This window comes from Mus caroli, unplaced genomic scaffold (genome assembly GCF_978045245.1).
Source record: "Mus caroli unplaced genomic scaffold, Mus_caroli_1 scaffold_2, whole genome shotgun sequence".
NCBI lineage: Eukaryota > Metazoa > Chordata > Mammalia > Rodentia > Muridae > Mus > Mus caroli.
The window spans coordinates 114918846-115207203 of NW_028227257.1; the positions used below are offsets into that span (position 1 = coordinate 114918846).

Sequence of the window (288358 nt, forward strand, 5' to 3'; positions counted from 1 at the left end):
GGGTGGAGCTCATCCTGCTCAGTCGTTGCAAGTATAAGAGGGTTGTTGTTGTAGCCCTTGCCCTAAGAGGAAGAAGTTGGTTGTAAGTAAAGCTGCAAGAAGGAGTAGAAGAAGAAACTGCTGGGGAAGAGAGCTGTAGGGGAAAAAGCCACAAGTAAAGAAGTTTCTGTGTGAACCTGCCTTGGTGTCCTTGTCGTTCTTGTCTCCGACGGAGTGGAGACTGCGGCACAGGTGATATGAAAGTAGACATAAAATTGTCTAAGGACCAAAGATACTAAGATGTGAGGAGCAGGAGAAGAGGAATTGGGAACAACACATGAGGTGGATATGTTTAAAGTACATTATATACTTGTATTAAAATTGACTTTTGTAATCTGGAATATGATAAAGTAGAATAAAAATTATAATGCTCTTTTAAAAATCAGACATCCTATGAAAAGTACCTGAGCATCTCTGTATTCCCCAAAGAGGTCAGACATGAATGAGAGGGAAAGGTCTTTATGTAAGATGTTAGATGGGAGAGACTGAGGTATCATGTTTCAGGTAGACAATGTTAGCTTTTTAAAGGTTGAACCTGCAAATATAAAGAGGAAATGGTGTAATAAACATTTGCTTCATAAATTGTTAACTTTTCAAAACGTAAGTTTTGCTGAAATGAACCTCTTGCCCTTATAGAAAATAATGGAGATTTGAAAAGGAGAGCCTGTGTCATGTTTAAGCCAGATCAAATACAAACTAGTTCATAAGTGAAGGCTGTCACAGCAATGATCTAAGTAGATAAAAGTTAACCAGTGCTTCATTCTAAACTTTGCAGCAGAATCAAACATTCAGAAATGTTATTCTTTCCTTTAAACAGAGATATCTTAGCAACTCTAATAAAGTAAAGTGTTTATGTGGGGGCTTGCTTAAAGATTCAGAGGGTTACTCCATGAATGAAATGAAATGAGCCAGAGAATGAAAAGGAGCCAGAAAATTAGAACAGATTGCCAGAGATAGCTTGAGGCCAAGCAAGGCAGTTCAGTCAGAAGCTGAGAGAAGCCAGTTTGAGTCAGTCAGTTTGGAAAGGAGTTTGAACCAGAACTGTTGAGTTGAACTTGCCAGCCAGAGTTCAGAAAGCATTAGAGAGGGTGGACTTATTCAGCAGTAAGTCTCAGAGGCTAAAATATTCTAGGCCTAGATTAGCAAATGAAGGCTGGAAGCTAAAACCTTCAAGGTCTAGGCCTGCAGAAGATTAGATTGTATGGAAACTAGAAGCTTCCAGTTCTAGGACTAGAGATAGACAGAAATGCTCTGGGCTCAGCCCAAGCCATATATTTGTGAAGCTTGGGTACAGCTCTCATCTCATCTCTTTATCTGAGGAAATATAACCAACATTTACATTGACAACAAATAATTAGGAGGTACTAGGCCCTGTCTTCCCATGCAAGCATTTGATTACTGCTTGTGTAGGCTCTTTTAGTACTTTCTAGAGGTGAAAATTTACAAGAAGCTTGCTATGTGTCCAAACCAATGTATTGGTGTTTCAAAAGATTTCCTGTATATACAGCAGATAAGGTTCAGTATCATGAGCCAATAAGGTGAGGAGTTGGGGGAGGGAACAATTCCAGACACTGAATGCCTCCCTGAAGAACTCAGCCAATGAGAAATTCAGAGGTTAGAGAAATGCTATTGGGGACAATCATTAAGAATGTAACAACCACTCTTGTGTAAAGTCAACAGGAGAGCACCTCCTCTCCCCCTTCCCTAGGCTAAGGCCTGACTGTGTGAAGGCATAAATTAAACTGCTCTGCTCTCACTACTCAGTCCCCAGGCTCTTATTTTGAAGTGAGGGCCACTGTTTCTCAGAGGAAACTAGATGTCTGGCATATGACACTTCTTTCCCTGAAGCACTGTCCTCACAAGTTCTTGGCTGGCATTCCCCGGGTATTAGAAGCATTAATGCATGAGCTTGATCTATGAGAACTGTCATATAATCTGTATGATATTAATGCCAACAACCATCTCTTAGAATCGTAGCTCATCCATTTTTGTGAAATGGTTTTGGTTAGGGGCTTTGGGACTAAGTACTGTCACTCCAATTAAGACTTTCTTTTTCTTTCTCTTTTTCTTTTTCTTTCTTTTTCTCTTTCTCTTTTCTTTCTTTTTTTTAATTTTTAATATTTTTATTACATATTTTCCTCAATTACATTTCCAATGCTATCCCAAAAGTCCCCCATAGCGCCCCCCCACTTCCCTACCCACCCATTACCATTCTTTTGGCCTTGGCATTCCCCTATATTGGGGCATATAAAGTTTGCAAGTCCAATGGGCCTCTCTTTCCATTGATGGCCGACTAGGCCATCTTTCGATACATATGCAGCTAGAGACAAGAGCTCCGGGGTACTGGTTAGTTCATCATGTTGTTCCAACAATAGGGTTGCAGATCCCTTTAGCTCCTTGGGTACTTTCTCTAGCTTCTCCATTGGGAGCCCTGTGATACATCCAATAGCTGTCTGTGAACATCCATTCCTGTGTTTGCTAGGCCCTGGCATCTTCTCACAAGAGACAGCTATATTTGGGTCCTTTCAGCAAAATCTTGCTAGTGTATGCAATGGTGTCAGCGTTTAGAAGCTGATTATGGGATGGATCCCTGGATACGGCAGTCTCTAAATGGTCCATCCTTTCATCACAGCTACGAACTTTGTCTCTGTAACTCCTTCCCTGGGTGTTTTGTTCCCAATTCTAAGAAGGGGCACTGTGTCCACACTTTGGTCTTCATTCTTCTTGAGTTTCATGCGTTTAGCAAATTGTATCTTATATCTTGGGTATCCTAAGTTTTGGGCTAATATCCACTTATCAGTGAATACATATTGTGTGAGTTCTTTTGTGATTGTGTTACTTCACTCAAATGATGCCCTCCAGGTCCATCCATTTGGCTAGGAATTTCATAAATTCATTCTTTTTAATAGCTGAGTAGTACTCCATTGTGTAAATGTACCATAATTTCTGTATCCATTCCTCTGTTGAGGGACATCTGGGTTCTTTCCAGCTTCTGGCTATTATAAATAGGGCTGCTATGAACATAGTGGAGCATGTGTCCTTTTTACCGGTTGGGACATCTTCTGGATATATGCCCAGGAGAGGTATTGCTGGATCCTCCGGTAGTACTATGTCCAATTTTCTGAGGAACCGCCAGACTGATTTCCAGAGTGGTTGTACAAGCTTGCAATCCCACCAACAATGGAGGAGTGTTCCTCTTTCTCCACATCCTCGCCAGCATCTGCTGTCACCTGAATTTTTGATCTTAGCCATTCTGACTGGTGTGAGGTGGAATCTCAGGGTTGTTTTGATTTGCATTTCCCTGATGATTAAGGATGTTGAACATTTTTTCAGGTGCTTCTCTGCCATTCGGTATTCCTCAGGTGAGAATTCTTTGTTCAGTTCTGAGCCCCATTTTTAATGTGGTTATTTGACTTTCTGGAGTCCACCTTCTTGAGTTCTTTATATATATTGGATATTAGTCCCTTATCTGATTTAGGATAGGTGAAGATCCTTTCCCAATCTGTTGGTGGTTTTTTTGTCTTATTGATGGTGTCTTTAGCCTTGCAGAAGCTTTGCAGTTTCATGAGGTCCCACTTGTCAATTCTCGATCTTACAGCACAAGCCATTACTGTTCTATTCAGGAATTTTTCCCCTGTGCCCATATCTTCAAGGCTTTTCCCCACTTTCTCCTCTATAAGTTTCAGTGTCTCTGGTTTTATGTGAAGTTCCTTGATCCACTTAGACTTGACCTTAGTACAAGGAGATAGGAATGGATCGATTCGCATTCTTCTACATGTTAACAACCAGTTGTGCCAGCACCATTTGTTGAAAATGCTGTCTTTCTTCCACTGGATGTTTTTAGCTCCCTTGTCGAAGATCAAGTGACTGTAGGTGTGTGGGTTCATTTCTGGGTCTTCAATTCTATTCCATTGGTCTATTTGTCTGTCACTATACCAGTACCATGCAGTTTTTATCACAATTGCTCTGTAGTAGAGCTTTAGGTCCGGCATGGTGATTCCACCAGAGGTTCTTTTATCCTTGAGAAGAGTTTTTGCTATCCTAGGTTTTTTGTTATTCCAGATGAATTTGCAGATTGCACTTTCTAATTCGTTGAAGAATTGATTTGGAATTTTGATGGGGATTGCATTGAATCTGTAGATTGCTTTTGGCAAGATAGCCATTTCTACAATGTTGATCCTGCCAATCCATGAGCATGGGAGATCTTTCCATCTTCTGAGATCTTCTATAATTTCTTTCTTCATAGACTTGAAGTTTTTATTATACAGATCTTTCACTTCCTTAGTTAGAGTCATGCCAAGATATTTTATATTATTTGTGACTATTGAGAAGGGTGTTGTTTCCCTAATTTCTTTCTCAGCCTGTTTATTCTTTGTGTAGAGAAAGGCCATTGATTTGTTTGAGTTAATTTTATATCCAGCTACTTCACCGAAGCTGTTTATCAGGCTTAGGAGTTCTCTGGTGGAATTTTTAGGGTCACTTATATATACTATCATATCATCTGCAAAAAGTGATATTTTGACTTCATCTTTTCCAATTTGTATCCCTTTGATCTCCTTTTGTTGTCGAATTGCTCTGGCTAGGACTTCAAGTACAATGTTGAATAGGTATGGAGAAAGTGGACAGCCTTGTCTAGTCCCTGATTTTAGAGGGATTGCTTCAAGCTTCTCACCATTTACTTTGATGTTGGCTACTGGTTTGCTGTAGATTGCTTTTATCATGTTTAGGTATGGGCCTTGAATTCCTGATCTTTCCAAGACTTTTATCATGAATGGGTGTTGGATCTTGTCAAATGCTTTTTCCGCATCTAAGGAGATGACCATGTGGTTTTTGTCTTTGAGTTTGTTTATATACTGGATTACGTTGATGGATTTCCGTATATTGAACCATCCCTGCATCCCTGGGATGAAACCTACTTGGTCAGGATGGATGATTGTTTTGATGTGTTCTTGGATTCGGTTAGCAAGAACTTTTTTTTTTTTTTTTTTTTTATTATTATTATTTTTTTATTACATATTTTCCTCAATTACATTTCCAATACTATCCCAAAAGTCCCCCATAGCGCCCCCCACTTCCCTACCCACCCATTCCCATTCTTTTGGCCCTGGCATTCCCCTATATTGGGGCATATAAAGTTTGCAAGTCCAATGGGCCTCTCTTTCCATTGATGGCGGACTAGGCCATCTTTCGATACATATGCAGCTAGAGACAAGAGCTCCAGGGTTCTGGTTAGTACATTATGTTGTTCCAACAATAGGGTTGCAGATCCCTTTAGCTCCTTGGGTACTTTCTCTAGCTTCTCCATTGGGAGCCCTGTGATACATCCAATAGCTGACTGTGAACATCCACTCCTGTGTTTGCTAGGCCCCGGCATCATCTCACAAGAGACAGCTATATTTGGGTCCTTTCAGCAAAATCTTGCTAGTGTATGCAATGGTGTCAGCGTTTAGAAGCTGATTATGGGACGGATCCCTGGATACAGCAGTCTCTAAATGGTCCATCCTTTCATCACAGCTACGAACTTTGTCTCTGTAACTCCTTCCCTGGGTGTTTTGTTCCCAATTCTAAGAAGGTGCACAGTGTCCACACTTTGGTCTTCATTCTTCTTGAGTTTCATGCATTTATCAAATTGTATCTTATATCTTGGGTATCCTAAGTTTTGGGCTAATATCCACTTATCAATGAATACATATTGTGTGAGTTCTTTTGTGATTGTGTTACTTCACTCAAGATGATGCCCTCCAGGTCCATCCATTTGGCTAGGAAATTCATAAATTCATTCTTTTTAATAGCTGAGTAGTACTCCATTGTGTAAATGTACCATAATTTCTCTATCCATTCCTCTGTTGAGGGACATCTGGGTTCTTTCCAGCTTCTGGCTATTATAAATAGGGCTGCTATGAACATAGTGGAGCATGTGTCCTTTTTACCGGTTGGGACATCTTCTGGATATATGCCCAGGAGAGGTATTGCTGGATCCTCTGGTAGTACTATGTCCAATTTTCTGAGGAACCGCCAGACTGATTTCCAGAGTGGTTGTACAAGCTTGCAATCCCACCAACAATGGAGGAGTGTTCCTCTTTCTCCACATCCTCGCCAGCATCTGCTGTCACCTGAATTTTTGATCTTAGCCATTCTGACTGGTGTGAGGTGGAATCTCAGGGTTGTTTTGATTTGCATTTCCCTGATGATTAAGGATGTTGAACATTTTTTCAGGTGCTTCTCTGCCATTCGGTATTCCTCAGGTGAGAATTCTTTGTTCAGTTCTGAGCCCCATTTTTAATGGGGTTATTTGACTTTCTGGAGTCCACCTTCTTGAGTTCTTTATATATATTGGATATTAGTCCCTTATCTGATTTAGGATAGGTGAAGATCCTTTCCCAATCTGTTGGTGGTTTTTTTGTCTTATTGATGGTGTCTTTAGCCTTGCAGAAGCTTTGTAGTTTCATGAGGTCCCACTTGTCAATTCTCGATCTTACAGCACAAGCCATTACTGTTCTATTCAGGAATTTTTCCCCTGTGCCCATATCTTCAAGACTTTTCCCCACTTTCTCCTCTATAAGTTTCAGTGTCTCTGGTTTTATGTGAAGTTCCTTGATCCACTTAGACTTGACCTTAGTACAAGGAGATAGGAATGGATCGATTCGCATTCTTCTACATGTTAACAACCAGTTGTGCCAGCACCATTTGTTGAAAATGCTGTCTTTCTTCCACTGGATGTTTTTAGCTCCCTTGTCGAAGATCAAGTGACTGTAGGTGTGTGGGTTCATTTCTGGGTCTTCAATTCTATTCCATTGGTCTATTTGTCTGTCACTATACCAGTACCATGCAGTTTTTATCACAATTGCTCTGTAGTAGAGCTTTAGGTCCGGCATGGTGATTCCACCAGAGGTTCTTTTATCCTTGAGAAGAGTTTTTGCTATCCTAGGTTTTTTGTTATTCCAGATGAATTTGCAGATTGCACTTTCTAATTCGTTGAAGAATTGATTTGGAATTTTGATGGGGATTGCATTGAATCTGTAGATTGCTTTTGGCAAGATAGCCATTTTTACAATGTTGATCCTGCCAATCCATGAGCATGGGAGATCTTTCCATCTTCTGAGATCTTCTATAATTTCTTTCTTCAGAGACTTGAAGTTTTTATTATACAGATCTTTCACTTCCTTAGTTAGAGTCACGCCAAGATATTTTATATTATTTGTGACTATTGAGAAGGGTGTTGTTTCCCTAATTTCTTTCTCAGCCTGTTTATTCTTTGTGTAGAGAAAGGCCATTGATTTGTTTGAGTTAATTTTATATCCAGCTACTTCACCGAAGCTGTTTATCAGGCTTAGGAGTTCTCTGGTGGAATTTTTAGGGTCACTTATATATACTATCATATCATCTGCAAAAAGTGATATTTTGACTTCATCTTTTCCAATTTGTATCCCTTTGATCTCCTTTTGTTGTCGAATTGCTCTGGCTAGGACTTCAAGTACAATGTTGAATAGGTATGGAGAAAGTGGACAGCCTTGTCTAGTCCCTGATTTTAGAGGGATTGCTTCAAGCTTCTGACCATTTACTTTGATGTTGGCTACTGGTTTGCTGTAGATTGCTTTTATCATGTTTAGGTATGGGCCTTGAATTCCTGATCTTTCCAAGACTTTTATCATGAATGGGTGTTGGATCTTGTCAAATGCTTTTTCCGCATCTAAGGAGATGACCATGTGGTTTTTGTCTTTGAGTTTGTTTATATACTGGATTACGTTGATGGATTTCCGTATATTGAACCATCCCTGCATCCCTGGGTTTATTGAGGATTTTTGCATCAATATTCATAAGGGATATTGGTCTGAAGTTTTCTATCTTTGTTGGGTCTTTTTGTGGTTTAGGTATCAGAGTAATTGTGGCTTCATAGAATGAGTTGGGTAGAGTACCTTCTGTTTCTACTTTGTGGAATAGTTTGTGAAGAACTGGGATTAGATCTTCTTTGAAGGTCTGATAGAACTCTGCACTAAACCCATCTGGTCCTGGGCTTTTTTTAGTTGGGAGACTATTAATGACTGCTTCTATTTCTTTGGGGGATATAGGGCTGTTTAGATCATTAACCTGATCTTGATTCAACTTTGGTACCTGGTATCTGTCTAGGAACTTCTCCATTTCATCCAGGTTCTCCAGTTTTGTTGAGTATAGCCTTTGGTAGAAGGATCTGATGGTGTTTTGGATGTCTTCAGGATCTGTTGTTATGTTTCCTTTTTCATTTCTGATTTTGTTAATTAGGATGCTTTCCCTGTGCCCTCTAGTGAGTCTGGCTAAGGGTTTATCTATCTTGTTGATTTTCTCAAAGAACCAGCTCCTTGATTGGTTGATTCTTTGAATAGTTTTTCTTGTTTTTACTTGGTTGATTTCGCCCCTGAGTTTGATTATTTCCTGCCGTCTTCTCCTCTTGGGTGAATTTGCCTCCTTTTGTTCTAGTGCTTTTAGGTATGTTGTCAAGCTGCTGATGTGTGCTCTCTCTAGTTTCCTTTTGGAGGCATTCAGAGCTATGAGTTTTCCTCTTAGAAATGCTTTCATTGTGTTCCATAAGTTTGGGTATGTTGTGGCTTCATTTTCATTGAACACTAAAAAGTCCTTTATTTCTTTCTTTATTCCTTCCTTGACCAAGGTATCATTGAGAAGAGTGTTGTTCAGTTTCCACGTGAAGGTTGGCTTTCTATTATTTATTTTGTTATTGAAGATCAGCCTTAGTCCATGGTGATCTGATAGGATGCATGGGATAATTTCAATATTTTTGTATCTGTTGAGGCCTGTTTTGTCACCAATTATGTGGTCAATTTTGGAGAAGGTACCATGAGGTGCTGAGAAGAAGGTATATCCTTTTGTTTTAGGATAGAATGTTCTGTAGATATCTGCCAGATCCATTTGATTCATAATTTCTCTTAGTTTCTCTGTGTCCCTGTTTAGTTTCTGTTTCCATGATCTGTCCATTGGTGAAAGTGGTGTGTTGAAGTCTCCCACTATTATTGTATGAGGTGCAATGTGTGCTTTGAGATTTACTAAAGTTTCTTTAATGAATGTGGCTGCCTTTATTTGGAGCATAGATATTCAGGATTGATAGTTCCTCTTGGAGGATTTTACCTTTGATGAGTATGATGTGTCCCTCCTTGTCTTTTTTAATGACTTTGGGTTGGAAGTCAATCTTATCAGATATTAGAATGGCTACTCCAGCTTGTTTCTTCATACCATTTGTTTGGAAAATTGTTTTCCAGCCTTTCATTCTGAGGTAGTGTCTATCTTTTTCTCTGAGATGAGTTTCCTGTAAGCAGCAAAATGTTGGGTCTTGTTTGTGTAGCCAGTTTGTTAGTCTATGTCTTTTTATCGGGGAGTTGAGTCCATTGATATTAAGAGATATTAAGGAAAAGTAATTGTTGTTTCCTGTTATTTTTTGTTGTTAAAGTTGGCATTCTGTTCTTGTGGCTGTCTTCTTTTAGGTTTGTTGAGGGATTACCTTCTTGTTGTTTCTAGGGCGTGGTTCCTGTCCTTGTATTGTTTTTTTTCTGTTATTATCCTTTGAAGGGCTGGATTCGTGGAGAGATAATGTGTGAATTTGGTTTTGTCATAGAATACTTTGGTTTCTCCATCTATGTTAATTGAGAGTTTGGCTGGGTATAGTAGCCTGGGCTGGAATTTGTGTTCTTTTAGTGTCTGTATAACATCCGTCCAGGATCTTCTGGCTTTCATAGTCTCTGGTGAAAAATCTGGTGTAATTCTGATAGGCTTGCCTTTATATGTTACTTGGCCTTTTTCTCTTACTGCTTTTAGTATTCTATCTTTATTTAGAGCATTTGTTGTTCTGATTATTATGTGTCGGGAGGTATTTCTTTTGTGGTCCAGTCTATTTGGAGTTCTGTAGGCTTCTTGTATGTTCATGGGCATCTCTTTCTTTAGATTTGGGAAGTTTTCTTCTATAATTTTGTTGAAGATGTTTGCTGGTCCTTTGAGTTGAAAATCTTCATTCTCATCCACTCCTATTATCCGTAGGTTTGGTCTTCTCATTGTGTCCTCTATTTCTTGGATGTTTTGAGTTAGGATCTTTTTGCATTTTACATTTTCCTTGATTGTTGTACCGATGTTCTCTATGGAATCTGCTGCACCTTAGATTCTCTCTTCCATCTCTTGTATTCTGTTGCTGATGCTCGTATCTATGGTTCCAGATTTCTTTCCTAGGGTTTCTATCTCCAGTGTTGCCTCATTTTGGGTTTTCTTTATTGTGTCTACTTCCCTTTTTAGGTCTAGTATGGTTTTGTTCATTTCCATCATCTGTTTGGATGTGTTTTCCTGTTTTTCTGTAAGGACTTCTACCTGTTTGATTATGTTATCCTGTTTTTCTTTAAGGATTTGTAACTCTTTAGCAGTGTTCTCCTGCAATTCTTTAAGGGATTTTTGTGCTTCCTCTTTACTGTCTTCTACCTGTTTACCAGTGTTCCTTTGTATTTCTTTAAGTGTGTTATTAAAGTCCTTCTTGAATTCCTCTACCATCATCATGAAATATGCTTTTAGATCCGTGTCTAGCTTTTCCGGTGTGTTGGGGTGCCCTGGACTGGGCGAAGTGGGAGTGCTGGGTTCTGATGATGGTGAGTGGTCTTGGTTTCTGTTAGTAAGATTATTCCGTTTACCTTTCGCCATCTGGTAATCTCTGGGGTTAGTTGTTGTCGTTGTCACTGTTTAAAGATTGGAGCAGAAGCTGTGTTCCACTCCCCAGCAGTCTCAAAATCCTGTGGCGGGGGTCGTGGGTAGCTGGCGGTACCCCGGTGCTGGTCCAGCCGGAAGAGGCCTGTGGTCCTACTCAGGCCGGTTTTCTGCTTCCCTAACTAATGCAGTCTCAGGTCCCGCGCACAATTGGATTGGAGCAGAAGCTGTGTTCCACTCTCCAGAAGTCTTAAGATCCTGTGGCGGGTGTTGTGGGTAGCTGGCGAGTGTCAGCCGACCCTGCGCCCTAGCTACCCAGGTGCTTTTCTGACCGGAAGAGGCTTGTGGCCCTATGTAGGCCGGATTTCTCTCTCTCCAACCAGAGCAGTCTCAGGTCCCACGTGATTGGACTGGAGCAGAAGCTGTGTTCCACTCACCAGCAGTCTCAAAATCCTGTGGCGGGGGTCATGGGTAGCTGGCGGGTGTCAGCTGACCCTGCGCTCTAGCTACCCCCGGTGCTGATCCGGCCGGATGAGGCCTGTGGCCCTACTCCTCTCTTTTCTTTCTTCTCATTTCTTTTCTTTCTTTTTTTCTTTTTGTTTTTTGTTTGTTTGTTTGTTTGTTTGTTTTTCTGAGACAGGGTTTCTCTGTGTAGCCTTGGCTGTCTTGGAACTCACTCTGTAGACCAGGCTGGCCTTGAACTCAGAAATTTGCCTGCCTCTGCCTCTCAAGTGCTGGGATTAAAGGCACATGCCACCACTGCTCGACAAGATTTTCTTTAAGTAACTGGAGAGATCGTTCAGTGGCTAAGAGTCACTCTTCCTTTTTCAAAGACCTGAGTTTGTTTTCGAGCATTCCTAAGAGGTGGCTCACAACTGCCATACCTCCATTTCCAGGGCAACACAATATCCTATTGTGAAGGCCACCCTATTCTGGCCTTCACCAGCATCTATACACACACATGCACACAGAATATATATTAAATATATATAATATATATATACACTAAATATATATATATACTAAATATATATATACACTAAATATATATACATATATAATAGCATCATGCTATTTAGCAAACCAATTATATTTCGTTTACTCAACTAGCAACTTGTTAAATTTGAAAAATAGACTTTCCAATTTTATGAGGTCCCATTTATCAATTCTTGATCTTAGAGCAATTGGTGTTCTGTTTAGGACATTTTCTCCTGTGCCCATGTATACGAGGCTCTTCCCCACTTTCTCCTCTATTAGTTTCAGTGTATCTGGTTTTATGTGGAGGTCCGTGATCCACCTGGACTTTGAGCTTTGTACCAGAGATAAGAATAGATTGATTTGCATTCTCTTGCACGATAAGTTCCATTTGAACCAGCACCATTTGTTGCAAATGCTGTCCTTTTTCCACTGGATGATTAAGCTCCTTTGTCAAAGATCAAGTGACCTTAGGTGTGTGGGTTCATTTCTGGGTCATCAATTCTATTCCATTGATCGATCTTCCTTCCTGTCTCTGTACCAAAACCACACAATTAGTTAGATAGTTAGTTAGTTAGTTAGTTAGTTAGTTAGTTAGTTTGTTTGTTTTATATATCACTTTTGCTCTGCAATACAGCTTGTAAGTCAAAGAACACTGTCAATAGGACAAAGTGGCAACCAACAGATTGGAAAAAGATCTTTACCAACCCTACATCCAATAGAGGGCTAATATCCAATATATACAAAGAACTCAAGAAGCTAGACTCCAGAGAACCAAATAACCCTATTAAAAAGTGGGGTACAGAGCTAAACAAAGAATTTTCAACTGAAAATTATCAAATGAAGGAGAAGCACCTAAAGAAATGTTCAACATCCTTAATCATCAGGGAAATGCAAATCAAAACAACCCTGAGTTTCCACCTCACACCAGTCAGAATGGCTAAGATCAAAAACTCAGGTGACAGCAGATGTGTAGAAAGAGGAACACTCCTCCATTACTGGTGAGATTGCAAGCTGGTACAACCACTCTGGAAAGCAGTCTGGTGGTTCCTCAAAAAATCGGACATATTACCTGAGGATACCACTCCTGAGCATATACCCAAAAGATTCTCCACCATATAAGAAGGACACATGCTCCACTATGTTCATAGCAGCCTTATTTATAATAGCCAGAAGCTGGAAAGAACCCAGATGTCCTTCAACAGAGGAATGGATACAGAAAATGTGGTAAATTCACACAATTTACATGACTCAGCTATTAAAATCAATAACTTCATGAAATTCTTCAGCAAATGGATGGAACTAGAAAATATCATCCTAAGTGAAGTAACCCAATCACAAAAGAATACACATGGTATGCAATCACTGATAAGTGGATATTAACTCAAAAGCTCATAGTACCCAAGATATAATTCACAGACAACATGAAGCTCAAGAAGAAGGAAGACCAACGTGTGGGTGCTTCAGTCTCTCTTAGAAGGGGGAACAAAATACTCATGGGAGCATATATGGAGACAAAGTGTAGAGCAGAGACTGAAGGAAAGGCCATCCAGAGACTGCCCCACCTGGTGATCCATCCCATATGCATTCACCAAACACAGACACTATTGTGGATGCCAAGAAGTGCATGCTGACAGTAGCCTGATACAGCTGAAAGACTCCTTGAGAGACTCTGTCAAAGCCTGATGTATATATATATATATATATACACACACACACACACAGAGATGGATGCTCTCAGCCAGCCATTGGATTGAGCATGAGGTCCCCAATGGTGGAGTTAGAGAAAGGACTGAAGGAGTTGAAGGGGCCTACAACCCCATAGGAAGAGCAACAATATCAGCCTATCAAACCCCCCCCCCCCCAGCTTTCAGCGGCTAAACCAGCAACCAAAGAGTACATATGGAGGGACCCATGGCTCCAGCCGCATATGTAGCAGAGGATGGCATTGTAGAGCATCAATGGGAGGAGAGACTCTTGGTCCTGTGAAGGCTCAGATTCCTCAGTGTAGGAGAATTTGAGGGAGGGGAAGCTGGAGTGGGTGGGTGAGTGGGGGAGCACCCTCATAATAGCAGGATGTGTGTGTGTGTGTGTGTGTGTGTGTGTGATGGAATAGGGGGGTTCTGGGGGATCGGGAAACGGGCTAACATTTGAAATGTAAATAAAGAAAATAGCCAAGAAGGAAAAAAGAAGAAAAAAAGCTTTCACTTTAAATTTTTACATTATATGGACGTGTTCATTTATTCTTCTGGAATCCAGTCTGGCAAAATTGGAGAAAAAAATCATTCCTATGAAGACTTACTTCTCTCACAAAACCAAAAACAAACAAACAAACAAAAACACCAGAATAAATAATCGAAGCTACCCTCTACTAAATATCTTTGGAAGGAACATCTCATCCTGATTTCTCAGTGTTTACCCTGTCACTGTGCCTGATTATGGGGTAATTATAATAAATTGACCTGTAAGCAAGGTGAAACTGTCCATTGTCCTCCATGGCATTGCTCTGTAAAGGAATGAAAATCTCCAAGCAAGAGTATACCTGCCATTTTTCTGCCAATCACAACATGCCAGGAGCAACAACAGGGAAGGAGAGAAAGGACCTTCTCCACTCTGAGGTGCTTGCGTTGCTTATTGGAGAAGGTCTCACTCTAGTGGGGGTGAGAGTCTTGGGATGTTGTTTTTACATCTGGAAACATCAAGTGAGTGGAAACCTGAAAATGCCTAAACAAAACGAATAAATAAGTAATGAAATACATAACCCACGAAATGAGCTGCCCATGAAAACACTAGCCAAGACCAGGTGGTAAGACCGCAGCACAGTGGCATCAGATTGCATGTGTGCTCTCTGCTAAGCAATAAATAGTGTTCTGTCACCTCCTCTATGCTGACAGACTCTAGCACGATTTTCCAGGACCTTTGCCTCCAACTGAAGCTCTTCCTTTGTATGAGTTGTTTGTTTGATCTTTAAGTTCCATTTTTGTTTCTGTTTTTCTTCTCAGTGCTGGGCTTGTTAGCAAGAACCGCAATGATAGAGTCTGGTGGCTCATGCTTGTCTGATATCTCTCAGCTCTGATCACGGAGCTGATATAGATGTGTTGGCTTTTATTTATTTCATATGAATGGGATAGAAGAAAAAAAACACTACTTGTAGATCTGTGGGGTCATGAGAATATTTATTTGCCCGTTGTCTTCACCTTTGACACAGAAAGTGATAGTGTGTACTTTACAGATCCCAACTTTTGGCAAGCAGAAAAGATTTCTTCCTCTTATTCCTATTTTGTCCTTCCCTACCACTGCTGCTGGTACTTAGAGCAGCCATTTCCACATGATCTTTGAGGAAGTAACCTCTCACATTTCTTTCCCCATACTCCCATTGTTTATTCTTATCCTCTCTTCTTTCTTTCATTCTTTTTCCTTTCATTTTTCCATACAGGGTTTCTCTGTGTAGACCTGGCTGTCCTAGAACTCACTCTGTAGACCAGGCTGGCCTTGAACTCAGAAATCTGCCTGCCTCTGCCTCTAAAGTACTGGGATTAAAGGCGTACGCCCCCGCTGCTGGCTCCTCTCTTCTTTCTTTCCTGCTGTTTGTTAATTGTTCTGCATTCCACAAAGTTCAGGAAAACAACCAATTATATGCAGAGCATCAGGAATGGAGTAGTGAAATAGTGAAGTCAGTCTAACCTAGCATTTTAAAAAAGGGTATGCCTATCTTGTCTGCCTGTATTTCTGTGTACATGTGCATGTCCTTTGCTTGCAGTGGCCAAAAGGAGGAGTTAGATCCCCTAGAACTGGAGATGCAGACTTGATGAGTCACTATGTAAGTGCTGAGAACCAAATATCTCACCTCTGGAAAAGCAGCAAGTGATCTGAACTAGTGATCCATCTCCCCAGCCCTCATGGCTATCTTTGAATGTTAATGACAACTCTGCTAATCGCCATGAACTTCCATCAGTCCTGATTAGTGGCCTTCATGCAACAGAGTATATTAAAGTTCCCTATGGGATTTTTAAAATAAATTCCTAATGCTACTTAAACTACTTTCACAATCCAATTACCCAGTATGCATTATGGATGGCTGGGTCCCATGTTGAACCCGTATTTGTGACTTGAACTTCTCTAGATCACTCTAATATTCTAATTATTTCCCCTAAGTAGAATCATACAAGAGTATAAGTAGATCAATATCAAATCCTCACTGTCCTTATACTGGGAGATAAATACTTCAGAATCATAGCAGTTCTCTCTCTACATACTGAGTAAAATAATGGGCAAAGAAAGGGGCAGATGCTTCTCATGTAGACTATTTCCTATTGGACATTGATTCCCAGTCTTACTATGATTCATCAGCAGTGAAGTCTTATAGATGCTGGATGACTAGGTCTCCCCTCCAGATATAGGAACTCAACATTGACATTTCTATAGAAGCTTCACAAATTATTCTAAGATGCAATTAGAGTTGAGAAGCACTTGTCAGACTGCTCATAATTAAATGGGAAGAGGAAGCCTGTGAATTTTGATTATGTACTTTATAGTATGAAGAACCGATCTCTAAGCTTTCTTGAAAGTTTTGCTAAGACAAATATATATATATATATATATATATATATATATATATATATGTGTGTGTGTGTGTGTGTGTGTATATGTGTATATATATATATATATATATATATATATATATATATATATATATAATTTACAGAGAGAATGTGCCATCTTCAAAGTGGCAGCGTGACATTAGTGGCCCATGGGTACTTAGCTGACCAAGATTTTGGTGAATGGAAAAGAATAGAGGTAAATCGTCTTCTGAAAACCTGCCAGTGTCTGATAGAGGGGTAAAAAAGAGCATAGGACAGTTGACTGTGACTGTGTAAGGACTGAAGTGAAAGCGAAAACCAAACAGGCAGAGGAGAGAAGAAAGAATGCACAACTTAAAATGTTAGTCAATTTTTTTATTAATTTTTTGTAACTTTCCACTACTCTACCTGGTACCATATCTGTGGATTTTGGCCAATATTAAAACTAGATATCCAATACATTCTTCTCAGTTTCCATTCCATGAAAAATTTAAAGATGAATTATTATACTTAATGCGTACTTTTTACATTTAAATTTTTCAGATAGATCATTTTTACACGATAGAAATTTACCTCTAGCTGGCATCTCGAGGATAGAAACACAGACAAAACAATAAATACAGAAACAAAAGCAAAAAAAAAAATCTTTATTCTTTTGGCTTGATTGTAATGTGGCTTACCAGTAGCTCTGTATGGTCATAGCATTTTCCTGCATGCATTCAACACACTACAAGTCAACAGCTTTAGTATAAAGGATCTACAATGAAGGTTGTTTTTGTGAAACAAAACGTTTGTGATTGGCAAGATCATTTTACTAACTGGTTTGGTGGAAAACAGTGAGAGGAGAGAGAGAGAGAGAGAGAGAGAGAGAGAGAGAGAGAGAGAGAGAGAGAGAGAGAGAGAGAGAGAGAGAGAGAAAAGAAAACTTGATTCCCAAATCATAACTGATACAGCTCTAGTGCCACGTGGGTCAGTAAGATTCTATCTATCCATCTATCTATCTGTGTAAACGAACATTAAGAAGATGGATGAATGGAGGGGAAGGCTAGGTGAGTACATCCCACTCAGATAATGCCTAGAGGATCCATCATCTGCTCCCCTTGAAATCTCTTGTCAATGGTAAGGCATCACTATTGAAAGCAAATGGACATTAGACTTGGAATGAGAGTTGTTTCAAGTGGAAATATGTGCAAGTCCACAGTACCAACAATGACAGCAGAGCCCTGTACTGCCTCTTAGGCCTTATCTCTTCCTTGGCGGAGTGCCTTAATTAAAAAGTGCCGGGAACAGAAACTAACGATAGGACTATGACATCAACCTGAAGATACTTTTAATTTCCCATTTTATGTACAAAAGGCTTCGAAATAAAATAAACTGAACTCCCCCCATTTTTTTTTACAATATGTATATTTTCTTAGAAAACTCTAACCATATACCTTCAACAGACCTAAGTAGCTTGCCACTTGTTTACACTGTCAGACGTCTCACCGGAGTGTTCAATTAAGGGTTGGGAGAACAAAGAACACGGATTTCTTCCTTGTTTACTGCAATTCATTGCTCAGTGTTGTGAAGACTGAGTTGCCGAGGGAACAATCCACTTCACTCCACCTCGGACATATGGCTTCCCTATTAGACTTCTGAACAGCAGAAGGGTTAAGATACAGCAGCATCAGCAAGAGAGACATGCAGCAGTGACAGCTTCAAACTCTAAGGGAACCAATGACGTCATGTCACCTGTTGAAAGCTTGCAAACTATACTTAACTGTGGTACATATTTGATGCAGTAAATACTGTGCTTAAATCATTTTCGTTGGCTCAAACATGCACCACTGGGTAAAATTACTATTTACAAAGCAGACTTTTGTTTTGTTTTGTTTTAATTGACATACACTATGTCAACCTTACCAAGAGCAGAAGATGGCTAAACAATACTGCAGGAAAAAAAGCAGAACCAACTTCAGAAAGTGGCCAAGGGGACGGTTTTTGGTAGTTTGGGTTTCTTAGAAAGGACTGATAGGACATATATATATATATATACTTTTTTTTTTTTTTTACCAAAGGACACTTATCAAAAAATGTTATAGTCATGCTGCCTGGACTCTGAGCATGTGATGGTCTGTGTGTGCATATGTATGCATGTGTGTATACATATATATGTATATACACGGCCATATACATATATACATATATACATGTACATATAATGAACTATGTAAAAATAAAACAACTCTTTGATGGTTGTGACTCTATGGAACATTTACAGGCACATTAAAATTCTTCTGGATGAAACACCTTAAAAATATGAATAGCTATTTAAGCACCTCAAAAAATCTAAAAACATCCTGAAATGAGAAGTATACCCTTTCCGTGTGTGATGGGATATTGTCATGTGTGGATGAGAACTGCAGCATGCCTTCATTGAAAATAGATCTTGTTATACACAGAGAAATGTAGAATCCCCTCCTTAATCCCTCTCCCCAAACGTAAACCCAGTTACAAAAATAGTCACATATAAGAGTAAACAACCCGTGAATTTAAAAAAAAAAAAGGTGATAAAGTCACAGCACACATTTTGTAAAAATATGGCAGGTGTGGCAGTTAAAACACAAACGGTGGTGACAGTTAATGCTATCAAGTGTCACATGTTAAATTTACATAAAAATTTAACTTTCCTCCCCATTTCCAAATGTTCCTCTGGTCTGAGTAGCCATTGCTCTCCTCCGCTCTTCAGCAGTGTCAGCTGGTTGTGAAAACATAAGCCTCCTGTCGGTGCTCTTTGTCTGGTTTGGTGAGTCCCACTTTGCTGACCCGAGGTCCTGTCTGGTTATAGGCACTGACCTTAAGTATACACTTATAGAAACAGTCAGTTTGGCATAGACCTCCTGAGGGAGTCGCAGATACATCACCAACACAGGCTGTAAACAGTTGATCACAAAATGGAATATTTTTTTTTAATTTTTAATTTTCATTAATTTTTTTTTTTTTTTTTTTTTTTACTTTTTACTTTCCCTGATATCTTTCCCCTTGTCCTCTTTTTCCGATTTGTCCTTTTCAAATTTTTCCTTCTCCGGTTTGGTCACGCTATCGTAGGAAGGTGGAGAAGTGGTGGAAGGTGTCACATCAGTCTTCTCTGGAGTTGAATTTTCATTCAGTTTTTCCGTGATGATGTCTTCTTTGATGGGCGTTCCCTCATCTTCTTTCCCCTTGTCTTTTTTATATATAGACGAAACCTTCTTAACTTTCTGTTTCAGAAGATAGCGTCTGTAAGCTCGCTGGATGACAATAGCAGACACCTCCTCTTGTTTGCGCTTCAGAGTGGTGGTAATGGGCTCATAAGAGACCTTGGAGGGATTGGAAGCCATGAACCGCTCTTCCATCTGGATTCGAAGAGCATCCATCTCTCCACTCTCACCCAGGACCCGCTTTGTAAAAGCAAATAAGATGTCCAGGCAGTGGATGCGGTCTCCACTCACCATGGGCAAGTCCATGGCAATGAGCTGGACTTTGTTTGGCTTTGCGATGAGGAGGGGAGGATCCAGGGCTGCTGCAAAGTCAGAGAGCTTGCAGAACTCTATGAACTGGGTGGCGTCAGGGTCGAACTTCTCCCAGACCTCGTAGAACATCTCAAAGTCGTCCTCACTCAGGGGCTCTGCACTTTCTTCTGTGGCAACGCTGAAGTTCTCCAGGATGACAGCAATGTACATGTTCACCACAACCAGGAAGGATATGATGATGTAGCTGACAAAAAAGAAAATCCCCACAGATGGGTTCCCACAGTCTCCCTTCACCGAGCTTCCAGGGTGATCTTTTTCAGGGTCACAATCGGGAGGTCCACTATTTAGTATAGGGGCCAGCAGTCCATCCCAACCCGCAGAGGTGGTGATTTGGAACAGGCAGATCATGCTGTTGCCAAAGGTCTCAAAGTTGAACATATCATCAATCCCAACTTCCCTCTTCACGTAGGCAAAGTTGGACATCCCAAAGATGGCGTAGATGAACATGACGAGGAAAAGCAGGAGGCCAATGTTGAACAGCGCAGGAAGGGACATCATCAGAGCAAAGAGCAGCGTGCGGATCCCCTTGGCTCCTTTGATCAGGCGTAGGATTCGTCCAATCCTGGCCAGGCGGATGACTCGGAACAGGGTAGGGGACACGAAATACTTCTCTATCAGCTCCGCGAGAAACATCCCTGTGAAAAGACAATAGCCAATAGTGTTAATGACTTCAGTGAAGGAAAGTTTATGTGATTAATATAAGTACTATCTAGCTTACAAACTGCACATATAGGAATTACATAAATAATAATACATATACATTTATTAATAATTTTACCTAATATAGTTAGCTATACAGAGATAGATATGAGTATATGTCTATGGTTACATATGTATATATGTATGTATTGTGTATGCAAATAAACTGCAATATTAATTCATTAAAATGACATTGGTATATTTGGTGTTATACCATTGAGGTTTTTATTTTAAATCTCAACCTGTGAACTGCAAACCCTTGGGGGTTGAACAACCCTTTCATAGGGGTCACTTAAGACCATCAGAAACATAGGTATTTACATTGCAATTCATAATAAAAAATTACAGTTATGAATTAACAATGAAAATAATTTTATAGTTAGGGGGTCACCACAACATGAGGACCTGTATTAAAGGGTAGCAGCACTAGGAAGGTTGAGAACTACCATTCTAAATGAAGATATTAACGGCCATTTTCCTCATTAAAATATCTTCTATCATAGAAAGACAAACTACTAGAGGTCTAAAGATATCTCAAAGCTTAAAGTGGCTAAGCACAGACATGAAATTATACTTCTAAAACACTAGGACTATTGTTCATGTAAGAACTATATGACGAAGCATGTAACTGTATATTTCAAATGAGAACTCATGACAGCATTTCTTTCCTAGTTGAACACATGTACTGCAGAACATACAAGCATGCAAGGCAGATTCACTTGGAACTGACCTCTAAATCTTGCGTTAATATATCCTTATACGACCAAAATATCAACTTTGGTGTTTGTTAGGTAACATCTTCAGAGCCTTCATAATAAACACAGACCCAAGCGAACTTCCTTGCATAATTTACCACTACGACAGTACTTAATTCATTGGCAGATCAATCACTGGAGCAATGACCTAACTCACACCAGGTAAGAACTGAGAAGTAGTGGAGAAAGCCAAACCTCCTGACAGGTCTTCTTTACCTCCAAGCCTTTCTTTGAAAATGTTTTAATTATTGCATAAAACGTAACAAACGTGGATATTTGTGAGATACAGGTGATGCTTCCATACAAGTATGCATTGCCTGGTGTTCTACACTTATCTTGAAACCTTCATTGTTGCAGTGAAAAGATTCAACACCCTTTCTTGCCATTTTAAAGTGTATTACTGCTATTTGTAGTGATCCTACTGTTCAGTTGCGACAAGAACTTCTTGCTTTTATGAAACTGTCGCTTAGTTCCCACATCTCCCTGTTTATACTCTCCAGCCTCAGCTCACCACCCCACCATTCTCACCTCCTAGGAGGTCAGGTTTTATAGTCTCACATCTGGCTAACTCCTAGAACTCTGGCTCAACTGCCTCTAATTCCAGGGACCCAGTGACTTTTTCTGACCTCAATGGGTCTTGCATGCATGCACAAAGGCAAGATATCCAAACACATATTCTTTTAAAAGAAAACAAATTACATAATCTTCTCAGTGCAAATACATGTTTATATGTGCAATATATTTGTTTAAATATAGAATAGCATTGCACCTCCAAACTGTGGATCTTAATGAAAAATACCTTTTGCTAGAAATGCTATTATCATGTAATCTGTTGAAAAATGGTGCAAACGAACTTGCCAAGTGTGGAGTTGTTATGACCTTTAATTTATACAGAACACATTATTTGAAGAGTCCAAAGCCATGAGATATGTCTGGTACATTTTTTCCCTCTCAGTATCTATATTCTTTTTCCTCAAGTAGGCCCAACCTAGTGATTGGGACCTCATTCAGTGGTAGAGCATGTGCCTAATATATTCCTGGGCCAGAGACTTTATCTGAATATCAAGTAATTAATAATGATAGTAGTAGTAGTGGTAGTATTAGTAACAACAATAATAGCCAAACCTTTTTTTAAGTCTAATTATTATTTACTTTTAGCTTCTTATTTGATATCCTATTCATGAACACTTAATATATTTTGATGGTAATGAATTGATTTTGGATATCCAAATACAATGTCTACTTGTAAAAAGGAACATTGCAAACTATAGAGAGCTATCTAAACTCAAGGATATTATAAAGCCTACGTGAATCATATGTATACAAATAGACATATACACAGCCTATGTGTGTCATATGTATACCAATACACATATACACACTCTGATTATCAAAGAGATTAAATTTATGTATCATCTGACTACTTTTGGGGGAGGGGCTTATTCAGTGTTAGATTTATTAAAGCACCAGATTATCTATCATCTCAAACTTTGGCAGGTTATGTTTACAAATAAATTAAACTAACAAGTATGTGCTATGCCAACTGTTCATGTGTGGGAGGGTCATCTGACTACTTAAGGATTTATGTCTATGAGTGTTAGTTTTTCACTCAAAGCTGTAGTTGTGTATATTATTGGAATCTGACTAAGTACAGGAGATAATCCAAATTACAGTTATTGTTTTTAAATTGAAGCAAGATAGTAAAAAGACAAAAAATAAGCCCATAATTTTATGAACAGATGAAATAACAAACAAGAAAAACCAAAAGGAATGGGCTATTAGGCTTTATCTGAAAATGAAATGATAAAAATGATAAAATGTTAAAAAAAATCTCTAACATTTTTAATGATAAACTATTAGTATTTAATACTTTTAATTTATTTTTATCTTTTTTTTTTTGAGTTAGGGTCTCACCATGTTGCTCCAGGTCTCCTGGAATTTCATATCTGCCTGAACATCCTAAATACAGGGATTACTCGCATTTGCCCACACACATGGCACTACTAAGTTGTTGGGTAAAGCTCCCCGTCTTACCTACAATAGAGAGGATGACCACCACAAAATCAAAAATGTTCCATCCAATGGTGAAATAATAATGGCGGAGCGAGATGAGCTTGAGCACACACTCGCCAGTGAACAGGACGATGAACACCAGGTTGATCCAGTACAGGATGTTGGTCATCTCTTGGCTCTGGTCGTCCGTTTCCACCATCATGGTCACCATGTTGAGGCAGATGAGGATCATGATGCTGATGTCAAAGACTTGTTTGGTTACAAAATCAAAGACCATCCCTTGAAACTTGTTCTGGAAGAAATAACACAGGCAAGTACACTCAGAAACTCTTTTAAAAGTTCTTGTTCAACGTATCTGGTTTCTGCTTAGTAACATGAAATTTTATATTCTGTGAAAATATACTATTCTTGTGCTATCTGTTGTCATTTATGAACAACTACTGAATTTCTTGGGCTTACTCGGCTGGATTCCTACTTTTTGCTTCTTCATAAGGTTTTGTCCTCCCAGGTTTCTCCATTGACTACTTGCAGTCCAACCTTCTTGCCTTAGTCTCTATTCACTCTAGTTTGTCTTTGCAAGATTTCTGTATTCTCTTTATAGCTCGGAATAACACACAAATTCTATCCTATCATTTATCTTGTTCCTCTAGTCCTATTCCTTCCATGAAATAAGCGCCACCCATTTTCTGGTGGATAACACTGTTTTAAGATGCAGCAGTTCTGTGCCCTCAGAAGATCTTGTTCTTCTACCCATCACAAGATTCAGGGCATTGCATTGCAGATGATGTCCCCTGATTTGCTTTGTTTTAGTTTATTCTTTCTTCATCTGCTTTGGAGGGTCCCTGGGAAAAACCGGTGCCACATTTCTCACAGACACAGCCTCCAAGGGTTACTTAATCTGGCTTCCTCTTTGAAGCAACAATTGGTCTTAATGTTCTTGTCAGCAGAACTAGACACAGCTCCTTAATCTTGCTCATATAACATTTTAATGCAATGCTTCAATGTCCAATACTAATCCTGAGTCCTGGCCAATTTAAATCTTAGGTCACTGGATGAGATGAGAGAAATTGTATAGCCCCGAAGGCTTGGCCTGCCATAGCACATGTTTTATAAATTAATCTGAGTCCTAAGCATTAATTAACAACTCTCTGTCTTTGTGTTCTGAGGACAATTCCAAACTCAGAGAAACTGACAAATCTTTTATCTAATATTCTTCTTCCTTTTTTATTGTTGCTGGGAGGTAGATATCAAAGTCAATTAGTGTAAAGAAATTCTTCAATAGCTTTATTCATTTCACAATTCTGGGCTCCCATACTCTTTTCTTGTGTTACTCAACATCTCCTGAAGGACTCAGTTCCTTTTCTTCTCTGATCTGAACTGTACATTCTTGGATCACATCCTGTGTAACTTCTTTTGTGCTTAGCCACCCTCTCCCTTCCAGAATGTCTTTTGCTGTGCTTCAAACTTAATCTCTCAATTTTTGGAACCCTTTGCTCTACTGCTTAGTCTTCTTCTCCCAAGTTTGGCTGCTCAATGCTACAAATGTATGTCGATGATTCTCACCCCAGGTATCCTGCATTGCAACTCTGAACTTCCCATTGACAAGGCAATATTCCATCATTCCTGATCTTGACTTTCAGCTTCCATCTTTGATTTAATTTCACTTTGGCAACAGTCCCCAAATCCACTTTCCCTCTGATGACTTCCTTTCTATGACTACCAAATTAGCTCCAAACTTCATCTGCAGGGCATAATCCTCTATCTTGGTCAAAGTTGTTGAGTCATCATCATAAAACACAAAAGGACTGGGTCACCTTAATGGCTTTCTGGTGGTCTTAGGATAGAGATAACTCCTATGAAGGCTGACCCATTTAATTTCTTTTAAGTCAGCAGAACCCAGATGGACCCACTGTCTGCACCCCCAGGTGACATTCCTGTCAAGGTTTTCAGCTACATAAGGCTCAAATCTCAACCCACACTGTCTGTTGACCTTCGTTCTTCTTGACTCCTCAGTAATGAATCACTTCAAGAAAACAAAAACTTTCCCTAGTTAGTCAGCTTCCCTAATTAGTCAGCTCTCTCTCTCTCTCTCTCTCTTTCTCTCTCCCTTATTCATAGGTGAATGATTCTACTCTTGAGGTGTGCTCATTTTGTTGATGTGATAATCTGACAATATATTGATTAGGCCTTTGTTATCTTTGCTTTAGCACCTCCTCCCAGTTCCAATACTCTGCTTTAACAATTGTTTTCTTGATGCAACTCTGCCGTTCTCATAACAAGATCCTATTTATATTGTTTAGTGATGGCAAATAAGTTTTAAACCTTGAGTGTACTACTTAGTAATTCAAACATACCCCTCTTCTTCCTAAATGCTTATTTCTAAGGATTTAGAGTATACATTTTCTCACAGAGGGACTATCTTTATACCCCTGTTTGCAACTACTCATATTATATTATTTCTCAAACATTGGGCTCAGCTTTCCTTTTCTTATCTTTTATCTAATGTAGTATCCCACAGTCTCTGAGCTACTGGCAGATTTTGTACTGAACAATTTGTTAAACCTAATTATTTATTGCTGTCAATAGATTCATGAAATCTTGGAGAATACTAACTGGTCTTAAACTCAGTACTGATTTGGAAGAGCACCAAGAAATATCTGATATATTTCTTCAGAAATAATCAGAGCTGAGGGGCTCTACTGACTCTCAGACAAGAACTAGCAGTAACTGAAAAACTTGAGGATGGAAGAGCTATGAAACTCATGAGAGGCATAGATAGCATAGTCGCTCTTCAGGGCAGGGGCATTGGAGAAAATACAAAGATAAGCTGCATTTAAAAGCAGAGGAAAAAACAGTGATTGTGCTTCAATAACGATTCCATTCAACCTGTTGATCTGAATAGGCAGTGTGACTGCCTGTGCCAATCAAACCAAAAACAAGGCAGTAGAGAGTATCCATTGTGTCCACATGACATATGTGAATATTTTTAATATTGTCACCACATTATAAGAATAGCCTCAGTGTCAGTAATCCTTTCTGATCTACTGTCTGTTTGAGACTCCAAAAGCATTTACATTGTTTTATATATAATACATTCTATTTTAAATAATTTTAGCATATGCATATTCATGGCCGAAACATGGGCTATCAAGTCAGAATATAAACATGGAAATTCATAAATATGCTGCTTTCTGGAACTTTGGCTGGCAAAGGGTCATATACCATCATGCTCACTGATAAGAAAGAATTCTGTTCTTACAGCAGGGCGAGGTATCGGTTTTTGCGGCTTTTTTGAGCCCAGCTTCTTCATTGCATTGTAGTATTTCTTCTGTTCTTCTGTCATAAAAATGTCTTGACCTCCAAAGTAAAGAATGAAAACCAAAATATTGTTATAATCATGTTCTTTACTAGCTCTCAAGTCCACCTGACTGCTTGTTTGAAAGTCAGCATTTGACAAACCCCTTCCTGTCAGCACCAGCACTGGGTCACCTTGGGTGCAAGGTTGGCAGACACCCCCAAGGTACCCTAGAGGACTCTCCACGCAATCTTATGACCACCGGTGAGTGGAACACAACTTCTGTTCCAATACAATTGCGCAGGACCTGAGACAGCATTAGAGAAGCAGAAAACCCAGCCTGAGTAGGGTCACAAATCCCTTCCAGTGGGCGCAAGCACCGGATCACCTGGGCGCAGGGTCGGTGGACACCCCAAAGGTCCCTAGAGAACAGCTTCTGAGGCAGAGCCCGTTTTGGTCTCCAGACATCCAGGCACATTCCCTGCCAGAGGAGAGATCTCCGCCCCGCCCAGGAGGACTTTGCTGGAGCACCTGGGGGTGCCATCTTGGTTCCTGGATCCCTCTGAGACTAGTCTGTGCAGGCAAGAGTGTGGACTATGGAAGCAAACAGATTCTGGGACAGGCCCTGTTTCGGGCCTTCATCTTCTGCCAGGAGGCAGGTCCGAACGCCAGATATCTGTGCACCTTCCCTGTAAGAGGAGAGCTTGCCTGCAGAGAGTGCTCTGACCACTGAAACTCAGAGGAGAGAGTTAGTCTCCCAGATCTGCTGATAGAGGCTAAGAGAATCACAAGAGGAACAAGCTCTAACCAGAGACAACTATAACAACTAACTCCAGAGATTACCAGGTGGCGAAAGGCAAACTTAAAAATCTTACTAACAGAAACCAAGACCACTCACCATCATCAGAACGCAGCACTCCTACCTCACCCAGTCCTGGGCACCCCAACACACCTAAAAAGCTAGACCTGGATTTAAAAGCATATCTTATGATGATGGTAGAGGACATCAAGAAGGACTTTAATAACTTACTTAAAGAAATACAGGAGAACACTGCTAAACAGGTAGAAGACCTTAAAGAGGAAGCACAAAAATACCTTAAAGAATTGCAGGAAAACACGACCAAACAGGTGATGGAATTGAATAAAACCATCCAAGACCTAAAAAGGGAAGTAGACACAATAAAGAAAACCCAAAGTGAGGCAACGCTGGAGATAGAAACCCTAGGAAAGAAATCTGGAACCATAGATGCGAGCATCAGCAACAGAATACAAGAGATGGAAGAGAGAATCTCAGGTGCAGAAGATTCCATAGAGAACATCGGCACAGCACCAGAGAAAATGCAAAATGCAAAAAGATCCTATCTCAAAACATCCAGGAAATCCAGGACACAATGAGAAGACCAAACCTATGGATAATAGGAATAGATGAGAATGAAGATTTTCAACTTAAAGGGCCAGCAAATATCTTCAACAAAATTATAGAAGAAAACTTCCCAAACTTAAAGAAAGAGATGCCCATGAACATACAAGAAGCCTACAGAACTCCAAATAGACTGGACCAGAAAAGAAATTCCTCCCGACACATAGTAATAAGAACAACAAATGCATGAAATAAAGATAGAATATTAAAAGTAGTAAGGCAAAAAGTTCAAGTAACATATAAAGGCAGGCCTATCAGAATTACACCAGACTTTTCACCACAGACTATGAAAGCCAGAAGATCCTGGACAGACACTAAGAGAACACAAATGCCAGCCCAGGCTACTATACCCAACAAAACTCTCAATTACCATGGATGGAGAAATCAAAGTATTCCACAACAAAAGCAAATTCACACAATATCTTTCCACGAATCCAACCCTTCAAAGGATAATAAAGGGAAAACACCAACACAAATATGAAAATTATACCCTAGAAAAAGCAAGAAAGTAATCCTTTAACAAAACTAAAACAGGATAGCCACAAGAACAGATTCCCAACTTTAACAACAAAAATGCCAGGAAACACCAATTGCTTTTCCTTAATATCTCCTATTATCAATGGACTCATTTCCCCAATAAAAAGACAGACTAACAGACTGGCTACACAGACAGAACCCAACATTTTGCTGCTTAAAGAAAACCCATCTCAGGGAAAAAGACAGACACTGCCTCAGAATGAAAGGTTGGAAAACAATTTTCCAAGCAAATGGTAGGAAGAAACAAGCTGGAGTAGCCATTCTAATAGCTAATAAAATCGACTTCCAACCCAAAGTCATCAAAAAAGGCAAGGAGGGGCACTTCATACTCATCAAAGGTAAAATCTTCCAAGAGGAATTCTCAATTCTGAATATTTATGCCCCAAATGCAAGGGCAGCCACATTCATTAAAGAAACTTTAGTAAAGCTCAAAGCACACATTGCACCTCACACAATAATAGTGGGAGACTTCAACACACCACTTTCAGCAATGGACAGATCATGGAAACAGAAACTAAACAGGGACACAGTGAAACTAACAGAAGTTATAAAACAAATGGATTTAACAGATATCTACAGAACATTTTATCCTAAAACAAAAGGATATATCTTCTTCTCAGCACCTCATGGTACCTTCTACAAAAATGACCACATAATTGGTCACAAAACAGGCCTCAACAAATACAAAAATATTGAAATTGTCCCATGCATCCTATCAGATCACCATGGACTAAGGCTGATCTTCAATAACAACATAAATAATAGAAAGCCAACATTCATGTGGAAACTGAACAACACTCTTCTCAATGATACCTTGGTCAAGGAAGTAATGAAGAGAGAAATTAAAGACACTTTAGAGTTTAATGAAAATGAAGCCACAACATACCCAAACTTATGGAACACAATGAAAGCATTTCTAAGAGGAAAACTCACAGGTCTGAGTGCCTCCAAAAAGAAACTAGAGAGAGCACACATTAGCAGCTTGACAACACACCTAAAAGCACTAGAACAAAAGGAAGCAAATTCACCCAAGAGGAGTAGACAGCAGGAAATAATCAAACTCAGGGTTGAGATCAACCAAGTGGAAACAAGAAGAACTATTCAAAGAATCAACCAATCGAGGAGCTGGTTCTTTGAGAAAATCAACAAGATAGATAAACCCTTAGCCAGACTCTCTAGAGGGCATAGGGAAAGCATCCTAATTAACAAAATCAGAAATGAAAAGGGAGACATAACAACAGATCCTGAAGAAATCCAAAACACCATCAGAGCCTTCTACAAAAGGCTATACTCAACAAAACTGGACAACCTGGATGAAATGGACAAGTTTCTAGACAGATACCAGGTACCAAAGTTAAATCAAGATCAGGTTAATGATCTAAACAGTCCCATATCCCCTAAAGAAATAGAAGCAGTCATTAATAGTCTCCCAACCAAAAAAAGCCAAGGACCAGTGGGGTTTAGTGTAGAGTTCTATCAGACCTCCAAAGAAGAACTAATCCCAGCTTTTCACAAACTATTCCACAAAATAGAAACAGAAGGTACTCTACCCAACTCATTCTATGAAGCCACAATTACTCTGATACCTAAACCACAAAAAGACCCAACAAAGATAGAGAAAGTCAGACCAATTTCCCTTATGAAAATCGATACAATGAAATTCTCGCTAACCGAATCCAAGAACACATCAAAACAATCATCCATCCTGACCAAGTAGGTTTCATCCCAGGGATGCAGGGATGGTTCAATATACAGAAATCCATCAACATAATCCAGTATATAAATAAACTGAAAGACAAAAACCACATTATCATCTCGTTAGATGTGGAGAAAGCATTTGACAAAACCCCAACACCCATTCATGATAAAAGTCTTGGAAAGATCAGGAATTCAAGGCCCATACCTAAACATGATAAACGCAATCTACAGCAAACTAGTAGCCAACATCAAAGTAAATGGTGAGGAGCTGGAAGCAATCCCACTAAAATCAGGGGCTAGACAAGGCTGCCCACTTTCTCCCTACCTATTCAACATTGTACTTGAAGTCCTAGCCAGAGCAATTCAACACCAAAAGGAGATCAAGGGGATACAAATTGGAAAGGAAGAAGTCAAAATATCACTTTTTGCAGATGATATGATAGTATACATAAGTGACCCTAAAAATTCCACCAGAGATCTCCTAAACCTGATAAACAGCTTCGGTGAAGTAGCTGAATATAAAATTAACTCAAACATGTCAATGGCCTTTCTCTACACAAAGAATAAACAGGCTGAGAAAGAAATTAGGGGAACAACACCTTTCTCAATAGTCACAAATATTATAAAATACCTTTGTGTGACTCTAACTAAGGAAGTGAAAGATCTGTATGATAAGAACTTCAAGTCTCTCAAGAAAGAAATTATAGAAGATTTCAGAAGATGGAAAGAACTCCCATGCTTGTGGATTGGCAGAATCAATATAGTAAAAATGGCTATCTTGCCAAAAGCTATCTACAGATTCAATGCAATCCCCATCAAAATTCCAACTCAATTCTTCAACAAAGTTGAAAGAGCCATCTGCAAATTCATCTGGAATAACAAAAATCCTAGGATAGCAAAAACTCTCCTCAAGGATAAAAAAACCTCTGGGGGAATCACCATGCCTGACCTAAAGCTGTACTACAGAGCAATTGTGATAAAAACTGCATGGTACTGGTATAACAACAGAAGTAGACCAATGGAATAGAATTGAAGACCCAGAAATGAACCCATATACCTATGGTCACTTGATCTTTGACAAGGGAGCTAAAACCATCCAGTGGAAGAAAGACAGCATTTTCAACAAATGGTGCTGGCACAACTGGCAGTTATCATGTAGAAGAATGAGAATTGATCCATTCCTATATCCTTGTACTAAGGTCAAATCTAAGTGGATCACAGAACTCCACATAAAACCAGAGACAATGAAACTTATAGAGGAGAAAGTGGGGAAAAGCCTCAAAGATATGGGCACAGGGGAAAAATCCTGAATAGAATAGCAATGTAAGATTGAGAATTGACAAATGGGACCTCATAAAATTTCAAAGCCTCTGCAAGGCAAACGACACCATCAATAAGACAAAAAGGCCAGGAACAGATTGGGAAAGGATCTTTACCTATCCTAAATCAGATAGGGGACTAATATCCAATATATATATAAAGAACTCAAGAAGGTGGACTCCAGAAAATCAAATAACCCCATTAAAAATGGGGCTCAGAGCTAAACAAAGAATTCTCGCCTGAGTAATACCGAATGGCTGAGAAGCACCTGAAAAAATGTTCAGCATCCTTAATTATCAGGGAAATGCAAATCAAAACACCCTGAGATTCCACCTCATACCAGTCAGAATGGCTAAGATAAAAAATTCAGGTGACAGCAGATGCTGGCGAGGATGTGGAGAAAGAGGAACACTCCTCCATTGTTGGTGGGATTGCAAGCTTGTACAACCACTCTGGAAATCAGTCTGGCGGTTCCTCAGAAAATTGGACATAGTACTACCGGAGGATCCAGCAATACCTCTCCTGGGCATATATCCAGAAGATGTCCCAACCGGTAAGAAGGACATATGCTTCTCTATGTTCATAGCAGCCTTATTTATAATAGCCAGAAGCTGGAAAGAACCCAGATGCCCCTCAACAGAGGAATGGATACAGAAAATGTGGTACATCTACACAATGGAGTACTACTCAGCTATTAAAAAGAATGAATTTATGAAATTCCTAGGCAAATTGATGGACCTGGAGGGTATCATCCTGAGTGAGGTAACCCAATCACAAAAGAACTCACACAATACGGATTCACTGATAAGTGGATATTAGCCCTGAAACTTAGAATACCCAAGATATAAGATACAATTTGCTAAACACATGAAACTCAGGAAGAATGAAGACCAAAGTGTGGACACTTTGCCCCTTCTTAGAATTGGGAAAAAATACTCATGGAAGGAGTTACAGAGACAAAGTTTGGAGCTGAGACGAAAGGATGGACCATCTAGAGACTGCCATATCCGGGGATCCATCCCATAATCAGCCTCCAAATGCTGACATCATTGCATAAACTAGCAAGATTTTGCTGAAAGGACCCTGATATAGCTGTCTCTTGTGAGACTATGTCAGGGCTTAGCAAACACAGAAGTGTATGCTCACAGTCAGCTATTGGATGATCACAGGGCCCCCAATGGAGGAGCTAGAGAAAGTACCCAAGGAGCTAAAGGGATCTGCAACGCTATAGGTAGAACAACAATATGAACTAACCAATACTCCCCCAGGAGCTCGTGTCTCTAGCTGCATATGAATCAGAAGACGACCTAGTCGGCCATCAGTGGAAAGAAAGACCTATTGGTCATTCAAACTTTATATGCCTCAGTACACGGGAAAGCCAGGGCCAAGAAGTAGAAGTGGGTGGGTAGGGGAGTGGGGGGGGGATATCGGGAACTTTCGGGATAGCACTGGAAATGTAAATGAAGAAAATACCTAATAAAAAAAAAAGAAGCATTCCAAATATGGCACTTGGCATTTGCAAAGATTCACTCGGTCAACATATTAGGTATGCCAGAGATGGCACATCCACACACAGGAGGCTTCAAAGGAGTGTGTGGGAACTGTAAATGGTCTAAATTCTTAAAAACATATTAAATGTTAAATGTATTTGATGTTTGCATCGTGTTTCTGTGTTGTGGAGCGTGAAGGACGTAGTATGGTGAACTCTATTCAGTCTTCCCAGCCAGAAGGAAATCTGAATATACTTATCTTCTTCTTCTGTTGGTTGAAGTTATCTATGATGACACCGATGAACAGGTTCAGTGTGAAGAATGAGCCGAAAATAATAAAGATGACAAAGTAAAGGTACATGTATAGATTGTCTTCATATTTGGGTTGCAGTTCTACCTAAAATATGAAGAAAGGTAACCAGTAAAGTGAATAGTTTCATTAGAGGTGCATCACGGAATCTCTAAACATGAAACAAATAGACAAATGTCTAACAGATTGCAGGAACCCCCAGGTCTAACATGCCTGTTGAATCCTGCAAGACTCTTCACATTCTTGAGAAAATAAAATATGTTCGAGCAACAGTTTAAGTGATTATAATCGTCTCACTAAATAAACCCCTACATTGTGAATGTGCTTTTCCTTATGAAGCAAAGATCTCAGCACAGCACACTAACAGGATTACTTCTTGCTACAGTGGCGAAGTTGGAGTCTCATTACCATCTTTTCCAATAGTTTATATTTGCTTTCTCTCCCCAGTCCTCACTCTCGTGATGTGGCAACGCTCAAACCCATAGCTTTTAGAGTAACTTGTGAAAGTCAAATACGCAAATATGAGTAAGAGTGCGTAAGGTTTAATCGTACACACTTCCTACGAAGTCTAGAAACCACATTGTGTGTGTACACGTGACTAGGGTCTGTCCTTCCTGATAGTGGACATGCTGACCCACTCTCTCCAGTAGCTGCTGTTTGTGTTATAATGATTCTCTGTCTTGACCAGAGCTTGGAGGAAAATCAGTGATGATGAAAGTTTTGGCTGTAATCAAAAGTTCAAGGCTCATAGGATGCTTCCAATCACTCCGTTAATCAATCATGGGTGAGCAAGAACACAAGCTGCAGCGTATTTTAACTTACATTGATATCGTGACATCAATGCTGAGCACCATAACCAACCTATTTTTAAATGAAATACGATAAAATAAACAGCAACAAAATGATTGTAAAGCTGAGCATTATTTATTTGACAATCATTTGACTTCTCTCTTGTGTGTATATGCATAACAATGTAAAATAACATTTTCAAACCTTATAAAATCAAATATAACACACTAGAGTAAAACTGTCTAACATAAAATCTTGTAAGAGAAACACACAAATCAAGTACTTCAGGAATTATGTGTTTTTTCTTCTGCAGTCTAGACACCACCACTGGCAGTGACATTAGCCTTGCCTTATTATAATTATTAATTCTCTATGTTTTAGAGTTGGTGCCTAGAGTTGGTTGATTCTTCAACAGTAAGATTATTTTGTATCAATTTTGAACTGACAAACAAAATTGTGGTGCGCGTGTGTGTGTGTGTGTGTGTGTGTGCGCGCGCGCGCAAGCGCGCGCACGTGAGTGCAGTTTCTTTGCCTTAATGTGTTTGCGTTTATTTTTTCAGTTAATTCAAGTTCTTGTTGTTCCAAAATCTTTTGTACTTAAATTGTCCTATACAGTTGTTCATGAGTATAAAAGCAAAGAGCAAATGATAATTGAACTTTATTAAATAATGTGATAATACCCACTATTTTATTTATCAGTGGTAGTGGTGGTGGTGATGATGGTGGTAGAGTGTGTGTGTGTGTGTATGAGTGTATACATGTGGATATCAGAGGACAACTTTTAGGGGTCAGTTCTCCCATTGAAATATGTGGGTAGTGGGAATTGAACTCAAACCAGCAAGCACCTTCACTCACTGAGCCATCTCTCTGCCCTCTCAACTACATTATAAATAATACATACTCATATCATTCTCCACCACCAGCATGAAACAGGGTCCTTTTTGTTTTTTATTCTTGGGACCACTTGACATTATCACACTTTAATAGTGTCAGTTTGGTAGGTGTATAGGTAATGTCACATTTTGATTTCAATTTTCATGTTCACGTTGACTAATGAAAGTAAAAGCCAGAACCTGGTGTGGTGGCAAAGCCTTTAACCCCATCACTCAGGAGGCAGAGGTAGGTGGATATCTGAGTGGAGACCAGCTTGATCTACATAAGAGTTCCTGGTCAGTCAAGGCTCCACAGAGAGGCCTTGTCTCAGATAAGTAAACTACATTAAACAAAAATGAATGTTAAAAAAAGAGCCAGAAACTCTTCCTCATAATTTCAGTGGCCTATTGGCTTTCCTCTTGTACAGTATGCTTGGGTGTGAGGACTTCTGTCATAGACAATTTTTGCTAGGTTTCTAAGGAAGAGAAGCAAAGTAAGCTGTGTGCCATGTAGGCTGTTGCTAAAGGCAGAATTAGCTTTGAGTAAATTAATCCAAGAGATAGAGAGAAAGATCTCCTGCAGAAACCATCGTAACACAGTTTCAAATCATTGTTCAAAAATGTTCTGCCATTGAATATGTTGGATGTCTTTGCTTCAATAATGAATTGAGTTACTAGCAAGCATATGAGGCTATTATGTAAATTAAATGAAATAATATGAGGTAACCCTTGGTATACTGTCTGAAAACAACTACAGCTTAAATTGCTGATGCCACGAAGGGCTTTTAAGCATCTTCTGCCTCTGCTGGTAGTCTATCCTATTCTCTCTTTTTATGAGGTTGAAAAGACAATTCAGGGATTTTTAATATGGAGAGCTAATTGCCAGTACAGGAAAATGTCATTTTGAGAGTAATCTGAGGGCTCTAGAATACCAGAAATACTTCCAAAATGCTACTTTCTTTGGGTCAATTGTATGAAACTAATAAAAATCAAAGCAAAAAACTCCTCTGTGCTCTAAGGTAGATTTTGCAAGTCCCCGCCGTTCCTTACCCACTTTGCCTCCTGGTAGGAGACACTATTAAGTTATGGCTCCTTTGTTTTGTTTCCTGTGTTCCCCATGTTAGTCATCATTAGTCATATCCGTCCTCACTGAAGATCAAATACTGGAGGAAACTCATGGCAGATAAAGAAAATTGCCCTGAGGATTCCTCTTCACAAGAACTAAACATCTTATTTTGAAAGTATACTTCATAAAAAATTTAAGCACCAGGGCCCAAGCTTATGAGAAAAGACCAAAAAGAAAGGGAAAAAAATCATAATCAGGAGTTGGAGAGAAGCCCAGTAGTCAAGCATTGGTTGCAGGGCCAGAGAGATGATTTAGGGCACTGGCTTCACTCCAGACATCCTGAGTTCCAATCCCAGCAACCACATTTAATCCCATTAAATTATCATAAATGTGGTTGCTCACAACCATAAAATGAGATATGATGCCCTCTTCTGGAATGCAGATGGAGCACTCATATACATAAAATAAATACAACCTTTTTTTTAAAAAGCATATTTGTTGCTCTTCCAGTGGACCAGAGCTCAATTTCCAGCTTTCACATGGTGGCTCATAACAGTCTGTAACTCCAGTTCCAGGGAGTCTGAAGCCCTCTTCTGGCCTTTTGGGCACCAGGAACAAATAAGACACACAGATATACAAACATGGCAAAAACACTCATATCTATGAAATAAGTCTTCAAAAAATGTATAGTGAGTCAAGAAAAACTTTCTAACTAAAAAGTCCTTACTGATCAGAGAAATGCAAATCAAAACGACCCTGAGATTCCACCTTACACCAATCAGAATGGCTAAGATGAAAACCGCAAGTGACAACACATGTTGGAGAGGATGTGGAGAAAGAAGAGCACTCCTCCATGCTTGTGGGATTGCAAATTGGTACAACCACTCTGGAAATCAATATGGAGGTTCCTCAGAAAATTGGAAATAGATCTACTTGAAGACCTAGCTATACCACTTTTGGGAATATACCCAAAAGATGTCCCACCATGCCACAGGGGCACATGTTTCACTATGTTCATAGTGGCCTTATTTGTGATAGCCAGAAGCTGGAAATAACCTAGATGTCCCATGACAGAAGAATGGATACAGAAAATGTGGTTCATTTACACAATGGATATAGATACTCAGCTATTAAGCACGGGGACATCCTGAGTTTTGCAGGCAAATGGATGGAACTAGAAAATAGCATCCTGAGTGAGGTAACTCAGACCCAAAAGGACATGCATGGTATGTACTCACTAATAAGTGGATACTAGCAAAAAAAAATTATGTACAGAATTCCCAAGATACAGTCCACAGAACTCAAAAAGCTCAACAAGCTGAAGTGCCCAAGTGAGAATGCCACAGTCCCACTTGGGAGAGAGAAGAAAGCAATAACAAGTGGGGACTGAGAGAGGGACATAGGAGGGAAAGAGGGCAAAGGGGAAAGTTGGGATGAGAGAGGAACCTGATCTGGTATTGGGTGAGGGGAAAGTACTGAAGCCCTGAGGGCCAGCAGAAAGAATGGAAACAAGCAACTTTGGGAAATTGGAGGTTGGGGGGACCCTCCAGAATGCACCAGAGACCTGGGAGGTAAGAGACTCTCAGGACTCAAAGGTAGGTACCTTAGATGAAATGCCCAACAGTAGGGTGAGGGACTTTATAGAGTCCACCTCTAGCAGAAAGACAGGGCATCAAGTGAGGGATGGGGTTGCTATCCCTCAGTTAAAACTCTGACCCATAATTGTTCCTGTCTTAAAGAATTACAGGGATGGAAATGGAGAGAAGCCAGAAAAGAAGGTCCAGTGACAGGCCCAAAATGGGATCCAGCTCAAGGGGAAGTCTCAAGGCCTGACACGATTACTGAGACTATGGAGTACTCACAAAAAGGGACCTAGCATGACTGCCTTCCGAAAGACCCAACAAGCAGCTGAAAGAGTCAGATGCAGATATTTGCACCCAACCAATGGACAGAAGCAGCTGACCCCTGTTGTTGAATTAGGATAGGCTGAAAGAAGCTGAGGAGAAGGGTGATCCTGTAGGAGGACCAGCAGTCTCAATTAATCTAGACCCCTAAGATCTCTCAAACACTGGACCGCCAAACAGACAGCACACACCAGCTGATATGAGGCCCCCAACACATATACAGTAGAGGACTTCCAGGTCTATGTTCATTCAGAGATGATGCACCTAACCCTTAAGAGACTGGAGGCACCAGGGAGTTTAGAGGTCAGGTCGCATGGGGGATGGGGACATTCATGTGGAGACAGGGGGGTGGGGAAGAGGTATGGGATGTGGAAGAGTTGGAGGGTGGATGGGGGTAATAAAATATGGAATGTAAAAAATAAATTAATTTAAAAAATAAAAAAATGGCCAGCTTCATTTTTTGACTACTAGTTATTTTGAAGAAGGTTCCTATTAGACTTTTCACATGATAAGGAATCTTTAACTAAAGAAACAAATCCCCAACAAAAATTTTTTGAAAGAAATAATGTAACAAAAATATTTTACTTTAGTAAAATAGTTGTGTTCTATACATTTATCTATAGTTATGTGTGGATTTTTGGCCATCAACAGTTTACAATAATATGGATATACTCATTGATATACATAAGCCATTTTCCCAATGTAAACTTACGTTTCTTGAGTCAACAGCTGCATACATGATATCCATCCATCCTTTAAATGTGGCCTGTAAAACAATCAACATATTTACTTCTTCTCTTTATTACAGTTTAGAAAATAGATTATCAGAGTAAAAGTGGAAACAAGGAAACAAAAATCCTGGGGAAGCATTCTGGATATTTCTACCACAAAAAAAAAATGGCAAAGGTTCAAGGTGATAGACAAGCTTCCTCTAGATGCACATTACACAGTGTGTACATGTATCAACACATCCCATACTACCCCTCAAATAAAACAATTAAAACGTGTAAGTAGTTAACCAAGATTCATTCAAGTCCATTTGTGTAACATGGTTTGTTGTTATTATGTGGACATGTTTGTTAGTTGATGCATTATTCACTCCTATATTTTATAAAAATCTTCTTGTGCATCATATTTAACATCTATAATGAAATCCTGATCTACTGTCACAATATGTGATCATAAAGGTCACCTCCATGGACTTTGATACAGTTACAATTATAAGAATGATTATTATAATGAACTTTGAAAAAACATTTCAGGAACAGAGTGTCACCATGAGACACAGTTGAATATTGTTCCTTGTGAGCATATACCACATGTTCTTTAGACAATCGCACACTGATAGAATGATATCATGGATAATGATTGTAAGTGATACTGCAATTAGAATTGGTATATTCCCAACATGCAATGTGGAATCAGTATGTGAAAGAGAAGGGAGTGTCATATGGTAGTTATTTTATAAGTTTTTTGAGGGAGCTCTTCAGAGGCTTACTAATTAATATTTCCACAAACAGCGTGTAGAGGTTGCTGGAAATTGGTTAACTTTTTTTTCTTTTTGATGATAGTCATTCTAACAGCTGCAACGCTCATCTGGAAGACAACTTAGTCATAAGCAATGGTAAGGTGGTCACTTACTACTTGAAGCAGAGAAAGATATCCAAGTCCCACGTTGTCAAAGTTGACTTTCACATTCTTCCACCTGGCCGTCTGATTGCTCTCTATGAGAGCCTGGCACTCACTGTAGTTGTTGACCACACTCACATCAAACATTTCCCCGGTGGTGTAGTTGATGCAATGATAGAACTTGCCAGCAAAGAGATTCACCCCCATGATACTGAATATTAGCCAAAAGATCAGGCAGACCAGAAGTACGTTCATTATGGATGGGATCGCTCCTAGGAGAGCGTTTACAACAACCTGGCACAGGAGGAGAAGGAAGAAACCCATGAGAAGATAAGCTTTGTTCACTTACTTTCAAATATCATTAGAAAACAATGATTTCGGCTTGGGAAATGGCTCAGCTGTGGTGAGCGCTGTTGCTCTTCTAGACGACCTAGGCTGGGTTTCCAGTACCCATGTGAAGTGGCAAACATTTGGGAGGAATCTAACACTCTTTTCTTGCCTCTGAGGGCATCTGAATAAGTGTGCTATGTATACATATACTCAGGCATACAAACATACACAGAATATAAACAAATACATCTTGAAAAAGAAAGGAGAAAATAATGGTCAGGAGAGATAGCTCAATGAGTCATAGTATTTCCTGCTCAAGAGGATCTAGGTTTGCTCCTGAGCCCCCACATGGAGGTTCAGAACTGTCTGTCACGCCAGTTACAGAGACCGGAACACCCTGTTCTAGCTTCTGAGGCCATCACACACACACACACACACACACACACACACACACACACACACACACACATATGCAGGCAAATATACACACCATAATAAAAATGCAAATGTCTCTATAACAAAAAATAATGGTCAAATTATTAAAAATGTAACTATCCTCAAAGTTTAATATTGAGTAGAAATATCTAATACCTTAACCTTAGAATCTTTTGTGTGTGTGTTTGGATTTTTGAGAAAGAGTTTCTCTAGATGGCCCTGGATGTGTTGGATCTCACTCTGTAGAGCAGGCTCGGCCTCAAACACAGAGACTGACCCGCCTCTACTCCCCGACTGCTGGGATTAAAGGTGTGCACCATCACAATACGGCACAGACATTTGAAACTCTAAAATTTAGAAGAATATGAAATGAATTTTATACTAGAGGGAGTTTTCTTAGGGTGTGAACACATACATTAACAAGTTTTCCACAAGAAATAGAGTGATTAAAATCAACAAATAAATAAGACCGTGAGTGGTGTTATGAATTTATGAGCTCATCATTTGAACAATACCAAGTTTAAAATCAGAAAACATACAATAGCAAACTAAGGATTGGAGGGTACAGTGTGACAGATCACATGCCTTTCACACACAAGGCCTGGGATTTTGTCCCACAGGATGAGGGAGAGACAGAGGGGGAGAGAGAGGAATTAGTACTATATGAAGGACATAGAAATTGTGAAACACATTCTAATAAAGAATATAATATCTTTAAAAAAATAAAGTCACGTCTTCAAAAAATAAGGATTTTTTTAATTGTTAAAGAGAAAACAAAACAAACAAACAAAAAACCCCAGCAAACCAACAGCTAACCAATCATTTCTTCCTAAGCAAACATATCTAGAAAAAGCAAACCCAAACACGCTTACACACCAACACCCAACATTAATCTGTGCTTGTGCTTGTAACACACGGATAAAGTCTAAGTAACTTTTTATTTTCGTTTTTCTTTTTGTCTTGATTTGTAAGGCGTTTTTGAGACAGGGTGCCACTTTGTGGCTCAGCCTGGCCAGGAACTGCCTATGTAGGCTAGCTGTCCCATGTCATTGCCTTAAGTTTCTGAGTTCTAGGAGTAGAGAAAACATGTTTTAAGTATCTCAGAAAGCATCCATTTCTACAAGCTACAAGGTTGTTTTGTTTTTGTTTTTTGTTTTTTTTAAGTACTCAATACCATGGAGACAACGTACAACCACTTTCTACATGGTGATGATATGTATTCTTGGGCTTTTGTTCCAGGGGATGACAAATGTCAGCACAAATTCCTCCCGATCCTTTGTACTACCTTTCTAAGGGAGTATTAGACTTCCACAGCTGACCTACTTTTTAAACATCTCAATCTGTGCTTAAACAACTACATTCAGACTTCAAAGGCACAAAGTACGCAATACAGTGCAGCAGAGACATGATGGACCATGATTGGGTAGTTTTAAATCATCAAGTAAGATGTCCTGTACATTTGGAAATAGAGGGGAGATGAGTAATCTTGATTCCTGACAGCAACCTATGAGATACGATCAAGAATTCTCTAATGAAAATGAAGGGAATTCGGAGTATCAGGCATTGTGTTCTGTGAGTTAAATGATGGACGCTGGATGCGTATTATTGATTGGTCTGTTGGCTATGTGAACATAAAGATGCAAACTCCATATGGCTTTGGCCTTCTACTCTAGAAAGTTTCAGATTGTTCTTAATTATTCTTCCAGCAATTTCTAAGATGGCTGGTCTTACCCTCATTCCTTCAAATCGGGATAAGGCTCGTAGAGGCCTCAGCGCTCTTAATGTTCGGAGGGATTTGATGGCACCAAGTTCTGAATAGCCCAAGGCATTTGCAGTTAAGCTAACCAGTGAGACCTATACAAAAAGATCACAAAATTGGTTAAAAGTTATCGATAAGAGTCGACACGCCACAGCGTTCCTACATGGAAAAAATAAGCAAGTAGTTCACAAACTTGAGTGAGTTTCCCATCACCAAGACACTTGTTAAAAACACTACAAAAAGCTATAGCAGAATGTCATGCTGTTTTGTTGCCCTGCCCCTGCTTTTTAGACGAGAGAGGGAGGGGGAGGGGGAGGGGGAGAGGGGAGGGGGAGGGGCGAGGGGGAGGGGGAGGGGGAGGGGGAGAGGGAGAGGGAGAGGAAGAGGGAGAGGGAGAGGCTGTGGATTCAGTGGGTGGGAAGTGGGAAGGTGGGGAGGTGGGAGGTAGGCAGGTGGAGAGAATCTGGGAGGAGTTGTGGGAGGGAAAACTGTGATCAGAATATAATATATGGAAATTTTTATTTTCAATTAAAAAAATGGGAGCTAGCACAGTTTGGTTTAGTATGTTCAGTAAAAGGCCTGAAGATTTGCATTTTTGAAAAAAGTTCATGGAAAAGCAATAGCACTGATTCGCGAACCACATTTTGAGAATCATCATAATTAGAGCTTATAAAATCAGTGAATGAAAAGAAAGGTTGAGATTTTAGTATACCTAAAGGGTTTTTGTTTTTGTTTTTATTGGATATTTTCTTTATTTGCATTTCAAATGTTATCCCCTTTCCCAGTTTTCCCTCTGGAAACCCTTGTTTTGTTTTTTTAGTCAGATCACCAGTGCAATTAGTAAAAATTCTAAAATCTCAACTGGAAAAAAAAAGAAAGAAAAGCCGTTGCAGACATCACTAAAATACCTGATTACCTTGGCAAACTATGAATTTCATATGTACTCTGAAATGATATCTGGTGCTAAAGCACATACAAATTTGAAAATCAGAGAAGCAGAAATAAATACATGATATGGTTGAAAAGGATGGTGATACTTTTATTTTTAAATGTTTTCTAAAAAATCAACAGAAATAAACAGAATTTCTTTTACAAAACTGGTGCTTATTTAAGTTAATTTTTATGTATAATCTGAATTAAAGAGGGAAACAAGGTACAAAAGCCAATTTTGTAAGCTTTATAAGTCTTCTTTTCATAGATAACTGAGGAAGGAAGTCTGAATAATCAAGGACTGTGAAGGCCTTCTGTATGTAAGCCAGGAGGACCTACAGTCCGTTATGTTCTCAGGAGGCAGAATCCAAAGGTGAGACACATATTAAAGGATGAAAGACAAGTTAGACAAGTGAAAACTGTTCTGAACTGGGGCCTAACTATTAAAAAAGTGAGGTGGTAAACCAGGACACTTTTGGTGAGTTGTTTAGCTACAGGTGAAAACGAGATACATTTGGGTCCTCCTAGCACACCATGAAAATGTTTAATCTTCTGAGTTTTATGTGGAGTTACTTGATCCACTTAGATTTGACCTTAGAAGGAGGAGATAGGAATGGATCAATTCGCATTCTTCTACATGATAATTGCCAGTTGTGCCAGCACCATTTGTTGAAAATGCTGTCTTGCTGGGCGTGGTGGCGCATGCCTTTAATCCCAGCACTCGGGAGGCAGAGGCAGGCAGATTTCTGAGTTCAGCCTGGTCTACAAAATGAGTTCCAGGACAGCCAGGGCTATACAGAGAAACCCTGTCTTGAAAAACCAAAAAAAAAAAAAAAAAAAAAAAATGCTGTCTTTTTTCCACTGGATGGTTTTAGCTCCCTTGTCAAAGATCAAGTGACCATAGGTATGTGGGTTCATTTCTGAGTCTTCAATCCTATTCCATTGGTCTACTTGTCTGTCACTATACCAGTACCATGCAGTTTTTATCACAATTGCTCTGTAGTACAGCTTTAGGTCAGGCATGGTGATTCCACCTGAGGTTCTTTTGTTCTTGAGAAGAGTTTTTGCTACTCTAGGTTTTTTGTTATTTCAGATGAATTTTCAGACTGCCCTTTCTAATTCGTTGAAGAATTGAGTTGGAATTTTGATGAGGATTGCATTGAATCTGTAGATTGCTTTTGGCAGGATAGCCATTTTTACTATATTGATCCTGCCAATCCATGAGCATGGAGGATCTTTCCATCTTGTGAGATCTTCTTTAATTTCTTTCTTCAGAAACTTGAAGTTCTTATCATACAGATCTTTCACTTCCTTAGTTAGAGTCACGCCAAGATATTTTATATTATTTGTCACTATTGAGAAGGGTATTGTTTCCCTAATTTCTTTCTCAGCCTGTTTATTCTTTGTGTAGAGAAAGGCCATTGACTTGTTTGAGTTAATTTTATATTCAGCTACTTCACCGAAGCTGTTTATCAGGTTTAGGAGTTCTCTGGTGGAAGTTTTAGGGTCACTTATATATACTATCATATCATCTGCAAAAAGTGATATTTTGACTTCTTCCTTTCCAATTTGTATCCCCTTGATCTCCTTTTGGTGTTGAATTGCTCTGGCTAGGACTTCAAGTACAATGTTGAATAGGTAGGGAGAAAGTGGGCAGCCATGTCTAGCCCCTGATTTTAGTGGGATTGCTTCCAGCTTCTCACCATTTACTTTGATGTTGGCTACTGGTTTGCTGTAGATTGCTTTTTATCATGTGTAGGTATGGGCCTTGATTTCCTGATCTTTCCAAGACTTTTATCATGAATGGGTGTTGGATTTTGTCAAATGCTTTCTCAGCATTAAACGAGATGATCATGTGGTTTTTGTCTTTGAGTTTGTTTATATACTGGATGACGTTGATGAATTTCCGTATAATGAACCATCCCTGCATCCCTGGGATGAAACCTACTTGGTCAGGATGGATGATTGTTTTGATGTGTTCTTGGATTCGGTTAGAGAGAATTTCATTGAGTATTTTTGTATCGATATTCATAAGGGAAATTGGTCTGACGTTCTCTATCTTTGTTGGGTCTTTTTGTAGTTTAGGTATCAGAGTAATTGTGGCTTCATAGAATGAGTTGGGTAGGGTACATTCTGTTTCTATTTTGTGGAATAGTTTGTGAAGAACTGGGATTAGATCTTCTTTGAAGGTCTGATAGAGTTCTGCACTAAACCCATCTGGTCCTGGGCTTTTTTGGTTGGGAGACTATTAATGACTGCTTCTATTTCTTTAGGGGATATAGGACTGTTTAGATCATTAACCTGATCTTGATTTAACTTTGGTACCTGGTATCTGTCTAGAAACTTGTCCATTTCATCCAGGTTCTCCAGTTTTGTTGAGTATAGCCTTTTGTAGAAGGCTCTGATGGTGTTTTGGATTTCTTCAGGATCTGTTGTTATGTCTCCCTTTTCATTTCTGATTTTGTTAATTAGGATGCTTTCCCTATGCCCTCTAGAGAGTCTGGCTAAGGGTTTATCTATCTTGTTGATTTTCTCAAAGAACCAGCCCCTCGTTTGGTTGTTCTTCTTGTTTCCACTTGGTTGATCTCACCCCTTAGTTTGATTATTTCTTGAAATCTACTCCTCTTGGGTGAATTTGCTTCCTTTTGTTCTAGAGCTTTTAGGTGTGTTGTCAAGCTGCTAATGTGTGCTCTCTCTAGTTTCTTTTTGGAGGCACTCAGACCTGTGAGTTTTCCTCTTAGAAATGCTTTCATTGTGTTCCATAAGTTTGGGTATGTTGTGGCTTCATTTTCATTAAACTCCAAAAAGTCCTTAATTTCTTTCTTTATTCCTTCCTTGACCAAGCTATCATTGAAAAGAGTATTGTTCAGTTTCCACGAGAATGTTGGCTTTCTATTATTTATGTTGTTATTGAAGATCAGCCTTAGTCCATGGTGATCTGATAGGATGCATGGGACAATTTCAATATTTTTGTATCTGTTGAGGCCTGTTTTGTGACCAATTATATGCTCAATTTTGGAGAAGGTACCATGAGGTGCTGAGAAGAAGGTACGCTGAGAAGAAGGTATATCCTTTTGTTTTAGGATAAAATGTTCTGTAGAAATCTGTTAAATCCATTTGTTTCATAACTTCTGTTAGTTTCACTGTGTCCCTGTTTAGTTTCTGTTTCCATGATCTGTCCATTGCTGAAAGTGGTGTGTTGAAGTCTTCCACTATTGTTGTGTGAGGTGCAATGTATGCTTTGAGCTTATTAAAGTTTCTTTAATGAATGTGGCTGCCCTTGTGTTTGGAGCATAGATATTCAGAATTGAGAGTTCCTCTTGGAAGATTTTACCTTTGATGAGTATGAAGTGCCCCTCCTTGTCTTTTTTGATGACTTTGGGTTGGAAGTCGATTTTATTAGATATTAGAATGGCTACTCCAGCTTTTTTCTTCAGACCATTTGCTTGAGACAGTGTCTTTTTCCCTGAGATGGGTTTTCTGTAAGCAGCAAAATGTTGGGTCCTGTCTGTGTAGTCAGTCTGTTAGTCTATGTCTTTTTATTGGGAACTTGAGTCCATTGATATTAAGAGATATTAAGGAAAAGTATTTGTTGCTTCCTATTATTTTTGTTGTTAAAATTGGCATTCTCTTCTTGTGGCTGTCTTCTTCTAGGTTTGTTGAGGGATTACCTTCTTGCTCTACTTTCTTGCTTTTTCTAGGACGTGGTTTCTGTCCTTGTTTTTGTTTTTGTTTTGTTTTTTTCCTGTTATTATCCTTTGAAGTGCGGAATTTGTTGAAAGATAATGTGTGAATTTGGTTTTGTCATGGAATACTTTCGTTTCTCCATCTAAGGTAATTGAAAGTTTGGCTGGGTATAGTAGCCTGGGATGGCATTTGTGTTCTCTTAGTGTCTGTATAACATTTGTCCAGGATCTTATGGCTTTCATAGTCTCTGGTGAAAAACCTGGTGTAAAATGATAGGTTTGCCTTTATATGTTACTTGACCTTTTCCCCTTACTGCTTTTAATATTCTATCTTTATTTTCTGCATTTGTTGTTCTGATTACTATGTGTCGGGAGGAATTTCTTTTCTGGTCCAGTCTATTTGGAGTTCTGTAGGCTTCTTGTATGTTCATGGGCATCTCTTTCTTTAGGTTTGGAATGTTTTCTATAATTTTGTTGAAGATATTTTCTGGCCCTTTGAGTTGAAAATCTTCATTCTCATCTACTTCTATTATCCGTAGGTTTGGTCTTCTCATTGTGTCCTGGATTTCCTGGATGTTTTGAGTTAGGATCTTTTTGCATTTTTCATTTTCTTTGATTGTTTTGCCGATGTTCTCTATGGAATCTTCTGCACCTGAGATTCTCTCTTCCATCTCTTGTATTCTGTTGCTGATGTTCACATCTATGGTTCCAGATTTCTTTCCTAGGGTTTCTATCTCCAGCATTGCCTCACTTTGGGATTTCTTTATTGTGTCTACTTCCCTTTTTAGGTCTTGGATGGTTTTATTCAATTCCATCACCTGTTTGGTCGTGTTTCCCTGCAATTCTTTAAGGTATTTTTGTGCTTCCTCTTTAAGGTCTTCTACCTGTTTAGCAGTGTTCTCCTGTATTTCTTTAAGTAAGTTATTAAAGTCCTTCTTGATGTCCTCTACCATCATCATGAGATATGCTTTTAAATCTGGGTCTATGTTTTCGGGTGTGTTGGGGTGCCCTGGACTGGATGAGGTGGGAGTGCTGCGTTCTGATGATGGTGAGTGGTCTTGGTTTTTGTTAGTAAGATTCTTACATTTACTTTTCGCCATCTGGTAATTTCTGTAGTTAGTTGTTATAGTTGTCTCTGGTTAGAGCTTGTTCCTCTTGTGATTCTGTTAGCCTCTATTAGCAGACCTTGGAGACTGAATTCCTCTGAGTTTCAGTGGTCAGAGCACTCTCTGCAGGCAAGCTCTCTTCTTACAGGGAAGGTGCACAGATATCTGGAGTTTGGACCTCCCTCCTGGCCAAAGATGAAGTCCCAAAACAGGACCTTTCCCAGAAGCTGTGTTGCTTCGGCCTGTCACAGCTGTTAGCTTCTGAAGTTCACACTCTCACCTGCACAGACTAGTCTCAGAGGGATCCAGGAACCAAGATGGTGCCCCCAGGTGCTCCTGCAAAGGCCTCCCGGGCCGGGCGAATACCTATCCTCTGGCAGGGAAGGTGCCCGGATGTCTGGAGCCCGAAAAGGGGGCTGCCTCAGAAGCTCTGTGGCTCCTGCCTGTCCTTGAAGCTGTTAGCTTCTGTAGTCTACACTCTCACCTGTGCAGACTACTTTCGGTGGAGTCCCGGATCCCTTGGCTTTCTTTATAGTTAATTAATATGGATATAATGGCTTACCCTTGCTCATATGTTAAATATTAGACATGCTATCATCAAGCTACTGATCTGTTATAATTACATACAAGAAGTGGAAAGGACGGTGTGTTCTACAGCCTATCACATAAAATTGGTGGCATTTGTGACACACTTATTTTGTTATCTGTAATGGTCAAACAGATAAACATATATGGCTTTACTTTTTTGCTTACTTTATTTCTGCCTTTCAAGATTTTCAATGTAATTTTGAATGTACCTTTAGATGTTACATTTATGGTTAATTTACCATATTCAATTATTTAATACTTCTACATTCTAATATTCTATTTTACCATCTTTAAACATTAACACAAGTTAAATACTTAAAAGATTGCTTAGCCAATCTGTTTTTAATCACCAGATAAACCCATGGTATAACTTTCTTTTTAACTTCACATGGGACAAATATTTCTCAGGATGCTTACATGCAGACAAATTACTTTTGCTGAAGATGCTTGTAAAAAAAATTGTAACAGTTCTGATTTTATGAAATTTGAGAATTAAGCAACAAAGAAAACAATCTTGCTTCTCCTGCAGAGTTTAAAATTTCATATACTGATTTGAATGTTATTTTTCAAATGAAGTCACTAAATATCAGGTGGCACTTAAATGGACAAAGCAAGTCTCCGGTATACTTCCACGGGAGAAAAAAAAAAAGATCGAATTTGTATTTGTTCTGAAACAGCATTTCATTTCCCTGAGTTCCTGCTTTGTGCCACGGACACAGTCAGGACCGGTGCTAATCACCACCTGTCAAGAAATAGAGAAGGACACTGCAGAGTACTCACATCAACGATCAGGAAGTCCAGCCAGCACCAGGCATTGGTGAAGTACATTTGGAAACCATATGCAACCCACTTTAGCAGCATCTCCAGGATGAAGATGTAAGTGAAGACCTTGTCAGCATACTCCAGCATGGTCTTGATGGTTTTTCGCTGCTCGATGTAAATGTCTTCAAAGGCCTGTGAATGGAAGCATGGTATTGCATTTCATTGTCATGAACAGTTTCTACTTCATGTATTGGGGGAAAATGATGTAAGGCATCTTCGGTCAGGGTCTGGAGGGTCGTTACGCTGCCCTGACATTGCAGTTATCTGCGCATGTGAAGGGCATCTGGGCTTTGCGGTCTACAGGAGAGGCTCATGTCGTTTTCAAGTCTGAGTGTTGAGAGCATCCCCAAAGGGCTTAAGGTTTGCGAGAGAAGGACAAATGTTGTTTTCTTAAGCAAGAGGTGAAATGTCATTTAAAAGTAGGCCAAAATGCAGAGTCACTGGCATCCCCTTCCTAGGATTGTGTAAATATGTGACAAGGGGTTTCCTGAGCCCAGGAAAGGGGGAAAAAGATTATCTCACTTTCTCCAGCAGTTGTGGATGTGTGTGGAAGCTACAGTCATTCTGTAGCACTTAGGAAAGAAAGGGTGTGGTCATTTTCCAGGAGCCCGGGGCCTTGAATGAAAAGACCATTTTACACAATCCTTGCTATAGGAAACTTAGAACACATAGTGTGCTTGGTGGTCCAGTCAAAGAACTAAGAAAGTTTTGTTTTTAGAGAATGGGAGGGTCCAGATTTATAACTGGGCTCAGCACAAGTGCTACAGAGTGCCATGGGGCTTGGCTTGTCCCTGAAGCTGAAAGCGCCCCAGAAGCCATCTCCAGTGTGAGCATGCGCATACGCTTCAGAGACCTGTGACTGAATGTACGAAGGAGCCAGGAGCTATTACAGCAAGGTCACAGCCTGGAGGGTAGGATGTGGGACTCAAGACAATTCAGAACTGGGCTTAACGGCCTCCAGAAGCAGTGCAGTCAGATTTCTAATGAAATGCACTCATGTTCAGCAAATTAAAAGTAAAGGGAAGGCATGTAGCTTTACACGACAATATGTGAAAATGGGTCACTTTGTTTCTGTTATATTAATGTGTATTTGATTAAATTACTCATTTCATTAAATGAAGTCAGGTGCAAACTAGGTTTGTATTGCTTCTAGAGATTAAGTTGTCTGACTAGTCACCATTCCAGGTGACTGGCAAGTGATTGGTATGAACGAGTCAGGTGACTTCTTCCAGCAAAGGGCTTCTATTAAGGAGATCCCCACTTCAACTGGCAATCCCACAGCTTATCCACTAAGCCTTTCTGAAGAAATGGTACTAATCTTTCTCATTGCCTGCGAATGTCCTGTAGATACTAAAATCTATTCTTTAAATAAGAAAACAGTTGCATTTATACTGTATTTTATACAGTAGTTATGCTAGAAAGTATAGCAATGACCCTGAGAACGAAAGAATAAAGAACTTACAAAAGTAAACTGCCATTGGTGCAAATCAGAGAGATTCTTTTTGAAACAGTCTGTGACTACACAGTGTCTGAGAGTGATCCTATCTGGAGGAGCCAGACAGAGCAGTATAAGCCGTTGCGAGCTCGTCCACACACATCTTTTCTCAATGTTCTAATTTATGAATGGATGAAGTGAAGTTCAATGGACAGGAAGGGGAAATGACAAGGGGGCAGGCCCTGCATCACCTACCAGAGCACCGCTGCTGAGCAGAATCATGAAGACGATGAAGGTTTCAAACCAGTTGTGCTCTACTATCTTGTAGCAGGTTTTCCTCAAGTTCCACCAGAGTTTGCCTTTGCCTTCTTCTATGCTTATCTGACAACACTTGAACTTTCTCACACAGTCTAAAATATGTGAGAGTGGGTAAAGGAAAGGCCATCAGTTACTCTTTGTACATCTTTGGGAATATGGAACATGCACCTATTTTATTACCTCATACCGCAGAATAAACAACCTTATTTTAAAGATGGCTTCCACTTACAGAAATCAACATCAGCAGTGGAGCCTTTAAATGATTTCCTAAATGAGCATTTATTTTTATATGTGTATAACTATATTATAATATGTCGCAAGCCACACAAATACAGAAAAACATAAAATAAAAGCCACAGTTTATCTTTCTATTTTGCCCTTTTGCCATGGGTAAATTCTCCATAAACATGACTTGCATTTGAATTCTGATTAGTCATTTCATAGCATAGTAAACCTTCTCTATCTAATCATAAGACTTGTGAAAGATTTAATTATGCTTTTCTCAAAAGACTATGGGAATTTATGTAAATGTTCACTATTATTGAATAATTGGGTTGTTTTGTTTCTGATAATTATCCACAGCCATGCACTAATCACTTCTGTATACTTTGTGAGGTACTAGGTTAAAGGCTTTTCAATAATATTTATTTAAGGGCTTTTGTATTTAAAACGTTGTACTTGGAAAACCATAAGATTACATTATATAAATGGCCTTGCCCTTGGGGAATGTCCGTTTTAGTGGGAGTGAGTTTTCAGCAAGTTATACAAATATTATCTTAAGACATTGTCTTATAAAGGCTCATCAATAATGCTGAGTTTCTGAATTTTATGGAATAAAAAACTTGAGGCTAGATCTTGGGAACTGTATGAGTCCTATTAATAACGTGAATTTAGAAGAAGCAATTAAGAAATAAGAACCAAAGTTAATGACAGGCACGTCTGACTGTTATATGCAAGGCATTAGCTCAAGGTTGTTGGTCAAGCCCTAGAGAGCAGCTTAGAGTTCAGAATTTCATGTGGTTTGATATTCATCTCTATTGTTGTAGGGTATAACTGACCCTCATCTGAAATGATGTAATTTTGGTTTTCTTTAGAGAATCCTTTTGAGAGTACTCTGATGATGATAATGTCCTCATATAAAAGTATACAGAATATTTCAGCTTTCTTACATCTTTCATCTTTTTTCAAAACTCAAAAATTTTTTTACTTTGATTGGTATTCAAGGTCAGACCAATATGTACATTTATCAATTCGTACACTACAGTTTGAGAACTCAGTAAATAAGGGATTATTTTCTTACTCCTTTTTCAAAACCTTAATAGCTATGAATTTGACTTAGCCAGCTCTCTCTCCTGTTAGCTAATATAGAAGGCCAGAGAGTCAATTGTGCTGGTAAGCTTTTTTGTCAACACAAGTTCACATCATCTAGGAAAAGGGAACCACAACTGAGAAAATACTACTATCTGATTGCTGACTATGCAAATCTGTGAAACATTTCCTTGATTAATCATTGATGCAAGAGGGCCCAGCCCAATGGAGTGTTGCCACCTTTCAGCTGTGGTCATGTGCTGTCTAAGAAAGCAAGGAGATCAAGCTAGTAAGCTGAATTTCTCCATGACCTCTCCTTCAGTTCTTGCCTCTTCGTTCCTGTCTTGACCTCCTGTTTTGACTTCCTTCATGGTGGACTGTGACATAGAAATGTAAACCTAGTAAACGTTTTCTTCCCCGAGTTTGCTTTTGGCCAGAATGTTTTATCACAGCAGACTAATATACTAATAAATATACTAATATACTAATATACTAACATACTAATATACTAACATACTAACATACTAATATACTAGCATACTAATATACTAATATACTAACATACTAATATACTAACATACTAACATACTAACATACTAACATACTACTATACTAATAAATATACTAATATACTAATAAATATACTAATATACTAATATACTAATAAATATACTAATATACTAATATACTAACAAATATACTAATATACTAATATACTAATAAATATACCAATATACTAATATACTAATAAATATACTAATATACTAATAAATATACCAATATACTAATATACTAATAAATATACTAATATACTAATAAATATACAATATACTAATATACTAATATACTAATATACCAAGTGGCAGCATATTTTAGAGTTGATCATTTGTTCAAAAGCAAAAGGAACCAATTACATAAATTAAACCCATAGTCAGAAAATCTGCCTTTAGTTTGAGATTTAGAACAAAACAAATAAATGTATCATTGTTAAATAGCTAGGCGTGAGTGACCAGAGACAGTTAGGTGATAGAGAGATACAGACAGATAAAGAGATAGACAAAAGAAGGCTCCTGACAACCTGCTTGCTTACCTTCTGTGAAACAGGCTTCTGGCTCAAGGGACTCTTCTGGTTCAGCCTCTGGTTGCTCTCCCTCTGCAGGAGCGCCTATATCAACTGTACTGCCTTCAGATGAACTAGTTGCATTCAATTTCTGAAAACCAACCCCACAGAAAAGCTTTTAAACATGTTCTCTAATCCAAACATAAGAGATTCCTAAGGTGTACCCCCCCAGTCTTCTGTATGCATTCTCTTGATCTGTAATTTAAGAATTACTTAAATATAATGCCAATCTGCTTTGGGAGAGGTGGGGGGTCACAAGATTAGATCCAGCACTGTAGAATAGCTTTGGTTTGTTTGTTTGTTTGTTTGTTTGTTTGTTTCTTCTTCTTTTCTTTCTTTCTTTAAACAGTGCTTACAACTGAAATAACTTTCGGAGAAGCCCATCTATATGGTTTCTGAAATAGAATTCTACAGACAGCTTATGCAAGCTGCTAGCCATATGGCCACTGGGATCTTGCTTTGGCAAATTCATTTGTAAATTGTATGGCTTATTGTACTCTAAAATTGTGACCCAACCAGTAAAAGCTGCACAGTGTATTTTCATGTCAAATGTAGAAAAGGTTTGATCAAGTGCACATAAACAGCAACAGTCTACAGTTACCCACTTTTCATTGACATGAAAACATAGACTACTGGTTATTATCAAAGACATTCTGTAACTTTCTCTTTGGGAGAAGAGCAGCAGACTGCTAGCTAGGTAGCAAGAGCAGGTATCTCGCATTCTCTTTGGCCAATGCACTCCTGGGTTTCACTGTGCATTTGGAAACTACCTGTTACGTTAGCACTCTTGCCTGTCCCCTTAGAAATGGCAGAAAACAGATCACCACCTCTTGTTTTGTTTCCTTTGGCTTCAATAACAACCATCCGAAGGAAACTAGAGTAAAAAGAGGTTGTCTCACATGCTGACATGCATACACTAGATCCAGGTCAGTCTATCCTTGGGGACCAAAGTAAAGGGTGGTGACCCCATTGTAAACCTGATCTTAAAATGCCCAGACATGGTGTAGGGCCAGGTGTGAGTGCCACATGAAACCAGAGTAGTTTAGGCCACAGCATTCTCGAACCTGTTACAATGTTATTCCCATGAGTGCATAACATTAGGAGATGGCCGGCTGAGCTGAGGAAGCTCCTTTACCAAGAGGATGAGGGAAGCAAGGAGAGAATGAACACTGACGCATGGAACACTGGAATCAAATGGAAGCTAGAGTTTGTACCAGAAAGATTCTACTCATCGTTTGGATAAGAATAATATGAATTAACCCCTAATATGATGATTCCTTTATTTATGAAAATCATTATTTTTATGAAGTGTTGACTTAATGTGTTTTGAGTTCATATGAAGAAAGTATTATGTACATTTATATGACATTGAAATGTCTTTACTTCAACAATGCCAGTAGTTGATGCAAAAATATTACATACTTCTGCTTCCTAAGACTTAGGCTTGTGGTTACTTTAAATGTTATCTTAAAAAACAATACAGTTAAAAGCTAGGAGTTGACTTTCTCCTTACTGCAAATTTTATGTCATTGAGCAGATGATCTCTTTGCCATTAAAATTTGAATGTATATTTTGTTCTTTGATGAAATACAAAAATAAAATTGGTTACAAATATTCCCAAGTTTTCGGGGTTTTTTTCCCCCTAATTTTATTTCCTTTCTTTCAGGTCTGACTATTTCTTCCATAAGTATACTTGGGTTTGGAGTCCTGTCATTGACTCCTAAAACATTCATCACTTGTGGAGATTTCTCTGACATGGAGTTGCTATACCTCAGAAGCCTGACAACACAGGCTTTGTAATTTATAGACTTTGGAGACACAGCACAGATAACAAGGCACACTGAACTACAGTCACGTCTGACCTCACTGCATGCAGTAAGAATGGAAAATATTCCTTTTAATAATGTGGATAGCACTGGAAATGCAGAATGGAACTCCCAATGTAAAAATGCTGGTGCATCTTTATGTCCACATGCTCAGTTTGGCCACTGGTCAATGGCTATATCGGCATCAGTGTAACATTTGATTTGATTGACAACTTGGCAGGTTCTAGACACACCTCTGAGCTTATCTGTGAAATGGAATTAACTGAGGCAGGAAGATCCACCCCTTCCATGGACAGTACATCCCATGGTATGGGGTCTTAGCTAAATAAATGGTGAAGATGAGCTGAGAGCCAGCAATCATTGTTCTGTGTTTTTTGACCATGGATGCTATGTAGCCAGTTGCCTCATACTCTGGCTGTTATACCTACTTCCTCTGATGGACCATATCCTCAAAATACATCCATGCTTCCTAAAGTTGCTACTTGAGTATTCCATCAAGCAATAGGAAAGTTAACTAATCAGTAGTAAGTATGTAGTAGATAGTCAATAAATATTATTTAGCCGTGAACGCATAGGTGGCTGTATAATCAAAGGCTTCTTAACAGAACAAAGCCTTAACACCACATAAAATGTCACAGAAAATCTTGGTTCAAAATCTTCAAAAGTTTCCATAGGATCCCTGCAGCACCTGCTATCACTTTTAACTGCCATGTTATCTGGGCTGCCAACATTTTAAAAGATGTCATAATGACCTGTGTCACCAGCCCCCATTCAGGGTTTCACTCTCTTGCCACCATTGACTTTCCTCCTTTTTATGAGTAACCTCCAGTTCCTGATTTCTCCCATCCCACCATTTCCCTGATTTCAGTGTTCTGGGATTTCATAACGTTTTGTGATTTACCACTCATTTTGATCTTTCATGAAGCATAGGCTAAAGTATTTCAGAAAGAGAAACTCAAGTTTTGCCAACACACTTGTAAGATATTTGGGAGGAAGAATAGTACCCTAAGGCCCATGGGTGAGGTAATAGCAAACACAGTTCAGTCCTCAGAGCTACTCTCAAGTCCCAGTTTCCTTTTCAGTGAGTAAACAAAGTGCTGAAGCCAATCACTTGCTTTTAAATAGCTTGTTGAAATTAAAGAAATATCAGAGAATGTCAATTTTCTCTATTCAGAGTTCATTATGCCCTCGTGTAAAGGAGAATTCTCTTCAGGTGTGTTTTTTAAAAAACAATTACAGGACTTATCTTTTAGAAAATTATCCTAGGAACCTTTGTATTTCCTCTTCTTCACATCCTAGTGAAATAGAACATACACAACTCCTTTCATCACAATGAGGCACCTAACTACCAATCAGGAAGCAACAGCGCAATTTCAATGAACTTCAAGAGTCGGGTTATTCCCTTTACACAAAGTGCAAATTCAGGTGTATTTTGTGTTGCTAGAATATGAACATCACTCACTTTGACTTTGAGACAGAAGACCGTGTTTCTGTCATTAGCATATCCCTTTCACCTGTCATCAATGTTTGTCCTTAGTGAGTGTTTCTTATGTGAATGGATGAGTGACCTTGTGGTCCATTTATGAACTTCAGCCTCTACTACTTTTGCTGCTCTCTGTCTGGTTCTTCTGCATTTACAGGGATATCATTAACTGCAGAGTATCAAGGTTCCTCAAAGAGTCAAGTATGCTAAAATGTTGATCAACAACTCGAAACTGAGTGCTGTCTGAAAATCAGGCTGCCAAGAATCCCTAAATATGAGTCTGTAAGGTCAGCTATCAGGATAATTACTAAATCAGTTGTTTGTTTGTTTTCTTTTCTGTTCTTTCTACACGAAGTCTGTAGATCTACTGTTCCACACTGAATGGAACCCCTTTAGGAGCAGCTGCAATCTCATCTTCCCCAGAATGAAATAGCATAGTGTCTTCCACACACTGTCGGTGTGTATTCTTTTCCATGTGCTACTCGATTTACTACAGCAAAGACCACGCTGCACATTGAGCCATCGCACCACTATCCAGTGGGCTTAGTCACTTTGTCAATGTCAGAATTAATTAGTGGCTATGCCCTAGACTTTCTGCGAGCTATTCTTCTCCCATGTTCTAGGAAGTTTCTCTGATGATTCACAAGTAAACTCAACCTTAAATAGTCTGGAAGATTTAGTAGAGTGGATATATGATTCAACACTGTAGGTTATAGATAGTGTTTATAACACTGCTGACTTCTATGAATCATAACTAGGAACCTCAGTGTCACGTCTTGTTCTTAGCTCTTGGCTGTGTTAATGTAGTATGAGAGAAACATACATTGGAATATCTCATGAATAAAAAAAAACTTATCATAAATTATACTCAAGATTTATAACAAAAAATACAATGAATGGTAAAATCTTTATAGCAACTCAATGGTTTTGTTGTATAGGAGTTAAATGTCACCATTTCAATAAAATATGTGGGTTAAAATGTATTAAAAATCCCACAACATTAAATGAATCAACATAAAAATCATCAGCTTCAGATGAGTTCCTCGTTGTGATGAACCTGACCATAGTGTGTATTTGCCACTTAGAGCTGTCCAGTGGATATCACTGTAAATAACTGTAGGAGCTTATGTTCTTAATAAGAAGTTTCCATTATAGGCTTCCTGGTAGTACCCCAGGCTGGGCATTATACACCTCGAAGTATTACAAAGCAAGACAGCAAATTATAGATGTGTGGCACATAGACACAGTTTAGATACAGTTTCCTTAGTGCTACAGATACCTAACCTATCAGGAAATAAATCGGTAGAAGGGTACTGTTAGAGGGTGTTTGCCTAGTTAAACTTGAATGAAGTACAGGTGGGCTACAAGGTTGGGATATTAGAAAGATCACATAAAAGTAGTCATTGAGGTATGCTTTATAAACCAGAAACAATCATACAGATATATAAAACATGTTCGTGTAAAAACCACATTTTACAAACACTTCATATCAGTGATGTTATCACTCAGTTATTCAAAATTGTGTAAGCTGAGCAGGGAAGAATCATGTCTCATTTAATGATCTAGTAATACCAAAATGCACTACTTCATGTTTTGAGGTGAGTGTTATGTGTGTTGTTTGGACACAGTTATGTGGGAATGTGCATATGTATACGTTAGTGCATGTGCATATGTATATGTATGTGTGTGTGTATGTAAAGGTGATATTGTGTGTTCCTCAATTGCTCTCTACCTTAAGTTTTTGAGTCAGGGTCTCTTACTGAATGGAACTCAGTAACTTGGAGAGGCTGACTAGCCAGAAAGCATCAAGCACCCTCTTGTTCCTGTCTCCCCTGAGTGCTAGGGTTACAGACATTCATGTTACATGGGTTTTGCGTGGGCTCTGAAGATCCCAGTCCATGTCCTTATGCTTGAAAAGCAGCATTTTACCAATCCAGACCCTACTGTCATGTGTTTTAATCTTAAAGATTATATCCTTAACTTTCATTTTCTATATCAACAATAAATTATTATTAAACTTGTTTGTGTCAAACTACTAGCCATCCAGAAAATAGATAATTTTAAACATAATTAAGTCCTGATTGGAGAGAAGTTAAGAAAAGTATATTTCACATTAAGTTTCTCATGTGAACACTTTTGTTTTTAATCATGAAGTTAAGCTATTATGGTGATTTATCCAGAAAATCATTTTCTGATTTGTAATGGGCATTTTATTACAAACTTGAAAACATAGATAAGAGACTTAAAAATCTTTCCTAAAGTTACAAAAGAGACTTACATTGTGATGGCCTACCTTTAGCATATTACCAATGTGACTGGCCCATTTTAGCTTTATCGCTACCCCACTGAGAATCTTTCCCACAAGGGCTGCTCATTTCATGACAAAAGTCTTGAGTTACCCAGTGCTATCATCCCCACCCATGCGTGCTCAGATCTGACCTACATACTTCTGCCTCCTTCATGTTTCTCAGGTTGGGATTTCGAAAGCTCTTTTAAGGTGTAGAACTACATTTCCCAAAGAGACTCTGAAAGATTTTTCACAAGAAATTCAAAATTATAAGAAGCAGTAACAACCAAATTGTTGCCTTATCTGTATTCCAACATATTTACTCTTGATCTAATGCCTCAACACTTCAGAGGGCTGAGTACTTGACAGCCATTTCTCCCAAGTGCCTTTCCCTAGAGGAACTGGAAAGTGGACTCTTCAGAGACAAAGGCATCTTAACCGTATAAGGAATGACAAGCCAATCATTACCCCAAAGATAATGAGGAATTAGTATATAACAGGGGAAGAAGCTGTGTCTTACCTATTGTATGCACTGTCCTTCTGATATGTAAGTTCTCACTTTCTGTGAATCAGGGGTCCTACCAATAGAATTTTCTTCCCACATGTTGAAGAATGTTTTGATGACATTATTATATTTCCTCCTTTCAAAAAAGGCTCAATGTGCTTTTATTACAAGTTATTTTACAGTTTTAATGTCACTATTTCTAAGTGATAAAGTATCTTACTAACATTTCTACAAAAGTGATAAAACTGGAAAAAACAACTTGGTTTAAATATTCCTGTGCCCAGAATTGTGAATTCAATCTTAGATAGTGAAAATAAAAAGGGCTCCCAGCATCATTACATACAATGTGGGAGTTCTCTCATTAAAAATCAACAAAGGAGGAGACAAGCACCTGCTCTGATTTTCCTGTGGAAGTGTTTATGCACAGAATATATGAAAATACTATGTCATGGACAAAATTTGAGAGATGCTATGGAGAAGGGGGAAGAAAAATGAAATTCCAATGGATAAAGGAGGTGAGGACAAAGGACCCCAGGTCCATTTTCTGAATGGGCACACCATTTGAAGGTAGGTAGAAGTTTATCTTCACTTTTTGTTTTTATTTTTGGTGGACTTGAAGTTTATTTCCTTTTCTTTCATTCTAGGAATTTTAAGAGTAAATATAAACAGAATCTCCAAGAGAATCATCCTAAATGCAAAAGCATTTGGTCAATTGCTAAATAAAGCACTGCCCTTTTCCCTAAAATGAAGTGGATGAAAATTATACCCTTGCTGCTGGCATCGAAATGCAAACACTCCCATTCATTTACATTCTTATCACATTGTAAGTCAGTTGGGAAGTTTGCATGTGGGTGAGAGATTGCTTTAATTTGCATATTACCCTGCAGACACTGCAGACACATGGAGCAAAATATTACCTACAGAGCACACTTGCTGGGGATGTATTTTAAAAGTTATCGAAGGAAAAAAAATATGAAATCAAAGGGGCAGAGAACAGAAAGCTTCGGTGTTTTGGGGAGAGCATCTACAATCCTTTTCTGGGCTGCTAGCATGTTCGAAACTTGTGGCATTATTTGGAAGTTACAAAGTCCACTAAGGCATGCATGCTCACTTATTTAAATAAGTGTATACTCTCTATTAAATTCTACATAAAGAAATTAGCAACTGAATTCGTTTTTCTTAAAACAATAGAAAGAAGTTGGGGTTGTCAGCCTTGCCTGACCATGCTTTAAATGACCCGACCTAGGAGCAGCTGTGCTTATTACTGCCAATGGATGGGTAAGGGACGCAGCTGAGTAACATGCAGGCCAGTCAAGTCATTTCGACACTGATTATATTTATATATGTGCAACTTGCTTGGGTAACCTGGGCAAAAGTGGTGGCTCGAGCCTCTGGCTGCTTAAAAAACACCAGAGCGGCATTCTTGATGGCGCCAAGCTTGGTCTCACCCCTGTGAGAAGTAAGAATGGTCAGAAGTGAAGGTCACCGTTATTACACCACAGAATTTCTCTCTGAAAGATTATCGCTCTAGCATGGAGTCAACATTATTCAGAAGAGTTAAGAAGTGACACAGGCATTTAAAAATCATGACATGAATTGCATTAAATATTGTCAAAACAGCAGAAGAGTTAGCCTACAGAATTAGGGCATGGATTTGAAATGATATAGTCAAGACACTCTAGAAAGCCGATAAAGGGGCAAGTGAATTTGGGGACAACACAAAAGAGCACTCAATTCAAACAACTCTCGACCTCTAAGACCGTCCCTTTATCTACCCTTCAAGAAACAGTTGGTTTAGACATTGCAAATAGACAGTGCCTCAGTTTTTCCATTAATTCAAGGGGTTAGTAGCAAAGCACAACAAAATCATTCACTGGTATTCATAATCATCTCATAAGGCAAAGACTATATTATAAAGTTCAGAATCTGCGTTCAATCACGTATGGAGGATTTCTGTGTCTAAGGAGGTTGGCTGCAGTCAATTGGCTTAGACAAGTGTTTAGTACTCTTCCCTACCCCAAACATCTCATCCTTTAAAAACAAAATCAACTTTAGGAAACATGAAAGTTAATCAAAGTCAACTTTAGCATGAGTGAATAGGTCTGGGCAAAATGAATACTATTCTTTTATGAAGTATTTCATAACAGGCAAGAACATAAGAAAATGAGAATAAGAACCTCCTTCCCATTAGTTACCTTTTAGTACACACTGAAACCACTGTTGTGGTGATTGTGTATACACTGATATATTATCTACACTTATTTTTAAAATGCTTAGAAAAATTCGTATTAACATCATGAGTTTGGAAAGTGAATATTTGAAAATTAAAGTCATGATAACATTTGCATAGCAAGAATAACTTAATATTATCAAACACCTAACTATATAAACATTGCAGTAGATATTTCTTATTTTCTTACAGGGAAGCAATATCTAATATAATGTATCTAATAGTGTTGAAGCCACAGAAATACATACCCAAATATCTCTTTTATTTTAAATTTCCTACCTCCTTGCTTTCTTCCATATCTGATTCACTGCTGAATTCTTCCGTGTTTAAGTTTTCAAAGTCAGACTCTCCCACAGCAATGGGCACGGTCACAGTGAGGCTGGGGTTGTTGATGAATGACATGTAATCGCTCTCATCTACCACATACTTCTCCACACTGCTGCCTATGCCACTGGTCGTCCCATTTCCATCTTTCAGGTAATTCAGGTCCTTGCCTATTTCTATGGTTGTATGGTTGGAGATACAACTGTCTTTCTTGTTATTCAGATCTTCAAGGGGTTTGATTTCATCTAGAGCTTTCTGCTTTCTGACAAAGGCTTTCTGAATGAATTCACGTATCTTCCTTTTAACAAAATCAATCCCCTTCTGCATCCTTCCCACGGCTATCTGGAGGTTGTTCATTTCGTTATCGTCATCTGTGGCAGCCAGGTTGTCAGAGCTGAAAGAACTGAGGAGCAAGGCCAAGAAGAGGTTCAGAACCTACAAAAAAGTGGAGGAAGAGCAATCAGACACCCTGTTATGTCCCTTGCTTTAGTTGTAAGACGTGGAATTGTCTTCATACATCCCATTAAAGACAAGGTCTCCCAGAACACAGCAAAGAAGAGTAAAAACAAACAAATGGCTGGCTGATAGCAAACACTACTCATACTCTTTATTTTAGGTTTGTTTCAAAATCCCTAAGCTACTACGGTATGAAACTTCTATACTAACTTTATGTCTTGGGGAATCTAGACAAGTAAAAGAAATAGCTATTTTGGATGCTTGTTATTTTGAACATGTAATCTGTATTTAGTAGGACACTGAATACTTATTGTAATTTGATTCATAGAACTATATATTTGGATATGATTTGGCCTCTGCAGCATTGCAACCTTTTTCACCTTAGTAACTTGCTAAATTCAATAAAAAAATATATATGTATTGCTAGATCAACACTCCTAATTTTGATTAAAAAAAAAAACCTTGTAGATGCTATTAGTTTATGCAAGACTTATAAGTACAACAAAGTGGTATAATAACACTGCTGTTATGTTGAATTAAAAGTGATGTTTGTGGTATCACCAGGAATCTCCAAGTCCATAGACTAGGCAGGTTACTAGGAATTAGGCAATGCTGGGGACATGACTGTCATCATTTTTTAAATCGGGGTTTAGTTGACACAACCCTCGATTATTCAAACACGGAATCAAAATAAAATATAAACAGGACTAAATGCAGAGGTTTTTTAGTTCAAAAGTGGAAACTTGCAGAAGATTTTAGCTAAAATTCCAATGCAAATGACAGTGACATGTCAGGTAAACGTCAGTGAGAAGAAAGATAAAGCCAGGGCCATTCTGACCTTCTGTCATTTGCCCTGCCATGGCTCCTGGAAGCCATACTAGGAGCTCTCTGTCCCCCCACTTCAGAAATTTACTAATACATGTCTCTTATATGTCTCTTATATGTCTCTGACTCATCCTTAAATTTCTTACTTGGATGACAAATAGATAAACTCTTTAAATTTTTATCTGTAAGAAAACCGAATTACGGTACCACAACTATTTTTGGATTTAATTTCTTAAGGATTATTACTGGAATATCTTTGCCTATTATAATTTTTTATCTATATCAATGAATCTGCCCATATAATGTCCAATATTGGACATTATTTTCTTGTTTTATTTTAATTTTGAGACATTTGTGCATATGACAGAAGTCTAAATCACCTATGGCTCCTAAAATCTGATGTTATAGACAACTGGAAATGAACTCAATACCAAATAACTCTCCCCAAAACATAAAATGTTCTTAAATCAAACATTGTTAAAACCATATTATCTGTGACTGAAAAGGGGAAAAGTGTTTTTCCTACTTACGACAAGGTTCCCAATCACCATGACCATCATGAAAACAGTAAGACACATGGTCTGGCCTGCGACCTCCATGCAGTCCCACATGGTCTCTATCCACTCCCCACACAGCACGCGGAACACGATCAGGAACGAGTGGAAGAAGTCATGCATGTGCCAGCGCGGCAGCTCACAATCATTGGAAATCTTGCAAACACATTCCTTGTAGCTCTTTCCAAACAGCTGCATGCCGACCACGGCAAAAATGAAGACGATGATGGCCAGCACCAGGGTCAGGTTGCCCAGGGCGCCCACCGAGTTGCCGATGATCTTAATGAGCATATTCAGTGTGGGCCAGGATTTTGCCAACTTGAAGACTCTAAGCTGGAAAAAAAATAATGTAAGAATATCATTAATGCTTTGCCCTGCAGAAACATCAGCAGAACTATATAGCAAATCTGTCTTAACTATAGAAAGATGGATTATTCATGTGCCAAAGAATTATCTAACAAAAGGAGCAAATATTTTACACACACACCCTATCTACATAAGCTTTTAGAACTGTCTTTTGTTATCATCATTGTTTGTTTTAACTAAGACATTTAAAGGTCATGTAGGTTAATTCACAGAGACTCATTTTCAAAGAAGTAAATATTTTATTTAACAGCCTATAGTGAATATGTTTTTCAGTGTGGTTGAAGATCATGATGTAGGACACACACTGCATATACAAGTTAAAAGAGAAAGGGGAACTCATCTCTTTGAGGATTTACACAATTTCCATCTAGCTGTATCTTTTGCTTGCTATAATATTAGAAATTACTTTTAGGATTTACATCAGAAGGAGGCTTAAGCTAAATGGTGTATTTTTTTTAACCTTGATATCTTCAGTAACTAAAGAATGCAGTCATTACAGAGTGTACATATCCCCTTATCGCTCTACCTGACAAATTGGTGGTATTGGTTTGCAGAGGCTCCTGAAGCACCACCCTCAGTTAAATAGCAACAGCATTTATTTCTGATGCTTAAGTAAATGTCATCCAGACAGGAGTATATTATTTAATGACACTTAAGTGACTCAGCGGAGTGAGTAGAAGCACTAGGCTGTTTAATTCATTCCAAGAGATAAATTATGAAAAAGAGCCTGATACATTATGCACGATTAGGTAGTGATTCGGTGGTCCCTAGTTCCCTGCCTTGTAGCACTTATCACAAAGATTTGCTAAACATTGCTCTTAAGAAGTCATTGTCAGCTGGGCGTGGTGGCGCACACCTTTAGTCCCAGCACTCGGGAGGCAGAGGCAGGTGGATTTCTGAGTTTGAGGCCAGCCTGGTCTACAGAGTGAGTTCCAGGACAGCCAGGGCTATACAGAGAAACCCTGTCTTGAAAAAAAAAAAAAAAAAAAAAAAGAAGTCATTGTCCATATAACATGTCATATAACTGCTTATAATTGCTTTCTGTAATTCTTGCATACTTCTAGATTCAAATTAGATCCATAAATCTTGTTGAAGACCAGGGAGAATTATTATATAGTTCTAAGGATCTCAGGTCAAATTTGAACTTTGAAATTCATAAAGGAAGTCTTAAAGAGACATCAAATCAAAGTCTTGGGATTAATTAGGCTCACAATAAATCACCTATAAGAACCTGTCTTTGGTAACGGTACACAACCTTTGTTATTTGAAGATAAAACCGAGCCAAAGGCTCAGTACGTTTATACAAGAAAACATACCAAATCCTCAATAGAAATGTGTTAAATGATAGGCAGTCTTCTAATTTTAACAAGAAAACAATAGTTATGAAATATAGAGATCAAATGAAAGATAATTCATTGTTATCACAATGCACTATAGGCAGCATTTCTAAGAAAGAAGATTTAATAGCTTCCTAATCTGGGTGAAAGAAAAATATTCAAGGAATGTACTGTCTTTTAATTCTCCTCCTCCATACACCCTATTCCAAGTATTAGCTTCTCAGGGGATAAAAGAAGCAATCCAAGGTCCCAATGGAAGCTCTCACATGGTAAAAGAAAAATCAGATAACTGTGTTGATTATTGTGGTTGCAATCTGGCTTGATATGAGACTCCCTTTTTTCTTTTTCCATTAAACCTTCCATTTGATATTCAGAGAGAGAGACAGAGAGAGAGAGAGAGAGAGAGAGAGAGAGAGAGAGAGAGAGAGAGAGAGAGAGATATCATTGGCTGTTCATTGGAATAAAAAAATACATTTTCCAAAACTATTATATGAAAAGAACTATAGAGAAAGAATCCTATGTCTTCATATTTTACAAATGATATTATATTTGTGAAATCTGTCAAGCCTTTCATTAGGACATAATGACAACTAAAAAGTACAAAAGTATGTATGAACTCTGCTGATGAGTTACCAGTCGGAATGATCGGAGAACCGACAATCCTTCCACATTCGCCAAGCCGAGTTCCATTAAACTAAGGCTCACTATAAAGCCATCAAAGATATTCCAGCCTTCTTGGAAGTAATAATATGGATCCATGGCTATTATCTTGAGAAACATTTCTGCGGTGAAGATCCCGGTGAAGACCTATATGAGCAATGTAGTTAATTACAGGAGTACCTGCTCTCAAAACGATGCAATGTAATGAACAGTAGATCAAACATAAATTCTGAATCTTAAAGGTTGGTTTGTGTTCAAACAATGGATGCCCTTGCATGTTTTATATTGAACACATTATATAACTGTTCATAATACTTAAGGTTTATTATTCAGGTAATGAAATGAACACCCTGATTTTGTGACAAAGTTGCACTGGATACACTGCTCTCTACTGTGCTTGATCTCTCTAGTTCTCTAAAGCTTCACCAAGTGTTTGCCCAGAAGCACAGACTTCAGTTGCCAAGTAGAATAGGTTGGTCTCTTTTCATAGCTCTGCAGAAGAACTGGAGCTAAGGCGGCTTCATGAAAACTATAATAAACATAGGGATAACCAAGCTACTGTGTCTCATCCAACTGTAGTAGTCGAATAAACCAATCAAAAACTTAAATTTGCTAAAAGAAATAATCTTTGATTATAATTTTTCTTAAAGACATACCAATAATCCAAAGAAGACCAATTCGAGTTTAAGGCAAGGGCCAATTACAAGTCAAACTAGTTGTTTCTGTGTGAAATTTTCTTTCCTCAAGCTACAAAAAGGTATGTACCCAAATAGGGCAGAAAACATTGATCAAGGTTTCTTCGGGAACACTTCCTATTCTACACTTGCTGTTCCACAATCTCTTTTTTCTCACGTGAACTGTTAAATCGAACTGGTGTCCATTGAGAAAGTTGGGGAAGGAAGGACAGAAAAGGATGGAGTGTATATAATATTTAATTCAGAACTTGATATGAAATGTGTTCACTGTACATACTTTATCATTTGACTCACTTGATATTCCTCAGGAAAAAAATTATATATATATATATATATATGTATATATATATATATAAATTGTGAAATATGTCAAGCATGTCATTAGGACATAATGAAGAATAAAAAGTACAAAATACTATATACATGCTATACTTTGAATACCATATATATGTGTGTGTTAAATTCAAGTCTAAGAAGTATTTATGCTTGAACATATTTGTTATAAGGCACATGAGAACTTAATTAGCCTTTCATATTATATATATGTATAAATGTAATATGTATGCATATATATGTATGTATGTTACATACATATTTTCCCACAATTCCTAGCATAATCTTGTTTTTAGATTTTGTCTTACTTGTCTTATTTATTAATCTTGTTTTATTTATTTGTCTTGTGTGTATGTGGGAGCACATGTGTTAAATGGTATGTTTGTGAAGGTCACTGGATAACTTACAGAAGTTGGTTCTCTTCCAGCTTTTGGGGTCAAGTGTCCAATTTAGGTCATTAGGCTTGCTGAAAGCTCCTTCTTGGGGAGCCATCTGGATGGCCCTAATTTTTCTTTTGTTTCTTTCTTTGTTTGCTTTGAGTGAGGCAGGATCTCCCTATATAGCAGAGATGGCCTAGAATTTGTGATCTTCCTGCCTTTGTCTCCCAACTGCTGAGATTACAGGTATGTGTCATTATGCCTGGTTGCAATTATCATTACAATAAAGAAGTGATTTAGATTCACTTTTAAATCAAATTACACATAAAACCTCTGAATCTTTTGTACTGAGTTCAAGTAGGAACCTGTTTTTATTCTTTAAAACCCGTGCAAAAATGTTTTCGAGTCTTTGGTGAACAAAGTCAATTAACCGATATCTTATTTGACAGTGACACATAAAATTGATAAAAGCAATCTGTAGAAAGATGAACCATCAAGGAGTCTTACCAAATTCCCAACAGACAGCACACTGCTGAACTGCTCAGTCATCGGGTAGTGCTCCATGGCCATGAAGAGTGTATTTAACACAATGCAGATGGTGATGGCCAGGTCAACGAATGGATCCATCACTACCAGATTGACAACATGTTTTACCTTTAGCCATGGCTTACAACAGTCCCAAATCAGGCACATATTAGCAAATTTATACCAGCAGGGAGGGCATTTCTGTCTGGATTCTTCAAGTTCTGGGGAGGAAAAAAATAAATACACTCATGAAACCTTTTTTACTTTCTATTAATCAGTCTTTGGTTTAAATGGCAGTAATTCTTTTAATAAACAATCTAAAGGTGCTTTTAAAAGATATGATAAGCAGTTGAAAAAGTCAGAAAAAAATTATGGGTTTGTAGTCACAGAGAGAGTAGATATAGAAAGGCTAATGCTATCCAGTGTTTCTTAGATACACATAGTTTCTAAGACTCTATCTGCAAGACTAATCTTTCAAAGTTGTCTACAAGGTTACAAGAAACAAAATGGCAGGGTTCTCACTCTGTGCACCATCATCCATACTCATATAGAACAAGGGCTGGGGTGTGTTAGCAAAGGCTCCTCCAGAGCCATCATCACAGCTTGGGTGAGTCACAGAGACACTCTTGGATTAGATGTCACTGGAGGGATTCTAATGAGGAACACTTAACAGAACCAATTGGCCATGTTAAAAACTCTCACATTAATGTTAACATGTGAGTTACATGGGCTTCCTGTTCTCTCTAGACATCAATGTAACCAGAAAATATTTTTAAAAAGAAAATAATTCACTGAATAAAATGGGGTCCTCATTGCTAGCATACCAACACTTTATAAAGGGAGATTCAAGTACTATTAATAAAATACAAGATTAAAAACAGAAAATTCACAGAATTCATATATCTCTATTGGGTCTATTTATTTTAATGCATTGAAATCTGCAACTATTGTATCAAATATATGAAACAAAATTTAATGTTAAAAATGTTAGGAAAGCATGCAGTGCTTTAAAGAAGGATTTAAGCTAAATGACAATGTAGTATTAAACTTATGTGACAATTGTCTACAAGGCTTTTTGATCATTTCCTCTAAAATTAAGTGATAAAGAGACCTTCTAGAGGACACCTGTTTGGTAACCATTGACAACGTCTTTTGGGAAACTGTGAAGCAGAAAACTATCATTTCCTTCTTTCTTTGGTCAGATGATCACTTAGCACAGTCTTCAGTGGGAAAGGATACCAAGTTTGGTATATTCTTCCAATACCATTGCAGAAAATTACCTGCTCTGACAAACTTGTGGTCATCTCTTCTTAGCACTCAACAGAAGGAAGCTTTCCTTCTTCATTCCTTGGCATGTGGTCTCTGGCCAGTCACTTTAGTACTACTGTAGCAACTAGGGCATTCCTCCACCATTGATGGAGCTTACAGTGAAGTGAAATTTATAAGGGAGGAGGCAGCATAGAAAATGGAGAAGAATGTTGCTAGATATTTGTTCTGCTAATGAACATTTGCTACTTATTTATGCGATAAGGTCAATTACTTCCTTAAATGAATTTATTCTTTACTGTTTTAGTGGACTTTTGTTAAAGCTGGACATTTCAAGTTTATCCCCTTGGATACTGAAATTCTTCAAGTAAACGTTTGTTTTTTTTTTCCATTTCTTATGATTTGTAATTTGGTAAACAATAAGGAATGCTTTTGTTAAGTCAGACAAAAAAATTCCCATAAATAAAGTTATTATCCACTTTAATTATTTATTTTACATATGCATTTTTACTTTATAGATGCTTTCAACACTACCAAATAAGTTCATGTTCACAGAGGTAACAAAAATTTATATAATTTGCAACAAATAATAGAAGAGAAGCTGCAAAATTTCTGTCTATGTACTATCAGAGTAAATTCCATTCTTAATTTATACAAGCTGTTATATAGTAGAATAAGAAAAGCAAATAGCATAGCACAGAAAATAAAAAAAAAGAGAGACAAATCAGAGAAACATTCAAAGGGAAAATTCAGCAGGTGCTGATGGTCTTGACACTAGGAAAAGTCGGAGCCAAGTTGCTTTTAGTTCTAAAATAAAATCATTCAATTATTAATTTCGCATAGGAGGATCTCCCACTTTAGAACAAGCGAAGCACCCAAGTGGGGACTACAGCCACTTCTCCATCATTCCCGTGGGGGTTTCCCATCTTAGAGTCAGCAGCAGCTAAGTTCATATCTTCTCTTGCATCTTAATTCCTTCAGTGCTTTTATCTTATACCCCAACATATACACCGACCAAAGTGTATCCACAAAACATCTCTATACAATTCTGCATTTTCAAATATCTTTTTCTCATCATTAAGCAGGATTGTGCATTACTTTGGGTAATGAAGAGTTGGCTGTAGTAGAAAAGAAGGAAAGCAAACGTTGCCAGCCTCGTTAACAAGCCTGGTTTATGAAAGGGAAGGCAAACCAAGTTTTAGAAGAAACCACATTTAAATAAACAGATAATAACAACTAAGAAATAGCCTCACCATTATTTGAACAAGCAAGACCGTATCAAAGTAGGCTTTACTATTCATGTTATGTGCAAAAGATTGCTGCCTATTATTATCTGGCCATTGCCACATTCAAATTGTTCACATGTAACTAAATAAAAAAGTATATATATATATGTATATATCAGGCTTTCATCATCCTAACCAACTCTTGGAGACGTGTTTCCATGCAGGAGGTTGTGTGTGCTTCCATTCTAAGCACTGGATGTCAATTCATTGACAAGGCCAATTTGTAATGGTTTGATTTCTTTTTTCCCTTCCATTACTCCTTACATTACTTCGAACTTAACACTACTAGAAGTGCAAAGCATGACTGTCAGTTTAGACTTACCCTGGCACCTTCTCTACTTCCTGCTTTGGGGAGCAGCCATGCTGCTGACATCGGAAGCAGAACCACTGGCCCCTTCCTCTCAGTGGTTTTGCTATGGCAAGGAGCTGAAGACCAGAGACTCTTCAAAAGATTTACCTGGAGGGATAGGGAGGAGCAAGCTACTGGCAGCTGGGGGGGAGAAGGAGTGTGAGCTAAGCAGGCAAGGTTGGGGAAGAATGGACTTGAGTTTAATATTCCATTGAAGTCAATAAAAAGATCAGGACTCTACCAAAACTGGGACTTGTACCAATGTCTTGTCCATGATGACAGAGACATCCATTATGGTATTTTTTTTTTTTTCTGGTTATGACTTTTAGGCCTTTGATACTGAAATCATAAGATTGTTGCATTGTAAAATACTCTTTCTAAGAATCTACCCAGTCTCAGAAGAAACTATTATTGGGAAGGGAGGTATATGCTGGGCAGAGGGCCAGGGATAAGAAGGAGGGTAGTGGAGATATGAATAAGATACAGTGTATATGTCTATTAAAATTTGAAAAGAGTTTTAAAAAATAGTCACGCACACACTCATTTTCTCTCACCCTTATGCTCCTTTTTTAAGCTTTCTACTTTGACTTACATATTCAAACATACTTTTACATATGTGGGAATGGAAATCAGGGAGACTTGTAAAAGATGGAGAGATATAATACATCTTATATGAAAGTAGGAAGGAAAAATAAGGAAGAGATGGGCAACAGAGAAGGAGGTTATATGTGAAAATATTTTACATAAATATATCTTCCACGTATTGAAGTTGACAGCCACTGTTGATTTCACTTAATATAAAAAGGAAAAAGAACCACATGAGTTTACAAAAGTAGCATAATAGAACAAATAATAACTATAGCATCTGTTGACAGTCTTCAGCATGCAAAGTGCGGGGGTGTTTTACATGTGTCGTCTTATTTAACCATTACAACAACTTTATGCCACATAAATATTACAGTCACATTTTAGCTGGAAAAAAATGAAATTCAAATCATAAATTAGTACATTTAAACTGTGACAGTGCCTGGAAGTGATCACAGATCAAGCTGTTCTCCAAACTTTTATTTTGGTAGTATGAAATCCAGCCTTGTAAATACTATGTTAGCTATTAAAGTTATAAGCTTCAAGCAAGGTAAAAGCCGATATGTTATGATATTTCATCAGTGATGAAGAGAGACACAGAGAGAAAGAGGGAAGAGAAGAGAACAAAGGTACAACTGTAAAATTTTGAACACAATTTCAATGAGGCATGGCACCTTAATTCACACTTTTATTTATAAATCTTGTTGAGTCAATAGATTTCATAATTTGTGTTAGCATGTTATATTTTGTAACTTGTCAAATGTGTTAGCACCATAGTGATAAGCATAAATCTGTCCACTGTTACTAATATCGCCATCAAGCTTAAAGAGTTTATAATGTAAGGTCTGGAAGTCTTATTACAAATGTACCTTCAATTTGTAGCAGTTTTGTAGAAGCTCGTTTAACAATCTATACAAAAGGGTCAAATCCATGTGCTACCACCAATTACGCTTTACCTTTTAAAAGAAGTGGCGATGTGGTTGGTACTAGGTTGGGAAGTATTGTCTTGAAACTTAGGTGACCGTTGTCATATCATTAACAAAGAGCAATGGTGGGGAACTTTTGACTTACCTTCCATAGTGTTGGTCAAAATGCTGGCCATACTCATTGCTCTTTGCCTTGATGTAGGGTCTTCCAACAAGTCCATAGAAACATGGTAAGAACTGGACCTCCTCTTCCTTATTTCTGTTTCAGTAGTTGTGCCCTGAAATACCAAAATTCCAGACAACAAAATAATCACTATTCTTGGTGGTAACAAACCTCAGAGCACTACAGTTGTAGTTGTTACTTAACCAAGAGTTCTACATGCTTCCTCAGATGTAAGGAGTGTCTTACTTTCTCATTGCAGTGATAAAACAGCAAACAAAAGCAGCATAAGAGAGAAACTCTTTTTGACTCATAGAAGTTTCAAGTGGGTACAGCATACTTGGAAGAGGCGACATGGCAGCAGAAAGGGTAGACATAGTGACAGGAAAAGGGGACTGGCTTGTCACACTCATCTGCTGTCTGCACTCAGGAATCTGGCAGTGAACAGAAAGTGGGACCAGGCTATAAAGCCTCAAATCCCATCCTTGGCAACCCAACCCCTTCTTCTGTTCTCTACTCATTAAGGTTCTACAATGTTCCCAGATAGCACCATCAGCTAGACACCCATGATTGGGGCATATGAGCCCATGGTAGACATTTCATAGCTAGACCACAATAGTTCCCTGTGATATTCCTAGAATTACTATATTCGGACTGTTTTTGAAAGTCCATCAGCACTTCAGTCTTCTGTGATTCCATCTTTCTCCGTGCCAAAAATTTGGCTTGGAAGGACCAAAACTAATATCAACTGTATAAACTCAGAGCATCTCACCCATTTCAACTTCCATCTTCAAACTGAAATGCATTGTTCCTGATGTACTCCCAGGTCCATTTTTAGATCATTTATAGACAGGTGCGAAAAAGGCATCGTTATCCAATATGTATCCTTAATAGTTCCCTTAAAATGTGAGCTCTGAATGTAAAACATTTTCTTATTCTTTTTTTTTGGAGACAGAAATCATTTGCCATATCCATATTTAAGAAAAAAAACAAATCTTAGCTAACCTATCATTTCATCTTATACTTCCATAATAGTTCCCTAAAAAATATAAACACTGTATGTAAAATATTTCTTTTTTGGAGACAGATATCATTCCCCAATATTCATATTTTAAAATAATCTTAGCTCACCTATCTTTATATCTTATACTTATGAAACAGATCTAGCCACAGATGAGCTACTTAAAATATCGCAACTCTTGGAACATGCCAATTGGAGTGTTTGGATGTTAACAATCACACAATGACTCAGTTCTTCCCTACTCTAAGACACTCTCCAGGTTTGGCACTAGGTAGGAACCTGCTTCTACCCAGCATGGTGTTAAGAGTCACAGGACAAAGAAAAGAATCTCAAGCATTTCAAAGGCAAGTCTGAGTGGGACTCTCAGTTCTGTGTTACTGCTGTTGCCTAAATGGCAACCTAAGAGTTGCTTATGAATCCAGACATCACTGGGATATGAGCAATGACCATTACTGCTCTGTTAATCATTTGCATGACTGGGTATTTCAAACGTTTTTCTACTCAACTGATGTTATCACGAATGGGGATAAAGATCCATGCTATCAGCTTAGCTCAACTACAAGATGCAGGAGTAGTTGAAGCAAGGAGAAAAGAGAGAATCCGGTACTGAAAATAAAACTATTAAAGTAAAGATGCAAAGATGGGCTCATGGAAAGGAAATATTTACCTCCTGAAAGATGAACCTTTTAGGAAAAAAAAAAAAGAGCAGAGGCCACATAAATATCATTCAATCTCTTCGCTTTAGGCAAAACCACATTCAAAACTCCAGACCTATGGAAGTTTTAATCATAGACTCCAAAATCTCTAATGACACTATTCAGCAAATTCTTCTGAACTTTAATTGTCTCAATGGAATTTATATGTAAAGAACAGGAAATGGTGTGCCTTGCTTAGGACCTGCCATTTGCTGGCCACTGTCTGTTTCCTGTTCACATGTCCCCATTGCCAATTGTGTGTCCCTTCAGCTTCTTCCACAGAACAGAGTCCTGCCCCAAAGCATTGACTTCATGGCTGAAGGGATGCAGGTATGGGAATCCACAGCTTACCAGGTTACACTAGGCTTGGTATCAAACTAAGTCAATCAACCTTTGAGATTTATTCTGCCTTTTCTGATAGGACAAATGTATGGTGACTCCTTGACAGTTCTGATATATGGATTTGCAGTTATATTTATGCAATGAAATTGGGAGTGTTACCCCAAGGGTAGCAATAGCAGTGATGGGCCTACTTCTGTATTCAAGAACCATGTGAACTGTTTCATAAGAAAAAGATTTCCAGGATCCTGCTGCAAAGTTTTAGTCTGAGTAGCTCTGGTACAGCCAGAAAATTTGGAAATTCCATTTCTGAGAATCTCCTGAGAGAGTTTGAAGCATGGCTTAAGAAAAACTGTTTTTTCTTTATCTATTCATGAAGACAGTAATATTTCAGTATTAAACCAATCGGTCAGAACCGGGATTGAAGTAGCTCAGTGGATCAGCACGTGGATTGCATGCATGGGAACTCTCTGCTTCCGGTGTCTTCCTCAACTTCCCTTGTCAGTGTTTCCATTTTATCAATGAACCCATTCATATCCTAAGTGGGATGGTTTATATCCTTGATCCAGAGAGTGGTAAGATTAGAAAGTGTGGCTCTGTTGGAGTAGGTGTGTCACTGTGGGTGTGAGTTATAAGACTCTCATTCTAGCTGCCTGGAAGCCAGTATTCTGCTAGCAGCCTTCAGATGAAGATGTAGAATTCTCATTGCCTCCTGCACCAAGTCTGCCTGGATGCTGCCATGTTACCTTCTTGATGATGATGGATTGAACCTCTGAATATGTAAGCCAGCCCCAATTAAATGTTGTCCTTATGAGAGTAGCTTTGGTCATAGTGTCTGTTCACAGCAGTAAAACCCTAACTAAGACACTAGGTTAGGGCCATTTTAAGGCATTGATTTATTTGTTTGTTTGTTTCTTTTTTTTATATGTCTCTGGTATTTTAATTAAACTGTGTTTAGATTTTGTGAATTAAGGAAAGAAAAAAGAAAAAAAGCCAGACAGAAAGAAAAAAAAGAAAGACAGAAAGACAGACAGAAAGAAAAAGGTTTAGCCAGGCAGTGATGGTGCACACCTTTGATCCCAGTTCTCTGGAGGCTGGGTCAGGCAGATCTCGGTGAGAAGACCTAACCTTATAATGGTAATGACTGTACCATTTAAGAAAATCCAACAGAATGTTGTATTTCACTATGAATGGAGTATAGTAGGGCTTGTAAACAGCACATCTGGTATCAGATCTTAGTTTAAGAATGTATAGGCCTCAATTGCCCCTCTGTAAAATGGGCATAAATTAGTTACTATTATAGTGGGTAATTGGGAGGGTTCAATGAAATAACCCCACAGTGTTCTGGGCAACGTGTTGAACATAACTGGCTAAAATTATTTCTCTAAGAACATGTGACATTTCCTTATCATTCTTCTTGTCTGCTTCACAACAAAGTTCTACTCTTCCATGGCTTGCTAGTTTTCCAGGATACGTGGAAATTTCCTTGGAAGGAAAAGCTGAGAAGAGGCCATAAGAAATCAGTGATGAGCAGCTGCTGTTGTCATATTACAGGGCAAGACATTCCTCTAAGAAGTAATTGAAAACTATTTGGACCATTATAACATGGCTCTAAGAGACCTGTCTGCTTTAAAAAAAAAAAAAAGAAATGATATAAGAGTAATAATATAAAGGAGATTTTATCCCAGCTGGGGAAACTGTGATGTGATCAGACAACATGGCTGAAGTATTTTATAAAGTTTAAGTAATGTTTCATTTAATGCCAACTTGAGGAATGCCCTTCTTTATAAAGGGACCATCAGTGATACATCCTGATAAACATTATTAAGTTGAAAATCTTTTCCATATGCTCAATTTGGGGTGAGTTTGCATATAAGAAGAACTCATGGCAGTAATATGGAAGGCTAAATCCATTAGAAAAAGAAATCCAAAAGAAAACATGTGATTGTAGCCTGTGCTATTCAAGCAGCCTCTTTGCTAATGTAGGGTGGCTGGGTCGTTAGAGTTGGTACTGGGGGCAAGGCACACTATGAAAAATCTGGAGAACTGTGAAGTAAGGGATTTAGATGGGATTAATGTGAGCATGACAGCAAGTGGAGGTGTGAAGTTGTTTTAAAGGGACAGAATAACAAAACCTTTGAAATGCATATATACGTATGCGTGTGCATGTGCGTGTGTGTGTATGTGTGTGTGTGTGTGTGTGTGTCTGTCTGTCTGTCTGTCTTTATATATGTGTTTATGTAATCATGCTCATGTCTATATTCTTTAATTTCTTAATATTTAATCATATTGCTAGGTGTGGTGGCACAGTCCTTTAATTCCATATCTTGGAAAGCAGAGGCAGGTTAATCTCTGAGTTTAAGGATAGCCTGGTCTTCAAAGGAAGTTTTAGTATAGCCAGAGCTACATAGAGAAACCCTGTTTTAAAATAATAATAATAATAATAATAATAATAATAACAACAACAACAACAACGATGATGATAGTTACATGTTTGCACGACAAAAATGTGATTTGACTTTTACATTAAAGTTCAAACTGTAGGAATAATAACGAACAAATATGCCTATGAAACTCATTGTATGATATTAATTTGTAGAGTTGTGTTGAGGGTTTTTTTTTTTAAGGAGATAAGTTCATAGCTTGATAAAACCAGCCACCTCTTGGCCTGGGAATAAAAGATGCAGGGAAATGATCATCTGTGGAAATCAAAACCCACATTCCTGATTGCACCCATGTCCTTGCTTTTTCTATGCTCTCAGATGCAGCTTTAATGGTCCTCACCTCTGGTAGTAGCTGCCCCACAGGAGATGTGAGCGCAGAAGGGCCTCCAACCAGGGAGACCACACCGTTGCAGTCCACTGCACTGTGCATCTTCCCATTCATGGGTAGAGTGGGTATCCCCCGGGAGGCACGGCTGGCCTGGCTAACGTTGCTGGGACGCCTTTCTCCATGTCTGTGTGGTACAAATAGAGAGTCTCTCCTGCTTTCGTTGTCCTCAAACGTGCTGTGTTCATCGTCCGCAAAGTCATTTTCAGAACCAATATCCTTCACCCGACCTTTGAAGCTAAAAAGACTTGCTCTACTGTTGCGTCTTGGGGAAAAAAGGGAGCCTCGGATGCTCAAGAGAGACTAGAAAGAACCAAAAGGAACCAAACAGATGAAGAGAATTAACAACTTGCATCCAGAAGAAAATGGCTCCACCCGCTGGTTCATACCTGCTGGCTACCTCAGGATAAGTCACTGGGCAGGAGTCGAAGGCTCCCTTCCTGCTCAGCTGCTCAGCTGCTCAGCTGCTCAGCACTTTGCTTTACTTTCCTGCCCTCTTGCTTCATGTTCTTCCTATTCTGTCATTTTCTGTGCCTAAGCATAGTTAAAAGCACTCCCACAATGCTGTCTAGTCTTATTCCCGATGCCTGGAGGAGCAGTGCTTGCTAGACCATTCTCTTAGAGCTAAATATCACCAAACGATTCAGTGAAAAGTAATTAAACACACACCTACATTTAGGTCTTTTGAAGCTCAAAATAGATGCAGTAAGAGCTCACAAGTGACCACACCCTGAGGCAGAGCCTCCCCAGAGAAAAATCAAAGCTGGCTTGCTGGTAGACCTGCATAATTATAGTGCAGGAGCAGCTTCGCTCCCCTCCTTTGCATATTTTATAATGGCCCTCATGAATAAATTAAACAAATCAAGCTGAAATAACTGTATGATTCATTTCCTGATTTCCACTCTTCTGTCTCAAGAAATCTGAACAACACGATATTAGCAAAAAAACCCGTTTTCAAATAAGAATCTGATCACAGTCACTTAGCATTTTCTAACGATGGCCTGTTTCCTTACTCTGCTTGGCCATCACACACCAATAAGGATGACTTACCTCTGCTATGCCATCAGTCTGTGTTTCTAACCTCTGCTACACATGCGGTCACTTGACTAAAAGCCATTTCTTTGTGGTTTACAAGATCCTGTACCTTAAGAAAAGCTCCTCAAATCTTGCGTCATTTGATTTCTGAGGCACTAACCCAGTCCCTGACTCTAGAGCACTCCATCCCTGTAATGCATGGAATGGTTACCATGGAGACACAGGGTGTTGTTTGGCCAACTGGGAATCAACACTTTCTTTTCCAACTGTTGGGAAACAGAGGTGCTTTTTCAACTGGGGTTGTTGAGATTATTGGATCTAAGAGCGACAGTGGGTATCATGCTAGACACATGGGAGAAACCTTGGATGACATATGAATAAATACATGGTTAGGCCTGTTCCTGACATACAAGTTGCTGTCTTAGTCACTGTTCTTTTCTGTGAAAAGATATCATGACCAAAACAAGTCTTATTAAAGAAATTTAGTTAGTTTCTTGCTTACATTTTTAGAGACTTAGTCCATTTGCATCATGGTAGAGAGCATGGCAGCATGCCAGCAGATACTGGCAAAGTAGCTGAGAGCTACATCCCAATTCATAGGCAGAGAGAGCCTTGGTCAGGTGCTCACTTTTGAAATCTCCATGCCCACCCCTAGTGACAGATTTCTTCCAACAAGGCCACATCTACTTCAATAAAGTCACACCTCTTAATCCTCATAATTTTTTCAGTGTCACTTCCTGGTGACTACACTCAAATATATGAGCCTATGGGGCTGTTTTTTACCAAAACCACCACAGTCCACTTCCTGCTGCTTATAACCATATCAAAGCACAAAATGTGTCTAGTCCAACTTCAGAAGTCCCCATAGTCTATCACAGTTTCAAGACTGCTTAATATCCAAGGCCCAAGATCTCTTCTGAGACTCAATGCAACCGTAACTCCCTATAACTCTCTATATAAATCAAACCACCATATCTGCCTAAAATTATGCATAGACATTATTTCTATAATCTAATAGTTCTGTTTTTGTAAGCTATTCTGTATTGAATGTCTATAGTCATTAATAGAAATAACACAAATTCAATAATTTAATAAGATGAGTTTGATCTTTTTCCTCTTTGAATGATTTAAGGCCAAATAATAATTTTGTGTCTATGATATTCTTATATTCTTTAAGCAATATGTGTTCTTCTGATTCCCTTTTTAGATAATCATCTTTTCTTCAATGATTTTTGTAATATTTATACCACATTTTTACAGGTCAGATACTTTTTTGTGTTATGTGTCCATTCATTATTCAATAATAAATAACATTTAGGAAGACAGATTTATCCCTCTATAGAAGTTATTTCTTACCATCCCTATCCCTAACCCATCTGTCTTAGTTACTTTTCTATTGCTGTGATAAAATGCCATTACCAAGGCAACTTACAGAAGGAAAAAAGTCTTTGGGGCTATGGTTCTGGAGACTTAAGAGTTCCTGATAGCTGAATGGAGCTAACAAGTGGCAGACAGCAAAGCTCCCATCTGCAACTACAAACGAAGCAGAGAGCACACTTGGGATAGAGGGGCACTTTTGAAACCTCAGTGCCCACCAGTTATGACATAGCTCCTCTAACAAGGCTATACCTTATAATCCTTCCCAAATAGTTACCAAGGTAACAGGGATGAGGGGGAGTGGGACAAAGTATTCAAACATAGGAGCTTATAGAGACTATTTTCATTCTACTTCACCACAGAAATCCTACCTATCATAATTATCATTAGCTCATTATTGTTTCTCATTAGCTCACAACAAAAAAGACAAAAGGGTTTAAAGGAAATACAGTAAAATTCATGTATATGTAACATTTTTAGTAGAGTTTACATGTTAACTTAAAGTACATCATAGATGGATAGAGGGAGATAATCTCAATAAAACTGGTTAAAAGGTGCATTGAGAACAGGGTTTATATATAACAACTAGCTACATTGCAAATAACCAAACCATGTCTTCCTCCATAGCCAGCTCCAGTTGCTTCCTTTTGTGTAGCCAGATGCCTACTGTAGTTCTTACAGCCAGCCATCTCAACCACCCCAACTGTAAAGGTACCTCTCTTTCCCAACATCTGGAAAAGAGAAATGTGTTCTCCATGGGCCAAGCAGAATGTTGTGCCTCTCTTTGAGCCACTGCTTATACTACAGACACGCTTACAATGATTTCCTAAATTAATGCTGTGTTGCAAAGGAAAGACAGCCCAGAAGACACATCCTTCCCACTGGTGAATCTCCAAAAGCTATAACTGCTAATTTATTACAGGTGACCTGGTTCTTAGAAAAGCTTCTAAAGAAAATATCCAGATTACCTTGAGACTTGATTAAAGATGCATTCTTGCCTTTCTTCCCTTCCCTCTCCCACACTTACAAGTCAGAGATGTCTAAGAAATAGTTCACATTTCCACCTATTCTACTGTGAAAATTATAATCTTGCAGTAAAAGCTTATATTATATATTTTTTGGTATGAAAGCAAAAGTAGTTATCAACAGAATATCCATTCCCTTATATCATTAGAACACATGGTTTCTTAATAGTTTGTGATCCTTGACCTTTGAAAATATCTCATAAAAGCTAAGAGGCTCCTACCACTGTATGCGGGAAGAATCTCTATACTTGGTTTGACGTTTTCATTATTACTTCCATGACTTTCAAAGTGGGGTTACTGAAATATCTGCATGGTACCTCTCTGTCTCTGTCTCCTTCCCTCCCTCATCTCCAGTCTTGTTCTATCTCTGTCAAAACAAGATCCAAGCATGAAGTTCTGTGAGGAGCTTTTTGGGTGCTTGTGGGAAAACCAAGACAGAAGTCTTGTGACCTCAGTTTCTTCAAAATCACAATATTGTTCTTAGATTATGCTTTTGTGTCCCTCCCTGGTGTGGCAGATAAGGGTGACTTTACTTCAGATTATTCATTACAACCAGTGATTACAATGTGTTTATATGCCTCTATAGAAAAACATGTTTCTCTGTGGACCTTGTCCACCACATGTGGCTTGATCTTGTGGTTGGACACCTTACTCATATGAGTTCTCTAAACCCTTAGAGTATAAATTGTTTGATGCTTTGAATAAAGTGGTCTAGTGCATGAGACTTTAGTCTGCCTCATTTATCAGCTCCATTCTTCCAGGTCCCATCACCTCTAGAGCAGTAAACACCACTCCATCTTCTTTGCAATCTACCAACTATTTAAAAAAAAACAGGCAAATATATTTTTTAAAGTAATTCATTGTTATTTATAAAGATTGCTTAAGAAACAAATAGGAAATTGAATGAAACACGGAAGGTCATTTATGACATAAATCTCTCACAATGTCTAATCAGCTGGGAAATAGGCACAAGGAGAGGTATACAGATACTATAAAGGAAATGCCATCTCAGTGAGAAAATAAAGAGCAGGGACAGCCCCAGCATTTCCAAGCATAGTGCACAGACTAGAATTGATCCTCTTGGATTTGGAATAATGTAAATTGAAGAAAATGTCTGCAGTGCCAGTGGATATGAAGCTTCAAATTTAGGCAAACCTAGTTTATAATTTACACAAGGTTAGGTTCAGGAGTAGGCAAAATAATCTTCCCTCTTCTCTCCTTCTTGCCCTTGATCTCTTCTTAACTCCCTTCCTCCATTTCCTTCTTCTCTCCATTATTTTATTTTTCCAAAATAATCATGCTTTTAAGAAGAGAGCCCAACATTTAAGGAACTCATATTTGCCAATTAAGATTTATTCAGCTGAAACCATAAAAGTTGTGTTGGCAAATTTTTTTTAAAAAGTAATTTTTCTTTGGTAACAAAAAATCCTATTCAATTTGAAATCATTTATTTCAATTCACAATATTATTTGGCTGTGGGATGGGTCAGCTGATCTACCAAAATGTACATATGTTAACTATTAGGTCATGTGAAACTCTTTATCTGATAAGCTGTGAAGAGAAATAAAAATGTCCTATATATGTGTATATTTTTTTAAAAAATCAAATAATACATTTCATCATCAGCTTTAAAGGACGTTTTCCGGGCTCACGGAAGAAGGCAAAAAGTCCATGAGTTTCGGTGTCAGATTAAGAATCACCCGATATTGAGTCAAATCTATGTGAAAGTGATCCTCTGATGTCTAGTTGTTAGCATTGTTTATAATCGGGGGAATACAATGAATACCTATGATGTAGGCCATTTACATGGTAAATACAGAGCATGCTGGCACCTTCTTCAGAGCAGGTTGACAGGTGAAGCTTCAAGAGAAACCTGAAAGCTCTAAATCTAGAGCAGGGCTTGACTGGCAGTGGCTCTTCTTGCAGGACAGGCCAAAATTGTAGAGGAAAACTGTTTCGTTGATCCTCATATTTCAGAGGACTATCGCCAAGTACATCTCATCAGGGGCATATTGGTTGAGACTGGCAGCATCCTGTCACACCATCTGGGCGGGAGGTAATCACGAGAGGCACTCATGGAGAACTGGAGGTTCAGACACTAACCTGAGGAGATGTTTAAGCTACAGGGAGGATGGGCTGTAAAGAGTGTGGTGGTTACACAAAAGCAGTGGTTCACAACCTTTCTGATGCTGTGGCCCTTTGATATAGTTCCTCACGCTGTGGTGGCCCCAAGCCCTAAAATTATATTAATTGATACTTTATAATTGTGATTTTTCTACTGTTGCAACTCATAATGCAACTCTCTGTGTTTTCTGGTGGTCTTAGGTGACCTGTGAAAGGGTCTTTCAACCAAAGGTGTTGTGATCCACAGCTGGAGAACCACTGAGCTAACAGCACTTGTTGTACAATCCTAAGCACCAGAGTTTGGCTCCAGCATCCACACAACAGGTGGAGAACTGCTGCTTTAGAGACTAAGTCTTCTCTACTCATTGTTGGTGGGTGGGTAGGTGGCTTACGTCCGTCTGTAGCTGCCACATGCCATGCAGGATTGGCTGTTGTGTGAGGCAAAAAGCTCTGAGCCCAGGTCCACTAGGTGGTATGGTTCTGAAGCTTCTTCCCTACTGAGGATGGTTTAGCACTAAGTAGATATTTAAAATACTGAGATGGGTGGCAGAGTGCCTGGCTTCCTGGGTTCTCCCCTTCCCTGCAGAACTGCTATGGGAGAGCTATGCTTGCTTTGCCTACTTTTCAAAGCACTTTAGGGACATATCTTGAGTTGGGAATTTGTAGTTCTTAGGTATACAAACTCTAGAGTTGCAGGAGCTACACATGATTACTGTCATCATCATCATCAATTCTCATTTCTGAAATCTAGCTTCTTTCTTTTTCCATTCCCTTACTCTCACTTCATCTTTATTCTTATTAATTTTGCTTTTAATCTTTTAACTTCATAGTTGATACTATGATGCTTCTCTCATTTTCTTTTTTTTTCCCCTCTTTTTCCATTTTTGAAAAACCATTTCTAAAATTGGTAAATAAACACCTGGTTTATTCCCATTTTATTTGCTTCCATCTAAGCATTATTGGAAACCAAACCTCAAAAGTATGCTGCCTACAAAGATGACCCCAAATTAAAACTGTAAGTCCATCCCCAAAGATGCATGAATTGAAGGGTAGGAAGATAAGAGCTATGACCAGGCAAGACAACAATGTAACCTCTCCACATTTTATTGTCATTGCTTTGTTTTGGTGACAGACTTCCCTATAGCCTAAAACACCCTTTGTAACTGAGTTATGACCTTAACTCCTGATCTGCCTGTCTCCTCCTCCTAAGTTCTCTGACTACAGGCCTATGCCACCACTATTTATGTAGTCCTGGGAACGAAACCAGGGTTTTATGCATGGTATAGAAGCACTCTAGACACTAGACACTCAACTATATTATTAGCCCCCATCAAAAGTTATTAACTTCCAAATAGCCTAATCCAAAGACAGTGGATGTCCTACATGCCAAGCATGTAAGTCTTGTTTTAAAAATGATCAATGAGACCACAAAGAGGATTAGAGGAAACAGACAACAAATAAAAAAGAAATCCACTCAAGATTTGCACATGAAATTCAGCCACTTGAATGAGGCCCCAAGCCAAGAGTTATAAATGAAACAGGTACTGTAGGAATGAAAAACCTCTAGGAATTAAACACTACCACCACCACCACCACCACCACCACCAACAACAACAACAACAACAAACCAAACCAAACCAAACCAAACTAAACCAAAACCAAAACCAAAACCAAAACCAAAACCAAAACCAAAACCAAAACCAAAACCAAAACCAAAACCAAAACCAAAACCAAAACCAAACCAAAACAAACAACCCACTCAACGGAAAGCATCATTAAAAGACCAGACCCAGTGGAATAAAGAACATGGATTGAACAAAGTAGAACACCAAGTAGGCATGACCAGAAAAATAACATCTCCAGGTCATATTGGAGTCAAAGTATTTACACGACAAAGTAAAGAAAGACGCTGCAGAGTTGTGGCAGGAAGGGCTAAGATCCATTCAAAGTTAAGCCACTCAGAGCAGAAGACTTTGCTGAACAAATTCTAAGGCCCTGGAAAATAGGGACTAACACATATCAATCCATGAAACAAAATAGCTGCCAAACAAGATTTCAGCATCCAGCAAAGCTGTCTTTTAAAATAGAATGAGAAAAAGGACTTCCCATGCCATACATAAATGATAGCAATTCATGTCCACTAAGCCAGACACAATGCATCTACTTAAAGTATTACTGCACACAGAACAGGAATGAAGATGGATATAATCAATGCAGAAGTGAAGACTGGGAAGGAAATTTAACCTTGTCAAAACAGCAAATAATGAGTCAGAGAATAATTGACATATACCATCTCACTTTAAATATAAGGTGTCTTAATGCTCCAATTAGAACAAGTATACTGGCTAAAAGGTATAAGAAACAAGATTCACCTATTTGCTATCCACATAAAACTCAAGTCACTATGTAAAGACATAAACAGATGAGAGTGGAAAGATGCAAAAAAATAATCTCAATTAAATGACATCTGAAGACAAATGTGCACAGATTCACTCATACCTGACACAGATTCACTCATACCTGACACAGATTCACTCATACCTGACAAAGCAGATCTGAAGCCAAATTGGAAGAGATAAAGTTGTTACATATTAATAAAAGGAAGACTATGTCAAGAAGGTAAAATGTTTGTAACCTCTTGGTGACACATCTCTGAAATCTCCACTTGAGGTGGAGGAATTAAGATCAGGAATTCAAGGTCATCTTCAGCTGTTCAAGGTCATCTTCAGCTATACAACAACTGAGACCTGGGAAACACAAGACCTTGTCTCTAGAAACCAAATGCAGCAACAATGATAGCTGATGTTCCTGCAGTTCTTATGGAGTGGTCAAGAAATTGAGTAAATCATGAGACTTGGTACCTTAAATCTCTGCATTCAAATACAAATCTTCATCTCAATCATATTTCCAGTGAATAGATGCTTCTCTGCTACAATTTTGAATATATAAGCTCTTTTCATATTTTCTAAAAATGAATCAAAGATCTAAAAGTCAGCCTGGAAAGTCTGAAACCACTGGAGAAGAGCAGAGTGAAATGCTTCAGGATATGAACATAGCAAACTATTTTCTGGAAAAAAAAATACTCCAACAGCTCAAGAAATAAAACAGGATTAATAAATGAGATTGCACTAAATTAAAAAGCTTGGCACTGCAGAAAAATGCATTTTCCTTGGGAAAAGAATGGAGATTAATGAGAAAAATGAGAGACTGATACAGAGCATACCAAGAACTCAAAAACATTAAACACCAGAAGAACAAACGACCAAGTCAGTAAATGGGCAATGAACTGAACAGATAGTTCTCAACATAAGAAATAAACTAGCCAATACATACACGAAGAAGAAATATTCAGTATCATTAGCCATCAGGGAAATGTGAATCAAAATTACACTGAGATTCCATCTCACCTCAGCTAAAAGGATTCATTAAAAATAAGTCACAAGACACCTTCATGGGAAAACACAAATTGTAAGTGCTGGTAAGAATTGTGAGAAAATTGAACCTTATACAATGTGGGCAAGGATACATGTCAGCCCAGCTACTCTGGAAATATAGAAAGAGGCTGCTTAAAAAACTAAAAATAGAGCTACCATAGAATCCAACTATACCACACCTGGGTGTGTATACTCAAAGGAATTTAAGTCAACATCCCAAAGAGATACTTGCATATCCTGTTTACAACAGCACTATGCATAATTCTGAAGCTATGTGATCAGCCCAGGTGTCCCTCAACAACAGATAAAGAAAATGTGGTATCTCTACACAACAGAATACAATAATTAGCCACAAATAATATCATCACAATAAAGCCACAAAGCACTTAACAGTTCATCATTTCAGCAGAAAAGAGCTGGACTCAAAAATACATTTCTAGGTTCTACATATGAAAATGTATGTATATATATGCAAATATATACATATATGAAACACACATATGAAAGTAGAAAGTTTGATTTTGGAAGAGGAAAGAGACTAGCGAGAGAAGGAGACAGAGGCTAAATGAATTAGGGGTGTGAATATGGATGCTCAAGGTCTGCTATGTGCTTATGTGAAAACTGCCACAATGAAACTTTCTACTTCATATTGTAACTCATATTGCAAGCACCAATACAGTGGGTTGCCATTGTCACTGGTACCATAGGCATACTGTAGTTTCACTCATGGTGAACTTGTCCTCCAAGGAACTGTATATTTCTGGGAAATTCTCATGGCAATTTTAAACAACCAAGGGATCTAAATAGTGGGATTTCAACAGCTTGGCTGGGTCCATAAGCTAGAGGCATACAGAAAACATTTTCTTGCAATATGTAAATCAGTGCATTCTTTGAATTCCTGTCCTCCTTTAACACGAGGCACAGAAAATCAACTGCAATCAAGCATCACTTCTAGTTAGTGGCATGGTTCTTAGCGCCTGTCTACCTGTGATTTTTGACTATACTTTAGAAAAGAGTTTGTTTCAGCTCCCTTTGAAACAATGAATAATTCATTCTTAATGAGAGCTTTCACATGGATGGGTACAGATGGCTCTGAAGCATCCCCGGTCCACTTCTGGGCACCAGCCACTCAGAAAACCTACAGCTCACTGGGTCCAAGCACAGTAGCTAAGAAGGGATGGGGACCATCTGTGATCATTCCCCATGTGGAACACTGCCCAGAGTCTCAAGTCTTTAATAAAACCTCAAAACCACAAACCTTCCCAAGCTCAGTGTGGTATGAAAATGCCTTTCCCAAGCTTCCAAAATAGTTATAAAACTCGCAGGACCTCTGAGATGGAAACCCAACCCTCGAGTCTTACTACCCTGGTGGAAAGCGTCACAAAGTTCATTCTAGAAGGGCATCTTCAACCCCACCAAATACTGGCAGAGTTTTAAAAGAAACCCTATTGTGAAAATGCAATCTATTTCATCTCTGTTTGTTTCGTTTGTTAGTTTTACCTGGTGTGGAGAGGAAAACCTCTTCTCGTAGGTCAGTCTACTCCCTTCTAGGGAAAACCGGAAGCCTTTCTTTCGTATGCTGTCTTCAGAGGCAGATTTCCGCACAGCATCTTCCTTCTCTTCCTCTCCAGCTTGCTCTTTCTGTTTCTTTTTCTTTCTTCTGTTTTTCAACTCCTTTTCACTCTTGGAACTTAACTTTGACGCTACGGAAGAACTCTCCGAGAAAACACCTATCCCACCTGCTCCGCTGAAGTCTCTGGATTCTGCAGACGCTGCTGCAGCTGCTGCCTAGAAGGCACAATGTAAGCATTGGTTGTATACAGTTTCAACGTCACACATTTACTGCTTCGTTTATCTAGAATACAGTGAATGACCCTGAAATACAATTTCGAATTCTATCCGGTACTTTGGAAAACAGGACCTTCTCATTAATCGGAGAATAAAAATCAACATGGAAGTAGACATATATGAATGATGAGTCTAATTCTGATCTGATGTGGCGCTATAATTATCTACTAACATGAACATAACAAACATAACATTTCCCATGTGATCAAAACAAGATTTAAAGAGGAATTAAAGAATTAAAGTTTGTTAGTTAACTTCAAAGGCATTTGCTCTTTGCCACATTCGACAATGACTACCAAAGAGAGTTAAACTCACTCAAGTATTTATCGATTAAACCTCTTAATCTTTTTCTTAATAATTGTTTAATTGAAAATGTGCAAGATATCACAGACTATATATTAGGATATCTTGGGATGCCAGTATGAATCTGTAAATGGTAAGCATATGGCTTTAAAAGAAATACAGTGTTCAATATTGTTGTAAATACCCCTGTCTACTTAATTTTGGCCTTTATTATAGATCCAATGATAGTGATGTGCATTCAACAGACAATAAGAGGCAAAAATCAGGTCATTGAGTTAGCAAATGTCATTAAGTCAAATGTATATATTTAGAAAAATAAATGCCTTATCTTGAAGACTCATTGAGTCTACGTTAAGAGTTTCCAGTGTAAGAAGCTGGGGGTGTTAGTGTTGTCATGATTTCGTGTTAGATAGAGTCCTGTGTTTCCTGAATCTGTGAAATCATTGCAGTATGACTTGCATTTTCTGGCGTTTTTCATCTCTAGTGAGGTTGTATTGAAGAAGCCACTCTAACTGAATTCCTGTTTGCTGGAGTACTAAGGAATTGCTTCCATTGACAGCATAGTGCTCTGCCTACTTTATAAGCTTCAGTGAATGAGGATAGTCAGTTTCTCAAGGTGTCACAAAGAGGAAATTGTCAAGAAAGCAATTGTAACTCATTGTGTTTTGATGCCCTTGGTGTATATCAAAACCAAAGATCAATGAGCCTTTTGCTTACAACCGAACAGATCACTGACATCACACACACCTTTGTCTCTCCAATGTCAACAGCAGCCTTCAGGTCAGAGAATGGAAATAAACACAACACACCCTATGCCCGCCAACTTTACCTGAGCTTCTTCTTGCTGCTTCTTAAGTTGCTCCAGCATCTGCTGAAACTCCGCCTCCTTCTGTTCAGCCTCCTCCAGCGTGGCCTGGTTCTGTTCTTCATAGGCCATGGCCACCACAGCCAGGATCAAATTTATTAGGTAGAATGAGCCCAAGAAAATCACAAGCACAAAAAATATCATATATGTTTTCCCAGCAGCACGCAAGGTCTTTAAAAAAAAAAAAAGAATGGAAGAAAGATGTTTATAAATTTCACATCTGCTGTTTCAAGCTCCTTCTCTAAAGTAATAATATATCCCTCACAGTTCCCTTGGTCAAGAGTCCCATGCTTCCTAGAAGAATCATTATGTCAGTTCTTACCAGCTGATAAAGGTTTTCCCAGAAGTCTTGAGTCATAAGACGAAATAAGGACAAGAAGGCCCAGCTGAAGGTGTCAAAACTCGTGTAGCCATAGTTGGGGTTTCTCCCAGCCTTCACACAGATGTATCCTTCCGGACACTGGCTGTAATTACATTAGAGAGGAGAGAGGAACTAAGTATCTGAATCCATTGTTTTTGTTTTTGTTTTTTTTTCCATTTTACTTGATGTGAATTATTTTGTACAGGCTTATTTAGCATGTATCCTGCACTAGGTGGCATTCCTTTAATTCCTAATTGTAATATTATATTTACCACACATGTATATAAGATAGCCATATCTTTTTAAAGATTTATTTATTTATTATATGTAAGTACACTGTAGCTGTTTTCAGACACACCAACAGAGGGCATCTTATCTCATTACAGATGGTTGTGAGCCACCATGTGGTTACTGGAATTTGAACTCAGGACCTTAGGAAGAGAAGTCAGTGCTCTTAACTGCTGAGCCATCTCTCCAACCTTCAAGATAGTCATATTTTGAACAATTTCTTTTGGGACAATGGGCATGATCAGATAAATAAGTGCATAGAAATATAATTGATTTTCACTGAAGATGTCTTGAGATATGAGTGCTGTGTGTGTGTGTGTGTGTGTGTGTAGAGAGAGAGAAGAAGATATGATAAACACCCCGAAAGGAGAGAATGACACTGAGCAGTGTGGTTTCCATAGCATCACCTTACTTGCCGAGTAAGCACAGTTTCCATCAGTATTGTGACTGACATTTCTGGGCTGAGTGAACTGGGGCTAATTTCCTGACCTTGCTAGCCCTCAGGGACCTCATCAGCCAGAATCGACTAATAAAAGAACCGGTCTCAAAACAAAAACAGAACAAAACAACAACAACAAGAAAAAACTACCCATATGCAAACACTCTATATTATACTATATAGAAAGCATTTAGTACTGTGCCAGTATTTGGGGGACTAAAATGCTTGCCTTACCTATCACATGAGTAACGTTTCTTAGTTACAAACATCACCACAGTGTTAAGCATAACTAAAAATTCTCTATGGTAGCCATACATTCACTAACATATTTAATCAATGGAATTATTACAGTGACAGTTTGTACATGGGAAAAACACAGGGCAAGCCGAATGACAAAGTATGGTAGAGTCAGAATTTGAATGTATGAGGAAACTCCAGTCTATTTTATGTACTTTGCTTTGCTGAAATATGGTAGGCAGATTGTCACCTTGTGTTTCAAGGTGACACGATCTTCATGGATTTTTGTTTTAAGCCATGGAGATAGGATTAGCTTAAATAAATAATCACACTTTCTGGTCCGTGATTATGAATTCTAATGCATCGGCTCTGAGTGTCTATTTTCCAGTGTGCTAATTTAGAAGATTAGATGTGGCCTAGTATGGAACAATAATTGCTGCTTCTCTGTGTGTGAAGGAGGTGAGAACCCACACGTATCCTGGCTATTCTGTGAGTCAGTATGAAGGACAATTTATAGAGGAGTTTGAATGAGGACTGAGTAGGGACCAGGTGTGCAGGATGTGGCAGATTACTGAGGTCCACTGAGTCTCAAACAGAAACACAACTTACCCAGCATCTGAGCTGTTCCCACAAAGCAGAGCATCGTTTTGTCCTTCCAAAAAATAAAAGTGACCTATGTAAAGAGCAAAAAAATACTCATTAAAAGGTTTTAAATTCGATCATTGGGTTCAGGTAAGGATGCTTATAAATGTGTTCAGCTGTGATAAAAGTAGATAAAATGATTGAAAGTCATGGCTAAATGGACATTCTCCCCCACCCCCACCCCCACCCCCACCCCTTAGGAACTATCAAACAACTATAAATGGTACTTTGCTTAAATAATGTTTAGAAAAATTAATTTAGAAAGAAACTTTTCCAGAAGTAATGATAATAATAATAATAATAATAATAATAATAATAGCATTTTCAGGTCAGCATTTATTACAAACACAAACTCAAACTGCTGAGGGAAGGCTTCAAGAGAAAGCCATGGCATTGAGTTAGCTTGCCTGGCCCCGCATGGGAGCAAGGCGAGGCTTCTCAGTGCATACTTTTCACCTAGACTTGATATAGATGTAGATTTTTTTCTGCCAATTTTTATTTAATTTCATGTGAGAAGTGGGCTTTAGTGTTTGTTTCCCTCCTTATAATATTTGCTTATTTGTTCGTTTGCTCGCCTGCTGGCTTAACTTCTGTCTTTGAAATGAACAAAATACATTTTTAGCTTGGAAAACTGTAAGCTGTCTAAATACATGCAACTTGTCATTCTTAAGGTATGAAATATATAATTTTAGGACATTGCAAAAATGCTCTTAGGAACTAAACACACATAAACACATACACATAAACACACACACAGTCACACTCATACACTCACACACATACCCCTTAAAATTTGCTCTGTTGATACTTAAGAATACATAAACCCTGTATTCCAGGATTGTATGAATAGATTATGTAGGAAAATCTAGGTCATAATTTTACAAACTATTTTTAGTCCTTAACATGAAACTGTAAAAGTCGAGATTGCTATGAGTTTAAAGGCGTGTCTACTAACACACTACCAAAACCACATGTGGCTGGTGTACAGGCCAAATGTTTAGATGTTCATTTTACTCCTCTTTATAAGGTGCATTTTAGAAACACAAAAACAGGGAAAAATGTGCAAACGAGACTGATGATTTGGTTGCCTGAAAAATTAGAGGTGTGAGATCCCCAAACAGCACTAAGATGAAAAACTAAGCTGGAAAATAAACCTGCCAAGATAAAAGACAATCACTAATAAATAGTCCATATGGCTTCCTTCAAAATGTTACTACCTGGTAAAACAAGGAGTAAGAATATCAACAGAGAAGGCATGTGGTAGGAAATGTATAATGTACCACTGATGCCTGAAAACATATTTTAAACTTCTCCAAATCACCAATTAAGGAATACAGAAAAGAACAGTAATTTTTGTTTTCCTTGACCAAAAGATTTTGAAATGTGATAAATATCTATATTCATCATATTTCAGTGAGTTGAGCATGGCTTTGGGGGGACTCTATGAAGGGGTGTGTGTCCTCTTAGTAGAGCAATTGGACGCTATGTCTCTGCAGTCTTAGCCACAATCAACCCTGCCCACTGAAGCCCTAAAAATAGAAACCCATCTGTAGCCGTACAGAAACAGAGAACAGATTTATGAGCAAAAAGCTCTTCATTGTCAATTATATTATTAGTAAGTAGAAAACCTCAAAATTATTGGGGCTGTTAGATTTTTCTCATTTTTTTCCTAATGAATCTTTTCAAGTAAAACCTTCCTAAGAATGTAAACATTGTAAATTTAGTATCAAGTGAGCTATGATAAAAATCTCATATTCTTCTAAAAAAATGTGCAGAACTTGAAGGGTGTCTCAGAGTAAACAATCCCCTTGAGTACAGGTGATCAAGAGATAGCAGTATTTGGCTAATCTAGCAGTACATGGAGAAGTAGCATTGGTGATCAGGTGACAGAGGTGCGGGCTTCAATAAGCTGAAGTGTAATGTAACAGTAATATATTCCCATATCCGTGTCTCAAGTAAAATCAAATGGTAATGATAACTCTAATACCAAGCCTCATGTGAAGGAATAAACATTTTCAATAAGCACACGGAGAAATCGTATTTGCTTAGCTTTCTGATCAGTATACAAGTTTATATTCACCTTGGAAAATGTTTTCTCTATTCAGATAGATCATATGGACTGAGTCAACCAAAGAGGATCAAATCATTTCGTCATATGTATCCCAGGCTAGCCTTGGATACATTAGTACCCGAGGATTACCTTGAACTTCTGGCCTTCTTAATATTTATTTGTTTATTTGTTTGTTTATTTATTATGTATACAGCATTCTGTTTGCATGTATGCCTGCAGGCCAGAAGAGGGCATCAGATCTAATTATAGATGGTTATGGGCCATCATACAGTGCTGGGAATTGAACTCAGGACCTCTGGAAGAGCAGACAGTGCTCTTAATCTCTGAGTCATATCTCCAGCCCTACATATAATTTTTAAATGCTGGCATCATTGGTGTAATTGCCATTATACTTGTAACATTACTGTGTGTCTGTTTATGGGGTGCTAGGGATTGAACTCCATGCTTCAGCTATTTTTCCAGCCCGTCTCCCCATTTTCCTAACAATCCACTGAAGCATAGCACACTGAATGAGTTTAACCACTGTCTTATTAAGATGTTTGAAAACTTCGAGCCAAGGCCTCCACAATACACACTTTTGATATAGAGGATGATGGGGGATGACTTTAAACTCTGGTTTAGGAATAGATCATGCACTTGGAAATGGCTACTTTCATCATGCCACTTGTTAGATAAGGAAAAAGGAATGAAAAAGTATGGTATTCTTAGTCCATATACAAAGTTATAGTAAATTAGCCAAAGAAATTTTTTTTCCACCACATTCCATTTTTTAATATTTTAAGAACCAAATAACTTAATGCCTACAAGAGTATATCTTACTTTTATCTTCAATATATTCATCCCAGTTAAACATGTTCATTGTCCTATTGAAGGCAGTACCATTCCAATCCAATGAGTTATTAAAGAAGGAAGTGATATTTATTTCAAAGGTAGAATTGTCTGGGGGCCACTGCAAGCATTTATTCCTCAGGTTGCCCATGAAGAGCTGCAGCCCGATGAGTGCGAACACACTGAGACAGAACACAGTGAGGATCATGACGTCAGACAGCTTCTTCACTGATTGGATCAGCGCCCCCACGATGGTCTTCAGGCCTACAAATAAAACCAGAGAGAGGAAGACTTCACTTACAATTCAGCAGAGGACTCAGCAACAAAAATATCATGAGCGTGTCCTGCCAACTACAAATGTCATGCAAAATGCCAACAGTATTAGTTTAATGTTTGGGAGATGAATAAACATTTCACAAAAAGCCTGCTAGCTGGTTGAAATGAATGGAAACTGAAGTTACATTAGAAAACCAAATGGAAATGAACCGGATGTATTTTCTCACACACACACACACACACACACACACACACACACACACGCCCCTTAAAGCAAAAGAAATGACTGTTACTCATGCTTAATGATCCACCTGATGTAAACAGTTTGCTTTTATTTGCAGATGTCTTACTCTCTAACCCCCATAATGGTTTGGTTTTATTTTTGAAAACTCTGTATCCGTAGAGGAGGACGGAGAAATCTTGAAGCCCCTGAATTCCAAGGGTATAGCTTTGTCTGCACTTTGAAAACTTGAGAATGGGCCGACATTAAGAAAGACATCTGCAAGCTGAGCCCCATGCAGCTCATGCTCCGCCTTGCTTTTCCACTTATCTCCTCTTAAAGAGATAGCCAGCTTTCGAACTAATTGATCAAATTTGCATTGGCCCAAGTGTCTCACATCTCAGCTTCTATGCGGAAAGCTTGATGCTGGAAGATGCAAACCAGGTAGCCTGTTACTGGAAGTGCCTCATGCAAAACTTGTTAAACTCAAAGGCTGATTTAGAACAGATTGAGAGAAAGCAACCAGTCAAAAGCAAAGAAGCCAACCTGCCCAACCTGGAACGGGTCAGTTCCTGCTTTTGATCATTGTCTTGCAGTATGCAACAAGCAATCAGGCTTTTGCCAAAACAGCTGTGAGCAGTACACCAGTGCAGCTAAAGTCAGCCTCGGTGTTTAACCTGGCTCTCACCTGGAATGACTGATATTGTTTTCAATGCTCGGAGAACTCTGAACGTTCTCAACGCTGAGACATTGCCCAGGTCCACAAACTCTGTCACATATCTGTAATAGGGAGTCCACACACAAACACAATGACAGAACACAAGAAACAGTTGGAGATATAAGGGCCTACCACCTTACACCGGCTTCTTCTTACCTGGAATTACAGAAATAGTTTTCAAAGCTCTCAAGACTCTGAAAGTTCGAAGAGCTGAAACATTGCCTAGGTTTACAAATTCTGTTACATACCTGTAGGATTAAATCAGAGTTATTCAGAATTTGGGGAAATCTACATCTATGTTGGTCTTGAATCAAGATCATTTCAACTTCAGTGAGTGTTGTCACCAGATTTCCCAGTTAAGAGGAGAATGGCATTGACACCAACTGAGCTGTTTTGGGAGTTGTTGTTATTACCTTGTAGCTAATCGAAACCAAAGCCATATAACTTATTAGGATCATTCCTAATTTCTCCAGACTGAATAATTTGATTGGAAAAGGTATTTTAAATCCATATGATAACTAATTAAAATGCTTTATGAGTCAAAAGAAGCCAACACTGAGAACTACAGTATAGAATCTATTGTATTACCTCTGCCAGGGTAGAAAGTATCATAAAAATACTTACGCAAAGGTAATGACTGTGAAATCCAGCCAGTTCCAGGGATCCCGTAGAAATGTGAAATCTTCTAGACAAAAGCCCCTTGCAAGTATTTTAATAAGTGATTCAAAAGTATAAATTCCTGTAAAAGTATACCTGAAGAAAATAGCCGAGTTAACAATAAAGATTTGTACGTGGTTTGCATATGTATATTTAATTTTTAAAAGAATGTTTTGGTAATAGACTGGACACCAAGGCCTCACACATATTAAGCAAGTTCTCTACCATTGATATATACCCACATGCCCCAAGTGTTCATATCCTAAAGATGACTTAGATGACACACATGAATAGAGACTCCAGGTTGATTTCTGATAGAGAACTTAGGCAGAGCTTAAGGCGAAATTGTCATTAAATTCCAAATGATGTTCTCATTGGCTGTAAATAAAGCAATACTTTACTTTCCATATTACTCAACATAAAGTACGTGAAAACACCATTCCATCTGATGATAGTATCTGAACTATATGAGCTGACTTTCAGTATGATGTAAGCAAATAAATGCTAGTCCCTAAATGAGCAATGTATCAGATTTCAGTAATCATTAGAACTCTCCAGTGTAAGATTCAAAAGGAAGATGAAGCCCCACCCCCACCCCCATACATCAACAGGCAAATCAATGCAGCTATCTGAGCTACTGAAAACATTGTCCTAGAGAAGTGGTTCTTGTCGATTGGGACCTCTTTGGGGGAGGGGGTGTCAGGTGACTGTTTCACAGGGGTCCTACAGATCAGATATTTCCATTGCAATTGATAACAGTAGCAAAATTACAGTTATGAAGTAGCAACAAAATTATTTTATGGTCGGGGTAGCCACAACCAGAATAACTGTTTTAGAGGATTGCAGTGTTGGGAAGGTTGACAAGCACTGTCCTAGAGGATGTCAGTGGTGGGCATGGATTTGAACCATCTGTTTTAGCATGGTTAGAAAAATGTACTAAGGAACCTGAAAATGTCAGGAAATGCTAAATGAATAATTTTCAACATGAATTTTTCTACTTACTCCACATTCTTTGTCCAGTCTGGAGGGTTGCTCATGGTCATAAATACACAGTTGGTAAGAATTGTGCACATGATAAGCACATTGAATAAAGTAGAAAGGTATTGTCAAGGAAAACAGTGTTGGCAGGAAGTCCCATCTTTTCATGCACATGCGTGGTTCCACCCCCACCAGCTCTAAGACTCACATGCTCATTTTATGCTACATGGTATTTTATCTGCACCTTTCTATTGCTTCTGTCCCTTCATCTCCACGTGTTTTTTTGTTAATCAATTGTCTTTAGATGAGTAAGAAACATAATAATTGAGAGACAACTGTAAAGAGATGAGTTGATGTGAATAATTTGTAATTTATAAATGTAAATTGTCTTCACCATAGACTCAACCAGATAGAATTGCAAGTTCAGTTTACAAATAAACTGGGGTAGAAAAGTTCAATAAAACAATTTAGGGAATTGATGAAATGCATTATGGCTCTATTCTAGGGGACACCCTGGAAGAATGTACACACGGTCCCTTTCTTAATGGAAGGTACAATCTACGAGAGTTGTCCAAAAGATCCTGAAATGTGAGAAAAGATAGCTGCTGAGAATGCTGGCATCTCTTGGGTTTGTGACTAGGTCAAATGGCTTACTAAGTTCTGATCAAATTGGCTTTAACAGTAAGAAAAAAATCATAGAATTTCTGTGAAAAACAAACCTGCAAAACTATATTAAATATCCTATAACTCTCTATATGTGATGCATATACTCAGCACACATTTCTGTTTATTTCCCAAAAGGAAGAGAAAATATTTATTATAATTATTATCTGATTTATTTTTCTGATTGCCCTGTATGTATAGCCAGTACTTGTCTTGTATTCCTCTGGTATACAGGAAACAAACAGGGAAAAAATGGTTTCTTAAGAAAAGAACCAATGGTCAAATAATTGAAATGATTGATGTTCACATTTAACCTAAATTACACTTATAAATTATATAAAAACAGCATTTCTTCTGTACTTACACACTATCACTATGAATGGTATTCATATTCCTTCTTGCTTCTTTTCCTTTTTTTCATAAACCATTTCATTTCTTTTATGAAACCAAGAGGCCCTGTTCAAGGCCATGTTGTGGATAGTGTTACATTAATCAAGAAAGACAGCTTTTGCCTGTAAAGGCATTAGTCAACGCAATAGCTGACATTTTTGGTTTTAGAAATAGTTCTACATGAGTGGCAGGGATCAGCCACGCGAGGGCAGCACGATCCGGAAAACATGGTCTATAAGATGAAATCACCTACCTTCCCTTGATTGTTGAAAATAATGAAAAAAGACAAAATGTCAGATAGTTTACCATTCACATAAGGATGCTACTCTGTGCCTCGGCCCTCCAAAGATGCATAACTTCTTAGCAGATGGGCAACATTAGAATGCATGGTCCCTAACTAGCTCTGGAGAGCTAGCTTTCCAGAATGCTTTAGGAGTAGCTTAGCTCTGCATTCTGTTACCTTTTGTGACTCTTAGACTCTCTTCATCAATCATCAACACAAACTTGCTCATGTTACTCCTACCGTGAGGGAGACCGAGAGTTTCTATAGCCCACAATCCTCATCAGCAAGTTCTGGCTTCACTTCTTTTCTCTACTTCATAGCCAGAGTTCCTGAGGGGGATGCTTATTTTCTTGTTCATGAGATCAAGTTCATAAGCATCTTTAGTCCTCCAGCTATTCTACCTACAGATGAAAAATCTCCATGTCACTTCATTAAAAACCAAAGGATAATCCACAGCTATACTATAGCTATCATTCGACTTGCTTTCCATTTGAGCCCCACAAAGATGTCTTGCCTACGTTAAGTTCTTTTGTCTTTCTTTTTAGGAGCCCCAGTCACCTGCTTATTCATGCCTCAGGAGCAACAGTGTTTTGTGCCATGTGAAATCTTTCATTTTCCTTTTTGAGAAGAAACAATTTCCCTCTGCTGCAAGAGAAACAACTCCCTAACGATCTTTGTATTCTGACGAGTCCACCAGCAGCCTAGGAGATGCCTTAGATTTCTCTTTCTTCCTGAACTTGCATATCCAACTTCCACAGAACACTTCCAATTTTGTTGTCTATGTCTGGATTCAGCCATTACTCTCCATTCCCACATTGTTGAGTTGTTAAAGTGTTCGTCAAGACCAACAGTTGTGTATTAGACTTATTCATTATTGTGATTCCATCTAAAGTGGTCTTTATGAGTTAGTTCATTTGACTAACTGAACCAAAAGGGACTTCGTAAATGTAGCTGGGATCATTTTGGCAGCTACCCACTAACCTATATATCCAATTACTATATGACATCTTAACATGGGGTCAGGATTCTAAGACATCTTCTGTTTCTTTGTTCTTTACTGTACTATCTCCATCCTAGTAATTTTTAATTGTTAAAGTCATGGGATGTTATGGCATCTTACATATGTACTGTTTGATATTCACAATAGTGCTTGATCTGACCAGGTCAGTTACCTTACAATACTACCCTAATGTCAAAGTCTATATACACTATTCATATAAGTTTCTGTACTGTTAAGGGGCAGAACATACACAATAAACACAAGATGAAAAATCAAAACCTCATGAAATGTATGTCACATGATGAACTAAGCCTTGGTCTATAATTCTTTTTTGTTTGTTTGTTTTTTCGAGACAGGGTTTCTCTGTGTAGCCCTGGCTGTCCTGGAACTCACTCTGTAGACCAGGCTGGCCTCAAACTCAGAAATCTGCCTGCCTCTGCCTCAAAAGTGCTGGAATTAAAGGCGTGCGCCACCACACCCGATTATAATTCTGTTGTAAAATGCTATTTACAACAGGAAAATTTAATTATATATAAGAAAGTAAAATATATGTCAAGATAAACAATAGAAATAATTACTAATTTTTCAGAAATTACAGATAGTAGGACATGCTCAAAACAGTTGTTTATGTTGTATAATTATCAATTCAATAGAGAAATATATACTTTAAGAATCATGATAGACACTCAACAAATACAAATATTTTCTTTCCAAAGTAAGAGATATCTAGAATCAGGTTCTTATATTTCTGGCAGAGTATGTATTTGTGCATACAAAATCTCAAATTCTGCTAACTTTACTACTCACTGTCAATTTATTTTATTGATCATATATTTTTCAAATGTCTAAATTTTAATGAGTAACTGAAGTAGTGGGGATTCAGGAAATTTTAACCCAGAGAAAAACATGATACAGACGTGACCATTACATTGGCAAGGCCACATATTGAAAAATACAAAACTGCACATCGAGACACATTCTTAAGAGGCAAAGGTAAGAGCAACCGTATACATTCTTTACTATTTCCTAAAAATGAAGACCAAGGGATGAACTAGATTGTATTTTTAAAAGTCCAACTTATTTTGAAGCAGTACTTCCGTTACAACTTACCTATATAAAATAAAATAAAAGCAGACTAACCTATATAATATCAAAAAATCTTTTTGATTTATTGCTTTACTTGTATCAAGTATTATTAAAAGGAGTCTCATCTACTGACAGACTAACTCATCAAATTGGCAAGTTAGGCAAATTGAAAATACTTTCCATGTGTGTATGGTGAGGAGAAGCTTTTTCAAAGCTTATATTGAAAATGGTTGTGTACATTTTGCCAAGGATCATTGCCAGCCACCTCTATGCCAGTAGAACATCTCCAGCTTTAAGCCCAGGAACCAAGGTTAGATCTGCTCTTTCCCAGCCATGCAGGGTTCATACATTGTGGGATTTAGTTTCACCTAGTAGCAAAATGTAGTAGCAAGCTCAGTCTTATTGTATTAATATGGCTAATTGTACCAACACCTTCTCATAAGATAGAGTTCATTATCTGCTAAGATAACTACCTGCTCCTTCTGTTGTCACCAATCATTTGTGGTTTTAGATATAAAATGTGGGGTACTTTTGTTGTTGTTGCTCTCAAGGATAATGGAACACTGCTCTGTTCTAAAATGTTGTAGTCTAATGTATATCCAAAGAAGTTAGAGGGATTGAAAAACTCTCATAAATAATCCCTGGGTAGAAAAATGCTTCGCGTCATTAGTTTTCTAACTTGAATGTGCGGATTGAACAATGGGATAGGTCTTTTTCAATATATGAGCTTATTTCTGAGCCAGGAAAAATATTGATTGGTATATAATTTTTTCTTAATTTTTCATATTAATACTTGTTAGGACATAGTCAAGCAATAATTTTGATTATTAAAGACAGAAGATCAGGAAATTGTTAGGTTGAATTATTCCCTTTTCTACAGAGCTGAATCATTCTTTATCTAGAAAACTGATTTTTTAAAAAGTCTGCATAAATATCACATAAATATGTCATTTGGAATCAGTGAAAAGAACATTTACCGATATAGAGATTGGTATTACTAATATCCTCAGTATATTATATACGGGCTCTCAAATCGATTCTCTTCCATTGAGAGAGTAATGCCAAAGCACTTGGCTGAGAATGGAGGACCTGCTTCAACTTTCTAGTCCCACAACTGACCGTGCACATTCTGAAACCTGAGCCTGTTGGTTCACACCTGTGATTGAAGGACCTGCAAGGCTGAGGGACAATAAAAAGTTCCCGTCTAGCCTGGACTATCTAGTGAGACCCTTTTGAGAAAAAGTGAGAGAGAGAGACACACAGACAGAAAGACAGAGAGATGCAGAGAGAAGCACACAGAGGGACAGAAGGGAGAAGGGTCATAGGTAAGGACCAAGCATTGACAATCTGTCAGCGGCATTCCTCATCTGTCAAGTGAGGTGCTCGGAGGGATTGCATGTGTTTTGGTCATTACACGCTTCAAATGCAGGTGGAATATGAACCTCTTCATTCCTAGTACAAAATGGGGCAGAGTACATTCAAAATTCTTCCAGATATAATTAAGTGATGGGAAGCTTTCTTTTTGTGGTTGTTGCAGATTTACAGCTGCTACCAACAGCACTGTCCTAAGCAGTCCTCCTTAAGTACTTACTAAGTGCTTGGACTAGATCCTAGTGGTAGGTTCTAGGTCATACATGTGGTTTGCTTTTCTCCTAACCTGTTCTGATGTAGCTCAGGCTGGCCTTGAATTCACAATATGGTGGCAGATAGCCTTGAACTTCGGAGCCATCTGCATCTCTCTCTTTGAGTTCTTGGGTTGCAGGTGTGCATCACCAGAGCCAGCAATGCATTTATTATTACAATTTATATACTAGTTCTATGGTTTTCCAAGTGGAGGAAGGGAACTAATAGGAAAACTATAATGTGGTCACCATCATACACTAAGTAAATAAATCTTCAAAGTGGGATTGGAATCTTGATTTCTGATCCTTATCCTTAAAATTTTCAATCTCCTACCCTTTGTGAATGATGGACAGTTCAGTGTTTATTGTGGAGTGTCTGGGAGTTTTAGTGGGTTAACCTGATGTTGTGAATATCCTTAGCATCCATACAATGACATCTCCCAAAGTTACTTCTCTAGCCCTACCCATTCTAGACTTCAGATTTGCATAACAACCAAATTCCACAACTTCTCCCCTAATATTTAACGGATGTCTCAAATACAGATGCTGAGAACCAAGCACTTGATTTATCTACAGGTTGTTGCACTCAGGGCTGTTCAAGGCTCAGTCCACATTACTTCAGTTTTCTTTCTGGTCCAGACCAAGGACTTACTGTCATCTTTAACTTCTCTTACTACAATGTGGCCTACATTCTGTTGCTCTAGAATCTGTCAGCCCTCTGTAATGTACATCTAAATTTGATGGCACTCTGATTCTCTGGACCATAGTCAACTATTATCCTGTGGCCATTCCCGTGCATTTTAATGTACAGTAAAGACCCTGCTGTGGGAATCACAAAACCAAGAATCAAGCCTAGAGTTTTCATTGTGTGGAGTGAAGCACAGAGCCATTGTGAAAACCATTGTCACATACATCTTGGTTAGTGGGATCTCTGCTTAGTTCTTATAGATCAGCAAAAGATAGAAGAGCTTACCTGCATTTATTATAAGCCCTCTTGTCTTTCTTCATATTGCTACTCCAAGATAGTGCATTCTAAATATGACATTTTAGTTCAGAAAATTAGAGAGTAAACTTGTCTAATTTGCTTCCCTGGAAGAAGTCTGTGGCTCTGCATTGTTTAAAAGACTCTGGGAGAGCCAAGAGTTCACCTTGAGGCTGGCTAGATGGCTCAGTGGGTGGAAGTGCTGGCCACCAAACATGACGAGCTGAGTTTGATCCTCAACATCCACATGGTGGAAGGAAAGAAGTGACCCTCCCTTGTTACCATCTTCCTTCCATACCCATGCTCCATACATGTGGAAATCTCTCGCACACAAATAAATAAATGCAAACAGTTTTGTAAATTGAAATATATGAATTCATTTTAGTGCAGCTTAATAGATACGCTTGCTCCTGCTTTAATTTATAAGGCTGCTTGCTGGCCTATTTCTACCTGATCTACTTACAATAAAAGACAAATTCAAGTGGTATGAGAACCTCCAGAGAGGTCCTAACAGGAGCCATGTCTCCAACACCTAGCCTCTCTGACCAAACTTCTGAAACTGCCTGTGTCTTCTACCAGTGGGGATGTCATCACTGGCGCTGACTCCTGAGGTTCATAACATTCAAAGACTTTCATAAAGGGGGGAATAGCTTTTATGCAATACCCCATAGAAGATATGATCTCCTTATATTTCAAAACAAAGTCCTGCCTCATATTTTTATATAAGGTCTCCTACTTCTTCCATCAAACAGAGGACAAAATTGATTTTCTCTTCCATTCAGATCTTCTTTTCTACCTGTTTTATATCAGATTTTCTAACTTTTCCTTTTATAGGCAGTATTTTCCTTAGTGCATATCTGTCAGTGTCTTCTACATGAATGGGGCATAATTTCATAAATAAACTATATTTACATAAATGAAATATTGTCATTGAAAATATAATGCATAATTTACACAGCCACTCATGCAGTGCACATAAGCTTGAAACATAAGAGAGCATCATTTTAAGCGTGGGAACCCAGACACAGGCTCTGACTTTATTATTCATTTCTAATGCTAACTCAGACTTTTTCTCTGTGTAACTGGGTTCTCTTAGTGGAGCAGATGTAAGGAAATTTTGTTGATGAAAGATAAAGCACAGTAAATTTTAAAACCTTAGAAATAAAAATCAAAAAAATTATGCTGATGATACCTATGTTGACCATGGGTACAACTTCCATCAGAAGTACAAAAAGGAAGGGAAGAAGATATTCAAAGTGCTACATTTCTAGACAAATAACTTGTACTGCCAGGAAAACTTTGGGGAAATGCTTTATAGCATTCAAACTGAGACCAGTACATTGCAGCAGGTTTATGCCAGTTCCAAATTTCTTACTTTAACTAATTCAAACTGTTTTCGACATCTACTATTAGTGGTGAGATTGTATGGTAAAAACCTTAAATTTAGGTCCTGGTCTGATTATGGCATAAAATTTCAGGCCATAATTCTCTCTAACTTAGAATTTGTCTCATCGGGGCCTGGGAAATTGCTTCCATGAGTTAGGTGGTTATCATGAAAGATTGCTAGCCTGAATTAGATCCCTGGAACTCCCAAAAAGTAGAAGAAGATAGCCGATGTCACAAAGCTGTCCTTGGACCTCTACATATGCACCCTGGCACCTCACACAGACCACCACCATCACCACCAACACTCACACACAAACACACACACACACACACACACACACACACACTCACCTGCTGACAGAGCTCAACTTCCAGGACCTACATGGTAGAGAGAACTGACTCCTATAAGTTTGTCCTCTGACTTCTTCATGTATACAATAGCATGTGCATGTACATACAAGTACTCACACACACACAAACACACACACACACACACACACACACACCCCAAAGGAATAAATAAATAAATAAAGTAAAACATCTAAGAGTTTTTCTCGGGCTAAGCATGATGGCACACTCCTTTAATCCCAGCACTCAGGAGGCAGAGGCAGGTGAATCTCTGTAATTTCAAGGCCAGCCTGTTATACATAATGGCTTTCAGGATAAGCAGGACTACATAGAGAGACCCAGTCCAAAAATAATCCACAACAAACAAACAAGCAAAAAACCCCAAAACAAACAAACAAACAAACAAAGAGTTTGTCCTAATACAGCCTTAGCTGTATTTCAGTTTCTTCTGCTTTGAGTTGGGCTCCTGAAATACACAACTCTTCATAGAAACTCAAGGTTTCTATGCATTCCTGTTTGTTTTTCTCCCCAGCACAGCTCTGGTCTTTGCTTCTTTGATTTTCCCAGGAATGACTCTCAGCAAGACTACTGCTTCTGCCTAGCATAAAACCTCTTATTTCACCTTCTGTGTTTAACTTCAAGGACTAAGTCAAGTCACTGTTAGCTGTCAAGTTCTACCCTGCCCTGCTTCCAGGAATCCTGTCCTTTAGGAAGGAGAATAAAGACTGCAGTTGAGTCTATATAGACAGGCAGACTGAAGCCTGTGAATAAAACCAAGGAACAAGTAATCAAAAGAGAGTCGGGGAGAAGGTCACCACAAGTGCCATTGGGGAAAGAACCTGGAAAACATTTGGAAACTCCAGTGGATGTATGAATACACTGTATATATCATGAACACAAAGTTTACAAGCACTCATGTAACAAAAGAAATTAGTACAATTCTGACCAAAGGACCAAAACAACAACAACAACAAGCCCCACAATATAGATTCTTTGCCTCTGTGTATTTTAAATAACGAATCACTGAGAAAAATCAATGCTCAGAAACTTCCTGTATAGCATCATAAAGCTCAAAGGCATGAACAACTATCCTGGCCATCTCACTAAAATGAATGAAGTGTTGAAGGAAGTGAGTGATTGAGAAAGGAGCAGGAGAGGAAAGAAAGAAAGAAGCAATGAGTCAGAGAGAATAAAAGCCCTCAGGAGGTAAAGGGCTTTACTTACCTTCTGTCCCACCTTGCCAGAGGTTCACTGCTGAGGAAGAGCAAGGAGACACCAAGCCACATTGACAGCCACGCAGAGTTTGTAAATGCTCTACTTTATAATTAAGTCAAAGGAAAGAACCCAACATTTTAAATGACTATTAGTCAAAAGGATATGAATGTACCAAAATCTTAATAGCTAATTTTCTAATGGGGTTGAAGGGAGTTAAAATGTACAGGGCGGAGGTGGCACTGAACCGAGAGATTGCTTTCCCTTTATTCAATACTATAAAGGTCTGAAAAAGAGAACACAACAGGTGAAACAGAATTTACAGACCACATCAAGGATATTTGAAGAGAGTAAAAGACCCCTCTAAAATATCAAGTGTTGCAACAGTTACAAACAAAGGATAGGACACCGGTCCTTTTTCTTGCAAACCATTCAAACTTTGATAAGGACCTTCAGGAGGTAAGGAATACAAAGACAATTTTGTGGTTAGGACCACAGACTTCTTGGTAACTTTGCCGAGTCTTTTACTCATGTTTTCCGCCATGTCTGTAATTTTTACACAGCTTAAAAGTGAGGTTTCAGCAACTTCTTCTTTTAGGTAATTTTCTCATGAAAACTGTTAGAACTTTTTTTCCTCTTACACGTGTTCTGCTGTTATTTCTTCTGCAGGGAGCCATGGGGAAATAACAGTCTGTGGTGTAAAGGCATAATTAAGCCTGTGGAGGACCCCAAAGCCTTAGATCAAATTCAAGGCAATAGGGGATCTGAGACACTGCTTTTAGAAGTATAAAACACACACACACACACACACACACACACACACATCCTTTTTCTACTTTTCCCTTTATCACAATGCAGTAGCACCAGGGTGAATCTGCATTCAATTTATGGTATAATTAGTATTCAGGAAAATAAATTGGCTTTGTCTTTTTCACATGCCCCCTTGCAGGATGCCTCTTCAAAATATGACTGTCCCAAGAACACAGGCTCAACCAAATGCTTTCAAAACACTTCTGGAATAATGGCTCCATTCCCTTATCAGGCCTACCCAACATTCTAGAGATATCTTAAGAGATGAAAAGAGGTACCTTCTTGACCATCTTAAAGAAATCCGGGAAATAAAAGCAACTGGTCTAAAAACTCACTTTCTTATTGATATAGTAGGGGTCCAGGTCCTCCAGGGGCTCTGACACCATCTCTGGAGGAATGTCTCCATAAATAAAAGGAAGGGATTTCCCTGCTTCCAAGTCACTATTTGGCTTTGGGCCATTTTCGTCGTCTTCGTCCTTGCGTTCCTGTTTGGGTCTCTTAGCTTTCTCTTCTGCAATGCGTTGTTCAATAGCAGCAAGGGATTCCCTGGTAAAGAAGCGGAAGCTGTCAGGTCCTGGCGGTACCAGCACTGATTGTGCCATCTTTTCATCCTGCTTCTTTAATCACTGTTTAGCTCCTCGAATAAGAAAGTGCTACAGAAACAGGAGGGGAAAAAGCAATGACCATTAAGATAACAGGTGAGGGGTGGCAATCACAGGACATTGAGCATCAAGTATGCAAAGCAAAACAGCTAGAGCACTTCCCAAAGGCAGCTGCTTCCAGCGCTGGGAGCCCTCATGCATGCATTCATTTGCCTGCATGAAGATCTTTCTCTCACATCCAGTAGGTGTGTATGAGGTAATCTATTCTCCCACTCCTGAAATGTTTGAAGTGATCATGCTACTTCGGGGGAAAACACCCTGTTCAGAGCTTGCAAATGGAAGATACTGTGTATCTTTCTGTATGCTTGCTGTTTTGTTTCTGTGAATATTTTGGGGAGCCATTTTTATTCGCCCTGCATTCTGTCTGAAAATATAGCATTCAAAACAAAGGAAGGGAAAAAAATCACACAAAATTGTAGAAGCAGGGCTGTGCAGTAATCTTGCTTCTGCCTCTCTCTCTCTCTCTCTCTCTCTCTCTCTCTTCTTTCTTTTTACTTTTCCTTTGGCCCAATTTAGCACCTTTAAGAGTTTATTCAAAACCATGTCGTCTGTGGAAACAGGTAGAGAGCAAGGTGGGGTGAGGAGATGCAGGAGTCGCCCGGCTGAGGGCTGCGTTTGGAGCTGCTGGCCAACTGCACAGGAAGGGACCAGGCACCTGCCAGCACAAGCAGGAAGTCACTCACATCAGAGGTCTGGAGCTTGGGCCTCCTGGCTTAGCAACCTGCTGCCAACGAGTGTAATTGCTTCTTAAATTAACAAATTTGCAGTACCAGAGGAAACATCTCCAAGAGATACCATATTTCCAAGCCAGAGTCTCATTTGATAAAATCTAGCAGAGTGGTGTAAATATCCATTTCGGAATGTGGACTTGAAAAAAGTCTAACAGTTTCTCTTTTAAGCATAGTCCCTGTAATATGGGTCTTTGTGATGGTATATAATTAACTGGTGTTCAAATCACATTGTATTAAAGTAGATAACTTGACAGTTGTGACTGCAAATGTGACCTCAGCCAGTTACAGGAGTTTCTGTGCTATAATGACCCCAGAATGCCATTTAAAAATCAGTTAATCTATTTCTTCTTCTTTTTTTTTTTTTTTTAAAAAAATCCATTTTAACCTCTACACTACAGAAATGAGTTGCCACTGTAACATATGAGATGCCTCTTCTAAGAGTAAAACAAGTTACTAATTCATTTCTGTAGTCCACACCTGGGAAATCACAAGCACATCTGACCACAGAAGCTGCTGCTGCATAGTTTTCATTAATTTTTATTTTTAAAGTTGACCAGCACCTTTCAGGCACCAGCTGTCAGATTGCCCTGTCAGCATCACAGGATCTCCAAAGCATCCCTCATTTTCCTCTCTCATCCCCAGAGGCCCTCATGCCTAGCGGTAGGCACAGGCATCAAGATAATCCTTGCACGTTCAAGGGAGAAAACTGCCATCCCCATGCCTGGTGTTCTAGGGGGACAGACATGCTAAAACATGCAGCCAGCAGCTTCAAAATGAAAGTGGTCCCCCTATAGATTCCCCCAAGGATTCTACTGCAAAGGTGGAGAAGCCTCACAGAGAGCAAGCATAGTTAAGAACAGGAACACATTACCCCTGAAGAAGCTTTACAGAGTTTTGGGTTGATAGGCTGGAAGCAAGAAGACTGCAGCTAAAATTCCATCAGGCTTTAAAAAAAAAAATTTTTTTTTTTTCAAATTCTCCTTTAAAGACCACACCTAACTTCCTGTAAGAGGATTCTGGTAACTGAAGTAAGAACAGGCATTTCCTGTGCTGCGGGGACTACAAAGTGACATTTTTATAACTGCCACTAGAGGGCTGGGAACTGTGAAGAAAAACACCTTCCTAGAAAAACACTGAGTACGCAGCCGGCGGCAGCCCTAAGCATTCCTGGGTGGAGCCCGGAAGGAGGGTCTGTAAGCCGCCAGGGACCCCAGCACAGAGCTGAAGATGGCAGCGAAGCATTCTGCTGACTGGCAACGCTTTCGTTCAGCGTTTTATTTTCTAATCCAAAAAGACATTTCATCAAAATAAGTAATTCAAACGTAAAAAGAAGCAAATAGCCAAGGGTTAAAAGATTTAAATCCCTACAGTGTGTTACTGATTCTGTTAATGAAATCACATTAATGGACGTACTCTGCACAGTCAGGTTTAGCATTACTCTCCTTTCCAGAATATCTGGGGTCCAATAAATTATTGTTGACTTAACGAAGAGCCAACCTTTTCGCTATGCACTAAGTTAATTTTCTCCAGTAAAAAAATAAATAAATAAAAGTTTAATTTGATAATTGTAAAAAGCTTTTTTTTTTTTAACCCCCTCTGACTAGGTCACTGAAAGGAAACCAGGAGAGATAAGCCTGGATAAAACACTTGCCTCACATAAATGAGGACTTTAGTTTGAATGCACACCCTCCACATAAAAAGAGCAGGCAGACACTCCAGTCCACCTGCAATGCCAGGGCTACAAAAGCAGAGATAGTGAATCAATAAGCCAAGTTTAGTCAAAGGAGTTACCTCCAGCTACAACTGAGAGACCCTGATTAACAAGTACAGCAGGGGCTGGTGAGATGGCTCAGTGGGTAAGAGCACCCGACTGCTCTTCCGAAGGTCCAGAGTTCAAATCCCAGCAACCACATGGTGGCTCACAACCATCCTTAACGAGATCTGGTGCCCTCTTCTGGAGTGTCTGAAGACAGCTACAGTGTACTTACATATAATAAATAAATAAATCTTAAAAAAAAAAAAACAAGTACAGCAGATGGCACAACTGGTTGTTAACATGTAGAAGAATGTGAATCGATCCATTCCTATCTCCTTGTACTAAGGTCAAGTCTAAGTGGATCAAGGAACTTCACATAAAACCAGAGACACTGAAACTTATAGAGGAGAAAGTGGGGAAAAGCCTTGAAGATATGGGCACAGGGGAAAAATTCCTGAATAGAACAGTAATGGCTTGTGCTGTAAGATCGAGAATTGACAAGTGGGACCTCATGAAACTACAAAGCTTCTGCAAGGCTAAAGACACCATCAATAAGACAAAAAAACCACCAACAGATTGGGAAAGGATCTTCACCTATCCTAAATCAGATAAGGGACTAATATCCAATATATATAAAGAACTCAAGAAGGTGGACTCCAGAAAGTCAAATAACCCCATTAAAAAAATGGGGCTCAGAACTGAACAAAGAATTCTCACCTGAGGAATACCGAATGGCAGAGAAACACCTGAAAAAATGTTCAACATCCTTAATCATCAGGGAAATGCAAATCAAAACAACCCTGAGATTCCACCTCACACCAGTCAGAATGGCTAAGATCAAAAATTCAGGTGACAGCAGATGCTGGCGAGGATGTGGAGAAAGAGGAACACTCCTCCATTGTTGGTGGGATTGCAAGCTTGTACAACCACTCTGGAAATCAGTCTGGCGGTTCCTCAGAAAATTGGACATAGTACTACCGGAGGATCCAGCAATACCTCTCCTGGGCATATATCCAGAAGATGTCCCAACCGGTAAAAAGGACACATGCTCCACTATGTTCATAGCAGCCCTATTTATAATAGCCAGAAGCTGGAAAGAACCCAGATGTCCCTCAACAGAGGAATGGATACAGAAATTATGGTACATTTACACAATGGAGTACTACTCAGCTATTAAAAAGAATGAATTTATGAAATTCCTAGCCAAATGGATGGACCTGGAGGGCATCATCTTGAGTGAAGTAACACAATCACAAAAGAACTCACACAATATGTATTCACTGATAAGTGGATATTAGCCCAAAACTTAGGATACCCAAGATATAAGATACAATTTGCTAAACGCATGAAACTCAAGAAGAATGAAGACCAAAGTGTGGACACTGTGCACCTTCTTAGAATTGGGAACAAAACACCCAGGGAAGGAGTTACAGAGACAAAGTTCGTAGCTGTGATGAAAGGATGGACCATTTAGAGACTGCCGTATCCAGGGATCCATCCCATAATCAGCTTCTAAACGCTGACACCATTGCATACACTAGCAAGATTTTGCTGAAAGGACCCAAATATAGCTGTCTCTTGTGAGAAGATGCCAGGGCCTAGCAAACACAGGAGTAGATGTTCACAGTCAGCTATTGGATGTATCACAGGGCTCCCAATGGAGAAGCTAGAGAAAGTACCCAAGGAGCTAAAGGGATCTGCAACCCTATTGTCGGAACAACATGATGTACTAACCAGAACCCCGGAGCTCTTGTCTCTAGCTGCATATGTATCGAAAGATGGCCTAGTCGGCCATCAATGGAAAGAGAGGCCCATTGGACTTGCAAACTTTATATGCCCCAATATAGGGGAATGCCAGGGCCAAAAGAATGGGAATGGGTGGGTAGGGAAGTGGAGGGCGCTATGGGGGACTTTTGGGATAGCATTGGAAATGTAATTGAGGAAAATAAAAAAAAAAAAAAAAAAAAAAAACAAGTACAGCAGAGAGCAGTCAAGGGGATACCCGGCACCAGTCGATAGCCTCTACATACAGGCATTCATATACAATTTTACACACACACACACACACAAACAAACAAACACACACACACACACATGCTGAAATACACACTGTATATAGGTGGTTCTCAACCTTTCTTACTCTGTGACCCTTTCATGAAGACCCTTATGGTGTGGTGACATGAAGAATATCTGGTACATGACCCCCCCCCCAAGGGTCACGACCCACAGGTTGAGAACCACAGCCCTATTCAACTAGGCAGCATGCCCCAAAGGGGAGAAAAATGCATATAGAAAAGAAATGCTATCAGGGGAAAAAAAAAAGTAGTTCTGACAGGAAACGGGGACCATAGCTAACACTCTTTCAACTAATAACATAATAAGAGTGGAAGACCTACTATGTGCCAGTCACTAGGCTAAGATGCCTGTCTGAACTGTCCTGTGACTTTCTCCCCAAACACTTCCCTGATTTACATTTGAAAAGAGAAGAGTAACAGTGAGATTAGAAAAAGTCTCCTGGAAGTCATGTAAACACAATTCAAACTCAGTCTGACAACAACAATAACAACAACAACAAAAAATTGTAACCTTTATATAGTCCTGAAAAGGACTACTCATGCAAAGTAAACCTAGAGTACACATGAGTTACAAATTAGGCAGGGCTGCAAGTCTGTCCTCCTTGTCAACCTGCCTGGATTTGGAGTCACCAGGAGACACACCTTCCTTCCTTAGGCATGTTTTTGTTGGGTGTTTTCAGGAGGATTCAGACTGGATAAGGGAGGTCCTGTCTTAGGCAGGAGAGCCCTGGATTGAATTAAATGGAGGAAACCAAGAAAGCCAACTGAGTGCCAGATATTTCTGCTTTCTGCCTATGTCTCCAGTGGCCTCATGGTCCTGTCAGCTCCAGCTCCTGCCATCAAGTCTTCCTACCATGATGGATTGTTCTCCTTACAGCAGGCATTTTGTAACCTCATAGAGAAGTAGCAAACACAGGTTAATCTCCCAAAGCTACATATCTGTGTATTCCTGGTCTTGTTTGCAGTAGAGATTATACATTTTGAAATGAAGAAGGGAAACCTAGCCATAAATAGTATTTTACTTACTGAGAAAGTGACTCAAACTGGTTGTAGCAAAAAGAAAATTAAAAAAGGAAAGAAAAGAAGGTGTTGGCTTGTAGTTTATTGTCTAAAGCTACCTTTATAGGATGAGTCAGGACCTCAACTGATGTCATCAGTTACACTGTATCCTTTAGCTCTGACTTCCATAGTGAGAGATACTTTTTAGAGGCGCTTATTGTGATAGGTCCTATACAAAGTCCAGCCTGACGACCTCCCAAACTCAAGTGTAATAGGAAACAACAGCAACATTCTCTCTCTCTCTCTCTCTCTCTCTCTCTCTCTCTCTCTCTCTCTCTCACACACACACACACACACACACACACACACACAGAGAGACACACAAGCACACACTTACTCACTCACTCACAACAAAACCCAAAAATACTGTCTGTCTTCTCTCACGGATCCCAACTCTACATAAGTCCTAAGTGACCACTCTGCAAAGTAATGTTTCCAATTAATTGGCTTTGCCTAAGCCACATGCTTGGCAACAGAAAATCCTCCCTTGAGACAGGTGAACTATAAGATCATATTGGTGAACTAGAAGTGATGAAAACCAGGATGGCAGGGTGGAAGTGATCTGGAGAGAAGACTCTGCAGTTAGGAGCATTGGCTGCTGTTCTTCCAAAGGACCTGAGTTTGGTTCCCAGAGGAACCTTGGTGCCTCACAGCTCTCGTAACCCTATGTCTAGGGTGTCCGATGCTCTCTTCTGGCATTTCACACACACACACACACACACACACACAAATGAAACAAATCTTTACAAAAGAATTTTGATTAGTACAATAAGGGATATATTAATATAAATGTGTACTTTAGCAATATATTAGTTGTCAAGTTTCACTGTCTGAAAATGTGCCAAGTAACAATATTACTATCAGAATATAAACACAGTTGCCTTTAGATTTTAAACTATATTCATTTGTATCACTCTTCATGAAGAAGATTTTATAATAACTTTGAAGGTAGGGCATTATTTTTTGAAACCCTCATAAAATACTGGAGAGACAATAGATAAAGAAGTTAGAGAAAGAAGAAAAAACCATAAAAATTGTATTTCTAAATTCTTGTATCATTGTTCTATTGCTACCTCTCTTTCAATGATTTCGTTCTTTGGGGTTTTCAAATTATAAAAAGAAAAAAATGGATGGTGAAGGGCTGGTGAGATGGAGCAGACAGAGCTGTGCTTCCTTGTAATTTCTCTGCAGGGAAGGGAGAAAGAAGCAGGCACTTCCCAGGGGCTTCCTGGGTAGCCTGCTGGGCTAATTAGGTAAGCTCTAGGTCAGTGAGAGACCAAATCTCAAAAAGAAAACAAGGGGAATGGCATTTGAGGCTCAACAGCCAAGGCTGTTCTCTGCTCTCCAAACATAAAGCTGCTCACAAGTGCATTTGAACACACATAGAAAACACACACACACACACACACACACACAACACACACACACACACACACACGGGAACATTGATGAAGTAAAAATGTAAATTAATCAATGCTACTAAACAGGATGATATAAATAAAAGTAGTACATTTATACTTACATAAAGGGACAATCATAAAAAACAAGGCTACTTAATAACTATTGTGTAACTAATTTCTCTGCATAAGAATTGACATTTATATAATATAATAAGTACTGTAAAGATAAACACAGTAAGAAAATGACTATTATTATTTTCTGTAGATAAGAATGTAGTCATGTAGTAATTGATAATTAATAGCTTGGAATAACTTAAAGTCCTAGAGACTTTGGCTCCCCAGGGTGAAGATTCAGAAAATCTGAGAAATACAGTTTCTAGCACTGTTTTAAAACAGTGACTTAGTTTTCTTCAGTATATTAGAATAATGTGTGCAGAAACTTAGATAACATTTGTTAAATCTTATTTGAAGTTTTTTTTTTTTTTTCAACAGATTTCTCAAGGACTTTTGTCCTGAGCGGTGAGCCTGTCCTCCTGGGCTTGTTAGTGGTCACCTGCTGTGATTTTGTTTCCTCTCTTTATTCATCCTGAATTCAGTCCCTTTCTATAACTAACAATTTCCCCAAGGGAGAGAAACTTCTGGACAACCAGACTTTCATGTTTTTTGTTGTGGCTTAGGAAAAGAGTACAATACAATATGAAAAACCAAAGTGCAGTTTGTACCAGGTGAAAAATGTCATTTTTTTCTTTTTAATACTAGATGTATTATAACATGAAACAAATTTATTTTCAGTTCTTTGTATTCATACTATAAGTCTTGAGAATGCTTAAATTAAAGCTAAGCATTCTTTTTTATGATTATTATATCTTTGAATATAGCTTGTTTTTATTTAACAGAAATGCTTACCATGATGAACTCAGAGAAATATAAGTCAAATTGAAGAAAAGAAAAAAAAACACTTTACAAGGAATTTTTCTGAAAAAGTAAATTATAAAGGGAGATATTCCAGGCTGGAAAGATATATCAGTAAGTAAAAGTCCAAGATTCCATGTAAAAGTGCAGCATTGTGGTACCCTCAGTAAATCCAGCACTGGGCAGCTAAGATAGGTGTATTTACTATAGTGAGGCAATCCAGCAAAAATTCCCAGGTCCAGGTCCAGAGACAGACCCTGCCCTCCAATATAAGTCAGAAACCAATAGAGGAAGACGCCCAAAGTTAATCCCTGACTTTCATAAGTGCACACAGAGGTGACTTAAGCCTCTGTATGTACACACACATATGCATACACTATATTGCACACACACACACACACACACACACACACACACACACAAAGACATATGTGATCTCTCTTCTGATCTTATGGTTTTTATTTGCTATTTAATGCTATGTTAACTAAAGCAGGAAGACACAGGGCAAGCATTGAACAACACAGGCTCCTTTGATTCAAAGTGGATTTTTGTCTCCTGTGTCTCTCAAAGAATTCAATATACTCTGCCCATGAGTCCCATCCTCTGACTAGTGTTGTGGTAGATAGACGTCCCCGCTCCAGTGAATTGCAGCCTCTACATTAGAGGACACCTGGATTGGTTGTGATGAAAAGCCATGGCTCTTGCTTGTCTTGGCAGGCTGGGGTGTGTTCTTGATTGCACCTTGGCCTGTCTCTGTGCCTCCCAAATTCCAACAAAGCTAGCAACAGTAGAACATGAATGTCTTCCTATCAGCAACTTAGCATACTCCCTGGAGAGTGACAGTGATCACTGGGGTGAAGTGGAAGCAGGGAGGCTGAACAGTTGGGAATTTCAGAGGCAGGAGTATAGATTATAACACGGAGGTCTGTAAGATTCCCTGCCAATCCAGCCCTAATAGATCTCTTCCAACCAACTGCTCTCCCTGGTTTATTTTTTGCATCATTAATGAAGGAGCCAACTTAATTTAAAATGCAAGACAAACTGAATCACTAGTTTGCTAAAACTTCTGAAATGAAATTCCATTTTCCAAGGAAAAACCAAAGTACATATAGAACCTTGTGATGGTCGGTCTTCCAGCACTACCCCCTTCTACAATCTTTTTCTTCCATTTACCATATTGTTCTACATGGTCACTACTCTCAAGTAGTCAAGAAACAACCTCAGCTCATCCATGTAAGCTGTTTTTCTTTTTGCCTGATGTAAACACGTGCGTGCACGCACACACACACACACATACAGAGAGAGAGAGAGAGAGAGAGAGAGAGAAAGACAGAGACAGAGACAGAGAGACAGAGAGACAGAGAAAAAGAGCCAGAGACAGAAAGACAGAGACAGTCATTTACTTGGTTCCTTCCTCTCATATGTCCTAATCTTTGCTTAGATTTTTCCTCAATGATGATTTTTTCCAGCCATACTATCTAAAATTGCAAACCATCTGCATAATGTTCAAATGTGCACTATGACAGCACCTTCTTCCCTATTTCTCTCCATGGTCTCATCTGTTACTATTCTATAGTTGAACTACTTATAGTATCTGGTTTTGTCAATTTGAAGACCAAGTTCATATCTAAGGCCAGTTATTCCAGATGCAGATTCTAAATTCTGTTAACGAAGTTGCCCTGGGATGAGACAGTAAGGTCAGATATGGATGAAAAGGAAGCAAACCAAATGGGACTTCCAAACAGTGCTAGGACCTCCATGACATTGTCATAGCCAATCATTTGTTTCCTATGGAAGAAGTAGAAACTCCCAGGAACTTTCACATTCTGACGAAGTAAGTACAGAGAATCAAATAATCCAAAGGCAGTTCTCCAAAAGTTGACACAGTTTACAGCATTCTCAACAAAGCCACTAACCTATACCAGAAAGGCAGGAGATCAGAGGAAGAAATAGAAAGGACCACGGTGGTCCTGCATTGGGTAGAACAATATGATGTGAAAACAAGAGCAAGGTTTTGTTCTTTTGTTTTTATAACCATCTATTCTTAGGGCTCTCTCCAGCACCTAACAGGAACCAAATATAAAGATAGGTAGTTGCAATGTGTACATTCTGGAGAACAGGTATTATAATACTCTGAGCATTCAGCAGACACACATCTGGACGTTTCACCAAGACAAAACTATTCTATTTCTTTCAGACGCATCATCCCCCATATCCAGTTTTAAGGTGTCAAGATGATCACTCTCCATGATGCTCTGTCCTAATACACCATCCACACCTCATGGTCCAATCTCCCTTATCTCTTCTCTTGTTTTTTGGAACACCAAGGTTAGAAACATATTATCAGTTAATGCTATTACAAAGTAAACAATTGGTCACTGTCCTTCAGTCTGTCCCTACTCTACCCATTTTATACACAGCTCTAGTGAAAATTATTTTAAAACATGACTATGAACAGGGGAAGGGGGTCCATGCCTTTCATCCCAGCACTCGGAAGGCTGAGGTAGGAAGATCTTAGATCAAGGCTGGTTTGGCTATTGAGTCAGATGCTATCTCAAAACAAACTAGCCAACTAGACAAGCAACAAAGATTCTGTCATTCCCCTAAACCATTCCCCAAAAAGTAGATGTCTACGTGTAATTAAAATCTCAATTTTATTCTCTTTTTTCCTGATTTTGACTTGCCTTTCCATCCTTTCTATCTCTTCAATTTATTCAAGTTAAGATGAACTATTTTTTGCTCCAGCCCCTCAAACCTTCTTATCTTTGTATTTTTGTTTCATTTAGGATGCAATATACTCACACTTCCACCCCAATAACTCAAAATTAACTCATCAAAGCTGCGTCTCAGCATGTTCTGCAGGCAACCCTTGTCTTCTAAACTAGCAGTAGGCTCTCCCTTTTGAATACATGGAACAGTAGGAAGACCAAGAGATGTTGAAGCCAATGAATGGTCTAAATAAAAACCTCATCTTGCCTTTTACAAATGCATTGATTATGACCCTAGATAAGTTACTATGTGACTCAATTTTTACACCAGTGATCAATAAAGATCCATTTTCACTTTTTTGTATGAATTTATATATTATATTGTGATTGTAATATGTAGGTGCTTATTTTTTTCTTTTTTTGGTTTTGTTTGTTTGTTTGTTTGTTTGTTTGTTTGTTTGTTTGTTTTTCCATACAGTGTTTCTCTGTATAGCGCTGGCTGTCCTGGAACTCACTCTGTAGACCAGGCTGGCCTCGAACTCAGAACTCCACCTGCCTCTGTCTCCCAAGTGCTGGGATTAAAGGCGTGTGCCACCTTTATATTTCTCTTTTTAGTTCATCTTCCTTATCTTACCTCATTTTCCTGTGGTTTCTAGGTTACTGAGCCCAGCATCACCACACCTCAGATAATGGTAGCACATACAAGTAATGAATCAATTTCCTTAAACCTGCTTTTTACTTAGCAGCTTTCTTCTTTTCATTGAATGTACTCCATTCTTCTTTGCCGTTTAAAATACATATTTTAGTTTTACTTATATGTATGTATATATGTAAACTGTATGTGTATGACCATATATGTTTCAGTGACCACTGAGGCCAGAAGAGTGTGCTAGATCCTCAAGAGTTGGATTTACAAGCAGCCATGAGCTACCAGAAAAGGATGCCGAGACACAAATTTAAGTCCTTTGAAAGAAAAGCAAGTGTTCTTCACTACTGAGCCATCACTCCAGCCTAATCCTTGTTAGGGTAAATGAGGGATCTCCTAAGTGTCTGATGTTCTGGTGTTTTATTTGTAAATTCTATATGAATAACTAGGTTCACTTGTGATACCTCTCTATTTTTAACTTCCCTGCATTTCCTAATGCGTGGTCTTCAATCCACAGTTAGAGTAGGCTTTTCATTTCTCCTCCGCAACCTCCCCACTCCAAATACTCTCCTTCACTTCCTCACTAGCCCCCACTCCACACTTCCTTGGTGGGCATTTTTTTCTGAGCATATATTATTTCACTGGTAAGCGAAGGTCCATACTCTTTAACCTTTTAAAAGCTCATAAATGTCCAATTGTTTTGGATGGTTTGGTTAAATCAGATCTTCATTATCAAAATTTATAGTTCACCTAAAGTAGAAAACTTGTTCTGTATTAACCTCTTCATTCTCCTCTTTGAAAGCAGATTTCTCTGCTTTAATTCATTCCCCGAACAACTTTTTTTCAGTTGAAACAGACATATCCCCTTACATCTGTCGCCTCCATCAAAGACTCCAACCCCGCTCCACTGCCATCCATCAGATGTACAAATCTGTGCTTTGGATCGCAAAGGCAATTGTCTGGTTTTCTGTTCTATCTACCTTTACCTCATTGTTTAGACATGATAACTAAGGTTTTCTAAGCTTGCTTCCTGGCTTCCAGACATCAGTGAATGTGATTTTCATCACCTGAAATCCAGCACATACTGGTTCAACCTGGCATTAGAAACTTTAAGCCTCCCATGTTATATTTTCCATGCATATTTTCCCAGCCTCCCAAATGAAGTAAGAATTATATATTAGTATTTTCAACTGCGGTGTAAAAAGCATTCAAGAGCAACGTCATGAGATCATCTTGCATCCTTTTAATTATCTGGAACCAAATCATTTATTTTTACTCTGTTGACAAATAAAAGTATCTAGTCTCAGTGAATATACCAAAGTTAAGGGTTTTGGAGATGCTGCCTCTTAGTTCAGGGTGTTGTGGCTCAACAAACTTTGGCCTGCCTCCCTTTGCAGTTATTGCTTTTGTCTGGAAAAGACTCATGTGTGCTTTTCCCAGTCATTTCCCAGCTCTGCCTGGACAGTGTTTTATCTAGAAAGTCTTGGTTCACTTTCTGCTCTTTGGTTGAACCATGTCTCTGGACAACAGCAGTAATTTGAAAGCAGATACGGGGTTTTCCTCTTCCTTCTGATGTTTTCTGGTTGAGGTTCTTTGATGAAGAAGGTACTTGGGTTACTTTCAGGGTTAAAGGAGATAGAGGATGCATAGAAGATAGTAGATGCTATGAATATTCATTTACCCCCTGCATCTCTCCAGGTTTTACATGTGGCATCGTGCTGAACATCCCAATAAAATTAATGTAAAACAAACATCTTATACATTTCCAGCATTAATAACCCAGTTAATCATTCAACAGTTTCTATTCTATTATACTTTAATATTTTATTTGTTGGTAGTGGGAATCCAACCCAGGCTTCCTGTGAGCTAAACAACAAAAATTTTAAGTACCTACAGAGAACCATAATTTTCCCAACTACTTTGACTCAACAATAGCCCAACCACTGAGCTCATCACTACCAATCCTGCCCTTGCAGGGGCTTGTATTCTATCTAATTTAATTAAGAGGTATAGATAATGCATATGTAAATTATATATAGAACACAGCAGTTGATGATAATTGCTTTAGAAAAAATAATACAGGATAAGAGAGCAATCTCATAGTGAAGAGGGAGAGGGCAGGTTGCAATTTTAAGTAGGGTGGTGGTCAGGAAGCTTCTTGCTGAAGAGTTCTGGCTTAAGGAGGAAAGCAAGGAAGCCAGCCTTGTTGTGAGTCTTCCTAGATGACAGGGCTCCCAGCAGAGTGAGTGCATTTTGGACTTTTGGAAACGTGTTCAAAGTTAGAAAGGCTTGAAGGAAGGCAAACAGCACCGAGCAAATGGAAGGACAGCAATAACCGTGAACAGGAAGCCGAAAGTAGAACAGGTAGCCGTGACAGCAAGAACAATAGAAGATGCTGCCAAGCTCGGGAAGGCCTGCCATCTGGTTTCACAGCACTTTCCCCAGTGACACCTGTGACATAAATGTCAAGATCGGAGCCCAAGCCAGACCCTGAGAACCAGCAATCAAAGCACGAATAAAGAAAATATCACTGCCGTTCAGTATCCCCAGCTTCCACTTAAGCATAGGACACACTGATGCAGGATAGCCTTGTCCAGGGCTACAGGGAAAAAATTCCAACCTGCATGGCTGCCCGGGCCAGCCTCCAGGATCGGCTTTGCAGATATGTGGAATCCAGCAGCCAAATTTAGCCTAGAAATAGCATACATTGGAAACACAGACAAAGTGTTGCCTTTCCTTAACACTGTCAACATCTTAGAGGGGAGAAGGGATACTATTTTTAACCGTGATGCAGCTTTCAGAATAGACGGTAGTGACAACAGAAGATCTACTAACTACAAAACAGGTACTGACACACAACTTGTTTGCTTGCTTTCTGTTATGAAAACGATGTAGACCGTGTCCGGGATGTCTTATCTATTTCATGTGTTGGCAGGTACCCTCACCAGGACCTTCCTTCAGTTCTCTGCCTTACAAACTGGCTTGGAATTCAACTGCGTAGTACAGGTTGACCTAAAACTCATAGCAATCCTTCTGCCTCAGATCCTCAGACGCTAAGGTGACAGACCCAGGCTACCATGCTTGGCATGTTTATGTTTTGTTCCTTCTGCTTTTTCCTAGCTTAAGAATTAATTTTGGTCTCAGCTAGCTCCATGAGGCTGTTGCTGGAATAGATTCAGATTCTTGGAAGAAGAACAATCTTTTGAAGAGCCAAAGCACTTGAGAATTCGTTTTTTCTCCACCCTTCACCTAATGTTATTAGAGTTCAGGTTTTGCCCCTAGCAATGAAAGGAGGAAGGGTAGCTAAAACCAAAATTCATCTTCTGCATTAAAATTGAATTCTATATACTCTAATTTTAAATATGTGGTTAGAATTCATTGGATACCAGGGTTTTTTTTTAAGATTTTTATTTATTATTATATGTAAGTACACTGTAGCTGTCTTCAGACACACAAGAAGAGGGCGTCAGATCTCATTGCAGATGGTTGTGAGCCACCATGTAGTTGCTGGGATTTGAATTCAGGACCTTTGGGAAAGCAGTCAGTGCACTTAACTGCTGAGCCATCTCTCCGGCCCAATACCTAGTTTTTTTTTTTAAAGATTTATTTATTTATTATATGTAAGTACACTGTAGCTGTCTTCCGACACTCCAGAAGAGGGAGTCAGATCTTGTTACAGATGGTTGTGACCCACCATGTGGTTGCTGGGATTTGAACTCCTGACCTTTGGAAGAGCAGTCGGGTGCTCTTACCCACTGAGCCATCTCACCAGCCCCTAATACCTAGTTTTTAATATTACCTATGCCTAGGTTCACAGATTCTAGTACCTAGGAACTAGATGTACAGATTCCCACCTAAATTTATAAATGCTATCTTTAAAAAGAAAAAAGAAAAAGAAGGCACGCTGGAGAAAGGAAAAGGGCAAAAGCCACAGAAAAACATCCTTCTGTCTCCAGAAAGTGACCTTTGGCCTTCTCCAAACTTATTAACAGGCTCACACTCATAAATGACATTTCTCATTTGTTTTTCTACTCTCAGCCAAGTGAAATATACTGGAATAACTAAAGCTAGAACTGATACGTAAAAGCAAAGCTTTGTCGTTTGGAAATTATCAAAGAGCAAAGAATGACTCATACCTTTTTGAAAAGTTCAAATCATGATCACAGACTGCAAATCAATTTCCTTTTGGTTTCTCATAAAAAAGAGACGGGGAGGAAAATGGTTTGAGTTCTATAAAGAAAATATATTTTTTCCAAATAGAAGACTCTGTAAGTTAGAATTTACAATAGATTTGGAATTAGAGCCATCCCTTTCTTTATGACTTTGCACTGTTTTCCTTCTATGGAGTCATTATCTATGAAAATACGGACTCCCACCAGATCATAGTTTTCTATGATCATTATGGATTAAATTAGAAGCGAGTGGCTTTGTCTCATCTCTTCTAACAGATTTCAGAGCTCTCTTCGGCTTCCTATTCAACTCTTCGATTATCATCTAACTTTTTCTTTCATCGTGATCTCTGTTAACATTAATACTTTCTAGATTATTAGTGCAAACATTTCAGTAGATAAAATGGTGGCGTGGTACACCATGCTCTGGGGATTTCCAGAGAAATACTGACCAACGTTTTATTTTTCACTCTTTGCTTGCATTTACCTATTAGTTCAGTCAAGACACCCTGACTTCATTATGTGCTATAAGATGGAGACAAGCTGGTGTGAGCTTCCCTCCTCTATTCCTCTGTCTTCTGTATGCTCTTTCTGCTTATATTTTCCTCATGCATTCTAAAGAGAATAAAAGGAGAAATTGTTTATACACAATGTTTCTGACATAATGTTGACTAAAGGCTAATATATATACACTGTGTTTTAATTCTCATTCAATACAGCATGCTTTAAAGTCTTGCTATTTCTTGCTTAATTTATGAATTGCTTATTTTTTAAAACATGTACTGCTTAGCTTAAAAAACAGACTTTTCTATGTATATTATAGCTCTTTGCCTATAATTTAATCCATTGTAGTCAAATAACCTTTGAAATAGATCAGAACTTATTTTATAGGTAGGTTTTGATCAGTGGTAAAGGTTCAATTGAAAAGAATTTGAATGGATAATGAAATGTGGCACATATTCATAATGGAAGTATATTCAACTCTGTAAAGAAAAATAAAATAAAATTTTCAGGTAAATGGAATGAAGTAGAAAACATACTCAACAAAGTCACTCTGACCTAGGAAGATAAATGTTACATGTTCTCTCTTATTTGTGGACTCTAGCTCCAAATCTTTACATGTGAGAAGTATATAAACTGGAGTAACCATAGAAACTAGGAAAGTAAAAAAATGTATCATTGTGAGTCAGGTAGAAAGAATGCCAGAGATGGGGATTGTAGGACACAGGTGCTATGAAGGAGAACATGGGGAAAACTGATGGAAGAGGTTTAATTGAGAAGTGGGGAAGAAGGGGATAATGAGGGGATAGGGAGAGGGTAGAGAGGGGGTAGGGAGGGCAATACAGTGGGTAAGGAAGAAGAAATAAATAACATAAGGGATATTTGAAAAAATCCATAGGAAAGCATGCTATTTTACATTTGCTTACACACACACACACACACACACACACACACACACACACACACACACACACACACACAGGGCTGGATATCCTTGCGGGGAGCCAGTTCAGACCAAGAGTGAGGTCAAGACCTGTCCACACCTGAGACTAGCAGGTGTAGGACGGTTTCCCTCCTTGCTCTGGGCCTGTATGTCCAGGTACACCATGTAGCCTGCCCGACCACCACCACTGCCACCCTGGAGGTAGTCAAGTAGCCTAGTGGCCACATTACAGGATTAACTTTCTCTTTCCCTATAAGGACATGCTCGGCATGCACCTGTAATTCCTCTTCATGAAAATGAAGCATTCCCAGCACCTTGGCACCTGCCAGTAATTTACACTCACCCTGAAAACCTCTACCCACTCCTCAAGGTTAATATAGCCCTTGTTACCCCAATAAAAGAAAACTGGTTCACTGAAAACCATCTCAGAGAAGGCTGTTCCTCCCAACACTCACCTTGGACCAAGGTCCTATGGAACCTACCAGCCCGGCTAGGCTTCATTCCTTCCAATCCAGCCCTGTGTGCAATGGTACCTAGATACCCCAAGAGCAGAAGCAGACCCAGGTCAGCACACACACAGACACAATGAAGTTACTTTACTTAGGGTGATAACTCTTCCTTCAAGAGCCATAGACTAACAAAACCCCAGTGTCCTCATAGGAAACCTCCCTTTGAGTTGTTGCTCAAAATGATGTAGGCTATTAGCATTGTCCTTTGTTGTTTCTCAGAATTGAAGATAAGACACTACTTACTGCTGAGTACACTGCATGCTTTAGCCACAGGACCTTGAGAAATCAAACTGGAACTGACTCTACCTAAGGACTAGTTCTCATGGTATCTGGTGATATGCAAGCTACTATGTGAAAAAAAAGCAGTCAGTTGCCCTTCCCAGCTGTAAAGCCTATGAAACACAATGGCGAAGATGATATGATGTCTCCAAGGGGACAATAGTGATCCTTATCTATTTGGGATAATCCTAGCCACATTAGTGGACCTCATGTCCACTCAATAGGAGGAACTCCATGGCAAGGACCAAGCCATCCTGCCATGACTGGTGAGACCAGAGTGCCCAGAAGAGAACCAGGTCCTGCTACTTCCCTAACCAGTGCAATTAATTCCTAAGTCCAATCTGCTGTACATTTATTCTTTTATTTACAGAAAGAATGAGTCTCACCCCTCCTCAGAAAACAAAACAAAATAAAAAACCCTTCTTTTGCAAGGGAAATTACAGAAATCTACAACAAATCAAAATGTAGAGAGCAACTAACCCTAGGATGGCCAACCCAATAGATCATCCCCATTGAAACCCTGAATCACTAAGGCCCAGGAACCATTGGGAAAGAAGGAATGGGAAAGATTGTAGTCCCAGAGGACTAGGATATCTCCTCCAGTGTCTTCTGTACACAAAGGTAAAGCTGTCCACAATACATCTGAACCAAATGTTGCCTAAACAAAACATACTCAATGACAACATCAGTTGACATGCCAGCATTGATGGGGGAAATCTCACAAGGCCCAACTCCTAGAAAACAAGCTACAGAAAATTGATGTTTCTGAGAGAGGGAGCAGAATCTGCAGGCACAAGCTGTCTGTCTACTAGGTTATCCAACCCCAAGTGGTAAGCTCAAATACATACACATGTGAACAACACTAAAGAGAATCCGTAGGTCATATTTATAATACATTTATAGACATATATCCACAATAGTAATTAAACAAATGAAAAAAGGTCACAGATTTGAGGTGTCAGGAGGATCCAGGAGGAATTAGAGTGAGGGAGAAGACTGGAAATGAGGTAAATACAGCACTGATACAGAAAATCCTCTAAAAATAAAAATATTAAAATTATGTATTCATCATGAGAATTACCAACTGTTTTCTGATTGGACTTAAAAAACCATCCACTAGACAGAATCAATACCTAACATCATTATTGGGCTAAAACCTATGGTTAGACAGATCATAGGGCTTTCCAGGAAAAAAATATTAAAAATTATTCTTAAGGGAGTATAGTATTAACCTGACTCTTAAGGACTTGTCCTTATACCCATAGATTATAACATCTTACAGTCTTCAATTGAGAAACTGCTGCTTGCAGTAGATGGTGGCGGGTATGTAGACCTGCAACTGGCCAAAGAGCAGAGAATAAAAAACTGAAGCTTATCCCTAAATGATCCATTTATACTGCAACACCTCCTCCCAAGGTTCAGGGAACTTTGTTAAAGAGAGATGCAAAGAGTGCAAAAGTTATCTGTGGTGGGTAACTGTACTGAAACATCAACTTATGGACACATCAGGGCAGCTACATCTATGAATTCAAAGCAGTTATGATAGCATACCCAAAGCCTGTACATGCTTAAGCCAGACCAAATTCAAGTGTGTGTGTGTGTGGAGGGGAGTGAAGGTGACATGAAATTCCCCCACTACTGAAAACTGAGAGCTACTGAAAATGGGAGAGTTGGTTTTCTTTAAGAGTGTAGCCCTGGTAAGTCAATGAGGCTTCCGTGAAAAGGAACACAACCAAAAATATTTTGGGTGCACAAATTGGTCTTTATGGGTTAAAGAAAAAAAAAGACACAGGTTGAGAAAGAGAAGTGGATTTTGGAGACTTTATGGGGAAAAAATGATCAAACACATTGTACAAAATTCCAAAGGAACTAATTAAACTAAATTTAAAAAATTGAACAAACCTGATCTGGTATTGGGAGAGGGAAAAGGACTGAAAATCTGAAGGCCAGCAGAAAGAATGTAAACAGGCAACCTCAGGAAATAGGAGTTTGGGGGGGACCTCCCAGAATGCACCAGAGACCTGGGATGTGAGAGACTCTCAGGAATCAAAGATGAAATGCCTTAGATGAAATGCCTGACAGTAGGGAGAGGGAACTTATAGAGCCTACCTCTAGCAGGAAGACAGGGCATCAAGTGAGGGATGGGGCTGCCATCCCACAGTCATTTCTCTATCCCATAATTGTTCCTGTCTGAAAGAATTACAGGGATGGAAAGGGAGAGGAGCCTGAGGAAAAGAAGGTCCATTGACAGGCCCAAAGAGGGATCCAGCTCAAGGGGAGGTCCCAAGGCCTGACACTATTACTGCGGCTAATGGAGTGCTCACAAAAAGGGACCTAGCATGTCTGCCCTCCAAAAGACCCAACAAGCAACTGAAAGAGTCAGATGCAGATATTTGCACCCAACCAATGGACAGAATCAGCTGACCCCTGTTGTTGAATTAGGGAAGGCTGAAAGAAGCTGAGGAGAAGGGAGATTATGTAGGAGGTCTAAATTAATCTAGGCCCCCGAGATCTTTCAAAGACTGGACCACCAAACAGACAGCATACACCAGCTGATATGAGGCCCGGAACACACATACAGTAGAGGACTGCCAGGTCTGTGTCCATTCAGAGATGATGCACCTAACCCTCAAGAGACTGAAGGACCCAGGGAGTTTAGAGGTCAGGTGGAGGTGGGGTGGGGAGGAGGTGTGAGATGTGGAGCAGTCGGAGGGTGGGTGTTGAGGGGCAGAGAATGAAATATGGAGTGTAAAGAATGAATTACAAATAAAATTAAAATTTAAAAAATATAAATAAATGTCAATTACATTTATGCTTGATAATTGATAGTATTATTAATTTCTTTTACTTTTAATCGCTTTTTGTTTTCTTGTCTTATGAGTTCCTAATAGAGAACTACTGACGTAATCCCAGTACGTGCAAGGCAGAGCACCTCAGGTTCAATGTCAGCACAGTCCACAATGTGGGTTTTAAGCCAGTCAGGAAAACAGAGTGAGGTCTTGTCTCAAAAATAATTTTAATGAGAGGAGATTTGCCTAATTTTTATTATGCTGTGTTTTTTTTTAAATATTATAAAATTATCATTCTTTGTTAAAAACTAACAGCCTACTTGGGGGTTGAGAAGATTTCTCAGGGAAGAAATGGTCTGCCATGCCAAGTGTGAGGATCAACTGCAAGTCCCCAGATAAACATAGATGGTTGTGGTAACACGTGTGAACAATAACATTGTTTCTGTGGGAATGAGAGCAGGAGAATCCTATAAACTCTGCAGCCAAAGACTGGGTTTACACAGCAAATAACCACAAAAGAAACTCAGACAAGAGAGAAGATAATGGCTGCCATCTGAGGTTGTCTTCTCACCTCCACGTGCGCATTGTTGCACGTGTGCATCCACATTCACACACATGAAAACATCTACGCTCACACACACACACACACACACACACACACACACACACACACACACACACGAGTGCATGCACACACCCATATCACTAGACACATACCATCATACATATGCATGGACACACAAACAAACTGATTGTTTCTTCTCTATCCAATGACTATTTTTGTATAAGGATCTTCTGATGGAAATATACATTATTTGTGATTAAAAGAATCTTATCACTTTTTCTTAGTGTTTGCATTCTTTATCTTTTGCTGTTTAACTCTCAAACTGTTCATGTTGTTTTATTTAAAATTTATCTCGTAAAAAAAAAGCATACCCCTAGATTTGATTTTCCAAGTCTGACAATCACAAGAATAATGAATTGTGCACTTCCTAAAAGACCATGCAAAAGTGACCATTCTAGACTTTTAAATATTTTTTTAAAAAATATTTTAATAGTAACTAGAACCCCAAACAGCACAAATTTTATCAACAGGTAAAGCATAAAAAAGTTCAAAACTACTTGATAATAAAAATTTATGAGCCAGTTATAGATGCAAGAAATGTTTAACTCTGAACAATATTATAAGGAGTTAAAAGAAGCTAGGAAAAAAAAAGAGTGTGGCATGGCTGGCACCATTTGTGTGATTTTAAGCAGCAAACATGCTTTAGTGGCAGAGGCCAGTTCAATGTTGTGTCAGGGAGCAGAAGGGACTCACAGGGTAACACAAAGGCCATTTATTTTAATTAGGATGGTGTCCAGGCAGAATACAATGATCAGATTCAAGTTAATGTGTATCCAAAAAACCAAAAAACCCTGTTTATTTTATTTTACTGGAATTGTATTTTCAGTGAAAGAACACATGATAGGAAGCTCCACTACCTCTGTCTACTTCCTGTTTTCTAATTAGCTCTGTGGCTGTCCAAGCCAAGCCTGAGTAGCCTGAGGCAGCTAGCAAAGCGTCTCACTCTCCTGCTGATCCCTTTTCTATTAGCACAGGGCATCTCTCAGGTACCTTCCTTTTGCTGTCTCCACGTAACCAGTAGGAACACAGCAATCTTCTCTAATACAGATTTATGCTTTAACAGGAAGTAACACACTTGAAGATAATTAGCTTTCAAATAAACAGGAGTTGGTTCCAACATACCACCTACCTCCAAAGACCCAAAACCTGGATAACTAAGGTTCGGGTGTCTCAGTGATAGAATTTTTGCCTTACATGTGGAAGATACTAGGTTTGGTCCCCTCATTAAAATAAAAGATAATAAAAGAACTAGAGAGTAACCCATTCAGTGAATGAGGTAGTCACAAGAACCATACAAGGGACAATGACACCAAGTCTAGTGATGACAAAAATGGAACAGAAAAGTGCAAACCAAGGCCATCTACAATTTGTTAGTGACAAAACCATTAAAGCTTAATAACTTCCAAAATTTTACAAAATTGACATCTGCATTATGTAATTTACTTTATGCATCTGCACAATTTTATATATACCATTTTATATTTTCTTTATATATGCCATTTAATATTTACTTTAGTTCTGAGAGGGAGATCAAGGAAGGATATATAACCTCATTTTTTTCTTAGATGAAGAACCTGATGTTTTAGTCAAATATGTCACTGGCCATAGCAAGATCATCTCTTATATTTTGTTCCCAGACAATAGCACAAAAAGGACCTGTAGCTATATTGCTTCCTGTTTTACAAAGGTTTCAGGTACTGAGGGATGCGATAGCTAATAGTGATCAACAATTCGATACGATCCTGATGGACTACGAGTCAAACCACTGGCCATGGCTGTGAAGGAGTTTCTATTGTGTTAATTGAGTGGTAAAATTCATAATGAGTTTGGGTGATACCATTCCATGGGCTGAGGTCCTAGACTTAACAAAAAGACAAAAGGGAGCAGAGCACCCTCACTTATCTGTCTCCTTCCCAATAATGGATCCAGTGGGACCAGCTGCCTCAAACTCCTGCTTGTAGGCCTACTACACATTCATGAGTCACAAGCCAACATAAACCTTTCTTTCTTTAAGTTGCATTAGTCATATTTTCTCTGAGCAATAAAAAAGGAGATGAATATAAAGCTCTTCCCGTGGATTCCTGGCTGGGGTGGTATTTATACTGGTCTGTCAAAACTGGTCTAGGTAAGAGAGCATTGTAGTTGAAAGAAAATTATAAGCAAACCCAGTTCTCAGCAGGATTTGGCTCCGGACCTATAGGAAAAGAGACATATGGGGCCAATAGATTAGTTGAATCGGGATGGAGGTTCAAGTTGCAGATTGAGTCAGGGAAGAATATATGTAGTGGAGAGATGTCAAAAAGGATATGAAAGGTCACTGAAGACTTGCTGAAGCTTTTAAGGAAGTGAAATAATAAGAAGCACATACCCCAGAACACATGAAATATTATAACAGTATTATTACATGGATATTAATATTACAGTGTATTTATGGTTATGATAAAACGTGGGAAAGTGGTGAATGAACCACAAAGAGGGAAAACAATAAGATTAACCAAACTTGTTCAGGAGGTTTTCTGCTAAGGGTAGAAAGCAAAACACAACCAAAGTACACATTGCTCAGAGTGAGAATGCTTTGTTAAAGATAGAAGTAAAGAAGTAAATGAGAACAAGGAATCCATGGGGAGAAGTGTTTAAGAGGAATTTTTCTCAAAGGCAGGAGGGTTGGATGAGATCAAGAGCAAAGGAGATCCTTGAGCATCAAAACCCTGAAGGATAACTTTCAGCATGTGGGGGAGACTGGAAGGAGATGGAGAAGAGGCGGAGGACAGTGAATACAAGAGGGCATCCTCGTGCACCTTGGCCCTTTCAATAACCTGCTGATAAGGATCCCGAATAAATAGGATAAACCAAACAAGAGCGAATTAGAAGTTCTGGAAAGGATAGGAAGGCCACTTAAGAACTGAAATCTCATCCTTGAGAAAAATAAGACGGTGCCTTTCATGGCTGAGCCAGTTCTCTGGCTAGCTCAGTGAGGACATCTGAAGTGAGTTTTGTTCATTGCTTATAGTAGAATAATTAACAACTGTAACAACAGTGTTAATTGAAAAAATAGAGACATTATTTTAATAAATATCAATTTACGTAGCCATTCACACATATGTTGGCATCTTTTATTCACTGTTTCATCGGATTATTGTTTTTCTTGCTGTTGAATTGTTTGAATCCCTTACATGTTTATGAAATTAAGCCTTTACTGGATGTCTGGTTTGCAGAGGCTTTCTTCTATTCTTCAGGTTGTCTCTTTTACTCTGTGGACCACTGGTTTCATCATGTAGAAGCTTTCTCGTCTATTGTAATTCTGCTCCTGTATTTTTAACTTTCTTTCTGCTGTGGTTGGCCATCATAGCCAGCAGGATCCTTCCTCAGGCCAGGGCCACGCAGGATCTCCTCTATGCTATACTTTAGTAGTTTTACTGTTCAAGTAAATCTGTTTTAAGTTAGGCTTTATATATGTTATAAAATCAGGGAGCCAGCTCATCCCATAGCATGGGGATAATCAGTTTTCTACTGTCATTTATTGAAATGGATTGTCCTTTTTCTATTTTGAGTTATTTTAAACCAAAATTTGTTACAATAAACATACGGTTTGCTCCTGGACTCTCTATCCTGTTTCATTGGTCAATACAACTGAGTTTATGTAAGTAGCACAATGCTTTGTTTACTGCAATTTTATATTTTATTTTTCTTTTATTAAAAATAGATTTTTCATACAACATATTTCAAAATAAGTTACATAATGTTTCAAGCTTTGCTATTTCTGCTCATGATTGCTTTGGTTATTTGGATTTAGTGATTCCCTATATTTCTAAGATTTAAAAACTTTTGAATATATTTTATCCATGTTTATAGATGTCATGGTAGAGACCATTGATCTCTTTCCTCATCTTTGTCCCTAAATATTTTATGCTACCTTAGACCGAATTGTTCTATTGAGTCCTTTGTCAGATAAAACCATTGTCAGTACATAATAACTGCTAGTTTTCATATTCTAATTTGTACCAGTAGATTTATTAAATTTGTTCATTATTAGTTCTATAGTTTCTATATAAATGTTATCTCAAGAGGTTTTTAAATATAAAATTGTATAATTCACAGACAGCTAATAACTTCCATTTTTATTTTAAGGTCTTTTATCTCTCATTCTTGACTAGTGGATTTGGCTAGGACTCCCAATACTGTACTGAGTAGGAATTATAAATACGAGCAACCTTGTCCTCTCTTTCCTGATGAAAAATTGCATTTTACATGTAAGATATCAAACCAAGTATGAATCATTGTCACCTCCCTAGATTTTCTACCCAGATGACCCTCAAGCTGATATAGTTTCCCCTTGGGGTAGATTTTCCTCATTTGGAAGTTTAATAAAACAGAAGCTGTGTTAGACACTGGGACTCTTCAGAGAACATGGTTCAAGCCATCACCATAATCAAACTTACTTTTAGATAGTATGCAAATACAGTAGTGTGGGGGGGGTGTGCCCGCATGTGTGTGATGCTTCTCATGCCATACAAGAGGCAAAATAAAACCCCAGGAAAAACACATAAGAATCTAAATCTAGGCAGAAGTAAGACATATAAAGGAGAGATGATTCCAAGAGTCCCTTGAATAAAATTGAAGCATTCGTTGGAGAGGTTGCTGAAGAAACTGAAAAGGACCCAAGTTCTGTGTTAGGGGATTAGATATGGAAAAATTAGAAACTTTCCCTGACTGACTTTGATCATCTTCATTACATCTTTCCTCATTTTAAATCTGTAAATCTTGTTCATGTACCTCCCCCATCCCCTCTCTGTCTCTGTCTCTGGTTCTGTCTCTTTATCTCTCTGTCTCTGACACTCTCTGTCTCTCTCTGTCACCAACATGAGACAAAACAAAACAGAAATAGTATCAAGACTGATGTCTTGAACCTTTCCATCAAGGCTTAAAGAACATGATATAAGGAGAAGGTGGAAAAGTGTAGGAGCCAGCATTTGGGAGAACTGGGCTAAAACAGCATCCACTATACATTGGCAGAATGCATGTAAAGAACATGCACACATATGGTGATAAATTCACAGCAGTTGTGGTTGACTACAAAAGACCTGCATAAGACCAAGCTGACAACATTCAAGTATTGGGGGAAAGGAGTTCATTAGTCTCCTCTACGCCTCCGCCCAGTTGCTGTGGAACTGTGGATTGGTTGATAGTTGCTAGGAGAGATTCAGTTTTCCATGGATGTGTAGTAGCTAGTTAAGATGACAATGCTTCAGTGGATGGACACACACACTCACACACACACACACACACACACACACACACACAGAGAGAGAGAGAGAGAGACAGAGAGACAGAGAGAGACAGAGACAGAGAGACAGAGAGACAGAGAGACAGAGAGACAGAGAGTATGAATTAGACTCAAAGGGTTATGAAAATAACGTGTTTATGAAGTTGGGGTAGTAATGTAAGGGGGTATATGGGAGGCATTGGAGGAAGGATTGGAGGTAAATATAATCAAAATAAATCACAAAAGTGTACGAAATTCTTTTAAAAAATGAAACATTTAAAATGTGTTATTTTCAGTAGTTAAGTCATAATAAACATAGTTTTTCATTTAGGGAAAGATCAACTATAGATTTATCAAAGAGAATAATCATTTTAAAAGTTGTCAACATTTTAAATTTAGCAAACTGTTTGAATTAGGGGACAAAGTGAAAGATTATGTTAATATTATAGATGGACACAGAGCATTCACGTGACCCCTCCATTTATCACACCCAGGTAGGATGACCACTTGCATAAAGCATCAGTTTGCATTATGATTTCACACGGGACTTTTTTTTTCAGTAATTACCATTTAAAAAACAAAGCAGAGGCCATTTCACCAGAGAGGTGACCACAGCACACAAAGACCATTCCCATTTCCAGATTAACCAGTTTCCAGAACAATGGTAGATAATTACACATGATGAAGCACACTCCAGTGAGAATGAAATATATCCTTTCCTTCCTGAAACACTCAACACCATAAACACAAAGGTAATGAGACCCACATCAAACCCATCACACCTCATAGGTAGAACCTAACTGAGGTAGGTTAGCAAATTTTCTCTCTGAATTTAGTGGTTATCAATATTCCTAATGCTGCAACCGTTTAAGACAGTTCCTCATTTATCTTCATTGCTACTTCATAACTGTAATTTTGTTAACCGTTATGAATCATAATTTATATGACTGGTGGGTAGTATATATCTGATATGTGACCCTCAACAGGGATGTGACCCACAGGTTGAGAACTGCTGTCCTAACTAATAAAAAACTAGGAAGCTGACAATGTAAAGCAAAGCAAAGCCACGTAAGTGTTCACTAACAAAACAGCAGGGACTTCTGATTCCCTCATAAGCTGGAACTACACATACTGACAGCATGGCCTCATCAGATGACAAGACAGCATTGTCTTCCCTTAGAGATCTACTGAAGTCAGTGTGGATGCCTAAGGCATTTTAGAGATAATGCAGCCTCTTACTTCCAAATACAGGTAATAAAATCAGAGCTCATGCCATTGAAGAATCTGGAGAATATATCTGAGATCCATTCTTCTAATTCTTAGTCCAGTGCTTCATTCCACTATAATAACAATATAATTCCCAAAGAAGAGGTGATGGAGAGGGAAGGGGCAGGGAGAAGGAGTTGAACAATAAAGAGAAGAAAGACAAGAAGAAAAAAAGGAAGGAAGGGAGGAAGAGACTGATATGTTTTAAAAAGAAAAGAAAGAAATTATTTGAAGATAAAAGTGGTACAAATAATTTTCAATTAAGTAAACAAAAGACATTTATTAGAACATGCATTTTATAATTATCCTTTTATTTACAAATAATTTTAGGACCCAAAGAAACTTATTTTTGGATTAAATAGTAATAGATCACAAATATCTGTTACTTGTTCTTCTGTTAGATGTAAAACAAAAAAATCCTTGGCCATCAAGGGAAGAGTTGAGAAGAGAAAACATTTGTGAATGCTAGAAAACAGAAAAGTGATGTGTGTGTGTGTGTGTGTGTGTGTAGTATGCATATGTGCATGTGTCCGTACTTTTGCATGTTTATGTTTGTATGTGTTGTGTATATATGTTTATATAGGTCATGAAACTGGAGAGTAAGTCATAAGACAGAAAGATCATATGGGAATAGGGGATCAAAAGACAGGGTAATGGAATATAGAATATGCAGACAGCAGGAGGGCTACTGGAAGGGAGAGAGGGAAGAGGGTGGGGGAAGGTGGTGATGAAGAGAGACAAAGATGAATGATTTATGAAGATGCACATAAAACCCAGCATTTCATTTTGTAGATGCAAACATTTCCTTGAAGAAAACTGGGTAAGTGAGCTCTACATGGACCTCAAATACCTTTCTCTAGCTATGTGAAAAAAAAGCTGAGCACAAGCCCAGATGAGGAAATGCAGATCAGCTAGCTGAGGAAAGAATAGCCAACAGCATGCAACAGTCTATAACAAGATGTGGAGGAAAGGATTGAAGGAAGAACAAGTTCTGCACCAGCGGTGGGATGCTGCATACCCCACCGACTGGAACACTGCTCCACACCAAAACATGGAATTCAGGGAACAGTCTATCACTTCTCTTGACTCATCCTGGACACCCAACTACACAGCCCCTGCTTGGATTGTTTTATATTGTCCTTGCTTCACTAAAACTGAAATAAAGCAATATTAAAACAATTCAACTTCTAACTGCTAAAGATTTGCCCTCTTTCTAAAAGCTTTTATCATGTTTATAGGAAACTAAGCATAATTGATAGAACTATGTCAAATCAATCCCACTGTTATTCAGGGTCAGATATTTTCTGCCATAATAAGTAAGCAAAAGATTTTTTTGTAAGATTTTAAAAAAATATATCAAAATAATTGCTCAAAATAAGGGGCAATAACATAGTGATTGGGATGATGTCTCTTTAGGAACTAGAACATGTTATTGTTTCCATATACTCTACAGTTAGGAGGACACTATAATAAAAGCAAAGCCGACAGTAGTGGAGTCTGACTCTGTGGACTCTGAGAAAATTAGGCAGATTCTAAATGGACTCAGTAGTTTATATACACATGTGTGCATATATACACATACTAATGTATAGACATGTACCAATAATAACTACAGAAAATATCCTGAATTTAGGAAGGGGGACATCTGGGAGCAAAGGGAGGTATGGGGAATGACACAGTACTCATAAATGAAATTCTCAGAGAAAAATATTTACAGAGCCAAATTAAAATCAGAAATAGATAAATATGGATAAGTAAGAACGATATACAAAGTAACCAATAAATTTGAAAAATGAAGTCAACTGAGCTTGAAAATTGGTAGACAAACTACAATAGATTCCCTGGATTGAGGTAAAGTGATTAAAAGTGTATAGATATATGGAAGGAAACCCCAAGGATGCTATGATTAAAGAAAGTTCTTTAAGGAGAAATGTAAACATGTATTTGCAACAAGATTTAGTTTAAAGAAAGAACAGAATTCGTGTGTGTCTCTCTCTGTGTGTGTATTTGTGTGTGTACATGTGTGTATGTGTGTTTGTATGCATGTTTATGTGTGTATGTATGTGCATGTGTCATGCTGTGTATGTGTATGCGTGTATGTGTGTGCTCTTTGTGTGTGCACAGCTTGTGCACCAGTGTGGGGGGCAGAGAAGAATGTTATGTACCCTTCTCCATCACTCTCTACTTCAGTCTTCACTGATTTTTGATGCTTGGCTGGCTGGACAGCAAACACCATTGATCTTTCTTTTTGTCCCTATGACCTCTGGTCCAGCACTAGGGTTATAGTTATAAGTGGCCATGCTTGGTTTTCATATAGGTACTGAGAATCAAAACTCAGATTCCCATTATTGTATCTAACCCACTGAGACACTCCCCTCTGCCTCCTCCATCCCCAGTCATCCCTAGAATGGAATCATAAAGCCAAAGGAATCCTTAAATAAAAAGGTATATTGAAAAGCACCCAAATACAGTCATATCTCTCAACTGCTAGAGAAGATAAACAGTAATGGGAAAATTATCTCTGGTAGAGAAACTATAGCTTCTAATGGAAAGAAAAACACAGGAAAATATTTACTGTCTTATTTTGTCCCATATTAGACGTCTGAGAACAAAACATCAGAGTATTTTAGGGTAAATTATCTGTGCACCAACAGAAGTGGTCCTTCTTGGCTAAGGGTGTCAGAGAAAGAGTGACACAGCCACAGCTGAGGAAAAGCTTCACCAACCTGTGTGTCACAGGAAAGCAGTCTGAGCACACTTAGCTCTACTGAAGACAGAGCAAAGGGGAAAATTATAAGGAAAAGAACGTCAGGGATGTGTACAGTTCAGTTAAACCACAGGGTAGGCTCTGCCAGAGCCTTACAAATACAAAGGCAGATGCTCACAATCAACTATTGGACTGAGCACGGGGTCTCCAATGGAGGAGTTAGAAAAAGGACTGAAAGAGCTGAAGGGGTTTGCAACCCCATAGAAGAACAATATCAACCAACCAGAGCTCCCAGTGACTAAACCATCAACAAAGGAGTACACATGGAGGGATCCATGGTTCCAGCTGCATATATCACAGAGGATGGCCTTGTAGTGCATCAATGGGAGGAGAGGCCCTTGGTCCTGTGAAGGCTCCATGCTCCAGTACAGGGGGATACCTGGGGGAGGAGGCAGGATTGGGTAGGTGGGTAGGGGAGCACCCTCATAAATGCAGGGAGGAGGGGGATGGGATAGGGGCTTTCCAGAGGGGAAACTGGAAAAGGTGATAACATTTGAAATGTAAATAAAATATCGAAGAAAAGAAAAAAATAAAACCACAGGGTAAATGCAAATCATTGTCAATGTAAGTAAGTCACAGTAGAAAAAATTGTTTCTCAGAACCTTGAATAAAATGACAAAGTACATTGACTGACTGACTGACTGACTGACTGACTGACTGACTGACTGATTGCAGATTGAAGTGCTGAGGGTTATACCTAGGAATTCAAGCAGAACAAGTAAGCATTGAACTTCATCCCAACTTATGTATATGTGAGAAAATTGTTGAGTAAGTAAATAATTTTTATATTATCTTGCATAGTCTTTGCTAGTAATTATTACTTCATTCATGACACTCATAATTTCTCTTTAAGATGAAATAACAAGCACAAAATAATATCTGTAAATGTATTATCAATAATTAGGAAAAATCAAGAGAAGAAAAAGATTGGTTATTAAAAGCTATAAGACTAATCAAAAAATGAAAAAAAAAAGAGTCAAGACTAAAAGTAGAAGCAATTAAAAAATATTACCAGACAAGAAACCAAATATACCAACCAGTAATATTAAATTGTCAATTGTTTGATTCACATTAACCAACAAAAAGCACCAAATTAGATCATAAAGCAAGAGATGAGCAGATGCTGTTTATTTAAAAGAAGAACAAGATGCCAAAGTTAAAAATAAGATGAGAGCAAAAATATATCAGCCAAATATCAACAAATATGTAGGTTTTGCAAAGTTATTTGGGACAAAATATGTATCAAGTACCAAGAAAGTTTCATGTACAGATAAGATAAATTTTATATCAAAATGGTAAATTTTGAATAAAAGTATTCATGGATTTATAACATTGGTAGCAGCAGTGTATTATACAAAACTACTAGAAAGTCTACACAAATGTAAGATATATAAATTCTTCTTTTTCAGTTTTTGAGAGAAATTCTGCAATCAGAATGCAGGTATTAGAGATGTGACTAACATCGTTATTGTTTTTAATGAGAAGGAATTAAATCGTACTATAGAATGAAAATTCTTTTTACAATTAATTCATAAAACTGATCAGTTACAAAAGAGTAAAACAGCAAAAACCCAAATCCTACAGCGTATAGACCCCTTTCTCTTTCTTTACAAACAGTTTTGGTTTTTGAGATGGAGTTATGCATGTCAGGCTGGCCACAGATTTATTGTGACCAAAGAAGGCCTTGAACTTCTCACCTTCCTGTCCAGGGCTGGTGTGATGGTTTGCATATCCTTGGACCAGGAAGTGGCACCATCTGGAGGTGTGGCCTTGATGGAATAGGTGTGACCTGGTTGGATTAGGTAGGTGTGTCACTGTGGGTGTGGGCTTAAAACTCTCACCCCAGTTGCTTGGAAGTCAGTCTTCCACTAGCAGCCTTTGGATGAAGACATAGAACTCTCAGCTCTGCCTGCTCCATGCCTACCTGGATGCTGCCATGCTCCCACCTTGATGATAATGGACTGAACCTCTGAACCTGTAAGCTAGCCCCAATTAAATGTTGTTTTTATAAGACTTGCCTTGGTCATGGTGTCTGTTCACAGCAGTAAAACCCTAACTAATACAGAAGTTGGTACTAGGAGTGGGGTATTGCTGTGATAGGCCTGACCATGCTTTTATTTGAAAGAATGTGGATTTTGGGACTTTGTATTTGGAAAGTAGTGGAATGCTTTGAATGGAGCTTAATGGGTCATCCTAGTAGGAATATGGAAGACTTTGTTGCTGGGAGGGATTTGAACTGTATTGACCTGGCCCAAGAGATTTCAAAGAAGAAGAATTTCAGAATGTGGCGTGAAGACTGTTTTTGTGGTATTTTGGTGAAGAACGTGGCTACTTTTTGCCCTTGTCTCAAAAGTCTGCCTGAGGCTAAGGTGAAGAGACTCAGATTAATTGCATTGACAAAGGAAGTTTCAAAAAAGCCCAGCAGAGACTTTGTTCTCTGGTTAAGTCTTATGAAGAGAAGTTTGAACAAGCATAGCAAGCTTAGAAAGGAAAAATATAAAATACATGGTTCGAGTATTAAAGGGGTACCAGGAAGTGGAATGGAACAAAATCTTATGTTCTAGGAGATAACAGATTAAGGAAGTGGGACCTTGGGGCAAGATCCTACCCAGATAAATTTAGATCCAGGCATGGTGGTACCCACCTTTAATCCCAGGAGACTGGCTTGCTAATCTCTGCATTCAAGGCCAATCTACAGAGTAAGATCCAGGATAGCCAAGCTTAGGCAGTGAAGGATTTGGAAAACAGAAAGTCAGTGACAATGTAATAGTACAAGTGGGTCATGTTCTAATTCCTGCCAGCAGCAGAACTCAGCAGCTTCAGCCATGTGGCTCTGGCTCTAGAGTTAAGAATGGAAGGAACTACCGGGACAATTGATGCTGGTTAGCTGGAGCTAAGAAATTAGCAGTGATTATGAAGAGACCAGCATCACTGAGGTGAAATCTTCTGGGAGCACAAAGAAGCTGTGTTTCAGAGATAGCCAAGGTTGTACATTGTGCTGCTGCTGGACTTGGTAATGTATAAGAATCACCCAGGTGGTATTGGTTTTGAAGGCATGAAGGTGTCACAAAGAACAGCTGAGGTTTGGCACTGTGAGAGGTCATGGAAGGCATTGGAGAAGGTATAGCCTCAGCTGTAGTTGATGGCCTAGGACTGAAGGGGTCATGCAAAGGATTTGAGGCTTGGCACCATGAAGAGAGCCTATGATAGGCTATTGGTGAAGCCTAGTTGAAGTGGAACACCCCAGTGTATTGGAGATGTCAGTACCATGGAATGATCACCAAGAACAGCAGCCGTAGTGGAGTGGATCAACCTGAGCTTAGAGTGCTACAGAGGGCAGAGCTGGAGAAGTGATGCCAGACCTTACGAGGAGCCCAAAATATCAAGTGGAATCCCAGACACTGAAGCAAGAAGCTGTAACATTGAAATTGCCTTGGAGACTCAGAGCCATGGGATACATGCTGAGGAAATCTGCTAACAGGGAGTGGAACCAGCCCAGAGAAAGCAGTTTGTTGCAGTCAACAAAGATGAAAAAGGAGTGGAGATCTGAAGACTGCTTTGGCACCAGCCATGGAGATGCAGAGTTTGGAGTTTGCCCAGCTGGTTTCCTGCCTTGCTTTGGAGATTATAGTTAATTAGTTGGATGAATCTCAGAAGAGCCCTTGAACTTTGGACTTTTAACATTGTTGAGACTGCTATAGACTATGAGGACTTTGAAAGTTGGACTAAATGCATTTGCACTATGCTATATTTAAGTATGGCCCCCATAGCCTCATGTTTTTGAACAAGTCTATGAGGGCCAGGGAGTGGAATGTGATGGTTTGCATATCCTTGGACCAGGAAGTGGCACCATCTGGAGGTGTGGCCTTGATGGAATAGGTGTGACCTGGTTGGATTAGGTAGGTGTGTCACTGTGGGTGTGGGCTTAAAACTCTCACCCCAGTTGCTTGGAAGTCAGTCTTCCACTAGCAGCCTTTGGATGAAGACATAGAACTCTCAGCTCTGCCTGCTCCATGCCTACCTGGATGCTGCCATGCTCCCACCTTGATGATAATGGACTGAACCTCTGAACCTGTAAGCTAGCCCCAATTAAATGTTGTTTTTTATAAGACTTGCCTTGGTCATGGTGTCTGTTCACAGCAGTAAAACCCTGACTAATACAGCTGGGGTAAGAGATGTGTGTCCTGTGTCATAACACTGAGTGTGCAGCTCAGAAGACCAAACCCAGGGCTTTATGCAGACTACACAAGCATCCTACCCACCATGACCCAACTTCAGCTCATGAATGAGCTTTTAACATAAACATTTTGGGGATTTTTACCAGAGAGTTTGGGCCACAACACATTAGTCAGATGTACAGCATTCTCTAAAATGTAAACTATTTATTGGAATTGGAAACCTAAAAACAAGCAAGCAAACAGAAGAATCTTCAAAAGAAAACTTGGCTCAAAGAAAAGCCCAGAATTACAGTACAGATGTAGTCTTTTAGGAATACCATCATTGTGATTTTTTTCCACACATCACTCACTGATCTTATATAACTCTTTAATAATACAGTTAAAGCCAAACCCATCAACCATGTATCTCAAAACCAAAGAACCAAGCATTTAAAATAAGAAGCAATAAACTTAAGAGCACAAGAAATCCACCGAAGAGTAAACGAAATAATTTAAGACTGGATCTTAAGACTTCAGTCTGTGAAACTTCCATTAAAATGGGAAAACCTAGCAGTTTTGACTTCAAAAAAACCAAGGGAAATATGCAACCAGCAAATGAGAAAGCTGACAACAGCCACATACAATATAGAATTTAAAGTGAAAAACCATGTCAAAATCTGCAATTCCATATAAAAAGTGTGTCCGTAAAAATAAAGTTGGTAAAAATGATGCAAGAAAGAGAAAACCTAACTAGGCAACTCACAAGGAAATTTTAAAAACATACAACAATCACTATAAGACAAGATTTTTATCCAGGCCTGGTGGTGCATGCCTTTGTTCCCAGCACTTGGAAAGCAGAGGCAGATGAATGTCTAAGTTCAAGGCTAGATAACTTGGTCTACAGAGTCAGTTCCAAGGCAGCCATTAAAAACAAAGACATCATGAAATTTGCAAGCAAATAGATGGAACTTGCGAATATCATCCTGAATGAGTTAACCCAGTCTCCAAAGCACATGCATGATTTATGTATCACTTCTAAGTGGATATTAGCCATCAATACATGTACCATGTTACACTCCACAGGCTCAAAGAAGCTAAACAAGAAGGAAGGGCCAAGTAAGCAAGCTTGGATCCCACTTAGAAGGAGGAATAAAATAGTCATAAAAGACAGATGGACGGAGGTAGCTGGGAGGGAGGGAGATAGGGATGGGAATGGGGGATTCAGGATCACGTGCTGGGAAGGGCAGGAGAGATTGCTAGATGGCCATGAAAATGAATGGAAATCTGCAATTTACAGGGGTGAGAAGCTGGGGACATCTCCAGGACAAGACAAAGACCTGGGATAAGAGAGTTGCCCAAGAGTCAATGGGGGTGACCTTGGCTGTGATTCATTACATTTGGGATATAGAACTTTCTGTAGCCAGTCAGGAACCCTAGTGGAGAGATAAAGACACCAACACTTTCACAAAACTTTCAACCCAAAATTTATCCTGTCTACACAAAATGCAGGGATAGGAAATGGAGCAGAGACTGAGGGATGGCCAACCAATAACTTGCCCAACTTGAGACACATCCCATAGGCAAGCACCATTCTCTGACACTATTAATGATACTCTGCTATGCTTGCAGACAGGAGCATGTTGTTCTCTGAGAGACTCCACCCAGCAGCTGACTCAGACAGATACAGAGAATGACAGATAATGATGAAGCTTTACAAATAAGGTGTCTAAGTAAGGAAATAGCTATTTCACTGCTAGTAATTATCAGACACATCCTACCAATATGGGGTGGGGGGGGGACCAACGTAAATGCAATAATATTGAATCTTAAATAGAAGTGTTGAAGAAGAGTAAAAAAATAAACACCACAATTGTTTAGAGACAGATCCTATACTTAGAAAAGTGAAGAGAGTAAGTTGAGAAAATGTAAAATTTATAGGAAGTACTATGATGCAAATATATCTATACATCTCACTAGAAATGACCAAACTGTGTAATTACCAGATGTTATCAGGAATTGAAGTCTGGGCATCGAGTATGAGGACAGCAGAAAAGTGACTGGTCGTAAAACAGCAATTCCTTTCTATTCATCTGTAATTTTTGTTCCGGTTCTCTGTGAAATGCAGCAAGGATTTCTCTGCAATTAATAGACAGCCCCTCAAAAAGGAAAACTTAGTTGTTTCCAGCAGAGTCTCCTGGCCATACAAACCACTGTTTAGGGCAGATCCTATACCCTGTAGTTGATGGTCAGCACACAATGAACTCAGTGGTATTTTGAAGGTATTTTTGCCTCATAATGTTTTGTCTGGCCTTTTTTTTTTTTTAAGTTTACAGAATTTTTGCTTATATATTATGATTTCTGATTTTGTTTTTATAAGTTTTATATGCGTGAATGTATGTACTTTTGCACCTATATGTTTCTTGTGCTTTCTCGTTGGATCTTTTTTTCCTATTTGTTTTCTTCTATTTTTGTTTGTTTTTATCTGATTTTATTTAATTACTATTTTAAGTGTATGTTTGTTTATTAATGAAAAGGAAAGGATTTGAGTGAGTGGGGTTGTGGGGAAGATCTTGGAAGACTTGGGGAAGGGAAGCTATAATAAGAATCTATTGTATAATAAAAATCTATTTTCAATAAAAATAAGATTCTAAAATAAAACGTTCTAATACAAAATGATCTGTCCATCTTTTTGTCTTGATTGCATAATTAATAGCTTTTTAAAATAAAAAAAAAATACAGTTCCACAAGGATTTTGGATGCTGATGCTCAATTTCCAAATGTCATGATTCAAAAGAAATTTTATGCCTTTACTTATTTTTAGGATAGAGAGAGGCCACATTTTTTTTTAGTTATTCATCAGTTGATGGCTTCTAGGCTGTTCCATATCTTAGATATTGTTCTTTGATATTTTTTATCTTATGTGCATTGAGTGATGGTTGACTTGCATGTATGTCTGTGTGACAGTGTCAAATCTCCTGAAACTGGAGTTACAGACAGCTGTAAGTTGCCATGTGAGTGCTGAGAATTGAACTTGTGTCCTTTGGAAGCACAGTCAATCTTCTTAAGCACTGAGCCATCTCTCCAGACCCAGCATATCTTGGATATTGTGAACAATGTTGCAATAAAGGTGAGTGCGCAAGAATCTCTGTGGTGCACTGACTTAGACCCTTCAGGTATATGCCCAGGAATAATGTAGCTGGATCTATGGTATATTTCCTGTTCATCCTTTGCATTTATCTTTAGAAAAATTTAGATTATTACAAAGTCTAAGGCCAGAGTTCATATCTCACTCTGTACACATTGTTTTTTTTTTTTTTTTTACGGTAAAGTTTCTACTCTGCTAGACTACTGAGTTATGTAACTTCTAATTTCTTTGTATCCTTGGATGTTGAATACCTAACTACCAGGATCATTGAGAGGATCCAATAATTGCAGCTTTTTAAATACAGGCCTATACAGTTGGAGATGTTTCATAAAATTTCAGCTCTTTGACTAATATAATTATGGCAGAAAAGATATGATATATCCAATAGGGAAAATTTAATCAAAGGGATTAAGCAAGCGATATTAAAGATTCTTGACAACAGTGCATGAGCACAAGGGTCAGGATGTAAAGCATGGTGCATGCAGGCCAGCAGCAGAGCAACAAGAGGAAGGAGTAATTAATAGAATCCAGGAGAAGTCAGGGCACTTGGCAGATCTATGGCCCTGAGTTTCATTGCCCGACTGAGGGGAGAGAGATCAGCGAGGGGATTTCCCTAGTATTGGCCCTGGAAAGGACAGCTTCCCCAGGCAAGGTAGGAGAGGACTTCAGCAATCTGTCAGAGACCAGACATGTCAGCATGAAAGCCAACTACAATGCACTATCCACATGCCACCACGTTCCGTTGGTATTTACCACAAGTATATTGGAATATTTCAGATATCTACAGATGACCCTTAATCTCTAGGTGGATTGATCATTTATGATTCACACCCTTTCAGCTGGTGCATTTGTCTATTTCACCTGATTTTGCACTCAGTAGTCAGGAATCTATATGTCACTCGCATGAACACTGGGTCCCAAAACATTGTTTTCTCTGATTTCAAGACACGTTTTCACTGAAACTAGCACAGCATATTCTAGAACTTGATCAACTACTCATAGATTATGGAATGCTTGGAGTACTAAAATGTATTTTGTTAATTTTTTAAAAAATATATGCTATGTCTTTTGCAAATCTTTGTGGTTCTGAACAATGAGAGGAAATCTTTGACAGAGTCAGCAAACATGAAAAATCAGAGAAAGCATGATGGTGGGAGAAAGTGAAGAAGAGTGTGATGTCACTGATTAGAGAAATAAGGTGTGATCTAAATTCTGCAATTAAAGATTTAAAATTATTGACAAAATCCACAATCTTCATAGTCAATATGCTAGAAGAGTGTTGCAAACTACATTTCATTTCTCCTATGGAACTTACATCTCTGTATTGTTTAGATTACAATTTTGTTGGATGGAGATATAGGCTGTATATGTATATGGGAAGTGAATATGTGTATATGTGTGTGTTTATTATTGGTTAATTATATTAATACATTGGCTTAGATTTTTCTTTGTTTGTTTATTAAAACTTGACACAAGCTAGGGTCATTAGGGAAGAGGGAATCCCAATTGAGAAAGTACTTCCATCAGATTGAACTTAGCAACTCTATGAAGCATTTTCATGATTACTGATTGATGTGAGAGTACAGTATCACACTCAGGAAGGTCATCCTGGGTTGTACAAACATGCAGGCTGAGCAAGCCATGGGGAGCAAGCGAGTAAACAGCTGTCCCTCCATGGTTTCTGCTTCACTTCTTGCCTCTAGGTTCCTGCCTTCAGTTCCTGCCTGAGCTTCCCTCAATGGACCATGCATGACCCAGCATAGGTAAGCCAATTAAACCTTTTTCTTCCCAAATTATTTTGAGTCATGGTCTTTATCTTTTATCATAGCAATAGAAACTGAACTTAAGACACTGCATATAAAAGTTCCTCTATAACGGAGTCTGAAAATCCCAGAGAGCATGTGCATACTCAGGAGACAGATAATGAGAGAATTGTAATTATTAGTTTCCTCTGAAAATTTTATACGCTGTATGTTTGTTTCACTGCACAAATCAACAGGAGTAAACTGAAAATAAAGTCAAATTAAAAGGCTATTAAACTGTTAAGAGGATATCCACGAAAGGAAACTACTACGGCTTATTTTAGTAAGTTAACAGAAGCAGGACACATCTATACAATGCAAACAAGGCATTTCAAACAGTATCTGGATTGAAGATTCGAATAACGCAGTTCTGCAGACACGCTGATGCCCTCCACTGGGAGTCGGCTGTGATTGCTCATTTTGAATGTCCTCTTGATTGAACTAAGCAATACCTATGAAGCCAGGAAAGCACACCTCAGTGTGTCCCTGGGAGTGGTTCCAGAGCACTTCCAGAGCCAATCAGATAATCGTGGCTTGAACCTAATGAGTTATTTATCCCCTGATGAATTAAATATTTCAATGGATTTTCTTTTCAAAGGGGAGGTCTGGCTGGAAAAAGCAGGTCTCTGGGGAATGTCTATTGGTAGACATATCTTGTCCCACCACTGTCATGTAGCTGTACTGTTCTGCTCCCTGGATCCTATTCTGCCATACCCTTCTATCACCATAGACAGAAAACTCTGACACTCTAAGGTAGATGTCTTTTCTCATTGTAGTTTATGTCAGGCATTCTTCACAGCAATCTGAATTCCAGCTAACACAGCTCTGTGTGTGTGTGTGTGTGTGTGTGTGTCAGTTCTGGGTACCTTAATAGAAACATAAGACACAATATCTGTCTCATTAATGTTCAGATTTTCATTAGAGAGATGATAACCCAGGTGCACAGATGTCTAATCCATATTATAACAAGTACAGAGATAGGCGAGAGTGATGAATGTTTCATTTGCATATAACAGGGAACCTTACAAAGGAAGTGATATTTGAGTTTCATATAATTAAGAGATAATTTTGTTCATACTTTATGTTAGAAAATAATGACATTCTGAAGTGTATACGATATAGAAATATATGCAGTAAACACTTTTCCGTATTTGTTCGTAGAGAAAGTGTTAGATTCTCTGGGGCTGGATAGTAAAATGCACAGGTAGGAGTACTTAAGTTGATCCCTAACATCTACATGAAAAAGCTGGGCATGGCAGTGCATGCCAATACAGTGCTAGGAAGGCAAAGGCAGAACTCCAGAAACACACTGGCAGAGATACTGGACTCCAGATTCAGTGAGAATTGCTCTTTCTAAAACAAGGTGGAGAAAGATTGAGAGAGAGACTTGTTATTGAACTTTGACCTACACACACACACACACACACACACACACACACACACACACACACACACACACAAGCACAGACACAAATATGGCCACACACAAGCTCACACAAGAAATCTTGTTACACTTTCTTAAAACACATTTTACTTATTTATTGTGTGTTTGGGGGATAAGTGTGCATTATTGGGTGGAAGCCTAGGTCATTTCTCTCTTCCCACCATGGTGTCCTCAAAATAGACTCAGATGGGTTAGCATGGGCACAAGTGTCTTTACTCACTGAGCTATCATGACTGCCCAAGGAAAGTTTTATATTTTCTGTTTATCAAAAGCAAGTAACTAAGCTGAGATTTAGAATAATACACAAGACTCTTTAAGAGAATCAGTTGAGTAATTTTTACTAAATCCTGGTGGTTTCTAAAAACTAAAGCAGTAAACAGTTTTGTTACAACTAAGGAATTGAAACACAAAAAAATAAGAGGCCAACTTTCTCATTTAAATGAACTAAATTAAACAGCAAAATAGCCCAGGGTGCTGGAACCTTTTTCTACAAACATACCTCCTTTGGGTACCCATATGCCTTGGGTCAGAGTTCTCGCTTGACACTTAAGGTTTAAATTCTCTTATTCTTTCTGTATGTGGAGGTTTCCAAAGCAGTTATAAACTTAAATTTCTATTTTAAGCCTTTCTGTTTAATTTGATAAAGGGATTTCCAATTCTTTAGTCCTCCAAGTTGCCCTATCTGAAAATTATGGGGGTTGAAGAGATGGCTTAGTAGTTAAAGCATTTGCTACCAGGCTCTCATTTCCAGCACCAGTGTGGTGGCCCATTACTGTCAGCAACCTCAGCTCCAGGGGATCTGAGGAGCTCTTCTGGCCTCTGTGGGTACTTCATGCATACGGAGCAGGGAGATACTTCCATGCAAATATTCATATACATAAACTAAGTAAATCTAGGGCAAAATTAAAATTCTGATAGCATTTCTGTGAACTTCTATTTTTATTTTAGTAGACTTATATTTTATCTTAAGCTTTCGGGGAGAAAATTATTGGCTATCTAGGGAGCTTTTGGCCAAGGGCCATAGAGCTGGTTCCAGACGGCACCATTACAGACTCTTTCCTAAAGGAGAATGTACACCAAGTAGAAAATCATTTCCCATGATCTGCATATTGTGAGTTCAGATCCATAGTCATGATTTACTAACCGCTATTCTATACAGAATTGCCTTCCATAGGGGGTCAGTCTCAAAATCTACAGAATTATACCATTTCTTACTGCTTTTGTTCTCTCTTTCTTTCTTTCTTTCTTTCTTTCTTTCTTTCTTTCTTTCTTTCTTTCTTTCTTTCTTTCTTTCTTCCTTCCTTCCTTCCTTCCTTCCTTCCTTCCTTCCTTCCTTCCTTCCTTTCTTTCTTTCTCTCTCTTTGTCTCTTTGTCTCTTTCTCTCTTTCTTTCTTTTTTTTTTTTTTTCGAGACAGGGTTTCTCTGTGTAGCCCTGGCTGCCCTGGAACTCGCTCTGTAAACCAGGCTGGCCTCGAACTCAGAAATCTGCCTGCCTCTGCCTCCCAAGTGCTGGGATTAAAGGCATGCACCATCACTGCCCAACTGATGGAGTTTTATATTTTCACAGAACAGAGAAAGTCATTAAACAAAGCAAGTTTAAAGTACATTGGCAGTATATCAGAGAGGTGGCTACAGTGAGATGCAGGAAGTTTTTCTATGGACCCAAGATCCTACATGATGAAATTCTACCTTTTGGGCTGGTGGAAGCTGGTGGTCAGCTAAGTTAATAGATTCCAAAAGGTTTTTCATCTAATCAGCCACAAGATGTTAGTTCTAGCACAGAGGTTGGCAAAGGCTGTTCCAGAGGGACAGAACTAGCCCAAGATAAATACTTAGCCTCTGAATCTACAACATTTCAGGCTCTCCTCTGTACTGAAATTCTAAGCAGCCATTCAGTATCTGCGGATACAGCTTCTCTTCTCGAGTTTTTGATCTCACTGGACTCTCTCAAGTTTTCGGTCCACAAGAGACATGAGAACAGAGAAAAAGCATCTAAGCTTATCATCTAATGCTGGGTGACAGATGCCATCGCCAGAATCCTCCCTGGATGGCTAGCTTTTTGTCTCAGCTAGTTCACATCTTGACATCAATTATTCACAGAAAGGCAACAGCATTCATTTTTATCTTAAATAGTTTTATGATAAAGTCTCTCCTGTATCATGACAAACCAATCAATTCCTTATATAAGAAATCTGTTGTTTTGTTGCTGCCCTCTCTTACATAGTTCCTTACCCAAAATGCAGGTAGGGTAGCATTACATAATCATAGAATTCACAGTTACTCACTGTGACCATCAAGGTGTGCTTGGACGGGGAACACAGAATCTCAGCCAATAGCTAAGATAGCAGCAACAGGCACTATCTCAACAAGTAATAGAAACGATTAAAACACTTCTTGGGGATGATTGCTCCCCTCAGGTCATTTGGTTCACAAAATTTGTCTTCTAGCATCCTTAAATAACATACTTAAATGATAATCTTTAAACCCTCAAAAATGCACTTGCATCAAGGCCAGGCATGGTAGCACACACCTTAAATCCCAGCACTTGGGAATCAGAGATAGGCAAATCTCTGTGAGTTCCAGGCCAGCCTGGGCTGCAAAGTTAGTTTCAAGACAGCCAGAATTACACAGTGAGGCCCTGTTTCAAAAATAATCAAAAAAAATTAAAACAAATTAGAGATATGCTTCCCTCTTAAACTCTGAAAATTTTAGAAATTAAATTTGAAAAATGGCCATATTAGTTATCAGCAATGATATTGTCTTCATAAAAAAGGTCTTAATGGAAGGTATTAATTGAATTTTACAGCTTTGAATTATAAGGAAAGATACCATCATTTTATTACTGTTACACAGAGCAACCACAATGTCCTTACTTCTCAATTTTATAACATTTTGCCCAAGGCTCTTGATTCAAGTGATCTTTTCCTACATTTAAGCAACATTTCAGTAGGTACCACTCTAGTGTCAATGAAAATCACTTTTAGCTTCAAAATGTAAATATAATTTTAATTCCTTGAAATCAATATAATAAGCAGCTACACTATTAAGGATTTTATTTTTCTTCATTGACATTATGAATGTTTTTCATGTATGAATCCCAGGAGTCATCATTTTGCCAAAATCAGAAAAGAAATTTTGCATGAATTCTACCTTTATTGGATTAAATTTTGGAGAAGAAAACATAAGCATATATTGCAGAGATAACAGGCATGTGAGAAAGATGTCTGCAAATTCTCCATTGACAGCATTCTGTGTATGAGCCTTCTGGAGTTAGGTATATGATGTATATGTATGTGTATGTATGTTTATATATGAATTTTAGACTACCCATAGGTGACTTTTAGTAGAATTCCCTGAAACAAAAAGCTGAAAACTATTATTGTGAGTTTTGTTTTTTTGTGCTTTCTATGACCTATGTTAAAGTTATAAGTTTATAAAACAGACTTTTGTGAAGACAAATAACAACAAAGCCAAACATTAGAGCCTTTGTAAATGTGCCAAGCTATGAAATAATTATTTAGGTTTGCTGCATGGTTAATGCATATTTCAGAACCTTCCAATACAGGCGTTTTGCAAGAGTCAACTGACTGTGTTCAACAGATGTTAGTGGAATGAAATTTGAGTTAGACTTGTTAGGCTGTCCATTTCTAACAGTGCTATGGCCATTTAAGCTTTCAAACTGCCAGTGCTATTCTTCTAAGACAACTGTTATATCAAACTTCATACAATTACAGGGATATAAATTCTGTAGATGGCTGTAAACTTAAATTGTATTAAGAAATTATTTAGAAACCACATGTGCAACTTGAATTATATCTTATTTTATTAACTAGGTATCAGAGCTAAAGATACTCTTACCAGAGTTAGAAACTAACTGAGGTGATTGTGAAGACATCTAGGATGTCCTCAGGGGACGATGACAAGAGGGAGGCAGAGGACAAGAACATCTGGAGAACATCTGCCTTTTCCTGTTCTGCCCAGAGTCAACCTGGAGGGAAGGAAAGCTATCAGTAGCCATGCTGATTTTACATGCCTTCTTCTGACATCCTTTCTCTGACCACAAAGGGTATAGTGAGCTCTGGAGTCCAGATGCCGTATCTTTATCCGGCCAGTTCTAAACCAAACTGCTGAACTGGGAGAACAGCTCCTATGTGAAAGATGAAATTCAACATCAACATCACCTGGCCATGTTGCAACTGACTAGAGATCGATCAGCTCTAAGGACAATTTTGGGCTTGTCAACAGAAAGAATGGAGGATTTCTGGTAGGGGGGGGGGCTTCAAAGATGTTAGTAAAGGAAGTTCATGAATATGCAATCTCTTTTCTCTCTAGACACATGCTGGTTAAAGTACCAATGAAATGGTAGTGTTAGGGAAGAGCTTGAATAATGCACACAGAAGTCAGCAAACTAGCCCAAAGTACATTCCTTTTCTGTTGCTGTGATAAAACATCATGGCCAATGAAACTTAGGAAAGGAAAGATTTTTGTTGGGCCTATGGATCCAGCGGGATAAGAATCTATCATGGCAGCAAAAGGCAAGCCTGGCATCAGGAACAGAAGCTAAGAGTTCACGTCTTGAATTGCCAGGATGACCTGGAAACGGGGAGTCTTCACACTCTTAGACCTTGCCTCCAGAGACACATCTCCTCCAACGAGACTGCACCTCATAAACCCCCACAAACAGCAGCAGCAAGTGGGGAACACATAGGCAAACGTGGGAGTCTATGGAGGACATTCCCAGCCAAACCACTCTGTGTACTAGGTGTGCATCGGAGCAACCGAAAGCACATTTTCAGTGGTATTTGTTTTGCGAGTAAGATGATGGAGTGATGCAAGATGAGCTTGCTTTAAAGCAGTGTTATTAATCGCTCATTCGAGGATTAATGTGACCAAACTGTGCCCTGCAGGCAAGCAATTTGCTGCTGAGGATTAATTGTGCCTTCAAGAAAGTCCATATGCCACACATGGCCCTTTCTAAGGGGTCAGTAGATTTAACGGGAATACATATTCTGTCTTACAGACAAGGACAAGCCACAACAACAACAACAAGACACTCAAAAAGACTTACACAGCACCGTTCTAAAGTATCACCCACCCCTTCTGGTCTTGTAAGTCTTTTTGATTCAAAGTTGTTTTGTGTTGTTGTTGCTGTTGTTTTTTATTTTTGTGTGTATGGGTGTTTCTGCCTGGATAGAAGTGTGGGCATCCTGTGTGTTCAGTGCTCACAGAGACAAGAAGTGGTTGGTAGAGCTTCTGGAGCTGGAGTGACAGACAGCTGTGAGTTGCCATGCGGGCCCTGGGAATTTAACCACCGGAAGAACAACCCCTAACAACTAAGCCATTTCTCCAGCCTGCTGGCCCTGTGTTTTTTACAGTCACTCAATCAATCTCTCCCTGTATTCTCTAACACTCTGACTGTTGTTTCTTGTCTCAATTCTTCTCCAGTGACTTATAGACTCAATTTTCTCTGATCCTCACCGAATGGAATGTTCCTCAACTGTACCTCCCCATGGATTTGCTTTTATGTGTGATTTCAATAATCCCTATGACTTCATGCATATTCATAAGACCAGCCTTTACATATAATCTAACTTCTGGACATCAAGTGAGTGTGCTTGAGTACCCTGAATATTTAATACTGAAAATCAAATTTCATACTTTACTTTTAGTGCCCCAGAGGAAAATAGCAACCTAATATAGTAAGAAAGCAAACAAACAAATAAAACTACAATTATATTGGATTTTTGTTTATTGTCCATAATTTTTCTCTTCCATCCTGAGTAAACCTCAATTTCCTTCCAAGGGCTTAATTCCCTCTGTGCCTAAACTGATCAAGCCTGTATTGTTGTTAATTTATATTCAACTTTTTCTTAAAGATCTAACTTTTGAATAGCATTTAAATCTACTTTTTCCTGAGACTTCTATCATCATAAACTCTGAGCCCAAGTTGTTATTCGGTTCCTGGCCCAGCCCCGCCTGCTTTTCCTATTTCTTCATCCCTTATTTTGGTGTTTATAATATTTTAAGCAATGACAGTATCTGCACATGTATATTTCTATTTAAGAGTTATTTATTTATTTATTTATTTATTTATTTATTTATTTATTTATTTAGTTAGTTAGTTAGTTTTTTTATATGTGTACCAATGTGTGTGGTAAATGTCTGGGTGGGTAGATGGGTGTACTACAGAGACCACAAGAAAGTTTCATGTCTTCTGGAGCAAACTTCTTTTCTTTTTAAAGATTTGGTTTATTTTCAGATTGTACGCATGTCTCTGTATGGGCATGCTGTGTGAATGCAGTATTCAGTGAGGACAGAAAGGGATATTGGATCCCCTGGAGCTGGAGCTATAGAAGACCGTTAGCTGCCCAGAGTGGGAGCTAGGAACTGAATGCAGGTCCCTCTGCAAGAGCAGTGCTCACTGTTACCCACAGAGCCATCTCTTAGTCCCTGTAATTACTTTTCAATCCCTACCATGAACCACTCTTTAGTAAAGATATGATAATCCACAAGTATTTATGTAGAAATGACACATGTTAAAGCCCTTCTTTTCTCCAGATATTGAAGAGGTATTATTTAATCTGTATAGCCATCTAAGTATTCACAAATTACTCTCTCTATATGCACACAGACCATTCTATAGACTAGAATAGAATATGTAGAATAATGAACTTCTATAAGGCTATATGTCGTTCGGGAGCACAAGGTAGATAATGTCCCTAATCTAAAGTGAAAATACAATATTAAACAACAGTCTCCACAACTGTTTAATTGAGCTGTTGTCTTTTGGCTTTTGGAAGGACCCTTGAGAAAATTTAGTCCTGTGTATGTTTATCCACTGAGTAATACACACTGAAAGGAATTATTTTACAGAATTTGCCAAGTCAACATCCCCCAGAGTCAATATCAGTAGACCTGGATTAGGCCTAGAATATGTTAACAGTGGAGATAATTGCTGTAGAAGATTTTGAAGACTGCCAATCAGGGTCCTAAGTCTTACCTACTGCTTTTAATTTAACATGAACTCTGAGTGTAATATTCCACTTAATGTAAACCCCACATAACCTCTCAGCCACTGTTGCTCTTCTCCAAATGGAAGATGGATACATGCCAAATAAAAATCTGTGATTCTAAATATCATCCTATTTATTGAACTCTGTATAACTGAAAACTCGTCGTAGATTCTACATATTCAAATAATATTTTTTCAGTATTCCTAAACATCCCGAAAACCCACAGATTTCACAACCTCAGACATAGCATAACTACCTTTTTATAGGAAAATGATGACTGAGATAGAAACATCCCAAATGCATGCACCCCCCACTGCTTGCCTCCTACACAACACACACACACACATGTCTTTCAACAAGAGAGAGTGAAGCAGTTAACAATCTTGTAAAAATATTCCTATTTTTTTAATTTATTAAAATCAATCCAAATGTTGAGCCAAATGGCCACCAATGGCTTTTGTATACGACATTTCTATATTTCATTTTCTGCTTCTACTGATAATCATAAAGAGAGTCTTTAATCATAGGAATCAGGAGAAAAGGGAAGGTTGTTACCATTTCCACCTCCTGAGTCATTCTACTCTTTAGCTAACATCACGTGACCTAACATTTTTTAAAATGTGAACACTTTTCACAATGGAACTATTCTAAATGCCCACTGTCTTTTTTTTTTTTCAGAGATAAGGATAATCCATTTCCCCCCAGCAATTAATTAGTTTTCACTGTTCTCCTCCTAAGGGGGGAGGGGGGAGTCCAGTGCTGTCACTCGGAGTCTATTAAACACATTACATCAATCTTCACTCGTGGGCTAGCAGTGACTTGCATACCGTTCTAAAAGGTTAAAACAAAAACATAAAGAATCCCAACATCCTAGCAGCAGCAATTGTTCAAAAGGCCTTGGGCTCAGGATGCTGGTGTAGCTCTAAAACTGTGCCCAGGATGCTCAGCCGTGGGCTCTGGCAGAGCCACTGCCATGTTAGTCCTGCTTCATTACATCGCATGATTTGTCCAACGCATTAAACATCAGTATTTCCCTTGTGAGAAGAAGGCCCATCCCTCACTCTGAAAGCTTTATCTTTTGGTGCTAAACAAATACAGCCACAGAAACGAAAGGCTAAGAAGCCGAAGAAAACATTGAAAATACAACATGGCACAGCCAGTGATCATTTTAGCATAGGAAGGTTTTTAAATGCAGAACAGCCAGAATTAGAGCATTTGAACCTTTTGGTTCTGAATACATCATTACAAAGCACATCTTATTTTAAATGCCATCATTTGGCAGAATCGTGATTCACTGATGCAACAAAAATAGAATCATGCTTGCTTACCTGAAATAAAGGGAATGGTACTCATAGCACAGAATCCATGTGCGTGTTGAATATAACAGTCTTCAACGCAGGTTTCTAGAATTCAGCCTACAGCAGAAAGTAAAATCTCACATGTGCGATAATAATATCCTTACTAAAGAGAAAAAGCCAAGACAGGGCGATCACTGCATCCTCTCTGCTTCTGCCTTAGCTTTCTGTTCTGACACTCAGTCACTCGATGGTACCCACTGTCAGAAAACAGCATGCTAAATTAAAATAAATAAATAAATAAATAAATGTAGGAGGGTAGCGTCTTGCATGACAGCTCCATCTCCTGGCCACAAGTGGAATCGCTGTAATTTCAAGTTCCTTTGGCAAAGCAACATTCAACAAATAAGATTAAATGGTGTATAGTTCAGAATTCTAATGTACTCTAATTCAACTATTCTAATTAGTTACAAATCGAACACTTAAAAGTCATTATACTTTGTGTTTTTTTAGATGTAGTTTAACATTTGGAGTTCGATTTATTTTTATTATGTTTAAATGAAATCTGAGTTTTCAGAACATTATGGAAAAGAGCTATGTGAAAATAATTGTAATTATTAATCATGTCATTATTGGTTATCTTTTCGTGGGGAAGTACATTGTCTTAAGAGATAAGCTTGTTGTTAACAGAATGATGGATTTATGAAAAGACAAAAATCTCAGTCAACCAAACTTTCTGAAACACCTCGAAACATATAGGCAATCTGAAAAGTGATAGTTGTTCTATACCATAGTCTGAAGCGAGGCCTCCTTGGGAGGGTAGGAGCAGAATTCAAAGTTCCCCACTTGTTAAGTAAGTTAGAAAACCAAAGTTTTGCTGAGTATATGACCTGTTCAATACATATTAGTTTACGTACTTAATTTTTTTCGTGCTTATTTTTTTACAATTGTTTATGAAGTTCTGAGTCACAAACCACTTGAAATTTAAAAAGTCTATCTTCTGTCTTTTTCTCAAAACAAACTTCATCAAACAGGGTCAAGAACCAATTCAGAGATTCTGGTGCTGTCCGTGGTGCTGAAACCAATGACAGGCTCTCTTGGATTGTTCCAAGATTTTCTGCCAGCTGACATAAAATCTTGGTAAAATGCGATTTAAAAAATAATAATGATCGGTTCATTATTATAAAGATGGCTCAGGAAGATGGGTTAGAAAGATGGCTCAGAGGTTAAGATCATCCACTGCTCTTTCAGAGGACCTCCACATTAAAACCAAAGGCTAGGCATGTGCCCAGAATTTTGCTCATTCCCCTGCCCTCACTGAATCTATTCTTGTTTCTTTACAGTCACTTCAATTTGCTCACTTTTATAAGCCTGGATCCTTAACACGAACCTGAAACACGAATTATTCTCAGATAATGAATGGATGACTGTCCTAGAAAAATAGCTTGTGCATTACATTTGTATTTTCATTGTACATATACTTGTATTTTTGTACTTTAATTCCTCTGTTTCCTTTAATATGCATGCCAGTCATAAAGCATAAAACTCAATGAAGTAAACAGCATGCATTTTCATTAAGGTATCTAAAATATGTTTAGATCTCTCTCTCTCTCTCTCTCTCTCTCTCACACACACACACACACACACACACACACACACACACTTGGACATACTGAGACTATATGTTGAATTTATTGGTTAAACAATGTCTGCCTTGAAACTAGAGCTCTATACTCTTAGGTTGTTTTCAGCAGGGGAGAGGGAGGCAGAGGGGAAGCACACTACGAGGCAACTCTTACAACGGTATTTTTAAGTAAAAACCTTTAGTCTCATCTAAAATGTTTTTATGTATTTTAAGAAGATAGGCAAAACATCAACATTGCTTCCTGCACCAGATATTTGTATATTTATGCAGAAAATGTGCACATATACAGTATTTATAAGCACAGCACACTTCCGAAATCAGGCAGAGTTAGATTCACCTTGCTAGCAGCAACAAACCTGTGATGATCTCTCAGTGCAATGTCCCTCTTCTGTTGCTTTGCTTTAAGAATAAAATCCAAATACTTACTTTAATATCTTTGTTTTCAAAATTATTTTAATTTTAGCAGGAAAACTAGTCACATTTTACTTCAAGTAAATTTTGACTCTTGGTAAGCACATGCTTTTTATTTTTGCCAATTCTCCCTTACCTAACCATGCCAGTCCTCAGATAGAGAAAGTAATGAAACTTGAAGTCTTGTTTATACCCAACGGTGTTTGGTGTTTTTTTTTCCTTGCCTCAGTTTTCACATGCAAAATAGATGCATCAAGGAGATAAAAATGAATGCAAAAATTCTAAACTGTAATTTAATTTATTCAGTTTTATCCAACTGTATAAACTAAAAATACAAGTCTGCTAATATCCTTTCAATACTTCCTTGCCAACTCAGGACAGATTGAAAACATTAATTCCATGTCTAATGTCTAATGCTTGTCCTGTGGTGCTATCATTAGAACATTACAGACTTTTACAATGCATGAAGGAAATATTTTTTATGATTTGTTTTGGGTTTTTTTTGGCCTCTGTTTGTGCATCTATGCACAGGTATGTACACATGAATGCAGTGCCCTGAGAGGTCAGAAAAGGGTGTCTGATACCACAGAGCTGGAGTTACAGGAGGTTGCAAGCTGCCTGATGTGGGTGTTGGGGATCACAAGTTAGGAACCTGAAGGCATGAACTGAAGCAGAGACCACAGAACACTGCTTTTTTGGCTTGCTCTCAGAACATGCTTAGCCTGCGTTCTTAAATGTTCTTATACAACCCAGGACCACCTGCCTAGGGATGGAAATGCCCACATGTGCTGGCCCCTCCCACATTAGCCATTAGTCGTGAAAATACCCCCACAGACGTGCCCATAGGCCTGTCTGATAGAGGCAATTCTGCAGATGAGACTTTCCTTTCAAGGGACTTCGGTTTGTCAACACAGCATGTTATGCATGGAGAGATGAAGAGAAACAAAACAAAACAAACAAAAAACGGAGCAAAAACTGGGCTGGCAAGACCTTCTAATTCTCATAAACAAATTTTGACAAGCAGCTTTTCCAATCTTACCAAGGGGAACTATTAAAACATAAATTTTTTTTTCATGTTTTTGATGGGGCAAAGGACGAAGTAAGCACTTTGCACAAATCATCTCATTACATTCCAAAGAGGTCTGTGATATTAGTTTTATTTCAACTATTTTCTCTTTTAAAGATAAAAAAAAGGGCTAGAAAATGCCTCATGCTAAATTTAACTCAGACTCTAGTCTCCGGCGCTTGAGCTCTTTCTGGGAAGTTCTTGAGAAGGAGATGACAAACTGTGTGACAAAAGGTTATACTGTGTGACACACACTGTGACACACCACAGCTTCCACAGAGAGACCGTTTTGTTGTTTGATTTTTGTTTATTTGTTTTTTCCATTTTGTTTTAATTTGTTTATTTTTTATTTTAAGGTGTAGTGTTTTGGGGGGAGGTTGCAAAGGCAAGAGGGTGGAAATGGTGGATGGTTAGATGAGTGGGATTGGGGTATATAGTGTGAAATTCACAAAGAATCAATAAAAGGGGTGTGTCTCTCTTTGCTGTGCCATTTAAGAACAGGTTTGTCAAGGACTACAAGGCTTAACAGAAAAGGAAACAGATGGATGAGGGTGGATGAAGGCTATAGACTCACAAGACGCTAGTGAGAGGGAGAGGGGGAACCAGTGAGGGCAGAGAAGAGCAAGACCCACAGAGACCCCTTCATTTCCTTCCCTTTCCAGGGGGTGACTTCCGGAAAGAAAGGAGCACTCCAAAACCCAGTGGGTAGCAAGGTTTGCTTAGAATTGCTCTAAGCCTCTCCAGCTCCTCTGCTGGCTGGCAGCTCCCTGCTGTGGGTAAGTGAGCACGTTTAGGTTGTCCTGACACTGCTAATTGGGAGGTGCGTTTTCTCCTGGAGCAAACAACTAAATCCGGCAGATAAGAACCACTTATTCAAACTCCCATTCTCCGACCCCTACGCCACAATACACTCAACAAGGGTTCACAAAAAAAAAAAAAAAAAAAAAAAAAACTCCCAGCCTGGCAGAGGAGTGGTTGTCATTCTTTTCAATAGTTCTTGCGATCACATTTTACACTGTTTAGTTTTTCTAAGCAGATCATCTTTGTTATTGCTGACAGTAGCCATTATCAGCTTAAAGGAAAAGCTCCCTTGATTCAAGAGCTTTAGGTAAATCTGTACTTTAGCTTTCTGGCAATTTCAGCTCTCAGTGGCCTAGAGAACTCAAGAGATGGGAAAGCAATCTTGTTTCTAATTGATCTCACTCAACACAAACCTTTGGAAGACCCATCTCTGCTGGGTGAGTAGATGAGACCCCAGGCTATATTAGGTTTCCAAGGGCCGAACTGGACCAAGTCCTCACCAATGAATATGAAGTGTGGATGTGAACTGTAAAGAGGAGACAGAACCCTAACAATCAGACTCAGCCTCTAGTCCCTCTTCACTGCACAATAGCAAGGCAGCAAGGCTGGAGCCATGTACAGGTGAGTTCAAAAGGAAACTAGGAGTGAGGTGGCCTAGGAAGTGCCAATTGTTCTCTTTCTGAAATGACAGAAGACAACAGTTCCAAAAAATATGCAATGCCATTATTTGCATTGTGAATATGTCACTGAAAGGCCTATTTATTAACGGCTTGAGCGTCAGGGTGGCATTATGAGAAGGTGGGTGGATAATTAAATATATGGTAGGATGTATTCATATCAGTGGGTGCACACCTTTGAGAGGATAAAAGGACCCCCTTTATTTTGCTATGGGCAATAGGACATGTGGTTTTGCTCTCCCATGGGGTCCTGGAATGACGTAGTTAGTGCCTAACCAAAGCCCCAAACAAGGGATCTATTGGTTGTGGATTGAAATCAGTAAAACTGTGATTCCTCAAAATACCCACTCTGTGTGTGCGCACATGTGTGTGTGTGTCCATGTTTGTATGCATGTGTATATGTGCGTGTGCATGTGTAGATGTCTGTCTAATTTTGTATATTTGGTTTAAGCTGGTTTTCTTAGGTGGGCCTTCAGCTTATCTCCTCATAAGTTGGATATTGAAGATATTTGGTTACAGAAACGGAAACCTCATCAAGATACACGTCTATTTAGATCAATTTTCTGTCTCTTTGATTTGACTGGAAATCAAATCCTTGATCTGAAATTGTTAATTCAGAATCCCCTGGTAAGAGTATCTCATCACTATGGTACTAAGTAGAAAAAGTGACTGTTACTGGAGTAGAGCAACAGAAATAGTTTTATGGTAGGGGGTCACCACAACATGAGGATCTGTATTAAAAAAGTCACAGCATTTGGAAAGTTGACAATCAATGCTCTAGGGGGAAGAAGAAAAACCACATATGAAGGTCTAATTGCTATTACTAATTTCTGTGCCACACAAGAAAGTTTAAATAATAAATCTATGAGTGGATAGCTGCCTTGGAAGACAGAAATTTTCAAGAACTTAAATATTAGTCAGAGGTCTTCTAAAATGATTTCTAACTAAGAGCCATGTAGCTCTGATATCCCTGTCAGCTCCTACATAAAACAAACTGTGTTGAGATGAAGATATAATTTTTTTTTTTGTTTCACAAATAAAGAAACTTTTCCTCAGCAAACATTTCTGTAGTTATTAGGTTGGTTTTAGGATGGAATGTGACTATATTAAGGGGAACTAATAACAGGACAATGGTATTTTAGAGTATTTTTTCTGAGGCTGTCTCTGGAAGAAACTGACATTTGAATCAACAGAATGGGTAAAGAAAATGTGCATTTGCCCAGTGTGGGAGAGAACCATCCAAATGGTAGATAACCATAGAGAACCAAAACAGGAAAAGGAAATGGTTTTCTTTTCTTTTAGGAGCTGAGATAGCCTTTTTCTTTTTCCCTTAAATACCTGGGTTTGTTGTTGTTGTTGTTGCTGCTGTTGTTGTTTTGGTTTGGTTTGGTTTATTTTTACATTCTACAGCTCTTGAACTTTGAGCCTTAGTTCAGTGGTCTACCATGTTATTAAGCCCCAAGCCTTTGAGCTTAGTCTAAGAACCTTAGACTAAGCTCTTATACCATTAGCTTCTCTAGGACAAAAACCTTAGTTCATGGTTCTGAGCCCCGCTACTACCTTCCTTGGTTCTCCAACTTGAAGGTGGCTTGCTGGGGCTCTCCTCTGCGTCCATTATTCCATGAGCCAAGCTATTTATTACCCATCTTCTACTTATCATCCATCTATTTGTCATGTATCCGTCATCTATCTATAATGTATACCTATCTATTATCTATCATCTATCAACACTTTTATGCCTTCCTCCTTCCTTCCCCCTCCTCCTCCTTCCTTCTGTCTCCTACTGATTGTTCCTCTCTGAAGAACTTTGACTAAAATCACAACTTAACAGAAGTATCACATCTGGGCAAAGAACTAGCAGCCTGCCCACTGGATTTCTAAGCAAACATATTTCCACCAAAACACCTAATGTCTGAGTGGAAAGAATGGGCTCTTCTCTGTAGGGACTGTTTTTGTCCTATTCCACACAGAGTATTTAGTGCAGTTTTCAAAACAGTACAACTAGGAAGCATTCACTTGGCCATGTGAATCCAAGCTCCCCAGAGGTACAGTGAACACTCTGTGTTCACCAAGCCTTTCATTTCACTGCCCAACACCTGACGAGAGTTCAATTCTCAGTTCCTTGGCAGGTTACAGGAACACATGACTGAATGATAACCAACATTAGGAAAATATAGAACTCAGTCCCAGCACAGTTCCCCTACCTCAAAGTGTTCAAGTTATCCTCAACATTCCTTTGGTTCCCTGTATCTTAGCAAGGACCCAGGTTGGTAGAAAGTACTGAGTAACACTGACCAGGGACCAGAGAATGGTGAGGCAAATCATGGGTCACGGCACATCAGGGCCTGGGTTGTAGTCAGTAGATCTGAATCTAAGAATCCCTTGGCAGGCTCCGTGTTGTCCTACATGTATTTCTTAGGATTTTGATTTTTAAGATACGAATGGATGTTCATAGCCCTCAGGTGAAGGTGTCTGAAGCGTTGCAGTACAAGACACGTGAGTGTGCATTTGAGCAGGAGGGTAAATAACTGTGATTGATAAGCAATCTTTGCCTTTATGTTTAGAAATAACACAAGAGATATTTTGAATGATCCTAGCACAAAGAAATAATAAATATGAGGTGACGAACACAGCAGTATCTGACCTAATTACTGTGCACTGGTGCATTGTATGCATGTATTGACATAACACGCTATCTCTACCAGTATATGTATTAAATATCAATCAGATTGAGAAAAAAATAATAAAAATCACTTAAGAATGCTGAGTATGATGAGAGATGTGTAAACCTCATAGCAAAGCAATGAAAACTGGAAAACATCTGAGCTCAAAAAGAATGAAATAGTATCTTTCCCTGGAGAGTACAGGCAATGAAAATAGGCTCAGCTTCAAAAGGTTGTAAGGTGCCCGCTTTCTGTTTTTTTTACCCTCCTCGAGTGTTGTCTTCAACTTTGTATGGGCAGTTACCTGGCATTCATGCCCACATCCTTGCCAATGGGAAGAAGAGATCATTGGGAAGCAAATAATAAACTGAAAATATATTATCCTTAAATATATTTCAGGTTTCTAAAGGACTAACATGAGTTGTATTAATCTTTAGCAGAGAGTCTTCTCTTAGAACCCATTTTTTCCCTTTGGACCATCTCTAGGGGCTAACATTCTATAGCACATATCACTGGAAACATTTGTCCATCAGGTTGCTCCAACTGTAAAGAGAGAGGCCCAAATAGCTCACCTGTCCTGAAAAGGATGGAGAGATCTCTGGCTCTGAGCATTTCCTCAAGGGTGATCAGAATATGCCTACTGAAGTGGGACCTGGCATACATTTGTGTCCACAGGTTCCAAAGGGGAGACAGGGTGAGTTCATATAACTTCAGAGAACTGATCCCATGGCTCCCAAATCTGTGTGTTTGAAAATAAACATTAAAAAGGCCTTCTTCAATTGAACTTTGGGAAAAAGGAAAATTCTTCACCCACATATTAAAAAAATACCCCCAAGCTGAGATCAGTATTTTTAACACTTGTTAGTTAGGAGTCATCCAACCCTGTAAGTTTAGAACAGCGTACCAGCACGGAGAGCTTAAAATACGTGAGTGGGAGTGCTGCCATTGGGACAAACAGAATGGCAGTTGAGATGAAAGCAACAAAGCTCAGGTTTCCCTCCATGTGCCCAGGCCTCCTGCTCCTCAGCATTGACAGCTTCTCTTTCTAAATTCCATCTGATAACAGCTTTTTACATGTAAAGAACATCATATTTAATTCAAGCCAACACTGAATTTGGACATCATATCTAATGGGCTAATAGTTATGCACACTTTTTAAATATAGCTTAAAGCATATTCTAAAGATTTCTTCTATGTGAGTACAAATCCCACTCACTTTCCTCCAGAGTGGCTTTTTTTTTTTTTTTTTTGAGAGAGAGAGAGAGAAAAATATTTACAATTGGCAGGTTTGAAACTGCACTTTGGGTAGGATGATGGAATGGGTTCTCGAGCAACTCATTTTGAAACAGAAAAAGAAAAGAATTGCCAGTCACTAGCAACTCCACTCATAACATCTCATGTCATCTCATGTCATGTCATCTCATGTCATGTCATCTCATCATCTCATCTCATCTTGTCTTATCTTACCTTATCTTAGTGGGTGTTTTCTTTACACTTTGCACCATATACTTGCCTGGTACCTGTGGAGGTCAGAAAATAGTATCAGATCCCCTGGGTCTGAAAGCCAACATTTGGGTGCTGGGAATCAAACCTGGGTCCTTGAAAGAGTAGTCAATGCCCCTAACTTCATAGCCATCTCATTACTCAGAATAGTTTTTTTTCTTCTAATCAGAGAACTAATTATAGTTGTCTTTTCTAAAAAAAAAAAAAAAAAAAAGCTGGGTGTTGTGCTGCACGCCTTTAATCCCAGCACTCGTGAGGCAGGTGGATTTCTGAGTTCGAGCTCAGCCTGCTCTACAAAGTGAGTTCCAGGACAGCCAGGGCTACAGAGAAACCCTGTCTCGAAAAACAAAAAACAAGCAAACAAACAAACAAAAAAACTGTGTGACTCATTTCTGTCCAAGGATTCTGGCTTAGAAATGTACTTTGTGGTAAGATTCTTGGTTTTGTTTGGTTGGGGGTTTTTTTCTTGTTGTAGTTTGTTTTTTGTTTGTTTTGTTTTGTTCTTTGCTGAGAGACCTCTACTTCATCTCCATGATGTTCCTTTAGCTTAAAGATTGGTGACTACTCAATTACAATTATGTATCTCCCTCTCTCCCTCTCTCTCTCTCTCTCTCTCTCTCTCTCTCTCTCTCTCTCTCTCTCTCCCTCCCTCCACCCTCCCCCCCCCTTTAAAGTACTATGCCAATTGGAAGCAGCGTTCTTTTCTTTCTTCCAACATCATCCATCTTCCAAGCCACTGATGTTGATCCATCCATGAAAGTATACTGGTGAAGATCTTTCTGAAATGATCAACTACCGTGAGACTGTGTTTAAATTATCGCCAGCAAGAGCCTGATAGCATTGTCCACAGAACTCCTCTGGCCTCTGGCTTGTCTCCCGGCCACCCACCGCACCCCCACCCCCGTGGCACGGATGTAAGGTTCCGTGAGTTATCACTGTTGATTTAATTCTGCCATTGCTGCACCTCCTCCATTGACTCAATCTCTGTGAAAGCAAGAGGCAAGCTGCAAATCTGAAGAGGCCCCAGCTGGGTTGAAAGCGTGAGTGTGGGTGCTGAACAAAGTATTATTAACACCGTGGGCAGAGGCAAAGGATCAGAGCGACACCTTCACCCTAGAAATAGCTCCCGGGCTCTCCTTTTCTGACTTCGCCCCTCCGGTAAATTTGTCGTGTGAACCCGAAGACACGGAAGCAAACCTTTCTAACTGTTCCTGTCTCGTCAACTGCCTGAGCTTATCCACATTAATGTGCTCCGCATAGGCTCCAGGAGGGGAAGCAAGACACCTTGGAGTAGATGAGAACACAACATGGCCAAATAGCTAAACAGGACTTATTTCACGACATGAGCAGGGATGAAAAATGACAAAACTAGTAAGCTTCCAGAGTCACCAGCAAGAAAGAGACCAAAGCCTCCCTAAAAAGAAAAACAAGAACCCATAGAATCATCCAGTGCGTTTGAGCCATAGATTCCTTCCCCACTTATGTTTGACGAATCTGCCACTGGACTAAACAGCTTGCAGTTTGGGTGAAGCACAACAACACATTGCAGGTTACTACATAAACATTTCCCTTTCCTTTCTTGCCTTTTATCTTGTCTAAATCTTTTTTTGTTTTTGTTTTTGTTTTTTATTACATCTTTTCCTCAATTACATTTCCAATGCTATCCCAAAAGTCCCCCATACCCTCCCCACTACTTCCCTACCCACCCATTCCCATTTTTTTGGTCCTGGCGTTCCCCTGTACTGGGAATACAGTTCATAATGTTCCACCCATAGGGTTGCGGATCCCTTCAGCTCCTTCGGTACTTTCTCCAGCTCCTCCATTGGGGGCCCTGTGATCCATTCACTAGCTGACTGTGAGCATCCACTTCTGTGTTTGCCAGGCCCCGGCAGAGTCTCACAAGAGACAGCTATATCTGGGTCCTTTCAGCAAAATCTTGCTAGTGAATGCAATGGTGTCAGCGTTTGGATGCTGATCATGGGATGGATCTCTGGATATGGCAGTCTCTAGATGGTCCATACTTTCGTCACAGCTCCAAACTTTGTCTCTGTAACTCCTTCCATGGGTGTTCTGTTCCCAATTCTAAGGAGGAGCATAATGTCCACACTTCAGTCTTCATTCTTCTTGAGTTTCATGTGTTTAGCAAACTGTATCTTATATCTTGGGTATCCTAAGTTTTGGGCTAATATCCACTTATCAGTGAGTACATATTGTGTGAGTTCCTTTGTGATTGTGTTACCTCACTCAGGCTGATGCCCTCCAGGTCCATCCATTTGCCTAGGAATTTGATAAATTCATTCTTTTCAATAGCTGAGTAGTACTCCATTGTGTAAAAGTACCATACTTTCTGTATCCATTCCTCTGTTGAGGGGCATCTGGGTTCTTTCAAGCTTCTGGCTATTATAAATAAGGCTGCTATGAACATAGTGGAGCATGTGTCCTTCTTACCGGTTGGGACATCTTCTGGATATATGCCCAGGAGAGGTATTGCTGGATCCTCCGGTAGTACTATGTCCAATTTTCTGAGGAACAGCCAAACTGATTTCCAGAGTGGTTGTACAAGCTTGCAATCCCACCAACAATTGAGGAGTGTTCCTCTTTCTCCACATCCTCGCCAGCATCTGCTGTCACCTGAATTTTTGATCTTAGCCATTCTGACTGGTGTGAGGTGGAATCTCAGGGTTGTTTTGATTTGCATTTCCCTGATGATTAAGGATGTTGAACATTTTTTCAGGTGCTTCCCTGCCATTCAGTATTCCTTAGGTGAGAATTCTTTGTTCAGTTCTGAGCCCCATTTTTTAATGGGGTTATTTGATTTTCTGGAGTCTACCTTCTTGAGTTCTTTATATATATTGGATATTAGTCCTCTATCTGATTTACGATAGGTAAAGATCCTTTCCCAATCTTTTGGTGGTCTTTTTGTCTTATTGACGGTGTCTTTTGCCTTGCAGAAGCTTTGCAGTTTCATGAGGTCCCACTTGTCAATTCTCGATCTTACAGCACAAGCCATTGCTGTTCTATTCAGGAATCTTTTCCCTGTGCCCATATCTTCAAGGCTTTTCCCCACTTTATCCTCTGTAAGTTTCAGTGTCTCTGGTTTTATGTGAAGTTCCTTGATCCACTTAGATTTGACCTTAGTACAAGGAGATAGGAATGGATCAATTCGCATTCTTTTACAGGATAACAACCAGTTGTGCCAGCACCATTTGTTGAAAATGCTGTCTTTCTTCCACTGGATGGTTTTAGCTCCCTTGTCGAAGTTCAAGTGACCATAGGTGTGTGGGTTCATTTCTGGGTCTTCAATTCTATTCCATTGGTCTACTTGTCTGTCACTATACCAGTACCATGCAGTTTTTATCACAATTGCTCTGTAGTAAAGCTTTAGGTCAGGCATGGTGATTCCACCAGAGGTTCTTTTATCCTTGAGAAGAGTTTTTGCTATCCTAGGATTTTTGTTATTCCAGATGAAGTTGCAGATTGCTCTTTCTAATTCGTTGAAGAATTGAGTTGGAATTTTGATGGGGATTGCATTGAATCTGTAGATTGCTTTTGGCAAGATAGCCATTTTTACAATGTTGATCCTGCCAATCCATGAGCATGGGAGATCTTTCCATCTTGTGAGATCTTCTTTAATTTCTTTCTTCAGAGACTTGAAGTTCTTATCATAGAGATCTTTCACTTCCTTAGTTAGAGTCACGCCAAGATATATTATATTATTTGTGACTATTGAGAAGGGTGTTGTTTCCCTAATTTCTTTCTCAGCCTGTTTATTCTTTGTGTAGAGAAAGGCCATTGACTCGTTTGAGTTAATTTTATATCCAGCTACTTCACCGAAGCTGTTTATCAGGTTTAGGAGTTCTCTGGTGGAATTTTTAGAGTCACTTATATATACTATCATATCATCTGCAAAAAGTGATAATTTGACTTCATCTTTTCCAATTTGTATCCCCTTGATCTCCTTTTGTTGTGGAATTGCTCTGGCTAGGACTTCAAGTACAATGTTGAATAGGTATGGGGAGAGTGGACAGCCTTGTCTAGTCCCTGATTTTAGTGGGATTGCTTCAAGCCTCTCACCATTTATTTTGATGTTGGCTACTGGTTTGCTGTAGATTGCTTTTTATCATGTTTAGGTATGGGCCTTGAATTCCTGACCTTTCCAAGACTTTTATCATGAATGAGTGTTGGATCTTGTCGAATGCTTCATCTGCATCTAAGGAGATGATCATGTGGTTTTTGTCTTTGAGTTTGTTTATATAATGGATTACGTTGATGGATTTCCATATATTAAACCATCCCTGCATCCCTGGAATAAAACCTACTTGGTCAGGATGGATGATTGCTTTAATGTGTTCTTGGATTCAGTTAGGGAGAATTTTATTGAGTATTTTTGCATCAATATTCATAAGGGAAATTGGTCTTAAGTTCTCTATCTTTGTTGGATCTTTCTGTGGTTTAGGTATCAGAGTAATTGTGGCTTCATAGAATGAGTTGGGGAGAGTTCCTTCTACTTCTATTTTGTGGAATAGTTTGTGCAGAACTGGAATTAGATCTTCTTTGAAGGTCCGGTAGAACTCTGCACTAAACCCATCTGGTCCTGGGCTTTTTTTGGCTGGGAGACTATTAATGACTGCTTCTATTTCTTTAGGGGATATGGGACTGTTTAGCTCGTTAACTTGATCCTGATTTAATTTTGGTACCTGGTATCTGTCCAGAAACTCGTCCATTTCGTCCAGGTTTTCAAGTTTTGTTGAGTATAGCCTTTTGTAGAAGGATCTGATGGTGTTTTGGATATCTTCAGGATCTGTTGTTATGTCTCCCTTTTCATTTCTGATTTTGTTAATTAGGATGTTGTCCCTGTGCCCTCTAGTGAGTCTAGCTAAGGGTTTATCTATCTTGTTGATTTTCTCAAAGAACCAACTCCTCGTTTGGTTAATTCTTTGAATAGTTCTTCTTGTTTCCACTTGGTTGATTTCACCCCTGAGTTTGATTATTTCCCGCCGTCTACTCCTCTTGGGTGAATTTTCTTCCTTTTTTTCTAGAGCTTTTAGATGTGTTGTCAAGCTGCTAGTGTGTGCTCTCTCTAGTTTCCTTTTGGAGGCACTCAGAGCTATGAGTTTCCCTCTTAGAAATGCTTTCATTGTGTCCCATAGGTTTGGGTAAGTTGTGGCTTCATTTTCATTAAACTGTAAAAAGTCTTTAATTTCTTTCTTTATTCCTTCCTTGACCAAGGTATCATTGAGAAGAGTGTTATTCAGTTTCCACGTGAATGTTGGCTTTCCATTATTTATGTTGTTATTAAAGATCAGCCTTAGTCCATGGTGGTCTGATAGGATGCATGGGACAATTTCAATATTTTTGTATCTGTTGAGGCCTGTTTTGTGACCAATTATATGGTCAATTTTGAAGAAGGTCCAGTGAGGTGCTGAGAAGAAGACATATCCTTTAGGTTTAGGATAAAATGTTCTGTAGATATCTGTTAAGTCCATTTGTTTCATAACTTCTGTTAGTTTCACTGTGTCCCTGTTTAGTTTCTGTTTCCAGGATCTGTCCATTGATGAAAGTGGTGTGTTGAAGTCACCCACGATTATTGTGTGAGGTGCAATGTGTGCTTTGAGCTTTACTAACGTGTCTTTAATGAATGTTTCTGCCCTTGCATTTGGGGCATAGATATTCAGAATTGAGAGTTCCTCTTGGAGGATTTTACCTTTGATGAGTATGAAGTGTTCCTCCTTGTCTTTTTTGATAACTTTGGGTTGGAAGTCGATTTTATTCAATATCAGAATGGCTACTCCAGCTTGTTTCTTCAGACCATTTGCTTGGAAAATTGTTTTCCAGCCTTTCACTCTGAGGTAGTGTCTGTCTTTTTCCCTGAGATGGGTTTCCTGTAAGCAGCAGAATGTTGGGTCCTGTTTGTGTAGCCAGTCTGTTAGTCTATGTCTTTTTATTGGGGAATTGAGTCCATTGATATTAAGAGATATTAAGGAAAAGTAATTGTTGCTTCCTTTTATTTTTGTTGTTAGAGTTGGCATTCTGTTCTTGTGGCAGTCTTCTTTTAGGTTCGTTGAGGGATTACTTTCTTGCTTTTTCTAGGGTGTGATTTCCGTCCTTGTATTGTTTTTTTTTTCTGTTATTATCCGTTGAAGGACTGGATTCGTGGAAAGATAATGTGTGAATTTGGTTTTGTCGTGGAATACTTTGGTTTCTCCATCTATGGTAATTGAGAGTTTGGCCGGGTATAGTAACCTGGGCTGGCATTTGTGTTCTCTTAGTGTCTGTATAACATCTGTCCAGGCTCTTCTGGCTTTCATAGTCTCTGGTGAAAAGTCTGGTGTAATTCTGATAGGCCTGCCTTTATATGTTACTTGACCTTTCTCCCTTACTGCTTTTAATATTCTATCTTTATTTAGTGCATTTGTTGTTCTGATTATTATGTGTAGGGAGGAATTTCTTTTCTGGTCCAGTCTATTTGGAGTTCTGTAGGCTTCTTGTATGATCATGGGCATTTCTTTCTTTAGGATTGGGAAGTTTTCTTCTATTATTTTGTTGAAGATATTTGCTGGCCCTTTAAGTTGAAAATCTTCATTCTCATCAACTCCTATTATCCGTAGGTTTGGTCTTCTCATTGTGTCCTGTATTTCCTGGATGTTTTGAGTTAGGATCCTTTTGCATTTTGTATTTTCTTTGATTGTTGTGCCGATGTTCTCTATGGAATCTTCTGCACCTGAGATTCTCTCTTCCATCTCTTGTATTGTGTTGCTGATGCTTGCATCTATGGTTCCAGATTTCTTTCCTAGGGTTTCTATCTCCAGCGTTGCCTCACTTTGGGTTTTCTTTATTGTGTCTACTTCCCTTTTTAGGTCTAGTATGGTTTTGTTCATTTCCATCACCTGTTTGGATGTGTTTTCCTGTTTTTCTTTGAAGACTTCTACCAGTTTGGTTGTGTTTTCCTCTTTTTCTTTGAGGACTTCTACCAGTTTGGTTGTGTTTTCCTGTTTTTCTTTAAGGACATGTAACTCTTTAGCAGTGCTCTCCTGTATTTCTTTAAGTGAGTTATGAAAGTCCTTCTTGATGTCCTCTACCATCATCATGATATATGCTTTTAAATCTGGGTCTAGATTTTCAGCTGTGTTGGGGTGCCCAGGACTAGATGGGGTGGGAGTGCTGCGTTCTGATGATGGTGAGTGGTCTTGATTTCTGTTAGTAGGATTCTTACGTTTGCCTTTCGCCATCTGGTAATCTCCGAAGCTAGCTGTTATAGTTGTCTCTGATTAGAGCTTGTTCCTCAGGAGACTCTGTTAGCCTCTATCAGCAGACCTGGGAGGCTAGATCTCTTCTTAGTTTCAGTGGTCAGAGTATTCTCTGCAGGCAAGCTCTATTCTTGCAGGGAAGGTGCCCAGATATCTGGTGTTCGAACCTGCCTCCTGGCAGAAGTTGTGTTCCAATCATCAGAAGTCTTAGGATCCCGTGGGGATTCCTGTGTGGGTCCTTGAGGGTGTCCGGAGACTCCTCTGGCAAGGCACCCTGATACTCGAGTGGACCGGAAGGGACTTGTGCCCCAGCAGAGGCCGGGTTGCCTGCTTCCCTAGTTAATGCAGTCTCAGGTCCTGCTCAATTGGATTGGAGCAGAAGCTGTGTTCCACTCACCAGAGGTCTTAGGGTCCCGTGGGGAATCCTGTGCGGTTCCTTGCAGGTGTCCGGAGACTCTTCTGGCAAGGCACCCCATACTCGAGTGGACCGGAAGGGACTTGTGCCCTAAATCTTGATGACTTGGTTGTGAGTCTTTGATGGCTGAACCATCTCCCAAGTCCTTGTCTAAATCTTTTTTTTTTTTTTTTAAAAAAACCTTGATGTTTAAGAAAATAAACCTTGACAGTGTATTTAAGCATGACTTTGCATATTGCTTTTCTTGCCAAGAAATTTGATAGTCTAATGGCTTGCATTCTATGGCATTCAGTGTCATACATAATTAATTATGAGTTAAATTTTTTCTAATTGTAATTTGCTTCCTATGTAATTATTTTAATTTCTGTGTTAAAAAAAGAAACCCTAGTAACTCCGTGGTCTTTAAAAATAAAGATTTTTCAAAATGAAGGCTAGAGATGAATTTAAGTCTCATTCCCATATTTAATATGGCTGCTATGGGCACACATTGTTGCCAGGATACAGGTAGATTCCGAAGACAGCATGAAACCTTGGTAAAAGGAATATTGAACAATTCTGGCCATGTTTCATAAGTGGCTTGTATTTCAAAGACTCTTTAGTAACTTCCACCTCCTCCCTTCCCTCTATTTCTTCTTCTCTTCACCTTTCTTTTTCCTTTGTATGAGTCAAGATCTTGTTCTATAGCAAGCCTGGCCTCTGCATTGCTTGGATTATTAAGCATGTGCCACCACAACTGGCCACTGAAGCACCCCCTTTTTTTTTTTTTTTTTTTGAAGCAGATTCAACAGAAATGGTTTATTGCCTGCAACACATTAGCAAACTTCATTGTCTTAGTTAGGGTTTTACCACTGTGGACAGACACCATGACCAAGGCAACTCTAATAAGGACAACATTTAATTGGGATTGGCTTACAAGTTCAGAGGCTCAGTTCATTATCATCAAGACAGGAGCATGGCAGCATCCAGGCAGGCATGGTGCAGGAGGAACTGAGAGTTCTATATCTTCATCAGAAGGCCACCAAGAGAAGACTGGATCCCAGGCAGTTAGCATTGAGGGTATTAAAGCCCATGTCCACAGTGACACACCTACTTCAACAAGGCTACACCTCCTAACAGTGCCACTTCCTGGGCCAAGCATATACAAACCATCACATACATAGAGAGGGAACAAATAAAATATTGCAAAAAACCTGTTGCTTGTAATCAATTTTTATAGAAACCTTAACTAGATAAGAGGAAAACTGTGTGGAAAACTAAGACCTGGGAATGTCCTTGGAAAGGTCAAAACGACTCTCATCTTTTTGCTTCATCTTGGATAGTCTTTGGGTGTGGAAAACTAAGACCTGGGAATGTCCTTAGAAAGGTCAAAACGACTCTCATCTTTTTGCTTCATCTTGGATAATCTTTGGGTGGACACCTTCATAAGCTTGTCTGACGAAAGTATTGTGCTTCATTTTGACATAAAATCCATGATGTTCTTTAAACTCAGCCATCAACAAAACTGCACAACCCTCTTCATTGGGGATGCACTGGCCCCACTTCAATGAGTGGGAAACACGAGAAAGCAATGAGGCTAAAACAGAAAGGGAGCCAAGAATCACAGTGTGTCTCCCAGGGTGAAGAAGTAATTTAATGCTGCTCTTTTACAACAGGCACAAGTAAATAGTTTTCATTCATGCTTTAATTAATCAGATTAATGTAAGCACTAGTTTCAGGGAATGAATGTTTGTCTTTTCCATTCTTCTGCATTATGATTTGCTTATTGGGAAGTCAGCTCCATTTCAGATAGCTTAGAGGAATAATTCTGCTTATTCAAGCATACTGGCTGAGCTGGTTCCAGCAAGTAATATCTCTGCATCTCAGACTATGGCTCAGAGGTATATGCAGAGAAAATACCATTTCTATCAAATCAGGCAGGAACATTTGTCCCAAAGAAATGAAGCAAAAGGCAATTTCTTTTTAGGCCCAGATGAATACTCTTAGAGATTACATCCTTATGCCACATTAGTCTTTGTGGTAAGACACCCCTACTTTCCCACTTAACTCTTCTCTTTCTGGTCTTACTTACTCTTGACTACATCGCTGCATATTGTTTTTTTAAATTAAACATAATGTTTTTCCTTGATCCTTGCACATACATAATAGACTAATTTTTTGGTATCTGTAGCCTAGAAGAGTGTGGAATTGGAACAGTAAAACCTTGGTCCAAGTAGTTACTAGTTCTGTGTAGTTACTAGTTCTGTGACTCTTGAATCTTTGATTAATATTCTTCATGTCAGGTGACATTTCAGGGACACATAATAATTCTCAGTCATGACAGGCAAGTGGGGGATGTAGTAGAGTGCCTGGAGCAGACAGAGTGATTATGTGTGGCACAGGGTGTCTATAAATGATACCCTAGACTATGAAAATCTTTCAATTCCTACTTTGTATCTTTTTGGCCAGAGCAAGAATTGCATGTTTAGAAATAAATGAGGTTCAGAATAAATTCATTTTAGATATTTCTCCATATGCACTTTAAAAGACTCTTCTGAAATATTAACAGATTCATGCTTTTGTCTCTTAAAGAACTAGTTAATGTTTGAATTCCACCAAAGTATGAGCAAATCAAAATTTACTATATTCTCAGTATTTGTAGCATATAACATCATCTATGGCTTGGTCTTTCCCATATTTTCATAGGATCTCTTTCCACCAAAAAATTCAATATATGGATACATACATATCTTAAATTAAAAACACTTACTATTTTTTATTTGCATGAGTGTTTTGACTGCACATTTTTCTGTGCACCATGGATGTGCAATGCCTGTGGCACTCACTCACAAATGAGCATTGGATCCTCTGGATACAGAGTTCCAAATATCTGTGAACTGTTATGTGAATGCTGGGAGTCAAACTGGGTCTTCTGGAAGAACAGCCATTGTCCTCAATCACTGAACGACATCTCTATACCAAGTAATATTTAAGTGTCTTTGGTTTTTGAGACAAGGTTCCATGTAACCCATGCCAATCAAGATCTGCTAATCTTCCAGCTTCTCCCTTCCCAGTTCTGGGATTTAGCCACACACTGCCATATATGCTCTAGCTTGCCCCAATTCGGGCATTCTGTTCTCTCCTCAGCCTTTGTTTCCTAGAGAATAGATCATGTTGATGGTTTCTAGGAATTTAGTCTTTTAGTTTATGGGGAAACGATGAATTACCTTTAAACTTCTAAATATCTATGGAGAAAGGAATCTTTTTCATAAAAAGAGGTTTTAGGTGCCACACAGAAAACACATGGAGGTAACCCCCCCACACACACACCCCAAAATAAAAGATAATCTTTGGAGTAGATAAGCAGTAGATAGATTTTCTGTCCACCTGCCTTAGTTTATGTTGTGAGATTCTAATTCTGGACATGTGATTTTTGAAAACAGAACACTTATTGACACTCTTATTAAAGAGAACCCAGAGGGCTGTCACGCCATTTCTGCCATGCAAAGTTAGACAGGAAGATGACCATCTGTGAACCAGAAAAGGGACCCTCACTAGATCAATTCCTCCACTCCTTGATCTTGGACTTCCAGTGTTCACGTGTCAGAAACAAGTTCCTATTATGTACACAATAATGCTGTTATTGTTGCAATGCACTCCATTTAAGGATTCCAGAACATTTCAGAATTCTTTTCAACAAAGATTGCTGAGTATCCAAGACCCCATTGTTGGACCCCATTATGGCCCTGGTTTGGGCCTTGAGGACAAAGATCTGGCTCGAGTTTCTGCAGCCTTATGAGAGAGCCTAAGCCTGGCTTGAGTTTTGGGACCTGTCTCAGTCACTTCCATATCAGGGTGACTCAGTAAGACCTGTTTAACCCTGCCTCTGTCCTGCTGTTGCTGATGCAGAGCTTTGCCATTGGCCCTGTCAGTCACTCCATACCCTCCGTCACCCTTCCCAGCCTCCTATGTCATCTTACCCCACCAAAAATACCCTTCCCTATGTTCCAAACTTTTATAAGTGAGAGGCTGATGCCATAAAGTTGAGTTCCTACTTTGACAAGACTCCTGGCTCAGGGTGTTTCTTTTGGGCCCTTAACACTTGCCATCCCTCTCAGCCCCTGAGAGACCCTGGTGGAGACCCCAGGACCTCTCTCCTCTTGCCTGGACCTACCATCAAGGAGCCCGCACCTATTTAGAAGAACAAAATCAGGACAGATTTTTTACCCCATGCTGGAAAACTGATGGAAGACAAAGCACAGACCTCGATGGAAGAACTGAAGTTGTAAAAGTGACAGGAAGGCACAAACAACTAATGTCCTTTGTTTCTAGACAGAACAACAAACTCAAAAGAGAGAGAAAACAACAACAACAACAACAACCAAAACCTATTTTGTAAGAATGGAAACCCTTTGTCTTTCAAATGCAATCACAAAGGAAACAAAAAATATGACACCTCAAAGGGTCCTTCATAAGTCAAAGAACTGATGAAAGATTTGTGTATAGACTATATAGAATTTATACATATCTATAGTTTAAAAATAACCTAATCACAAAATATGGATAAAATATTTCAATAGGTATTTCTCCAAAGAAAATATAAAATGGCCATTAAATGAAAGAAAAGGAGTACAATATCAATCATGAGATTGGGGGGTGGGAGGTGGGGGGTGGGCGGTTGAGTAAGGTGGCCGATATTCAAGGGCCTTTAAATACTTGGGCCCTAGTTGGTAATGCTGTTTGGGGAAGCTTAGGTTGTGTGACCTTGCCAGAGGAAGTGTTGCTAAGACTATATTTGAGGCTATAAAACTTCCTGCCATCCCCAGGTTGACCTCTCTGCTTCGTGTCAATGGTTCCAGATGTGATCTTCAGTTCCCAAATTCCAGCTCTAATCACCATGCCTCCCTGCTGCCACAAGTCTCCATCACTGAGGAAAACCATGGCAGGATTTCAGGGATGTTCCTGGAGTCAGGAGCTGAAACAGAAGTGAAGGAGTGCTGCTTACAGGCTTGCTCTTAATGGCTTGCTCAGCCTGCTTTCTTAGCACACTCAAGACCACTAGTCCAGAGGTGGCACCACCTGTCCTTTCCCACATCAATAACTAATTAAGAAAATGCCCTACAGGTTTGCCGATAGCCCAGTCTTATGAAAGCATTTTCTTAATTGAGGTTTTCTCCTATCATATAATTCTACCTTGTGTCAAATTGACATAAAACTAGCCAGCACAGTCATTAAAATGAATGGAGTCACTGAAACGATTAGGGAGTAAAATTACATAAAAAAGATGAGTCAAGGGTACAAAATAATACAGAAACAACATGCAACATAAAGGGGAAAATATGACTTTGTGGCTTGGTAATTGTAGCACATTGGTAACCTGAGGGAAATTGGTTTCTGGAGTCTAGAAGAGATGGAATTAAATTGCAACCTTCAAGGATAGAGCAAGAGGTGGATCCTTTTGCTTTGCTTTCCCTGACAATGTGTCTAAACATGCACACAGGCAAAGGACAACCTGTCTGACTGGTTCCACATATTGACATTGTGGTATGACCTTGTTATGTCTCCAAAGGTTCCAGATACATTAAAAAATTACACAAGACAATGAAAAAACTTCTCATAATGTACTTTTAAATGTTGACTCTTATATTGGGCCACATGTTTAACTATCTTGGAGTAAATGCAACCCTTGTGCTGCAGGTTGAACATGCCTGCAAATCTGAACAATGTTTAATCTTTTTTCCATCTTACCTAACCTTAATAATACTAACCTCTTCTAAAATGTGATCCCAAGTTACAGGATCGAAAGACTCCTCTTACAGTGTTAGTTCCAAGTTCTTATTCACTGTCCTCAAATGGGATGATCTTAAAATATCTAAAATGAGGCCATGTTTTAAATTTTTTTTAATCCTAAACATTTTTATTGGATATTGTTTTTATTTACATTTCAAATGTTTTCTCTTTTCTACATTTCCCTCCAGAAACTCCCTATCTCATCCCCCTCCCGCTGCCTTTATGAGGGTGCTCACCCACCCACCCACCCACCCACTCCCATCTTCCTGCCCTGGCATTCCTCTACACTGGATACATTCCCCTCAGGCCCAAGGGCCTCTCCTCACACAGATGTCCAACAAGGCCATCCTCTGCCACATATGTTGTTAGAGCCATGGGTGTCTCCATGAGTACTCTTTGGTTGGTGGTCCAGTCCCTGGGAACTCCTGGAGGGGGCTGTCTAGCAGATTAACACTGTTGCTATCTCCGTGGGCTTTCAAACCTCCTCAGCTCCTTCAGTCCATTTTCCAACTCTTCCATGGGTACACCACACTCAGTCTAATGGTTGGCTGCTAGCATCCACCTCTGTATTTGTCAGTCTCGAGCAGAGGCTCTCGGGAGACAACCCTTCAGCAAGCATTTCTTGGCATCCACAGTAGCATCCGTATTTGGTGACTGTATATGGGATGGATCCTGAGGTGGGACAGTCCCTGGATGGCCTTTCCTTCAGTCTCTGCTCCACACTTTGTCTCCATATTTCCTCCTGTATTTTGTTCCCCTTCTAAGAAGGACTGAAGCATCCACACTTTGGTCTTCCTTCTTCTTGAGCTTCATGTGGTCTGTGAATTATATCTGAGCTTTGGGCTAATATTTACTTATCAGTGAGTGTATATCATGTGTGGGATTTTTTGTGACTGAGTTACCTTACTCAGGATGATATTTTCAAGTTCCATCCATTTGCCTACGATTTGATGAAGTTATTGTTTTTTAATAGCGGAGTAGAACTCCGTTGTGTAAATGTACCACAATTTCTGTGTCCATTCTTCTGTTGAAGAACATCTGAGTTCTTTCCAGCTCCTGTCTATTATAAATGAGGCTGCAATGAACATAGTGCAGCATGTGTCCTTATTACATGTTGGAGCATCTTCTGGATATATGCCCAGGAGTGGTATAGCTAGGTCCTCAGACAGTACTATGTCCAATATTCTGAAGAACCACCAGACTGATTTCCAGAGTAGTTGTACCAGCCTATAATCCTACCAGCAATGAAGGAGTGTTCCTTTTTCTCCACATCCTCACCAGCATCTGTTTTCACCTGAGTTTTTTATCTTAATTATTCTGAATGGTGTAAGATGGAATCTCAGGGTTGCTTTGATTTGCATTTCCCTGATGACTAAGAATGTTGAACATTTCTTTAGGTGCTTCTCATCCATTCAAGTTTCCTTAGTTCAGAATTCTCTGTTTAGCTCTGTTCGCCATTTTAATAGGGTTATTTGGTTCTCTGGAGTCTAACATCTTGAGTTCTTCTATCCAATGTAGGATTGGTAAAGATCTTTTCCCAATCTGTTGGTTACCATTTTGTCCTATTGACAGTGTCCTTTACCTTACACAAACTTTGCAATTTTCTGAGGTACCATTTGTCATTCTTTTTTTTTAATTTTTTTAATTAGGTATTTTCTTCATTTACATTTCAAATGCTATCCCAAAAGTCCCCCATACTTTCCCCCGCGACTCCCCTACCCACCCACTCCCACATCTTGGCCCTGGTGTTCCCCTGTACTGGAGCATATAAAGTTTGCAAGACCAAGGGGCCTCTCTTCCCAATGATGGCCAACTAGGCCATCTTCTGCTACATATGCAGCTAGAGACACGAGCTCCGGGGGTACTGGTTAGTTCGTATTGTTGTTCCACCTATAGGGTTGCAGAACCCTTTAGCTCCTTGGGTACTTTTTCTAGCTCCTCCATTGGGGGCCCTGTGATCCATCCAATAGTTGACTGTGAGCATCCACTTATGTGTTTGCTAAGCCCTGGCATAGCCTCACAAGAGAGAGCTATATCAGGGTCCTTCCAGCAAAATCTTGCTGGTGTATGCAATGGTGTCAGCATTTGGAGGCTGATTATGGGATGGAAAATGGGGCTCAGAGCTAAACAAAGAATTCTCACCTGAGGAATACCAAATGGCTGAGAAGTACCTGAAAAAATGCTCAGCACCCTTAATCATCAGGGAAATGCAAATCAAAACAACCCTGAGATTCCACCTCATACCAGTCAGAATGGATAAGATAAAAAATTCAGGTGACAGCCGATGCTGGTGAGGGTGTGGAGAAAGAGGAACACTCCTCCATTGTTGGTGGGATCGCAAGCTTGTACAACCAGTCTGGAAATCAGTCTGGTGGTTCCTCAGAAAATTGGACATAGTACTACTGGAGGATCCCGCAATACCACTCCTGAGCATATATCCAGAAGATGTTCCAAATAGTAAGAAGGACACAAGTCCACTATGTTCATAGCAACCTTATTTATAATAGCCAGAAGCTGGAAAGAACCCAGATATCCCTCAACAGAGGAATGGATCCAGAAAATGTGGTACATTTACACAATGGAGTACTACTCAGCTATTAAAAAGAATGAATTTATGAAATTCCTAGGCAAATGGATGGACCTGGAGGACATCATCCTGAGTGAGGTAACACAATCACAAAAGAACTCACATGATATGTACTCACTGATAAGTGGATATTAGCCCAGAAACATAGAATACCCAAAATACAAGATACAATTTTCAAAACACATGAAACTCAAGAAGAATGAAGACCAAAGTGTGGACACTTTGCCCCTTCTTAGAATTGGGAACAAAACACCCATGGAAGGAGTTACAGAGACAAAGTTTGGAGCCGAGACGAAAGGATGGATCATCTAGAGACTGCCATACCATTTGCCATTCTTGATCTTAAAGCATATGTCATTTGGTGTTCTGTTTAGGAACTTTTCTACTGTGCCCATGTGTTTCAAGATTTCTCCCACTTTCTCTTCTATTAGTTTCAATGTATCTGGTTTTATGTGGAGGTCTTTGGTCCACTTGGGCTTGAACTTTGTACAGGAAGATAAGAATGGATCAATTTGTATTCTTCAACATATTGACTATCAGTTGAACCAGCACCATTTGTTGAAAATGCTGTCTTTTATCCACTGGATGGTTTTAGCTCCTTTGTCGAAGATCAAGTGACCATAAGTGTGTGGGTTCATTTCTGGGTCTTCAATTCAATTCCATTCCATTGATCTACCTTCCTGTCACTGTACCAATACCGTGCAGATTTTATCACTACTGTTCTGTAATACAGCTTGAGGTCAGGAATAGTGATTGTTCCAGAAGTCCTTTTAATGTTGAGAATAGTTTTTGGTATCCTGGGTTTTCTGTTACTCCAAATGAATTTGAAAATTGCTCTTTCTAGGTAAATACGTAGAAACCCTTAAAGAGGAAGCACAAAAATCCCTTAAAGAATTACAGGAAAACACAACTACACAGGTAAAGGAATTGAACAAAACCATCCAAATCTAAAACTGGTAGTAGAAACAATAAAGACATCACAAAGGGAAACAAACCTAGGAAAGAGATCAGGAGTCATAGATGCAAGCATCACCAACAGAATAAAAGAGATAAAAGAGAGAATCTCAGGTGCAGAAGATACCATAGAAAACATTGACACAATAGTCAAAGAAAATACAAAATGCAAAAAGCTCCTAACCCAAAACATCCAGGAAATCCAGTACACAATGAGAAGATCAAACTAAAGGATTATAGGTATAGAAGATTCCCAACTTAAAGGGCCAGTAAGTATCTTCAACAAAATTATAGAAGAAAACTTCCCTAACCTAAAGAAAGAGATGCCAATGAATATACAAGAAGCCTACAGAACTCCAAATAGATTGCACCAGAAAAGAAATTCCTCTTGTCACATAGTAGTCAAAATTCTAAATGCACAAAACAAAGAAAGAATATTAAAAGTAGTAAGGGAAAAAGGTCAAGTAACATATAAAGGTAGACCTATCAGAATTACACCAGACTTCTCACCAGAGACTATGAAAGTTAGAAGATCCTGGGAAGGTGTCATACAGACCCTAAGAGAACACAAATGCCAGCGCAGACTACTATACCCAGCAAAACTCTCAATTACCATAAATGGAGGAACCAAGATATTCCATGACAAAACCAAATTTACACAATATCTTTCCACAAATCCAGCCCTACAAAAGATAATTAATGTAAACCACCAACACAAGGAGGGAAACTACAGCCTAGAAAAGAGCAAGAACCCAAAAGAAGATAGCCACACAAACATAAGAATAACATCAAAAATGACAGGAAGCAACAATCACTTTTCCTTAATATCTGTTAACGTCAATGGACTCAATTCCCCAATAAAAAGACATAGACTAAGCGACAAGGTATGTAAACAGGAACCAGCGTTTTGCTGCATACAAGAAACACACTTCAACGACAAAGACAGACACTACCTCAAAGTAAATGGCTAAAAAACAAATTTCCAAGCAAATGGTCCCGAGAAACAAGCTAGATTTGCCATTCTAATATCAATTAAAATCAACTTTCAACTAAAAGTTATCAAAAAGGGTAAGGAAGTACACTTCATACTCATCAAAGGAAACATCTACCAAGAAGAATTCTCAATTTTGAACATCTATGTTCTAAATGCAAGGCTACCCACATTCATAAAAGAAACTTTACTAAAGGTCAAAGCACACATTGCACCTCACACAATAATAATGGGAGGCTTCAATACCCCACTGTCATCAATGGACAGATCATGGAAACACAAACTAAACAGTGACACAGTGAAACTAACAGAAGTTATGGACCAAATGAACTTAACAGATATCTATAGAACATTTCATCCTAAAACAAAAGAATACACCTTCTTCTCAGCACCTCATGGTACCTTTTCAAAAACTGACCATATAATCAGTCCAAAAAGGCCTCGACAGATACAAGAAGATTGAAATAATCACATGCATTCTATCAGATCACCACAGACTAAGGCTGGTCTTCAATAGCAACAGAAACAACAGAAAGCCCACATACACATGGAAGCTGAACAATGCCCTACTTCATGATAACTTAGTCAAAGAAGAAATAAGAGAGAAATTAAAAACTTTTTAGAGTTTAATGAAAATAAAGACACAATATACCCAAACTTATGGGACACAATGAAAGCAGTGTTAAAAGGAAAACTCATAGTTGTGTGTGACTCCAAAAAGAAACTGGAGAGAACATACACACATTTTACAATTTTAACATTATATCTAAGAGTCTTATTATACTGAATGGTATCAAATTCTGGTAAGGAAAACCCACAGATTTTGTATCTTAACTATGTATACTTTCAATGGGAAATGGATCTGCTGATTTGTCAATGGACCATTAAACAACCCATAATTACTGTTCACTTTTATTTTACTTGAAATAAAGAGAAAAAATTGCCATATTAATAACAGTCAATTGACTTCAAACATGTAGATATACTTCTGAGGTCCAAATTCTATCCTGTTGACATATTCATCTTTCCTTGTGCCAACTGCCATATTGTCCTGATTACTATAGCTTACTAGTAGATTTTGAAAATAGGAAGAGTTAATCCTTTAATTAATGTTTATATTTTATAAAAGAAGCCAAGACATGCTTAAAGGTTTTGAAGGAAGCATAAGAGTCTTGGAAAGTTTTTCAGCATTTTATTATTTTTGCATGTATATGATGTGTGTGTATCCATTCTTAGGACAGGGTGTATAGAGATCAGAGAGATCATTTTTGTAGAATTGGTTTTTCCTTCTGTTTATACGGTTTGGGGGGGGTGTTCTGAGTCTGTCAGATTTCATAGCAATGCTTTACATGTTGAGTCATCTCACCAATCTTCAGGACTGTGTTTGAATCTTTTCCATTCAAAGGTTGTATTGACATTTAAAAAAAGCATTAATTTTTGTTCTTGATAGCATTTGGAGATTCATGTGAGGCAGATCATTTAGTTAGACAGTCCAGGGAGTCGCGTCTACATGCAATCAACACAGGAGTTACCACACACAGATTTTCCCTGTGACTTGAAAACTTCAAGGAAAGAAGTGTGTTATACATATTACCCACTTCACCTTGTTTACAGAAACCATTAAAAGAGAGCAAAAGCAGGACAGGATTATAGAACCCATTCCCTCCAAGTCTAGCTTTGGAGATGGGTAGATATTTTGCTTCAGAAAATGACCAAGGATGAGGAATTCATTGAAGCTTTGTTTTAATTTCAGACCATGCTATATGCAGTGAAGAGAGATACAGACAAAAAGGAGATATTGTTTCACAACAGTTTGGACATCAAAATATTTCACTTGACCTCTGGCTTTGGGTGTAAAATGTAATATTCAATTCAAAATGAGTTAGGCTTAATATAATTGCATCTGAAAATATATAGTTATGGATAGTTAGAGTAAATCTCAACAAAAACTTCTTAGAGATCATCCTGTAGTTATTCCCTATTGATGCATAGTGAACTCACCTTAGTTAATGAGATGTACTTGTGGGGAATACTTCACATGAAAGAATAAGTGTGAAAACATCATGAAAACTACAAATTCTAGCGAGATGGGTAAAAGTGCTTGCTCCCAAGCCCAATGATTGATTTTTTATCCCTAAAGTCCACTTGGTGGGAACAGAAAAAGAACAGACTCCACAAATTGTCCTCTGACTTCCACTTGTATAAAATAGTATGTACAACATCCCCACAGACAATAAATAAATGTACAAAAGATTAAAACACAGGTTCCATATGTTTTTATTAAAAATTTAAATTCAAGTATTAGAAGTCATGGGAACACACAGATTGAATTCTTAGAATTGGGAACAAAACACCCATGGAAGGAGTTACAGAGACAAAGTATGGAGCTGAGACGAAAGGATGGACCATCTAGAGACTGCCATACCTGGGGATCCATCCCATAATCAGCCTCCAAATGCTGACACCATTGCATACACTAGCAAGATTTTGCTGACATGACCCTGATATAGCTGTCTCTTGTGAGGCTATGCCGGGGCCTAGCAAACACAGAAGTGGATGCTCACAGTCATCTATTGGATGGAACACAGGACACCCAATGGAGGAGCTAGAGAAAGTACTCAAGGAGCTAAAGGGATCTGCAACCCTATAGGTGGAACAACAATATGAACTAACAAGTACCCCCAGAGCTCGTGTTTCTAGCTGCATATGTATCAGAAGATGGCCTAGTCGGCCATCATTGGAAAGAGAGGCCCATTGGTCTTGGAAACTTTATATGCCTCAGTACAGGGGAACGCCAGGGCCAAGAAGTGAGAGTGGGTGGGTAGGGAAGTGGGGGGGGGCGTATGGGGGACTTGTGGGATAGCATTAGAAATGTAAATGAAGAAAATACCTAATTAAAAAAATTTAAATTCAAGTACTAGAAGTCATGGGAAGACACAGATTGAAGTATCAAGGTTACTGATATTGTCTGAACTTGGGACAGAGAGAGGTGTTTGCACTTTCTTTATGGGCATAATCCTTCAATGAAGCCATTTATAGAAAGTGTGTTTTCTGAAAACTTCAGATGTCACCACAAGACTCCCTGCCTTCACTACTGTCCCCTTTTGGAATTGTCTAGTGGCATTTGATAACCTTGGCATGCTGTGTTTATCCCCTTACCTTCTAACATCCATCCCATAGTATTTTTTGAAAGAAATTTTGTTAAGTTCTCAATTCCTACAGCATGAGTGATGCCCAGACTGCATTCAGTTTCAGACAAGTAATGTATAGCTTACACTTGGACAGAACCTATTTTCCTTTGTCACCAAGACTGGGTCAAGATTGAAAATAAATCCCAATCCAAGCCAAAAGATTGGAAAAGCAGATTATTAGCATAACTCAATAGAGATATGTTTTTCTTTCATCTGTACTAGGACTATAAAGATTTGAACATGGAGCTCCTGGAGGCCACCTGGAATCAGAGTGGAGAATATGCCTAGAAGTACTATTCATAGTGAATAAAGAAGGGAAAGAGAACAGAGAGTAGAGCCCTGGCTTGTCAACCCGAGGAGCCAAAGATCTAGATACCATTCCAATTAGTTCTACGTCATTCTTCCTGAGATGTGTGCTTCCTGGCCATCAGAAAAAGACTGGTCAGTCTTTTTGGTAGGCAGCTACAGTTCGAGGTAAACATTTCTAAATCATAAGTTGAGGATGGATGAACAGATGACTTTTTTCCAAACGGTGTTGGTGATTAATGTAACTAAGCAGACTTTGAGGAAACCACAGGAAAGGAGAAGCGCAATATTACACACACACACACACACACACACACACACACACACACAGGGAAAATAGTAGCAGACAAGTGATAACAGTTAGAAAGCATTTTTATTCTTAGAACTTGAGATTCCTTTTAATTATAATAAAGTACACGAATCATCTCTCTTTTTATTTTTTGTTTTCCATTCACACGGGGTTTTGCTTCTGCTAATGCATAGGACACATCACACCAGATGAGCTGGGCTTTTAGGAAAATGTCTTCCATCCTATTTGTAATTGTTTTGCATATTAACAAAGGCATGAAAGCAACCTGCAGGTATAATGTGGAACCTAATTGCAATGTCCTTAATGTGTTAAAGGGACACTGAAGAAATCTGTGCTTTGCATCCCATGTTTTTCTTTGTATTTAGGATTTAATAACAACTGGAGGATTGAAGATGGACTCTATAAGGCCGAGTAGCATACCCACGTGGTTGAGCCACAGGATACCCAGGTGTTGGGTGGGTCATTATTTATGAGTGTGTCTGTGAGAATATTTCTGGATGACATTAACATTTGAACTGGGAGAGTAAGGTAGGCTGTCCTTTCCTATGTGAATGAACATCCTTCTGTTCATTAAGGACAGAGAAACTGAGTAAGGAAGATTTTTATCTCTGCCTGTATATCTCATCCCTAAATAAAAGGATTGCTCTCCTTTCCGGCTTCTGGACTGGAATTAATGGGCTTCCTGAGTCCCCATGCTGTTGAATGCTGTCTCCTCCGAGCCTCAGCCTCCAGAATTGTTCAAGCCAGCTCCTCATAGTAAGTCTATCATATGCTCTCCCATCTGTCTGTTGTTTTTACCTTTTGATCTATTTTCTTCTATGTCTGTCTGTCCATCTCTATATCAGACTCCCTTCCTGTCTGTCTGTCCATACTGTAGGGTCTGTTTCTCTGGATACACTAGACGAGTACAAACTCTCTCTGTGCTCGCACACAGATATGTTGATTTCCAATGTGCGTTGGAAATCTCTTCTAGCAAATCACTCTATCAATACTTCCTAAGAGCAGCTGAAGAAGTGGGGTATATTGGTAGTTTTTGTTTTTAAATAAGAGAAAAAAGATTTCATACTTAAAATAGACATGTGGGTATATGATAATCTCAAATAAAAAGTATTGTTTAAAATAAAGTCACAAGGTGCTGTCCAACAACTATTCCCACATAAGAAGATTGATTGCCCAGTTCCTGTGGTTAACCAATTGTCAATCTGCATCCAGAAAACCTGGGTGGGTGAGCAGATTCTGTCCCCTTCTCTGAAATGGCCATATGATCCAGGTTTAGCCATCTAAAGCCAGCCTCACACTATCTCAGTGTCTAGGCCTGTCTAGGTCGGAGTGTTTCCTGAGACTTAAGTTGGCACACAGAGTAAGGTGCACACCTTCTCATTTTTCAATATTCCTGGACGTAGTCCATGGAGAGAAAGCCTATCTAGACAAGGAAGCACAGGAGTCAGACATAAAGAGAAATGGATATTTATTTTTGTAACAGGGTCTGGAACTCATTTTGTAGACAAGTAGATCAGGCTGGCCTTGAACTTATAAATGAAGATCCACTTGTGCCTTCCCTAACTTGGGAGTAAAGGCACGTGCCACCATGAACTCTTGATGATGACTGGGACACTGATGTACATCTAGTTCCTGCCCTCTTTATTTCCACGAGGCCTTTATAACTTTTGTTTTTATTCCATTGGAATCCAGGTTCAGCCAGTTACAGCCTACAAAGCCACCCAATACAACTGATACTAATACAGATATTTGAATTTTCTTTAAATGTTTTTTTCGAAGTGCACATTATTATGATTTACAGACAATGTTCTGTTCGGTGTCTCTGACTTTAGGACATTTACATTTTCTAAGTCTGCAATCCATTTTTTTCAGGCTGTTTCTGTAGCGCACGAATAGGAGCAGTCCCAATCTGGGGCCCCTAAACACCTGTGCAAACCGTCACCTTCCCACACACAGCATGCTGAAAGGCTGGCTGGCTGTGTTGACAACCCCCTTCCATGTGCTACCAGATCCATCCCTGCGATCAGGGAGCCTTCCACTCTTATTCACAGGTCCCCGCCTTGCACAATGACTGCAGCATCTTATTCAATATTTTTATTTTGAGTAAATGAATACCTCAAAATTATTTTCAAAGCATCAACATCACTACCCAAAATTACTCCCTGACATCTCAGAAGAGTTTTCTTTGACTTGGTGCATCCCTTCCCAGGGTTTTGACACATGATCATGTTTGCACATAAAACGAACTGAAGGTACCTTTTGTTTTGATTTCTCCCAATAATCAAACCTCAGAAATGAATGTCAATACTTCCCATTTTTCTATACCTAAGGTATAGAGCTCTCAGGCCACCCCTTTTACTGGTGTTTCTAAACATACACAGATAATGTAAAGGGGAAAATCTTCCTTTAATCGTGGCTGCTATGTTCTTAGCCTCAATCTTACAAAGTAAGTAAGTAAGTAAATAAATAAATAAATAAGGGGCTGGACAGAGTAAATTAGTGAACTCTACATGAAGGCTGGAAACTGACACTCTTAAAACAGTAAGACTAAATCAACAACCAATGTTTATCCAAGTGCTTACAATTGTCCAGCCAAGATGGAGCACCTGCCTTGCTACTAACCAGCATTTAAGTACTGGGTCTTAATTCCAGGAATTATTCTAGAATCAAAAGTCTGTGTTTGCATGATCTGTGCTTCTGTTTGGCTCCCTCCTGAGCCTCCCTTAGTCCTTGCCCGCCCATCCACTCCATCAGACTGCCTGGGGCAGAAGCCAACCACAGGGCTGACTCCATTTATTCTCTGCATGACGGCTCTGTCTCATCCCACCCACTCCACCTGAGGTTGAACAATTGAGGCCAGGTGTTCAGAGACACAGACCAACAAGGACCAAAGCCAGGTCACCTGTCTTCCGAGGTGGTGGAGGAAAAGATTTTTCTAGAAGGCTAAACATTGCCAATTTGTCCTGTATTCTGTTCATAGCTAAGGAAATGCTTTAAGGAAAGGTAAAAGTACTGCTTGCTGTTTTGTTTGTTTGTTTTTTCTTTTTTCTTTTTCCAAATAGATTTAAAAAGTTGTTTTTGAGAATTTCATATGTTAGCATTGTGTTTACACCATTTCCTTCCTCTGTCTCCTCCCTCCAGCTACTCCAGTGCCAGTATCCTGAATCCCACCTGTCCTCTCAAGTTCATAGTCTCTTTTTCTTGATTATTACTAAGTATAGGAATGTACATGTGGGACAGTGGACCATGCCAGGAGTGGGTTCAGAGTCCCTGGTGCTCAGGTAGCGTGAAACAGTAGGTAGCTCGCTGCTCCCTGCCAGGTTCCTGACCTGGAACATGTGCTAGCCACACTTCTCATAGAAGGAAACTTGATCTGTGGTCATGAAGCCCCAGAACAGAGTTCTCCATGCTAATGAGGTACCTAGAGGTCCTGAGGATTTAGCCAATAAGCTTCCCTTCCCAGACATTTCTCCCTGTAAAAGGTATTTAATCACTGGTCCACCCTGAAAAGTTGGTATGCATCCACTTTCCATGATGAACACTCAAAGAGTATGGATAAACATGGACTGTCTCTTCCATTGAAACACCACAGGGAGCATGGAGAAGGCCTTTGCCTACAGAGCTGCAGCATAAGAAGGCCCATCGAACTTCTGGACCTTTGCTAAGGTGGAGTTCCCCATTTTCCCATCCCCAAGTTCATAATTGCCCTCAGCCCATGGGTCCATAACAGCCCCATCCTGGCCTAGGGACCCCTGATCCTTCATTCCCAACTCCTCTGTGTTGTACCCCAGTGCCCAGGAGTAAAGGAGACCCAACTTTGGCCTCCCCCTATGTTAGACTTCGTTCTTCCATCCCCTGAACGGTGTTGATGTCTCGGTGCTTCCCCAAAGCCCAGCACTCACAGCGGTGGTGGCAGTGGTGCTGGGTAAACACAGTCAAGCCGTCCCTGAGTTTCACCTGCCCAAATGATTGTTCCACACCCAAGCAGTGAGACATATCATGGACCAACATGTACACACACACACACACACACACACAACTTGCTGGTTTTGTTTAGGGCTACCCTTAGAAAAATGTTGAGGCTGACCACTTAGTACTGAATACCTACTTAGGTGGTTACACTGATTCTCCACCTGAATACAGTCATTAATTACATACATTGCTTCATATAGGATTGGGCCTGGTGAAATGAGATTTCCCTAGTCAATACTGGCATGTCTACTGGTGATGTCATTGTTCAGATCTGTTTAGGCAACTATACTGTTAAGATATCATTGTTACAGTTTTCATGTAACATGTAGAAGGCACAGTTTTGCAGCAGATGTGTCTTGGTCTTCTGGATCTTGCAAGCTGTCTGCTTTGCCTTACTTCCTAGATGGTCCCTGAGCCTGAAGTGTAGATTGTATTGTAGATATATCAATTGGGTTGAATATTCTGGAGTGAACTATTCTCTATATTTTGACCAGATATGGATTTCTTTAATGTTCTCTGCTGCAAGATGGAGCTTCTTAGGTAAAAAATGGGATCTACACTTATTTGTGGGTATAAGGATACATATGCAGAATGAAGTTAGAAATTATACTTTTAAGGATAATTGCCAGTAGTGGATTTTCCTGTAGGTTCCCTGGCCTTTCCAGCAACATATAGTCAGCTACGTTTACAACACAAATTCCCTCCTATCAACTAGGACTTAAATCCAGTTAGATGGCTGTTGGTTATCCCAAAGATATAGGTACCCCTACTGCAGCACTGGAGATGCCTTGCATTGATGGTCATTGTTGTAGTTCATAGGCATCACAGCTGGGTAGAACTCTTGCTTTTGTATCTTGGAAGTTTGCATAGCACCCTCCAGTACTATGACATACTAGTCCTCAGGGAGATAGCAGAGAATCTTCACCATCTATACATCTGAAAGAGAATTAATATCTAGAATATGCAAAAAAAAACTCAAAAAGGAAGAGTTAAGAAATCCACAAGATACAAATGACCTAATTAAAAATAGGCTATGAACCACAGCTATGTATACTGCATGTGAGCCACACTTGATCAGCATGTCTAAGAAAAGAAAACAACTAACAATGGATGGTGTTAGGATGTGTGAAAAGGGAAGTCCTAGTCGCTGTTGGTGGAGTAGCCAAATGAAACAAAGAATCTGGAAATCAATATGTTTCATATAACCCATTAACACGACTCCTTGGTGAATGACTAAAGGTCTTGTCATCTTACTTCTAAGATACTTGCTTAGTCAGGTTCATTGCTGCCCTATTCACAATAACTAGGAAATGGAAACAACCTAGTGTCCTTCAAGTGATGAATATATAATCAAAATGTGCTACATATACAATGGAGCTCTACTCAGCTGTAAAGAAATAAAATCATGACATTTTCAGGTGAATGAATGGATCAAGTGAGTGAGGTAGCCTAGGTCCAGAAAGGAAAACACCACATGTTCCTTTTCAACTGTAGTTGCTAGCTCCAAATTCTCAGTGTGTGTGTGTGTGTGTATGAATACATATATGTGAAAATATATGAATATAAATACATATGTATGTAACATAGAGTAACACAGAAACTAGAATCATGAAGAGGAGTAAGAGAGGCTCGAGAGGGGAGAATTTACATAGGTTCTATAAAAGGGGAAATAGAGAAAGGGAGGTTCTTTGGGAGGTGAGAGGACAAATATAGAAGGAAAGAGTACAGATAATGGCACTAATGATGTTTGAAAAGGTCATAGAATATATTGTTCACCTAAAATTACATTACATATGTATACCCTACATATGTAATACAAACATACAGGGAGGGGGAGGGGGAGGGGAAGGGGAGGGGGAGGGGGGAGGGGGGAGGGGGAGGGGGGAGGGGGGAGGGGGAGGGGGGAGGGGGGAGGGGGAGGGGGAGGGGGGAGGGGGAGGGGGGAGGGGGAGGGGGGAGGGGGGAGGGGGAGGGGGAGGGGGGAGGGGGAGGGAGAGTTATACCACACAGATTGACAAAGCTATCCAAGAGTCATAGACTTTTATCAAAATCCCAGTTTCAGGCATAAGGAACTTCCTCCTTTTGAGTTTTCAATCAAGGAAGCCAAGAGACACACCCATAAAAAACAACAACAAACAAACAAATAAAACAAAACAAAAACACCATAGGCTATTGCCAGTGCCCTGCTACATCCCCTCCAGTAGTGGCAAGTGCTTCAGGCCCCAAAAACCTGGGCGCTGTCCCGAGGCAAAAAGTTCATGGAAACTTAGTCTCCTGGAATCGTGGCATCCTGTTTTACGAATGCTCCAATGTCCTTGCTTTAATTGGTAAAAGGATCTGTGTGCTTTCCCTTAATATTGCTTTATTATAAGTGTTCTTAAGGATTGATTTTTTGACATATAGCTGTTAGATTCTAGGCAGTCCTTGAGCCAATCCTGGGCCTGGATAGCTAAGTCACTGCCCTACACAGGAATTTGCCATTATCTAGGAAGAAGGATGTTTGTGATCTAAGGAGGAACCAGAGTAGATACTTAGAACTATAGATAGCTGAGTTACACCCATACACAAGTATTTACAATGGCCTAAGGGGGAGGTGGACTATACAATAGACTAGAATAGGAACTATGGCAAGGACATGAAGCCCTTGCCCCTGACTTCTAAGATTAAGCTGACCTTAGGTGGGGCTGCTTTTGATCCCAGTTGTTAACATTGAATTTTATCTCAGTTGGTTCCTTCCAGTCCTTTGTAGGCATTCCTCTGTTTTGTGTCAGATGTACCTTGCCTGCTGTAATATCTGACTCTTTTGTTTTCTGTTTTATAAAACTGAAGCTCACTTTGAGACAAATTACTTTCAGATCCACACTCCCTTGTGTCGAGTCTGCCACCCCAATTCCTGCTGACTCTATGCCCATCTGCTGGAACTCCTGATTCCCATGGATTAAGGGGGCCAGTTAGGCCCCATCCATGGCAATGCCCTCCATTGCCTCCTCCCAGAATTTGAAGGTAATCCCTCCCTATTGCTGAAGACATCACACACTTCAACCTAGGTCTCAGAGGGATTAAACTGGATAGAACCTGGGAGCTCAATAGATATTTTTTAAAAATAACTTTTGTTGTTACTAGATACCACAAATTACAAAAAAAAATATGCTACTGCATTGTAAATTAGTTTTAAACTGTTTGATACCAATTATCAAAGGAGAAATAATTATTTGGACCTATCCAAGTGGATAAGATCTGTGGTAAATTGGTAGTTACTTTACAGAGAGCCAGATTTTATATGTGTGTGATTACCTCTAAGTTCTCTCTGTCCTCATCCCTTAAAACACATTTACTACTTCACCACAGGTTCTTTCACCCTTAGCAGCTCTGTGACTACTGCCCTTTCACTGGGGCAAATTGTGAAAACCATTGTTAGTAAATTCTTTATTCTTCATTTCAAAAGTAATTGTCTCTGTTCACAGCCATTAAGACTTCCTTGAATTAGAACTCAGCTGACAGTGGTTCAGAAGTTCATCTTACACCCTCCCAGCCCTCTTCCTTTCTTAACTAGGGCTTGGTTACAGTGAACATTCCTGCTTTTGGAAGGAAAGAAACAACCCTCTACTGGGTGATTGTCATTGATTTCAGTGCATCACTCTGCTCATTTCCAAAATTCTTTACCATGTACTGCATTCACAAGTGATAACTCAGAAAACACAGTGATTACAATGATCACTAGGAGTCTTAAACTTTCATACATTTAAAGCCATCAAAATGGTTTAGCATGTTTAATAATCATGTGTACACACAATAAATGAGGGAAGGATGTTCTTAATAGAATGTCAAATGTAGCATAGGCTATGGGTTTTCCAATTCATTAGCTTTTATTGTCTATTTTATTACACAAACTAAACTCAAGAACAAGGAAGTCTAGTGCATTTATCACCACATATAATTGCTGCTAAGATTTTTATCAAAGTCGTTTAATCAATCTTTTTATTTCTGTCATTTTAGAACAAATTTCCAATTTTATGTTATTTCCCTATGTCAGTAAGAATGCACATTTCAAACATGCAGTTATTTCATAAAACTCAATTTTATAATTACTCAGAGTAAAATAAAATATCTTACATTTACTTAAAAATATGCCTGTGATGGTTTATATATGCTTGGCCCAGGGAATGGCACTGTTGGGAGGTATGATCTTGTTGGAGTAGGTGTGGCCTTGAGGGTGTGGGCTTTAATACCCTTGTCCTAGCTACCTGGGGGTTAGTATTCTGCTAGCAGCCTTCAGATGAAGATGTAGAACTCTCAGCTCCTCCTGCACCATGCCTGCCTGGGTGCTGCCCTGCTTCTACCTTGATAATAATGTACTGAACTTCTGAACCTGTAACCTGTAACCCAATTAATGTTGTCCTTATAAAAGTTGTCTTGGTCATGGTGTCTGTTCACAGCAGTAAAACCTTAACAAAGACAAAAGTTGGTACCAGTAGTAGGGTATTGCTGTGATGGGCCTAACCATGCCTTTGTTTAGAGGAATGTGGATTTTGGGGACTTTGGAAAGCAGTGGAATGCTTAAAGTTGGGCTTTATGGGCTACCCTAGTAGGAATATGGAAGACTTTGTTACTGAGAATGATTTGAATTGTACAGACCTGGCCCAAGAGGTTTCAGTGGAGAAATACAATATGTGATTTAGAGACTGTTTTTGTGGTATATTGATAAAGAATGTGGCTACTTTTTGACCTTGCCTGAAGAGTCTACCTGAGTCTAAGCTAAAGAGACTTATATTCATTGCATTCACAAAGAAAGTCTCAAAATATCCAAACAGATCTCTGAGTGCAAGGCCATCCTGGGACAAAGCAGGTTCTAGGTGAAGAAAAACCTAAATGCAGACATGGTGGTACAAGCCTTTAATCCCAGAATTATAGGAGACAGAGTCTTGCATATCTCTGAGTTCAAGGTCAATCTACAGAGCAAGTTCCAGGAAAGCCAAGCTTAGGCAGTGAGGAAGTTGGAAAACAGACAGCTGCTAATAGAATAAGTGGGACATGTTCCAGTCCCAGCAAGCAGTAGAACACAGCAGCTTCAGCCATGTGGCTCTGGCTTTCAAGTGAAAAATAGAAGGGACTACTGGGATAATTATGCTGCTAAGCTGTAGCTAAGAAATTAGTGCTGATTAAGAAGAGACCAGCATCACTGAGGTGGAATATACTGGGAAGTGTTTTCTGAGAGCACAAAGAAGCTGTGTTCCAGAGATAGCCAAGGTTGTACCTCATGCTCCAACTGTACTTGGCAATATATAAGAGTCACCCAGGTAGTACAGGTTTTGAAGACATAAAGGGGTCATGAAGAGCAGTGGAAGCTTGGCACTGTGGGAGGCCATGGAATACCATTGGTGAAGGTGTAGCCTCAGTTGTAGTTGACAGCCCAGGATTGAAGGGGTCATGCAAAGAATTTGAGGCTCGGCACCATGAAGAGAGCCTATGAGAAGCTCTCACCTACTGGTGAAGCCTAGTTGCAATGGAAGACCCCAGTGTATTGAAGATTCCAGTACCATGGGATGTTCACCAAGAATAGCAGGGGCAATGGAATAGAACAACCTGGGCTTAGAAGTTGTAACATTGAAGTTGACTTGTAGATCCATGGTTTTCAAGATGCCAGAGCCTTAGGATATATTCTAAGGAATGCTACTAATAGGGAGTGGACCCAGGCCAGGAAAAGAAGTTTGTTGTCGTCAATAAAGATGAAAAGGAATTTGGAGATCTAGAAAGTGCTTTGACATCAGACATGGAGACGCAGAGTTTCAAGTTTGCAGAGCTCATTTCCTATCTTGATTCAGCAATTACAGTTAAGTGATTGGATGGATCTCAGAAGAGACTTTGAACTTTGGACTTTTGACATGGTTGATACGGTTATAGACTATCCAGACTTTAAAAGTTGTACTAAATGTACTTTTTAAATTATGCTATGGTTATATATGATCCTTGCAGACTCATGTATTTGAACAAGCCTATGGGGTCCAGAGAGTGGAATGCAATGGTTTGCATACACTTGGCCCAGGGAGTGGCACTGTTGGGAGGTGTGGTCTTGTTGGAATAGGTGTGACCTTGTGGGTGTGGGCTTTAATACCCTTGTCCTAGCTACATGGGAGCCAGTATTCTGCTAGCAGCCTTCAAATGAAGATGTAGAACTCTCCCTCTTGCACCATTCCTGCCTGGGTGCTGCCATGTTCCCACCTCGTTGATAATGGACTGAACCTCTGAACCTGTAAGCTAGCCCCAATTAATGTTCTCCTTATAAGAATTGCCTTGGTCATGGTGTCTATTCATAGCAGTAAAACCCTAACTAAGACAGTGCCCATGTTAAAAATTCTCTTTTTATCCCTTGAAAACAGGTTTTCATATTTGGTTGATTAAACTTGAGTAGGGCCTGCCGGTCATAGGTACTTGGTTCATAGTAAGCTAAGGATTGAAACGTTTTCTGTGATGAGAAATTGATCAGATTCAAAGAAAGAAGAACACAAAGATGTCTGTTGCACAATTATGCTGTCATAATAAAATAATCATATATCACTGAAAATAAAGTGCTAGTATTTATTGGGGCAATGACTGTGCTGTGTTAAGTAGATTGCATACATTTGATTTTATTTAACCACCCCAAGTATATGAGCTAGGTGCCTAATGTTGTCTTTACTTTAATGATACTAGAACTATATCTTCAAGAAGTCAAACATCTTGTTCATGATCATACACAAGTCAATTATGGATAAGATGCTGGTGTCTACTGAGATTTCACTGTTGATGAAAGAGTTGGGTGGAAGAGGTAGAATGGAGAGGGGATAACTAATTATTTATACCTTTAGCAGTCAAGAAAGAGGGGAGATAAACCTTGAAAATAGTATTTTGTGTGTTTTGTTGCTCAATGAGGGTCGGGCATCAGAATTCACACAGAACAAGTTTCAATAATAAAAATTAATGTCATTTCTCACATGGGTAGGTTGTAGATTGAGCCTTAGCTCATGTTCACAGTCAGGATTAATGCCAAGACAGCAAACTCTCCAGGTTCTAGATTGCATCTTCTGGTCACAAAGGAGAGGAATTATATTGCTTGCTTCAAATAAAGATAACCACCTGATCAAGACAATTTATTAACCACCTGATCAAGACAATTTATTAACCAAGAGCAGATAAGAAGAAAACAAAGGGTGGTAAACTAGGAAAATATCTACCCCTCATAGGAAATATAACCCCCAGATCTGGGTTAGACAGCCAGCACCCACCTCACTCACTATAATGTGAGCTTAGAAACTCTGAAGAGTTTCCTTATATTGTAGTTGTCAAATTTACCTTTGAAAATAAAAAAATAAATAAATAAAAATATACCTTTCATAGAATGACGCTTTAGAAAACAGTATATCCTCTGGGCTAAGAAGACCTGTGACCTGAGCCTTGTTTCCTGTCTTTCTGGTTTTAGACTAATTTTTCTGAGTTGGGAATCCAGCCCAGAACCTTATGCAAACATGTACCGAGTCACAGTCTTCTTTGAAACTAGTGAATATAAAACAAACAGTAAAAACACAAAGGAAGCTGACAATCATGAGGCAAGTCAACATTTGCAAGGACAAAACATAGAGCATACAGAATTAAAATCTTACTCCTCCTCCTAGTCACTTAATCATATGTAGATTGGACATAGTTACTTACATACACTATATATTAGATGATGAAATGAAAGATCTTCTACCTGTATTATGTTATGTACTTTCTTGTTATTATTAGTAATAGATGCTTAGGCCTTATGGAATAAACAACAGTGGTTTTTTTTCCCCCTTAGCTTGGATGATCTGACAGTCTGACAGTGTTGTACTAACAAAGTGTGTGTAGGAAAAATGGAAAGGCCTGTTGCTTAGCCACAAAGCCCTAGAGTGGAGAGTGTGAGCCTATGGGTAAACAGATTACCTGGCAGCCCTTCCAGAGATCAGCAGACGTGTACAGCTCCAGGTACCTGCCCTTGTCCCAACTCTGTCTCTTTCTAATGAAACCCCACTCTAAGTCATGGGCCCTTGTAGGCACTTGAGAATATTTTGTCATTTGAATAGATAATTCATTTCCACATCTAAGGTACACAGATCTGTGAAATGCAGCAGTGAGGTTGATGTCTTACAGTAAACTACAGGTTGCCATGCAAGACTGGTAGCAATGCAATCTTGTCTAACTCAAGAAAAACAAGAACATCCTTGTTCTAGCTCATCCTTGGGCTGCAAAGCCTTGTTACTGTGTCCCCAAATGGGAGAGGCATAAAACACAAAGCCATGTAGGTGGTCTCGCAGTGCTATCCCAGCAAATTACTTGCCGTGTTCTAGGTAACTGTATGAAGCAATTTAAAGAGGAAATCGGCTGCAGTGTTTGTTCTCAAGGAACCCATAGTCTTGTGAAGTGTTGATGATGACAGGTGGAAAGAAAGTGGTCTCAAGGGTATACAGAGAAGGCTATCTAAGTCATTTATGGGAAGACCAACAGGATATCAAGTTCATTACTCTAGCTGAGTATTCTGGAGTAATTAGCAGTTGCCCAGGTGTTAGCTGGAGATTGTGATAATAACGGCAGTAAAGGAAAGTAATTTCAGAAGGGAAGGAATAGAGCCGCACAGGCAAAGTCATTCAAGATAACATTGCGATCAGGTAGCTGTAGCCACAGTGCAGAAGGCAAGCTACACTAGAGACCACACGGAAATTGAATACGTTCTACTGTGTCCCCATTTTATCATAAAAGTTAAAATATATTAATCTTATTTGTTTGTTTGTTTTTCGAGACAAGGTTTCTCTGTATAGTCCTGGCTGTCCTGGAACTCACTCTGTAGACCAGGATGGCCTCGAACTCAGAAACCCGCCTGCCTCTGCCTCCCAAGTGCTGGGATTAAAGGCATGCACCACCACTGCCTGGCAAAAATATATTAATCTTGCTGAACTAAAATGTATCAAATTAATATATTATACCTAATTAGTAATTATGTTTGGACTATTTGAGTTCATGATAACCATCTCATGGAGTACGTATATTTTATTTACTTGTTTGTTTTTTTTTTCTTGCGGGGCACTGTGTGGGTGTTGTATACATACTTAGCATTGATGAGTGCATGTGTGTACACAAGAACACAAGCATATGTGTGCACATATATGCAGAGGTCAGAGGTCAGTGTTGGGTGTTTTCCCCTGCTTGTTCTATATTTTCAGCCTTTGAGACAGACTCTCTTCCTGAACCCAAAACTCATCAGTACAACTAGGCTGGCTGGCAGCTAATGAACTTCAGGCATACCTGTGTGTTCACACCCACAGAGTTGGGTTAGAGGTCTCATGCCTGGCTTCTTATGTGGGTTCTAAAGATATGAGCTCAAGACCCCATGCTTGCTTGCAGGCACTTAACTGTATGAGCCCTCTCCTCTGTCCCTCTAGCAAGCAGATTTTACACGAACAAATACCAAGGTTTTTAAACCAATTCTACCACTGTGTAATAGTTGGTTTTTCTAACTGAAAGTTGTGAAACTCATCTATACTCCCTAATTTTTAAAGACACTTCATAGAATGCAGGTGTGATAACCAAGAAAGTGTTTTGCTGTCTTTCCAGAAGAGGATCGCTTGCTCCTTTCGATCGTTACACGTTATACATTAGGCAACGAGCTACCTGAGCTCTTCATCTGTACACTGGAATCCTACAACATAAGGTTGACTCCAGAGCTGCAAAACCATGAGCACCAAGACTTAAGTTAGCCTGGGCTTATTTCCCACAAATGAAAATACGTGGGAAGCAACTTTATCTTCAAGGTAACAAGACAGAGGAACTGAATGAAGAAGCGTTCCAGGGCACACTCACAATTGCCAAAGGCATCATCAAGTATGCAACAGAAAGAGGGAGTGGCATAGGGATAAAGAAGTATAGTGGATATGAAGATGCACCGTTAATGTACTTGGCATTTCACATTTATCCCTGAAATGACATCAATATGAGTGAGCTGTGTAGGCTAAAGCAAAAGGATAATGAGTTCCAGTCTATCTGGATAACAGAGCAACTTGCAGCTCTAGAAAACCTTACATGAATAGACCTATAAATGTGGGACTTCAAGTGAAAGAGACACGTAAGCAGTCCCTCTCATCTCTCCTCTCTAGAGGTGACAACAATCAAACCATCAGTGTGGGGGCGACTAGAAACAGTCCTCATCATGACCTTTCTCAACCATGCTTGTCTGTTTCAGCACGAGACAAAACACTGTTCTTTACTTCTGCCGTTGTAATCCATTTAGCCCTCTTCTAAATTTAATAACGAAATGCCCGTGTTTTGTTTATATGTGCCAACCTTCTTCCTCCTCAGCTGCGTGTTTCTGAAAGACATCTTGGCACCTGAATTCCTGTCCTTCGTCTGTGTTGCTATGACAGATCAAGGACACCTGACCATTCTTTCACCCATCTTCCTGTTGGTGAATGCTTAGGTGGCTTCCCATGTGTTTAGTTTGTAGACATACAGTCGTGAGCATTCTTGTCTGCACACATATTCCTACCACATACTGGCCAGTAGCACCACTTGCTCTTAAGGGACACTTGCGTTCAGCTAGAGCCAATTCCACACTGTTAAAAAAAAATCCTGTAGTCCTTTCAGAGTCTATGGGCACTGAAAACAAAATATCATATGGCTAAGAAGCACTTAAAAATCAGAGTCAACCAAAATTAAAGCTCTTACACATTGTTCTTGTAGACCTTGAGGATGCGGAGATGAGTCCCAAGGTGTTAGCTGGAGGCTGTGGATCTCCTCTGCTCAGAACTCCTCTGATTTGTCCAGGATGCATTTACCAAGTGTGATAGTTAATCTTGGTTGTGTACTTTTCTGGATCTGGAATAAACTAAAAGGGTGAGAGTTTAGCTGGAGAGTTATAACATTAGGGTACTGAGAATCTTCAAAGTGTTATTGAGTTGGTCTATGATTTGACTTTACAGGTGTCGATGTGGGGCCTGAAACTATACACCTTTGTAATCAAAATGGCAGGCGGGCTTCTATGGACATTTCAGAAATCGTTGGCAATTCTGTCCTGATTCCAGATACTATCCACCTAATGATTTTTATGACCCTCAAATCACCAATGCATGTAGCAACTTTAAATATTAAACATTTGAACACAACACAATCCATGGGTTACTAAATTGGTACCTGCTGAAGAATGGCAGTAAGGAAATATTGAAGTCTTTGTTCTCAATAATTAGGTTATTATGCTTTTATTATGCAGAACATTTTGTATATACAGTCAAATCACTGCAGTTCATAGCACAGATTAGCCTCATGCCAGGGCTGAGGTGACTCAGGCAGTACTCTTTACCACTGAGGCATGATGACATGGGCAGTGTACATGCTATGTACACAGAAGACTGTGGTGAAGTTTCAGGATGCAAGGTCGGGGAGCACTACCAGAAACTCCTGGAATCTGTTATATACTGGATTTGAATTTGCATTTTGTCATGGTGTGTAGTCATAAACCTGTTATGATGACAGGGTTTTAACAAGCACCAATTTTCACCAATTATCCACAGGTGGGTCTGAGCCACCAAGCATGGCGAATTGTTATAGTGGATGAGGTAGCCGATCACTTAGATGTAAGACAGAATGATTTGAGAGGAAAACCTATGGATCCAGGTTACTGTGGCATGAGAGATCTAAGTAGGATTATCTGAACATGGGGAAGAGAAGAAGTTAGAGCATTCTAAGATGGCAGATATTGTGCCTCGCTGGGCTAATAACCACAGAGTGCTTGACCTCAGGTGTGCTGAAAATGGTGGGCAACAGATGGGTACTTGGGGTAGAGAGCATCTTCTGTCAGCCCAGACAAGTGCTAGAAAGAGTTCACTCACGTTTTACCTTCTTTCCCAAGGGCAGGAAATCAAGTCATGAGGGTGTGTGACTTGGTCGGCAGAGCTGAAAACACACTGGGTAAACAGTGGCCATAAACATGGGCCGCTGCCTTAATACCTTAATAAGCATGACACAGGTGATAGAGCCCATGGGTCAGTGTGGACAGGTGACATCTGCGAGTCGGGGAGGATTCTAGACATCCGCAGACAGGTCTGGACGTCTACTTACGGAATAGCTCAGGACCATATTCTGCTTTCTCTATATGCATGTTCCCTGGAGCTTACCCCTCTATGATACAGGGAGGTACCTCAGGAAACCATACACTGGTTTAACATAAACTTGAAATTGTACAGAAAAGCCTTGGATGACCCAGTTCATCTGGATCTAAACTCCCTCTGAAAATATCTCATAATAGTATCTGCCTCAGAGGAGAGCCCTGGCCTTGTGAATCACAGACTAAAGGACTTAAGGAAATCGTTCCCAGAGACAAATGTTGATTGGTTTGAGTACATCTCTTTTCTACCATCAGGCAAAATGGGGACTATAATTTAAAAATAAAGTAAATATTTCTTGAACACACATCTAAAGCTATGATGTCCGATTTCCCAGTGTTCGTTATGAGTAAACTTCTTCCTGATAGACAATTATGGTCTAGCCTTGTCTTCAAGGCTGATAGATTGTCCACATAGTTGCGTGTAAATGTACGTGTGTTGCATCAATATGTACTGTCAAAGAAGCAAGCTTCTTTTGACCACAAGATCAGGGGAGTGGGGAGGCGTGTATGTATGACAGCAGGAACAGCTGAAATCCACCTTGAAGAAGGTAAGCCAAGGTTGTCTGAAGTAGCTGGTTGGGAAATGATCTGCTCTGCAGGCACTAGGACCTCCTTTAAAATCCCCAGCCCTACCCTAGGCAACATAGGAGAGCTGGTCCCAACGGTTCCAGAGCAGCGAGCCTTGACGGTATGGGCCCTGGAGAGCCGGTGGGCTGACCACCTCAGCTACCACCCAGGCCCAGATCCCGTGCTTTGAATTGACCCACTCCAGCATCTACCCTATCTATGAACAGCTAAAGCAGGACTGGGTGGTCCTGCAGATCCATGCTGCAAGATCGCCACCTTATAGGGCAACCACAGGATATCTGAGGGGAGCCCCGGTGAGGATCCAGGATTGATGGAGTAGCAGAAGCCAGAGGCCTCAAACCAGACCAATGACTCACTGCAATGACACACTTCAGCTTCCAAGGCGAGAGCTTTTCTTTCTTTCTTTCTTTCTTTCTTTCTTTCTTTCTTTCTTTCTTTCTTTCTCTCTCTCTCTCTCTCTCTCTCTCTCTCTCTCTCTCTCTCTCTCTCTCTCTCTCTCTCTCTCTCTCTCCATCTCTCTATTTCTTTCTTTCTTTCTTCCTTTTGGGAGATGTTGCAGAGGCAGAAGGCTGATACAAAGGGATGGGGAGATGAGTAGGATTGGGGATAATGATGTGAAATTCACAAAGAATCAATAAGAAAAATTTAAAAAATCCTCACCGTCCAAGACCAGGCCTGCTACGGTGCTGATTCTACACTACCCCAGCAATGGGGACAGAGGCAGGGAGTTTGCTGCTTCAGTCTAATTCCAGGTTTAATGAGATAATTTTTCTCTAAATGTGAAAAGTAAAACCAAAACCTGCTGTTAAGAGCCCTCTCAACTCACAAAAGTCATTTTCCCTTTGACTATGTGATTCTGTTTTTCAATGTTGCAAGCATTTGCTGCCCTAATGTCTCAAAGGCTGAGCAGGAGGTAGATCACAGAAGACCCCTGAGGTCACCCCCACGTATGCTGGTCCTTCATGAACAATACACACCCCCTAAAGGAGCACATATATATGCCACACACACCTAAATAAATAAATAAATAAATAAATAAATAAATAAGGCATTCAGATCAGAGGTTGTATTCAAAACCAAAAAAAAAAAGAAATAAATAAAAATATGAAAAGTTTACATCTGCATATATGTTATACTATTTTTTCAGAAGCCAGGTTTTTCACCTTGTGTGGAGGGGGACCTCATCTTGGAAGAGCAGACTTAGAGAAGATTTTATGAAAACCTATGATTCCTAATCAAACAACTAGAAAATTAAAAAGTAAATACATAAAGAGGCATGAAAGGTTAACTGTGCACACTCGTGTGGTAGCTAGGTTACCCCCCGCCTCCATCATCGCTCTGCTGTCACCGTGGGGCCCTTACATGATTCATAATGTTTCCATACAGGTTTGCCTCCTGCCTTCCGAAGAGATGGAGAATAATAGGAGTGTTTTGTCGTTTGCGCAATGGCGTGTGTCTGCCAGTAGATGGCAGTAACACGTTGAATGCTGCCAGCTTTTTCTTTTTCTTTCTTTTTTTTTTTTTTCCTTCCAGGGCCGTTTTCTGATATATGTTGGGTATCATAGAGTGAATCTCAGAACAGGAAGCGGAGGCATAAGCAGAAAGGATTCTGGAAAGGTCTCTTTGTTTTCATATCCACAGAGAAAGCAAGAAAAAAAAATTGAATGTAATTTGCAAATCCCTGTGGCCCAAATCTGAAGAACTACAGGGGGTGGCACGTTCCATTCTAACCATCTTGGATGCTGTCCTTTGTTGAGCTGTGATTCCTAAGGCTCTCCATCAGGTAAGCTGACAAAACATTTAATTATTTGCACCGTAGAATCTAGCCACCAGATCATCTTCTCATTTTAAATCCTCCCTGTGCTGCCATTTTTAAAAGCCTAATGTTTAGGTGTAAATTATAAGAACTAAAGGCATCATTTGATTTGTAAACTGCTTACTACTATTCCTTTATCTTTCAAAGGAAACAGCCTCTGTCTGGAAATGGTGACTTACAATACAGACTAGGAATTAAGGAGTGTGTGTCTGTGAAAGAAACAGATGTTTGGGGTTCATTGTATAGAGAGAACATCTGTTTTGTTAGACTTAATGTCAACCCACTAGATTTCAGGACGACACCGCCTATTTGGCATCTTTAAATCATTAAATGCTCGGTGAAATTGGAGCTACCTTTTCTGTGCTTTTTTTGTTTTTTGTTTTTTTTTTAATTCAATTTAATTTTATTTATTTAGAAGCTCCGGAGAAGCCATATGCAGACAGTGATATCAATATATAAGGGTGTTTGGCTATTTAGACGTTCTCATTTTTCTTAGAAATTTATCAGCATAGAGGGAAAGAGACCACCCAGAGTAACATTAAAATACATTTGATTTGTTAAAAGTGAAATGATCCGAGAATTCCTGTATATTCCACAACCTCCTGTTTTGTTACCTTTTAATAGCCAGAAGCTTGAGAACTGGGTAGGTTTCTTTCCTTCCTGGAACATTTCATGGTTGGATTTTATTATCAGTACTATTACTACCAATCACCAGGAAAACTCACTTGAGACCAAATGAGAATAATTTACATTGTGTAGAGTCTGTGCCTGTCACTAAAATGTTTTACACCACACTCATAATGTTCCATTCAGTGATCACACTGCTACATTAGCAGAAGACCTACAGGCAGGAGTGGAAAGACAAGTTTTTAAGATTACAAAGCTCTCTCTCTCTCTCTCTCTCTCTCTCTCTCTCTCTCTTTCTCTCTCTCTCTCTCTCGTGTGTGTGTGTGTGTGTGTGTGTGTGTGTGTGTGTGTGTGTGTGTGTGTGTATGTGTGTGCAATGTGTAATGTCTCTTGTGAGGACAAAGATGAAGGCATTAGTGTTTGTGAGGAGAATCTGCATGGAAATATTACATCTAATCTATTCTGAGCAGTGTGTCCTGTAAGAAATACAGACCCGAGATATCAACCCAGGCTTTGGTCGGTACTAAACAAAAGGCCTTAAAACAAACAAACAAAAAACAAACAAACAAAAAATACCTTGGGGTACCTGAAGTATATTTTCTCATCATATGGCAAACAAACCAAGCAATCTCACTCAGTAAATTATATCGGGCGGCAATACACTCCCCCTTAAAACATTTCAAAATAGTGTCTGCCTCAGCAGAAAGCCCTTGTCTCACATATTTCAGAACTCCAACTGACTATAGGATGTAAAGAAAAATGTTTCCTTGGAAAGGGTTTTCAGAAATAAATGCTAATTGGCTCAGATGTATTGTACAGTACCCGCCATGCCTGCAGGTGATTAAGTGAGTAACTTTGTGCTTTGTAAATACCAGAGCTGGTTGATTGGACTATAGTTTGCATTTATGAATGGATATTTATATTTGGTCCCTGGATGCTACCTGTTTGATTTTGTTTTTAAAGTTGCCGTGTCTCCTTAGCTGTTCATCTGGCTTGGATGCTCACTTCTCCTGGTTGCTTGTCTTGCTTAGTTATTCTTTGACACATATGGTCAGAGTGGGAAAAGCTGACGCGCACACACAACTCCACCTTGCAAAACATGCCCTTTGAACTCATCAGAAATGAAATGTTCCCATTACAAACCATCTAAAGCTAATGAGAGTATTTCACTCTTTATGAAAAATGCAGTGGAGATTCATTTGTAAGGCACACATTACCCTTTTTTTTTTTTTTTTTTTTTTAGGTAGAGCTTAACTCTGAGTTGGAAATGGGGACATGGTTCAGGTTCTGCCACTTGTGAGCTTTGTAGGCTCCAAAAGGACAGCAGCTACCACAGAAGTAGTTGAAAAGTCAAGTCAAAGCCAGATTCTAATTCCTTCCACTTTTTGCTGTTGATTTCTGAGCTCAGCTCTATGAGGGGCATCCCTGGATCTCCTAACTCCAGTTTGACAATGAGTGTTTCACTGGGCATGAGGGTAGAGAAGTGGAGACATTTTGGCGGTCTTTGGCCAGTTCCTTCTTTGGTAGAAACAGCAAGCAGTGGATGGAAAACTGGGGACGAGCTTAGCAGCTTCACTGTTTTCTAACAAATAACTAAAGTTCTGTAGCCTCTAGCACACTGTCCATAGAGCAATGATGTGCCTACTTAGAAAACGGTGGAAATAAAATATTTTCTGTTCAGGGCTTAGTGACTGTCGCCTTCCTCTCTTATCTGCCACCCCAGCACCCAAGAAAGGAACAGGTATCATTGCTATTATTAGTGCCAGTGATGAAGTGCCTTCTGCCACAACAGGAAAGTGTGGAGAGGGATGAGACCAAGAAGGGATTTGAACTGTGGTTAAGTGTCATCTTGGAAGAGGGCTTTGGCTGAACATCAGCAAGACCAATGTGTTACCCATGACAATGTCAGTTAGTGGAGACATTGCAGGCCCTTTCTGGTGAGTTCGTGGAACTTCTAGATGGTTCTCCCTGTCCATTGGTGGTATTTCAGACTGCACTGTGCTTGTTTGTATGTTTCATTTTTTTTTTCCTTTTAGCAAAATCAAGTGATGATAATCCAAGAGCATCATCATCACTTCATCTTACCTTAAGAGGACTTGTGTTTCAGACAAAAGGCCTCTGGGAGGATTCACAGAGGCAAATCTATGTTTTGTGAGGGATCACAATTTTTTTTTAAAAAAGTAACTTCTATAATACTATGATAATCAGATCATGGCACCTAAGCCTAAGAAATGTCTTAGCTCTGACTGAGACCCAAACTCTCTGGGCCTAAATCCTGTTAAGGTCACAGTTATATGTGGGAAGGCAAAATGTGCCTGATGAAATTGTTGACATGCTACGAAGGCCCCGCTTCTCCCTAAAGACTCTCTAAGTGCAGCTTGGTGCTTCTGACAGCTGTGTGCTACCGGGATCTCTGTGAGCTAGAGCCTGGGTGACCTTTCAGCACCCCAAGCCTCCTAATCCCTTCCTTCAACCACCCTGGGCCTCTTTAAACTGACTCCAGTAACAGGGCTGTCAGCTCCATCTTCATGGCCACCAGGATGACTTAATGGACTCAGGATAGCATAGAGAGGACGGCCGAGAGCAGGAAAGGCTGAGCAACTGGAGGATACCATGTCTCAGCAGGACAGGCTCTGAGCCTGGAATCTGTTGCCAGTCATTTCTCTTGGCTCCAGCTTCCTCCAAGTTCCTGTGAGTCGTTAATTGCAGGCTGAAGTTTATCAGAAACCATCTGTAAGTGCAAGTAAGTAATTTTGTCTTTTTTTTCCAACAAAAAATGAGCATAGAATGAGATGGTGACATTTCTTGCCTTCAGTGGCTATGCACATCCCTATTTCTTGTTATCCTTCCTGTACAGAAACTTGGTGGACTTACTTTGTGGCAATGTCTCGCTTGTCTTCAAAAATATATTATTCATTTCTGTACTTATATAATTGGATGTTTTATTCATCTTACAGAGCAAGGAGGATCAGTTGATCACCTGTTCTTGAAATATAATTAAAATCAGAAACAATTAATTTAGGATCTTTTAGGTTCTGTGATGTTAACTTCAATTCCATTGGTTTTTACCTTCATTTGAGTATTGCCCCATGAACAATATTCACATCCAACTGGTATGCAACGCAGAATCCAAATTCCTATAATTTTGATGTCCAGAAATTTTGGAGAGGAAAAGAGTCAGAGCTGCTGCTATTGCATCCTGCACCTCTATTCGATCTGGGGGCAGCTTTCATCACTCAGCTTCGCCTGACATATGTTTTGCTTTGTGGGTAAAGTTAGCACATTCTTTGGTTGCCCTTTACTGTGATGTAACAAATGGTAGCCACCAAATTCAGGGCAAAATAATACTGGTTTTCACTCTGTTAACTGCGGGACGATGATAAAAGTTCTCTTACTTGCAAAGCAAAGAAACGCTATGTTCTACGAACTGCCACATCCACTATGGCTCTCTAGGTCCCTAAAGTTTGAATTTTCATCTGAATACATAATTAGTCTCAGTAGAATTTTCCACAGTTAACTTAGAAGTTTAATTTAATTTTACCTATTCAACTGGGCACGTTAAGTTTCAATGCAACAACTATTGATACATTGCTTTCTTAGGTTCCCATGTCTGTTATTTGAAATTCTGGATTTGAAATGGAAGAAACATAAAGAAAGAAAACTTTGCCTAAAATATATGAATGAAAAACAGTTACAAGGAAAATATCCAAATGAGTACAGAGAAACACAGAAGTCATCTATATGGGTGTTTTCAAGGATTTCCAAAGTTCAAAAATTCCTTTAAATGTCTCTGTGATTCCTGTAATAATTGAATTAGAGTTTCATTCTTTCTGAGATTACATACAGGAAGCCCTCCATGTGATCACGCGCCATGCAGGAGCAATGTAGGAGAAATGATGTCCCTACATTATTAAAGAGTGATTTAATATTGTTTTAGTCAGTGGGTGACTTCAAAGATGAAAAGTCACTCTTTAAATAACTTTGGCCATTTTCTGCCAAGAAGTTCTCTTTGGGGAATTTTAATCTCCCAGTAGTCAGAATATACTTTATTCTTGAGTTGTGCAGAACATTTTGTACTTCTGCTTTCCCAGGAGTTGGAGTAATTCATTAAATCACAACTTTCATTACTTACAGCATTGTGACTGACATGATCTTGTAAAAGGCTTAACAGTACACAGGTTACAGGCTTAAGCCTCAGTTTGAGATCTAGTCACTTGTTTGTTAGTTTGTCCGTCTTCCACATGTCTTTGTGAGACATTACTTTTATGAAATTTCCTCTCTGTAACTGAAGTTGTTCTAGAGTATTCTAGGAATCTTCTTTTTATTGGAATTATGGTGGGAGTGGCCTTAAAAAGTGAAGACAAAGGAAAGGAACCCAAACTTCTGTGCAAAGAATGCAAGTTTGAGGAATGAGTGAAGATTTGCATGTGGAGACCAAGGAGCCAGGAAGTTCATTCCAAGCCATTCTAAAACAAGAGAGCACCATGTCCTCTCCAGGAGCGTGGAGGATGGAGTCATTTCTTTGAAAAGCTAAAAATTCCAGAGGTTTTTTTTTTTTTAATTTTTTATTAGATATTTTCTTCATTTACATTTCAAATGCTATCCCAAAAGTCCCCTAAACCTGCCCCCCACCCTGCTCCCCTACCCACTCACTCACTCCCATTTCTTGGCCCTGGCGTTCCCCTGTACTGGGGCATATAAAGTTTGCAAGACCAAGGGGCCTCTCTTCCCAATGATGGCCAACTAGGCCATCTTCTGCTACATATGCAGCTAGAGACACGAGCTCTGGGGGTACTGGTTAGTTTATATTGTTGTTCCACCTATGGGGTTTGCAGACCCCTTCAGCTCCTTGGGTACTTTCTCTAGCTCCTCCATTGGGGTCCCTGTGTTCCATCTTATAGATGACTGTGAGCATCTGCTTGGCACTGGCAAAGCCTCACAGGAGACAGCTATATTAGGGTCCTTTCAGCAAAATCTTGCTGGCATATGCAATAGTGTCTGCGTTTGGTGGCTGATTATGGGATGGACCTCCCGGTGGGGCAGTCTCTGGATGGTCCATCCTTTCATCTTAGCTCCAAACTTTGTCTCTGCAACTCCTTCAATGGATATTTTATTCCCTATTCTAGGGAGGAATGAAGTATCCACACATTGATCTTCCCTCTTGATTTTCTTGTGTTTTGGAAATTGTATCTTGGGTATTCTAGGTTTCTGGGCTAATATCCACTTATCAGTGAGTGCATAGCAAGTGACTTCTTTTATGACTGGGTTGCCTCACTCAGAATAATATCCTCCAGATACATCTATTTGTCCAAGAATTTCATAAATTCATTGTTTTTAATAGCTGAGTAATACTCCATTTGTAAATGTACCACATTTTCTGTATCCATTCCTCTGTTGAGGGATATCTGGATTTTTCCAGCTTCTGTCTATTATAAATAAGGCTGCTATGAACATAGTGGAGCATGTGTCCTTATTATCAGTTAGAACATCTTCTGGGTATATGCCCAGGAGAGGTATTGCTGGATCTACCGATAATACTATGTCCAGTTTTCTGAGGAACTGCCAGACTGATTTCCAGCTGGTTGTACAAGCTTGCAATCCCACCAGCAATGGAGGAGTGTTTCTCTTTCTCCACATCCTCACCAGCCTCTGCTGTCACCTGAATTTTTGATTTTAGCCATTCTGACTGGTGTGAGGTGGAATCTCAGGGTTGTTTTGATTTGCATTTCCCTGATGATTAAGAATGTTGAACATTTTTTCAAGTGCTTCTCAGCCCTTTGGTATTCTTCAGTTGAGAATTCTTTGTTTAGCTCTGTACCACATTTTTGGGGGTTATTTGAATTTCTGGAGTTCAGCTTCTTGAGCTCTTTGAATATATTGGATATTAGTCCGCTATAAGATTTAGGATTGGTAAAAATTCTTTCCCAATCTGTTGGTGGCCTTTTTATCTTATTGGCAGTATCTTTTGCCCCACAGAAGCTTTGCAGTTTTATTAGGTTCCATTGTCGATTCTTGATCTTACAGCACAGGCCATTGCTGTTCTATTCAGGAATTTTTCCCCTGTGCCCATATCTTCGAGGCTTTTCCCCACTTTCTTCTCTATAAATTTCAGTGTCTCTGGTTTTATGTGGAGATCTTTGATCCACTTAGACTTGAGCTTTGTACAAGGAGGTAAGAATGGATCAATTCTCATTCTTCTACATGATAATCGCCAGTTGTGCCAGCACCATTTTTGAAAACTCTGTCTTTTTTCCACTGGATGATTTTAGCTCCCTTGTCAAAGATCAAGTAATCATAGGTGTGTGGGTTCATTTCTGGGTCTTAAATTCTATTCCATTGATCTACCTCTCTGTTGCTGTACCAATACCATGCAGTTTTTATCACAATTGCTCTATAGTACAGCTTGAGGTCAGGCATAGTGATTCCCCAAGAGGTTCTTTTATTGTTGAGAATAGTTTTTGCTATCCTAGTTTTTTGTTATTCCAGATGAATTTGCAAATTGCCCTTTCTAACTCAGTGAAGAATTGAGTTGGAAAAAATTCCAGAGTTTTAATAGAATTCCTCACTATTCTCTATGTCTCCTTCTTCTTCTCCTCCTCCTCCTCTTTCTTCTCTTCCTCCCCATCTTCCTTCTCTTCCTTCTCCTCTTCCCTCCCTCCCTCCCTCCCTCCCTTCCTTTCTTTCTTTCTTTCTTTCTTTCTTTCTTTCTTTCTTTCTTTCTTTCTTTCTTTCTTTCTTTCTTTCTTTCTTTTTGGATTTGGTTTTTCAAGATAGGGATTTTCTTGGTATCCCTCTGTGTCCTGGAACTCACTCTGTAGACCAAGTCAACCTTGAACTTAAAAAGATCCACCTGCCTCTGCCTCAGACTAATTCCTCTTTTAATATCTGGTGTCAACTTCAATTTACTTATAATAAGAGACACATTTGGTAGAAAGAATCTGGTCACTGTATTCTCTGTCCCTTTTCCCAATCTAACCAGTGTTACTGCCAGGGACAAAACAAACCTGGTAGAGAAGAGACAGTTTGATCATATGTGGAAGCATTACCACATTTGTACCCAGGTTTCTGATGTGTGGCTCCAACCTCAGCCTACTGCTCACTACTGTTCAGACATAGCACTTCAACGAGACTCATGGCCACCGCCATTCCCTTTGTTTGTGTTAATGGTTCCTTTGTGGTTGACATCTTGCTCCTGGTATGCTAGTTGGTGCTTTGTAACGAACCCATTTCTACTTTGTGCTAAAGCTATTGAGATGTGTCTTTTACACCTTTACATACAGAGAATACACAAACCTTTTTTTTCAGCAGTGAAATTTACAATGATACTAATAATTTCTTTACATGTCCTGAATCCTATATATTCTCAAAGTCCTAAAAGTATCTTTAACATATCAGACATTATTAGTTAATGTGTCAGTAACTATTTAGTAAAGATTAATCCCTCACGTGTGTGTGTGTGTGTGTGTGTGTGTGTGTGTGTATGTGTGTATGTGTGTGCATGTGCGTGTGTCTACTACTGTAGATTGAATCTATTGCCTCCCACAAGCTAGGCATATGTGTTACCACTTAGCTCCAGGCCAGCCCAGAATATCCTTCTATCCTTCTGTATCTTCAGCTTCGAGTAGTTACACTAGGTTCTACCATCAATCTTTACATATTTATACTAAGATTGATATAAATTATATCAGCATTGCAGGAAAATGCAAAAGTAGAATTCATAATCATCTTGTGTATTACACAGCCCATGTAATATTGAATGGCAGTGCATGTATTCAGAACGAGAGCATAGTCAGTAAATGAAAAAATCAGAAAGAAATAAAGTATGGATTTGTGATACCTTATTAGTTGAAATGCCAACAACACCACAACAATGATGAGTGCCTGAAAGGAAAAAGAAACATGCTAGGGGCCAGGGGCTCACTCATCCTGGCCCACACTTTGACTGAACCTGACTGACAGCTACAATAGCAATAGCCAGCTTCTCCTTTGGCTAATTTGATTGGATTTTCTGGGATCGAGTGTGGGTTTCAAAGTATGGTTAAAAGCCCTGTGAACATAGTTAAAATATGCAGACATATTTTACCATCAGTGAATCTAAAACAGGCAGAGAAAATTAAGCAGAACTAAGAAACTTCGGCTTGAGAGAAGTTAAAGAGAGCTAAAAGCCATGACGTTCAAAACCATTTTAAGATGCTAACGACTTGGTATGTGTTACATAAAGGTATTAGAGATAAATAAGAAAACCAGCAAACAATGCACTTATATCCATTTCTATAGAGGAAACAATGGGAATAAATGAGCTGATATTGATTCCAGATAGGCAACTTCTTATCCTTACCTCTGGTAGTTGACCTCACCTAAGTGGGACTTATTGAATACTTTGTAAAGTAACCACCTAGACAGTTGTACTCACTGGGGAGTGTCAGTAAACCTCAACTCACTTGACAGCCTCATTATTCTGTTCTTTATGAAACGCTGTCTTGAGAATGACGTCTTAAATAATCAAAAAGGAGAGGGTTTATTGACCACATTTTGAAAATCCATCCAGCTCAAAACGAGAAATTTTGATTTCCAATATTTTGAGACTGTGATTCTTGGAAGATTTAGAAGGAAGTCATGTTCTATAGAACAACAACAAACCCAAAGCCAGAACTCTTTGTTAAATGTATTTTCAAAGAGTGGTGTTTCTGAGAAGGAAGTATATTAACCTGATCTCTAAGTAGGTTAATAATTAAATGCATTTTTAAAAAGGCATTCCATTCTTCAGGTGAGTCAGCTTTTTAGCTCCTTACAGAGACACTTCTTGGTTAACACCTTAGGTGCTTTTCTGTGTCGGTTTGTCACAGTCTTCTCTGGGGTAAAGAGCACTCTCTGCCCTTTAGAGCAGTTTATATCCTGGCCTTTCCCCTACGAGGTCCTCACCATTCAATACTGCTACTTAACTGGACTACATGTCCAGCTTCTAACATTCTGTTGATCAAGTCAGTAAGGTATTCAGTATATAAAGAATGTCTGCTAAATCTTAGGTTGAGAACCTCTATATTTTGAAGCAGGTAGTTGGTGATTTTAGGAGAGGTACAAAGAATGTATTACCACGTTCAAAGTCAGATTTATGAAGGTCTGTGAGCCAGTACTTGGTTTCATACACTCGGACTAATTGTTTATTTTAAAAGATGTATCTATCTTTCTAATATACACAAAACATCTGGATTATCCACAATGGAAATGAGAATCATAAGTCAGCAAAGTATTAATAATAATGAAACATCAAAGAAGGGCTCCCTTAAAGTATCTGGTGTAGAAAATAAATTTATTGTTGATTTATCCATTCCCCTCTACCAACATGGCAAGAGTTACAAGAATGAATTTGATTTGGGTGGAGGGAAGCATTTCTAGTCAATATCATTTGTACATTTTACACAGGAAAGGGCAGTGATCAGGAGTCAATAGAAAGTAGCACAACAAATGTAAATCACGATGTAGATATTTATGTAAATTAACATAGAAAAATCAGGATATATCACCAGAATAACTAGGGCTGCTTCTTGGGTGCCTATAAGATACAATTTTACTTTATACTTCAAAGTTGTAACATTGTAATGTGTATTTCTTTATATGCACATTAAAGGTGCTGGTGTCAGACAATATGAGATCAAGTTAATAAGAAAGAGAAAAAAATATTTTTGAATAATCAGCACCACATAAGAAAGATATCTGGGAAGTTTTATGCACGAAGAAATTATTGCTAACTGTTTCCTTCAATTTCTTCTGATTAAAAACCCTGAACACTAAATATTTAAGTCACAGGAAGGGGCGCTTGAAGTGGGAACTTTCTGTACTTTCCCATCAATTTTCGACAAACCTGAAATAGCCCTAAGAAAGAACTTATGAATTTTTAAAATGTGGAATAGGGGTGGTCACTTGAAGAAGCAGTGACTATACAGTCCCATTCAGAATTGGAATTCTGAATCACCCACATTCTCAGCAAGATACCTGGTGCACGTAAAATCTCTCCCTTCCCTTCTGCCCCTTTGAGGGTTCCCCTTGTACGTCCTGTCTGCTCCGGTCTGCTTCTTACTTACTGGCTTCTTTGTCTTCAGCAGAATGAGGATGTAGAGACCATGCTAATGCCCCTGGCTCTCCTGAGAATGTTGCCACTGTAATTCCCATCTAAGACAAAAATCTCACTTACCTATGGTATAATGGCTCTTCTTGGTCTGTAAAAGACTTGTTCAGTGAGCAGCACTCCTCCTGTCTTCCCATGCGGAGTCCTTCCTGTCTGGCTTTCCCACTGCAGTCCATGGCATCATCCACACCTAAATCAGGCCAGGGCACACAGTCTCTTTGCTCTATTTTAGTGCCACTGCCCTCGGCTCAGTGGGAAGAAAAAAAGAAGTGCAGACGCTCTTGGTCCTGAATTCAGATCCTTGCAAAGATATGCCATTTTTACATTTTCTTTACTATAAAAGGCTACCCTCTAAGGAGCCTTAACCAAGTAATTGTTAATACTTCATTGAAAAGGGGACAACATTTTAAATAAAAAACAAACCTGTCATTTGTATGGAGATCCTCAGAAAAGGATTTGATGAGATAATTTCATGTACCCTATTGAATAGCCCTAGTGAGACATTCGATGTCTAGCTCTAGGAAGGCTTCACATCTGTATTCCTGAAAGGCTTTCGTGGTATCTACAAGCAGATTTAAGTAGAGATAAAGAGGAGTTTTACAAGTGCTTCCTTCACTAAAATCTTCCCCCCAAGTCAGCACACACTCTACTCGGTGTAACCCTCTTGTCTCTGGAAAGTTTTTAAAGCAGGGTTCAATGGCCTTTGTTGAGAACACCAAGGACTGTTAAACCCTCCACTCCTACTTTAAGAAGAGATGAATATTCAGAGCATATGATGCAGTTAAATTTGTAATACCTGACTTTTGAAAAAAAAAACACACACACCCAGAAATGGGGGGCTTTCCCAGCTTCATTCATGACCTCCACTCTCCCAATCAGCGTCCGTACTTAAACTACCTGTAAATATCTACTTTCCTAAAGACAGGTGTAGCTGTCTCTTTCACCTTTCTCCATGGGATGGTGTAGTAAGATTGACCTTACTAGGCACAGTCTAGACCCAGCCCTAGACTTTCCCGGATTTAAAAAAAAAAAAAAAAAAGCCAATTTTTTTCTCTCTTTTTTCTCCCTCTTCTCTGGATGTAGACACTAAATGCGAGTAATCTTGAGTGTTCACTGTATATCCTAGCAAGGGAGAGCAGAGAATAGTCTAATAGTCTAGAACACAGGTTGCTTGAATTATACAACCTATATAGGTTCCATACCTTGCTTTTTTCTTCCTACCTCTCATCTCAGTCTGCCCCCTGCACTGTCTCTGTCTCTGTCTCTCTCTCTCTCTGTCTCTGTCTCTCTCTCTCTCTCTCTCATTGATCACTATTTTAAATCTTGTTTCTGAAAGGCAGGAGTCAGCAGCACATACTCTATGATGTTGTGCTGTCTTCGTATACCACCAATAGGTGACCTGGGTCTATGGTATGAGAACCATCTCCTCTCAGGACATTCTTGTCAGAGAAGGCCTCACCATGCGCTTGGCCTTGGGCCGATGAAGAATCATACATCACAGAATTCAGAACTTCTCAAATCATCCTGTTCCTCATCAGGGTTTGCCCCTTGCACAGATCTGAAGGAAGTGATCAGTGCCTCCCTGATAAGCCTCCAGCTTCTCTATTTTAAACTTCAAGTGAAAGGAATGGCTGGATCCCTGTAGGGAAGCCAACATCGCCATCTTGATGTGATACAAGCAAGTTGTACCTCAAGATCCCAGATCTAAAGTTTCCTCAGGTTGCCAAGCAGAAAAGGCAATCGGCTCTCAGAGCTCCGTTGTGAAAACAGTGTGCTGTCATTTCGATTCAGTCAGTAAACAGTCTGTGTTTGCCTGGAAAGAAACTGCCTAAAGCACACAGTACCAGCAAGCAGTAGCAGAAACACTGCTAAGGGCACCTCCCAGGGCTGTCAATATGGCTGATGTTACAGTGGGTGTAGGGATCGAGGACTAGCCATTTGTCCGTGTTGTTTGCTTTCTATTCACAGCATTAAATTTATTTCAAAACAGAAAGGTTCCCATAATTCTGTTGTACTCAGATGGAAATATAGGGTTTGCTCCAGTGCATGCACACCAAGAGCATTTGCTTCTGGTAAAGCCAGTTTGTTCACTGGAGTATTTCTTCATACCAAAAAAATCCCATGTTCTAAGGACAACAATCTGACTAAAGGAAATAGAAAATTGTCAATCCAGAGATAAAGACCCTCTTTTTTAGGACTTCTCAGAACATGGAATAGCCCTTCCGGGAGTAATGCATTTTCAAGAGCACTTAGCCTGTTCCAAGCACTGTTTCAGGAACATGGAGTAGATGGCAGGAGGGTGATGGCGTTAGGGAAGGCAGCCACTAACCCATGGTAGTATAACAAGGTCCATACGTGTGCCTTTAAATGTTCTAGATGCTAACACTGAAATTGAAAATGGAAGAAAAGTCAAAATAATTTGTATGGTTGATATGTTTTCCTAAAGATTGCATACCCAACATATTAATGTTATTTCAAAATTTGACACCACAATTTCAGTGCTGACTCCTTATGTGTGATCAGTGGATTTATATTAGACAGATATTTTCAGAATTCAAATTAGGCAGTGGTGTTCAGCAGGCACTTACTCACTGAACAGTTTTCTAGTTATTATAAGTAGTCAGAATCCTTTTAGCCCCTAAAGAATGTGCTAGTAGACAAAGAGGCAGAAACGTACCTTTGCAAGGAAACAGAAGATAGAGTTTTAATTACTGCATGAATTCAAATGCAACGTGAGCGTACTTTGAGAGGTCAGAAGAGAGCAAAGGTGACTTCTAAGTGACTTCTGATTCAGAATTGCTGTGCAGTGTGCCTTAGAACCGCAAAGTATGACTTAAACCAAGCAGAATGAGCATATTTGAACCCCATGCCAGAATCCAGGGGCTTTGTGGGGAATGGAAAGTGGATCACTTTTGCTGGTGAAGTAGATGGGTTAAATGTTTACAGAGAAGTTGGTTATTTCTCCCACCAAAAGGTCATCAGCCTTTGTGGCCTGTAGCCAGTTACAGCCCCACCTTGCTCAAGATTGTTTGCATACCTTAAATATGAGGGCACTAGTCACATTTATCTTCAATGGTTGTTTTGAGCTCATCAGTGCCTGGTATACAGTAAGTGCTTAAGCAGTGTTCTCTCTCTCTGAGACATTGTTTCTCTAAGGCATTTTGGAGTGAGATACTTAGAATGAAGCATTCTGTCCTCAGGTTGCTTTATTGTGAAGAGAATCCAGTTCACAGCAGAGTTATAGGTTTATCTTTGGGGTACGCAGTATTATAATGCATGTTTGATCTGGACTGAATGGGACTACATAATGAGAACATACTGTACCTACAGGGAATGTGGCTTTGTTATTGCCATGAATCCTTTTCCTGTTTTTTTCATCCTAATGGATGGACAAACTACCTTATTTACTTAGCAGACTCTACATCACTGCACACTTCCGTCTTTCTGGTAGCAGTGTTATAAAAATGTCTGCATGCATAGGAAACATGACTGAAAATTGTGGTGTGGATTTCCTATTACTAACTCTAAAGGCAAAGCCATGAAATGTTTGGTGGGAAAAAAAATCCTTAGATCTTGAGTGATCCAAATAAAATTCATTGAGCTCTTAGCAAGTGTTCTGCCCTGTTCCAGGAACGAGCGTGGGATGGATGGTAAACAGAGTGATCCCCACAAGAGGGCAAATAATATGGCATAGACCAGCTTCTGCGAAGCATACGAGCTACCCCGAGAGGCAGCAAATGACTAATCAACATTACAAGTAAGATATGCAGCACAGGCTAAGGGGACCTATCCTTTAAGGAGACAGTTAAGTAGGATTGGGAATTGAGGAGGTAAGCAGGTCTCTTTACTAAGGCAAATTTGGTCAGTACTTGAAGGTGAGCCCTGAGTTTTCCAGTTTCCTAACGGAGAAGCAGTTCGTGAGAATACAGTCTATATACTCCTAGGCATAAAGGGGAGCCAGAAGCTACTTAACAGGCAACACGAGGCAGGCAACTCCACCCCCCACCCCCACCCCCACCCCCCCGCAGCTGCTGCAGGATTCTACAGAATGACATGATTGAATTTCTCTTTTCCCAAGATCACTCTGGCTGGTGGGATTAAAATAGGCTGTGTGGCAATCAGGCTGGAGGCAGGGAGACAGAAAGCCATTGGTGGCTTCTGTGAAGCCCTGCTATCAATCACTTCAAGGCTCCAGGTTCAGTGGAATCACACTGCATGACATTAAGTGGATAAATGAGACAGAGGAAGCTATGCTTGTCCTTTCTGAGAAGTCATTAAAGTGAGACTCATATTACATATATGCCCAGGACGGTGTGTGTGTGTGTGTGTGTGTGTGTGTGTTTCTAATGTTAAACAATAAAAACAAAATATTGCCGACTGTGTTGGTGCATGCCTATAACTCCAATGCTTGGGAAGATGAGGCAGGAAGAACAAGTGTTCAAGGTCAGCCTCAGCTATGCAAGAAACCAGCCTGGGCTATATGAGATCCTTTTCTCAACACAACAAATGCATAGCTCAGCCCATATTTGGCTTTCTTTTTTGTGCAGTTTAATTATAATAACATAGTGGGGTCCTTATTACTCTCTTCTCTCTGCTCCCCCCGACACATACCGTTCCCTCTCTTTGCTTTGTCTCCTTTTTTATACTGATGCTATGAACTAGGCACGGCCATGGTACTTGTGGCTTCTGACCACAAGTGCCAGCACCAGTCACGTGCAAGGGAGAACTGCAGAGCAGACCTCACCCAGCCCAGCTGCAGCAGCAGCTTAGGGGAGGGGCTGGGCAAGCCTCGATTTAACAATAAGCCCTCTAGGTGATTCTGATGCTGTGTTTCAAGAGCCCTGTTGTAAACTAAACTAGAGGAACTAAATGGCTTGAAAGATCCTTTCTAATCTGAAATTATTTTTATTGATTAGTTCAATAGCCAATACTTATTTTTGGTATAAAATTAAGGGTAGCTCAATAGGAAAAAAATAGTTTATTCACAAGAAGTATAAATTCATGCTTAAGATAGAGAAAACTGTTTGTTTTGGGTTTTGCTTTTCAAGACACGGTTTCTCTGTGTAGCCTTGGCAGTCTTGAAACTCACTCTGGAGACCAGGCTGGCCTTACTCAAGAGCTCTGCCTGCTTCAGCCTCCTGAGTGCTGGGTTTAAAGGTTTGCACCACCCCTGTCCAGCAAGAGTAAATGAAACTTTTAGAGGAATGACTTAAATGACTTAAATCAATTTGAGTTTTAGTTATTATGTCTTGCTTCTTTGATTAGTGTTATAATGGTGGGGATGATACTTTGTTGTTAACGTTATTGTTTTGATGGAGGTTTGTTTTTCTCATTTGGTTTTGGTTTTATCCTGGATCATGGTCAATAGAAAGTTCAAGTCAGGGAAAATATTTTAAATATGTCCATGATGTACCACAGTTAGGACTCATGGGTTAATAATTAGCTGTTTTTGTTTTTGTTTTTTTGTTTTTTGGGTTTTTTTTTTTAGAATGTTCATTTAGTTGTGAATCTCTTGTGACTAATGAGTAGAGCAATCTATGGGATTTTATCTAACTCAAATTTTTATTGTAATAAGCATGGACAGCCATGCAGTGTTCGGTTTGCTGCAGGGAGAATGGTAGGTACAATGAGGGCTGGATATGTGGTTGGTTTCCTAGACTCTGCTCAGTATTTCACACCAAGCCACCTCAGTCATTTGGCCATTTAAAACCACCTTCATGATAAAAACCTCAAGTATCAAAATTCAACTTTCTAGAAAATGTTAATTCTTTATGTTAGTGATATCAAATATTAAAAAGAATTAGAATTTTGATTAAATGTTTCTCAGGCTCTACAGCTGGCATCATTGACCACTTTTAGGGGAAATTTCCCATCATGCCCTTTGAGCTACCACTTCCTCATTTATGCAATGTGGTTTCTCAGGGAAGTTTCTAGAGTGCTGAAGTTTTAATAAAATTGGCTCAAAGGTAGACTCACTGTTTAAGGAGTCTCTCTCGGTTTGACATGCCGCTTCATTCACATGAGAGCAATGTTTATGAACCATTGGATCACTTTCTAAATGAAATTCTCTGTTCTGAACTAATTTTATTCAGTAGCAGACTTACTTGATTAAGCCTTAGATGAGCCTCTGCTAAATTAACTTTGGATGCCTACTGAGGGCATTGCCCATTGTCTCTTAGGACGTGTGCTAAGAAAACTTTCATTTTTCCAGCTTAGTTCTTAGAACAAGTTTGTCTCTTTTACATGAGTTTTGGAAATTTGTATATAACTGCAAATACTTGGAGCCTGTCGTACCCCATCCTACCTCTGGAAATCTCTCTCTCTCTCTCTCTCTCTATTCTAAGTAAAAAAAAAGGGAATTATATTTTTAAAGTACCCTAGAGGCTGGAACTCATTGATAAAGAGCACTGACCACTCTTCAAGAGGACCCAGGTTCAATCCTCAGAGCCCACATGGTGGCTCACAACTGGCAGTAACTCTAGTCCTGGGGGGGGGGGGAGAACCTGACACTTTTTTCTCCCCTCAGGAGGCATAGCATGCACATAATTACCCAGGCATACATGCAGGCAAACCACCCCAAGACACAAAAGAATAAAAAAACATTTTTTTAAAAAATAATAGAATTGGTGATATGGGTCAGCAGATAAAAGCCACAGAGACTGCCTGAGTTCAAGCCAACATCCAAATGCTCGAAGGAGTGGGCCATGTTGGCCTCACTTCCAAATGCACGTCACTGTGGTTAGCACCCTCTTTTATGTGCACATGTGCACAAATTAACTAAAATGATTTAAAAAAAAATAAACATTGACTTACTTGATTCCTATATTGAAGTTCATGTGTTTAATTTTGTATCCCAGTCTGTAAAGCATGGCTCCCTTTTGAACATAAGTGAGATAGAGGTCATATTATGATATAATGTAGCCAGGCTTGCTGTGACAGACCTGTAACCCAAACACTTAGAAGGCTGAAACCAAATGGCAAGTACAAGGCCAGCCTGGGCCGTAAGATGATGTCAAGACAGTCTGATCTGGCTATTGAGTGACACTTTATCTCCAGATGCAAAACAGAGATGGACATGGCCACATATCTATTATCACAGAGTATCAGGAGCTAGAGACAGCCTATCTGGAGTGCCGAGTCTGCTTTAGCTACAAAAGGAATTAGAAAAAGGGTTACATGGGACCCAGTCTTTAAAATACTAATTTTTAAAAGAAAGATGCAAAATACAAATCAGAGTGGGAGGCCACATATAACAATCGCTGCTCTTTTTGGTGGGTACTTGAGGTTGTCCTCCCACTTGTAGCCAAAGCCAGCAGTTACATTTCCTCCAGTTTGCAAATACAGCTTCCTAAGAATGGGGAAGAGAGAGACCAGACGTGAGCCAGAGCCTACTGGGCTGGGCTTTGGGTGTGCACTGAGAATCACATCTTCTCTGTTCACACCCCACCTCCACTATGTCCCCGGTAAAGACCTTTCAAAGACTTGAGAAATATGACTAAGCTGATGGTTTGGTTATTTAAAGTCACTCTCATTATATGTCAAGCTAGAGGCCAGAGTATTTAAAATCAAATTACCTGTGAGTTGTGAAATCAAAGAAAGCAATGTTCAGAAACAGTGTGTCTGGGAAGGCGAAAACATTAGCAATTTTCAGATGGCTGTAATTTCAGTGTAAAGCTTAAGGCAGGGTATGCACGCTGCTGTCTGGTAGTGCATATTATGCTTCTGACACTTGGACATGCTTCCTGAGAAAATCCATTTAAAAGATCACATGTTTCATTTGGGCTCATTTCTGGAGTCCATGTTTGTATAACCCTGTCCGTGGCTTTGGGCCTGTGATGGCAGAGTTCAGCATGTTCAAATTCTGGCGTAAAGGCATGTTCACCTCGTAATGGTCAGAAATCGGGACAGGAAGAGGGAAGAGCAGGCTTCCAATATCTCCTTCAAAGCGATGACTCCAGTAACCAAAGCTCCTCCTGGTAGACCTGTCCATGGCCCCATGGGCTAGGGACCAAGTTTTCCATCAGTGGGTCTTTGGTGGATACTCCATATGTAGTCTATATCACAGGGTACCGTTGAGAAAAATAATATTTGTGATACTATTAATATTACCAATGCTACTAAAAACTTCCAGCTTTTATGGAAAACTCGATTTACATAAATTCACATATGTGTATATGAACACACACATATCATTTAACCCCATTCTAAAAAAGCCAAGTTTCAAGATACAGTCCTCATTTGCATATATAAAACTATCAGCTGGCTTGGTGAGGTGACACCAATGTTGTCCTATACCCAGAGAACTGTAGAGCAACTCTGTTGGTACCACAAAGTAAGCGGCTGGAGAGGAAAGTACATGTCAGGTCACAAAGGCGTTTCCAGTCTTGGCTAAAGTGACTCTAAGTCACTGAGAGATGCTGAGAGGGTTTAATAATATTCTGTGTCTGGTGACAGGATAGAGCAGAAGATTGGTAGCTTTGGAGAGCATTCATCTAGAGACAGAAATGTTAATAGATGTTATGAAATTTTAAAACAAGGATTTAAATTTTTGCCAGAAAGTAGAAAATGGGAATTTCTTAGTAGGCTTTGTGAATGTTTTGAAAGAGAACTCAGGCAGGTAATATTTTAAATGATCAACTTCTGAGAGTAGGCTAGTTATCTTGTTTGGTAGAGTCATGTTCATTGAGTTAGCCTGTGATAAGCCACGACTAATAGAAAGAGAGCAAGATCAGATGGTTATGTTAGGTTTGTACAGTGCTCTGGTTTAAAGTGCTTGTCTAAAAGTTACCTTTAGAAGTCATTGAATATGCTTTGTGTTATCTTAGTGAGTCAATGAAACAGCTTTTCAGGTGGAGAGAAACGTGAGAGAAGCTAGAGAAGGGATGGGGACATCTTAGCTCCCTCTGTGCTCTTTGAGATATTGGAGGAAGGGAAGCAAAAGGGGAGGGAGTACAAGCTGAGAGGAGACAGGGAAGTGGTGGTAGGCCTGGCAGGTCTCTTCACCTGCCTGGGTCTCTAGAAAGACTAAATGAACCAAAGCAGCTGGGAGAGTCCCACCCGCACCCTAGGGTGCTGGCAGTGGTTCCTGGCCCCTGCTTACTAGAGCATGCCAGGGCATGCTGTCTACAAAGATCAAACGGCCAGCTTGGCATCCAGTCTGCTTTCCTGATCAAAAGCCCCAAGTAAACCAAGTCTCCAACCCAGGATCCAGAGACAGACACCACCACACTGCCAGTGGCCAGCGTACCTGGCTAACTTCACCATGTTCTCTTTTGACACAGATGATGATGAAGCCAGAGAGCTGAAGTCAAGCACACCAGAGTTAGTCAGCAATGACCTATCTGTCAAGGATTCGTGGCAGAATAACTTGCTGGGGGGGGGAGAGGGGGGGGACACAGAATCCCTTCTAGGGATATTGTAAGAACAAATGAGATAATCTCCAGAAGGGGCCTGGAGCTTTTCCAAAGAGAGGTGCTGTGACTCCCAAAGGTACCTAACTACTTTAGAATAAAATTTGTATTTGTGGAAGGCAAACTGAAATTTTTATTGCTAACAAGGACAGCTCTACCCAAACAAAAAGAAGGCAGGAATGTGTCATTCCTCCCCACCCCCCATCCGTGTGTTTCTCTAAATAAACAAATTGATAGGGTGTGGCAGGCGTGGCCTGGGGTCGAGGAATGATACAGAAAGCCAGAAAGAGAAATTCACCTAGCTCCATTTCTTTTTCCTGTAAGAGGAACATTCGTTCTGTGCATTTTATAAATTGCCTAAAATTGTGTTTACTTTCGATTTTATTGTATTTATTTGGTAATTGGAGCCAGAGCTCACCTGTCTCTACCGGATAAAGGACATCCACATGGGTGGTTAGTATTTGTTTTGAGCTGGCTTCTGCGCTGGCTAAGTTTTGAACTGACCAGTAAGTCCTTGTTTATTTGGTATATCAGCAGCAACTAACTAGGAAAACTGTCTGAACGGATTGTCATCAGGGAGGATGTTTATTGGACATAACAAGCAGTGCAGAGGTTGTTTGGGTCCAAGAGCTGAGCCGTCCATCAAGAGCCCAGGGGTAAACATGTCTCTGTGATCGGCCACACTCACTGTGTCAGCAATGCCCTCAAAGTGGCATCCGCTCTGCTTGGAAGCTGGCTGAGACAGTGCTATGGATGCGGATGCGACTGGGATGCAGAAAGGTGCAGGACAAACAGGATGCCTTCTCCTAGTCGGTCCCTTTCCAGCCACTGTAAACAGCTCCTACAGCCTGCCCCCTGACAAACCGTCCTGGCAGTTCATTGGCCAGAATGGGGTCTCATATCCTTTTCCTTAAGCACTGATTGCAGGATATCTTGGAGGATGCACCCAGAGTGGAGAACACACTGGGGCTCACACAAAACCTACTTCAGTTTGCAAATATTCAGCAAGAAATGTCAAGGGCTATTAAAGCCAGTAAGGGCTGATTCCTGTATAACAAGGTTGGCTTAATTGTTGTCATTAGTTGGCTCTTGTCTCCTCAGCTTATAAGTGATCTGATAAGGACAAAGTCACAGAGAACATCAGCCTCGGTAAGCTAATTATTAGTTCCTAGATGATTGTTGCAAAGGCAAGTTGAGCTAGGGCTTTCTTTCTCTGGAAAATGCCCCCCTCGCCATGATACGAGTCAATGGGAAGCGAAAGACAAGAACAAATCCACTTGTTCAACAGGAAATTAGTAAACAGTGCTCACATGCTGACAATCACTCATCATTCGATAGTGAGGGGGCATGAGCAAAAGAAAGTTAGAACTGCACTTGGCTTTGGCAATGGCATGGTACCCTGACCACAGGCTTACTTTCCTAATGGGTTTAGTCCTTCTAATAGAGGTACCAAAGTCCTTGATGAGACACTGAAAGTCACATGATGTGGAAGAGCAATCCTAGGGCTTTCATTTGATTTTATACAACTCAGGAGTTCCCTGCATATACGGGAACATGTCTTAGTTACACGTGTGTCTAATTTTTATCATGTATCCTTTTACAAATGTGTCTAATGTTTATTATCAGGGCTTTTCTGTTTTCAATATTTTCTATGTGAGACCACTGTGTTGTATGCCAGTAGATTCTACACATGCCAAACCCATAGCGAGATGACTACCGTCCTAATTCCATGTCAGCAAATAGGTTTTAAGAATCTCGTCGTTTCACAGTCTTAGAAATGTGGCTTTTTGTCTGAACGGTCCTGATTTGAATATTGGTTTCTCAGCTTACTGACTTTAAAATTTAGTCAAGGTATATATGGTTTACATGAACCTATATTTATCCATCTGTAACGTAAGAATAAAAATAATATCAATAAAGCAAGACTGCAATCAACATGATACATTTGCCATGTGACTAAGTTTATAGACATAAATTACTTGTGTGTATCTCAGATATACAAATCATCTAACAGAGTTCTGTTATTATCATGGAATCTCAAAGCCATCTGGCTAGGAAGTTATACCAACTGGAAGTTATTTCAAAGTTCTTTTTGAATTATTGAAAGTAGTATGTAACTCTACTTGTGAATATCTAGTAGCTATTGAAACTGTGCCAAATGCCCAATGTATATGTTCAATAAAACATCAGGCTGTTTTTCATGATACTAACAGAATCAATAATAAGTATAAAGCAGCCAATAGTTCTAAATGAGAGTCCTGTTGGGGAAAGAAAGGGGGGGTGTAAGTATCAAGCTCTCTGGCCTTACTTACTACCTATGAGCCCAGATTCCATCCCCAGCAGGCATGCAAATGCGCATGCCTATCTCCCCACCACCACACCCACTCCCACACATACTCAAAGGAAGAAGTGAATCCTCTTTTTCAGGTTGAGGAGGATCAGGCTTAGCGGTGGAGGGTTGCGGAGGATGCATAAGGACCGCGGGGTAAAATCCTTAGCACAACAAAAACAAGCAGTTTCTTTAGCAGTGGATATTTAATTAGTTTAACTTATCTTTGAGACTCTGCCTTTCCTATAAAAAGCTCCTTTGTTGATACCAACAGCACATATTGTCTTGGGCAATGGGCCCAAATTTTCCTGTTAACTAAATCGTCATCAAGTACATGAAAATACATTGTGAAGTTTTTGTGATCTTTTAAGTTCTGGGCATAGAGCAACTTCTCATCCCTGAAGATGGTAAATTTACAGCCTTCTGACATAACAGACCAGAACAAATCAATTTTGTCTCCAGTATGCATTCTCATAAATCAGGAGAGAGAGAGAGAGAGAGAGAGAGAGAGAGAGAGAGAGAGAGAGAGAGAGAGACTCACATGGAGAGAGGAAGGAATGAGAATCTTAACTGGTCATATAGCTAGCAATGACATTTTCCAACTGTCTCTCTGGAAATTTTCATAAGATGAGAAGTCAGGGACCACATGACTAGTGGCGATGTGTGTTTTGCCTTGATAGTTCCACAGCATCTCCCTAATGTTTACTGTGTCATTTTTCTCAGACTCTGATTCATTAACAACTTAGTAGAGTGTATAGCCATGGTATTGGTTGGTTTCACAAACATTCATGAGCTTATGATCAAATCCTAGCATGCTGATACAGAAAACAAAGCTGAATGGCCCAGATTAATTTTTCTGTTGTTTTAATGCACAACTTAGATCTTTAAATTCCAATTGTAAAAATAACTGGATTCAATGAAACATGACAACAGTATTGGAAAAACACACTCAACTAAAAATGGAATATATAGAAAATTTTGGCCTCAAAGAAACGTGTGTGTTTGGCCACAGTCATTTCACAGGGTATTGCTTAGCTTTTTCTGGGTCTGTTTCTTATTTTTCTTAAGATGAAGACTTCAGCTAATTGCTGGATCCAATACACGGCCTCTAATTAGCATCTTTGAGGTTTCTGTTCTGATATGTAGATAATCACTCTGACTTCACCGCCTGCCACCCTCCATGTCCCCCTCCTTCAAGACCTGCAGTCATGTCTGCTTTCCAGTCTTTGCCCAATGCTCTTAAAATGATGTCATATGGGGTCTCTTAATCAACATTTCCTCAGCTCCAACAGTTTTTCGGCATCTCAGACACATCTTTTAATTATGTATCAGATGTCCCCCAGGCACCTCCAACTCGGGAGGTGCTGAAGAGAATTTATTATCACGCTTTATGAGCCTCCTCCTCTGCTCTCCTGGGTTATTGTCAGTGTGGCTCACTCCAGAGACCTGGAGATGAGGTGCAGCTCACATCAAGTCAGCCACGAAGGCTCACTGACTTTCCGTGTCCTATAATCGCGCCTGGACTTGGCCATGTTTTTGTTTTTTCCCCATCTGACTGGCCTCCTCTCTCTATGAGTCACTGGGTTCACCTTTTAGGTGGATTTTCATATGTAAATGTCATGTTCAGCTCAGGAAGTGTGTGCTGTCCTTGCTGTAATTCTTTCTATTACAGAGTGAGGATATGTGGAGCTAGAGAGGATAGCAACATGTTCTCATGCAGCGGAGTGGCCAGAGTCCATTTGTAATCGCTGAATCCATGCCTGCTCATATAGGCTGTGGCCATACTGTTTCCTCCCCTTTTGATAACTGCTTCCTTCTAGAGAGCTGTTGTCAAGGACATAATGGATGTCTTAAGGACCCTTTAAGGGGAAGGCTGTGAAGCTATTCTGTTTTCATAATCACATCAAGATCCTATTTGCCCTCTCTCATGAGTTAGCCTTTGCACTGGTCATTCAGTAGTTGCAGCGGTTCAGTGGCTGCGGAGGCAACTGCATTGACCTGAGCTGCCCATGGATTTTACTGCCGCATACGGTCAGTAAGAAAAAAAAATAAAAGTCAGATCACAAAAGAAACCTCCAGTCAAGCAATCAATCACAGTCCTTTCTTTAAAAAGCCACATTTTTAATGTTCTATAGAGTAAAACAGAAGAAATACCCAAATTATTTCTGCTGTGTACTAAGGCCATCAGATTGCTTCTAGAAAGAGCCTAGAGGGATTTTTGGAGTGAGAAGCTAAGCAAGTTAGTTCTTCTCTCTTTCTGTCTCTGTCTCTCTATCTAGTTCTGTTTTCATCTTCTCACTGTCTCTGTCTTTCTCTCCTGTGGGGTGTGTGTGTGTGTGTGTGTGTGTGTGTGTGTGTGTGTGTGTGAATATGTATGTGTGAATGTATTGAGTGTGCATGAGTGTGTGTGTGAATGTGTGAGTGTATTGAGTCTGTGTGAATGTTTATGTATGAGTGTGTGTGTATGAGTGTATTGAGTGTGTATATGAGTGTGTGTGAATGTTTGTGTGACTCTATTGAGTGTGTGTGAATGTGTGCGTATGAGTGTGTGTGTGTATGTGTGTCTGAGTATGTGTGTGTGAGTTTACTGAGCATGTGTGAGTATGTATGTGTGAGTGTATGAATGTATGTATATGAGTGTGTGTGTGTGTGTGTGAGTGTTTGTCTGAGTGTATTGAATGTGTGTGAATGTATGTGTATGAGTGTGTGTGTGTGTGTGTATGAGTGTATGTGTGTGTTTCATGGAACACCATTTTCACTTGAAAAGATCACTGACAAACAATGATATTCACACTTGGGTATTTGTCTCATGTATTCAAAAAACGAACAAAAGGAAAGCCTGCCACTCAGGAAAAGCAAATGACAGCACTTGTTGTCAGTGTTAAAACTGGAGCTCTCAAGTGCAATTGGAATTCTGCAAAGCTCTCACCTGCCACTCAGAGCCTGACAACCCTCAATACACTGTGACTTTTCTCATCCACTCTCTGGTGGCTTTTCTCGTGCACTCTCTGGTGACTTTTTCTCATGCACTCTCTGGCAACATTAAGAAATGTTGCTTTACAATGTCATATAATGAAAGCCATCAAAATTTGGAAGATTTGCATAACAATGTGCTGATATCTTCCGAGAATGTCACCTCTGATGGTATAAACACATGCCTAATTATGCAAAAGATACATTCAAAAGACTAGATAGGTCAGAAGCTTGTGGATACTGTTTGCAATGTCACAAAGTAACCAATGTCAGGAATTACCATTTGTAGAGCCTTGATTTGATAACAGAGAAAAATATTCTCAGCACCCTAGAAAGCCAACTGTCTGGTTGTAGATAAGCCAGTGAAGGAATAGTAAAGTTTCTGGAAACTCAATCATATGGGAAGCAGTGCTCTGAGATCTCTCCCTCTCTGTCCCTTTTGAGCAATTTTGGGTATCAAATTCTGTGATCCAGTTCCATGGTAGGAAGCATTGAATGGCAATCTTTCTATTAACTGTCAGAGGGCTATGTTTGCTTTGCTCAGAGGTACCTACGTGCAAGCTCTTGCTTCTCTACTCAGGAAGCTCATCCCCTTAGATTCCTTTCATCATTTTTGTGTTGAAAAGATAGCTCTGGAGACAATATGGTATATACTTCATAGTACCTCTGACTTGATAGTAGTCTTCAAGTTGGTTGTGCCCTCGATCTCAATGCTTATCTGAACATGCTGTTCAAGACCCTTGGTGCTCTATAGCTTGTCTAACCTTCCAGGTTTACCTCAAACCAATCTTTTATGTAGGTTGGTGTCAGCCTTAATGAACTGCTGAGTCTTCCTACCAACCTCTCTGTGCTCTCTCGTCTTTGTGTACACATACACACACACACACACACACACACACACACACACACACACACACACACACACACTTGCTCAGCATCTCTTGTGACATAACTTCTGGCCAACCCTTCCCAGACTGCCACCACCACTACTACCATCACCTGTCAAATCCTGTTTAGCCTACAAAACCTATCACTTCCTCTGGAACATTTTATGAACCATACTTCTCCCTCCCTTTCCTGGTCAGAATAAATTGATCCAATTTGTGAACTTCAGATAGCAAGCTGTGTATAGATTGTATTTTAGATATCTGCGTTAACATCTGTATCTTGCGCTGGTTTGAAATCTCCTCAAGGAAAGGGCTGATGAATATGCTGCTATCTTCTATAGTCCGTGGAAAGTTTCTGGAACATATTATTTCTGTGATGAATATTCCCTGAATAAATAGCCCAAGGGTTCCTTCTGGGTATCAAATTCTATGATTCAGTTCCACAATGGGAAACAGTGAATGGCAATCTTTCTATTAGCTGGCAGAGGGCTATGTTTGATTTGCTCATATTTGCCCACACACAGGCTCTTTGCTTTTTAATCAAGAGGATCAACTCTTTGGATTTCTTTTATCTTTTCTGTCCTGAAAAGATAGCTCTGGAGACAACATGGTATATTAAATGGATGAGTTTTAATAAATTATAATGCACATATAAGCATGAATAATATATGTTCCACATCAAGGCTTCAACAAGAATTAAAATTTAAATCTGTTCTAATATGGATATGAACTTATGTAAGAGTTCTGTAATAAGCTCACAATGAACTAAGATGAGGTGGGAAAAAATTTAAAGAGATCCCCTGAAAACTGATGGGACTTTATTATACAGCAAAGTGGTAAGAGGAGTTAACAGTTCCTGGGATCACTGAATACGGAAGCTTGTTCATTCTCTAATTCCCCTAGTCATGGAAAAGCTGAGAAGAGGGGATTGATCTGTCTGCTCAGGGTTTAGATAGATGTTTGAGAATTTAACACACATTTATACTTCATTTTGCCCAAAAATTAAATTTTTTACTATGTACCTTTGTAAGCAAATAAGGTAAATTATTATTGGTTTGTAAGTAAATATTTACGAATGTGTGACAACATCTTGCTCCATACCATTTTATAAAAATCAGAATGAACTGTGGAGATTTTTGAGGGATTTTCACATGTGACATTTAAAATATTTTATTTTGAAAACTGGAGACTTAGAAGCTTTCAAGGAAATGAAACTAAAACAATGTATAACCAGCCATTTTTCTATGGCAAAGTATTGGCACCTAAACAATGAGATTCTCTTAAAAATTGCTTTACATTTACTTTTGTGTGTGTGTGTGTGTGTGTGTATTTGTGTGCCTGTGTGTGGAGGCACCCATAACACTGTACACATGTGGAAAACAGACTTATAATTGGTTGGTTCTCTCCCTCCACCATGTTTATTCTGGGAATAGAGTCCAGGTTGTGAGGCTCTGCCACAGGAACCTTTATCCACTGGGCCTTCTTGAGCTCTTTCCATGCTGCTATGGCTTTGGCAAGGCTAAATGACACACACAAGATCTCTGAGACAGACTCTACAGGATGCTCAAGTGCCCACCCCATATTCAACATTATTTTCTCTCAGTGCCAGTAAGGAAGACAACATCAGTTCAATGTGATGATCAAATTAAAGGAACTTTACCCCACTAAGAAAGCATGTTTGTCCCTGTGCTGCCTTCCCGTTTTAGTGACTGGGATGACCCATAGGCACCAAGCTCATGACCAAAGATATGAAACAGGTATGATTTGACTCTGGGTATTCAAATCTAGCAGGAAACACTGTCTTCTTCAGTGTTTAGAAACGTATAACCGAGAGAGGATTCAAAATGGACCAGAGATAACAGGAAGCCTTAGTTCAGTTCTGTACAGTCGGTCATCAGTAAAGAGCACAGAGGAAATGGTTAGTTCCCTTCTAAGTAAATTGGAACTGTTATCTCCCTGTCTGACCCATGTGCTGCTCAATCTAGAAAAAACAAAACAAAACAAAACAAAACAAGCAAAACACCCAGAGTCTGTTATAAAACAGCATCTCTTTTTTACAAAATGAATGAAAGAATAATTTAACATTTTGATGGGGCTCAGTATGGTGGTGGGATGCTATAAATGCTAACTTAAAGACATCTTGGATTGAAAACTGTTTTTACTGCCACTGGGAGGTATCAGGGGACTAGTAATTCCAGTACAAATTCAATAAAAACAAAGCAATATGATCTGTTCTTTTTCCTAAACAGTCCAGATCTTCTCATTGTCTGTGTGCTCAGTATTTCCTCACAACAATTTGCCAAGCATCAGAGGGAGGGCGGCTGAGGAGGAAACTGCTCCAAGACTAGAATGGATGTGGGGGCTGGAGGGGGCAGGGAGCAGAGAAAATGTCAAAGCGACTTGGATGATTAATTCTGTGCCATAGTCGCAGATCCTTCTCCAGGGTGACTGCTAGATGACTGCTAGATGCATCATGCTTTGTTATTGTCTTAGTTTCTACTTTTCTCTCTGGAATTTAAAGATGGGACTTTTGTGGACAACACAAATAAAGGGACTGCTACTTCTGTTTCAACACGCCTGTTAGTTTGAACAGTTTGTCGCAGCAGAGGTAATGATTTTTACGTTCCTTGAGAAATGGAGCCAGGCTCCTCCATCTCTTTGCTTTCCATCCACCCCTCTCCAGCCAGATGAGAATCTTCTGTCCCTGGGCTCTGTAACTCTGTATGCTCTTCTGAAGCCTGGGTCAGTAGTGTCCCCAGCACACCAAGAGCTTATTTAAAGGAGAATGGTTGGCGTGTGAGGAGTTCTGATAACATAGCAAGGAAAAGTGTTGGCAGAGTTGACGATACATACCTTTAACAAAGCTATTTTTACTCCAAGGACCTATTATTAGAACCAATATAACTGGACTCATTTATTTCCCAAAGTAAATAGGAGGCCAAATGTTCCATTATTTCCTTTTTTTTTAGATGAGGGCAGAGGCAATAAGGGACCACAGGATCCAATATCATGTGAGCCATAAGCAACAGTGTCGCAGTGCCGCAGTGCATAGCCCAGGGAAGGTGGTCTCAACATCCATTCTTCAGAGCTTTACTCCACCTGCAAAGTCCAGTACAACATCAAAGTTGTCTCAAGTTCTTGAAATCAGTAAACCCAAAAAGGTACTAAATAGAATTTGACCTGCTCAGAAAATGCCTCCAAGGGGTCCAAGGAGAAAAAAACTAAAAGGCGAAAAGATTTGGCTTAATTAAATGAAGGAAACAGGACTTAGGTGTTGAAGAAGGTGATACCTCAATTGTTAAAGTACTAGCCCTATCAACATGAGGATCTGAGTTCAATTCCCAGAACCCACATGAAAATATCAGGCACATGAGCACACAATCGCATTATCAGTGATGCAGAGGCAGGGAACTGGTAGTTCCCTGGGGTTCACTGGCTGGCCAGCCTGTCCTAACCAAACATCATTCAGCCAGTGAAATACTGCTTCAGTGGTCCTCTTGAACCCCCACCCCACCCAGGCATACATGTGTGTGCACATTTGTAGGTTCATGGGCATCCATATACACACATGCACATCTGCATGTACGTGAACAGGCATAGATATGCACTCATATAAATAACAAAATGCATGTATGTATTTTGAAAAGATGGGTCTCTTTTTCTAGAACCATTGGCTTCTGCGATGCTGCTCTTGCTGAGGTGTTTTTCAGTGACTTGGTTAATGATGCTGATAACTAGAACATGGTTGAACTAGACAAAATTTCTTCCCTGTCTTGCAATGCAAGTTATTGAGCATGGATGGCAATAACTCCATCATTACCAACACTTCTTTATTTGGAGAGTTAATATATTGTGATACAGGAAGTATGGTTAAAAAATGGCCCTTTAAACAAACGGACAAGCATCACTGTCCTTACTGTTTTAACAAAAGTGTGCTGTAATACACTTGGTCTCAAAAGGTGCCAAAAAAGACCATTTTTAAATGTTTTATGTTTTTTCTATTCAACCAATATACCCTATGTATTATGTATAATTTGAAACACGCATACATTGCAAATGGCTAAATTAAGCTAATAAATGTTCAAAACAGGCTTCTGCCCTGTTTATGAAATTTATCATTTAAAATTACTGAAACATATTGAAATAACAGAAAATCATATTGATTGTTATTTTGTAGTAAAAATTTGTAACTAATCACCAAAACAGGACAATATTTTTCCCCCAAAGCCAACAAATGCAGGGTTTTCTTTCTTCTTCCTTCTCTGTCTCTTGCTTTCTTAACAATCGTGCATGTTTTCCATCCACTTAGGCAATTCTTATGCAAGAAGCTAAACGTAATTAAATGTGCAGGATGAAAAGATGGCCCAGGCACTGCTGGTACCCCCGGGACCTGAGAGCTTCCGCCTTTTCACTCGAGAATCTCTTGTTGCTATCGAAAAGCGTGCTGCAGAAGAGAAAGCCAAGAAACCCAAGAAAGAACAAGACATTGATGATGAGAACAAGCCAAAGCCAAACAGTGACTTGGAAGCTGGGAAGAACCTTCCATTTATCTATGGAGACATTCCTCCAGAGATGGTGTCAGAGCCTTTGGAGGACCTGGACCCCTACTACGTCAGTAAGAAAGTGAGTGCTTGCTTTATATGGCCAATCCATTCTCAATTAGATGTGCAAACCAGGGGCTTGTGTGCATTAGAACATTGCCATTGTCATATGTGAAATAGTTCATGGCACTCTTTACTGCTACACGTCTTGAAGAACAGAAACATTGATAAGAAATGAAATCTCTGCTACAGAAGAATAAGCATTAACCATTTTTACCATGTCATAGTATTGAGATAAGTGGGAAAACTTAAATTTGACAGCAAAGATAAGCATCTGCTATTGCTAATCCATTTGGCTGCTTGATAAACAGCCAAATTGTAATGATAAGGTGGATGTTATACTTATTTTGTAGTTGATACTTGGCTTGATATTTCTTACAGTCATATTTTCTTATCTATTCCTATAGACAGGTAATTCATGGAGAAACATGTTTATCCAGACATACATTTTTAGTCTTTCCCCTCTAACTTGGCATATGATTAGGAACTTCTATAGGCTTCATTGAGATCATGATAGGAGACCTGCTAGACTATCTACAAATAGTTAAAACATTACCACAATGAAAGAAATATCAGTGTTAAAAGAGAAAACATAGTGATGATAATAATAACAAGAATTTCCATGTAATTTAAAGGAACAACTACGACTATATTTCTCTGATGTTTAAAATAACTACACAGTTATGCCAGAATTAGTTTCAATACTTAAACCTGCTTTGTTAGACCCATAGGGAATCTAAATAAAGAATATTATTTTAATACCTACATGAATATTTTTGTACCTTTTAATCACGATGTATAGCTTACCTTCACAATGAGAAAACAGTTTATTGTAAAGACAAATTAACATCATTCCAAGTTGATGATTTCTGGATTAACAACTAAACAGACCACCTTTACTTTTCAAGGTAGAACTTTAGAAAAGTAATGGTTGAAGACATGGCATTCTTTAAGTAGTTAGTGTATGATATGACCTTTTAAGTCCTAGGGATGGGAGACGGCTTGGTGGTTCAGAGCATTTGCTACTCCTACAGAGGACTGGGGTTTGGTTCACAGCACCCATGTCAGGTGGCTCAGGACTGTCTGCAATGACAACGACAGCAGATCTGACCCTCTCTGTGTAAATACTCTCACACATATGTACATACATAGACAAAGGCATACAGATAGATAAAGATTTTTAAAAAGATTTACAAACATTATAAGTCCTTTTTACTAAGTTTAACAAAGAAAGGCACTAAATACACATTCGTATGCTTCTAAAAGAAACTGTGATTTACTACAGAGATGATCAAGAACTAATTGAAATTTAGAAACTCTGATGGCTTCTAAAGGATGGTTAACAATAAGATGTTTCCCCAGAGACTAGAAAAACAGGTCTCATTTGAGAAAAAAATAAATGTCTTAACATACACATTTGCAACCTTGTGTGTTGTCTCATACTTGTAAGTCCAGCACTTGGGACACAGAGCTAGAAGAGTCAGGAGCTCAAGGCCAGCCTAGGCTACAGAAAACAGCTTGAGCTACAAACCCCACAGTATGTTTTAAAATTTATTTTCAAGACACAGAAATTTGTTTTACTTTGATATGAAATTGTTATTACTCCTTTAAAAACAAACAAACAAACAAAATGAAGGAGCCATCAGTTTGATAGGCTTACCAGGGTAAAAAGGAAGAAAATGGAGATATTACTCAATGGGAAGAGAGCTATATTTTCTTGCATTAAAAGCATTTCCTTTCCAATGGCAACACCATCTCTTTATGAAAGGGATACCCTTGGCTAATCCCACCCTTTGATTAAGTAAGCTGTTTGGACCCCATGTTCAACAAGGATTTTCCTGTCCAATTTGTTTTCCCCACAGATTTCCTGAGGGAAAGGTACCACTATAAATCTTTTTCTACATGAGAATATAACATACACATTTTACTGTCAATTGATTGTTATCTGACTTGATAGGTCAGGCTCTCAAGGTTGGTTAATTTTCTAGTTTGCTACTAGAGAACAGAATTGTCCTCTGCACGGGAAAGGACAGGCATTGCTCTCCCCAAACTGGAAACCATAATTCACTTGGATCATAATTTACTCTAGTGAATGTAAGTGACTCTAAACTCTCAAAGAAGAAGCCCTGCCTTCATTAATGAAATATCTCTAAGGATGAGAATTCAGTTGCTACTTACAGAAATGTGATTTGTGACTCTTAAAAGTTAAAGGGAGAAAATAGTGTATGACTTCATAGAATTTCACCATAGTACAAAGCCATGTTACTGCATGATCATTTGTGTAAAAGATCACATAGAGTTTGAGAGCTTCATGTAATGACTGGCTGTCACTGATTAGTGATGTATCTTAGTGCTGAATATAACTAGATGAGTAAGACCACAGTATATTTTAATAGCATTTAAGTTGGCCAGGTTAACGGCTTAAAAATAGTGGCATGATAATAATAGCTAACATTTGTTGGGCTCACCCTATGTCAGGAGCCACTCGAATACTCCAGTTCATTTCATACCAATGAGCCAGTTCATGAAGCAGTTGCTCTCGTTAGTCTCAGTTCCCAGATGGGAACGTAAAGTCAAGCCCAATTCCTTCATTTACCAAAGTCATTCTCCATCAACGATAGATCAAGGCTTGGAGCTCTTGACCGCTGGTCAAACTCTCTGCAGTAACAATAAATGTAAAAATAAGATGGTCAAAAGTTGGTTGCACCACACTTTTAAACACTTTTTATTGATTCTTTGTGAATTTCACATCTTGTACCCCAATCCAACTCGTCTCCCTGTCCCTTCATATAATACCTCTGCCCTTGGCAACACCACCCCTACCATGAACAAAAACAAAACAAACCAACCAAACAAAAAATATCTAGCCATGGAAGCTGCAGTGTGTCCTGGTGATCACACAGTATACTTTTTACCCAAACAGACTTACTTGCAAACGTTCATTGCAGTGAGTCATTGGTCTGGTTCGAGGCCTCTGGCCTCTGCTACGTCATCAATACAGGATCCTCACAGGGACTCCTCTCAGATATCCTGTTGTTGCCCTGGGCTGTACCATCTTTTAAAATTCTGTGCCTGATATATTCCATTAAGGTATAAATCGGCTGATTCTCTCACAAAACTACGAACTTCAGTGAAGTTATTAGTATTTATTCAGGGAAAAAATAGTAATTAGCACTCCTGATAATAACTGTTGTGAAAAACTTCAGCCACAGTGTTTATAACAATACTGGCGATAAGCACCGAATCTTTTCACAGTGTCTCACCACCTATTGTTTCTTGGAAACCTGACTTTACAGTTGGTATAACTTCTCTGAGTTCCAGCCATCTCTTATATTCTTGGGTAGCTTTTGGTGTAGGTACATCATTCGATGACGTCAGAACCCCAGACTTCAAACATCACCCTGTAATTCTTTCACTACGTAGATCATTAGAGTTTTACTCCTTGTTTTTCAACTCTCAGGGTATGCACAGTTACACCTTCAGAGTAGATGCACTATGTTCACCAGTATCAGAGCCACTAGCACCCACAGGCTAACCTTGCACGAGAAGCAGAGGATTTCATATTTAAAGGACAATTCATTCTTGCGTAGTCTATTTTGGGAGATATTTCAAAATACACACCCCTTTTTAACGTTGCAAGCAGAAATTGCTTTTTCAGGGAAATTGTTTAAAAGAGCATGAGTTAATGCACGTTAAATCACTGGGAACTTTTACACACGATTTCGGCCGCTGATGCCTAAATGGATCTTGATCGCTGTACTGTACTGTGAATTCGTGACAGCCCACTTACGCTACGACAGTTCAAGGGCAGGCTTAGTGAGGCTCATTGTCATTTGCAGGTAATCTTGATGCTAGTAAGGGATAGTTTACTTGCCCTCTTCCTAGAATTTATAGAGCTCAGCTCATTGAAAATGGTTAGTTAAGTAACAGTTGGCTCAATGGTCTTAAACACAGAAGGGCGGTGAAAGGGTTGCTTGTTGTCCCTGCTCACAGTGTAAACATTCCTGCCTGCCTCTTCAAACAGAGCCTGTTGCGGGTTGCTGTGAATGTATGTGATGTAGCCTTAGTAAAAGGATGCAAACATATTATTAAGTAAATCAGTACATACAACAGATGTCATGAAGGTGAACAGTGCCTTAAAGGTAAACCCATATTTAATTAGAACAGTGTTTATTGGCAAAGCACGCTATTAAAAACTGTGGGGGGAAAATGCAGCCATAAACTGCAGGTTCTTTGTGCTCAGTCATTTATAAAAGCACCTAACCACTTTCTCCTACAAATGAACCCCATGTGGAAATTGCTACCTGATGATGATTACCAGCAACGTGTGAGAGAGTACAAAGTAATATACTAAGGGTTAGTGGCAGGAGAACCAGCTAAGGAAAATGTAAAGGAGGGAGTGATTTGGGTACTGAGAGTGGAAAAAAGAGATTGGATAATAAGACTGCCTGCATATAAGAATTACTCAAGGAGAATGTTGAAAGCACCTAAATATCTGCCATACTCCTAAACTTAAATATTGACAATTCTGAAGAACTAGGACACCCTAGCATGAGGGTCATGACAGGTAGGATAACCTTGCATAGTTAGTTAGACCTTTCTACAGGTGTTGCTCTCTTCACTGAGTCTATCACCATGTGAATCACAGCTGGAGAGACAGATTGATAGGTTCTGAGTGGGACTGACAAGTGGATTAAATGGCTGGAACGGAGATGACTCTAGTGGTAAAAAATAAAGGATGATCCATCCTGGGTGTCTTGAAAGGTAGTCATGGGTCTGCATAGCTTAAATGCTAAGATGATGTTGTATGTTTCAGATTATGACCTTTAACTGTGGCTTGGTCTTTGAAGTGATATATTTAAAATTAATTTTCAACGCAGCTGTCTTTTCTCAGTATAAGCTATGAAGTGGATCATTCTTAAAACACAAAATCTGGTTCGATAACTTATTTAAATGTCTTAGATCAATTCAGCTGCTACAGAAATGATGGGAGGCCACCACAAAAGTAGGGTTAGAAGGTTTGACGTTATTAATTTCAATAAATTCTGTAATTAAATAAGGATACTGATAAAAGATTATTTTAATACTTATATATACTGAATGATCTGAAATTTTACCAAAGCTGGAGACAGATGGTAAGCCTCAAATAGAAATGAACCTTGTAAAGTTCTTTAATTTGATTTTTGAAAATGTGCAAGACTATCAGTTTGTATGTATCAGCACGTTTGGAGGCTCAGAGATAGATAAGGTAGCAGCCCAGTGGGCCTTTGTGTGTCTGTATGTGTAGGGGAGAAACACTTAGTCTGTGTCTAGTAAACAAGATATTGGTTATGTTTCAACTGGCCTAAATGAACACATTTGTACAAAAAAAGTCAGGTAAAAGTTCTTGATGTGTGTTATAAATGCTTCAAATAAGCCTGCATGTCTAATTTGGTAATCTCTCTCTCTCGTGTTTTCTTTTTCAGACTTTTGTAGTGTTGAATAAAGGGAAGGCAATTTTTCGATTCAGCGCCACCTCCGCCTTGTATATTTTAACTCCACTAAACCCTGTTAGGAAAATTGCTATTAAGATTTTGGTACACTCATATCCTTTTCATGCGAAAGTGCCGTTTCTAACAGTTGGTTTTCAATGAAATGCCCTTCTCATGCTTTTTATATTTATAAAATGTCTTTACAGCAAATGGTAACACTGTTAGTTTAAGCTATTGATTTCCATTGGCCTTCTGCTGATTATGAAGTATACAGCGTTTACCATAAAATTATTAGTTCTAAAAGCAAATATGAAACATGTTAGCAAGTTTGTCAATGAACTAACCATACTATAATAGCAGAAATAAGAGCAAATCCTCTTTCCATTTCTTATCCTCAATGAAATCATTTATTATTGCTGAAGAAGTCTAGCCTACTACAGTTATTATAGTGTGTTATGCTATATGGTATATATAGTTGGTGTCACTATATGTACTACCAAATACTCTGACACTCATACCTTAATTGGCTATCCATCCCCAGCAAATTTACTCCCCTTTTTCTTCCTCCTCCTCTCCCACCTTCCCCCATGTCCTCCATTTCTTTCTTGTTCTCTTCCTTCTTTTCTTTTCTTCCTTCTGGAAACATTCACAAAACATCTATGTGTCTCTGTACTTGGATAATAATATATCAAAAAGTCAACAACCTTAAAATTCTCTATGGGTCCGTGATGTGACTCAGTGGTACAAAACTAGCTCAGCATGTTCAAGGGGACAAGTTTTGTTCCCAGTATGGCATATACAGGTGCAAACTATAATAGTAAAATATTCATGTTATGGGAAGAATAAGCATAGATTGCAGTAGACCCTGGAGTAATGACAAAATACCTTTAAAATGGTGTTCAGTAGTGGACATTTTCTACAGGCAACCTCACAGGCTTATATAAAGTAAAATACATTATCTTGTGGATACAGGAAACAGGAAATAATCCTTTGAAATCCATATGAACTCTCTCATTCTCAGGCTTGATATTAGAAGGTGTTTATATTTTAAAATAAAAGTATTTGTCACATGAACGTCTGTGCAGTGAAATCTGTGCAGAAACATCAAAAACAATATCCCTAACAGAACAGCTAATGATACTACCTTGTTAGCACAAAACATCCCCTCCATAAAGTGCTATAAACTATAAAGAAATGGGTTACATCACTGTGAGGCTGCTTTCTGTATCTGTTTACAAGAGAATTCCTAAGCAGTTCCTAATCTTTTAGAGAGAATACTGGGCCTTAAGGAAGGCTTTGAATTTTCTTATTAACCATGGTCTGAACCCAGCCACGTAAGATTAATTTCACAGTTAAATTGTGCTTCTGAATCTTTTGTGTTGGATATTTCTTAGGTGTCTAAAATGAATTGACATTTATTCCTTAACTACAACCTACTTTATTCAGCATGCTTATCATGTGCACTATTTTGACCAACTGTGTATTTATGACATTGAGCAATCCTCCTGACTGGACGAAGAATGTAGAGTAAGTAGGAATATGTTCTTGGAATGAAACACACACACACACACACACACACACATACACACACACACACACACCCTCAGATTCTCTGGCAATCTGTTTGTGGTAACGGTCTGACTTGTGGCTTCCTTTTTTTTTTTTTTTTTAAGTCACGCTAAAGACTTCTGTCTTTATTCTGTAGTTCTGAGAATGGCATGAAAGCAAACAACATCAATTGTTATTTTCAGCACTTTCAGAGATTGCCATAAAAATTTTCTGTCCCACTGTAAGCCACCCTTTGCCAACAATTTATATTTTAGCAAAACATCACTTAGAATATTTGAAAATACTTTCTACTAGATGTTATTGTCATAGTGAATCCTGTTCTTAGATTGAGGCAGCTCTTTCAGCTCAAATACCAGGTGCCATTCATGACTTACAGTTAACAAAATTGAAACACCTATAAAGGTTGGCTCTTTATGAACTTTTTCAATAAGACTAAATGAGGCATTTGGGCACCTATAAATTTCATTTAATTTTAATAATATAATATGAAAAGCTAAGTAAATGGGATATTTGAATATGAATCTTTTTATTTTATTTTAGTGTGTGTGTGAATGTTTTGCCTACATATATGTCTATACAACATGTAGTGCTCAAAGAGACTAAAAGAGGGTGTTAAATACCTTGGACTGGAGTACAGAATGCAGTCTGGGTCCCTTGAGAGACCAGCCAAATGTTTAGTCCTGAATGTCTTTTTTTTTTTAAGGGAAAAGTGGTGTCTTTGAGATATTACACACACTATTAAAACAGTTTGAGTGTTAAAGAGTTTTTAGCTTGCACATTTCAGTAAGTGTCTTAGTCAGAGTTTCTATTCCTGCACAAACATCATGACCAAGAAGCAAGTTGGGGAGGAAAGGGTTTATTCAGCTTACACTTCCACACTGCTGCTATCACCAAAGAAAGTCAGGACTGGAACTCAAGCAGGTCAGGAAGCAGGAGATGATGCAGAGGCCATGGAGCGGTGTTTCTTACTGGCTTGCTTCCCCTGGCTTGCTCAGCCTGTTCCCTTATAGAACCAAGACTACCAGCCCAGAGATGGCACCACCCACAAGGGGACCTCCCTGCTTGATCACTAATTGAGAAAATGCCTTGTAGCTGGATCTCGTGGAGGCATTTCCCCAACTGAAGCTCCTTTCTCTGTGATAACCCCAGCCGGTGTCAAGTTGACACACAACTAGCCATTACAGTAAAATAACTGTACAACTTTTCAAACAGCAACATTTGGTAGGTTTTTTTACACTGTGGTAGGAGACAAGCACCATCATGGTTGTCACTGCAAATAAATAAATAAAATTTAACAAGAGAAGCCAAACCAACAAATCACCATGGAATCTAAGGAAAAGAGAAGACTGTAGGATAACTCAGCTCTAAGATGAAAACAGGTCACTTCACATAGTTCACAGACATCCAAACTGAAATACAATAGCACACGCAAGCCTCACGTGGTAAAATGCTTCTCTTCTTAACGCTCAGCTACTTCCTAAGTATTAGTTGTACTTTCTGCCCCTGTAACCTATGGAGCTGGGTGAGGGTAGGGGATGCAGAGAGAATATGCTTGAGAAACTAACTAAATACACTGATTTCTGTAACTACTTCTTCTTTCCTCCTTATAAGGGAACGTCGCACACGAAAGCATTTCACACACACTGATCCTAACACTTCACACATACAAAGCAATGATAGACTATAAAACACAATGAGTTGCCATGAGACAATCAAATGTTTCTATGGCTTAGATGCATACACTGAAAAATAAACTCAAATTGTGCTTTTAAAGGGTGTAGTGTTTAAAAACAAGTACTCTCCACTATTTCTGGGAGGAACAGAAATAAGTTGTCATCACTCAGAGAAATGGGCTAGAACACACAATGATAGACCACAAACTCAAAAGCTCTTTGCCCCCTTAAAGGCTAAAGTTGGATTTCAACCAAATTTAAATACAAAATTAAATTGAAGAATTTAGTGTATCTGTGATATGAGGATTTCAGGCAAATATGGACCTGAAACCCTTAAAAACTGATATGTTTTCTATGATCATAAACATATATGTGAAGGAGACACAGAGACAGATAGGAGGCACTTTTATAATTCTGTGCCTGACTCTTAAGAATAAGAAATAAAATTGGTTCCCAATCCACTATAATAGTCTTAAATGAGCTTAGCCTTTGAAAACCTGAATAGGAATAATTAAATACAAGTAAGTAAACGCACACTATGTGGCCTCTCAAAGAAGACACCAACTATGTGGTTACTGAAAGTTAAAACTTGGCTAATTCTTTTTTATTGGCTACTAGCAGTGAGAACTCTGCCCTTATGGGCACAAAATATGGGAAACTATTCTTCTTTTTAGGTACATCTTTATTAATTCTTTGAGAATTTCACAGAGTGTATTTTGGTCACATCCACTCTCCCCAACTCCTCCAAGAATCTATTGTTCTAAAATGTAAGCAGTTTTACAACAGTTTTGAAGAACACATGTATGACAAATGTATTATTTTCTCTTGTTTAATACTTCACTCACACTAATAAGAATAATTAAAGACTCTTAGGTAAGTACAAATATTTACAAAATTTACTGCATTGTGTAAAGCTAAAAAACCCCCACAAAAACCAAAAACCAAAACAACAACAACAAAAAGAGCTAGCGTTTGCCATGCTCACAAAATCAGCTCTTTAACCTCTTGTCTCTAGTTGCTAACTTGGCTTGGGTACTTTTCCTAGGTACACATTCACTGGGATCTATACCTTTGAGTCACTTATAAAGATCTTGGCCAGAGGATTTTGCTTAGAAGATTTCACATTCCTTCGTGACCCATGGAACTGGCTGGATTTCAGTGTCATCGTGATGGCGTGAGTAAAAAAATTTTTTTTAAAGTCTGGAAAATTCAAAGGAATGAAAAAATTTACTGTATAAATCGATTTAAGACATGTTTTGAATACAGAGCTTTCTTGTTAATCAGGTCAACTCTATGCCATACACAGTATGATAATATGAATTAGACTATTAAAAGATAGATATGTCTAGCAAATCAGCAACATATGGAATTATTTTATTGTCCCTTAGTCTTTGAGCAATAAATGGAGTTACTTTATATTCCACCATCTTTTTCTTCATCAAAATCAAGTTACTTATTAACTACAATTTAATAGAAACTAAGGTGCCATGATACATTTTGCAAACAATCACCACGTAAATGAAAATTACATTGAAATACAGCTCTATTTTTTCCCTTAAAGGCAACTTTCAGCCTTTGGCATCCTGAGCTTTAAATCAATTTGTTTGTGTATCTCAAGGGGCTTTTGATGCCAATCCAGCATTAGTCACTTAAAATGAACTTTGCCAAAACTATCAGTAACTCTGATTTAATCCTACAGGTATGTAACAGAATTTGTAAGCCTAGGCAATGTTTCAGCTCTTCGAACTTTCAGAGTCTTGCGAGCTCTGAAAACTATTTCTGTAATTCCAGGTAAGAAGAAAACGGTGTAAGGTGGTAGGCCCTTATATCTCCAACTTTTCTTGTGTGTTATTGTGTTTGTGTGTGAACTCCCTATTACAGATATGTGACAGAGTTTGTGGACCTGGGCAATGTCTCAGCGCTGAGAACGTTCAGAGTTCTCCGAGCATTGAAAACAATATCAGTCATTCCAGGTGAGAGCCAGGTTAAACACCGAGGCTGACTTTAATCAAACCATAATAATATTGGAATTGCAACCCCACCATCAGCCATGTGGCTTTTTGTTCAAGTCTATCATATTCAAAGATACCAGACAGTGTTTCACTGTTGGATCAGTTCCTTTAAAGCGTTGATCATTTCAACTTTCTTCATAAAGCCAGCCTCTGAGTTTAACAGAAAGTTGCATGAGATGCCCATATATCATTGATGAGTGTTTCTGTACTCCCACTCCTGCATTTAAGATGTATGTCTTCTCTCCTGCATTCTAAAAAAGCTTTGATGTCATGCCCTGACTGACTGCCTTGTATTTTACCATTTGCTCCAGATCTATTTCAAAAATAGATCACTGTTTGTAAAAGAGGAAAGGCTATGGCTCAGCATGTGCGTGGCCTGAGATCTTCAGGGCCTTAAAATTCTTTTCACCTTTTAACTCACTGCTACTTGCAGGCTGGCAGAAAGAATGGGCTGAGAGAAACAGCTTCATGAAACACACAAAACTGAAAGAAAAAAGTATTTTACATGTTTGGGGTTACCCTTGATAGCACACAGACAGATCTTCCTAAAGATTTGTGAACATTGGTTCAGAACCTGCAGCAGCATGGTGTTCATATAGAAGTGGTCAGCCTTCCATCTGTTTGCAAGTCATGAGACTGTACATAAAGCTTTTATGTCTATGTAGCCAAGCTACCATTCATGGAGGATGTGGAATGTGTGCACCTATTATGAACTCTTGTCATATATCACACTCCTAAGCTGACATATAGTTCTCTCTTCAAAGGTTTAAAGACCATCGTGGGGGCCCTGATCCAGTCAGTGAAGAAGCTGTCTGACGTCATGATACTCACTGTGTTCTGTCTCAGCGTCTTTGCTCTCATCGGGCTGCAGCTCTTCATGGGCAACCTGAGGAATAAATGCTTGCAGTGGCCTCCAAGCGATTCTGCTTTTGAAATCAACACTACTTCCTACTTCAACGGCACAATGGACTCAAATGGGACGTTTGTTAATGTAACAATGAGCACATTCAACTGGAAGGAGTATATCGCAGATGACAGTAAGACTCGTTGCCACTGTATGCGTTAGCCTTAGTGTTGCTGAGAGAGTTTTTAACTATAAACAATTCAGACTGTATTTGAAGCCACTTTCTAGATAGACTTTATTGACAAACCATTGGGAAATGACTGAAATAATGAAACACGGATGAATTCTATAAAAATTTATTGGTGGTGGTAGTGAATGCACCCATGCACAACTGCACACATGAAAAGGTCAGAGGGCTTGTGGGAGTACCATCTCCCCTACCGTGTGCATCCTGGAGTTCAAATCTAGGTCATCAAGGTCAAAAGCAAGCACCATTATCCAATGAGTCATCTCACCCCAAACTCCGCTGTGTTGTTAAAGTAAATAGTATTATTATGGAATCAAATTGGTTATTTTCTATATTAACAGGTCACTTTTATGTTTTGGATGGACAAAAAGATCCTTTACTTTGTGGAAATGGCTCCGATGCAGGGTAAGAAGGAAATAGTAAATAGTAGATGATGATGATGATAATGATAAATAATAATAATAATGTAAAAGAGGTGGGAGAAATGCCATCTATGTAAATAATAAAGAATGACTGTCTCTCTAGGAAATGTAGTCTCTGAACCATAGATGATCACTGGAAAAAGAGTTTTGAAAATTCTTAGAGAATAAACATAGTCACACCACCACACTGCCAGATAGAGAGCCAGCTAATTAGAAAACACATTGTACCCAGAAATCTGCATGCTACCATTGTCCTCAGCTGTATACATAAATCAGCCCAAATTGGAAACAGATGAGATGTCTTTGCATCTGCAAATAAACACAAAACCTGTGTATGCACATATAACGAAACATTGTTAAATGATAAATGAACCTGAAACTCATGTTCATATGTGAGAAAAAAAAGAAATTCAACCTGAAAAAGCTACGCACTACAAGATTCTAACCATGTGATATCTGAAAAGGACGAAACAACAAGAGATGAACCAAAAATCAGGGTTTAAAGGGACTGATGATGGGGATCAAACTCAGTGAAGCGCAGTGTATGTCAGGTGGGAAAAGTCCTCTATATGATTCTGTAATCATAAATACATAAAGCTATTGTCAAGTCATGGAACACAGCTAAAAAGTAATTGATCAAGCTTTTGGTAGGTTTGGCAATCCCACATGACATTTAAAAAATGTATATAGCAAAAAGAACTTAAAGATAGCATTAATACATAAAACAACCTCTAACATGTGAGGTGAAGAGAGCAGTGGTGTAAAATTTCCTAACTACTTTAAGAGGTGAGCAAAGCCTGTGAGAGTAGGAGAAAAGAGCAGGTGCCTAGCAATGAAGTGTTTCCCACAGTATTGTGAATGACCAATCTTGATGCCCCTGTACGTATACACAGTTGTTGAACAGCCGAGAAAATGGTGAAAGAAGGTGGGAGCCAGTCTGCTCACTGTCAGAGTGAAAAGTTACAAACAAGCAACAGGAAAGGTCTAAAATGATCCTTGTGCTGATGGTTAGAGTTCGAGGTAAAATAGGTTCTTCAAGTGCAGCACACTATAAACATAAATGGCTACATGTAGACATCTTTATGTGCTTATGTGTGTGCACATTACAAGTTAAAATGCACACACATAACTTCTTGTTCCATCGGCCGAGGGAAGGGCCAATAAGTACTAAGGGTTTACTAGCAATAAATGCCGGCTGCCACTAAGACTTTGGTTTCTGATATTATTCTTCATAAGAACTAGAGCTACTGGATGAGTGCTTGAGTCTAGTACTTGCCTCAGGAAATGCAAAGAGATTAGTTTGAAATGAATGAGAGATTAAAATGTGCTAGTGGGTGAAAAGAAACCAGGGAGGTTGTCCATTACAAGTGCCAATTCCAACAGTTCCCAGAGGTCAAAGATACAAGAAATAAGATATCATTCCAATTATAAAATAAATACCCATGAAAACTTAGACTACAGACAAATATCCCATACAATAAAGTCCCAGGTATATTTTTGCACATACCATCCCTTTAAAGAGATTACCACTTCTAAGCTGTTAAATATTTATGGCACATTCTCACTCTATTCCAAAGAGTAGAATCTAGAAAGGGAGGAAAATGTAAACTTAAGAGTGGAGAAACCTATTTGGGACAGAAGGGTGTTAAGGAAAAATTCAGTGCATCAGCAAAGACCTTACTTAACCGTGGTGTATTGGTACCCAAACCAGAGCATTGTGATGCAGGATATACCATTCTCATCATTTCCCGTAAGATCACATGTCCTGAAATGTGAGGTGATTTTAGACAACTGTACAGAACGGCATAACAGGTGATCTCACTGACTTATTTTTCACCTTTTGATGGTTTCTCCTTCTTAATTTAAAATGATTGATTCTTAGCACTTTGTAAAAAGTGAATAAGGATGACATCAGAGTGGGAATGTCTGGCTGATTCCCCCTTGCTCTTCTAAATGGCCATAAATTTGACTCTCTTGTTCTCTTTTTTTTCCCCCTTTGGCTGATGTCTCAAACATATTTCACCTGTGAGCAATCAGCTAAAGTGTTCTGGAAATGAAAGCCTCGTCCGTCACAGATGATGACTCTGGCTTTCGACAATTCCCATAAATAAAGGGTAATTGGTAGAAATAGCTGCACTTTCTGTTCTGAACCCCATCATTGCTTCTTACTTCCCCAGACAATGTCCAGAAGGGTACATCTGTGTGAAGGCTGGACGAAACCCCAACTACGGTTACACGAGCTTTGACACATTTAGCTGGGCCTTCTTATCGCTGTTTCGACTCATGACTCAAGACTACTGGGAGAATCTTTACCAGTTGGTAGGGACTACATTTGCACAAGTGGGATTTGTGTTGATGAACTCATACAAAATGATAAGTACTACTTTATAACACTCAAGGGCACTAACTAAGGAGGTCACAATATTAAAGGGAATAGCCCTAGAGTCCTCCACATTCTCCTCTTCTCCCCTTCCCTCCCCTTTTTCTCTCCTCTCCTCTCCCCTCTCCTATTGCCTCTCGCTCACCCTTATATCAATCACACACAAACTCACATATACACACAATATAGTAAGTTTTATAGACAAAAGAACTTTTACCTATGGGTTTCCTTCTGGAAGTACAGATATTTAAAAATAGATACAGAAAAATCATATGGGGAGTTTCTTATATGAAGTATATATATTCACATATGTACACAAACATACATTATACAAATGCATGTATGGAGAATTTCTTATATAAAGGACATTTAATGAAATCTATAGACTGGGGAAGCATGGCGTTGATAGTGTTGTCCTGCTTTTGGAACCGTAATAACGATACTTTAATGTAGATTAAACAAGTACTATTTTGAAATATATTTATGTCAAATGACATGGCAGTCATAAACTGATTGCTATGTTTGTGTGTATGTATTTGTTCATTTTTTACTATTAAATAAAAACTATTTGGTCAAAAGAGTTGGCTATTAAAAAGCATCAACTTCCTCATTTCTAGCTATTGCAGCCTGATTTTTATCGCGGGAATACTATAGTAAAACATTAACGAAATTATCGCTTTTCTACACTAGACATTACGTGCAGCTGGGAAAACCTACATGATCTTTTTCGTCCTGGTAATTTTCTTGGGCTCGTTTTATTTGGTGAACTTGATCCTGGCTGTGGTGGCCATGGCCTATGAGGAACAGAATCAGGCCACACTGGAAGAGGCTGAGCAGAAAGAGGCAGAGTTTCAGCAGATGTTGGAGCAACTTAAGAAGCAGCAAGAGGAGGCTCAGGTACTTACTGAGTGACAGTTGCCTCTTTATTACTCTTTTAGTTTCTTGCTAGGGATCGTTGCCTGTTGTAACTGAGCGGGCACTACTGTTTTGTGTTGTATGTAGCTATTGACATTAGAAGACTCCAATCTACTCAAAATTGTTCATAAAATTGGAGTCAAACTTTTTAGACATCATAATTAGCTACAAGGGTGGTGTTCATCAAGGATGCAGCTTACTATGAAACATTCCTCATAGAAACTGAGGGTGGGATTTAAGAAACACAATTAAGATTTCCAACTACTAATGTACCATTTCAATAGCCACCTTTGAAGAGGTGTCCTGTCGTTACTTTATCTCTAAAGTTTTCAAGAAACCTCTATGAATGGCTGCTTTTTCTAAGGCGTCCTTGGAGTTTGTATATTCTATATTGTTGTTTAAACTAAGGTACCAGAAAGGATTCTGATATTAAGTAACAATGTTTTGTTTTTCAGTGCTGAAGTTTATTTAGGCTGGAGATATAGTGACTGAGACATTCATACTTTAAAGAAGTGGGAACACAAGATTGGATTAAAACGTGTGGGGGTGCACTCTAGTTACTGCAAGAAGAAGGCTGTAGGGAGACATACAGGAGCCTGACCAATGTCTGTTATTGTGGCCATTTCTCCCTTCATCCCTCCCATCGCTGATAGGGTTAGCCAAAGTTAGTCATTTCATGGGCCTTGATTACAAGTATTTCTTTACAGTTATAATTTGTACTTTTTCTCACAACTAACGAAGCAGAACAACTTTCTGTGTTTTTCTTTTGCTTCTGGGCCTTTCTTTTCTGAAGTGTGTGCTGGAACCTTCCGACACTTCATCTTCTTCCTTTTCTTTGGGTTGACTTTGTTTTAATTTTTAAGGTTGTTTCTTTTCTTACTGAGTCTGACACCATCATTATGCACTATTGGCACAAGACTTTGACATACGCATGCTTTGCTGGTGCCGGTTGTCTATTAATCTGAAAATAGGTTTAAAGTAAATGGTTTTATTTTCATTAAGCAGAGTTTATTACATTTCTTTGGCTTTTTACCTTTAGATTTAATGCTTTTGTTATGACATCTAAACTTTTTTTTAATGAGAGCCTCAAATTTGCCCCTATATTGGATCCCAAAGTTATACAACGTTCTGCATTACCTTGTGCTCAACTCACATTCTAAGTGAATGTGTGTGTGTGTAAAATGTTAGTTGTATATATTCTGTTACATAGGAAGGTTATTACTTCAAAACCATATTGGGAATACAATATCATTTCTCTGCTAAATTGACTTGGCATTTTGTCAAAAGCCAGTGCCCATATGTGAATCTGGTTGTATACTCTCATCTGGCTAGCTGATGTATTCATTATAGTGTCTCTTACACCAGCACTGTACTCTCTGAACTGTTGTATGTTTATAGTAAGTTTTAGAGATGACTGTGTTATACTGATATCTTTTCAAAGATATTTTGATTCTTTGTAGTTCCAAATGAGTTTTAAAATAAGCTTCTCTCCTTCAGATTAGATAGTTTCTAGCTCAATATCTTCCAGTTGACCATCTTTGTCTATATTGCCTAATTTGCTGTTAGTTTTATCTTGTGTACTTTTTCGTATCAGACATTGTGGCTGTCCCTGAGTAGTATGTATAGTGCAGTTATTGAATGTCTTTAATGTCTTTGTCTCTTGTCTGTTTCTGCTTTTGGTATGCTTTGATAATTATTTTTGTGTGTTTATCATGTGTTTCATGGGTTTATTTTCCTTTTTAAAGTTCTGAAAATACTAAATTGAATTCTAGAAAGTTCACTTGGGAATTGCCAGGTATTTTTGTATTCATGTAAAAAATCCTTGGTCTTTGTGATGAGACAGCTCCAACATGAATTAGCAATTTGACGTTTCACATCTTCTAACATTTGAAGATTTGGCAGATAGGACCAGAGTGGAATTTAACATAAAGATGATTAGTCACCTACAACTGCATGACAACCCTTCCTAAATAAAATAAAATTCTTATCAATCCAAGTGGTCAGTACTTGATATGTAGCTTAGTATGAGTGGAGGATGCCTTCTCTCTAATATTTACCTCAGGAACACACCCCTACCCCCCCCCACTCACTCAGAGAGAGAGAGAGAGAGAGAGAGAGAGAGAGAGAGAGAGAGCTGAGTAGTCTCAGTACTCAAGGAGGAGCTCAGAAGAACTACACAGTTCTTTCTTCTTTAGCCTTTTCCTTAGGTGTCTGTTCTGTGAACCATAGCCACCTCAGTTAGCCTGTATTCTTAGCTCTCTCCCCACCACCACCACCCAGGAAGTATACAGAGATAGCCTTCCACTGCACTTCCATCTAAAAGTCCAAGGTTTTATGATTTTCAGTACTGTGGAGCTTTGGTACTTTATCATTTCCCAGTTTTTTTGAACATCTTGACGAGAGCTTTAGGGTCTTTAGAACCATCATTTTTACCTACCTTTTCATTTTATTTATTATCTCAGGACAGGGCAAATCTAGCTCCTGCTATTGCAACTGGATCAGAAGTAGAAGCCATGTAAAACGTTTCACCTGCCAGCTTCTTATAGTTTGTTTCTTTACTTGTCTATTTCAGATGAATAGACAGACCCTTTCATTATCATTTGAATTACAGTGTATAATTGCAATAATAGAACCAAAATTTAATTTTTCAACAATTTTGAGTTACTTGTAGGTGCTACATTGATAACACAGTTTAAAGAGTTTCCCATGAGATACAGCCACTTTGTGGTAAAATATGACATAAAATTAAAATGTACAGTCTTTTAAACTTGAGAAATGAAACCCTAAGCTAGGTTTAGACTACTATCAATAATAAGAATTTAAAGGACCTGGTTGTCTACCTGATGTTTAAATCATCTAAAATGTGCCATTCTCCACTAAATTATCAGGTTTTGGATTGTAGTGGCCAAGTCAACATGATATAATGTTAGCTTTTGATATAATGTTAGCTTTCCGTCACTTAAAACACAATTTAAGGAAGGGGGCACTGGAAATCAGAGTACTAAGTCCATTTTAGTGTTTTATTGATAGCATGATTAATAATGATTGGTGAATGATGGGGAGAGACACGAAAGCTACTTGATGCACTGTGAGGTTGTGTGTACCTCAATGAAGCCCAGGTCTTTCCACTATCTGGAACCCTTTAGAACGACCCTCTAGCCAATGACCGCATGAAACACAGCATTGCTTTCATCTGTATTTAATGTTTGTTAAGTGTCCTGTAGGCTTACTTGTTTTGTAGAAAAGAAATGTACACAGCTCAGTGGATTCACAAAATCAAATGCACATTTAAAAAAAATGAAAAAGCTAACACTCGCCCAAAGTACTCTATCCTCAATCCCTATAATTATACCCTGTATTTAATTAGTGACCTATAAACTTCAATATTACCCAGTTTAGCCTATTCCAGGCTCATTAGATCTACTGGGAAAATATTAGAGAGAGCTATAAGATGCAATTTGAAATCATGATATTTAGTAGATCTACTACAAGATGGTAGACTTGAAGCAAGTCTTATGACTTTGAATGGGTTTTTAACTTGATTCCATGTTTAAAATGAAGAATTAGTCATGTGATTATGTTTTTAAGGACTTATAGTATAAATTTTACAGTATGAGTCATAAAGAATTGACCTAAGAAAATGTCACCTACTCCAACATTAGCACTAACTTGTTATTGATTATAAGAGGAGTTTAGGATGTTGTGAGTAACTGACTATTAATCTGGGCAAGCAGGAAGTTGGCGGCATCAACAGGTACAGGGACATGAGCGACGACAGGAAACATCTGCCTTTGAGGGAGTTGGCCAAGCTCTGGGAGTCGAACCAGTGACAGATTTGAGCTGATGAGTGACATGGAAAATGTGTTGTGTCGAAGGTTGCTTTTGTTGCCTTAAAAAAAAAAATCTGTTTTGGCTTTGAATTGTTTAAACTGTTATTGAGACTAGGCAGGGAAATTGTGTCATATGCAAAACAAACTCCAGAAGTGATTTCAGTGAATGATAATTTCAGGACCGTGGCCAGAGGGTAATAGCGCTATTTCCTACATTTCCAGGGAAATGATCAACTCTGACAGTTCTGTGTATGTGTCTCTATAAGGAGGACAGGAAAGCTAGGACTTTATTTGGATAGAGCAAAGATATGTGTGCATTCATTCATTCAGCAATATATATTATGTACCTCATATGCCTAGCACCCTCTGTGCTGTGACTTGCTACCGACAAGTGCTGTATTGACTTGCTTTGTTGCACAGACTTGGTTATATTTTGCAGCATCTTCACTATTCCTCATCCATCTGCATAATTTAACACATGATGGAAAACCAAGAATCCAAAGAAATATTTACTACCTTACTATCATACCATGTTATAAACAGCTAAATGCTATGGAAAAGTTTCAGTTACTACATGAAGGCCTTGCCTCATATCAATGCTTAAATCAGGGACCCTTCATGGGTCCAGTGCTTAATATAAACAAATATCTAAATTCAGGACAGGACTCAGTATCCAACAGCCTACTGAAATCTTGCTGATCCCAGAAAAGCTGCGACACGGTGTGTTTCAGTTTAATGCTTTTTATTTTAGTGGACATAAAGTTGAAAAAAATTACTAAAGTGGGCTTGCTTCTTCTCAGGAAGGGACAAAGCACACAGTGATGACAAAATTTGTTAAATGGGTTTTACCTGTATCCCTTTCTGAAACATAAGTGTCCCTACACACACCGATCTCACACAGCCGTCCATGAGATCTTGAAAACCAAGGCTAAGTTGTCCCCCACTCTACACTACTGTCAGACAGTTGATTGTAAGATGCCATTTAAATCTCTGCTCAGAGAACATTTGCTGAGGGCTTTCTAGGTCAGGTGGCACACCAGCCACTGTGAAGGAAAGAGTGAAATGCCCATGTGACTTCCAAGAGGAAGATAGGAAAAACTGGTAGATACATTAGAATTATTTATACTTGCTAACGGCACATGTAAAAAATGTGACCAATATTTTCCTAATTTAACTTTTTCTGCTCTGAGCTTCTGTGTAAAAACAGGAACATACTTAATGGGCACTTGGCTCGATACATGTTATGTTGTTTCATATCCTTGCTACGTCATGGTTGGTTGAATCATTTCCAGCCTAAAATTATTATTCCTACAATAAAAAATGCAAAACTTTGCCATGTTTTTTAAACTACAGATCTGGCTTTGTTTCATTGATAAATCCAGAAATTCAAAACTTGTAAGAATGCATGATATGGAGATACACAAAGAAAATAAGTGAGATGTTCTCATACTCTTAAAGAAGAAAAATAGTGAATTGCTTATTGATATGCTTATCACTTATAACAGGAAATTTGTAAACATTTAAAATTTTACAGCCGAAAGTGATATGCTGCACTGTCTCAAATTAAAACATAGGACTAGGTATTACCCAAGCCAAAGATGAAAAGGAACTAGCCGGTCTGTGATGGCCCTTCCATGTAAGGTAAAAGAACCACACAGACTGAAGGTTTGGGTTGGGTTGGGTTTGGGATGAGGCCCATGTAGCCCAGGCTGGCTTCAAATTCCCTGTCCTCCTTCCACTGCCTCCCAAATGTATGCCACCACACCCTAAGTTTTAAATGTCACAAAACTCAAAGGAAACCAAAGAAATGAAGCAGGGCCATGAGCTCATTCACGGTCACAGGGAGGAGGAATAGTCCGTGATACAAGAGGGACATCGGTCAAAGAGGATCTACCTCGGAGGAAGCAGGTGCTGCTAATGTAGACAAGTTCTTTCAGGTCAGCAAACGTCTCTTGAACTAACCTCCAGAGAATTTAGTAATATTAAAGGCCAGTCCAAAGCAGATGCTTCGCTGGGCTGTTCTTGCTTTAATGCACATTGTGTTATGCCCTTTAAAAAGGTAAAGGTTATTGTTAAGTAAACCAGAATACAGGATTCTCTCTCTGTTGATCATAGGTGGCAGCACTCGGGCCTGCATTCCTGCTCCTGGGTGTACTCTAAGCTTCTTGCCTTGATTCTCAACAGGCGGTGGCAGCTGCCTCGGCAGCGTCCAGAGACTTCAGTGGGATAGGAGGGTTAGGAGAACTTCTGGAGAGTTCTTCAGAGGCTTCCAAGTTGAGCTCCAAGAGTGCCAAGGAGTGGAGGAATCGGAGGAAGAAGAGGAGACAGAGGGAGCACTTGGAGGGAAACCACAGACCGGAAGGAGACAGGTTTCCCAAGTCAGAATCAGAAGACAGCGTCAAGCGAAGAAGTTTCCTGTTCTCCCTGGATGGGAACCCGCTGAGCGGCGACAAGAAGCTGTGCTCTCCCCATCAGGTATCGAGGTCTGATGATCTGTAAATCACTGCATCGGGTTTTGATAGATATCTACACTGTGTCTTTTGCATGACAGGGTGCTGGCACCACCGAGTTATTTAAATATCTATCATTAATTGTCTTAGAAAGGGATTTTGAAAAAATCGATTCAGGCAAAACTTTAAGATAATTGTCATAAGCGTCTTACAATTTTGAGAGCATCTCATTGAATTTTTTGTTTTAAGTGTAGCCAGTTTCTCAAGATATGTCACCGGAATTATATAGGAAGCCTCTATTCACTTTTCTCTTTTTAAGTACTCTGATAAACTTGGCTTCTTTATGAAGCTTCTGCTTTGGCTGTAGGCGATAATGTTATAACATATGTATGAGTTCTGGAAAGGAGTGTCTCAAGACTTGCTTGGTTCTTTAGCATAAAAACTCAACTTAGGAGTCTCCATTGCCATGGCATGTTACATAGGAATGAAGAATTACAATCTAACTGCTCTTGAAGAGGGAACATTCAAGTTAGTTAATTAGTGGTGGGAATTACAGCCAACCATCCAGTTCACAGTACCAGTTTTAGCATATCTTTTAGGTCAGAGACAACAAAGTAGTTTTGACTTTTTTTTTTAACTTAAATAAGGGTTACAAAATTCAAACAGTAAATAGTACTGAAAACTGAGATAAATGCCCTTGTACTTTGGGGTCTATTTTATCTACTAGTATATTGTGTACCATAAATTACAAACTCTTTAAATTATATTAATTTACTCAAAAACTATACACAATCGTCCATGCCTTGAGGGGCATGTCAAACAACCAATTTAAAGCAAAACCAAACAAATAAAAAGCTGTAAGTCAAGCACAAAGTATAACATCCTCTTAATAAGGAATAATACTTCAAGTAAATTAATAGTGACTGCCATAAAACATGAGTGGCAATCACAAATTTTATCCCAGTAGAATACTTGGTTATTTTCTTGTTTTGATATCGTCCACTTTTAGGCAGGGTCTCACTCTACAGCTAAGACTATCTTTGAATTCGTAGCTTTAGCCTTGAATTCATTGTTTTAAAGAGCTACGTAAGCAATATATAGGAATCCTATGTAATTAAGGGAAAATTAAAACTGATGACTCTTAATGAAAGAGACTAAAATAGTGTTGAATAATTTCAATCATTTATGAAGGCACATGCATATTGTTGATGTTTGCATGACAACTGTATGTCTTTTGAAAGTGAGATTATTTCCCTTCTTGTTAAGCACTGTCTTGGTTTCTTTTCCAGTAGCTGTGATAACAAAAGTACCGTAAGTGAGAATGGGTTTATTCTGGCTTATGGATCCAGGTTATAGTCGGTCATTGCAGGGAAGTCAAACGGGAGCTGGAAACAAACGGGAGCTGGAAACAGCTGGTTCTATGTCATCCATAGTCAAGAAACAGAGCCATGATTCTTTCTCTTGCCACTCCCCTCTCTTTTCCTTCAGTTTAGGACTCAACCCATGCATGGTGCCACTCACACTTAGGACTGTTTTTTTTTTTTTTTCCCACATTGATTAACTCAAGATAATCCTCCACACAAATATTCAAAGACCCATTCTCAAGGAGATTCAAGATTCTATTAATTTGAGAATTAACACCAATCATCACAATTGCCATATAGGTAACAGAAAGCTCTCTAGATGTTGAAAATTCCTTAATGAAAAACCAGATTCCATTCACTGATATAATGGAACTTTATTCTAAAGGTTGATACAGGAAGGAAGTCAGATATGTTGCATACTATGTTGAATGATGATTAAATACTGTGAGAATGGGAGCCATATAATTGATGATAAAAGTTTAAGTTGGATGGCTTGAAATGACCTTCTAAGATTTGGGAGGGGTCAAGGGAAGAAGGTATACCATGGGACCCCCTTCCTGGTCCAGTGGAAGGGATGTGTGAGAATATGCTCACAACTCTCACAGAGCAATGAGGCTTGGGTAGTTGGTGCTGGAGAGTCAGAGAGGAAAGTGCAGAAGGAAGGTAGCTGGTAGTTAATATTTGAACACTAAAAGCAAAAGTAGTATGTGCATTTGAACAATTCCTTATGTAGTTGTAGATAGATGGTTGAAAGATGACAGGTGAGTCTGGGATAGCTGGGTAGACCTTCAAACATAAAGGAAATACTGAGGAGTGCTGACTCTCCCAATAGAGCTGAAAAAGAAGGCATTAATACAGTACTCTCAAGCAGTTCCATGCAGAGACTCTTTAGAGTGTTTGCTGTGTAGGTGTCAAAAAGCTTTCTCTTCTATAAAAGAGAGTCTGGGAAGGCAACAGGGACAACAAACACTAAAACAACTGGACATACTCTTCAAAAACAATATGGTTCTCCTGAAGTAAAATCTCCTGAGAATATCAAAGCAGAGAAACGATTAGTTATGGGCACCCTGTCTTCCTCCACTGATGTGTGAATTAGAATGTTATTTTACATTTATTGCATGATTTACTTTGGCAGGCATAACACATAGTCATTGTAAATCATGACACTAGTTAAACATATATATAATGAAGAGCTTCTTCCTTGGGACTTTTATCCCTATTGTTTGGATGCACTGGGAGAGAGTATTTTAAACCAGGGGCTTATAGCTATAACCATATAGAGTTGCTGATGTATATAAGTTGAGAGGTGGCACAAAATGAGTGTTCCCCACAAATACTCATTCTACAAAGTCTACTAAAACACCTGTTAATTCCCTGCATCTTCTTCGTTCACAACCCACGTTGGGTTTGGACCTTACATACCAGGTTGTGTCACAGAGAATCAGAACTTTCTCTTCTATTATTGAAATTTGAGAAAAAAGTCCACACACTTATCTTTTTAGAACAGAGGAAAACAAAATGAAGCCAACACCTGTAATTTATGTTCTGAGAGGCATGAGGCGAGGAGAAATGGTCCTTTAGTTCAGCATAAAAGCTTTCTCTAGAAAAAAGCTTGCCACAGCTGCGGGTATTCCCTAACTCTGCCGCTTCTTACAAGGGTGTTATTTTTGGTTTATTTTCTCTGAATACTATTTTTGTTATCTTCTTTTTCTGGTTCTGTTGCCTTGAAAGCTGTACCCACACCCATTATTATACTTTCCACAGAGTGAAAAGAAGTTCAAATAAACTCAAAGATCTGGACCGCCTCTGGAAAATACCCAGACATAAAAGCATGCCAGTTTAAGGCATGTTCAGATATGTTATAGATGTAAAACCATATCATATACTCCCAAGGATTGTAACATAGCAGATTCTCACTTCCAAAGACAGTTTTAGAATACAGATAGATTAAGATTAATATACTTAACCTTCCTAGAAGTTAATGTAAGTTGTACCAGAGAGAAATGTAGTTTATACTTCCCTGGGTACAGAATGTACCTGAGTTTAGAACTGGCTGGAAGGTGGCTTGAAAATCCAAATTACATAATCACATTTACTATGTCTTCACTCTGTGTGTGTGTGTGTGTGTGTGTGTGTGTGTGTGTGTAGCAAAAACATCGGAGAGTGGGTGGTTTATACACATCTGTATTTTGACATATAATCTGGAGGCTGGAAATCCTGGTTTTTGAGAGAGCCTTACCAGTGGAAGGGAAAATGACCTCATTCAGAAGAGATAAAAGGGGAACGAACTCTGTGATGTGCAACTCAGAAAAGCATTAATCTATTCATGAAGGCTCTATCTCTAAAAACTGTCCCATCATGAGATTGTGTTTCCAATAAATGAACTCTTGGCATATATAGTCAAATGTACTCAGAATTCCAAATTTAATTCCTCAGAAATACAGTTTTCAAAGTACAGAGTGATTTGTATGGGAAGTTTCAAAGCTCTTAGCCTCCTATAGCAGATATTTTATTATATATGTCAAGGGTGGGACTAAGTATGTCAGTATTCTTTTTTTTTTGATTTTTAATATTTTTATTACATATTTTCCTCAATTACATTTCCAATGCTATCCCAAAAGTCCCCCATACCCTCCCCCCACTTCCCTACCCACCCATTCCCATTCTTTTGGCCCTGGCATTCCCCTATATTGGGGCATATAAAGTTTGCAAGTCCAATGGGCCTCTCTTTCCATTGATGGCCGACTAGGCCATCTTTTGATGTATGTCAGTATTCTTAAAGTGAAGGACATACCTTTTAACTGGTTTCACACTCTTGTTTGAACTGGGTGCTGTAGAGACACAGTACAGTTTCGGCACACCCTGCAGCTACGGGGTCCTGTAGAGAATTTACTCAACAAAAGACACATTTCAGAAGGAAAAGTGCCTTTTAAGAAGTTCCAAAGGACAAAGGCAGACATCTGGGGAAAGTTATACACATACAGTTAAAAAAATGAGAGCCAAGACAATCAGTCTAGGCTAATTAGGCAGAGAAATAAAAGAGAGAAAACAAAACCAAACTGAATCTGAACCTTTTTCCTGTGTTTTCTCCACTAAGATTATATTTGGTTTTATACTGGAGGAGGAAGTGGTAGCACAGATCAGTTGCTGCCTGTGCCTGATTAGCGAATTAACATATATACATATATGTTAATGCATTAGTATATATTAATCTCTTCTGTTTTGATTTGATTTGTTTTTGAGACACAATCTTGTAATGCTGCAACACAGACTGACCTAAAGTTCTCAATTTTGCTGCTTCTGCTTCCCAAGGGCTAGTACAATAAGCCTGTGCCTGCTGCCATGTTTCAGATGTGGTGTGTGCCTGTGCGTGTGCAGGTGTGTGTGATTATAGTGATGTGAAGAGAGATGTGGGGCAGAGAATAAGAGAACAAGAAAGGAAGCAGAAAGAAATACTATTAATAATGATGGGGAGAGCAATATTCCATTCCAATAATATTCCGTTGCTTGACCAGGCATATTTTTAGAAACTATCACCAAAGTAAGATTAATCCTGAGTTATTTAGTGCAGTTCAAAAATCCATTCAAAGAGTCAAAGAAGGATATAAGCTACATCCTATTTTCTGGTATTAGGGAACAGCTTATCTCTTTATTTGTAAAGAGATGCTTGTCTAGCCAATGCTGAGCAAGGCAGGGTTACATTATCCATCCCAGGAAGGGGAAAAAAAAGTCAAGGAAGACCAAGGTGTCTTGATTTTGAATTACCTAGCTCTCATTACTGGAATTAACATGAAGTCACATGAATCACCTTCATTGGTCCAGTCAGCCCTGTTACATACCTTGGTTCTTTAAGCTAGTGTTAAATTCTTAGGAAGCAGAGTACCACCAAGAGCATTAAAAATCCTCTTACATTTGCTGTGACACATAGACCCTCAGATCAAGTGAATCGCTGATCCTCCTGTTGGAAACAGTTAGAAAAATCTAAAAGATAAGTTCTGTGACACGCTTCCCAGGTGGGTAGAAACAAATGGGTCTCGAGACCTTCCTGGTAGAAGCCAGAGAAGAACACAGATACAATGATATCTTTTTCAGCACTGTAGCTATCAAGGTGATGATTTAAGATTTTTACAATTTGATATAAATCTTTCGAATCTGTACAGTCTCGGGGCCATTTTTTCCCAAGTTGCATGCCTTCAGATCACAGAACTGAGCAGTGAACGTTACCTCCTACTTATATACCCACTCCCCTCCTCTCAGTGTAATAACACTCCATCTCACAGTTGGCGAGTGAAGTGTAGAGGAAGTGCTTGTGAATTTCCTCAGTTGTGAATCAGGAGTCTTAGAGTGGCATGCTTTATAATGAAATGTATCCTGACATTTGCACTGTGGTCTTCAATATAAAAAAAGGAAACCTATGTGTCCCTATGAATTCCATTTACCTGTATTTAAGAAAAAGCTGACAGCGACCCAAAAGCAAACATTTTCTGCAGTCTTAAGATTTTTATTAAACAATTATGTCCCACCCTGCCCCCTGTCCCCGATCTCTTCCTTCCTTGCTTTCTCCTCAGTCTCTCTTGAGTATCCGTGGCTCCCTGTTTTCCCCAAGACGCAATAGCAAAACGAGCATTTTCAGCTTCAGAGGTCGGGCGAAGGACGTGGGGTCTGAGAATGACTTTGCGGATGATGAGCACAGCACCTTTGAAGATAGCGAGAGCAGGAGAGACTCACTGTTTGTGCCGCACAGACCTGGAGAGCGACGCAACAGTAACGTTAGTCAGGCCAGTATGTCATCCAGGATGGTGCCAGGGCTTCCAGCCAATGGGAAGATGCACAGCACTGTGGATTGCAATGGTGTGGTTTCCTTGGTGGGTGGACCCTCAGCTCTTACGTCACCTACTGGACAGCTTCCGCCAGAGGTGATAATACATAAACCAGCTACTAGTGACACTTTACTTCAATTGAAAAAAAAAAAAAATTCCAGGCCTGGGCAGATGAACCTGTTCTGTCATTCTAATTCCTCTAAATGAAAGTGCTTAAAAGTAACATGATTAAGTGATCGAGAAAACAAAACAAAAAACAAACAAGCAAAAAAGCAAAACAAAACAAAACCCAAACTTGATTTGTATGCAACTATCAGCTTTTTAGGTTAAAAGTACTCAAAATTTAGAATCTGAGATAAAGCACAAATCTACAACTTCAGTACATTTATTACAAATACAATATAATGAGCACTTTCACAATCAAATCTTCATTATAAATGTTTCCCTTAAATTATATAATCATCCATCAGGTCTTATTCTGAAATGTTTGTATTCTTAAAATTAAATATTATAATGACAAATGTATTGACGGTGGACAGTTTTAGACATCCGTCTATATTATAGTGCTGTTTGAAAAAAAAATTCCAAAACAAAATGTGTTGATGAAATGGCATATGGAAATAAAGAAATCTCAGGAAAGCACACACATTTCATTGTACATCTGTGTTTGTGCATGGAAAAAATGGCCCATATATGTCAGTATGTCAATATAGCCTCAAAGAAAATAACTCAGCCTTGAGACTATATAATACTATCTAGTTTTGTGGAAAGATTGACCTCCTCACTGCTATAAGTTGAAGAAAAATTTGTATTTGAATGAAAAACTAATTACAGCATGCTTATAAAAAAAATTCCCCCCTAAACGTTGCCATGTTGTTTAAAATGCTTGCGTAAAATAGTTGCTTTATAAAGTTGCATCTAGCCAGTGAGCGCTTGTCAAAGGATCTGTGGTCTTTAAAAGAAAACATGTTAATAGAATATGATAACCTATTTAATATCTTCATGTATTATCACTTGAGATTGTTACCTGAAATAACTTGCACGAAGCATGATTGTCCAGAGAGATGCTATATACTCTTGTGTTGTCAATGGAGAAGGGTGGTTTGAGCCATCAGTATTTGGTTTGCAGGGTACCACCACTGAAACGGAAGTCAGGAAGAGAAGGCTAAGTTCTTACCAGATCTCGATGGAAATGCTGGAGGATTCCTCTGGGAGACAAAGAGCCATGAGCATAGCCAGTATCCTGACCAACACGATGGAGGGTAAGATGCAGACTGTGAGAGTCTACATTGAATTGGCTGTCTGCTCCAAACACAGGTTCTTTTTTTCAGACAGTCTAATGGATTTTCAAGTATAAAATTGTGATATATATATATATATACATATATATACATATATATGCATATATGTATATGTGTGTGTGTGAGAGAGAAAGAGAGCGAGCACATCTTTCATATTGCTTATAAACTTGAGTATTAACCTAGTTCTCTTTCACTTGAATTTTTACTTTGCCTGTAGAGTGGCATTTCTCCCCCTTGATTTCATAGCATTGAAGACTTTTTCTAGTGTTATATTACCCAACAAAGTAAACCCTTTCTTCTTACAGCCTGAGTGTTTAAAGGTCAATGATATCAGGATTAGAGAGGGACAGCAATGAGTCGGACAAAGCCAAGCCTGTGTTCCATTCAAATGAGGATCCTCCAAATGCACCTTTTCCATCATCTGTATTCACAATTGTAAAAATCCTCTAAGAGACACTTGACACAAACATTTGGTGATCTTATTCACTGTTTAAAATTCCCATAAAGTTCTTTTTCAAGTACTATTTGATAGTGATATATTGCATTTTTTGTTTCATTATTACTTATTTTGAGGTTGAATATAAATTAAAGTACTTGCATGTATTAAGAGAAAGTGGGTCAGCATCAGTGTGCATTTTAATGAACATTTTATGGATATCCATATGTAATAAGGTAATATATAATAAGATTGTTTTCTGTACAGTCTATTAATCCCAGTACAATACGTTTCTATGCCCATGAATAAGCATGTTTTATCAAACAATATATTTACCAGAAACATTAATTTTTTTCTGTTATTTAATATTTTTCTTCTTTGTTACCCACCAGAACTTGAAGAATCTAGACAGAAGTGTCCACCATGCTGGTATAGATTTGCCAATGTGTTTTTGATCTGGGACTGTTGTGATGCATGGTTAAAAGTGAAGCATCTTGTGAATTTGATTGTGATGGATCCATTTGTTGACCTGGCCATCACCATCTGCATTGTGTTAAACACACTGTTCATGGCCATGGAGCACTACCCGATGACTGAGCAGTTCAGCAGTGTGCTGACGGTGGGGAACCTGGTAAGTGCTATCAGGGAGGGAGCAAGGTAACAAAGAAAAGCCATCTGTGCTGTCCCGACCTGAAAACTTTATCTTCTTTCTTCACAAGAAGAACCATCTAAAAGAATATTACAGCACCCCTCAGAGAGAATAATTTCATCTGTATTGAGACTGACTATGCAGGACAGGAACTTTGCAGATTCACCATGATACCTAATAGTTAACACCTCCTTACACTGTGAAGGATTGCATACTGGAAATGAAGGCCCAAAGGGAACATGAGATCCACAAGATTTGAATTTACAGGGTCTTCCCAGAACCCATATCCATTGAAACAATAGCCAAAGAATCAATTTCTACTTTTTTTATTAGATATTTTCTTTATTTGCATTTCAAATGTTATCCCCTTTCTTAATTTCCTCTCCTATCCCCTCCCCTCTTCCCCTGCTCCCCAACCCACCCACTCCCATTCCTGGACCTGGCATTCCACTATACTGGGGCATAGAACCTTCACAGGACCTAGGGCCTCTCCTCCCATTGATGACCAACTAGGCCATCCTCTACTACATATACAGCTAGAGCCACAAGTTCCACCGTGTGTTTTCTTTGATTGGTGGTTTAGTTCCAAGGAGCTTGGGGGATACTGGTTAATTCATATTGATGTTCCTCCTATGGGGCTTCAAACCCCTTCAGCTCCTTGGGTCCTTTCTCTAGGTCCTTCAATTGGGACTTTGTGCTCCATCCAATGGATGACTGTGAGCATCCACTTCTGTATTTGCCAGGCACTAGCAGAGGCCCTCAGGAGACAGCTATATCAAGTTCCTGTCAGCAGGCTCTTGTTGGTATCTGCCATAGTGTCTGGGTTTGGTGGTTGTTTATGGGATGTGAATAAGTTAATAATAAGTATCCTCAGTGGTAATCAACCAATGAAAATGTAATTGTTAAAATGCATTTGTAGGACTTTCAGTATGGGAAGGTAAGTGATCGTAAGGAAGACTACATACTAAGATGTATTTTCAAACAAGTAACCTTTCTGGTTTTTTTTCCAGATTTTAAAACGGGCTTCAGTTAATCTGTACTTTCCCAAATATGCCTAGAATTTGGTTTTGACAACATTGACTCGTTCCATTATATTTCAAGATGACTTCTAGTATTCAAAATCATTTTGGCAGCCTATAACATCATCCTTAAGCCTGTGACTCACCAATAGCTCAGTATAGAGTTCATTGCTAATTATAAAGTACTGATAAATGTTTTGCTATTTAATCTTCAGTAGGCAAACATCTGTAGGCTTGTCTTTCTGTGAAGGCTGCTGTATCCCTGCAGGGCTCCAGGGATGGGCCTGACTGGGACAGTAAGGAACTAAAGAAAAGTAAACAAACACATGGACACAGATTTGCTGGGATTTGGTGGAGCAGGCTTTCTGATGGAGAAACTTCAGCTCCCAAAAACTCAGTGCGTTTATTATACAGAGTTGAACAGAGAGGTGAAGTAGTTGCATATGGTTGAACAAGGAGGTAGAGTTCTAACATTCAGGTAAACAACGAGGCAGGGTTATGACCCACAGCTGAACCAAGGAGGCAGGTTTAATCAATCCTAGTAGAGCCAACCTTTGTGGAGGAACAGTCTCTAGACTGTAAATATGGGGTAGGCAGAAACTATGGTAGATGCTTTCTGAACACACTGTCAACCTCATGGACCACATATGCACCAGAAGAAGGCTTTGCCCTTCTTTTGAGCCTCACTCCCAGGATGAGTGCTTTTTTTCCATGGTTCTGAGGCTCGGGTTCTTGACTTGGTGGCTCACATCAACAATACATATTCACTCAAGCCTTCATATACCTTCTTTGGTCGCCCACAGAAGTCCATGGGAGAAAACCACCCAAAGACTTAAATACTTTTATCTGTTTGATTTTGGCTAGCTTCCTCTCTGAAACATTCAGTAGCTGTCAAAATATGGAAAACTGGACTATGAGAGACTTAGACTAATTAAAGATACTGTTTTTTATTAGCTATCTTTTTCATTCATATACAGAAAAATAGACATAAATTTATCCTTATAATTGAATGTGTCAAATCTAGTAGTAATTAATACTTATACTATATGGAAGACAATAAAGTGATAATGAGTGTCCTCTTTTTCCTCCAGTGAATTCTCAATGCGTTTTGTTTTGTTTTGTTTTGTTTTGAGACAGGGTTTCTCTGTGTAGCACTGGCTGTCCTGGACCTGTAGACCAGGTTGGCCTCGAACTCAGAAATTCACCTGTGTCTGCCTCCCAAGTGCTGGGATTAAATCCTCAATGCCTAATGTCCAGAAATGTTTCCCACAAACTATTTGGGATAAATGATTCTTTACTGTAGTTTCTGGGAAGTACTTTTTAACTGGGGCATATAACTCTCCTTTGAGGAGTGATAAATGAAAGTGGATGCTACCTGGATTGTTAAGACATGAAGCCTTTTACATTATTCTTTCTGATCAAAGAGCTCTAGTCAGGGCTTTAAATGCAAGGATCTCCAATTGTGACCAACAAATGTACTCTATGAAACTTTTTCTTATTATTCCTATCAGTTTTGCATTAGAAATCTCCAACCTTTAGGGACATAAAGTCTCTAATGATGACTGTGCCTTCAAAATAGGATTATTAGAAGTAGGCATGCTGGCACACAGTGAAAATCCAAATGATCAAGAGGCTGAGGCATGAAGGATCACGATTCCTAGACCAGCATGGGCTACATGGTAAGATGCTGATTCAAAAGAAAAGAAAGAGAGAGAGAGAGAGAGAGAGAGAGAGAGAGAGAGAGAGAGAGAGAGAGAAGAAAACAGGGAGGGAAGATAAATGAAAAGAAGTCCTAAGGCTCTTGATAGTTGGAAAGCATTTTGGAAGTTAAACCTTGAGTCTCATGAGTCTGTTCAGTGTGATGGATGTAAAGGCTAATTGTTTGTAAGTTAGATACCTAATTCCCCAAAATATTAGACTTTTTTTTTCTTCTGCCTGATTCTACTTCTTTCCTACTATCTCTTCCCTAGAGTTTTAACTTAGTAGTTGAGTTGACAGATATTATTAAATTAACATCTTCTTTTTACTATTCCAAGAACACTTGAATGATGGGGATAGACTTAACTCATCAAACACAAAAGATGAAGGACCAAGCCTTGTGAAGGGTGATGATGCAGCTGGGATGCAGAAACTGGTCTTGGGGACAGGGCAAACATTTGTAGCTCACAGGTGATACATCTCACATCATTTAGTAAAAAAGAGATAAATTCCCTTTTGAATTCTGGCACAAAGTTTTCAAGATAGATATGTGTTGAGCATATTTCATAGACAGCCCCTTCTTGTATAACCAGCCTTAGAAGGAGGACTAGGTGTGGCTGTCCCTGAGTAGTCATTCAGGTGGAGGAGGAATTAGTCCCACCAGAAGGAAGGAAAGGGATATTGGGGAGACATTGGCATAAATAGGCATACTTAAAACTCAGCTCAACTTCTCGTACTGTTTGATGCAGGAGAGTATCACCCTTTTCTTCAACTTTAACACCCATAATGCTGTGATGCTGAAATTTTCCTGATTATTTTGTTGGTCACGCCAATCACCCCATTCCTGATATGCTCTGTGGCCTCTATTACTGGTTTCCGGACTCCTTACATCATTTGTGATGCTTTTCACTCAATATTTTTATGTTCCAGCAACATTAGGGATGATACAGTCTGCAGCACAAGCGTTATGCCTCTCTGTGCGCCCAGCTGACACAGATCATTGGCCAAGGATTGCTTTAAGCACTGTGTGGTCACAGCTGAATGGCCATCCTTCCTACCACTTATGAGAATGCTGCCATCATCACTTGAATTTTGTGCCATGTTTAATAGACTCTTCTAGCCACAAAGCTAGAATTGTTAGAGCCACTAGGACTTAGCCTTGTCTTTATTTCCCATATCTACTTGATATGAAAATCCATTATTTTTTCCTTCAGGGTATTTATCTTTTACTCTTAAAAACTTCAAAAATATTTCTGGCATTCATGTCTTGTTTCCTTTATAAGCCCTCTCAGCCACATCAGAGAAGCCTTGTCACAACACCACACAAATACCACACCAAAGTTTATGTATTTAAATAGTTCTCTGCTCATTGATTTCTACATCCACGTTTAGAATGTTCTCACATCTCAAGTCCTATTCTTCCAAGTTCCTCTTCCTCCTCTTTCCCTTCTCCCATGGCATTTAGCCTATGTTAAGCAACTTTACCTTAATTCCTAATAAACTTTCTTACACCAGAAGCGGTGTTTTTTCCATCTTATGTGAATTTCTCAGTGGCAGACCCTGCAACCCTTTTTGGTTTGTGTCTACATTGTAGATTCTCAATAAACCAATGACTGGTTATTTCTACTCCCAAAGAGGCTGCTTCGGGAGTCAGGCTTTCATAAAGATAACAGTCACTTTAGATTCAACCGCCAGTAAGATCGGATTATAACTGTCTCTGTAGATGAATAATATACTCTATGGAAATGTACAATACTCTGAGCTTTGTTCTTTTATTGTTGTAATGGGTGCCATGATGCCCATCTCTGAGGCTGCTGTGCAGGTCAAATGAGGTAATCTGAAAGAATCTAGCAATGTGCCTAGCATCCAGCATGCTCTCACTGAACAGCTTCCTTCCTCCTACATGCACATCATTAACCTCTTGAGCCTTTCATTGAAGTGTTGATGGACAATATTTCTGCTCTTACCCCTTACGTTTTCCCCAGGATATTGGGATGTCGGGTAAATTAAATAAATGAATATTTTCAAAAATTTCCAGAATATAGATGGAAATTGATTTTTTATGGTCTTACAATATTGAAGCTGTTGCATATGTAAGTATAGGGATGATACAGTTTGGATGGTAGGATAATCAGGGAGAAAAGCAGAAGGCAAAAGAGTTTCAAGTCTGAGTCTTAGTGAAAGATTTCATTTGTCCTAAATTATACATCATAGATGATAAATGGCTACACTTCGCTGGGAGTTTATTGAAGCTCCTGATGCATGGTAGTTTTAATAGGCTAGCCTATTGTTTCTCAAATAACTATGTAGTGATTTATAGATGAAACTATAAAAGTGTAGGCAAAATTAAGAACAAAAGACCAGGAAAGGATTATGGACTCTTCTGGCTTGACTTTGATCAAGGAGTTCACCTCTCTGTAGTCTGTTTCTACAATTTATAAATACTACATTTCTGCCCAGATGATTGGATTGATTCAATTTGAGTATCTGGAAACTTCAAAATCCCTGTTGAGTCTCTCTCTGCTACTCCATATTTTATAGGATATTGTCTTTTGGTTTGTTTGTTTGGTTGGTTTTTTGACCATTTTAAAATTCAAGCTCCTAGTATAGAGATCCTATAAACCAGTCTATGCATCATATTATGTTAGAGAAGCTCTACCATAACATGTAACTTGACATTACTAAAACTACAGAAAAATACAACATTACCAGTGCTATTGGGACCTACATACATTAGAAATATTTAATACAAATGCTTGTAATTTTGAAATGAGAATGTTCATTCAAATATTCTTAAGGAGAAGTTTCATGGTGGTATTACATTTTGATGGGGTTCTGGCTTATGCATTTGCTAGCTGCGGTAGAGCTAGCCATCTCAGCAGACCTGAAGAGATTAATTTTGATTTTCTGTAAGAAGATATTGAAGATCCTTTAGCTAAAGAGTTCTTAGCTTGTTTTAAAGCATTTCTATCAACAGGGTGCCTATTTTAAATACTCTCTGCCTCTGAAAGTTTTACAGAAATCAAATTCTTTAGAGTTAGAACTCATTGGAGGTTAAGCTGGGAAGCTATTTGTGGAAAAAAAATCCCATGATGAGCTACTGTATAAAATGAAAATATCATTTTTTCAAAATGTATTCCACAGTGCTTACAGGATATTTTACTTCTCCATGAGTGACACATAACTAACGGCAGCTAATATATGTTTCTGAAATTGGCATTTCCTTTTAAAATATTTGTAAAATTTAAAAATGAGATATTGGTTATCTTCATGCTTTTATAAGAGTGGGTCTGGGTTTTTAAAAAGAAATATGATGTTTTAACATACCAAATGATTCTAGTAAATTATTTTGACAGAGATTCCTCAAGATAAATGTTTATCTGCTTCAGTAACTTTGGCTTTACTACCACAGAATAGACCCTTTACCTATAAAGAATTATGATGACCATTTTAAAAGATTTTGGCAGAAATAATTTCCCAGCCCATCATGTGTTTACGTTGTTATTTCCTGTGGTTTCAATTTTGAAATCAACGTTTCATGTCCTCTCTTTTATTTGTTTCTATTGTCAAATACACATTTCTTCTCTTCTCACCATATTATTCTTAATTATGGATGTGCAACACTGAGAGTATTCTCCTGCTCATTCCAATTAAGTCTGCAGTTCCTTTCTCTATTAATCCATTAACCTTAATTCTGAGGCAGGCAGCCAGAGACCATTGTTACAAAACATTTGTGACAGACACTCTTTTGTTTCAAGAATGTTTGTAAAATGCAGAAACAAGCTGCAGCCCATTAAAGAATACTACAAAATTTACAAGTAAAATGTATATTTTTTACCGTTTTTTAAGTAATTTTTAGACTTACAATAATATGTGGATTTATTCCCATTAATGCATTTTGCACCATTCTTTTATAGTATTACAAAAAAAAGTAAATGTGCTATTTTGTAGACGCTTAATGTACCACAATGGCAATAACACCAGGGCTATTACCCAGGCTCAGATGGGAAACTGTGCGCAGTGAAAGGTTTTAAAGTCTGTTTTCCCTAGAAACCCAGCTGATTTGTTAAGTAAGACAAATCTATTTAGCACAATGCCAGCTTGTGGGGAAAATCTCTAAGTCGATATTGATTTGTTTTGTTTAGACCTCAGATGTTTATATTTGCTATGGTTTAATGCTCTTGGTGAATTCTGCGGCTTCTGTGCTTGGAGCTGCTCTAGTGTTGCTCTCTGGTTCCCCTCCAGGTCTTCACCGGGATCTTCACAGCTGAGATGGTCCTGAAAATCATTGCAATGGATCCCTATTACTATTTTCAAGAGGGCTGGAATATCTTTGATGGAATTATTGTTAGCCTGAGTTTAATGGAGCTTGGCCTGGCAAATGTGGAGGGGCTGTCCGTGCTTCGGTCCTTCAGACTGGTATCTTCTGCTCTCATCTCTCATGAGAATAGCATTTATTTTTAAATGTGTGTTTATAATGTGTATTATAGTTCGTGAAATAGCGTTTTTAATCACACAAGTCAGTATCCCCAGGAAATGAACAACCAGTTAAGGCTACTACGATAAGTATAATCTGTTTTCTAGAATAATAAAAATGATTGAAATATTCCACAATTCAATATGTAGATGTTAAAAAATATATATGCTCCTTCTAAAATGGGTTTATACTCTGAACTTGTTTACATTTTATATCTGTGAGGTGAAGAAAGAAAAAGAAAAAGAAGAAATGCAAATAAAAATGTTGAGCCCCAGTTAATGTCAGGATTTTAATCAATTCAGTTCTTATTGGAGGACCTACTTTAAAGCATGTAGAAGCTGGGGATAGTGGTCATATCTCTAACACCAGTACTTGGGAGGTGAAGCTAGAAGAAGTAGCTTAGATTTACTCTCAGATATATTGTAAGTTTGAGGCTAGCCTGGGCTACATGAAACTGTATCTCATCCAACACATAAAAAAAGTTTGATATATTTGGTATATTAAACAATGATATAACAAAATGTTTAGAATTATAACAAAAATAATTGGCAAAAGTAGCTACATTTTGATATATATATGTATATACATATATATATATATATTTCAAATTTAACATAAGCTTTTAAAAATCGAGTTATCTTACTTCACACCTTTTTAAAGAAGAAAATGTAATTCATATTTTCAACATTCCTTTTCAGTTTCTAGAGTAGAATCTGAAGTGACAGTGGATGCCTTAGCAGTGTCTGTAATTAAAGTAGTAATTTTTCTTAGGTCGATCTAAAATGAAAATCAGTAAATCTAAAATGAGATTTATAAAGAAAAAATGTGCTGAAATGACGACTTGATTTACAACCCTAATATTATTATCACCTTTTTGTTTGGAATCTACATTATGATCGACTCATAAAATAATAGTCTAGTTTCCAAGCGTACTACATTTCCTTTTATTTCATTACAGCTGCGAGTCTTCAAGTTGGCAAAATCCTGGCCCACACTGAATATGCTCATTAAGATCATCGGCAACTCGGTGGGCGCCCTGGGCAACCTGACCCTGGTGCTGGCCATCATCGTCTTCATTTTTGCCGTGGTCGGCATGCAGCTGTTTGGCAAGAGCTACAAGGAGTGTGTCTGCAAGATCAACGAGGACTGCAAGCTGCCGCGCTGGCACATGCATGACTTCTTCCACTCGTTCCTGATCGTGTTCCGCGTGCTGTGTGGGGAGTGGATAGAGACCATGTGGGACTGTATGGAGGTCGCGGGCCAGACCATGTGCCTTATTGTGTTTATGTTGGTCATGGTGATTGGGAACCTCGTGGTACGTATGTACTGCGGATCTGTGTGAATGAGTTTGGGGCATAGGAAATATAATGGTTTAGGCAGTAAATATCCCGCCAATTTACTGCCAGCCACTGAGTGTCAAATCCCCTTGCAAGCAATCACTGAAGAACCGTCTTATTTAAATTCTCTGAGGTCGAAGCTCCCTGTCTGTGACCATCGGATAAAATGTACATGCTATGGAGGATATTAGGCGGAGAGGTGCATTTAAAGCATGTTTGGGGTGGAAAACACTGTTTACTTTTTTATGTCGAAAAAAAATGTATCTTCTCATCTAGGCTCACTGTATCCTGATAGTATTCTCATATGACAATCTCTTTAAACCCTAAAAATTCAACTACTTTTTACATGTCATAATTCACATTGCTTTATTTAAAGGTGTGGGTTAGACAGAAACTCTAAGGACAAGCTTTAAAGAAATAAAGTATTCTACTTTAGCTGTGGTTTCTAATTGCTGTAGGGTACAAAATATGTTCTTATCTGCATTTGCTTTACTAAAAATATTACATTGTAGGATAGACAATTACATGCATACAAACATATATATATATATATGCCAGCATACACAGAAAGAAAGAGACAAGCACATAACAGAGAGAGAGACAGAGACAGAGATGAAGACAGAGAGACACAGGAGGAGCAGATTTAAAATATCTTATTCCTTAGAAGTGGACGGGCAAACTGACTTTAGTTGCTTCCCCACCGCTGAGCCTCCTTAGCTTCAGTTAATCACATTGGATAAAAGGAATAGATTTGAATGCAAAAGAGAACCTAGTGGGGAGAAGTGGGATGGGTAGGTGCAGTAGGGGTGGGAGTGGGGTGGGCGTGGTCAGTGTGTATTGTACACATGAATGAAATTGTCCAAGGACAAATGTAAATTATTTTAAAAGCCCTAACATAAAGGCATGTGTTCCAATACTTACATTCCTAAATCATATATAGTAAGAACCTATATAATAAGGTCTTCCTTTTGAGGGGTACTCTTCAAATAATACTCAGAAGAATAATAGTGGGATATATACACATTCTTTTCTTTTCTTTTGGGGGAGGGGGGCCTCGAGACAGGGTTTCTCTGGAGAAAATTAGATAGCCCTAGATTCAGAACAAAATATGATTTTTAAATAGAAAACAACCCAGAGATCCAAGTTTGCACTTGTTTTCCTACTACATGAGAAAACTCAGTAATTACATTTTAGGCTAAAAAATATCCCTGTGCACAAATATTCTTTTACATCAGACATCATGAGTTATCCCTGTAATAGCTACAGACCACCAGACATCCACCGCTGGGAGTCACAACGACACTCCACAAACCTGAAGAGAGGAGGGATTTACATTAGATGAGTCTGGCTGAACCATAGAACGTTTTAGAATTTTCTCCACTTTCTACACTATTTGAACAACTAAAATTTAAAGTCTGCTTGATGGGAAATGTGTTAACCCCTTGTGTAATTTGCTATCTCTACTGTTACAGATTGTAGCCACTGGACCAAAGACATCTATGTGTCTACCACATACTGGTTTTGTACATATTAGCAGGTTATTCGATGGACAAGCTAGATAACAAAAATGAAATACCAATTTTTTTTTTTTTTGGTGGTATGGCAAAAACCATTGAAAGTGGGATTTTTGTCTTCTCACTGGCGAGTCACAGTAGATTTGATTTAGTTGTTTCTTTTTTTCCCCTTTTATTATCAGTGGAGAGGGGCTTCTAAGTTACCATTCCCCTTTACCACATGTAGACATAATCATGCCCTCCCAATATTGCGTGACTTTAGTGTGGAGCCTGGTGTACACTAATCATTCGAAAGCATTTAATAAAACCACGGTAGCAAAGATCTGTGCTCCATGTCCACCCACGGACTAGCCTTACCCGAGTGTCAGTTTTAACACCGTCCTTTCACTCTTTTGTTTTTAGGTTCTGAACCTCTTCCTGGCCTTATTGTTGAGTTCCTTTAGTTCAGACAACCTTGCTGCTACAGACGATGATAACGAAATGAACAACCTCCAGATCGCGGTGGGAAGGATGCAAAAGGGGATTGATTATGTGAAAAATAAGATACGGGAGTGCTTCCGAAAAGCCTTTTTTAGAAAGCCGAAAGTGATAGAAATCCACGAAGGGAACAAAATAGACAGCTGCATGTCCAATAACACGGGCGTGGTTGAAATAAGCAAAGAGCTTAACTACCTTAAAGACGGTAACGGAACCACCAGTGGTGTGGGTACCGGAAGCAGTGTGGAGAAATACGTAATTGATGAAAATGACTACATGTCATTCATCAACAACCCCAGCCTCACCGTGACGGTGCCAATTGCCGTGGGAGAGTCTGACTTTGAAAATTTAAACACGGAAGAGTTTAGCAGTGAGTCAGAACTGGAAGAAAGCAAGGAGGTAAGCGTGCTTTTCAGTTCAGGCCGACACTTTTTGCATTATCTACACAGTATGGCTACTCTGTATTGTATTTTGCCTGTAGGCGCTTAATCAACTGAAAGTAATGGGTTGGGTGTGTAGCTCAAGGGTAGGATACTTAGCATGCATGACGTCCTTTAGTACCCAACACCACACCCAAAAGCAACTTAATATCGTATGATAATGTTGGAACATCATGAGAAATGGGTAAGTTCGTTTAATTATAACTTTCCATGGGTAATCACAATTTGAGCAATTAACATGTTCATTTTCTTGATAACTTGAAAGCCTGATTTAATATGCAATCCTAAACAAAAGAGATACTATTTAACACATTTTTCCCTCATTAGTTATTTGTTTTAGAAAACTCAATGAACTATATTTTAATGGTGGTATGCCATCACTGTGAAAAATTTACATAGTCTTTATTCACATTTAAGTGTTTTATTTACCATAAGAGTACATTATCTATGAAAATACTTTGTTTACTAGGAAGGGTCAAGCCATACTGATAGTTTTCCTATTAAAGATGAGCAAACCTATGACATTTTCTATATTACCTTAAAAATACTGAAGAGTAACATTTGATGATTATAATGGATCTACAGATGGGAAAATTTCCCTCATATGAGTGGTTGATCGGATGAAAAGAGAAAATTTTCATATGTTATGATTTGAGCTCATTTGGGTCTAATGACAATAGCTTAGTGGCATTACTTCAATATTTTATTATTATTTATTTATGGCCTTTGGATGTAACAGCTGGAGGTTAATCTAGCACAGATGGTGTTATAAAAGATCTCTAGCTGGAGGGAATACCACCAACACCCTAGGAATCAGACCAATGATGTTTGATTCTGTGGATTCTCTTGGAGCTTTTGAAAACCAGTTATACCAAGATAATTTGCTCTAGAAATCCTTATTAGAAGTTTATGGCATCACAACTCACAGTGGTCCCATTGTTTTCATATATTAGAATATGTTTTAAAACTAAAAAACATATGAACAAAATGAAATAGCAATGTTTATTTTCACAGTTGCACACTAATTGTGCATAGCACATCTAATTCACATTGCTCATCCTAGTAGCTAAGACTCAATTCTGGCTTTATTTTCTATCACCTGGCGTAGAATTGACTTACAAAGAAACCCTAGAGGACTAGCAGGCACTCACTGATTACTTTGTCCAATTCGGTCAAAGACAATCTTTATCAAGTGGTTCCCAACAAACTCATAAAGTCATTAAAACTCTATTTAATTGATCTTACAGGCGTGTGTTAAATTCTTAGACGTTTAAGAATGGGAAGGGAGGTAAAATGACAGAAAATTGCAATAGGCCTCATATTTGGGTCACATCGTTAAAAAGTGGAAAGATACTGTTCTCCAAAGGAGAGCCAGGGTTGATAATGAGCTCCTGTTACTAAGGCGAGTGGAGAGCAGGAGACAGGGCAAAGGATGTACTGGTGTGTCTGGAAGCTCCAGACTGCAGCCTTGCAGAGTAAGTCAGAGCTTGGAATTGTCTGCATGGTCACGAAGGAGTGCTCTGAAACAGAAGCAATTAGAAAAGGGTATCCGAGGAACATCTGTTATTAAAGAGTAAAGGACATTAGAGTGAGAGATAATGGAGATTAACTTACACACTGTTATAGCAATGATATGGTGAAATTCTGGGCCAAAATAATAGAGAACCAAGAGTAATTGGCAATTTAACAGACCTCAAGAATCTGAGGAATCAGAAATTGGCAATTCCACTGTCTGATAAGGTCTTCTGAGGAAGGTCACCAGGTTTGTATGGAAAGAATTAGATTTGAGCTTTAAGTTTTGCACATCATATCCATAGATTCTGCATACGAGGGTTCAAGTCTAACTCTGATCAAAAAGATCACAGAAAAATCATGTCTACTGAATAGATACATACTGTTTTCTTATTGTTCCCTAAAAGAATGAAGGGTAATAATTATTTACATTGTATTTTGTACTGTAGATAATCTAGATATGAGAGTATTGTGTAGGTTAATGCATGTACTACAAATAGTAGGCCAATTTATATACAGGACTTGTACATCTGTTGGTTTGGATTTTTGCAGAGTCCTGGAACTGATCCCCTATGGCTAACAAGGGATGGTTGGGTTGAAGGTAACAGTGTTGGTCAGAGTCAGAGGTCAGAGCTAAAATTAGACCAAATAATGGAAGACTTAAAATTATCTGGGTCCCTGAAAATAGGAGAGGTCAAAAAATAATTATAGGGCAAAAATAGGGTAAAGCCAAGGACAAAATTGTCTGACTAGTGTAAGGTCAAGAAAAGACAGAAAAGCCAAAGCTAAATAAAGGAACTTCTATTGCATTAATAACAGAGACTGATGACAGTGGGCTGGTGAAGAATACCTTCATGTGTTTCTTCTGGGAAAAAAATGCTTTTAATATATTTGAAAGCCACCTTAAGATCCACAGATATTTCTTTTGAATGGCTTAAACAACATAAACTTGGAATATTAAAATGTAATTCATCATTCATTGTCAATTCTTGGAAAACATTTGCTTCCCCAACAAAAATTTATTATTGGGTAATTTCTATAATTCTATACCCTTTCAGTCTAATTTTGAGTAGATAAAGTCCAATTACATTAATGACATTTTTAATATATAAATGTTAGTAGGAACATCATACACACATACACACACACACACTTGGTTAGGTTTTGAAATGCTTATAAAAAGCAATATTAAATATTGCTTTGCTATGGAGCTAGTGAGATGCCCCAGAGATTCAAAGCACCTGCTGCTCTTGCAGAAGACCTAGGCTTGTTTCCCAGCATCCACATGATAGGTAACATCTGTCTGTAACTCCAGTTACAAGGGATTTGACACTGCTCTGGACTCCAAAGGCACTGCATGGTTCACATCTATAAGTACAGGAAAAACACTCAGATGTAGAATATAAATTTTTTTAAATTATATTGTTATGAAGATTGGTGGTAGGGAAGTGAGAGAGGATCTGAGGTAAGGGAAGGAATAGGGTCAAAGTTCAATGTGTTAAATTCTCAAAGAATAATCAAAACATTATTATGTATGTTTCTCAATATCACATTCTGCTTCAAATATGATAAATTTTTCATTTATTCAACATTAAGTTTATGTGGATGACAAATTTAAGTTAGTACCACAAAAACCTATCCAAAAGCAATAGGAAAATTCTCGTATATGCTCAGAGACATCACATAACATAGAACTTTAAAAAATAATAGCAAATATTGGTATACTCTAACATTACATTAGGACAGATTTAGCTAAATTCCACATAAGTATACTTCACATATGCACCACCTTGCACAGGCACACACACACAAACACACACACACACACACACACACACACACACACGTGATGCTTTCATTTGTTTTTTGCTAGTTTCTGGACCACAGCTGAAGTATAGCATTGAGTTCTACTTTGGAGAGCATGTGATATCCCTTGGTTTTGCTCACAGAGTAAGCAATCAGTAGGCTGAACACAACAGAGTTTTGTTACATTTATCCTTAAAACTAAAAAACATTTCTAAATTGCATACATTTTTTCCTTTACATTAGGTAGTAAACCAATCAGCTTAGATGGTTGGAAAACCTGAGCTACTCAAGTATTTCCACTCATTTCTGTAATAAAATACAACTAGAAACCGATGCCAGGGATAAACAATCCCTGATATAGGTATAAACTCTAGTATTTTATGCATTATCTAGTGTGTATTTCATAAATGCATTCATCATGTGTGCATGTATATGCCATTTATATAAACAGGCTGGTATGGAAACAAACTCAAAGTTTTGCATGAAAGAATTGAAGACATGAATTTCAAAATACTTCTATTTCTAATTTAGGGAAACTCAAATTTCTGCAAACAGTGTAGCATTCTCTAATGTACCATTCTGGTTTTTATGGTTTCAATGTTCACATAATCATAATAACTATAGATCTTTCTAATTTAATGTTTAAAGGATTACTGGCTTATCTTCCCAAAGGAAAGATTTAAGAGAAATGCTTTCAATGACCATGTTCTTAGCTGAATTCCAAATTCAGTCTAGCACTAGCTTACCATGACCTTCACTTCTGACCATTCTTACTTCTCACAGGGGTGAGACCAAGCTGGCGCCATCAAGAATGCCGCTCTGGTGTCTTTTAAGCAGCCAGAGGCTCGAGCCACCACTTTTACCCAGGTTACCCAAGCAAGTTGTGCTAATACAGTCACTTCCTAAACGAATTTTGACTGGCCTGCATGTTCTGCAGCTACTTTCCTTCCCCTGCCGTGGCAAGGAAGTGCGAGGCTGGCCCAGCTGTTCTCTGCTGAAGCGTGTGACACATCACAGCATGGTCAGGAGACATGGGCAGTCCCAACATCATGTTTTATTCTGCTGATGGGCTCTCCACTTTAGTCTTTTAGTTTTCAAAACAGAAATAATTGCATGCCCGATGAGATTTACCACGATATAAATTTTAAACATACCAGAAATGCTTACAATTCGATATAATCAGAGACTTATGAGAGCATGCACATTTTTAATTTCTGTTTTTATTTCATTAAAATAAGACCACAGCTTTTTTTTTGTTATTGATGATTCAGCCCTTATATGTAAACTGTGCCACCAAAATAAGCCTCAAGAGATTTATGTTTGTGTGTGAGTGTGTGTGTGTGTGTGTGTGTGTGTGTGTGTGTAAGAGAGAGAGGGAGATAATACTGCCATTTTCAAGTCATTATATTCAGATCAATGAATATCACTTTCAAATGAAAAATTCCCGTGCTCCAGATGGAAATGTTTGCCTTCATGCTTTCAGAAAGGCTCTGTTAAAAACAACAGGAGAGTAGTGAGATCTTGATAAAGCCAGATATTTGTCTGAATGTGCATTTGAGCACCAGGTATCTTTGAACAGTTTGGAAATTTTTTTTCAGTCAAGTGTCTGATAAAAACACAGTGGTCATCCTAAAGTAAAGGAAGACTCCATGATGTAAGCATGTCCCATGGGACACACAAGACACACTAAATCATTGCTCTAACATACTTGTTTTTGTTTTTTGTTTGATTTTAATCGTTTTTGACTTGGTGTTTTCTCTGTGTACATTAATCTCTCCCTAAATGTTCTACCTTAGACTGAGTGTGCAAAAAAATGACACTCGGAACATTTACGGGTTTTGATGGTTGGTTATAGCTTTCTGAGGAGCAGAGTCATCTCCTGCAAATACTGTGATAGTCTGGGTTAGCTGAGTCTTTACTCTGTAGACTTGACTGTCTCCTGTTGGTGGTGTTGCTTACTGATTTCGGCCAAAGTGAAAGTTTTAGAGGGAAAACTAACCAGAAGTCAAACATTGCTAAATGTTGGACTTTTGATGGGCTAAAATCTACTTTAAACTTACAGTTGTCTGTGAGTTTAATTTACACATCCATTCTCCTATGGAAGCATTGAGACTTGTTGAGTCCTACCAATACAAAAATAGTTTTTAATGAAAAGTGGAAAAACACTGTTGCTGTTGATTTAGCTGGACAGAATGAAGGAGTGTTGGGAAGTTGTAGGTCTCATCATGTTCCTTGCAGGAAGACTTATTTCCGAAGCTTTTGTGAAAAATTTTAAAGAACAGGCATTTGACTGAGTTCTTGAGCCTCCAGCCTACTGGAAAAAGCACTGTGTTGTTTTCATACTTTGATAAACGATGGGAAATGACTTTAGCTTTTGATTTCTTGACTTGTCTTTCAAATAACATTTCAAGAGGCAGAGATGGGTATATAAATAGCCACTTTAACCCATCTCCACCTTTAAAGAACTGTCTTGGCATTCTTCTGTGGAGGAAACCCCAATTATGTCTAGTTCTGATGGAAATGTTTATCTCCTGTTTCAGGATAAGTGGTCTTTCTCTCCTGCTTTCTTAATGCCCTTTGCCTTACTCTTCACCGACAATGTAATTACTTTCCATTTTACATACCATGCTTTTATGAATATGGCTATTTTTACATAAAAGGAGCACTGAGGGTATTGCACATTTAACATATGTCAAGGAGAAACCAGATGGTGGCAGTTTATATTTTTTAACCACTCAGTAAGTGGTTGGAAAGTGAGTTATTAGTTTTAGTCACTTCTTGTCTTGGACAAGCAACAAATGGCCTCAGTATATGGCTGCTTGTTGTTCATATAAAATGTTTTAAACCAGGATATGAATTTTCATATCCAAGTTATCTCACCAAGGTCCTAAAAAGACTCTTTGTCTACCTGTGTGACAAAATCGAGAATTCTTGAGAGTAATGGCTCGATTTTTGAGGCAATCTGTAATGGCTGAATCTTTTATTTTGTCTCTTGAACCATACAGCAGTTTGTAAGAGTCAAACAATGTGAGCACTGATTGAAAAAAATGAATGAAATGTGAGCGCATTTCAGTGGAAGTAGGCCAGTTGCTAACATTCTCTTCCATCTCTGAAAGTTAAATTCTATTATTTAATTGGACAAAACTTCAAGAGCGCTATTCAGAGGATGGGCTCTATCAGGTCACGTGATCTGGGGAGAAAAACCGTCCTCTTGGCCTGTTTGGTTGCTAATTCTGTCATTCCTCTTTTGAGATAATCCATTCCTCTGAGTGAGTGGTAGCTGTAGTTGACCTTGAACGCATAGTAATCAGGTACCATGTTTGAGAGCATGGTTCTTGGATCAGCGAGCGCTTCCACAGCACTGCGCCGGGCTTCTGCTATAGCCAGGCATGTTTTCTGCGGCTGAGTTCGGCCTGGAGAATGTTGCATCTTAAATCCTGCTTCCAGCGTGCATTCATAGAGCCTGAGCCATCATCCTTTTGTAGACTCAGCAGTCTCTACAAGGGATGGAAGACTCTAACTTTTAAGGGCCATGTAATATTGGACAAGTTAAGGAGAAAATAGTACAAGGAAGCGAGACTGAACTTGTACTATGTGGAGGACTTCTGCTGTTATGCCTAAATTTCCAGATATGTTTATTTGTTCTAACTACCTTGGAACAAGTACTAACTTTGGCTACTTAGTGTATTTATGTAATTTAATATGGTAAATTTCATTTCTGGTTTCTTTGCTCTTTTGATATCATTGTAGTATCACAACTCTGGCAATATAAATAAAAGTAAGTTTTTCCTTTGTATATATATATATATATCATCAGTCACTGCTTTTAAATAAGTCATATGCTTTTGAATTAGTCTGGTAATTGTTTTGGCATAGTGATAAGAATTTTACCCTTTGCTAGAGTATTAATTTCATAATGTTTAGTAAGTAGTCATTCATAACAATGTATAGAATTAGTATAGACTGTTCTTATACCAATGTCTAGAATGTAAGTGCTTATTTTTCTAGAAAGTAAAATAGTGATTTGAAAATGCAGATATGAATTTCTTCATGTGTTCAGTGACTCGAGAATACCAGGTAGTATATTGAACAGTTTATGTCACTTAATCTGAACTCAACTCATGGGTTCATTTACTAATGTAAGTAAAATGGCTACCTTTGATGTCTTCACATAGTTCAAACAAGATTTTCATAGTTTCACAGAATAAAATATTCATACTTTCCTATGACCAAAATATGGCCCGAGGGTTTCAAACAGTGGTGTGGCCTTGCTCACCACAGTAGGACTAGAACTCTGACTTGTGGTAGCTCACTCTAAACCCTCAGAGAAGAGAAGCCTTCTGTAAAACACTTATGAGACAGAAACTAGTATACCATCTTTCCGTTTTTGGTTCATGAAAGTCCTAAGGACTTATAAGAAGCCCTCTGTACATTCTTTGGGAAACTTTCCAGGGCTGAAGCTAAAAATGCTTAATAATCAGGAAATCTCTTGGATGGCTACAAAACAGCTCTCAATATAAGCAGGTTCTGCTCTTTAGACAAGACTAGAAAGAAGACAAGATCTTTTCCCCACATATTTTTAAGACATGCTGAATATCAGAGCACTGGGCATATGGGGGTGGGGAATAGAAAAGTTTTCTCCCTAAGACACATATGCATTATCTCCAGAGCCAACTGGATATGGGCATTATGATATCCAAATGTACTAGCTATAGCTGGACATGTATCATCTTAAGTCAACACAATAGCAAAATTAAATCTAGTAGTCCACACTGGGCAAGCTAGTCATCCAGGTTAGTCGCTGGTATTAATTGTCCTATGAAGCAGTATGTTAAATAAGTGTCTATATTTAAGTACAAGTGTATATCAGTGTAGCATCGCTAAGATAAATTTGATTGAACGATAAACGTAATTCCATTGGTTAATGGGAAGTGAAGGGTAAGTATATTTTCTAAAAATATTCACATGAGAAAGCATACATGCATGTATATTTATATAATAGTAATAATATTCTCCCCTCAATATTCTTTATTGAATGTCTGGTATTGTAGAAAAACATTTGGAAGTATATGTTTCTAATATTCATTGAAAACATTTTCTAATATTGCTAGACTTTATTCAAATCAATGTATTCACATAGTTTATCAAAAAGTAGAGATGAAGTGATCTAAACATTGTAATTCTCATCTATTCACTCTTCATAAAAGTAATATGAAGATTATGTCTATTCCCTATTTGCTTATATAATTGACATTTTCATACCTAATATGTATGTGTACTGTGTACTTGGTATATATGTGCAAGTATATGTTTGTGGACATATACATGTATATCTGTTCACTCTTCTATATAAAAACATATTTGGCCAAAGGCAAAAGTGTAGCAAGCTAAATGAACCATGACATTTAACTGAGGCAGCCATGTAAGACAGAATTTATGGAGAAGGTAGATCATGACCATGCTCAAAAGACATTATTGAGCACAGCTGGCCAAGAGGGTGACAATGCACATGAACCTCTTTTATGACTTATCTCTGAATACTTTTGTTTCTTACCAATGCTCTTTATGCAGTGGCATGATTGTGCCCACTCATCAAAAGCCATAGCATTCACCCCATCAGCCACTGGTGAAGCTGAGTGTTGGTTGCCATTACCCAGTATGCCCTGAGTTACAACAGAAGCTGCTACCTCTATACTCAGTCGCAGCTTTCCTGGACTTTTCCTTTTTTAAGAATAGAAATATCCTGGCTAAAAGAACCCAAAAAGCTTGGGAGGAGAAAGTCTGTCTCAGCTTCCCACATTTTCCAATGTAAAGGGATTTGAAGTAAAAAAAATTGTGTTGTATGACAATTCTAAGACCCGTCAACTCAAAATGATCAACTAGCTCCACTCTCCAGCATCTACTCACTAGAAGGGATGATATATTTAACATATATTAATACATATTACTATTATATTTTATTAAATATTTAGTCTGGCATAGTTAACTCAAAATAAAAACACAGGAAGCAATCACTATCCTAAAATTACTCTTTGATTTATTGTTCATGTTTCAAAAAATATTAAGACCATATTGGCCTTGAGATTTAAGATAAGTCAGGAGCCAGATTCCTCCGACTAGAACTTCTGTTTAGGGAAGCATTTAGGTCCGTTTAGATTAGTATGTTCGCTCTTTCCAAAAGCCAGAACAGTGTGACCCAGACACTGGGCTGCTGCAATCAGTGGAGCTTTGAAGCCATTGGTCTGTCTGTGAGATGTTCTTCCACCTAAAAGCTTTCCATTCCCTAAGCCTTGCTGCCTGTCATGTTTTTGCCTCGGTTTCCATAAAACACTGCACATCTGTGATATGTTCCCACATGACCCTAGAAAATTTATCAGATATTTATTCTGGCAACATTAAGGTGGCTATTCTTGCCGTGTACCGTGTCACAATGATTTATTTAAAGGAAAAATTTGCAGCCTGATCATACGTTGCATTGGGAATAAGCTCCTAATAAAGATTCCAGACAATGTCATTTATGGAGAAATTTCCATTTCATTTAGAATCCTTTGCAAGGGTTGAATTCATTTATG

General features: G+C 39.0%; 2 protein-coding genes across 15 annotated transcripts in view; one reads left to right on the forward strand and one right to left on the reverse strand.

The window, feature by feature from the left end:
• Window positions 1-16636: 16636 nt before the first annotated feature.
• Scn2a (sodium voltage-gated channel alpha subunit 2) lies at window positions 16637-157376 on the reverse strand. Of its 4 annotated transcripts, none has more exons than XM_029472744.2 (27): window positions 157147-157376; window positions 107533-107743; window positions 106555-106673; window positions 97440-97529; window positions 96405-96533; window positions 95751-95842; window positions 94558-94830; window positions 91635-91698; window positions 90023-90164; window positions 89665-89871; window positions 88185-88472; window positions 77645-77992; window positions 72791-72923; window positions 68216-68454; window positions 66277-66450; window positions 63917-64273; window positions 62061-62540; window positions 53421-53541; window positions 50960-51114; window positions 49228-49401; window positions 42110-42232; window positions 39626-39907; window positions 38697-38750; window positions 33303-33440; window positions 26543-26647; window positions 23305-23575; window positions 16637-20451 (listed from the first exon to the last, which is right to left on the reverse strand). In XM_029472744.2, the coding sequence occupies exons 2-27, from the start codon at window positions 107581-107583 to the stop codon at window positions 19256-19258; spliced, it is 5805 nt and encodes a 1934-aa protein (XP_029328604.2). In that variant the 5' UTR covers window positions 107584-107743; window positions 157147-157376; the 3' UTR covers window positions 16637-19255. The 4 variants fall into 4 exon arrangements, with proteins under 4 accessions (XP_029328604.2, XP_021011696.2, XP_029328605.2 ...); XM_021156037.3 differs by having other exon boundaries at window positions 107533-107850; XM_029472745.2 differs by lacking the exon at window positions 95751-95842 and adding an exon at window positions 95937-96028 and having other exon boundaries at window positions 107533-107850.
• Window positions 157377-205894: 48518 nt separating this feature from the next.
• The window catches only part of Scn3a (sodium voltage-gated channel alpha subunit 3), a 110401-nt gene continuing 27937 nt past the window's right edge, over window positions 205895-288358 (forward strand). The window contains exons 1-18 of one of the 11 annotated variants that reach the window (XM_085834824.1): window positions 208740-209540; window positions 235492-235683; window positions 236832-237145; window positions 242589-242706; window positions 244031-244121; window positions 246882-247010; window positions 247718-247809; window positions 248613-248885; window positions 249281-249344; window positions 251539-251680; window positions 252432-252638; window positions 258671-258961; window positions 264869-265216; window positions 266250-266382; window positions 267250-267488; window positions 274469-274642; window positions 275659-276015; window positions 277954-278427. In XM_085834824.1, the coding sequence (XP_085690950.1) occupies window positions 236882-237145; window positions 242589-242706; window positions 244031-244121; window positions 246882-247010; window positions 247718-247809; window positions 248613-248885; window positions 249281-249344; window positions 251539-251680; window positions 252432-252638; window positions 258671-258961; window positions 264869-265216; window positions 266250-266382; window positions 267250-267488; window positions 274469-274642; window positions 275659-276015; window positions 277954-278427 (3396 nt within the window). In that variant the 5' untranslated portion in view covers window positions 208740-209540; window positions 235492-235683; window positions 236832-236881. Of the gene's footprint in view, window positions 206138-208739; window positions 209541-235491; window positions 235684-236831; window positions 237146-242588; window positions 242707-244030; window positions 244122-246881; window positions 247011-247535; window positions 247628-247717; window positions 247810-248612; window positions 248886-249280; window positions 249345-251538; window positions 251681-252431; window positions 252639-258670; window positions 258962-264868; window positions 265217-266249; window positions 266383-267249; window positions 267489-274468; window positions 274643-275658; window positions 276016-277953; window positions 278428-288358 lie in introns of those variants that run through there. The other 10 variants (XM_085834822.1, XM_085834825.1, XM_085834826.1 and 7 more) reach the window with 10 other exon arrangements.

What these genes read in the sequence shown, in the direction of transcription:
- Scn2a (XM_021156037.3), bottom strand. Translation starts at nt 107,799, where the DNA reads ATGGCACAATCAGTGCTGGTACCGCCAGGACCTGACAGCTTCCGCTTC. An exon ending in TTCACAGTCATTACCTTTGC is followed by an intron (nt 95,843 to 96,404) that starts GTAAGTATTTTT and finishes TCCCTATTACAG; the next exon opens with ATATGTGACAGAGTTTGTGG. An exon ending in TGCTCAGCAGCGGTGCTCTG is followed by an intron (nt 49,402 to 50,959) that starts GTAGGTGATGCA and finishes TTCCATTCACAG; the next exon opens with GCCTTTGAAGACATTTACAT.